Raw genomic sequence first — 259,849 nt, 5'->3', positions numbered from 1 at the left:
TCAAATGTGTGACCCTTAATCTATCGGATCCAGTTGAATTATGGAGTACCAGCATACAACCTCCCAACTCTTTGGTGAAATATATCACGGCCCATGTAGATTGCCCCCTGCCACTTGCAAATGGTGCATGTTTACCACTTCATGGAAAGCAAAACAGAATAAAATCAAGACTCCCTAATAAAATGAGAATCACAAGGTCATTTAAAGTTGTAAGTGGCCAGATACTCTGCACTAATAACATAGAATGAGTAGATTACATTTGGAGGTATAGGAATAAATCAACACCCTCCAGAGCAAAACAATTGTTGCACATAACAAAACCACCCCCTCCTCCATCCAGAAACTGGGAATTGTGGTGTCGTTTGTGGTCATACCAATTCCAATGTTCCTGAGCTTTTAATGTGTGGAATATGAACCAACTTGACTCTGTTTTCTAAAGATGAAAATAGGAGCTAACAGTGGGATAACCTTACTCTGAGTGACTTGGAACGTGAAGCATGTTTTGTTTTTTTACTCACCCAAGTAGGAGGCATCTATAAAACCAGAAAGATTTCAGATCTGCAGACAAGCACGTGTTAATTAAGGGAAAGATAGGGACAATTAGCTTCTGTATTGAATACGAAACTAAGCACAGATGAGCCCACTCTTTTATAGGGAATAAGTAATAAAGAATTACATTCCTCATAAATGTCATTGGAAAGGGAAATGGATAAGAATTTGAAAAGGAAGACTGTTAAAGGATATGGGGATGGTGTGGAGATGCCGGTGATGGACTGGGGTTGACAATTGTAAACAATTTTACAACACCAAGTTATAGTCCAGCAATTTTATTTTAAATTCACAAGCTTTCGGAGACTTCCTCCTTCCTCAGGTAAATGTTCAGGATCTCCTTGAAGCCTACGCATTTATACATATAGAACAATACATGGTGTTTACAGACTGCCCCTGCAACTGCCCGTTGCAGGGGCAGTCTGTAAGTGACACCTCTCTGTCTGAACACGGTGATTGCCTTGGCAACGGGCAGTTGCAGGGGCAGTCTGTAAACACCATGTATTGTTCTATATGTATAAATGCGTAGGCTTCAAGGAGATCCTGAACATTTACCTGAGGAAGGAGGAAGTCTCCGAAAGCTTGTGAATTTAAAATAAAATTGCTGGACTATAACTTGGTGTTGTAAAATTGTTTACGATATGGGGATGGGACAGAGAAATGGATGTGATTAGACTGTTTTGATTGAATAACCAGCAGCAGCACAGATGCAATGGATGGAAATGGCCTCCCTTTGTGCTGTAATTCATGTGATTCTATTTCTAGAACAGGCAGGTTGTTGAAATTCAGGTTGTAAAGAGGTGGGAATACAGGATGTGTGGGAGGCAGTGAAACATTACGAAAGGGACTATATCTTTTATTCAATCCTAACACACCTATATATCTTGCTAAACCACCTCCTCCTCCATCGAGAAACTGGGAACTGTGATGTAGGTTGTTGTCATACTAATTCCAATATTCCTGAGCTTTTAATGTGAGGAATATGGACCAACTTAATGCTGTGGCTCTGAGTTAGAAGGTTGTGGGTCCATAGTCTCACTCCAGGTACTTGAGCACAAAATCCAGGCTGACATTTCAGTGCAGCACTGAGGGAGTGCTGCACTGTCAGTAGATACTATCATTTGGATGAGGTGTTAAACTGAGGCCCCGTCTGCCCTTTCAGGTGGATGTAAAAGATCCCACGGCACTATTTTGAAGCAGAGCAGGGGAGTTCTCCCCGGTTTCCTGGCCAATATTTATCCCTCAACCAACATCACTAAAACAGATTATCTGGTCATTATCACATTGCTGTTTGTGGGAGCTTGCTGTGCGCAAAATTGGCTGCCGTGTTTCCTACATTACAACAGTGACTACACTTCAAAAGTACTTCATTGGCTTTGGGATGTCCTGAGGTCGTGAAAGGTGCTATATAAATGCAAGTCGTTCTCTCTTTACTAGAAAGCTTTGTGCCTGTATGTTTGAACGAATGAATCTATGTAAAGTTCCTCCTGGCTTTGTCATTGGCCTGTGCTAACCACATGGTATTATTCATCACCAGCTTAGCAGCAACAAAGCCTTTCTGGAGCCAACTCCTAAGCAATACTGTACCAGGGGAGATCTACTGGTAATAATTATTAGTTCCCAGAACTAAAGACTTGTGTGCTTTCAATGAATACAGAATTTTGCAATGCTGCAATCTCAGACAAGACTTAAATCTCCGGGTCTCCCTTCCCCAACCCCCTTTCCCCTGTATAGATATGGCACAGTGAGATTCAGAAGTTATTCATAAGAAATAAAAACATTCAATCCACATCTGTAGTCTAAATCCTCACTCAGCAATGGTTTACATAGAATTACATGGAATTTACAGCACAGAATCAGGCCATTTGGCCCATCTGGTCTGTGCCAGTGTTTGTTCTCCACACGAGCCTCCTCCCACCTTAGTTCATCTCACCCTATCAGCATAACCTTCTATTCCTTTCTCCCTCATGTGTTTATCTAGCTTTCCCTTAAATGCATCTATGCTATTCGCCTCAACTACTACTTGTGGGAGCGAGTTCCACATTCTCACCACTCTCTGGGTAAAGAAGTTTCTCCTGAATTCTCTATTGGATTTATTAGTGACTATCTTATATTTATGACCCCTTAGTTCTGGTCTCCCCCACAAGTGAAAACATCTTCTCTACCTCTACCCTATCAAACCTTTTCATAATCTTAAAGACCTCTCTCAGGTCACCCCTCAGCCTTCTCTTTTCTAGAGAAAAGAGGCCCAGCCTGTCCAGTCTTTCCTGATAGATGTTACCTCTCAGTTCTCGTATCATCCTTGTAAATCTTTATTTGCACCTTCTCCAGAGCCCCTATATCTTTTTCATAACATGGAGACCAGAACTGTGCGCAGTATTCTAAGTTTTTTTTAAAATTCGTTCACGGGATGTGGGCGTCGCTGGCGAGGCCAGCATTTATTGCCCATCCCTAATTGCCCTCGAGAAGGTGGTGGTGAGCCGCCTTCTTGAACCGCTGCAGTCCATGTTAGGCCAGGAGTTTTCACGTGACCCCTCAAGGTCACATATAAAGTTTAAATCCATATTCCCTTTAGTTTGCAGATATCTCAAGTTGCTGATACTAACAGCTGCTGGCACTCAGCACTGGGTTACATAGAATTACACAGAATGTACAGCACAGCTGGTATGTGTTTAGATTCCTCTTCATCTAACCCTATCTTTCTACAGATGATTTTTGACTGTCAAACAGCCTTGTTTCCACCCCCGCCCAATCTACTAACAAACAAAAGTCTTCAAAGAAAATAAAATTAAACACAATTTGTTTTAATGCCCCGATGATCTTTCTCCAGGGTTGTTTGCAGCAGTGTCCTGGAGATTAACCTGCAATTCCTGGAGACTCCAGGTCAATCCTGGAGTGTTGGCAACCCTGATTGGGGATCGGGTGGGGGTGGTGGGGGGCGAGAAGGGGCACATGTGACCCACAGACTCCTCCCTGGGTCGTGAGAACTGGACGCTCCTCATCTGAAGGTGGGACAAAAACGAGATTAACCCAACCAGAGGCAAACAATCATGATTGACATCTAAACCGACCAATCAAGATAGGAGCATTCCCGCCCCCTTTCTTCGGCTCTTCCTGTTCGGGCAGGCGGTAGAGCGGCTTCTGAGGCGCTGGAAACATGGCCGGGACTGTTGGCAAGGTAAAGGGGGAGATAGAAAGAGTGAGAGGGGTGGTAATGGCAACTTGTCTTCGAGAGGGAGAGGGAGAGGGAGAGGGTGAGGAGGGTCTCTGAGAGCGCACGGAGTTTGTTTTAAGCCGGTGCCTTGTACCCGGGCGGGGGTGAGAGTGACCCCTGAGGTGTAGCCACTCGGCGAATGTAACAGTTTAAAGTGCAACTTTGTATCGTTGCGGAGCCGTGAGGGGAATCCGCCCCAGAGTGAAGGGCAGCCAGTGAGGGTTTCAAGGAGTTGGGGGCCTGTTGGGGTTCGGTATTTTTCAGCCAGTGAGGGTTTCAAGGAGTTGGGGTTCGGTATTTTCAGTCATAGAATCATAGAAGTTTACAACATGGAAACAGGCCCTTCGGCCCAACATGTCCATGTCGCCCAGTTTATACCACTAAGCTAGTCCCAATTGCCTGCACTTGGCCCATATCCCTCTATACCCATCTTACCCATGTAACTGTCCAAATGCTTTTTAAAAGACAAAATTGTACCCGCCTCTACTACTGCCTCTGGCAGCTCGTTCCAGACACTCACCACCCTTTGAGTGAAAAAATTGCCCCTCTGGATCCTTTTGTATCTCTCCCCTCTCACCTTAAATCTGTGCCCCCTCGTTATAGACTCCCCTACCTTTGGGGAAAGATTTTGACTACCTTATCTATGCCCCTCATTATTTTATAGACTTCTATAAGATCACCCCTTAACCTCCTACTCTCCAGGGAAAAAAGTCTCAGTCTATCCAACCTCTCCCTATAAGTCAAACCATCAAGTCCCGGTAGCATCCTAGTAAATCTTTTCTGCACTCTTTCTAGTTTAATAATATCCTTTCTATAATAGGGTGACCAGAACTGTACACAGTATTCCAAGTGTGGCCGTACTAATGTCTTGTACAACTTCAACAAGACATCCCAACTCCTGTATTCAATGTTCTGACCAATGAAACCAAGCATGCTGAATGCCTTCTTCACCACCCTATCCACCTGTGACTCCACTTTCAAGGAGCTATGACCCTGTACTCCTAGATCTCTTTGTTCTATAACTCTTCCCCAACGCCCTACCATTAACGGAGTAGGTCCTGGCCCGATTCGATCTACCAAAATGCATCACCTGCCATTCATCGGCTCATCGGCCCACTGGCCCAATTTATCAAGATCCCGTTGCAATCCTAGATAACCTTCTTCACTGTCCACAATGCCACCAATCTTGGTGTCATCTGCAAACTTACTAACCATGCCTCCTAAATTCTCATCCAAATCATTAATATAAATAACAAATAACAGCGGACCCAGCACCGATCCCTGAGGCATACCGCTGGTCACAGGCCTCCAGTTTGAAAAACAACCCTCTACAACCACCCTCTGTCTTCTGTCGTCAATCCAATTTTGTATCCAATTGGCTACCTCACCTTGGATCCCATGAGATTTAACCTTATGTAACAACCTACCATGCGGTACCTTGTCAAAGGCTTTGCTAAAGTCCATGTAAACCACGTCTACTGCACAGCCCCCATCTACTTGGTTACCCCTTCAAAAAACTCAATCAAATTCGTGAGACATGATTTTCCTCTCACAAAACCATGCTGGCTGTTCCTAATCAGTCCCTGCCTCTCCAAATGCCTGTAGATCCTGTCTCTCAGAATACCCTCTAACAACTTACCCACTACAGATGTCAGGCTCACCGGTCTGTAGTTCCCAGGCTTTTCCCTGCCGCCCTTCTTAAACAAAGGCACAACATTTGCTACCCTCCAATCTTCAGGCACCTCACTTGTAGCAGTCGATGATTCAAATATCTCTGCTAGGGGACCCGCAATTTCCTCCCTAACCTCCCATAACGTCCTGGGATACATTTCATCAGGTCCCGGAGATTTATCTACCTTGATGCGCGTTAAGATTTCCAGCACCTCCCTCTCTGTAATATGTACACTCCTCAAGACATCACTATTTATTTCCCCAAGTTCCCTAACATCCATGCCTTTCTCAACCGTAAATACCGATGTGAAATATTCATTTAGGATCTCACCCATCTCTTGTGGTTCCGCACATAGATGACCTTGTTGATCCTTAAGAGGCCCTACTCTCTCCCTGGTTACTCTTTTGCCCTTTATGTATTTGTAGAAGCTCTTTGGATTCTCCTTTGCCTTATCTGCCAAAGCAATCTCATGTCCCCTTTTTGCCCTCCTGATTTCTCTCTTAACTCTACTCCGGCAATCTCTATACTCTTCAAGGGATCCACTTGATCCCAGCTGCCTATGCATGTCATATGCCTCCTTCTTTTTGACTAGGGCCTCAATCTCCCGAGTCATCCAAGGTTCCCTACTTCTACCAGCCTTGCCCTTCACTTTTTTAAGGAATGTGCTTACCCTGGTTAACACACTTTTGAAAGCCTCCCACTTACCAGACGTCCCTTTGCCTGCCAACAGACTCTCCCAATCAACTTCTGAAAGTTCCTGTCTAATACCATCAAAATTGGCCTTTCCCCAATTTAGAATTTTAACTTTTGGGCCAGACCTATCATTCTCCATAGCTATCTTAAAACTAATGGAATTATGATCACTGGTCCCAAAGTGATCCCTCACTAACACTTCTGTCACCTGCCCTTCCTTATTTCCCAAGAGGAGGTCAAGTTTTACACCCCCTCTCTAGTCAGGCCATCCACATACTGAATGAGAAATTCCTCCTGAACACACTCAACAAATTTCTCTCCATCCAAGCCCCTAATGCTATGGCTGTCCCAGTCAATGTTGGGAAAGTTAAAGTCCCCTACTATTACCACCCTATTTTTCTTGCAGCTGTCTGTAATCTCCTTACATATTTGCTCCTCAATTTCCCGTTGACTATTTGGGGGTCTGTAGTACAATCCTATCAAAGTGATCTCTCCCTTCTTATTTTTCAGTTCTATCCATATAGACTCAGTGGGCGAACCCTCGGATATATCCCCTCTCACTACTGCCGTGATGTTCTCCCTCATCAAGAACGCAACTCCTCCTCCTCTCTTACCTCCTGCTCTATCTTTCCTATAGCATCTGTACCCTGGAACATTGAGCTGCCAGTCCTGCCCCTCCCTTAGCCATGTTTCAGTAATAGCTATAACATTCCAGTCCCATGTACCCATCCATGCCCTGAGTTCATCTGCCTTGCCCATCAGACTTCTTGCATTGAAATAAATGCAGTTTAATCTAGACTTCCCTTGGTCTTTGCCCTGCTTTCTCAGACCATCTGTCCGGTCATGTTTTGTACACTCTCCTTTACTGCCTTTTGTTTCTGTCACCACTTTACTTCCCACTGACTTCCTGCATTGGTTCCCATCCCCCTGCCACATTAGTTTAAACCCTCCCCAACAGCACCAGCAAACACTCCCCCTAGTCAGTGAGGGTTTGAAGGAGTTGGGGTTCGGTATTTTCAGTCAGTGAGGGTTTGAAGGAGTTGGGGTTCGGTATTTTCAGTCAGTGAGGGTTTGAAGGAGTTGGGATTCGGTATTTTCAGTCAGTGAGGGTTTGAAGGAGTTGGGGTTCAGTATTTTCAGTCACCGAGGGTTTGAAGGAGTTGGGGTTCAGTATTTTCAGTCAGTGAGGGTTTGAAGGAGTTGGGGTTCAGTATTTTCAGTCACCGAGGGTTTGAAGGAGTTGGGGTTCAGTATTTTCAGTCACCGAGGGTTTGAAGGAATTGGGGTTCGGTATTTTCAGTCAGTGAGGGTTTGAAGGAGTTGGGGTTCGGTATTTTCAGTCACCGAGGGTTTGAAGGAGTTGGGGTTCGGTATTTTCAGTCACCGAGGGTTTGAAGGAGTTGGGGTTCGGTATTTTCAGTCAGTGACTGTTTGAAGGAGTTGGGGTTCAGTATTTTCAGTCACCGAGGGTTTGAAGGAATTGGGGTTCGGTATTTTCAGTCAGTGAGGGTTTGAAGGAGTTGGGGTTCGGTATTTTCAGTCAGTGAGGGTTTGAAGGAGTTGGGGTTCGGTATTTTCAGTCAGTGACTGTTTGAAGGAGTTGGGGTTCAGTATTTTCAGTCACCGAGGGTTTGAAGGAGTTGGGGTTCGGTATTTTCAGTCAGTGACTGTTTGAAGGAGTTGGGGTTCAGTATTTTCAGTCACCGAGGGTTTGAAGGAATTGGGGTTCGGTATTTTCAGTCAGTGAGGGTTTGAAGGAGTTGGGGTTCGGTATTTTCAGTCAGTGAGGGTTTGAAGGAGTTGGGGTTCGGTATTTTCAGTCAGTGACTGTTTGAAGGAGTTGGGGTTCAGTATTTTCAGTCACCGAGGGTTTGAAGGAATTGGGGTTCGGTATTTTCAGTCAGTGAGGGTTTGAAGGAGTTGGGGTTCGGTATTTTCAGTCACCGAGGGTTTGAAGGAGTTGGGGTTCAGTATTTTCAGTCACTTTAGGTTTGAAGGAGTTGGGGTTCGGTATTTTCAGTCACCGAGGGTTTGAAGGAGTTGGGGTTCGGTATTTTCAGTCAGTGAGGGCTTGAAGGAGTTGGGGTTCGGTATTTTCAGTCAGTGAGGGTTTGAAGGAGTTGGGGTTCGGTATTTTCAGTCACCGAGGGTTTGAAGGAGTTGGGGTTCAGTATTTTCAGTCACTTTAGGTTTGAAGGAGTTGGGGTTCGGTATTTTCAGTCAGTGAGTGTTTGAAGGAGTTGGGGTTCAGTATTTTCAGTCACCGAGGGTTTGAAGGAGTTGGGGTTCAGTATTTTCAGTCAGTGAGGGTTTGAAGGAGTTGGGGTTCGGTATTTTCAGTCAGTGAGGGTTTGAAGGAGTTGGGGTTCGGTATTTTCAGTCAGTGAGGGTTTGAAGGAGTTGGGGTTCGGTATTTTCAGTCACCGAGGGTTTGAAGGAGTTGGGGTTCGGTATTTTCAGTCAGTGAGTGTTTGAAGGAGTTGGGGTTCAGTATTTTCAGTCACCGAGGGTTTGAAGGAGTTGGGGTTCAGTATTTTCAGTCACCGAGGGTTTGAAGGAGTTGGGGTTCGGTATTTTCAGTCAGTGAGGGTTTGAAGGAGTTGGGGTTCGGTATTTTCAGTCACCGAGGGTTTGAAGGAGTTGGGGTTCGGTATTTTCAGTCACTTTAGGTTTGAAGGAGTTGGGGTTCAGTATTTTCAGTCAGTGAGTGTTTGAAGGAGTTGGGGTTCAGTATTTTCAGTCACCGAGGGTTTGAAGGAGTTGGGGTTCGGTATTTTCAGTCAGTGAGGGTTTGAAGGAGTTGGGGTTCGGTATTTTCAGTCACCGAGGGTTTGAAGGAGTTGGGGTTCGGTATTTTCAGTCAGTGAGTGTTTGAAGGAGTTGGGGTTCAGTATTTTCAGTCAGTGAGTGTTTGAAGGAGTTGGGGTTCAGTATTTTCAGTCACCGAGGGTTTGAAGGAGTTGGGGTTCAGTATTTTCAGTCACTTTAGGTTTGAAGGAGTTGGGGTTCGGTATTTTCAGTCACCGAGGGTTTGAAGGAGTTGGGGTTCAGTATTTTCAGTCACTTTAGGTTTGAAGGAGTTGGGGTTCAGTATTTTCAGTCACTTTAGGTTTGAAGGAGTTGGGGTTCGGTATTTTCAGTCAGTGAGTGTTTGAAGGAGTTGGGGTTCAGTATTTTCAGTCACCGAGGGTTTGAAGGAGTTGGGGTTCAGTATTTTCAGTCACTTTAGGTTTGAAGGAGTTGGGGTTCGGTATTTTCAGTCACTTTAGGTTTGAAGGAGTTGGGGTTCGGTATTTTCAGTCAGTGAGTGTTTGAAGGAGTTGGGGTTCAGTATTTTCAGTCACCGAGGGTTTGAAGGAGTTGGGGTTCAGTATTTTCAGTCACTTTAGGTTTGAAGGAGTTGGGGTTCGGTATTTTCAGTCACTTTAGGTTTGAAGGAGTTGGGGTTCAGTATTTTCAGTCACTTTAGGTTTGAAGGAGTTGGGGTTCAGTATTTTCAGTCACTTTAGGTTTGAAGGAGTTGGGGTTCGGTATTTTCAGTCAGTGAGTGTTTGAAGGAGTTGGGGTTCGGTATTTTCAGTCACCGAGGGTTTGAAGGAGTTGGGGTTCGGTATTTTCAGTCACCGAGGGTTTGAAGGAGTTGGGGTTCAGTATTTTCAGTCACCGAGGGTTTGAAGGAGTTGGGGTTCAGTATTTTCAGTCACTTTAGGTTTGAAGGAGTTGGGGTTCAGTATTTTCAGTCAGTGAGGGTTTGAAGGAGTTGGCGGGGGGGTTTGTTGGGGTCAGTATTGTCAGTCAGTCGATGGTAAAGTTGAGCTCAGGGTTTTATTATAATTGTTCCCACAGTCACATGGGGCGCTCTCATTTTGGACTTTACAATTTGGCACAAATCCATTTGGCTTATGTAAGATGCAGAGGGATCCCCACAGTCAGGCACAAGTGGAAGTCTTTGCATTTATATAGCACCTTTCATAACCTCAGGACGTCCCAAAGCGTTTTACAGCCCATGAAGTGCTTTTGCAGCATAGTCACTGATCTAACCCGGCAGCCAAATTGTGCACAGCAAGGTCCCACAAAAAGCATGGAGATAAATGATCAGATAATCTGTTTTTAGTTATGTTGGTTGAGGGATAAATATTGGCCCAGGCAGACGGGGCCCCGGTTTAACATCTCAACCAAAAGACGGCATTACTGACAGTGCAGCACTCCCTCAGTACTGGCACTGGAGTGTCGGCCTGGACTTTGTGCTCGGGTCTCTGGAGTGGGACTTGAACGCAATAACTTTCATGCTCGCCATTACTGTTTATGCAATCTTAGTGGGGGAGGGGGAAAGCATCTGCAGAACAAGTCGCAAAAATTTCATGTACGCACTGTTAATATCCTTTCTAACGTCAGAGTGACTGCATTGGGCTGCTAACTGTATGGAGCACATTGTTGACCGAGCTTTAACCGAGTCATTGCCCTCCTGAGCTTGACATCTTTTTATATGAATCTTATATTGTCTTTATTGGATGGTGACGGGCCAAATTGTTGGGAGAGAGCAGCCATGTGATGCCACAGTCAACATTTTGATTAACCTCTTGAGACGTTCAGCGGGACCAGCTTAGGACAGGCTCGTGTTCAGAGAACTAATCCATGTTAATTTCTCAATCGCATACTGCATCAAATTATATTCAGCGGGATGAAATTGAGTAGTGAGCCTCTGGAATGTGCTGCCGGCTGGTGTGGTGAGTGCTGACTCTCTCCCTTCTAGACAGAGCTGGACCGGTCCCTGACTGGGGCAGAGATCGCACCATATACAGGGTAAGTGTCTTTATAGATGACGTGTGGTCCATGTGATCTGGGCTGGATTTTGACTGCCTGAGGGGGTTCGATATCCCTCAATACCCTCACCCATCAAAAATCCATCTTGAAATTTTCAATTGACCTAGCCTTGGAGGGGGGGGGGGGGGGAGGCCGGAGGGTGGTGGGGGGGGGGGAAAGAGATTTCCACTACATTTTGTGTGAAGAGGTGCTTCCTGACTTCACCCCCTGAACGGCCCAGCCCTAATTTTAAGGTGATGCCTCCTCTTTGCAGCTTCCAGCAACTGCAACTATTAATTGAAAACTTCTGGTTTAACAGGTTATCAAATGCAAAGCTGCTGTTGCCTGGGAGGCAGGCAAACCCCTTTGTATCGAAGAAGTGGAGGTTGCTCCCCCGAAAGCTCATGAAGTTCGAATTAAGGTACGGAATAAAACGTGATCGTTGTCAGCTTTACTTGAAACACTTTTTTTAAAAGCAATTTTGGGTAACTTTTAAACTTTTTGTAAGTTCCACTTCCAACTTTTAAGAGAAACTAGAATAATATCCTCTGCTTTCATGCACTGACAGCATCGTGGTAACTATAACTTGGAGACATTCTGATCAGTGCAAGGCGGAGAATTTTTTTTTAATGCAGCGACTTATGATGATCTGGAACGCGCTGCCTGAAAGGGCGGTGGAAGCAGATTCAACAGTGACTTTCAAAAGGGAATTTGATAAATACTTGAAAAGGAAAAATTTGCAGGGCTATGGGGCAAGAGCAAGGAGAAGTGGGACTAATTGGTTAGCCCTTTCAAAGAGCCGACGCTGGCACGATGGGCCGAATGGCCTCCTTTCTGTGCTGTATGATTCTACGAATACAGGTTTGTCTCTCCTGGATAAATAACTGTTGGGTGAAAATAAATTCACATCTAATCTGTGGTAAAGTAAAAGGTGCAGTTTATTAAAACTGAGCTCTGGGAGAAGGGTCTCTGACTCCCCCGGTCTGTACGAGCACCTTCTCCCCGATCAACAAAATTCACAAGCTTATATACAGTACAAGACTGGAGCACACCGATACCAGTTACTACATTACTTATTCCTTAGCCAATCCAGCTCCGTGGCAGCATTCAAAAACAACCTAATTATAACTTTACATCGTTAGCTAAACCCCTTCTTTTAGTTCTGTCTTTCATCCAGTTATCTGGACAGTAGGGTCCATTTTTGCTATATCATGGCTTTTGGCCGATCTGAGTCAGTGTCTCGTGATAGGACATGGCTCAAAGGTTAATCAAATATACCCTGCGTACACCCACGTGACAGTTGCTACTTTGTAACCCGATTGTTCTGCAAATTTTAACCTCGTCTCCACATGCTTAATCACTTTGTCTCCACTGAAACTAGGTTGTCATGCTGTGTCGCTTGACTGCAACATTCAGCTGGTTCAAATTCCAACCCATCATAACCATGAAAACAAAATGCTATTTTGACGTTAAACCTTCATCCTTAACGCACTTCCCCCTGCGACCAAATGGATAGTTGTACCATGTAGTGTGGTGCTGAGCCACACTGATCATAAAGGCTCCAGGTTTGGTCCTCGAATGTTTTTTTTTGTTATTCGTTCATGGGATGTGGGCGTCGCTGGCAAGGCCGGCATTTATTGCCCATCCCGAATTGCCCTCGAGAAGGTGGTGGTGAGCCGCCTTCTTGAACCGCTGCAGTCCGTCTGGTGAAGGTTCTCCCACAGTGCTGTTAGGGAGTTCCAGGATTTTGACCCAGCGACGATGAAGGAACGGCCGATATATTTCCAAGTCGGGATGGTGTGTTACACGGAGGGAACGTGCAACTGGTGGTGTTCCCATGCGCCTGCTGCCCTTGCCCTTCTAGGTGGTAGAGGTCGTGGGTTTGGGAGGTGCTGTTGAAGAAGCCTTGGCGAGTTGCTGCAGTGCATCCTGCTGAGTTAGCCAGTGCTGGCTGGGACAGTGGCATTGTACTATAACTGGCCAGGGTTCGCATTTCCACTCGCTATGCGTCGATTCCTGCAGGATAGTGTGAACGTGGGGGTGAGGGCAGTCTAGTTGTGAAGCCCCCCACAGTCCAAAGGCCCAACAACGCTCACCATCCAGACTTGGACGTGAAGAATGGCCACTTAGGTGGGGTATCTGTCGAGCCTTGCCCCTGCCCATGAGCTATTGCCTTTGATTTAAGAGAGGTCAAGGGAGGAACATAAAATATTCATCCACAAACAACAACTTGCATTTATACAGCGCCTTTAACGTAGTAAAACGTCCCCAAGGCGCTTCACAGGAGCGATTATCAAACAAAATTTGACACCGAGCCACATAAGGAGATAATAGGACACGAGAGGTTGAGGGAAGGAATTCCAGAGCTTAGGGCAGGGGTAGCTGAAGGCACGGCTGCCAATGGGGATGCACAAGAGGCCAGAATTGGAGGAGCACAGAGATCGTGGGGGGTTTGTAGGGCTGGAGGAGGTTACAGAGATAGGGAGGGGCGAGAACCATGGAGGGACTCGAACGCAAACGAAGTAACACAAAAGCGAAATACTGCGGATGCTGGAAATCTGAGAAACAGAAAATGCTGGAAATGCTCATCAGGTCAGGCAGCGTCCGTGGAGAAAGAAACAGAGTTAATGTTTCAGGTTGGTGACCCTACGTCAGAACTTTGAGAGAAATGAAGTAACTACTTTGCCCCCAGTCACTGATGTAACAAGACGGTGGTAGAATTCTTGTGTATCAAGAACGAAGGAACTTGCATTTATATAGCATCTTCTCTCAGTCTCAGGACGAGGAGCTAATCAGAAGCACTCTGCTATGAGCAGAAAAGTTGCCTTGGAAAAATAGCAGCTCTAAATATATTTAGCCTTTTTAAAGCGACACTAATATTGACCTGTAAAATGTATAATTATGGTAAAAGGTTAAACCATAACCTTTCTTTCCTGCTCAGGCCCCTCTGTGTGTTGTGGCTGTGTCTTATGGTTCTGTTTCAAAATAAAAGTATCGTTTTACCCAAAGCTACTGGACCCTGTTAACTGCAGATTATTCCTCAATTCATTCAACTCCGTGCGAAAATTGAAAAGTGCCATTGTCTCCGAGAGTAATGTTCCTTTATATTCCCGGCGTGTTACCGGGTAATTTGTGATGATTGCTGCAAGTGGCACCTTCTTGCAATGTACATAAATGGCACAGCAGAAATACGCAAACCTTTTTATCTTGGCTTTCAAGCCATATTGTACTCCAGTTATTCACGGCCTCCCTCATTCTACGCCCAGCTCTGCATACGGCTGTGTGAATGTTTAACTGTCCTTGTTTAAGGTGTCATTTCTAATTCTTCATGTAATGCTTTTGTTCAAATAACTTTTTAGAAAAAAGTGCACTCATACACTTATTTGAACAAAAGCATTACATGAGTGCACTGTTTTATTTTTAAAAAGTGCACAGGCAGTGCAAGGCATAGCACAGAAGAGTAATTAAATGAAGTTTGTCATTTTTGTCATTAAAAATGCTGGAAACATTCAGCAGGTCAGGCAGCATCTGTGGAGAGAGAAACGGTTTAAAATTTCAGGTTGAAAGCCTTTCATCAGTTCTGACGAGAGGTCATTGACCTGAAACGTTAACTCTGATTCTCTCGCCACAGATGCTGCCTGACCTGCTGAGTGTTTCCAGCGTTTTCTGTTTCTCTCTCAGATTTCTAGCAGCTGTAGTACTTTGCTTTTATTTGTTTCCATTTGTTGGGGGAGTCCAAAAATAGGGGCCATAATTACAAGACAGTCACTAATAAATCCAATAAGGAATTCAGGAGAAACTTCTTTCCCCAGAGAGTGGTGAGAATGTGGAACTCGCTACCACAAGGAGTAGTTGAGGCGAATAGTATAGATGCCTCTAAGGGGAAGCTACATAAACACACGAGGGAGAAAGGAATAGAAGGTTTTGTTGATAGGGTGAGATGAAGAGGGGAGGGAGGAGGCTCATGTGGAGCATAAACACCAGCATGGACTTGTTGGGATGAATGGCCACTTTCTGTAAAAAAATGTTTAATTCTGATTCTTTTCTGGTTAGAATGACACTTTGGGTTCATGTCTGATTTTTAGGGGTGTGTGTGTGTTCTCGTTGGTTGTCTTGGAATCGCTTGTAAAAAGCAAGCATTTGGGAGCGTTGTGAAAGTTTAATGTGTTTTTGTTTTTAAAACAAGCTGTGGTGTTTGCCCATCAGATTGTTGCCACTGGAGTCTGCCACACTGATTCCTACACTCTCAGCGGCTCCGATTCAGAGGGACTATTCCCGGTTATCCTGGGACATGAAGGAGCTGGTATCGTGGAGAGCGTTGGAGAGGGAGTGACTCGTGTCAAAGCAGGTAAAGGAGAGATTGTAATGCAAGACTTGCGTGCATTTTTAAAACGATACCTGATAAAGAACTCAGGAGAAAGTTCTTTACCCAGAGAGTGGTGAGAATGTGGAACTCGATACCACATGGAGTAGTTGAGGTGAATAACATAGATGCCTTTTAAGGGGAAGCTGGATAAACGCAGGAGAGAGAAATGAATAATAGGGTATGTTGATAGGGTGAGATGAAGTAGGGTGGGAGGAGGATCCCGTGGAGCATAAACACCTGCATGGACCTGTTGGGCCGAATGGCCTGTTTCTGTGCTGTAAACTCTCCACACCTAGTGCATGGTTGGTTTGAACATTCCTGGGTCATGGTAGGGAATACAAAAATTGGAATAAACTTTCCACTCCTACCTCCTGATGCATATCCCTCACGTTCTGGTGTATCTGCAACTGAGTGCTTGAGGTTTGTGTCTAATTGTATGTTTTCTTGGTTACAAGGGGATCGAGTGATTCCTCTTTACATCCCGCAATGTGGGGAATGCAAGTTTTGCCTGAATCCCAAGACCAATCTCTGCCAGAAGATCAGGTACGGCTTTATTGTTCTTCACCATTTTACTCCTCAGAATGAAATGTCTTTGCGTTGCCTTGGTTTAATGAAGTGGTTTTCCAATTTTTCTGCCCAAGTGACATCTTTTGAATATTGACGCTTCTGAGGATCCCTATCCTCACTTACGAGAAACAAGTTACCCAATAGAATTACATTTTTTTTTTATTCGTTCATGGGATGTGGGCGTCGCTGGCGAGGCCGGCATTTATTGCCCATCCTTAATTGCCCTTGAGAAGGTGGTGGTGAGCTGCCTTCTTGAACCACTGCAGTCCGTGTGGTGAAGGTTCTCCCACAGTGCTGTTAGGAAGGGAGTTCCAGGATTTTGACCCAGCGACGATGAAGGAACGGCGATATATTTCCAAGTCGGAATGGTGTGTGACTTGGAGGGGAACATGCAGTGGTGTTGTTCCCATGTACCTGCTGCTCTTGTCCTTCTAGGTGGTAGAGGTTGTGGGTTTGGGTTCGATATGGGTACGGTAGCATAGTGGTTATGTTACTGGACTAGTAATCCGGAGTCATGAGTTCAAATCCCGCCACGGCAGCTGGGGAATTTAAATTCAATTAATTAAATAAAAGTCTGGAATTAAAATACTAGTATCAGTAATGGTGGCCAGGAAACTACCGGATTGTCGTAAAAACCCATCTGGCTCACTAATGTCCTTTAGGGAAGGAAACCTGCCGTCCTTACCCGGTCTGGCCTATATGTGACTCCAGACCCACAGCAATGTGGTTGATTCTTAATTGCCCTCGGAATTGGCCTAGCAAGCCACTCAGCTGTAAAATCTCGCTAAATAGAATTACATAGAATTTACAGCACAGAAACAGGCCATTCGGCCCGACTGCTGTATGCCGGTGTTTATGTTCCACACGATCCTCCTCCTATCTTACTTCATCTCACCCTATCAGCATATCCTTCTAATCCTTTCTCCCTCATGTACTTATCTAGTTCCCCCTTAAATGCGTCTCTGCTATTCGCCTCAACCACTCCCTGTGGTAGCGAGTTCCACATTCTAACCATTCGCTGGGTAAAGAAGTTTCTCCTGAATTCCCTATTGGATTTATTATGGACTATCTTATATTTATGGCTTCTAGTTTTGGTTTCCCCCCACAAGCGGAATCATCCTCTCTACGTCTACCCTATCGCACCCCTTCATAATCTTGAAGACCTCTATCATGTCACTCCTCAGCCTTTTTATTTTCTAGAGAAAAGAGCCCCAGCCTGTTCAGTCTTTGTTGATAGTTATAACCTCTCAGTCCTGGTATCATCCTTGTAAAATGGTGCATTCACTTGTAGAAAATACTTTTATTAGCGCACAGCAGCAGTAAAAACATTCTAGTAGGATAACAAATACAGAACAATGCCCAATTCTGGAGACATTCTTCCTGCCGCACGCAATGTACCTTGCTGCAGAGTCAAAAGTCTGTTGGCCTCCTGGGATCCCCTTAATGGGCCCCTGGGGTTTGTAGACAGAATCCCCCTCCCCCCAGGTTAATAACCGATGGGTTAGTTGTCTATGATGTAACCGTTCTTATTGTTTCTCACCAAACCAAGACTTGTTTACACAGACCTTTGGTCATCTGGATTGCAACTGTCAAATTCCTCGATTTTGGTTTAACAAATTCTAAAACTTAACGTCACTAAATTGTCGACTTGTGATTTTATTTTTTTGTAAAGGAAGTGACGTTGGCATATTTCCCAGTGAAATTTTGTCTAAGTTTAACTGCAATTAAATATTTTATAATGGCTTTATGTTTTGGCTTGCTGTCAAAACAGAAGCATGTTAAGCTCTCCGCAGGGACCATACATAAAGTTTGTAAAGTGAAGGAGGTGTGGAGGCCCACACCCCAACTCGCATCAAGTCCCGTTCACCCCCCCCCACCCCCCCCCCCCCCCACCGGCTGACCTACATTGTCTCCTGGTCCAGCAACGCCTCGAATTTAAAACTTTCATGCTTGTGTTCAATCCCTCCAAGTCCTCATCCCTCCCTATCTCTGTAACCTCCTCCAGCCCTACCCGCTGAGATCTCTGCATTCTTCCATTTCTGGCCTCTTGCGCATCCCCGATTCCCATCGTCCCACCATTGGCGGCCGTGCCTTCAGCTGCCTAGGCCCTAAACTCTGGAATTCCCTCCCTAAACCTCTCCGCCTCTGTCTTGCCTCCTTTAAGACGCTCCTTGAAAGAGGCAGGTTTAACCTGTCCTAATATCTCCTGATGTGGCTCGGTGTTAAATTTTGTCTGATAGCGCTTCCTGTGAAGCGCCTTGGGACATTTTACTACGTCAATGATGCTGTATAAATACAAGTCGTTGTCGTTGTTGTTGTTGTGTTGAATAGATTCTCTAAGTGAGGACTGTACATGTGTAACGTGCCTGATCCTGGGGAACTTCATAAAAGGAGTTTACTTTGTAGAAAAAAAAAAGCCAATTATGACGAATAAGCAAGAGGGCGGGTTTCTCCAAACGTGTGAGAAACATGCTTGCATAGATTGTGAAAATGGCGTGTTTTCTGAGAGTCCCGGGTGGTGTTACTATCAACCTGTATCTTACCAGGGTTACCCAGGGAAAGGGCCTGATGCCCGATAAGACTAGCAGATTTACCTGTAAAGGCCATCAGCTGTACCACTACATGGGGACCAGCACCTTCTCCGAGTACACGGTTGTAGCGGACATCTCTGTAGCGAAGGTCGATGAAGCAGCCCCTCTGGATAAAGTTTGCCTGCTGGGCTGTGGTATTTCCACTGGCTATGGTGCGGCTATCAATACCGCCAAGGTAAGGAATTGTTTACATTTCTCTCTCTTTAGTATTTTAATCTTGCCCTTCCATGTTTCTCCACTGAACAGGTGTTACGTAGAATTTACAGCGCGGATACAAGCCATTTGGCCCAACTTGTCCATGCCGGTGGTTATGCTCCACACGAGCCTCCTCCCTCCCGACTTCATCTAACCCGATCAGCATGTCCTTCTATTCCTTTCTCCCTCATGTGTTTATCCAGCTTCACCTTAAATGCATCTATGCTATTCGCCTCAACCACTCCTTGTAGTGAGTTCCACATTCTCACCACTCTCTGGGTAAAGAGGTTTCTCCTGAATTCCTTATTGGAGACAATCTTATATTAATGGCCCCTAGTTTTGGACCCACCCCTCCATAAATGGAAGTTTCTCCTGAATTCTTTATTGAATTTATTCTTGGTATTATTCTTGTGAAGTACTGGGGGAGTGCTGCACTGTATTTCGGATGAGACATCAAACCCAGGCCATGTCTGCCTTTTCCGGTGGATGTAAAAGATCCCATGGCAATACTTCGAAGAAGAGCAGGGGAGTTCTCCCTGGTGTCCTGGGGCCAATATTTATCCTTCAACCAACATCACTAAAACAGATTATCTCATTGCTGTTTGTGGGATCTTGCTGTGCGCAAATTGGCTGCTGCGATTCCTACATTACAACAGTGACTACACTTCAAAAGTACTTCATTGGCTGTGAAATGCTTTGGGACGTCTTGAGGTCGTAAAAGGCGTCGATAAATACAAGTCTTTTTTGTGAGGTTGTCAGTAAGCTTACCCATTACTGCTTTCCACGAGCTACACTAAAAGTACTTTCTATGTCACTAGAAGGTCTACAATCTTGTTTACAGGCTGATTGCGCACGAATGGATAGTCTAAAATCCAAATTTGTTTGTCTGTTCAGTCCAATCCCACTTCAAAGTTGCAGCATTGCGTGGCAGAGTTTAACTTAAATCACAGACTGGTGTACTGTAAATAGTTTTAATTCACATTCCCTCTCATAGTCTGTTGACAGTAAGGCCTGCTATAACGATCTAGGATTAGAATTTTTTTTGTTACATTGAGAAGCTCAGGTGATAAGTTACGTCAATCTGGCTCAGTAGTAGCAATCTCAACTCCCGAGTCAGAAGGTCGTGGATTCAAGTTCCAACACAGAGACTTGAGCAAAAGATCTAGGCCGGCACTCCCAGTACAGTACCGAGGGAGTGCTGCGTTGTCGGAGGTGCTGTCTTTTGGATGAGATGTTAAACCAAGGCCCCCTCGGGTGGACGTAAAAGATCCCACGGCATTTTTTCCCAAGAAGAGCAGGGGAGTTCTCCCCAGTGTTCTGGCCAATATTTATCCCTCAACCAAGGTCACTAAAAACATATCATCTGGTCATTTATCTCATTACTGTTTGTGGGAGCTTGCTGTGCACAAATAGGCTGCCGCGTTTCCTACATGACAACAGTGATTACACTTCACTATACTTGGCTGTAAAGCACTTTGGGACATCCTGAGATCGTGAAAGGTGCTATATAAATGCAAGTTTTTTCTTTTGTTTTCTCTTTTTATTTCTTCTTTTTCTTTTTCTTGCCTTTCTAAGCCCGTAAGCGTAGGACCAATGAAACTGAGAACGCATGTGTTGAGAGATTTATTGGAGCTCACAGTTTATATTCGCTCCACTGCATTCTTGTGTTTTCTTTCTTAAGGAAACTATCGGATGAAGTTAGCGTTCCCCTCCACTGCAATCAGCAGCCATTGTGGAAGGGGGCAGTAAGGATGGCGTGTCAGGAATTTAGGTTATGTAGCCAGTTTATACTGACTTGTATCAAATTGGGCACCAGTATCTATTATCCCGTTATACAGAGTTTGGTCCCTGTTGGTGCTGATTCGGGATAGTGGTAAATGGAAATCAAATTTTAGGACAAATCTACCCTCATTTTGCCACTGTAAATCTGCGTGTGTGTTAATGAAACAATCTAATATTACAGTCCCCACTGCTTAAAACACTCCTTCCAAGGCCAGTATATCCTTTCTAAGGTGCGGTGCCCAGAACTGTACACAGTACTCCAGATGTGGTCTAACCAGGGCTTTGTATAGCTGTAGCAAAACCTCCTCCCCTTGATCGTCTATCCCTCTAGATATAAAGGCTAACATCCCATTAGCCTATTTGATGATTTTTTTTGTACCCGACCACTATATTTTAGTGATCTGTGTACATGGACCCCTAAATCTCTTTCGACATCCACTGTTCCTGGCTTTTCACCATTTAAAAAATACTCTGATCTATCCTTTTTTGGTCCAAAATGGATGACCTCACCCACTTGCATTGAAGTCCATCAGCAACTGTTTTGCCCACTCACTTAATCTATCAATGTCTCTTTGTAATTTTATGTTTCCATCTACACTACTTACTATGCCACCTCCATTGTGTTATCTAAGTAATTTGTAAATATAGTGAATAGTTGAGGCCCCAGCACAGATACTTGTGGGACACCACTAGTCACTTCCTTCCAATTCGAGTACATACCCATTATCCCTACTCTCTGTCTTCTACCGTTTAACCAATCTCCTAACCAGGTTAATAATTTGCCTTCAATTCCATGAGCTTTAATTTTAGCTAACAGTCTCTTACGTGGAACCTAGCCGAATGCCTTCTGGAAGTCCATATAAACTGCATCCATAGACATTCCCCTGTCTACTACTTTTAGTTACTTCCTCAAAAAATTAATTGAGGTTCGTCAGATATGACCTACCCTTTACAAATCCATGTTGGCGCTCTCATCAGCTCAAATTTCTCAAAGTACTCAGTCACACTGTCCTTAATTATAGATTCCAATAACGTCCCCACAACAGATGTTAGACTAACAGGTCTATAATTTCCTCGTTTCTTTCTCTCTCACCTTTCTTAAATAATGGAGTAGTAGCAGCGGAGAAGCTGGGACTCCACTGAAGCTCGGCTGGGAGAGCAGGTAACAAACAAATTCCAAAGATATAAATTGTCGATTTTTATATTTTTTTAAAAACTGTTTGGATTAGCCGTACCTGAACAGCTTGGTTGGGTTATTGTCATGTGATTTACTTAGAGATACACCGTAACGAGCTGCGATCTACTTACTGAGAATAGCCGGCGCACTTAAGACGCTGGAAGCGGTGACTTTGTAATTGACAATAACAGTACCGGAAATTGGATTAGCGCCATTTTTCCAGATTTAAACGATTGTCCGATTTTAAACGTGGGGGGTGGGGCGGTTTGAGTGGTGGGGACTCTTAAGTGATTGGAGTTCGGGCAGTGAGTAAATGCGATGTAAACTCCCAATTAGCTGAATCCAGGTCAATCTGACACAAATGAAGAGTATACACCAAGTATCGCGCCTAATCGCAAACCTCTCAACTAACCGGGCCATGTTCTGAAGTTCAACACTTCAGTATCGTTTGTTTTGGGAGTTTTAATCCCGTTGATTACTGTTCGTGCGCTCTTATGAAATAGAATGGCATTGTGTGTGGGGGGTGGGGGTGCAGGGGGGGAGGGAATAATTCTGTCTCAGAAAGGTTCCTGGGGAGGTGGATAAATTCTTCAGTCCGTTTAACAAGCTGACTTTGTTTGTTTCGACTGTCCGCACTCCAGGTTGAGCCGGGCTCCACCTGTGCTGTGTTTGGACTGGGCGGTGTGGGTCTTGCGACCATTATGGGATGTAAAGTAGCCGGTGCCACCCGGATCATTGGGGTTGACCTCAACAAAGACAAGTTCACCACGGCGAAGGAATTTGGTGCGACTGAATGCATCAACCCCAAGGATTATGAAAAGCCCATTCAAGAAGTTTTGGTGGAATTAACCGACGGCGGCGTGGACTACTCCTTTGAGTGCATTGGTAATGTCACTATCATGGTGAGTGCCGACGGGAATTCCTGTCACTTTACGGTGAATGTTATACGCAGGCAGCATGTTTGTATACGTGCGACGATGTGAAGCTTTTTTTTGTATTCATTCATGGGATGTGGCAAGGCCGGCATTTATTGCCCTCTGAGAAGGTGGTGGTGAGCTGCCGCCTAGAACCGCTGCAGTCCGTGTGGTGAAGGTTCTCCCATTACACAGGAACATTAGGAAGCCATTCAGCCCCTTGAGCCTGTTCCGCCATTCAATTAGATCATTCATGGCTAATTTAATATCTTAACTCCATTTACCCACCGTGTTTCCATATCCCTTAATACCCTACCAAAAGTCTATCAATCTCAGTTTTGAAGTTTGCAATTAACCCCCAACCTCATCTGCTTTTTCAAAATTGTTTTTTCTTTATTCGTTCATGGGATGTGGGCGTTGCTGGCGAGGCCGGCATTTATTGCCCATCCCTAATTGCCCCTTGAGAAGGTGGTGGTGAGCCGCCTTCTTGAACCGCTGCAGTCCGTGTGGTGAAGGTTCTCCCACAGTGCTGTTAGGAAGGGAGTTCCAGGATTTTGACCCAGCGACGATGAAGGAACGGCGATATATTTCCAAGTCGGGATGGTGTGTGACTTGGAGGGGAACGTGCAGGTGGTGTTGTTCCCACGTGCCTGCTGTTCTTATCCTTCTAGGTGGTAGAGGTCGCGGGTTTGGGAGGTGCCCCCGAAGAAGCCTTGGCGAATTGCTGCAGTGCATCCTGTGGATGGTACACACTGCAGCCACTGCGCGCTGGTGGTGGATGGGGTGCCAATCAAGTTTCTCTTGGCTAAAGGTTGTGCATCCGGAATTTATGCAGGACTGGCCTAGAAGAAATGTGCGGCACATTTGCAGCTTTTAAAATCTATATTTCCATAAAATCCATTAATTAATTTTAACACAAAATCCAAGTATTATATAAAAATAAGGGTAGAATGTCTGACTGTAAAATGGGGACTGAATTATGTCACGTGCCCTGGTTCAATTATGCCCTGCTCTCTAACCCCACTATCGTTGGTCTTAACCCCTTTAACCCCTTCACTGCCTCTGATTTGTCGTGCTGCTTGTCCGACATCCAGTGTTGGATGAGCAGAAATTTTCTACAATAAAATATTGGGAAGACTGTAGCTATTGTCTTCGGTCCCCGCAACAAACTCCGTTCCCCGACTCCATCCCTCTCCCTGGCCGCTGTCTGAGGGTCAACCAGATCATTCGTTACCTTGGCGTTCTATTTGACTCTGAGCTGAGCTTCCGACCACATGTCTGCTCCGTCACCGAGACCGCCTACTTCCACCTCCGTAACATCGCCTGTCTCCGCCCCATCTCAGCTCATCTGCAGCTGGAACCCTCATCCATGCCTTTGATAGCTCCAGACTGGACTATTCCAATGTTCTCCTGGCCGGCCTCCCACCTTGCACCTTCCATAAGCTTGAGCTCACCCAAAACTCTGCTGCCCGTATCCTAACTCGCACCAAGTCCTGTTCTCCCATCACCCCTGTGCTCGCTGACCTACATTGGCTCCCGTGAGTTTTAAAAGCAATGCCTCGCTTTTAAAACTCTCATCCTTGTTTTCAAATCCCTCCATGGCCTCGCCCCCTCCCTATCTCTGTAACCCTACAACCCTCCAAGATCTCTGCGCTCCTCCAAATCTGGTCCCTTGCGCATCTCCGATTTCCATCGCTCTACCATTGGCGGCCGTGCCTTCAGCTGCCTGGGCCCTAAGCTCTGGAATTCCCTCCCTACCACTATCTCCTTATGTGGCTCGGTGTCAAATATTGTTTGATAATCGCTCCTGGGGACACATTTACTACGTTAAAGGTGTTATATAAATGCAAGTTGTGGTAGTAGTAGTAGGTTGGTTGTAAATATCTTGAGCGTTTTGACCTAAAACTTGTTTGTATTTCCCTTTCCTCTTTTTTTGTTCTTCTTCTCCCTCTCCTTTTTTCCTTCTCCCTCTCCCTCTTATTTCCCTCCCCCTTCACCCACCTAAAAAAAAAACTTTGTAGAGAGCTGCCCTGGAAGCTTGTCATAAAGGCTGGGGAACCAGCGTAATCATAGGGGTGGCACCCGCAGGGCACGAAATCGCAACTCGGCCATTCCAACTGGTGACTGGTCGCACGTGGAAAGGAACAGCGTTCGGAGGTAAAGTCTGTGCGTTGCGACTCGTGGCCGCCTTTTGCCTTTATTTAGTGTTTTTTTAAAAAACAATTAAAAATGGCTTCATGTTACTTCAAACTAAAATCGGTCCTAAAAATGCTAAACTACATTTAGAAAGCGTTCATTCCCAGTGTGTCAGAGATTATATGTGTGTGCGTGTGTGGGAAGGGAAGAACAAGGAGTGGGGTGTTAGACCATTCTAGACATAAAGCACTTTATTACCACTCATAATGATGGTCTCTTAAATCAGTGTTGTTTTTTAGATTGCCTACGTGGCCCCACAATCAGCTGTCACCCCCATTGACTCACCAACTGTAACTTCCGCTGTGCCCTAGTATTATGTAGAACTACACCGAATTTACAGCCCGGAACAGGCCATTCGGCCCAACAGGTCCATGATGGTGTTTCTGTTCCACACAAGCCTCCTCCCTCCCTACTTCATCTCACCCTATCAGCCTATCCTTCTATTCCTTTCTCCCTCATGTGTTTATCTAGCTTCCTCTTTAAGGCATCTACGCTATCCGCCTCAGCTACTCCTTGTGGTAGTGAGTTCCACATTCTCACCACTCTCTGAGTAAAGAAGTTTCTCCTGAATTCCCTATTGGATCTATTGGTGACTATCGTATTTATGGCCTCTAGTTCTGGTCTCCCCCGCAAGTGGAAACAACATCTCTACGTCTACCCTATCGAACCATTTCCTAATCTTAAAGACCTCTATTTCCACCCCCCCCCCCCCAGTCCTCTCCTTTATGGAGAAAAGAGCCCCAGCCTGTTCAATCTTTCCTGATAGTTATAATCTCTCACTTCTGGCATCGTCCTTGTAAATCTTTTTTGCACCTTCTCCAGTGCTTTTATATCCTTTTTATAATATGGAGACCCGAATTGTTCACTGTACTCCGAGTAATAACTGTTTTTCTACTCCAGGTTCAATTAGTGAACCAGACTGGACCTGGTTACCAATTCTTGCCGCGGAGGGTTAACTTAGTTCCGCGCATTCAATCCCAGCCATGTGTTGTTGGAGGCACTTTGACCGCAGAGAGAGACTGCTTAGCCTCCCTTGCCATAAGAGGATAGTATCTGTGCTTAAATTTATATTTAAAACCATATGTTTAATTTAAGATCTTACTCTGCAGTCATTTTGATCCGTACCTTTTATAAAATAATTTTTCCACCTCGTGTTCCGATTTGGTTAATTTTACTCTTTAAATGCCCACTTGGTTAATGAAAAGCCTGCTCACCAGCCTGTTAACTCTGTTTTATTGGTTTACGTTGGGTTATCATGACGGACAAAAACACAGTGTGAGTGGGGGAAGAGAAAAGGACATTTTTGAAGATGTACAACGATAATTCATAGAATCTTACAGCACAGGAGGAGGCCATTCGGCCCATCGCGCCTGTGCCGGCTCTTTGAAAGAGCTACCCGATTAGTCCCTCTTTCTCCGTGGCCCTGCAAAATTTTCCTTTTCAAGTGTTTATCCAATTGCCCTTTTTGAAAGTTACTGCTGAATCTGCTTCCACTGCCCTTTCAGGCAGCGCATTCCAGATAATTTGCCGTCGAGGTTGTATTGATCACGTTTGCCCTTTTATTGGTCAGGATGGAAGAGCGTGGAAAGTGTACCGAAGCTCGTGAAAGAATACATGGCGAAGAAAATGAAGGTGGACGAGTTCGTGACTCACACGCTCCCATTTGACCAGATCAATGAGAGTTTTGATCTGATGCACACTGGGAAGAGGTAGATTTTATTTCGTCTGTTTTTAACTGGTCGGTTGTTTTACAGAGATAATTTTGTCCCAACGTTTCCAGATTAACCAAAGCAGTAATGGGATTGGGCAGAATGCCTTAGTTTTTAATTACCATCTTACTTAAACCAGACAAGTGAGGCCTGACATCGAGTTTAAACCCCCCTCCCAATAGGATGGGAATTTATTTTGTGCCTGCCTCAGAGTTCTCTGCTTCTCCCAGGAACTTGACGTCCTTTCCCCAACCTCCCTGGTTGCAGGTCACCATTCTGGAACCACGAGTGCTTTCTGGGGGTTAAATGACACAATCAATCAAAGATTCAAACAAGGCGCATGTTATAGTGCAAAGGCAGAGTACTTGTATTTGGAATCTCCGATTTGCTGGGGGGAGGAGAGAAGATCTTGGTTTAAAGTCAGGGTAATTGTGATTTGTAGGACTGTGATGTTTCTACCTGCGGTGACTCTAACGGAAGGCCATGTTTGAACCATGAGATTTAACTCGATGGGGATACTGAGTAGAGTTAGCTACAACTGTTCAGACCGACTTTCAGATGCGTACATTTGATACCACTCATCGAAAGAAAGAAATACTTGCATTTATATTGTGCCTTTCATGACCTCAGCACATCCCAAAGCGCTTTACAGCGAATTAAGTACTTTTGAAGTGCAGTTACTGTTGCAATGTAGGAAATGCGGCAGCCAATTTGCGCACAGCAAGGTCCCACAAATAGCAATGTGATAATGACCAGATAATCTGTTTTAACAATATTGGTTAAGGGATAAATATTGGCCAAGACACCGGGGAGAACTCTTCTGCTCTTCTTTGAAATAGTGCCATGTGCTCTTTTACATACACCTGAGAGGGCAGGCAGGACCTCGGTTTAACGTCTCATCTGAAAGACGGCACCTCCGACAGTGCAGCACTCCCTCAGTACTGCACTGGGAGCGTCAGCCTAGATTTTATGCTCAAGTCTCAGGAGTGGGGCTTGAACCTATGACTCAGAGGTGAGAGTGCTACCAAAGAGCATCAAAGTTGAAACCTGCGTTGAAAACCAGAAGAGATTATGAGGGGAAGTAAGAGCAAATTTTTAAAAAAAATAAAGTTAGACATTTTAGTGGGGGTTGGAAAGGAAAGATAAACCTTTTTTAAGAAAATTAAGAGATCAGAGACAAAACAGAAGTTTCATGAAAGGCATGCTTTAAAAGAAAAGGTGATCCTGGTATTTCATTCAAAAAAAAAACACTCTTCAATTCTCAAAGCCGTTCACAGAACTCCATCCAAAGCCCTGAATTCCGTCAGTGAAGCACAAGGGAGGATGTGGTGGGTTGAGTCACTTTCAACGCTGTGCCAGTGGAATTTGAGACAATGCTGGGTGGGCTATTATTGATCCTTATTTGATTTAACCCAGGCTGGGATTTCCCCCCCCCCCCCCCCCCTTAGAAAAGAGAAGACTGAGGGGGTGACCCGATGGAGGTCTTTTTAAGATAATGAAAGGGTTTGTTTGATGGGGTAGACGTAGACAAGATGTTTCCACTTGTGGGGGAGTCCAAAACTATGGGCCATAAATATAAGATAATCACCAATAAATCCAATAGGGAATTCAGGATAAACTTCTTTACCCAGAGAGTGGTGAGAATGTGGAACTCGCTCCCACAAGGAGTAGTTGAGGCGAATAGAATAGATACATTTAAGGGGAAGCTGGATAAACACATGAGGGAGAAAGGAATAGAAGGATATGCTGATCGGGTGAGATGAAGTAGGGAGGGAAGGGGCTCGTGTGGAGCATAAACGCCGGCATAGACCAGTTGGGCCTGTTTCTGTGCTGTAGTTTCGATGGAACTCGCTGTAACCTGGAAAAGATGGCGGTTGACAGTTTTCCAGAACACATGGGTCTGATGTCCGATCGGTTAAAAGCTGGAGATCGCATTAGTGCGGGGGCTCTCTGTGAAATTCTGGTCAATGATGAGACAGAACGCCGCATTTGATTCTCAGCCTGAGTGATCCGCCCTTACAGGAAGTACTTGGTGACCATCTGAATTTGTCTTTGTATCTGGTGCACGGCTGGCTGGCCATCCGTCCATCACTAGAGCTTAAAATTAGAGCTAGGCCGTTCAGGAGCGACATCAGGAAGCACTTCTTCACACAACGGGGAGTGGAAATCTGGAACCCCCCCCTTTCCCCCCCCCCCCCCCCCCCCCCAAAAAAAACTGTTGAGGCTGAAAATTTCAAAACTGAGATTGATCCATTTTTGTTCGGTAAGGGTATCAAGGGTTACGGAACCAAGGCGGGTAGATGGAGTTAAGATACCGATCAGCCATGATCTAATTGAATGGTGGAACAGGCTCGAGGGGCTGAATGGCCTCCTCCTGTTCCTAAGCCACAGGAACACCTGCAGGGTGCCCACCCAATTCCTCATGTTAATTATGATTTTATTATTCCGACTGATCCATTTGAACAAGGTTGGAATGAATGGAGCCTCTGTATTTGACAAGCTGTTAATGGGCCTCTGCCCTTGCTAATATTTAAACACTTGCTGCTCCCCAAACAAACCTAAAAGTATTCGTCAGAGGGGCTCTTTTCCCTCAGAGAAGTCTGAGGGGTGACCTGATAGAGGTCTTTAAGATTATGAAAGGGTTTGATAGGGTAGACGTGGAGACGATGTTTCCACTTGTGGTGTTGTCCAAAACTAGGGGCCATAAATATAAGATAGGCACTAATAAATCCAATAGGGAATTCGGGAGAAACTTCTTTACCCAGAGAGTGGTGAGAATGTGGAACTCGCTACCACAAGGAGTAAAACATGCATTTAAGGGGAAGCTAGATAAGCACACGAGGGAGAAAGGAATAGAAGGTTATGCTGATAGGGTGAGATGAAATAAGGTGGGAAGGAGGCTCGTGTGGAGCATAAGGGCCGGCATAGTCCAGGTGGGCCGAATGGCCAGTTTCCGTGCTGTAGTCTCGATGTAATTCGTTATTTACACACCAAGTGATTCTTGCACAATGTGAAGCAGAAGTGCTTTCATTGTGATGTAATCTCCTATTTAATGATCAGGGCGGAAAAATTACTCATTTTTAAATGACTCATTTTAAAAAAAAAAAAAATTCTTGTGTTGAAGATTTAAATTTTTGCAGCCCCTCAGGCAGCTACCGTTTCAGATCTCGAATTCCTACGTTCCTAGAGCTGGCTGGACTGCATCAAGCACCATCTGGCCTCGCTCTCCTCTGCCAAAACTGCCCACTACTCCAGGATCATCTTGGAGAACAAAGATGATCCCTGGCTTCTTTTCTACACTACCGACTGCCTCCTTAAACCCCTCTCTCTTCCGCTCTTCCACTCTCTACTTCAACATGTGCGAAGAGTTCGTGGGCTGCTTTGTCTAAGATTGAGACCGACTGTTCAGTTGCCTTTGCTGCTTCCCCCCCCACTTCTCCTTGCTCATCAACCCCTGTCTCTCTCTGGTTTCCCTCCCATATCCCCTCGTGCCCTCTCCAAGCTCATCTTGTCCATGAGACCCACCTCCTGCTCCCTTGACCCCATTCCCACTAAACTGCTGACCATCCAACTTCCCGTCCAGATTACCATGCTAGCTGACATTGTAAATGGCGTCCTCTCCTCAGGCACTGTCTCCCTCCCTTTCAAAACCAACATTATCAGCCACCGTCTCGGGCTGAATTCGACTGCTCATAGACGGTGTTTTATTTGACTCCGAGCTGAGCTTCCAACCCCATGTCCTCTTCATCTCAAAGACTGCCTAATTCCACTTCTGTAATATCGTCCACCTCTGTAATATCGTCCACCCCTGCCCCAGCCCATCAGTCACTGAAACCCTCATCTATGCCTTTTTCACCTCCGGACTCGACTATTCCAATGCTCTCCTGGTCGGAACCCCATCTTCCACACTCCATAAACTTCAGTCCATTCAAAGACACTGTTGCCCGTATCCTATATTGTACCAAGTCCCACTCGCCCATCACCTCTGTCCTTGCTGAACTACAACGACTCCAGGTCCCCCAATGCTTCAGATAAACATTTGCGTCTTTAAATTCCTCCGTGGCCTCTTCCTCCCAATCTCTCTACCTCCTCCAGCCCTATGACCCCCGGAGATATCTGTTCCTCCGACTCTGGCCTCTTGTGCATCCCCTTTGCTCTACCACTGGCGGCTGTGCTTTTAGCTGCCTAGGTCCCAAGCTTGGGAATTCCCTCCCTAAATCCCTCTGCTGCTCCATGTTTAAGACCCTCTTTAAAACTCACCTCTTTGACCATGTTTTTAATCACACTTCCTAATATCACAGCGCCAATTTTCTTTTACTGATCTGTGAAATGCTTTGGGATATTTTTCCACATTAAAGGCACTACATAAATGCAAGTTAATGGATTTACCATGCAGAAGTGGAACTAAGTTCAATATTCCCAAGTCCCGTTCACCCATCACCCCTGTGCTCGCTGACCTACATTGGCTCCCAGTCCAGCAACGCATTGATTGTAAAATTTTCATCCTGGTTTTCAAATCCCTCCATGGCTTTGCCCCTTCCTATCTCTGTAATCTCCTACAACCCTCCGAGATCTCTGCGCTCCTCCAATTCTGGCCTCTTGCGCATCCCTAATTTTCTTCGCTCCACCATTGGCGGCCGTGCCTTCAGCTGCCTGGGCCCCTAAGCTCTGGAATTCCCTCCCTAAACCCCTCTCTACCTCTCTCCTTTACGTCACTCCTTTAAACCTACTTTAACCAAGCTTTTCGTTACCTGTCCTAATATCTCCTTGTCAAATTTTGTTTGATAATCGCACCAGTGAAGCGTCTTGGGACGTTTTACTACGTTAAAGGCGCTATATAAATGCAAGTTATTATTGTGTAGTGTGAGCTTATGTTAAATACAAGATTACTGCAAGTAGGATAATTATTCTTGTAGGATGCATCTTTTTCGTGGCAGTTTGCAGAAAGGTCTAGCTACCCGATCAAAGGGGGATTTACAATAACTGCTGTTAAACTGTTGAGCGAGCAGAACTACGCTGTGATTTAGTAAATTGTAGCAGAGAGATCGCCTTTTCATTATAATCTAAGTGAAAATGATAGTGTATTGCTTCCTTGTGGTATGGACTACTGAGGAATTTGGTTGCTGAAAACAGGTTGAAACGTTGATTTTTGGAGACAGACACCAGTTGACAGTGGAGGTCTGACTGCTCGTACCCCTGATCTCAAGTGCCTACTCTTGAAATGGAAGAGGAAATGGTGCAGTGTCGAACTGTTAAATCTCAAACTGCATCTTTTAAAATATGACTTTTAATGGGTACAAAATGAGAGTGGCTCACAGGCTTTACAGTTTGCAGGGCCAGTCTTAATGTACAAGTCCACTGCTCAATCCACCCAATATTTTAACTTTGCGTGATCACTGGCAGGGGGATAAAAGTAAAAGTAATTCAACTTTAAACCTGAGATTGTACTTTAGTTGTTTGTTTATCTTATCTATGATTATTAACTTCATTTTCTTTTTTTTTTGTTTGAAGTATCCGCAGTGTCCTCTTGTTTTGAGCTCGATGACTGGAGACCGGTGCCTTACCTGCCCAGTGGAGACTTATTTCAGTGCGGAAGGAAGCGTTTTGAAAATTGCTTCAAACACTTTAATTTTGTAAGCATTTCATACAGTTCAATGTACTTTAATGATATTTTGTCATCTGTTTCAGTACGCCTGTATTCTTAACCCAATCAGTAACTGTTTAGCTTCTGTTGTGCGCACTTCAAATTAAACTAATTTGTGAAAACTAAACAAAAAATCTCACTCTTTACTTTGTTCCATGACAGCATTGAATTGAACTCAAAACTGAGATTGATATTTTTTTGTTAGGCAAGGGCATTAAGGGTTATGGAACCAAGGCGGGTAGACGGAGTTAAGATACAGATCAGCCATGATCTAATTGAATAGCGGAACAGGCTTGAGGGGCTGAATGGTCTACTCCTGTTCCCTATATTCCTAGCTGAGTCGCTTGAGACTCAAAAACAGAAGTTCCTGCTCCTTATTTATGTTAAAGTGGATTGGAATACAATGCGGACCAGTAATCCCCCCAGAAGCTGCCAGTACAGCCCCCCAACGCAATTTGCCCACTATATGTGGTGAATGGTAAACCTATCGGACTCTCTAATAGCCCCGTAGCGTAAGAGCAAATATTATTGACAAGCATTTGCTTACCCTAGCTTTTCTGCAAAACAATTTATTCCAATGTTGATGAGGGGGCCTTTGTGTCAGCAGTCAGTACACCAAAGGATCCAGTCAACTTTGCTGAGATTAAAGCCCTGGAACCGTTTTAAGTGGCGGTTTAGACTGTGATGGGGGCAGACAGAAGGTGTCCCTGAATCTGGAGCAAACTGTAATAAGAGTTGTCACATTCCCAATAACCTCCCATTTCATGAGAACTCTTACGTGTTGGTTACTGATAAGTCTATTGGACAGGGAAACTGCTTCTCAATATACAGTCAATGTCACTTGTTTGGACTCGCAGTTGGGGAGGGGTTAGGACTTAATGACAGGTGATCGCACAGCCTGAAATAGCCAGCACTCAATGCAGTTTAAATGGCACCTTTGCAATCGACGCCTATGGTGATGGCAAATGGTCAGTGCCACTGGGCTGATATAGGCAGCTGTCCAGGATAAGGGAGGAGGATTACATCCTATAGGTTCTTCCGGATGAGAACCTATTGAAAGAATAAAGTGTGTTGTCACTCTGGTTAAATCCACACACATCCTTTCATGTTTATGTATTAGTGAAACCCAGGCAGCTAACATGTCCAAACAAGAAGCCAGTAAAAGAAAAAAAATTAATTTATTTCTATAGCACCTTTCACAACCTCAGGACATCCCAAAACACTTTACAGCCAATGAAGTACTTTTTGAAGTGTAGTCACTGTTGCAACCTGGGAACAATAACTTACTAAGCTGTATTAAAGTCACGGTGCAGTACTTTCAAATCCATTCTAGCTGGTAACATGAATAATTTAATAGAAAAGATTACTTGGACCCTGATTTCAAACACCAGTGGTGTTTTTCATATGCTATTAATGTATTCTGCTGCTGCTGTTTAATTTGCCCTTCTCTCTAAGGCAGCAAAGTCTGATTTATGTCACGGTCAAGTGGAGTGTGAGCTGCTTGTAAATCTCTGGTGCTAGGGCAGTCAGAGGTGAAAACTATGAAAGATGCAAACCAGATTAGAACAACAGTAAATATTCTGAATGATTACTACTTCCAAGTATTCACCAGGGAAGATATGAGCAAATTACCCTCTCCAAGGGCTCAAAAACAAACAAATCAGTGGGGATAGATGACATTTATCCCAGAGAACTAAGAGGGCTAGGGAAGAGCTGTGAGGGCACTGAGGAATTACCAGTAGATTGGTAACAGAACTGATATAAGCAACAAATGTAATTTATCAGGAATAAACTTGAGAATTCTCTGTATAATAAAGTCAATATGGATTCAGATGATTATTCTGCTGGACCAACCTCCTCAACTTTGAAGCAGTAACAGCCCAAGTGAACTATATACAGAGTTCCATACACATGTTTTGGTCTAGGAATGATTCTGCATTAATACCATCTTTCCTGACATTAAAAATACAAGAAACTCCAGTGATGTTTCTCATGATAAGTCAGAAAATATTATTTATAGGGAGTTTCATGCATTATTCTATGTAGAGCTGTTTGCTTATAAATAATTTAATAAGATGTTGCTATTAAATTCAACACACAAAACATCCCAACTACCTGGAAATGTGTATTCGACCCAGTAACCAACACTAGATGAAGTGAATGGTAAATTGTTTTTCTCATACCTACAGCAGTTTGGCCCACTCCAGTTCCTATATGTGTGAATTGTCATAGGTGCATTACTGTTCTGGCATTCAATTAGATCATGGCTGATCTGTATCTCAACTCCATTTACCCACCTTGGTTTCATACTCCTTAATACCCTTGCCTATTAAAGCATTTGTCAGTCGCCTACAGCTGGGATTGATAAATAAGCAAACCAAATGTATTTTTAGACATGCGTTCTCTCAGACAAGCTAAAAAAAAAATGATACGACAAAAATGTGTAACTCATTTATTGTTTGCACATCACATTATATAAAACTCAACATGGCTTATTTCAGTGGCAGTTCTTTTAGACTGTTCAATATAGTTTATTTATAATATATGGAGCCATCAATCATCTTCGGTTCAGAAAACACAGCCAAGACATCAGATCTCAGCACCAAGAGTTAAATGCAAAGAAATTACAAATTCTACTACTGGTGGTAGGGAAAAAAACAGATATAAAATGACTAGATGCACATGAAGTTGTCAACTTGATGTAAACTTTAGATTGTAATATATTCATAAGATTGCGGGGGGGGGCGGAAAGAGAGGAGGGAAGAACAAAAGGTCACTTTGCTCGGCCCACTGTTACTTTTATTACAAAACATTTTATTTCTAGTAATAGTGGTGAATGTAACCTGAGAATCATAGCTGATATCTTAAAAATATTAAAACCCATGTGTACCTTTTCGTACAGTGGATGTGCACGGCACGCACACATGCAGAGTTTGAAATTCCTTCAGTGAATCAAAGCATTACTGTGCTAGTTAAAAACGCAGCAACTAACTCATAGTGTTGACACACACGTGAACAAAATGCACGTTTCACTTGCGAATTCATCACTAACTAAACCGACACAAACCTTGTCAAATTTGGGACAATGATTGCCCATTGCCTTGTACCAACCCCCTGTAGCAAGACATCTTCCTGAAAGCTGTCAACCTTTATTATTACAACCATAGAGGTTATGTACTTGAACCCATTTTTTTTTTAAACTTTAGTTTACAGCTAAGTGGCGATTCCATACCCCAAAACAACTCCCGCAAGCGGTACAGCTGCGTCAGAAAAGGGTCAACTACTTCGTCCTTGGGACAACTGTAGGAAGCAATCTGCATTTCAAGGCAATCCTATCTTCAGCAGAACAAAAAAAAAAGCTGAAGTACAAAGACACAATCCTGAGCTAGTCCCAACTCATATTTGTCAAAGCTGTGGGGAACTGCCCAGTACAAGGTCGTCATCTGAAGTCCTATACCCAGGTCAAGATTGACTGATCTCTGGCACAGCCAAAGCTTCAAGGAGGACTTAGGAAAACAAAAGGATAATGGGCATTGGGTGATTGGCAATAGAAAGTCTTAACAAAACACAGTCCTAAAGTAAAGGGTGACTTATAAGAGCACATTAAACTTCCCTGTGTGACATTACTAAGGCCATCAAACCAACAAGAAACTTAAAACATAGGAAAGCTTTGGGTATCCAGTTACTCGCAGAAACTTCCTAAACTTGTTCAACCTTGCCTGCCCTGGATTGCAGTCCAGGTTAAGTGTCACAATTGATAGGAGCAGCAGAATAAAGACACTTATGTTTCCAACGACAGGTATGGTGTTTTATATTTCAGTTAAACGATGGCAAGTCAGGAAATGTCCAAATCCTGCTGTCAAGGGCTAACGAACCTGTAACGTTAAATATTTATCCTGATCTAAGCAAATGCATCAGATTTCCTTCCTTCCCCACCCCCTACCATTATATACAATTTACCTTTATTAATATTACAGGTCCACCTAGTGACACACATTATAGTACTGCACCATTTACAGCACAGGCTGAGCTGCAATTGCTGCTCACTCCCAAGTTTCACCCAGATGGACCTTCTTCACTCTTGCCCTTGTTATTTTTTTTTTTAAAAAGAGCTCTTCAGGACAATGTTCCAATAATTTGGAGGGTGGGGAGTGGGTGAGAATCTCCTGGTGCCCTCCTTCAGATCATACTCTAGCACCACTATAACTGGCAACTATAATTCTCACACTCAGATGTTTGTTTTTTTTATATATATATATATATATATATATATATATAAAATCTTTTTATGTATATATATATATATATATAAAAAGATTTTAACAAAAGTTATCTTGTTCCAATCCCCTAAAAAGAAGTCAAATGGGATAAGGTCAATTTAACAGGCTAACTCATTACAGCTGCAGCCGGGCAATTGCAAGAACAGGAGCCTCAGCAAACATAGGTGAGGCAAAGCAGAAGGAATTAAGGGGGGGGGGGGGAAAGAGACAAGGAAGTCTGCAGCAGTGGCCCATGGAACCTAACCCAGTAAGAGTTGCCACATTTGGGAGAGGAAGGCTAAGTAGAGAAATCGGAGAGAGGAATTTTTCAATGACTTCTCGCTATGCCTGACATACAATTGATCGGAATTGGACCCAAGTTACCAGTGTCATAACTGGGCATGTAGGTTTCCAAGAGGCTTCATTTTATGAGAGGAAAAAGGGCTAATTCTTTCACTGTAGAGACAGTCACGTTAAATCAGGAAACAGCGGGCTTTCATGTGGTAACCAGCCAAAGCCAAGAACGCAATTCATAAAGAACGAGTAACTGTCGATTAGCCTGATAACTGTTCAAGAAAAGTCAGTTTCTCCAATCTGTTTTGGTATTCAGCTCTATTCAAGTTAACACTGACAGACTGATATAAAGCACACAATATGGCAATTTTGCCATTCAATCTTACTGTGCCTTTTCTACCACCACACAAATAAAAAATCTTGCTTAAGTCACAGATTGAGGAAGCAATTATCCTTTCTAACTCACCTTCAATTCAAAGTACCACTTATACTGCAGGTATACCGATACTTAACCAAAGTAGTGCTAAGTTTTTCTAATGGTATTTACAGTTCTGGGCATTTACAAGGGAAAGTTCTGCACTTATAATAAAAGGGCAGTGCAAACAGCAATCTATGCAAGTAGTGTGGTCTAATTTGATTTTCAGTCTCAGCAATATGGTCAAGATTAAAAGGCAATGTTTAAAAAGAAACACAAAATCCCACTCTACCATATCCCAAGCCTTAACTTACCAATAACAATGCACCAACATTATGACCAGCATTTAAACTATCAGAAAAAAAGACATTTACTAATTTAATTTTTTAAAAAAACTTACAGCTTGTCTAATCAGGGTACAAAGTAAATATAATTGTCAACTTGGGCAAAAAAAATAAATTCTTATGACGGTGTTGAATATTTTCTATTAATGGTATGAATAAAATCACCCAAGCATTTGAAGTCATTTGATTAGAAAGAATCTCTAACCAGCTAAGTTTATATAATAAATGTGTTTCTCTTTTGAGTCATCATTGTCCTTTTCTATCATTTTCAGACACACACATGTCCACAACAAGAATTCTCGGAGGAAATTTACCAGCTAATTTAATAACAGCTAGTAACAATTTCACTTTTTTTTTTCTTTTTACAATAGCCCACAATCTAGTTAGAAGCCACAAATTTTATTCTATTAAGAAACATTTAAGATATAAGTAGTAAGAATTGCCATTACGACCAGAGGCACTCTGGGGGGAGGAGGAGGAGGAGGAACAGGACAAGACGACATATTGCAAACAGGTTGCTTTCGTGCATCCAAAAAACAAAAAAAAATTAAAATTAAAATAAATCAGTGCCTTTAGGCATTTATCGAACTCCAGGTGAAGACATCGAGGGGGCTGCCCCGTGCGAACAACAGCTTAGGGAGGTACCGCCAGGCTACAACTGCGATGCAAAATAAGGACGGCCATTGTCCTCCAGACGTCGTGTCAAGATGTCACAGCCGGTCTCGGTGACCAGAAGGGTGTGCTCAAACTGTGCAGAACGCTTGCCATCTTTAGTTACTGCAGTCCAGCTGTCTGGCCAGGTCTCATCGTGCCAAGCCCCTGAGATGCAAAAATAAAACGTTTAGAGATTTAAAATAAAAATTCAAATTACTTGTACGGATAGCTACAGTAAATCATAGAATCGCACAGCACAGGATGAGGCCATTCGGCCCATCGTGCCTGTGCCAGCTCTTTGAAAGAGCTATCCAATTAGTCCCTTTCCCTCCCTTGCTCGTTCCTCCATAGCCCTGCAAACTTTTCCTTTTCAAGTATTTTTATCCAATTCCCTTTTGAAAGTTATTATTGAATCTGCCTCCACCGCCCTTTCAGGCAGCGCATTCCAGATCATAACAACTCCTCATCTCCCCCCCTGGTTCTTTTGCCAATTACCTTAAATCTGTGTCCTCTGGTTACCAACCCTCCTGCCACTGGCAATAGTTTCTTCCTATCTACCCTATCAAAATCCTTCATAATTTTTTTTAACACCTCTATTAAATCTCCCCTTAACCTTCTCTGCTCTAATGAGAACAATCCCAGCTTCTCCAGTCTCTCCACATAACTGAAGTAACAAATATACTTAACACACAGAACCTTTAGTTATTCTGTGTGCAAACTGGTCATTTTTCATTGCCTTCTGAAACAGCCTAAAAAGGCAAAAACTTGGAGAAACTATTTCTTGTCAGTTAAATCTTGCTAGATCGATAAAAGTGTAAGAACCAAATCTTGCAAAAGATTCCAAGGCTTTTAAAAAAAAAATTTTGGTGGAATATGTTGCGGATTTTAACATTTTAAAAGAATGCAAAAAAAACCCCATTGCTGTTGCCATTTGAAGGTCGCGGGTTCAAGTCCCACTCCAGAGACTTGAGCACATAATTCAGGCTGACATTCCAGTGCAGTACTGAGGGAGTGCTGCACTGTCAGAGGTGCGGTCTTTCGCTTGAAGCGTTAAACTGAGGCCCCGTCTGCCCTCTCGGGTGAACATAAAAGATTCCACGGCACTATTTTGAAGAGGAGCAGGGAAGTTCTCCCCGGTGTCCTGGCCAATAGTTATCCCTCAACCAACATCACTAATTCGGATTATCTGGTCATTATCACATTGCTGTTTGTGGGAGCTTGCTGTGTGCAAATTGGCTGCCGCATTTCTTACAACAGTGACTACACTTCAAAAATAATTCATTGGCTGTAAAGCGTTTTGGGCGTCCTAAGATCATGAAAGGTGCTACTTAAATGCAAGTCTTTCTTTTTTTCTATCTCGATAATAACTCCTAAAACAAAGGGATCTATTTTCAAGCCAGTTTATAGGCTTTTTATGAACACGGACTAAATGTACCACGCATTTAACCCAACTTTGCTAGATTTCTATTAGTCTGCCAATTACGTACGAATTAAACGAAACTTTGTGAAACAAAATAATTTACATCTTACCGTCACAAATCATGGGTTCAATTGTAAACACATGACCAGGCTTCATTACTCCAACAGCTTTATTTTCTACAACAACAAAGTCACGGTTAAACTTTTATCTCATTTTTACAATTGCAGTCAATAGCAGATTCTGTAGTAATTAGTACAGATGTAGATATTACAGAGAAGGTACTACGTAAATTTACTAGAGAATTTTACAGCTCAGAAGCAGGCCATTTGGCCCAACTGGTCTGTGCCGGTGTTTAAGCTCCATACGTGTCTCTTCCCATCCATCTTTATCTAACCATTCCTTTCTCCCGCGTGTGTTTATCTAGCTTCCCCTTAAATGCATCTATGCCATTTGCCTCAACCACTCCACGTGGTAGTGAGTTCCACATTCTAACCACCCTGCGTAAGGAAGTATCTCCCGAGTTCCCTATTGGATTTACTAGGACTATCTTATATTTATGGCGCCTAGTTTTGGTCTCCCCCACAAGTGTAAACATCGTATCTACGTCTACCCTTCATAATTTTGAAGACCTCTATCAGGTTACCTCTCAGTCGTCTCCTTTCCAGGGAAAACAGCCCCAGCCTGTTCAGTCTTTCCTGGTCGTTATACGCTCTCAGTATATTGTGATTTAATAGGACACACTTCGGGTATTAAAGCTTCCAGCCGTCCTCGCTGATGGAGAAGCTATAATCATTTCATATTACTGTGATCTTGCGTGCATGTGGTAACAAGTGGTTTTAGATGCTTAAATATATCAGTATCATAAAGAACATAATAAACGTAACTAGAGACACCGACACACTATAGAATGTGGGTCAAGTATTTAGACCATATTCAGCCACAAGTATTTCATTTACTGTTATGAATCATTGGAACAGAGTTAAGCTAGAGCCTATAATTTCACTGAAGAGATCACTAATAGTAGGGTGAAAGTGCCCAGCTGGGTGCAAAGCTTTTAATGACCATATGTGTAATCTTTATTTTTGTAAAAAGTTTTTATGTAGTCATCGTGTGCTTGTAAGCAGTTGCTGCATTTCTGGTACTAGTTTCTTTTTTTAAAAAAATGATACATACTGAATTCACTGAGAGAAAGGAGTAGGAGAGAAAGCATGTTCAACATATTTCAATTACAATGCAGTGGCGAAATCTCAACATTTAGTGTGGAGGTACGCAACTAAAACTTTCTAGATGCGATGGGGGAAATGGGCCTGCAGCTGTTATTTAATATGGGTAAATGTAGTATTATGCATGTGGGAAGGGTCAACACCAAATACATGTGCACCGTGCAGGGTTGGGAACTTAAGGCTGTTGAGCAGGACAAAGACTTAGGTCTCACAATACACGAATCTCTGAAAGTTCACGACCAGTGCTGCAATGCTGTGGCAAAAGTAAATTGAGTGCTGGCATCGCAAATAAATACAACACAACAAATACTATATTGTCCTTGCACAAAATCTTAGTTAGGCCTCATCTAGAATACTGGTTTTCTATACGGTACTAAATACTTAACCCACATTCTATAGTGTGTCGGTGTCTCTAGTTATGTTTATTGTGTTCTTTATGATACTGATATATTTAAGCATCTAAAACCACTTGTTACCTCATGCATGTAAGATCACAATAATATGAAATGATTATAGCTTCTCCATCAGCGAGGATGGCTGGAAGCTTTAATACCCGAAGTGTGTCCTATTAAATCACAATACTAGTTTTGATCCCCTTACATGATGAGTGACGTAGAGGCCCTGGAAAAGGTAGAGAGAGGAGGACCACTAGACAGATACCAAATTTAAAGGCCTTAGTCACCACAATAGGTTTAGAGAGCGGAATCTTTTTACTAGCGACAAGAATAGATTTTGAGGAGATTGATGTCTTTAAAATAATGAAAGGTTTACATTCGGCCCACATGATTAGGCTATTTGAGTTAGATAGATTGGGGAGGGCCGGGGACATGCACATGAGTTATCTAAACATGTAACTAGGTTAGCTATCACAATGTATTTCTTTTCAGCCTGTAGTCAACCTTTGGAACAAGTTGCCGGCTTGCACAATGAGTGTAGATTCGTTGCAAATGTTCAAAAGGCAGTTGGACAAGTTCCTAACTGTGGCTGATATCACAGTGTACAAAAGGCAGGCACTGGAGGGTGTGTCTCCAGATAACTGTGTTGCCCTGGAACTTGTCTGATCGCCTCAAGGAGTCGGACAGGAATTTCCACCCACCCCCCCCGGCCCTGCTAAAATGGATAAGTTTATTTCCTTTGGCTTTTTGCCCCTCCCAGGAAATTGCATGGTTGGTCAGAGGTCGGGGGGCGGGGGGAAACGTGGACGGAGTCTTGGCCAATACGTCGCACCACGACAGGCTTGATGGACCAGCTGGACTTTTCCTGTCCATTGTTTTCGTATGTTCTCCTCTTACAATAATACGGTGCCTATAATTTGTTCAGACAATTATTCACTGGACATTATACAGTACCTAGGTTTTGCGTATTTGCTGTTGCAACTCAGCGTTCAAAAATTGTCTGAAAAAAATAGCTTATGATTTCGCAATGACATGTTACGTAATACAAAATCTGATACTTATCATACAGGTCACTTTTATAAAATATTTTAAAATTACCAGTTCCAATTATAAGCACAACTATTTGTTAATGAAATGCAACAGCAAAACAGGGGCATAGCGTACAAGATGTAATGATAAAGTTGCACAACACAATGGGTTAGGTCACAATTAGAGAATCGTGTGCACTTTTCAGTGCCCCGTTATGCAAAGGACATTAGAAGCACATAGAGTACGTACAACGGAGAATCACCAGGTTAATGCCAGGAATGAGAAACTATACTAAGGCGGTGAGACTTGAGATATTGAGACTATTTCCACTGGAGCAGAGAAAGCTAAGAGGAGATTTAATAGGGGTTTTTTAAATTATGAAGGGTTTTGATAGGGTGTATGGGGAAAGACTATTTCCTCCGGTGGGGGAATCAGTGACAAAGAGTTACCAATTTAAAATGGTCACTAAGAGAGCAAGGAGAGTGGTTGGGAGAAGTGTCATAAGAACATAAGAAATAGGAGCAGGAGTAGGCCATACGGTTCCCCAAGTGTCTTTACTCAGAGAGATGTTGGATCATGAATGCTTAGTCACGGGGAGTGATTGAGGCAGAAACCATTGCACCTTTTAAGGGAAAATTTGATAAGTATTTGAAGCAGAGCAAGATACTGAGCTATAGGGAGAGAGAGCAGAGCAACAAGATTAGCTCTGAATTGCTCTAGCTAAAAGTCAAATCTATAAACCTCCGTGCCATTTGAGATTTAGTCACTAGTGAAACATTATAGACACTGACCTACAAAAAGAGTTAACTGGTTTTGGTCACATTAGAACTCAGCCGAAAGAAATCGCCAACTTCACAAACTAAGAACAATTCTTAAAGCTAAAAGATGAAATACTGACACCAAACATTTGGTAAAAGTGATTATTATGGACTATATTGCACTTCCAAGTGACAATTCCATCAGTAACACATTTTGCTAATAAAGTTAATTTTAATGTAGATAAAAGTTTTGCTTTTTACCCCCCCCCCCCCCCACCCAAATAGTTTTCAGCTAAGTTTGAACTGCAATGAAAATTTGTCCTGGACTTTCAGAGCACAAAACTTGCCAAACTTATTGACAACCACTAAAATTGGTGATTTGTTCATTATTTTATAAAGAGACATTTGAAAAGGCCAAGTAGAAATTTGAGGGCAAAAAGTTGCAGTGTAGATTAAGACTCTCCTGCATGGTGGTCTCTTGTACCCCCGTCAGGGTAGAGAAAAAAATTGAGATCACACACACTGAGGAGAAATTTTTTCACCCAGAAGGTGGTGGGGGGGTCTGGAACTCACTGCCTGAAAGGGTGGTAGAGGCAGAAACCCTAAACTCATTTAAAAAGTACTTGGATGTGCACCTGAAGTGCCGTAACCTACAGGGCTACGGACCAAGTGCTGGAAAGTGGGATTAGCTGGATAGCTCCTTTTCGGCCGGCATGGACACGATGGACCGAATGGCCTCCTTCTGTGCCGTAACTCTCTACGATTCTATGATTCACACGGAGGAATAAAGTAACACCCAAGGTCCGCTCACTCACCTTGCCAGTATCGGGAGTGGGAGAGCTCTGGGAGCACATCACGTACTCGACCCTTTGGCATGGAAATAAGCGCCAGGAGAGGAGAGAAAAAAAAAACACACCTGTTCACGTGTCTGGGTCAATCACTGAAAGGCAGTTTCTCGTCAGGTCGACCGTGAACCAACAAAGTTGTGAATCAGGCTGGGGCACTGAATCACTGAACTGAACGTCTAAAGATGGTTAAACACAGTAACTAAAGCATTAAATTGCATTTCACTTGTATAGGATTAACAGATAGGGCTTACTAGCGTAATGTGGCACGTTGGGTGCAGTGTGGAACAGTCGGTGGATCCCATGTCCACAGTAGCTTCGAACAACTGAAAAGCCATTTGCGTGCGCATGTTTCTGTATAATATTGCCCAATTCCCTGTACCGAACACCTGGCTTTACTGCAAAGGAAATCAAAAGAAAGTTTATTCTGATAGGGTCATCTTAAAAAAATATATATATAGATATCAAACCAATTAATTAAAAACAGAATGAGCAATTGTAAAACAGAAACAGATCTTGAATAACTAGATCTGGTACATAAGCTACAGTATAAAACAATACACATCATCGCTCAGATAACTTGGATGTAGTGTTGCGTACTGAGAGAAACAGAAACGGTGTAATGGTGATTTGTTTGTTCCGCTGATGGATTGGAGTAAGATGCTTTTCCGGGTAGCAGCAGATTAGCAAACTGCCCGTATACCTGTGGGCTATGAGTTCAAATCCAGACCAGGCTGTTAGGGCAGAGAAAACCATGTAAAATTAATTTGGGCCATCTTTATTCAGTTCCGAGTCACAGCACAAAATGGCCCACAAGTCAACACCTACTGGCAATCTCGTTCAGACACGGAACAAGGGGCCTGATTTTGGACCAATGCTAACAAAGCACTTTTGAGAAACTTCGCTGAAGCACGGTACAAGGGTGTTTATTTTACACTAACCTGGGTGTGCTAGATGCAGACACTGGGCATCCAAAAAGTGACAGCATTCCATTTCCCAGCACCTTGACAAGGGTGCAAATTAATTTAAAGAGACCTCCAAGGATATACAGTGAATAACTGAGCCACAGAGGAAAAACAAAAGAGTAATTTTTTTTTAAATCGCAAGGAAATAAGTTTTTCCTCAGAATATTTTTTAAAGTTGTTGAGTCACAGAAAAGGGACACTGCAACTGTTGCTCTTAACTGGACACTGATCTGTAGGCATGTAGAGATGATTATGCCACACCTAACAGGTCAGATTGAACTTGTATACAATGGAATGACAATATCAGCAAGTCAAGAACAAATCAGGACTCACCTTTTATTCTTCAGGTTTTTAATATATTGCGAAAGTTGCTAACAAGTTAAATTTGTCATGGGGGGGGGGGGGGGGGGGGAATAGGAATCCAAGATCAGGAATTCACCTTCCAGAGTTACCAGCTGATCCCAAAATAGGCTTGTTCTTTACTGCACATGGATGGCAACTAACTCATTGTGTACCACTGAAAAGCACTCAGTAAAGGGAATATGAAAACCCCAGATAAAAAATAAAATCTCAAAAACTGAAACAAAAATTCAAAATGCAGAGCAGGCCGGTAAACGGATTAACGTTTTAGGGTACGACCCTTAGTCGCAAGTTCTGATTAAAGGTTACACTTGAAATATTAATCTGTCTCGCTGCGTATTTACAGCAATTTGCTGCTTTCATGACACAAGGACATGAGATGGGTGTCAGGCTTTTAAAAAACAAAAAAAATTATATTGTTTAAGGAAAAGTGGAAAACAAAACATTGGGGCTTACTATATACTGCGGACGCTGGAAATCTGGAATACAAACAGAAAATGCTGGCAGCACTCAGCAGGTCAGGCAGCAACTGCTGAGAGAGAAACAGAGGTAAACGTTTCAGATCGAGGACCTTTCATCAAAACGCTTCAGGGCATCTGAGTTCTGATGAAAGGTCATCGACCTGAAACGTTCAACTCTGTTTCTCTGTCTCCACAGATGCTGCCTGACCCGCTGAGTGTTTTCAAGCATTTTCTGTTTTTATAGGGGGGATACTATAATTGAAAAATGCACTTGGATACATTCCAGTTCTGTCTCTGTACCTATCAATGTTTACTGACTGAATAATTTAGCGCCATTTCCTCACCTGAATCAATAGCGTGCATTAGGCATTCAAACGTTGTCTGTACCAGTTTCTTTGCCCCTTCATCAACTTCGCCAACAAAAAATGTCTCATTTAAATCACCATGGAAACCATTGCGGTAAACTGTAATATCCACTGTAAAAGAAATAACTTTCAGTTGCAAGATTTTTATATTCTGAATTTGAAAATAAAAAGTGCAAGTTGTTATTTGGCAACTGCATCGGTGAATTACAATTTTATACAATGATGGTGAGCATCGACGTCATGAACAAAATATTGGATATTGCACAGCGATTAAAGCCTTTGGCAGATATCGATGCAGACACATTCAATCCCAGTTCCGATGGGATCCGGCCCATATTTTTCAGTTAGTCGTTTACCAGTGTGGGGCACACGGGTGAATCCTCCGCCAGTCTCCCACATCAAGGGGGACCTGTATGGGGGAGACCTTGGGCTACCCTATGAACTCTGCACGGTGCACCCTTTAAAGGCCGTAGAGGAATTCTCGTCACTAAGGGCTCGCATGAGTCAACAACAACTTGCATTTATATAGTGTCTTTTAATGTAGTAAAACGCCCCAAGGCGTTTCAGGTGAGCGTTATCAAACAAAATGTGACACCGAGCCACATGAGGAGATATTAGGATAGGTGACCAAAAGCTCGGTCAATGAGCGTCTTAAAAGGAGGAGAGAGAGGCGGAGAGGTTTAGGGGGGGAATTCCAGGGTTTAGGGCCTACACGGCTGAAGGCACGGCCGCCAATGGTGGAGCAAAGAAAATCGGGGATGCGCAAAAGGCCAGAATTGGAGGGGCGCAGAGATCTCGGAGGGTTGTAGGGCTGGAGGAGATGGGGGGGGGGGGTGGGGGGCGAGGGCCATGGAGGGATGTGAACACAAAGATGAGAATTTTAAAATCGAGGCGTTGCTGGACTGGGAGCCAATGTAGGTCAGCAAGCACAGATGGGTGAACGGGACTTGGTGCAAGTTAGAGTAAGGGCAGCAGAGTTTTGGATGAGCTCAAGTTTACAGACGGTGCAAAGTGGGAGGCCGGCCAGAAGGGCATTGGAATAGTCAAGTCTAGAGGCAACAAAGGCATGGATGAGGGTTTCAGCAGCAGATGAGCTGAGGCTGGGGCAGAGGTGGGCGAAGTTATGGAGGTGGAAGTAGATGGTCTTAGTGATGGAAAGGTTATGTGGTCGGTAGTTCAGTTCGGAGTCAAACAGGACGCCAAGGTTGTGAAAGGTCTGGTTCAGCCTTAGACAGTGGCCAGAAAGAGCGATGGCGTACGTACGTAAACTAAGCTGACACTTCAGCAGCAGGACTGAGGGAGTGCTGCATCATCAGAGGTGCCGCCCATCACGAGATGTTAAACCGAGGCCCCATTTGCCCGTTCCAGTATTTCAAGATCCCGTGACACTATTCTAAAGAGAGCAGGTTCTTTGCCTGGCGTTTTAGCTAATATTTCTCCCGCAATCACCAAAAACAGATGAACTGATCATTCATTCATTTCATCGTTGTTTGTAGGACCACGCCGACAGGGAAGTGGCTTGCACACAGCAGCAACTACACAATTTAATTCGCTGCATGTGAAGCACTTTGCAGTACTGCTGTGAGGTGTAAAGAGGCGCTACATAAATATAAGTTCTTTCTTTTTCTTCCCACAAAGACTCCACACATTCCTTCACTTGCTGTATAAAAACTCACCATTAACAATATCCCCTTCCTGCAAGGGTCGTGCGTCTGGAATTCCATGGCAGATCACCTCGTTTACGGAAGTACAACACGACTTTGGAAAATTGTAATAATTGAGTGGTGACGGATAACAGTTTCTTGCTAAGCAGGCCTAAACAAATGAGAGGGGCACCTTTGGTTAGCTTTTCACATTCAAAGTTTGAAAAATCTGAAATACAATTTTAAATGCCAGACTTCACCTGTTGAATGCAACAAATAAGGACAGTTACCTCGTGCCTCAATCTTTTTCCATGTCTCATACATTTACTCGAAGTGCACGAACTTAAGAAGTTGGAAAAGAGCAAACCAATGTCGTGGATAACATAGCTTGGATAAATTCAACCCCCCTCCCAGATTACGCAAACTTCAAACTCAACTGCAAAACATTTTCTGCTTCCTGCAGTCATCCCTTACGACTTCTGAATGAGATTGTCCAAACCGTGCCACATTAGAAGTTCCCTTCTGCAGGACTACCTCTGCCATCCTTGTACGCATTCCCTATCAGGTGATTAACTCACACAAGCAAGTTAAACACTTTAAGGCTCAGTCTCAGTTCAAAAGTTCAGTGGTCACCATCTTAGAATTTGCTGTGCAGCTATTAAATTGTAGCATCGATTTTAAGACGTTAAATTTAAGAATCTCACACTACACTACTTAACAAAGGTTAAAAGTTAACGTTACAGTCCCCACCAGTTATAGCGGGCGTGTTCCTGCAAACGTGATTTGCCCCGCTATATGCGATGGCCGGTGTTACGGGGTAGTGTTATTTCAGTAATCAACAAGAATCTTCCTTCCGTGTAGCTCCACTCTGACCTCCAGCTTTATTTAAATCGCAGTCAGTTTTCAAACTGTATGCCCCACACCACTTAGCGGGGGATTAGAATGGCCATAAACACACAAAAGGTAATCAAACATTAACGACGTGTTATTTACTTATGTTTGTTCTTCCATTCAATGCACCTTAACCGGGTGCGAACTAGTGAGTGAGCAAGCTGTTTCTGCCCAAAATAAACGGAGCATTTAAGGCGCTAGAACCTTTGAAATTGACTTTAATGCAAATGGATAATGGTTAATGTCGCTTTCTGGCCGATATAAGCAACTGCACGTTTTATACGTGGACGTTTTAAGTGGTGGGGAACTGTACTACAATATAAAGACAAATTATTAGCGGTATTACATTAGCAAACTTCATCAAATCACTTCCAGAATCCTGCTGCTACTCTGGATTAACCCTTTCCTCACACTTTCTTAGAAAATATTCTTTAGGTTCGGTGTGGGGGGAGGGGGGGGGCAGGAAAGAGTAGAATCCAAAGACACGTTTTCCAGCTGTAACGACATCGTTCTATCCTACAGGTCAGTACAAAACTTGCCGGCCTCAAGTTATTGTTCTATCCGTTAACGGTAAGCTCCGTGGAAAAGGTAAAGGGTTTGATTAATAGGTCAAGGATTGCTAGTTTGCTCAATTTTGGTTACCTCCTCTTGATAACATATGCTATAGATTTTTTTTTTGTAAAAAGCTCCATACCAGATGAACGGCGTGGTCAATCTCTTCAGTCGTGACCCCTACCCTCACCATCATTGCCGCAACATCTAGAACCTCCCTGGCAAACTGCAATACAAGTGAAATAGTTTAAAATTAGACGGTAACTTCCAGCAACTCTGAATGCAGCAAAGACATGGTATCGTTAAATGTACATGCACTGGTGCAACAGCTTTGGTCCAGTACAAACACACAAGGACAGTTCCACCATTTTCCATTTGCGAACAGCTAGAGCGATCAATGAAATAATACAAGAGGATAACGCTCCTGTGAAGTGCCTTGGGTCGTTTTACTACGTTAAAGGCACTATATGAATGCTAGTTGTTGTAGAAATGCCCCACTTGTCTTTTTTTCTTTCAAGCGTAGCCTTGCCCAGTGTCACATATTAGCAGTGACTATCACTCATTTTGGTGTTAAAAAAAAAAGTGATCTAGTCCAATGGCTCATTGCTCCAGATTTCCCCCACATCAGCCATTATATAATACACATTGTTATTGCTTTCAAAGCTTTACCCCTTGGAAAAGTGGAGAGTTCATGCTTTACCTTGTTATTGATGCCTACCTCTTCGACTAAGCTTTTGGTCACCCGTCCTAATATCTCCATATCTGGCTCTTTTGTCTGATAATGCTCCTGTGAAGCGCCTTGGGGAGTTTTACGACATTAAATGTGCTTTATAAATGCAAATTATTGTTGTTTTATACAAAACTTTTTTTTTTAAATGACTTATCATAATGGCTTCCCTAGGAGTTTGCATCTGCAGCAATTTTCTAGCGATAAACAGAACGGCAGGAGGAGGCCGGGGCTTACAAACAGCAAACTCCGGCATGCAATGTGAATGGCTGGTTTTTGTTATCAATCATCAAGCAAAATTCTCGCAGTTGCAGGCACAAATGCATGTTGGAATCTGCAGCCTGCAACACCCTGAGACACTGCAGTTGAGAGCAATGGCTCTGGAAACCTCCGTGAACTGAGGTTTCCTGCATAGGCCTCTTGATGGAAAACATTGTAACGGGCACTTGAAACAAGACAGAAAATGCTATTGCATAGGTAAGCGCAATCTTTGTGTGTGTTGTATCCCGGACCTTATTTCTGAAGTCACAAGTCGTCAGCTTAATACATGATCTTTCATGAGGGCCAAAGAACCCTCTGAGATCTCTGTGCTCCTCCAATTCTGGCCTCTTCTGCATCCCCGATTTTCATCGCTCCACCGTTGGCGGCCGTGCCTTCAGCCGCCTGGGCCCTAAGCTCTGGAATTCCCGCCCGAAACCCCTCCGCCTCTCTCTCCTCCTTTAAGACGCTCCCTTAAAACCTACCTCTTTGACCAAACTTTTGGTCACCTGTCCTAATATCTCCTTATGTGGCTCGGTGTCAAATTCTGTTTGATAATCGCTCCTGTGAAGCGCCTTGGGACGTTTTACTACTTTAAAAGGCGCTATGTAAGTACAAGTTGTTGTTCCACATAGCTGTTGCTGTTTACACATTTTTGATTCACAATTTTTTGAACTTCATGATCTATTTTTCCCCATTCCTGCTCGCTATGTGCTGATTGGCTCGTTTCCTGCCTATTCAGTTTTGCGAGTACAAAATTTGAGCCACTCAGTTGTAAATGTGACACAAAAATCCGTGTCAATATATACAGGTGTAGCAACAACAACTTGCATTTATATAGCACCTTTAACGTAGTAAAACATCCCAAGGCGATTATCAGACAAAATTTGACTCTGAGTCACATGAGATATTAGGACAGGTGACTAAAAGCTTGGTCAGAGGTAGGTTTTAAGGAGCGTCTTAAAGCAGGAGAGAGAGGTAAGAGAGGCGGAGGGGGTTAGGGACGAAATTCCAGAGCTTATTGCCCATGCAGCTGAAGACACGGCTGCCAGTGGTGGAGCGATTAAAATCGGGGATGCGCAAGAGGCCAGAATTGGAGGAGCGCAGAGATCTCAGAGGATTGCAGGCCTGGAGGAGGTTACAGAGATAGGGAGGGGCGAGGCCATGGAGGGATTTGAAAACAAGGATGAGAATTTTAAAATCGAGGCGTTGCTGGACCGGGAGCCAATGTAGGTCAGCGAGCACGGGGGGTGAACGGGACATGGTGCACGGGACATGGTGCGAGTTAGGATACGGGGCAGCAGAGTTTCGGATGTGCTCAAGTTTACGGAGTAGCCAAAGTAGGATGTCGGAAGTGATAAGAACAAAAGCATGATAGATGCAATATTGCTATACATGTTTAATGTATTTTAGAGGATCTAGTGGCATTGCTCATGAAAAGTCAGGACCAAGCAAAGCTCCTTCAGTGCATTAGTGATGGAGGTATGAAGATCTGCAGGCTCTGGAGCTCCATCTAGTGGTACAAGTCTGCAGGTGTGAGGGGCAGTCGGGGAAAATCTCCAGACTGCCCGAGAGAGTCAAGAAAGCTGAACAGGTAATCATGGCAGGAAAGACATTTTAACGGGCACTCGGACATACCAGGAAGCCCCAGAAGGGCGGAAAGCAGCTCCTGGGGGGGGGGGGGGGGGGGGGGGGACAGTCTGCACAATCCATTTCAGAGAAAAAAAAAATCACAAGAGAAAAGTTTCATGAATCATTTACTTAAAACTTAGAAAAGGGACAAAACTGAAAGCAAGGGAATACAAAAACGGTGAGCAGCTTTGATACCCAAGAGAAAGATGAAGAATGTCACACAGCTGTGAGTCTGTCTGAATCGTGCTGCTGTAGGTATAGTTGTGAGGGGAGGGGAAGGGAAGTATTGAGTTGGGACCACTGCTGTTTCTAATCTATGTCAATGACTTGGATTAAGAAACTCAATTCAAATTTGCAAATGGCATCAAACGAGGAATTGAAGGAGGCAGCTTGGAAATTGCAGAATGCATCGGACAAAATACCTACGCGGGCAGTTGAAATTGAATGCTTGTGGCTCGCTGCTTCAACCCACCCCCCTCTCCATTCCCACTCTGATCCGTCCATCCTCCTCCACTGCTCCAACCAAGCTAAACACTGGCCAGCAATTTCCCACTTCATGTTATCTCCCTGATTTTCACAGAAGGTGGAGGGGAGCAAAGATGGGCTGGCATTTTGGATGCAGACACTTATTCAAAGCACAGCCCTGGTAGGGAGCTGTACCATTGGTGTCCTGTCCTTTCCCTTTTCGGTTGGTGTGTTTCATGCATTTTTCTGTTTTGTTTTAGACTTCAACACTTGCAGTTTTATTTCCCCCATTTTCTTGCCTGCATCGTTCAGCTCTACTTCGCAGGGTTTCCTGTGTATCTTTCCTGTGCCCTGCTTAACGCCTTTTTATTGCCTCATTGAGATGACCACTGTATATTAGCCACCAATTTTAGATTCTTTCAAAAACCTTGTTCTCTGGCCATTTAGTTCCTCTCTGAAAATCAGCGTGCCTGACTTGACTTCTAGCTGCTGTTCTGTTTCCCCCTTCCCCAAACTCTTTTGCCCAGTCATCTAAGGGGCGGGGGGAGGTTGCTTGTCTTCCAGCGCTAACAAAGTGCCTACCCCATCATGTTAACCTGTTATTTTTCAGATGCTGACTGGACACATTGAGTATTTCCAGCACTTGCCGTTTTTCAAAGAAATAATTTGGCATTTATACAGCGCCATTCGTGTACTCAAAACACCCCAGAGTGCTTCATGGGCGATGGATTACTTTTCATTATGCTGTTATGTAGACAAATGCAGCAGCCAATTGCACAAACAGAAAATGAGATGAATCACCGGGTGACCCGTTTTCTTTTTGCTGGTATCATTTGAGGGAGAAATATAAGCCAGGACACCAGGAGAATTCCCTGCGCCTCTTCAAATCGTGCCATGGAGTTCTTTTACATCCACCCGAATGATCAGACCTTGGTTTTAACGTGGCACCTGAAAGACGGCACCTCCGACAATAACGCAGCACTCACTGCAGCAGTGATGCACCGAAGTGCCAGCCTAGATTACGTGTTCAAGTTCGGGAGGCGAGAGTGCAACCAATTGAGCCAAGCTGACATCAAAGTAATCCCCCAGTTAGCAACTCCTTGATTTTAAAATTCTCATGCTTGTTTTCAAATCCCTCAACGGCCTCACCCCCTCCCTATCTCTGTAACCTCCTCCAACCCTACAACCCTCCGAGATCTCTGCGCTCCTCCAATTCTGGCCTCTTGCGCATCCCCGATTTTCATCGCTCCACCACTGGCAGCCGTGTCTTCAGCTGCCTGGGCCCTAAGCTCTGGAATTCCCTCCATGAATCTCCCCGCCCCTCTCTCCTCCTTTAAGACGCTCCTTAAAACCTACCTCTTTGACCAAGCTTTTGGTCACCTGTCTAATAATATCTCCTATGTGGCTCGGTGTCAAATTTTATTTGATAACGCTCCTGTGAAGCACCTTGGACTGTTTTACTACGTTAAAGGTGCTATATAAATGCAAGTTGTTGTTTCTGTTTAAAAAGAGAGGCTGTAGAACAGCGCATCTCAATCCAAATCACACACACACTTGAATTGGCCACTTTGTAACAGATCAGCCATGATCTTATCAAATGGCGGAGCAGGCACGAGGGGCTGAATGGCCGACTCCTATTCCTATGTAACCCTTACTGGTTTGATCACAGAAACAGCAGCATTGCATTACTCATGCAAATAATTTAGAGTATTCCACAAAATGGTTGCTATATATTGATCTATAATCAGGATTTGGGGACTCCCATCATAGGATTGCAGGGCTAAAAGCAGCAGTGTGATATTCTGATTTTTATTCCTGTACAAATTCAGCAGCGGCTTAAAAGAGATTCAACTTGAAAACTCACTTTGCACACGACCCGCATTGCTTCTATGTCCTCTGGCGGCAGAATTTTGATCTGAGAAGTTCCCTTTAAGGACTGCTCAGATTCAGAAACACCTTGAAAGACAGAATAAAACACAGATTAACATAAAATTATGTTAGATTCCCCTCATAATGCACACGTTGCCCAAATGGCGCTCGAGATTAGGCTGGGGGAAGGGCCGCAAAGAAGAGAGCAAGTCAGGCAAACTAGCCCCAGATCACCATCAAGGCTACTGTCATAAAAAATGCAAACCAAGCACTGGGGTTCATTGCTAGAGGAATAGAATTGAAAAGCAGAGAAGTTATGTTAAACTTGTATAGAACCTTGGTTAGACCACACTTAAGAATACTGTGCACAGCTCTGGTCTCCATATTACAAAAAGGATATAGATGCACCGGATAAGGTGCAAAAAAGATTTACAAGGATGATACCAGAACTGAGGGGTTATACGATCAGGAAAGACTGAACAGGCTGAGGCTCTTTTCTCTAGAAAAGAGAAGGCTGAGGGGTGACCTAAGAGAGGTCTTTAAAATTATGAAGGGGTTTGATAGGGTAGATGTAGTGAAGAAGTCCAAAACTAGAGGTCATAAATATAAGATTGTCACTAATAAATCCAATAGGGAATTCAGGAGAAACCTCTTTACCCAGAGAGTGGTTAGAATGTGCAACTTGCTACCCACATGGAATAGTTTAGGCGAATAGAATAGATGCATTTTAGGGGAAGCTAGATAAGTATATGAGGGAGACAGGAATAGAAGGATATGCTGATAGGGTGAGATGAAGTAGGGAGGGAGGAATCATATGTGGAGCTACTGGACCATTTGGCCTGTTCCTGCGCTGTAAATTCTCTGTAATACTTTGACTAAGTTGCGACGAGGCACCCAGGACTGTTGGGTTCACATTACCATCAGAGTTCCCTTCCTGTCTGTGGGAAATCACTCAACTTCCACCGAGCACTGTTCTGTGTGAATTTGGGATCTCACAAGAATATCTACGCCCTATTCCGATGTGCAGTGCATCTGTTGATTGCTACTGACTCCTTTTACACAGAAACTTAGATTAATGACAAACCCAATCTTTGTAGCGACAAATCCTCCAACCTTAATTACATTACATAGCATGCCACACAATTCTGAATGATAGGTTGCAAGTTTTGAGCCAAACCAAAGCCTCAAGTTATATAAATACTCATTTGTGCAAATGTCATTTGAAGGTGAATGGCAGGATACCTAATGGATGATCAGCATAATCAGGCCACTGGATATAACTTGGCACAGGTCTCATAGAAGTCTACGGAGAAAAAAAATGAAACAAATGCAAAACATTAGTTGAAGTTCTTACAATTTCAGATTACACTTGTGGTAATTCTACATTATCAAAAATTCTCTTTTACTGTCCAGGTTAAAGAGCAACATTCTTATTGTATTATATATTATTCAACTTTTTGTGTGTTACAATTACTACAGTTAATAAATTCAACAGTGGTCCACTGCAAAAAAAGCTTTCCGACTCCACTTAGTTTATTGCTCTTCTAATCCTCTACCATTTCTTTAAACAGCAGAGCTATACGGGCAACTACACTACGGCGATATTTCTATATAGTGAGCTGCACCAGCTGAGAACTGACAAAACTTGCTCGCAACCGTGATCGAAAGTTGAAACTCAGCAACTCCTACTTCTACTTGCAACAGTATCTGAATAGGGTCTTAACCTGGGTTAAGAGTTAATTTATGAGGACAAGTTGCTTAGACTAAGTTTGTATTGTCTTGAGCATGGAAGATCAAGGAGTGATCTAATTGAGGTGTTTAAGATGATTTAAAGGAGTTGATAGGGTAGATAAACTATTTTCTCTGGTGGGGCAGTCCAGAACAAGGGAGTATAATCACAAAATTAGAGGTGGCAGTTCAGGGGTTATGTCAGAAGCACATCTTCACATAAAAGGGAGTGGAAATCTGGAACTCTCTCTCCCCCCCAAAAAGCTGTTGAGGCTGGGGGTCAATTAAAAATTTCAAAACTGAGATTGATAGATTTTTGTTAGGCAAAGGTTATGGAACTAAGGTGGGCAGATGGAATTAAGATACAGATCAGCCATGATATAATTGAATGGCGGACCATGCTCGAGGGGCTGAATGGCCTACTCCTGTTCCTAGTAGGCTGAAATGGAATTTCCTCTCCAAAGATGCAACTTTAACCACAACACATCCTGAAGTCTCACAAATTCCAAATAGTCAGCGCCTTGTGTGTTATCATCCACTTTTTACTATTCACAATCTATATTCATGACTTAGATGAAGGGACCGAGTGTAATGTATCCAAGTTTGCTAACAATACAAAGCTAGATGGGAAAGTAAGCTGTGGGGAGAATGTAGAGTCTGCAAAGGGATATAGGCAGGTTAAGTGAGTGGACAAGAAGGTGGCAGATGGAGGGAAATGTGAGGTTATTCACTTTGGTAGGAATAAATAGAAAAACAGATTATTTTTTAAATGGTGAGAAACTATTAAATGTTGGGGTTCAGAGGGATTTGGGTGTCCTTGTACACAAAACACAGAAGGTTAACATGCAGGTACAGCGAGCAATTAGGAAGGGAAATGTTATGTTGGCCTTTATTGCAAGGAGGTTGGAGTACAAAAGTAAGGAAGTCTTACTACAATTGTACAGGGCTTTGGTGAGTCCTTATCTGGAGTAGTGTGTGCAGTTCTGGTCTCCTTACCAAAGGTTCACTAAATTCATTCCTGGGATGAGAGGGTTGACCTATGAGGAAAGATTGAGTAAAATGGGCCTGTACTCCCTCTGGAGTTTAGAAGAATGAGAGGTGATCTCATTGAAACATATAAGATTCTAAGAGGGCTTGACAGGGTAATTGCTGAGAGGATGTTTCCCCTGGCTGGAGAGTCTAGAACCAGGGGGCATGGTCTCATGATAAGGGGTCGGACATTTAGGACTGAGATGAGGAGGAATTTCTTCACTCAAAGGGCTGTGAATCTTTGGAATTCTCTACCCCAGAGGGCTGTGGATGCTCAGTTGTTGAGTATATTCAAGACAGAGACTGATAGATTTTTGGACTCTAAGGGGAATCAAGGGATATGGGGATCCGGCCGGAAAGTGGAGTTGAGGTCGAAGATCAGCCATGATCTGAGCAAGCTTGAGGGGCTGTATGGCCTACTCTTGCTCCTATTTCTTGTGTTCTTACTTTAACTGGAGGAGCCAAGTACCCAGCAATCACTTCCTTGAGCTTGTTTTATAAGAATGGATATAAACGGTATTAAACATACCAACGGATAGTGTGGCCTTAGCTTGCCCGTATATCGATAGCCAGGCCAAGGGTCTGTATTTATTTCATCTTTCACAGATTTGGAGGATTCTTCTTTAGACTTTTCATTTTCTGTAGTGAAACATGAATTATTATTTAGTTAATTGACCCGCTACAGTCCAGCAATACAGTATCTCACCATCATTTTCTATGCTAGTTTTATTCATTGGTTGACCACAGAAGTGGTCTCATTTACAAGATCACAATTCTCAGGTAAAGACAGTTAAGTACCAGCAGTTACACTTTGCTCATGATTTCAAAGCACTGAATCACTGGCCCAAAGAGCCATGAACTCAAATTTGATCTCTACTATCCTGATGCTTAGCCTGGCAACATTGCTAAGGTGAGGAAAAAAGGGAGATATAGCTTGTGCTGCCCATCTGGTATCTGTGTCACACACCTGAGCTACGAGGAAACACTGCAGAAGCTGAGTTTGGTCACACGATAGGAGAGAAGACCGAGAAGGGATCTCAAAGTATTCAAGGTCCTTAAGCTGGTCACTAAGTTGAACCTTAAAAACCCATTTCCCAAAAATGACCGGGTGGCATCGGATGAAGCTCAAAGGTAAATGGACAGATCAGAAGTGAGTATTTCACACAGAGGGCAGTGACAGCTTGGAATGGACTGGCCAGGGAGACGATTGAGCTGATAATACCGGAGGTTTTTAAAGAGGCAGTTAGGAACATAGGAACAGGAGTAGGCCATTCAGCCACTCGTGCCTGCTCCGCCATTTGATAAGATCATGGCTGATCTGTGATCTAACTCCATATACCTGCCTTTGGCCCATAACCTTTAATTGCCAAAAAGCTATCTATCTCAGATTTAAATTTAGCAATTGAGCTAGTATCAATTGCCGTTTGCGGAAGAGAGTTCCAAACTTCTACCACCCTTTGTGTGTAGAAATGTTTTCTAATCTCACTCCTGAAAGGTCTGGCTCCAATTTTTAGACTGTGCCCCCTACTCCTAGAATCTCCAACCAGCGGAAATAGTTTCTCTCTATCCACCCTATCCGTTCCCCTTAATATCTTATAAACTTCAATCAGATCACCCCTTAACCTTTGAAACTCCAGAGAATACAACCCCAATTTGTATAATCTCTCCTCGTAACTTAACCCTTGAAGTCCGGGTATCATTCTAGTAAACCTACGCTGCACTCCCTCCAAAGCCAATATGTCCTTCCGAAGGTGCGGTGCCCAGAACTGCTCACAGTCCTCCAGGTGCGGTCTAACCAGGGTTTTGTATAGCTGCAGCATAACTTCTGCCCCCTTGTACTCTAGTCCTCTAGACATAAAGGCCAGCATTCCATTAGCCTTATTGATTATTTTCTGCACCTGTTCAGTTGGGACAGGCACTTGGTGAGAACATCAATTGAGGGATACAGGCAGTGATCTGCGCATTCTGCTTGTGAACTCTGGGGACTGCCAGCTGAACTAAAATGGTCCTGTACATTTTTATGTTCTCTATCACTTTTTACACAGGCAGATGTGTATATTTTGAAAAGGATGTTTTCAGCTTCAAGGTGAGGAAGGTTAGTGCTGGGGAATGGAAACATCTCCACGGTATCAGTGGGGTCGCACTCTCGCTTCTGGGTCAGAAGGTTGTGGGTTCAAGACCCACTCCAGAGACTTGAGCACAAAATCCAGTCGACACTCCAGTGCAGGAGTGCTGCACGGTCAGAGGTGTCGTCTTTCGGATGTGACGTTAAACTGAGGCCCCGTCTGCCCCTGCAGGTGGACGTAAAAGATCCCATGGCACTATTCCAAAGAAGAGCAGAGGAGTTACCTCGGGTGTCCTGGGGCCAACATTTATCCCTCAACCAACATCACTGAAACAGATAATCTGGTCATTAGCACATTGCTGTTTGTGGGAGTTTGCTGTGCGCAAATTGGCTGCTGTGTTTCCTACATTACAACAGTGACTACACTTCAAAAAGTACTTCAATGATTGTAAAGCGCTTTGGGACGTCAAGAGGTTGTGAAAGCGCTATATAAATGCAAGCCTTTATTTATTTCAGGCATTCCATGTCAGGTATAGCACAGCTAGGTACAGAATAAATAAAATTCCCTTTACTCTGCCCTAAAAACATGCCTCCGTCCCTACTTCGTTAGAGCATCCCCTAACTGCACCAATTTTTCCATTCGTCACATCAACCATCCATAGGCTTATCTGAGTGGGATATTCGGGTTGATTGGAGGCAGTTTTGCGTTGTAGGCCCACCAAGAAATAGACTGAGGCTAACCAAACTCTTTTCACAAAGGACCCATACAGCCAGCTCGGGTTACCAACTCTGGTTGGACATATCCATGGAGGTTTCATCACATGATCTTCTGCCTCCAACCGTCCCACCCCCCCCACCATTGGTCGCCCAACACGTCCATCCTCGCGGTGCCCCCGCCTTCCCACGACCAATTGGAAAGCGAATAGACTCTTCGTTACCCGATTAGATGATTCTGGACTGTCCGTCAAACAGCCTTTTTCCCCACTCCAATACAAAAGCGTTCAAAGAAGTTTCTCTTTTAAAAAAAAACAATTTTTTATTGCCCATATGATTTTTCTCCTGGGTTTTGCTCACAGCAGTGTCCCGGAGATTAGTTTTTAATTCCTGGAGACTCCAGGGCAATCCTGGAGGGTTGGCAACCCTGCAGCCATCAGATGAACAACTACATTTTAATAAAAGTCCTGTTGGTTGCTATCTTTCTGAAAGTGAAATGGTTGCAACCATGTTGCTGAGCACCGAGACTGTAATCAGCCAACGTCGCTGCAAAGTACAGAGGGATTACCACTGTATCTTCTAGGTGTCAGCCGTGGCTCAGTTGGTAGCACTCGCGCCTGAGTCAGAAGGTTGTGGGTTTCAAATCCCACTCAAGAGACTTCAGCACAAAATCCATGTTGACACGCCCAGTGCAGCGCTGAGGGAGTGCTGCGTTGTCGGAGGTGCCATCTTTCGGATGAGACGTTAACCCGAGGCCCCGTCTGCCCTCTCAGATGGACGTAAAAGATCCCACGGCACTATTTCAAAGAAGAGCAGGAGCCTTCTCCCCCGGTGTCCTAGCCAATATTTATCCCTCAACCAACATCACTAAACACAGATTATCTGGTCATTTATCTCATTGCTGTTTGTGGGACCTTGCTGTGCGCAAACTGGCTGCCATGTTTCCTACATTACAACAGTGACTATACTTTAAAAGTACTTCATTGGCTGTAAATCACGTTGGGACATCCCGAGGTCGATTGATTTGCTCTTTTCACTTGTCCTTAGTACTCCTCGTTGGAGGCCTATCGACCTGCCTTTCTCGCATTTTATTCGTATGTTCCGTACCTATTCAGTTGCGATTTGTTGCTGTTGAGAAAATTTGAGCCAAGCAGGTGCAAACATGACAGAAGTTTGCATATAAAAAGGTACAATGGGATAATGGCAACAGGCATAGGTACACAGGATAGGCAACGGACATGTTTTTAATTCATCAGCATGTACAGCAGTCAAAACTAGGTCCCAGAGCTGAAAGACTGCTCACTTATTAGTGTTTTCAAGAAAACCTGAAGATCAGTTTTATGCAGCTTTATCATTTGCCCACATGTCAATTGAATGCCTAGGGTACAGCCTCCACAGATAATAACCACCACTCCCATTCTCTCAGACAGCAGGTGCTGCTAGTGGTTCTGCTGCTGCCATTTACACCTCCCCTGGGCCCATCTTTTGCTTCTTTGCTTGTCCCATTACCACTCCCCATTTGCCTTGCACCATCATCCCCTTTGTCGTTTAATCACTCCTGCCCTCCACCCTATCGCAGACCTTCCCCTTTTTATCTCTACTTGCTTACAAACTGTCAAATCTCTAACTTCTTCCAGTTCCGATGAACAGTCATCGACCTGAAACGTTTAACTGTTTCTCTCTCTCCACAGATGCTGCCTGACCAGCATTTTCCGTTTTTATTCCACAAAGTACTTACTGGCTTTCTTATGGAGAAGCTTATGAGCTGACCAACTTCCTTTGAAGCATTCCTGAAAAAGGTAAATTGGACAAAAAAAACCTTTCATTTAACATATAAACAGAAGAGAAAAAGTGTAAATACACAAGCATATACGTCAATCTGAAATGCAATGTGAACAGTGCCGCATTGTCTTAACGTACCACATGGTATGGTCCAGACTAGTAACTTCCAGGTTCAATTCTCAGTCTGAGCTGGGAATCCATCTCAGAAAAAAAAAAATTACTTTACCAGCAAATCTTCACAAGTCCGAATCGATATTTCCAAATCAGCGAGGCTGCTGCAGCCATTCCGTGCCAAATACAAATTTGATTCTAAGCAACTCTGATCGACCTGTCTCATGGCATGTTAAAGAATTCCATTTTACTTCCAAAATTACGATTTTCAGAATTGTTGTGCATTTGCTCACGTCAGTTTAAAATACAGTTAAAATGATGGTCACCATTTGAAACTGCTAATAAGCATTTAATATGTATTGGTTGCTTTAGTCTAATAACTGGTCTGTATTTAGCATTCTGCAGATACGGAGAGAAGGCAGTTTTGCACAAAATTACGTTAAAACTACAGATTACTCACAGTGAGATAATTGTTAATTATTGAGGTTAGACAATACTGTATGGGCAGATTACCAAAAAGATACAGCTATCAGATCAGAGGGGACAATACCCTCATGCGGCAGCATACTGTGAAATCCCTGACTGCGAAAGCAATTTTATAAAGCACCCGAAACTATAACATGGCTTTAACTGAAATGGTGCTTTAATAAAAGAAGTTAACTCCACTTGACTTCTTTATTACGTGAACAATAAACCCTTTAACAGGATCATTAAGAATTTTGCAAATTAAGCACCTTTCCCTTCCTTGCACTGGGGCACTTAGTTCAAATGTCATCACTGGTATTTCTAATGATGTGGCTAACAGGTGTCTCCTATAAATCACTGGGACACTCATTGCCGAAATCATATCATGCCACAGGATTTTGCATCATCATACAGTTTATTCACTGACCCACCGATGAACCGATTATTCCACCAGCTTAACTGCAAACTACTTTGCCCACATGCTTGTGCAAGGACTATGGCGTCATTAATGTTTAGTTTTGTTAATATGGCACAAGGAATCTTGGTGTAATTTTAGAAATGAGCTTTAGTTCTTAGCAGCGAAGATTGATGTTAACAAATGCTTTAATAAACTGCACCATAGCTGATCACATTTCTTACAATATTAGCACTGGCAATCACTTGTCACGGAGATTTACGGAGGCACTGACAAGTGCTAAATTGCATTATGTGATGGTAAAATGGATTTTCAACTGTTCGAAAGGGCAAAAAATAACTTTTTTTTATTCGTTCATGGGATGTGGACGTCGCTGGCGAGGCTGGCATTTATTGCCCATCCCTAATTGCCCTTGAGCAGGTGGTGGTGAGCCGCCTTCTTGAACCGCTGCAGTCCGTGTGGTTTTCGAAGGAAATGGCTCAGGCAACGTAGAAGGGCAACAAAACCTGGACTCATCTTTCCAGTTTTGCCAATGTAACATGGTTTTCCATTCTGTAACAGGACTGGAAACAAAGCATTGCAGCACATCTGTACCTAACCTCTGGGAAATATAACGCAATGGACGGACAAGTATTTTAATTCTTTTCATTTCTCTCCCCACAATCAACTTTTAACAATAACACAAGGCTGCCAATAACTGATAAAATTCAGTCAATGAGAGCAGGGTGAATCTAATCAACAGTCAAGGTTAAGTAATTATTGGAAGCAAACACATTTACTGTGTTGCCCTAGGACAATTTACATAACTTTGCTATATAATCTGAATCACTATATACAAAACATACAGCTGTATGAAAAGAAACAGAACGAACGAACTTGCATTTATGTAGTGCTTTAAGCAACCTCATGACATCCCAAAGCGCTTTATAGCCATTGAAGTACTTTTGAAATGTAGTCATCGTTGTAATGTATGCTGTAATTACCGTACAAGAAAGTCTTCCTTCAAATTGATTGCTGTTTGTGGGACCTTGCTGTGTGCAAATTTTCTGCCGCGTTTCCTACATTACAACAGTGACTGCACTTCAAAAGTACTTCATTGGCTGTAAAGCGCATTGGGACATCCTGAGGTTGTGAAAGGCGCTACATAAATGCAAGTCTTTCTTTTTCTCTTCTTTCCTAAACCCCTTTGCCTTACTACGTTTCTCCCAGCTTCAAAAGCTCCCCTTAAAACACCTTTTGCCTAACATCCGTCCTACTCAAGTCTAGAATTACCCAGAGCCTATTTCACTAACCCAAGCATCTCTGGAAAGCAAAAAAAAAGTTGTTTTTAGTCACTCTGTGTTCATAATACAAACATTGTTGAAATAAAATGACAAAAGTACATTTTCAGCCTGACTGGACTGCACTAAACAAACACACACAAAATGCAGTTAGTGAAGATGAACAAGTCTAAAGCTTTAACTATATTTCAAAAAGAGAATGAAAGATTTTAACATTTTTACAATTTATCTCCACACTTGTTGCACGTAACAACGCAGTAAATACAATATTCTTTTACACATCATGACACCACTATAACTCAATATGATTTATCATAACCTTTCTGGAACGTATTTTATGAAATATACATTTTTAAAATATTAGAACTATTTAAAGCAGCACTATATTATATTTCACATAGCCAGCAACTTTTGCATAGCTTATATTCTCCTCTGGGCACTACAATCCTCCCCCGATTTTCTTCCATTGTTATCCTCTCCCTGCAAAAGATATTTTCTACGGCATGGAATCATGCCAGGTTACCGTTCTATGGGGGCCAGCAGCCCTCCAGAGCATTCCTGAGGTAGTTAATCTTCCTGTGCATACCCCAGTGAGTGCTCCCAGATGGTCCAATCATGAGGAGCACCATAACCTGAACCAGCCGTCACCCAGTTTCTACATATGTATAATTTCCAGCAGGAGTTTACTGAACTGAATGGCAACCAAGGAAAGGATGCCTGACAGGTGTTCACAACCGCAGCCCTGGGGCATTTAAAAAGGACTTGCATTTGTATAGCACCTATCACAGCCTCAGGATGTCCCAAAGCGCTTTACAGCCAATTTTAAGTACTTCTGAAGTGTAGTCACTATTGTAATGCAGCAAATGCGGCAGCCAATTTGCACTCAGCAAGGTTCCACAAACAGAAATGAGACTATGACAAGATAATCTGTTTTTAGGTGTTGTTTGAGGGATAAATATTGGTCAGGACAACAGGGAGAACTCCCCTGTTCTTCTTCAAAATAGTGCCATGGGATCGTTCACGTCCACCTAAGACGGCAGATGGATCCGCAAATTAACATCTCATCCGAAAGAAGTCACCTCCGACAGTGCAGCAGTGAAGCGGCAGACTAGACTTTGCTCTCAAGTCTCTGGAGTGGGACTTGAACCTACATCCTTATGAGTCATGGGTGAGAGTGCTACCACTGAGCTGCGGCTGACACCATTTAGTTCAGCTAATACAGTCCAGACCAGGTATCAAACCTGGAATCTTTCCTGGTCTATACAACTCAGTCCTGCATTATGCAGGTGCCCCACTGATACCTCCTGAGAAGTCAATTAAATGAACAGAAATGGTCTCCCAATCCATAATCAGAACCATCTAAAGTTCCAGTCTCTCTTCATCCTTTTCCACTTTTTATATTTAGTGTTATTGTTATTCTAATAGCAACCCTGCTTTACACCTCTCTCCAGGTATCACTGTATGGTCTTCAGCGGTCCACAGTTCTTTGCTACCCTTGTCTTCAAAGGTGGTGTCTACCAATATATCCATTCATTGTCATCTTATCCCAGAATTACAGGACTAGCTTAAGAATAGCCAAATTACCCTCTATCCACAAACCACTTCTTTTGGCAAGATTTCCAGTAGCACCAATGGTAACTCTATTTCACCTTTCTAGGTCAAAAAACTCAATTTTAAACTATATTTTTCTACAATTCCCCCAGAACGGACCACCTCCAAAAATGTTGCTAGTCAAGCATCATCTTTTTATAAATGGGTAATGGATTAATCAATGTAGCATGTGCACCAGTTATTCCCATTCCAAACGTCAGTGAATGACACTGATTACCCAAACCATTTGTAAGATTTGCTCAATATTGGTCTCTACCAACTCTTCAATTCACACAAATTAGTTATTATGCCAATGATAAAATTCCAATCTGTTAACGCCAGCCCCATTCCTCCATAGCTTTAAACATCAGAATTAAGATGTGACTGATAATTGCCCATTTATGCAAATATCCATCCAGACCTCAACTTTCATTTCCATTTTGGTTGCCAAAGCATTTCAATTATCAGTTGGCAACTAGAAATTTACACTCAAGTTGCCATTAGCTCATTGACAATAAAGTCTGACGAGGCAAATGAAATGGCATCTAGAAGTGAAATAGTACAGGAGATGGAAGGACAGGAGATAATAAGTCAAGCCATTGTAAATTTGGACTCCAGATGTTAGATTCGTGCAAAGACAACTATATTAAGGCTATTTTTATTTTCAAGAAGCAAAAATAAGTGACATAAAATCAAAGGCTAATGACTGAATGAAAGGGAATGGAAGGCAGGGTTCCAAGCAATATGGTAGTACATAAGGGAGTCAGGTAACATAGAAAGAAGATCAAGAGAATTAATGGGGAAATACAAAAGTATGATGGGTATGTTTAAAGCAAAGGTTATAAAGCAGATGTCCGAATATCTAGCAACGCTATCTGGTTGCACTGAAAATTTTGGATACCTGATCTAGGCAGAATAACTGATCAATAAGACATTACTATACTGTCACTACTATAATGTCACTTACAAGTAAAAACTGATAGTGAATAACTCAGGATGTTTTCAGATGGAATTTACATAGGGAATATGTACCTGGGGGTGCAGCTGCAAAAGTAATTAACACTCATTTGAAGTACATGGTAAAGTGGCAAACAGAGAGCATATGGTTATTGATAACCAAGAGATAGAAGGATCAGGAGAAATTCGGGTATAAACAGAGATGCAAAGAAATGTTTTTTTACTAATGCAAAGGACCATTAGAAATATTTTTTTTTGGAATTACAAGTACGTAAGCAGCAAGGGAAATATTGATATCAATGGCACCATGGAAATTGCCTCATCTACAAAATGTTTAAGAAATGGAGTTAAAAGGGTACAGAATGTTTTGTAAAGATAAACTGTTAAGCTAGGCAGTGGTATTATTGATAGCACGAATCAACAGAAGGGAAATGGCTGAAATGACGGAAAAAAGAATTGCCAACTATTATCAATTAACAGCTCATGGTGAACAAGTAGATAGGACATTGTTTAGGCGAGCAAGAGAGTAGTCTGCAGGAATCAATGAATTTCAATATTCTAGAGGTAGTGTAGATCAAGGACACTCAAAAGGGAAGGAAGAAAATACAAGCAATTTCCAACAGATAAGTGACTTCTTAGCACAGCACAAGTAGCAAGGTAGAAGGATAGATTTTATAGCAGATTATAGTATTTCACAATCCACCAAAAATTATTGATCACTGTGTGGGCACGTTCAATACTGTAATAAGGACTAAGGCGGAAATAAGCTGAAAGCTAGAGGTTAGAAAACTCAGATTATGAGAAAAATTCCAAAGATGATTTTTTTTTTCTCTGCCCCTCTGTTGAAGTAACTAACTAATGCCGAGTCCCACAGGCATCAGCTCCTAGTACCATGTCCCAAATGCTCAAAAACAAGAAAGCAACCATCATAAATCTACGGAGCCTATTCATTTGCTCTGCAAAGGCACCATTTCCCAAGGTGATCCTTCATTCTCTGTTTAAAGTAGAATTTGAATAATGTACAAAATCATTTTTACATTTGCAAACTCCGAAACATGAAAGTTTCTAGTACACTTCCCTGTAACCCATTACTGAAATTTTTTTTTTACAATAGTACCAAGCAACGTGCATGCTCTCTGTACCTTCAAGTCCAACACATTTCTCACCCACGTCACACCTCTACTTAGTTCACTGGGCAACTAAAAAATCAACATTTTAAAACAGGTTTATAAGACACACAACAAACGTTTGGACACAGATTGAAGGTGATTGGCAAAAAAAAGAGGCAACATGAGGAAACATTTTTTTTACGCAGCGAGTTATGATCTGGAATGTACTGCCTGAAAGTGTGGTGGAAGCAGATTTAATAATAACTTTCTAAAGGGAATTGGTTAAATACTTGAAGAGAAAAAATTTGCAGGGCTATGGGGAAAAAGCAGGGGAAAGGGATTAACTGGATAGCTCTTTGAAAGAGCCGGTACAGGCACGATGGGCCGAATGGCCTCCTCCTGTGCTGTATCATACTATGAAACGATGAAACAATGAAGCGTTTGACAATTCGTTTAAGGCAGCACTTTAGTCTTACTGCTTTTTTTATGTTGGTATAAACCAATTAACTACCTTGGAATTCGCAAACAGCTTTCATTCTGCCCATTGTGCTTTTTTGAGATATGTCCAGTCTGTGTTGAGTTGCCTGATCTAAGCCAGGGCAGTAACAGTGGCACTGCAACTGGCCTTAGTGACTCTGGTTAGGGCAATGAAAATCGACCTGAACTCTCGTTCTTGATCAGTGAATATCTGCTGATATTATGCAAGTGTGGACGTCGGGTGTAAACAGGGCCAGGCTGTGATGAACTGCAGTAAAATAAACTACTAAAACTCACCATCAAGGCTCACAAAGGAACAGGGGTAGAGAATTCCAAAGATTCACACCCCCTCTGAGTGAAGAAACTTCTCATCACAGTCCTAAATGGCCGACCCCTTACTCTGAGACCATGCCCCCTAGTTCTGGACTCTCCAGCCAGAGGAAACAGCCTCACAGCATCTACCCTGTCAAGCTCTCTCAGAATCTTATATGTTTCAATGAGGTCAGCTCTCATTCTGCTAAACTCCAGAGAGTATATGCCCATTCTACTCAATCTTTCCTCATAGGTCAACCCTCTCATCCCAGGAATCAATCTAGTGAACCTTTGTTGCACCGCCTCTAAGGCAAGTATATCCTTCCTTAGATAAGGAAGCCAAAACTGTACACAGTACTCCAGGTTTGATCTCACCAAAGCCCTGCACAATTTCAGCAAGGCTTCCTTACCCTTGTACTCCAATCCCCTTGCAATAAAGGCCAACATATCATTTGCCTTCCTTGCTTGCTGTACCTTACCTGCATGTTAACTTTGTGTTTCATGTACAAGGACACCCAGATCTCTCTGAACACTAACATTTAATAGTTTCTCACCATTTAAAAAATATTCTGTTTTTCTATTCTTCCTACCAAAGTGAATAACCTCATATTTATTTCCCCACATTATATTCCATCTGCTACCTTCCTGCTCACTCATTTAACCTGTCTATATCCCTTTGCAGACTCTTTGCATCCTCCTCACAGCTTACTTTCCCTCCTACCTTTGTATCGTCAGCAAACGTGGATATGTTACACTCGGTCCCTTCATCTAAATCATTAATATAGATTGTAAATAGCTGAGGCCCAAGCACCAATCTTTGCGGCACCCCACTAGTTACAGCCTGCCAACCTGAAAATGACCCGTTTATCCCTTCTCTCTGTTTTCTGTCCGTTAGCCAATCCTCTGTCCATGCTAATATATTACCCCCAACCTCATGTGCCCTTATCTTGTGCAACAATCTTTTGTGTGGCACCTTATCGAGTGCCTTTTGAAAATCCAAATATACTACATCCACTGGTTCTCCTTTATCTACCCTGCTAGTTACAACCTCAAAAAACTGTAATAGATTTGTCAAACACAATTTCCCTTTCATAAAACCGTGTTGACTGTCTAATCATATTATGATTTTCTAAGTGCCCTGTTACCATGTCCTTAATAATAGATTCCAGCATTTTCCCAACTACTGATGTCAGGCTAACTGGCCTGTAGTTCCTTGTTTTCTCTCTCCCTCCTTTCTTGAATAGCGGGGTTACATTTGCTACCTTCTAATCCACTGGGACCGTTTTAGAATCTAGGGAATTTTGGAACATCACAACCAATGCATCCACTATCTCTGCAGCCTCCTCTTTCAGAACCCGAGGATGTAGGCCATCAGGTCCAGGGGATTTGTCGGCTTTTAGTCCCATTAATTTCTCCAGTACTTTTTCTTTAATAATATTAATTACTTTAAGTTCCTCACTCTCATTAGACCCTTGGCTCCCCACTATTTCTGGTATGTTTTTTGTGCCGTCTACTGTGAAGACAGATACAAAGGCCATACAATCCCTCAAGCCTGTTCCATTGTTCAATTAGATCATTGCTGATCTGTATCTTAACTCCATTTACCCACCTTGGTTCCGTATCCCTGAATACCCTTGCCTAACAAAAATCTATCAACCTCAGTTTTTAAACGTTCAATTGACCTAGCCTCACATTTGGAACCATGCCACAGCAAGGAGGCAATGTCGGCAGGAAGAAGCAATCATGGTTCTCTGAGGGGAGTCTGGCCAGTGTACTGTAGAACTTGTATAATTTTGTACCTGACTGCAGGGATGTTCACAAAGATGCACACCTGGTGTCCTGGTCAATATTTAACATTAACCTCAACCAACATCACTAAAACAGATTATTTGGTCATTATCTCATTGCTGTTTGTGGGACCTTGCTGTGTGCAAATTGGCTGCCACGTTTCTTACAAGTGACTACACTTAAAAAGAACTTCATTGGCCGTGAAGCGCTTTGGGGGCGTCCTGAGGTCGTGAAAGGCGCAACATAAAAGGAAGTTCTTTTTATGAAGCCTCATGGATCACGTATAAACTTTCAATCCATGTTCCCATTAATTTGCAATTACTGGGGTTGCTGATACTAACGGATCTTGCTGTTAAGATTGAGGATTTATCCACCAAAGAAGTGGCAAGGCTAAAAAAGACCTTTTCCAAACCTATAAAATTCAAATGTGGCAAACCAACAAATAATGCAAGCACAAATAGGGCTGAGTTATTTCAACTTCAAGGTGTGAGCAGTGGCATTCTCGTCTGAATTAGAAAGTCATGGGTCCAAGCCCCAAACCAGAGACTTGAGCGCATAATCCAGACTGGCACTTCAGTACAGTGATGAGGGAGTGCTGCACTGTCGGAGGTGCCATCTTTCGGATTTGACAATAAAAACCGAGGTCACGTCTGCCCTCTCAGTTGGTCGGAACATAGGGGCAGTCTCTCGGTGTCCTGGCCAACATTTATCCTTCACCCAACACCTGAAATAGATGATCTGGTCATTTATTTCATTGCTGTTTTGGGAGCTTGCTGTGCGCAAATTGGCTGCCGCACGTTGCGGTGTGGGGGTGGGGGAGCGGCGGAGGGGAGTTGGGCTTGGCACGTGGTGGGGGGGAGCAGCGGAGGGGAGGTTGGGCTTGGCATGTGGTGGGGGACAGCTTAGGGGTGGGGTGGTAGCATGGGGGTAGACTGCGTGGGGTCAGGGGTGGCATGTGAGGGGAGGGTGGTGGGGGGTGGTAGCATGGGGAATGGGACGGTGGCAGTGTGAAGGGAGGGGGTGGGGGGCGGCAGCATGGGGGTTGGGTTGGTAGTGTGGGGGTAGCAGGGTGGGGAGCGGCATTGTGGGGGTGACTGTGTGGGGGGGGGTGGGGGTGACTGTGTGGGGGGGGGGTGGGGGCGACTGTGTGGGGGGGGGGTGGGGGCGACTGTGTGGGGGGGGTGGGGGCGACTGTGTGGGGGGGGGGTGGGGGCGGCAGTGTGGGGGGGGGGTGGGGGCGGCAGTGTGGGGAGAGTAGCAGGGTGGGGGGCAGCATTGTGGGGGTGGCTGTGTGGGGGTGGGGGCGGCAGTGTGGGGTTGACAGGGTGGGGGAGTAGCGGGGTGGGGGCGGCAGTGTGGGGGTGGGTAGCAGGGTGGGGGGCGGCAGTGTGGGGGTGGCTGTGTGGGGGTGTCAGGGTGGGGGGCGGCTGTGTGGGGGTGTCAGGGTGGGGGGCGGCAGTGTGGGGGTGTCAGGGTGGGGGGGCGGCAGTGTGGGGGTGGCTAGGTGGGGGGCGGCAGTGTGTGGGTGTCAGGGTGGGGGGCGGCAGTGTGGGGGTGTCAGGGTGGGGGGCGGCAGTGTGGGGGTGTCAGGGTGGGGGGCGGCAGTGTGGGGGTGGGGGTGGCTGTGTGGGGGTGGGGGTGTCAGGGTGGGGGGCGGCAGTGTGGGGGTGGGGGTGTCAGGGTGGGGGGCGGCAGTGTGGGGGTGTCAGGGTGGGGGGGGGTGGTAGTGTGAGTGTGTGTGTGTGTAAGGGGGAGGGGGGGCGGGATTTGACGCTTGGCGGCAGCTGCCCCCAGGAGCCGGGCGGCCCCAGTGGCTGCGCTCACTGACGGACTCATTCAAACCGGCGGCTCCCGCCTCCCGGCCTCGGCATTCGGCTCCTGGGCAGCGGGAGCCGGGCATCTCGTTACCTGCGAACAGAAGAAGGAGCCTTGGATGCCGAGCTTGATGCAGGTGGGACACTGGAGCCGCGCCTCCTTGTCACAACAGTCCGTCTCGCACACGCGCCTCACCACCTCCCCGTCCGTCGCCATGATAGTGAGCGAAGGGACGCCGGGAAGGTGGAGGAGCCGGAGAGCCGGCGCTGGGAGGACCACGCTCTGGAGATGCAACTGCGCCTGCGTCCACCCTGCAGCCAGTGCTGCAGCTTGAATGTGTGCGAGAGAGTGAGACAGTGATAGTGTGTGAGTGTGAGACTGTGTGTGAAAGAGTGAGTGAGTGTGAGATAGTGATTGTGTGTGCGAGAGAGTGAGACAGTGACAGTGTGTGAAAGAGAGTGAGTGAGTGTGAGACAGTGATAGTGAGTGTGTGAAAGAGTGAGTGTGAGACAGTGACAGTGATTGTGTGTGTGTGAGACAGTGTGCGAAAGAGTGAGTGAGTGTGAGACAGTGACAGTGATTGTGTGTGTGAGACAGTGACAGTGATTGTGTGTGTGAGACAGTGTGCGAAAGAGTGAGTGAGTGTGAGACAGTGATTGTGTGTGTGAGACAGTGTGTGAAAGAGAGTGAGTGAGTGTGAGATAGTGATTGTGTGTGTGTGAGAGAATGAGTGAGTGTGAGACAGTGATAGTGATTGTGTGTGTGAAAGAGAGTGAGTGAGTGTGAGACAGTGATTGTGATATTGTGTGTGTGAAAGAGAGTGAGTGAGTGTGCCTACGTGTGTGTGAGTGTGAGACAGTGATAGTGATTGTGTGTGTGAGACAGTGTGTGAAAGAGAGTGAGTGAGACTGTAAGTGTGTGTGAGAGTGAGTGTGTGTGAAAGAGAGTGAGTGAGTGTGAGACCGTGTAAGAGTGTGAGAAAGAGAGTGAGTGAGTGTGAGAGTGAGTGAATGTGTGTGTGAGAGAGTGTGTAAGAGTGAGTGATTGAGTGTGTGTGTAAGTGTGTGAGTGAAATGACAAGATCACCACTCTCAAAATGCAAACCTGATAACAAAAATCAGGAGAGCTTTATTTTACAAAATGCTGGAAATAGCAAGGCAGTCAGCAGCTGTAAAGGGTAAACAACAGGTTAATCTTTGGGCTATCCTAGCCATATGTATGTGTGTGTATGTTTGTGTGTATATACATTTATGTGTGAGTGAAGTGTCAAGATCACCACTCTCAAAATCCAAACCTGAAAAAAAATATCAGGAGAGCTTTATTTTACAAAATGCTAGAAATAGCAAGTCAATCAGCATCTGTAAAGGGTATGACGGTTTAATCTTTGAGGTATCCTGGCCATAGGGTTGCCAACCCTCCAGGTTTGACCTGGAGTCTCCAGGAATTGAAGATTAATCTCCAGGGCATTGCTGCGAGCAAAACCCTGAAGAAAAATCATTGGCTATTAAAAAAATGGTTGTGTTTTTAATCATTTTCCTTGAACACTTCTGTTTATTAGTTATAAGAAATCTTGGAGATGGAACAAAGGCTATTTGGCAGACATGAATCATCCAATTGGGTAATGAAGAGTCCTTTCGCTTTCCAATTGGCATGGTGGTGCGCCATGAGGATGGACGTGCTGGGCAACCAATGGTGGGAGTGGTGGGGAAGGGGGAGCGGTGGGAGGCAGGAGGTTATGTGTTAAAATCTCCAGGAATACATTCAACCCAGAGTTGGCAACCCTACCTGGCCAATATTTATCCTTCAACCACCAAAACAGATTATCTGGTCATTTATCTCATTGCTGATTGTGAAAATTGGTTGTCGTGTTTGCCTAAATAAGAACGCTTCAAAAGTTATTCATTGGCATTATATGGCTGATCGATGAATGATTTTTTGCCAGCTTAAAGCTTCCCACACATCTGGTCACAACCTGTAAGTACATTAAGCTGCTGAAAAGTCATCGACCTGAAACGTTAACTCTGTTTCTCCCTCCACAGATGCTGCCTGACCTGCTGTGTGTTTTCCAGCATTTTATGTTTTTATTTCAGATTTTGCTTCTGTTTAAGCTTACAAGTGTTACAGAGTCTCCCGTATAAGTGACAACAATGGAATCTATATTGAGGAGGACATTAATCCTTCCTCAGCATCTTATAGGTGGCCAGTAACAGGTAATTAAAGAGGTGAATTTAACACTACAAATTGGAAAACTATTTAGGCTATTCAGGGTGATGGATTTCTCTCTTATTTGGTTTATTGAGAGTTAATAGGTAACATTAGTGCGCACAGTCCATGTTGAAACAGAAAACCCATAATCTCTCAATGGAGGTGAAGGGAGAGGCAAAACAGAGGACAACAACAAGGTAATTGGTGTACAAAATGTATTATTCTAGCTATAATCCCTGCCCTCGCTCTCAGATCTGTCTATTTTTGGTGCATCTTTCAGTAGTTCTGTGGGTGTCTCTATTATTTATGTGCATCGCTCTCTGGTTTCAGCTACTTTTCTGCTAAATATTGCATATTTTTCCTCCACTCCACATCAGCTAATCAACCAGCCATGCCTCTCTAAATAACCAATAATATTCATACAGCCACAGAGATTTGAATGTGATCCAACTACGGTTTTGTTGATGAAAATGAGGAAAAGAGATGTTTACTAAAATTATTATACTTTGTCAACTAACTTTCCAATAAAGAATAAGACATAAAGAGACAGACACATACAGAAAGGAAGAGAGACGTAGAAAGTAAAAGATAATACGTATATTCCAATGGTCTCCTTACCGGCTTCCCATCTTGCACCCCCTGTAAACTTGAGCACTTCCAAAATTCTGATGCCCATATCCTAACGCGCACCAAATCCCATTCACCCATCACCCCCTGTGCTCGCTGACCTACATTGGCTCCCCGTCCGGCAACACCTTGATTTTAAAATTCTCATCTTATGTACAAATCCCTCCATGGCCTCGCCCCTCCCTATCTCTGTAGCCCTACAACCCTCAGAGAACTCTGCGCTCCTCCAATTCTGGCCACTTGCGATTTCCTTCGCTCCACCATTGGCAGCCGTGCCTTCAGCTGCTTAGGCCCTAAGCTCTGGAATTTCCCTCCCTAAACCTCTCTGCCTCTATCTCCTCCCTTAAGACGCTCCTTAAAACCTACCTCTTTGAACAAGCATTTGGTCACCTGCCCTAATGTCGCCTTATGTGGTGTTAAATTTTGTCTGATCACGCTTCTGTGAAATGCCTTGGGACGTTTTACTACTTCAAAGGCGCTATATAAATGCAAGTTGTTGTTGTTGCATAAATCTGTATCCTAAATTGACATTCACGTAATTCTCTGAATAATTTTTGAAAAACAAAGCTTTTCCCAGTTAGAGGATGTGTTTCTTTATTCAATGTGCTTTGAAAGTATTTTATTTTTCAGTGAGAATGAAGACTCCTCTGTGGGCTGTATTGTTGAGCCCAGGGTACACCTTTTTCACATGGCTATTGTCTCTCTACAGTATGAACATAATAGGACATGCTCTCTGTTCCGTTCAACTATCCACAACACAACCAATGCTACGTCAGCAACCACAGTCATCGCTGAACAGGACCTTACAGTAGCAGATTAAAATTAGTACAAAATGCAAAATACTGCAGATGCTGGAAACCTGAAATAAAAACAGAAAATGCTGGAAACACTCACTGGGTCAGACAGCATCTGTGGAGCGAGAAACCAGAGTTATGGTTTCAGGTCGATGACCATTCATCAGAACTGGAAGAAGTTAGAGATTTAATAGTTTATCAACAAAGGTGAACAAGGTAAAAGAGACAAACGAAAATCCTGTCAGAGAGATGAACAAAACTTCAAGTTCGGAAGAGAAGTGGCAGTGAATTAAACACTAAAATAAAATACTGTGGTGTCAAATTTTGTTTGATGACGCTTGTGAAGTGCCTGGGGACATTTTACCGTGTTACAGGCGCTGTATAAATGCAAGTTGTTGTTTCATAATCTTAAAGACCTTTATTAGGTCACTTGCTTGAAGTTCCTCTCGGTTGGGATATCATGCTGTAGATGGGTTTGCAATCAGTGCCACTGACAAATCTCATTTGAAGGAACATAGGGACAGGAGTAGGCCATCCAGCCCCTCGAACCTGTTGTGCCATTCAATTGGATCATGGCTGATCTAGGAACATAGGGAACAGGAGTAGGCCATTCAGCCCCTCGTGCCTGCTCCGCCATTGGATAAGATCATGGCTGATCTGTGATCTAGCTCCATATACCTGCCTTTGGCCCATATCCCTTAATACCTTTGGTTGCCAAAAAGCTATCTATCTCACATTTAAATTTAAGGAATCTTACAACACCAGGTTATAGTCCAACTGTTGGACTATAACCTGGCGTTTGTAAGATGCCTTACATTTGTCCACCCCAGTCCATCACCGGCATCTCCACATCATTTAAATTTAGCAATTGAGCTAGTATCAATTGCCGTTTGCGGAAGGGAGTTCCAAACTTCTACCACCCTTTGTGTGCAGAAATGTTTTCTAATCTCGCTCCTGAAAGGTCTGGCTCCTGTATCTTAACTCCATCTACCCGCCTTGGTTCAATAACCCTTAATACCCTTGCCCAATCTCGGCTTTTTTTTTTGAAACTTTCAATTGGCCGGCCAGCCTCGACTCTTCTCTTCCCAACTCTCCTCTCAGAGAAACAAAAAAATAACAAGCCACCCAAATCCCCACCCACACCTAACAGGAAGAATTCCCCCCAGTTACAACACACAGCCATCCACTCCATGACCTTGCTTGACCCCCCTCCCCCCCCCCCAGGGTGTGGAGGAGGGGGGCGGGGCGAGGAGGAGGGGGCGGGGCTCGGAGGGAGAGAGAGGGCGGGGCTCGGAGGGAGAGAGAGAGGGCGGGGCTCGGGGGGGGGGGGGGAGAGAGAGAGGGGGCGGGGCTCCGAGGGAAAGTGGGCGGGGCTCCGAGGGAAAGGGGGCGGGGGCTGGGAGGCTTCTCTCGCGCCCCCTTCGCCTGTCCCTCCCTCTTTTTCTTTTCCAAAAAAAAACAAAAACAAGGGGGCCCGCGCGTCACGCCGGCGCGCGAGGGGGGCGGGGCGCATGCGCGCAGGCCGGCCGGGCCCGGCCGGCGCCACGTGACCCGGGCTGCTTCAATCGGCGGTGCGCTCGAGGCGGACTCAGACACAAGATGGCGGCGGTGGAGTCGGTGAGTGACATTACCTCACACACATCACACAGAGGGAGACATTACACACACACACCGCACACTGAAGGAGGGAGGGGGGGGGGAAGAGAGAGAGAGGACAAAATAAAATAACCGTCACCGCCCGGGGAGACGAGAGCACTCGATACCCACTTCTATATAAGATCCACACACACACACACTCTCTCTCACACATACCGAGAGGGGGCGGGCGCTAGGCCCGGGGGGGTGCTGCTGCTGCTGCAGTAGTAGTAGTAGTAGTAGTTGTAGTAGTAGCAGCAGCATGGCGCTCCTCTGTGACTGGAAATAAGAGGCCTCAAGCGCTGACCGTGCCGAAAAGGTGCTATTAATTAAAATGCTAAACCTCTTTCTCTTCCCCCCCCCACCTCCCCGCGAGAGACCGAGAAGGAGGTTGTTTCTCTTTTCCCCCCCACCCGGTTCAATGCTGCTCTCTCTCCATCACCGGCTGCCACCTCGCTGGCCGTGTGGGTGATTCACCTCCCTCCTCGCATGGCCCATTACTTTTCCAGCGTTGGGACACCCTGCGCTGAGGGGTGAAATGTTCTTTAGTGGTCTTCCTTCGTTTTTGTTTTTAAAAAAAAAAGAAAGAAGGCAGCGTTAACAGACTATAGTTGTTCCCAATTCGACCCCTGTTGTTTGTCATTGTTTTCTTTTAAAAAATTTGTCAGTTTTGTTTATTGGTGTTGGTTAAAATCGTGCCCTGGGCATTTACCGAATCGCTTGTACTTAAAAATAAAGTCAATAAATTCATAGGGAGAACAATTTTTTTTTTTCTGAATGAAGTTGACATTGAGAATTTAAGGACTATGATGTAACTGAGATAAAAATCTCAATTTTAGTTCAGTGACTGTACTCCTAAAAGGGCTGTTCCACAATTTGCACCTGTGGTTCTTCCCTGTATGTTGATTTTTTTTTTACCCAATTACTGCGAGCTGAAATCGGAGATGGGCACTTTCTCACATCGGAAGTCAAAATTGGGGATAATATTCCTTTCAGCCCTCCTGTGCATCTCGTAACAGCCAGTTAGTGTAATATTGGCAGCTAATTGGGCAACTATCCAGAGTAACAGATGGTTCATAGGTTACAGCACGGAAGGAGGCCATTCGGCCAATCGAGTCCGCACTGGCTCTATGCAAGAGCAATCCAGCTAGACCTAGTTCCCCGCCCCATCCCCATAGCCCTGCAAAGTTTTGCCTTTCAAATACTTATCCAGTTCCCTTTTGACGGCCATGATTGAATCTGCTTCCACCATCCCCTTGGGCAGTGCATTCCAGATCATAACCACTTGCTGTGTGTAAAAAAAAAAGTTTTTCATCATCATCTTTGGTTCTTTTGCCAACCGTTCACCGCTATTCTTTGCTTCCTGTCACTTAGCCAATTCCGTACCCATGTTGCTACTACCCCCTTTATTCCATGGGCCACAATCTTGATGATAAGCCTACCATGCGCACTTTATCACACGCCTTTTGAAAGTCCATGTGCACCACGTCAACTGCATTGCCCTCATCTACCCTCTCTGTTACCTCATCAAAAAACACTATCAGGTTAATTAAACACGATTTTCCTTTAATAAATCAGTGCTGGCTTTCCCTAATCAATCCACACTCGTCCAAGTGACTGTTAATTCTGTCCCAGATTATCGTTTCTAAAAGTTTTCCCACCACTGAGGTTAAACTGATTGGCCAATGGTTGCTGGGTTTATCCTTAGGGTAATAAAGCTGTGTGTATTTGAATGTATGCAGCATAATGTTAATATAGCAACAAGGTTTTACTTCTGGCTGTGCATAAACTATTCAACAACTTTCTCTCCTTCAGCAAATTTGCCTTATAATTCATAGCGGGGCGGGCAACTGAATTATGTTGCGGTTGCTGCGTGGAGGAAAAATTGCTGAAAGGAGCAGAGCCTGAGGGTGCAGCGCCTGTACAAAATACTCCCTTATCCTTTAAAACGTATCTGCTACCATTTTTAATATGTTAATTTTACTAAGATATTTATAACTTGGGGTTCTGTCAGTTTGAATCTGGGATGGTGGGGAAAGTACAATAATTGGTATCAAGATCCCTTGCCGGGGAGAGGAAAGATTAACCGATATGTTGACTGTTGATATCCATCCAGTGACCCCTGGTGGAACTGAATGTGTGTTAACAAGGGCTGAGGACAGGAACAGCTTTAGTACAATTGAATGGTCTGCTGGTTCTTGCTTTCTGGGCTTACGCATGATGAATGGTCACTTGGCTGAGGTATTTTAGGTTGCTGATATCTATGGAACTGTATCTCAACATGAATCACCACCTTCCAGAAAGCAGATTGGGGGAAAATTTGGGAAATTATGTAATTGAACTTCCCTATATGGAGATGAACGACAAAGTGTACAGAACCATTTCAGTTCTAAATACAATTTCATTCAGCTGTGAGCCATGCAACACATATTGATATTTCTGTGACTTCATACACTGTATCCCTACTGTACCCCCCTTCTCCCCCACTCACAATCTAGGATCAAGTACTTTGTTTCTAAATGCCTAATTTGCTGTTTGTATTTTTGAGAAATAATTTGAAAGTGAATGATTGAAATTGAGCAGGTTCAATTGAGATAGTACTTTCAAGTTTTATTTTGCTTTTATTGACTTTAAAACCAGTACATGTGAGGCAAAAATATCATATTCCCGCACCAATACAGTGAGGGTGGCTGAACATTCTGTTATGCCCAACAGGTGGTGGGCGGGGTGTGAGTAAAAGAGAGGGGGGAGTAATCCAATTAGTGAGACTATAGTCGTATTACAGTAACATTCAAACATGAAATGGGTGGGAAAAGACAATCTGGTTCAGCAAGCCTGCCCCATCCTAAAATGGTGCAGTCTTGTTTGGTGCCAATCTGTGCCCTATAGTCATGCAAATTCCCAGAAACAGCCAAGGGCCAATTTAGGGGGGAAAAAACTCTGGGAAATTCCTTTCCAACCCCCTAAGGCAATTAAAAGTAATCCTGCGGTAACTTGACTCTCTCTATTTCCAGCCATTCTGCAACCTATCTTATAACTTGGTGTCCTCTTGTCTCAGGAACTTGTCCAGTTCCTCTTGAAGGACTGTAAGAAATCCATACTCACTGCACATTTGGTAATCTGCTCCAGAGAGCAATGACTCTCTGTGGACAGAAATACTTCCTAGTTTATCACCTAACTGTAAGTATTTTATAATTATGCCCTTTTAATTTTCCCATCCCTTTACATCTCAAATAACCTATCCAACTGGACAGAATCTAACCTTTTCATAATTTTAAAATCCTTAATTGTTTCTTCTAAGCCCACTTTTTTTTAAATAAAGGCCCGGACACCAGGAGCATGTCTTGATAGCTAAGAGCCATGAGACTGTTTATCAATGTCAGCTTGCCTCAGTATTCTCGCCAATGTCGGGTCATGGATTCTAACTCCACTCCAAGGACTTGAGTGCAAAATTTTGCCTGACACTTTAGTGCAACACCAAGCTGCTTCATTGTCTAAGGTGCCATCATTCAGATGAGACATACAACGGAGGCCCTGTCTGCTTGTTCATTGGATGTATTTTTAAAAAATCCTGTGGCACTATTTGAAGAAGAGCAGCGAGTTTTTCTGATATCCTGGCCAATATTCATCCCTCCACCAATACCACCAAAAAAGGCTAACTGGTCACTTATCTCATTTGCTGTTTGTTGGATCTCGTTGTGTCAATTTGCTGCTGCATGCAAAACAACTAATTCATCAGCTATGAAATGTCCTGAGGGCACAAAATATGAAAATATAACCTGATTTTTGTGCACTAATTTAAAGTTGCTCTACTTACCATGGACTACCTTTTTGAAGATACTATGTAATTTCTGATAAAATTCCCAATTACACACTAAGTGACAAAGAAAAAGCCCGTTTTATACTTTTGTTACACTTATGATGAGGTTGTTCAGTCCTATTGGAGCCTAGATCTCTTGCTTTACTGTTAATGATGCTCGTGGCTTTCACTGTTTGTGAACAATATGCTCATGAGCTAATTAACCATTAACTTTTGTATTATTTTACTGTGCATGGATCTGCTTGGAGCTCCATTCTATTTTCTTTAAATGCACGGTTACTCAACATTGTTTAAATGTAAATGCTGTTGCTTAGTGTACATAAACAGGAATCATATCAAGCACCTATTAGATAAGTAAAAAGTTGGTCCAAATTGGAAAGTTTTAAATAAATTGTATAGGCGTTTCATAAATGTGAATTTGACATTGTTCAACATTTCTGATTATTTCTAGCAGAAATGTGCATATCATAGTACGGCACAGCACAGAAGGAGGCCATTCGGCGCTTCGTGCCCGTGCCGGCTCTTTGAAAGAGCTATCCAATTAGTCCCACTCCCCTCCTCTTTCCCCATAGCCCTGTAAATTTTTTCCCTTCAAGTATTTATCCAATTCCCTTTTGAAAGTTACTATTGAATCTCTTTCCACCACCCTTTCAGGCAATGCATTTCAGATCATAAGTCACGGCTTAAAAAAAATGTTTCTTCATGTTGCCTGTAGTTCTTTTGCCAATCACTGTCAATCTGTGTCCTCTGGTTACTGACCCTTCTGCAGAAGCTTGCATATGTGCAATTTAAATTTTGATTTGGTGTAGTGGTGACCAACCCATAGCTTGCAAGCCACCAAGTTTGTTGGTGTGGGTTTCTCCCAGATTGCTCAAATAGCCCGTAGTTTTGCTTCGTCTTTCTGATTTGATGAAAACTCCTGTTTTGATAAATGCTGAATTGTGCCGGCGTTTGAAACATCTGTGTATTGAATTGTCTCATGGATTGAGCACCTTTCCCTCTGCCATTTTTCTTCCTGCCCCCGCCCTCAAAGTGTCTATCTGCTAACAGTATTCCAGTAGTGTGACCAGCTTACTCCCCACGCGGAAAAGTCGAGGAGCGTTGAAGTCTGTCCCCCATATTGGATCGGGGCAAGGGGGCAAGTTTGTTTATTTTCCGATGGCTGAACCATTAGTCTATATTAAGTCCTGCACAATTCGTTCCCTCCGCTCTGCACCAGGTTGTTCCCTGCAGGTCATTTCTATCAGGAGTTGCTGACTCTTAATCCCTTCTTTTCCCCCTAGCCCGGGGGCACAAAGCCAAATGTAAAGTTCCAGTGGCTGTTCAACTGAGATCAGGGAACTCATCATCCACCAGGGATTAAACCTGAGACCATCAGGCATGTATGGCTTAGCACCACACTTAGATGTACCTTTACTTGCCGTACCATCCAGACAACTTTGTGTGGGTTTTTTTAAATGTTAATCCTGGCATAGACATTAGTGAAAGTGTGTTACAACCACTGTTTCCAAATGCTATGCAAACGAATAGATGCTGCTTTTAAAAGAGAAAAAAAAAATCCATAATTGTATCTCCCTTTGGGACACAATTCTGTTAGGAGCTCTGCAGCACCTCGCACAAATGTGTGAACCTAGATGCTGAGAGTCAGTGGACTATTCGTCTGTGGATCCTGATCCTGTCCTCACTCGATGTCCACACAGGTGCACTTTCTAGCAAAAGTTACTAGGTAACAGTTTGAGGAGCAATAAGTATTAAGTTTGCTGTTGTGCCCTACCAGTGTTCAGTACATTATTTGCCATTTGCTGCAGTGTAACCCACACTCAACACTGATTATTACATGTGTGTGTTTTTTAAATTTCTGGCCATAATCTTTTTCTCTGCAGGAAACCACTACACAGCCCCAGTCTTCAGAAGAGGAAGGTAAAACTGAGGCAGCAAGTCAAGAAATAGTGAAACCTGAACACTACATAAAGCATCCGCTACAAAATAGGTAAAGCAACAATTCTCAGCATTGTGGTGGTTCGTGTCGTTGACTTATTTAAAAAGAGTCACTATAGCCACAAACCATTTGTTAGTATGTTTATGTAATTAAATATGCTTTTATTTAGTTGCTCTAATGTGGAAGAACGCTACTGCGTCATTGTCTTTCATTGTTTTCAAAGGGGCAACATCTTCGTGAAAAAGTGCTGGGAAACATTTTCTTCTCCCAAATACAATGTCATAAATTGCATCCTAGTCAGTTTGTGACCAATTATGAATGGCTCTTCCTTCCCAAACACACACTTTGCCAAATGTTTTTTTGATGATGGTCTCCTTTTGAATCTGGTGTACACACATTTTAAAATGTTTCCATTTTTAAAAGTAATGACTTCATGGGTGTTTATAAGACGGAATACATCCAGGGCACAGCCATACAGTAATTGCATTAATATGATTTATGTGGGCATTAATATGATTTATGTGGCCATCCATAAAACTGATGTGCCCTGTTTGACCCTGAACTGAGCTTCAAACCTATATTCCATCCAACACCAAGACTGCCAATTTCCAACATATTTTAAATGGGATAGTGGATCCGCTAAAATATTGGAGAGGGGAATTTCAGATGAACACACTCGTACGCCTAGTTCCCTCTGTTATTGCAGGACCTGAGACTACTGTTGTGATGCTCTCAATCGCAGTACCAGTGCTGATTGCGAAAGTTCAAAATTATGACCATTCTTAGAGTTTACACATTTTAAAATTAATATCTATTTCAGTTATATGCATTACTTTGCACGTCTTGGGTAGAAAGAGAACTAGCAGAAGAGCAGTTTAGCGCCCATTAGACACCTGTGAATAGTTTTGGAGTGGTTTTGATAATGACTGCGAAAAGTTCCATGCACCAGACTTTGTGACTGTTAGTGAGTATACCAATAGGGAGATGGTGGTGGAGATTGTAGCGTTAAGAAATTTTCTCCCACTCCTGCTCTGACCTCTGGCATCTCAACGTAGAACTGAGGGAGTGCTACATTGTTGGAGGTAATGGCTTTTGGATGAGACATTAAACCAAGGTTCCTGCTCAGTGGACCGAAAAGATCCCATGACACTATTCAAAGTAGATCAGGGAGTTCTTTTGGTGTCCTGATCAACGTTCCTCCCTCAACCAACACCAGCAACAGATTATTTGGCGGTTCGCTGTTTATGGGACAAAATTGGCTGCCATGTTTGCCTACATAATAACAATTACAGCATTTCAAAAGTAATCCATTGATTGTAAAGCACTTTGGGACGTCCTGACGAAGTGATACGGTGGTATACAAATGCATATTTATCCTTCTGTGAAACTTGCAGTGCTGCTATGTTACATACATCTTTTATTGTGATTTACATAATCTCAACCTGTTCCAGAACCCCCCGCAGAACTACTCGATGCAAATTGTTTTTTGAAACTTGTACTATTCAAAATATAATGAACTTTATCTGAAATAAAATGCATGTTGGAAGCAGTCAAAATGCATCTTATCCAAGACTGAGAAATTCTATCTGCTCCCAAGTCCAGAATGAATTGCTTTCCAAGATGAGAAGGATAGTTGCAACAACAGTGTATTTATGTTTATTTCTCTGGTGCTTTATTATGCACTTTTTTTCCTTTGAAAATTATTTGCTTGTAGTTTGTGGCCTTTTTTGTGGATTTTTTTTTTGTTCAAGTTAAGGGAGGTTAGTTCTAGGAAATAAAATATTTTTCACTTTGTGCATCAGGTTAGATGCTCTCACAGCAACGTGCCCTCAACCCTGACCTCGGAAGAGCATCATTTATTGTACTGTTGTTGGAATTTTTCCCATTTTCAACATGTATCTTGTTGCCTCTGAGCGAGCTTATCTATTGGTACTAGATTAGGGCTTTTTCCAGTGAGAACGTGTTTGAGGCTGCCCTAATTCCTTTTATGGAGGAACCTTTCAGCCGACAGATAGAAATCAACTTCAATCCCAATGCTTTAGAATGGATTTTATCCCAGATCCTAAAAGTAAGAGGTCAGTCAGTGTTTGTCCCACTGCACCCAGGCTCACACTGCACCCCAATTTTGTTTATAGGTTTTGAAAGTTTTCAGGAACGGTTCTTTATTGTGTATGCACTCTTAGATATTAATCTTCTATAATTTCTCTTATAGATGGGCACTTTGGTTCTTCAAAAATGATAAGAACAAAACTTGGCAAGCAAATCTGCGCCTGATATCCAAATTTGATACAGTGGAAGACTTTTGGGCGTAAGTAAAAACATGAAATTATTAACTGAAAAGTACTTTTTTATGAGGTGGGGAAGGGGACTCTCCCCTCTAGATTTCCCCATGTCTTGCAGCCTGCCTTGACTAAGAAGCCAGACAGGTGATCAGGTTTTGGATCTCCGCTAATGATCTGCAGCTGACCTCTGAGGTGCACAAGGGCAGCATGAAGTGACTGATTTCCCTCGCTCTCTTGCCAGCTGTCTTCCTCCACTGCACAGCATTTTTGAGATTGGAAAGGGGTTGAGGTTTTTTAATCAAGTCAGGTGTAAAGAGCTTGCATTTCCATTGCTGATCAGTAAAATTGTGCTTTTTATGAGCGTGGCTTTTGGTCTTACAGTTTTACCTTTTTATTTTGCTATTAGAAGTTGCTGATCTTTGGCAGTTATTTTCCTTTTTTATGCTGAATTGAATTTCACTTAATTTGGAAGGCAGAAATCTCAAGAAGACTTTCTAAAACGCTAATACTGATTTTGATGCGGCCATTTTAGAAGCATTTCTAGAATAAATGAAAATGGAGCTAAATAGGAAATTCATAATTTTGCATATGTCTGTTGAGATTGTCTTTTTTGTTTTAGGTTGTGTACATGAATGTTGAGTAAATCACACTGCTTATTCAATTCTAAATTGTTGAAAATGTGTTATGTAGTTGTCTGAAAACTCCAACAGGTCACTGATTGGATTTTCTTTTAAAAGACAGTATGTACTGAATTACATAATTCAGTATTCAAGTAGAATATTTACTTGAATATAATTTACTGATACTATGTATGAAGTCTATTACAAATGCAACTTTATATGCACATACGTAAATGTTTTTAACAGTACTGCAACCTCCTTACAATGCCACTAAATAGACCTGATGTGGAGATGCCGGTGATGGACTGGGGTTGACAATTGTAAACAATTTTACAACACCAAGTTATAGTCCAACAAATTTATTTTAAATTCCACAAGCTTTCGGAGGCTTCCTCCTTCCTCAGGTGAACGGTGTGGAAATTAAATTTTTGAATCCTTCGCATTTGAAAATCACAGAACAATGCCTGGTGATTACTGCCCGTTGCCAAGGCAATCACAGTGAGCAGACAGAAAGGTGTCACCTAAAAGGCCACCGAATATACAAACCCCCCAAAAAAAAGAGAGAGAGAAGGAAGACAGTCAATGACCCGTTATATTAAAAACAGATAACATTTGTTTGCTGGTGGGGTTACGTGTAGTGTGACATGAACCCAAGATCCCGGGTGAGGCCGTCCTCATGGGTGCGGAACTTGGCGCTCAATTTCTGCTCGACGATTTTGCATTGTCGTGTGTCTCGAAGGCCGCCTTGGAGTATGCTTACCCGAAGGTCGGTGGCTGAATGTCCATGACTGCTGAAGTGTTCCCCGACAGGGAGAGAACCCTCCTGTTTGGCGATTGTTGCGCGGTGTCCGTTCATCCGTTGTCGCAGCGTCTGCATGGTCTCGCCAATGTACCATGCTCTGGGGCATCCTTTCCTGCAACGTATGAGGTAGACAACGTTGGCCGAGTCACAGGAGTATGAACCGTGCACCTGGTGGGTGGTGTCCTCTCGTGTGATGGTGGTATCTGTGTCGATGATCTGGCATGTCTTGCAGAGGTTACCGTGGCAGGGTTGTGTGGTGTGGACGCTGTTCTCCTGAAAGCTGGGTAATTTGCTGCGAACGATGGTCTGTTTGAGGTTGGGTGGCTGTTTAAAGGCGAGTAGTGGAGGTGTGGGGATGGCCATAGCGAGGTGTTCGTCATCATTGATGACATGTTGAAGGCTGCGGAGAACATGGCGTAGTTTCTCCGCTCCGGGGAAGTACTGGACGACGAAGGGTACTCTGTTGGTTGCGTCCCATGTTAATCTTCTGAGGAGGTCTACCCGATTTTTCGCTGTGGCCCGTCGGAACTGTCGATCGATGAGTCGGGCATCATACCCCGTTCTTACTAGGGCGTCTTTCAGCGTTTGTAGGTGTCCATCGCGTTCCTCCTCGTCTGAGCAGACCCTGTGTATTCGCAGGGCCTGTCCATAGGGGATGGCCTCTTTGATGTGGTTAGGGTGGAAGCTGGAAAAGTGGAGCATCGTGAGGTTGTCCGTGGGCTTGCGGTAGAGTGAGGTGCTGAGGTGCCCGTCTTTGATGGAGATTCGTGTGTCCAAGAAAGAAACTGATTCTGAGGAGTAGTCCATGGTGAGCTTGATGGTGGGATGGAACTTGTTGATGTTATCGTGTAGTCTCTTTAGTGATTCCTCACCGTGGGTCCATAGAAAGAAAATGTCGTCGATGTATCTGGTGTATAGTGTTGGTTGGAGGTCCTGTGCAGTGAAGAAGTCCTGCTCGAACTTGTGCATGAAAATGTACACAACGCAACGCCATCAAAGCTCTCAAGACCAACTGCAACATCGTCATCAAACCAGCGGACAAAGGAGGAGCCATCGTCATACAGAACAGAACGGACTATTGCAAAGAAGCATACCGACAACTGGACAACCAGGAACACTACAGACGGTTACCCACAGACCCGACCAAAGAACACACCCATCAGCTCAACAAACTGATCAAGACCTTCGATCCAGACCTTCAAAACATCCTACGCACTCTCATCCCACGTACTCCCCGCGTGGGAGACTTCTACTGCCTCCCAAAGATACACAAAGCCAACACACCCGGACGTCCTATCGTATCAAGCAACGGAACCCTGTGTGAGAACCTCTCTGGACACATTGAGGGCATCCTGAAACCCATCGTGCAGGGAACCTCCAGCTTCTGTCGCGACACTACAGACTTTCTACAAAAACTCAGTACCCACGGACCTGTTGAATCAGGAACACTTCTCACCACGATGGACGTCTCGGCACTCTACACCAGTATCCCCCACGATGACTGCATCGCTGCGACAGCATCAATACTCAACACCAACAACAGCCAATCTCCAGACGCCATCCTACAACTCATCCGCTTCATCCTGGATCACAATGTCCTCACCATCAATAACCAGTTCTTTACCCAAACACACGGAACAGCCATGGGGACCAAATTCGCACCCCAATACGCCAACATTTTCATGCACAAGTTCGAGCAGGACTTCTTCACTGCACAGGACCTCCAACCAACACTATACACCAGATACATCGACGACATTTTCTTTCTATGGACCCACAGTGAGGAATCACTAAAGAGACTACACGATAACATCAACAAGTTCCATCCCACCATCAAGCTCACCATGGACTACTCCTCAGAATCAGTTTCTTTCTTGGACACACGAATCTCCATCAAAGACGGGCACCTCAGCACCTCACTCTACCGCAAGCCCACAGACAACCTCACAATGCTCCACTTTTCCAGCTTCCACCCTAACCACGTCAAAGAGGCCATCCCCTATGGACAGGCCCTGCGAATACACAGGGTCTGCTCAGACGAGGAGGAACGCGATGGACACCTACAGACGCTGAAAGACGCCCTAGTAAGAACGGGATATGATGCTCGACTCATCGATCGACAGTTCCGACGGGCCACAGCGAAAAATCGGGTAGACCTCCTCAGAAGACTAACATGGGACACAACCAACAGAGTACCCTTCGTCGTCCAGTACTTCCCCGGAGCGGAGAAACTACGCCATGTTCTCCGCAGCCTTCAACGTGTCATCAATGATGACGAACACCTCGCTATGGCCATCCCCACACCTCCACTACTCGCCTTTAAACAGCCACCCAACCTCAATCAGACCATCGTTCGCAGCAAATTACCCAGCTTTCAGGAGAACAGCGTCCACGACACCACACAACCCTGCCACGGTAACCTCTGCAAGACATGCCAGATCATCGACACAGATACCACCATCACACGAGAGGACACCACCCACCAGGTGCACGGTTCATACTCCTGTGACTCGGCCAACGTTGTCTACCTCATACGTTGCAGGAAAGGATGCCCCAGAGCATGGTACATTGGCGAGACCATGCAGACGCTGCGACAACGGATGAACGGACACCGCGCAACAATCGCCAAACAGGAGGGTTCTCTCCCTGTCGGGGAACACTTCAGCAGTCATGGACATTCAGCCACCGACCTTCGGGTAAGCATACTCCAAGGCGGCCTTCGAGACACACGACAACGCAAAATCGTCGAGCAGAAATTGATAGCCAAGTTCCGCACCCATGAAGACGGCCTCAACCGGGATCTTGGGTTCATGTTACACTACACGTAACCCCCCAGCGAACAAATGTTATCTGTTTTTAATATAACGGGTCATTGACTGTCCGGGTCCTGCTCCTACTTCGTGTGTTCTTTAGTTTTGTGGTTGGGATCAGATCAGCCATGATCTTATTGAATGGCGGAGCAGGCTCGAGGGGCCGATTGGCCTACTCCTGCTCCTATTTCTTATGTTCCTTCTCTCTCTCTCTCTCTCTCTCTCTCTCTCTCACTCTCTTTCTCTCTCTTTTTTGGGGGGTTTGTATATTCGGTGGTCTTTTAGGTGACACCTTTCTGTCTGCTCACTGTGATTGCCTTGGCAACGGGCAGTAATCACCAGGCATTGTTCTGTGATTTTCAAATGCGAAGGATTCGAAAATTTCATTTCCACACCGTTCACCTGAGGAAGGAGGAAGCCTCCGAAAGCTTGTGGAATTTAAAATAAATTTGTTGGACTATAACTTGGTGTTGTAAAATTGTTTACAACTAAATAGACCAGTCGTTTTATACTTTATTTTAAAAATTGGACTGTGGGTAGAATTGCAGCTTCACATTGAAGAGAAAATTATTTTTGGACACACAAGCTAATTGGAGAGTTGCAGTAATGCCATACTTCAATTGTTCAGTCGCCACAAACAACAGGTTGTAGCTCGTCATCCCACATGGAAAATCTTGTCTGTTTTCAGCTTCCTCAGTAACTGTTGTGTTATATAAATGGCTGCACCCTCTTCTTCATCAACAGCAGATCAACCAAACCAGAAAGTACTTTATTTGTTATTTATAATTGCTTTCAAATCTTTTCCTTCCTGTGGTTCAGTGAGGAACTGTAATCCATTTGTTCAAACTGCTCAGATTTGAAGTTCAGTATTAGTCTGTGCAGTTCTTGTGCCAGTTTTCATTGACACCATCTGGGGTCATGGGTTGCAGTATTGCTCCTGTTGACCTCTTCACACGTGTATAGGCTGGTCCTTGCAGAAGTCTGACTGAGATTTGCATTGAGTACGTGGATCTTTTCCAGTTTCTGACCCTAACGCTGCCTATCTATGTCTCACCATTGTAGGACTTCTTAGATAGTGAATCCAGGTCCCAGCTCAGTCGGGCTCCACGTGACCGGCTCATTGGTTGCAAGGTGACCCTGGACTGTTTTGGAGTATGGATGTGCACAAGAGTGAGGGAGTATGGACTGATAGTACGATCATGGTCCATTTTATCATCAAAAGGAGCAGGGTTTGTTCCCCAGCCCTTTTCATCAACACCTTGTAGATGTGGTATTCATGTCATTGAATTCCATAGATCAGTCAACCCCAGCAACTTGCAGAAAGTGCACTTTGTTTTGTTTGTTTACCCATTGCATACTAGTAGTTTATAAATATGTTGGAAAATGCAACCTTTTGTGCTTCAGTCTGTCTCCATTTGGATTTTAATTTATTTCCGAATAAGTCTACTCTTAATTCAAAGTTCCTTTAATTCAAATTGAATTATCTGCTAGTTTAGGTTTTTTGAGCAAATAAAGACCATTGTGTGGTTTTATTTAAGTTGTGTAATTCAAGCTACTATTCAATTTTTTTTGAGCAGAAATTAACTTTGAATTAACGAGAGTAGACTGTACCCTCTCTGGGTTCTGAGCTTCAGTTTCTTTCAGTTACATTAATAGCTCTCATCTTGGCTTTGAAGATTAGTCAACTATACGTGTTCTTCATAGACTCCCTATCTTTTTTGGCATGCGGATTTACCAGTTCTCAGGCTGTTATTTTTATTGCCTCAAGTTGCATCCAATATTCATTTGTCTTGAATTTCAAAATCACAGTGTCAAAATTTTATCTGCCGCTTTGCATTTTTCCCACTGAAAGGAAATATGACTTTGTGTGAACAAGACACAGCCTTTTATGTAGATGCAGTGAAAAACTTTTGTCAATCTGGATAGTATTTCTTTTGAAGATGAGGTTTTATGAAATCCTATTACTGAGGATTAACAAATTAAATAGTTTAGTAGATCACCTTGTATTATCCCTTGGTAGGGCAGGATTTATCAGAAAAGTTAGAAGTCACTTTTATTTTTGGATGTTTGTTATGCGAGGGACCCCATCAGCATGCTTGAGTCTCCAAACCAAGGTACTGAAAAATCTATGTAAGCAGAATTTTCCATTTACCTGGTGCTGGATAGCGTTCCCTAGTTTACCTAACGCCAAAGAATTTGTGATGTTTGGCAAGTGCAAAAGCTTTAAGGACCCCTAAATGTGCAGAGGTGTGCTGCTTGAATTTAACTAAAAACCGCACAGCTGATCAGTACAGAAAGAGCACCGATGAGCTTCCTGCTGCACCACAATGTCCCAGTGCTTAGCCCATTGTTTGAGATGACAAATGGAGCACACAAGTTCCCTCCGAGTCTGGCAGCAATACGTGATCTGCGAAAAGAACCCTTGCAATTCTTCTAAATATTTGGAGTAGACACTCTGGGATTGTTCTTACTGATGACATTGAATAGAATGGGTCACAGTGGGCAACTTTGCACTCTTTCAAGGGTGCATGGATCTTGGAACTGAAGTAAATTTCCCAGATAAAATCCAAGATTCAGCAATGTACTCACATAGTTTCCACCATGTTCATGAAGGCTGTGAACTGGTCTAGTACTTAATGGGCTTCCTTAAGGCCTTTTATCTGCACAACATACACTGGCAGCTTTTTCAACCTCCATTCAAATATGCTCCCTATCGTGGCCTGTTGAGTCAAATGTCATATCAGCTCTTTCTAGAGCGCTTTGGTTTGTTAAAAAGCACTGGACCTACCAGTTATTGGGACTAGCCCAATTCATGCATGATTAACAACAGACTTTTACCACTGGAGAAATGATTTGACATCGCTTTTGTGTAACGATTGGGGATGAATGCAGCCATTGGGGATGAATGCAGCCCACTGATCCCCCTTTATCTTCCTAACCCACCTTCTTTAATCTCATAGTATGCCTATATCATTCACCATTGTAGTAGCTGTCAATTGCTCTGAAGAGATTTTGAGTACCATTTTAAAAGCCTCAGGTTTCACTCAACAGTTTGCCTTCCATTCATGATTACCTTAACAGGGCCCTCCTTAGTGGATGGACAGCCAGAAAGCTCTGGGTTTATTTCAACTTCGGCGCAGATCTCGAGCCCGCCCCATTGGTAGTCATTCTTACTGTACAGTGGCCACTTTGGGGACAAGATGTATTTGCATCCTTGAGGCAATCCACAAGGCAGGAAGCTGAACCAGTATGCAGTTGTCCGGGCATTGAGAGAAAAACTGCAAATGTTGGAATTTTTAAATAGAAACAGAAAGTACATCGCAGGTCAGTCAACATATGTAGTCAGTAAAGATAGGATAACTTTTCGGATATAAGCCTTCTGCTACACAACATGCTTTGCAGAAAGGTTTTATACCCAAAATGTCAACCTGTCTTTTCTCTTTACAGATGCTGACTTGCTGTGTATTTTTTTTTTATTCGTTCACGGGATGTGGGCGTCGCTGGTGAGGCCAGCATTTATTGCCCATCCCTAATTGCCCTCGAGAAGGTGGTGGTGAGCCGCCTTCTTGAACCGCTGCAGTCCTGTTGAAAGCTCAGAATAAGTGCTTTGATGCCTCTGTGCTCTGAGGTGGCCTAAAATGTAGGTCCCCAGAGTACCACTGTTTTGGTGTACTATTCATATGGAAGTTGAACAAATGAGAGAGAATGCAAAATTACATGGTATATGGCTATGTAAATAGAGGATAAATCTCTTTCAAAGGTGCCTTTTTGGAACTGTTTTCTAATTTACTGCAGTTGTTTTATGTTTCTGGTGTTGCCTTAGGTCTTAGTCTTCTGTCAAATAAAGGCAAGACGAAAATGACGTCCTGTACATAGTAGAAGTAGTGAAAACTCACCTGAATGCACATGGTTTTGATTTCCTAATGTGTCTCGGTGACTTTTTCCTGTGGGATGACCACAATATCCTTTTTGTATGCTGAGATTCAACTTTTTAAAAAATGAGGAAGCTTATATATCTGTTAATTACTGCAACTTAGTTTAGGCGTGATCTTCCTTATTCTTTGAATGTAGTTAACGCCAACATGGGCAATTAGGGATGGGCAATAAATGCTGGCCTTGCCAGCCACGCCCACATCCCATGAACGAATAAAAAAAACATAGGAAGATCCCACTCTTTCTCTTGTTCTCTTCCCAACATCACAAACATGGAAATTCCATTCTCATGGGTTTAATTTCCTTGTATTTACTTGATGCCTTTACTGCATCTTTTAAGAAAGTAGCAGTGATAAGTAAACAACAGTGGTGCAAAATTCTCAAAGGAAATTGTTCCCGTGATTCTTCCCTGGTTTGGATGACAATCTGTTTGAGGGAGACTTCGCTTAAGGTGGGCAATCTAACATTCTGAGTAATGGAAGAGTAGAGTATGACTTGTTTTTGTCAGACTAAATCAAAAAACGTGCATGAACATATGGAAGCTTAGTCTTTGGGAGGGGAAAAAACTTGTACACAAGGAATTACACACACAAACCAATTCAGTCAGCGAAGTATCGGCACATGTAAGTATGTGACAAGTGCATAGAAATGACGAAAGTATCTATCCCCAATTTGGTGATCTTTACACTGGGCCATCACTGCAAAATTTTTGTTTCCTGTGTTCTGACTAATTCTTGTTTTCTTTTCTCCATCTCACAGCCTTTACAATCATATCCAACTCTGTAGTAATTTAATATCAGGCTGCGATTATTCTCTCTTCAAGGTAGGTAGCTGTTCATGCTCTAAAAGCTTGAAATTCACTATTTCCTGTTAAATTACGGCATTAACCTAAGAATGTGCTAATAAGTGAGAATGATTAAACATCAACTAGTTGATTTTACTATTGACTAATCACGTTGTCACCCATCATTCAGTTTCATAGCACATATTTGCAGCTTAATTGCAGCTCAAAAACCTCCATATTTAAAATTACTGTTGACCAGACTTCTTTTGTCGCACTGACAACTGAGGGCATCGACATAATCTCGACCAGTGCTGTCTGGGACCAAATAGTGTAGCCTCATGTAAAATATCTCCCCAGCTCCCATTGCCTTCCTAAAATGTTTATTAATTAAATGCTTTCCATTTGTTCCTATTACTGTTCATTTTGTGCTGAAGGGGAGAGAGAGATTGGTTGAATTTTAGTCAAAGCCAAATTTGATCAGGAGACTCCTCATTTGTGCTGGAATGCATTACACCCAACATTCTGCTATGGCAACTTCTGTTGGAGGTTACTTTGCTGGATAGTGATAATGGAAAGAGAAACTTCAAGAAATGAAAATCAACTCATTTAAATCTCTCTTAAATTATATTTTACATCCTTAATCACTTCTGATTATTTAATCTTTCTCTGAACTTTTGATTTAGCATGAACTGTAATGGATATCCATCTGTTATGGTCCAGACTTTCTTTCACTTAAGTTGTGTTCACAGCAAAGAGGCAGTTTCAATAAGTAGACTGAGTATCATAAAACTTGCGGTGAATGGGATAGTGAGCCACAGGACTAACAATTGCCCCTTAACCATGGTATATTGCACCAGAGACCATGTAGCATGTTCTCCAGTCTACTCCACAAGGTGTTGAAGACACTCTCAGATCATTCCATTCAGGATAAAACTGTCAGATTTATTTACAAATAAAATGATGCATAGAAGCAGTAAATCAGCAAAATGCTAGTAATACAAAACTTTAAAGGAAAGAGGGAATCAATCCATAATGGCCCTCTTCGGGTCGTGTTTCTTGCACAGTGTGTTACACGATAGGTCTTTTGGATGAAGTCTTTCAAAAGACTTCGAAATACTCAATGTTGTACGTGGGCAACATGGTGCTTAATATCATCCTACAGAGTTCAAGTATCAATTCTAGAAACTGAACTAAAGCTGTGTGTATGTGAGGGGGAGGGAAGTCTGCAGTATATTTCTACCAAAAGGCCTCAGAATAACGAGGTGTTTTCTAACGAGCAAGTTGGTTATTATCCAGGCCTTGTTGATGCTGTAAACAATGTATAATTTTAAATGTCTCTTGATGATTTAGCCATTTAGGATGTAATGCATTTGTAAGCTTGCATACTTTCTCCACAATTGGAACCATTCATATATCTGATTGGCATGGTTTGTGGAATCTAAATTAAAATGCCTATTGTCAATCAAAGGACCAATACTTTGATAAGCAACTAGAACCAAACTTTTGTATCCTGGCTAATCTACAGATCAAAAGAACCTGCCTGCTACTTGCAGATAGCTGGGCTCTGAGCGCCATTTTTGAAGTTTAATTGAGAATGACGGCTTCCATCTTTTAAAACACATTTACCCCAGTGTATCTATAGTCATCAAAATAATATAAAAGCCTCTCAAATATTAACGCCATCCAGCTCTGAAAGTTATTTTCTAGTATATTAAGATTATGCGTGCACCATTTGATTCAGAATTGTAGTAGAGAGTGTCCCAAAGGACAAAAATCAATCTGAAACTTGTAATCAACAGATATTAGCACGTTGAACCATTCTTTTGTTGCATTGGCCTAGGCCCAACCATCTTCAGCTGCTTCATCAATGACCTTCCCTCCCTCATAAGGTCAGAAGTGGGGATGTTCGCTGATGACTGCACAGCGTTCAGTTCCATTCGCAACCCCTCAGATAATGAAGCTGTCCGTGCCCACATGCATGCAGACCTGGACAACATCCAGGCTTGGGCTCATAAGTGGCAAGTAACATTCGCTCCAGACAGGTGCCAGGCAATGACCATCTCCAACAAGAGAGAGTCTAACCACCTCCCCTTGACATTCAACGGCATTACCATTGCCGAATCCCCCACAATCAACATCCTGGGGGTTACCATTGATCAGAAACTTAACTGGACCGCCACATAAATACTGTGGCTACAAGAGCAGGTCAGAGGCTGGGTATTCTGCGTCGAGTGCCTCACCTCCTGACTCCCCAAAGCCTTTCCACCATCTACAAGGCACAAGTCAGGAGTGTGATGGAATACTCTCCACTTGCCTGGATTAGTGCAGCTCCAACAACATTCAAGAAGCTCGACACCATCCAGGACAAAGCAGCCCACTTGATTGGCACCCCATCCACCACCCTAAACATTCACTCCCTTCACCACCGGCGCACCATGGCTGCAGTGTGTATCATCTACAAGATGCATTGCAGCAACTCGCCAAGGCTTTTTCGACAGCATCTCCCACTACCACCTAGAAGGACAAGGGCAGCAGGTGCATGGGAACACCACCACCTGCATGTTCCCCTCCAAGTCACACTCCATTCTGACTTGGAAATATATCGCCATTCCTTCATTGTCGCTGGGTCAAAATCCTGGAACTCCCTGCCTAACAGCACTGTGGGAATACCTTTGCCACGCGGACTGCAGCGGTTCAAAAAGCCAGCTCACCACCACCACCTCGAGCAATTAGGGATGGGCAATAAATGCTGGCCTTGCCAGCGATGCTCACTTCCGATGAATGAATAATACAAAAAAGCCCACAGCCGTATATTGATGCCAATGGCATATAAGATGGGGCTGTTCTCTATATAGAAACATAGAAAAATTTACGGCACAGAAGGAGGCCATTCGGCCTATCGTATCTGTGTCGGTAGAAAAAGAGCTACCCACCCTAATCCCACTTTCCAGCATTTGGTCCGTAACCTTGTAGGTTACAGCACTTCAAGTGCATATCCAAGTACTTTTTAAATGTGATGAGGGTTTCTGCCTCTACCGCCCTTTCAGGTAGTGAGTTTCAGACCCCCACCACCCTCCGGGTGAAAAACCTTTTCCTCAGCTCCCCCGTAATCCTTCTACCAATCATTTTACCAATCATTTTAAAGCTATGCCCCCTGGTTATTGACCTCTCTGCTAAGGGACGTAGGTCCTTCCTGTCCACTCTATCTAGGCCCTTCATTGTTTTATACACCTTAATTAAATCACCCCTCATCCTCCTCTGTTCCAAAGAAAATAACCCCAGCCTATCTAATCTTTCCTCATAGCTAAAATTCTCCAGTCCTGGCAACATCCTTGTAAATCTCCTCTGTACCCTCTCTTGTGCAATCACATCTTTCCTGTAATGTGGTGACCAGAACTGTACGCAGTACTCAAGCCGTGGCCTAACTAGTGTTTTATACAGTTCTAGCATAACCTCCCTGCTTTTATATTCTATACCTCAGCTAATAAAGGAAGTATTCCGTATGCCTTCGGCAAAAATGTAGCATTATTCTCACACCTGACATTTTTCATCGTTAAATTGTGAGCTCTCTGTTTTCTGCGTAGGATGGTATTGAACCTATGTGGGAAGATGAGAAAAACAAGCGAGGTGGGAGATGGCTGCTTACCCTTTCTAAGCAACAGAGAAAAACAGACCTGGATCGTATTTGGTTAGAAACTGTAAGTATTTTTCCCCATTTTTCTAAAATTCCTGTCCAGTTTGCTCTTTTTCCATGCACTCTCTTGTTCCCGTGCTCTCGTTCCATGTTCCCATGCCCTCCCCCCACCGTTCCCAGAAGCTTGCTGTGTGCAAATTGGCTGCTGCGTTTCCTACATTGCAACAGTGACTACACCTCAAAAGTTGTACGGTAGGAAACGCGGCAGCCAAATTGCGCACAGCAAGGTCCCACAAACAGCATTGTGATAATGACCAGATAATCTGTTTCAGTGAGGTCGGCTGAGGGATAATATTGAAATATTGGCCTGGACACCGGGGAGAACACTCCTGCTCTTCTTCAAAATAGTGCCATTGGATCTTTTACGTCCACCTGGGAGAGCAGGTGTTGGATTAATGTCTCATCCGAAAGATAATTATCTCATGGCTTTAGAGGCAGATCAAATTCATACATTTTGGTTTTCATTAATCTGTTTTGTTTTAAACGTGCAAAACTGGCATTATCACTAATTCTTTTTATCTTTTTGTCCTTTCTTTCTGTTCCCTCCCTCCCCCCAAAAAGCTGCTGTGCCTTATAGGAGAAGCATTTGATGAACATAGTGACGACGCTTGTGGAGCAGTAGTTAATGTTAGAAACAAAGGTGACAAAATAGCTATTTGGACTACTGATTGTGAAAATAGAGAATCTATCACATATATAGGGTAAGTGAACATCAAAGACACACAAACTGTTTTGCTGACCGTTGTCATTTTCTCCTCTTAACAATTTTCTCCTAAATGCCGTTCTGGAAGCAGGCTTTACGACTCAGCCTCCAAGCCAGGCAATGCGGGAGGCTGGTCTTAACAATGTGGAACAAATGATCCAAGTGAACGATAGTTAACTGCACAGCATAATCAGCATTGCTGCGAGCCTCTTTTTTTTGTTGCAAAGGATTAAGCAAGTTCCTGACATCTGAAAGGATGTTTTTATAAATAGAGATGTCTTACTGAAAAGAAAAGGGGGTGTATTTCAGAGAGGAGGTGGTCAATCCTTCTAAACTGCCTTTTGGTTTGGTCTCCAGTCTGAAGTTCGTTACTCTGCATATATATGTGCAAAGTGGGTAGAAAATACAGTAAAAGGGAGAATGAATTCACAAACCTTATTAGGGTCGTGCGTTCTGAATGGAGCTGATCTAATCTTTGAACGTTGCTGTCATATTGGGCGTCACCAATTAAAGGAGTTAGTAGTGCACTCGCTGTCGTGCATCTCAAAATGGACATAACCTGTGAGATGACTGGAGCTGAGCCTGGACACTGGAAAGCCACGTCGTGGTTCCCTTTACTGAGTCTGTACAGAAGGTCAGTGAGGATAGTCTGGTCATGTCACGAGTATGAATGCTAGATATATGAACACGTGACCGCCCCAATGCAAAGAGAGGCAAAAAAAAAGTGGTTGGAAATAAGGAGATGGCAAGGCAGGCTGGCAGGCAGTGCAGCTGGAGAACTAGAAGATTTACCTGCTATTTCCAAAGGGTCCCATAGATTTTGGAACAGTTGAAGTTAATACTATATTCTGTTAGCACACCAATAAATGTTTGTTTCTCATCTGTGGTATCACATGATTTTGTTTTTAATGTAGTCCATTTGAAAGTTTTTGCAAAACTTTACTTTGATTTCACAGAGCGGTCAACTTTGATCTTGGAATGCATTTAGTTTGTCATCTATTTGGGGAGGGTGAAATCACATGACAAACCTAGAATCACATTGTAACCACAGCCCCTAAATTTAGAAGACTGTTTATTCATTTACATGTAGACTTTTCAACTTTGCTATACCATAGGCAGGTAATTATATTTTAGTATTGTCTCAGCAATATGGGGGCTGCCATTTGCTTCGACTAGAATTGAGCTTTAGATGTTGCAGTTTGCAGCAAGTATTGTACAAAAGCTAATTTGTGACATTAAACTGGGGAGAGCTGTATGGAAAAAATCTATTTTTTTGTTGCTGAATTAATGAAACAGCTTAATGTTCTTCTTTTCATTAATCTGAGCAGTACTAGGATAGCTTAAAAATGCTGTGGTGAATGTAAACCTTCTATTTTATAGAGCACAGTGAGGTGGTGGGAGGAATTGATTTGCTATTTAATTTCATTTGGAAGCCATTTCGGTATCTGAAGACGAGTTCCAGTTTAGATAACGTTAATTATTTGTGCTTTTCTTTGTTCTGAATAGGAGAATTTACAAGGAAAGATTAGGGCTCCCTCCGAAAGTAGTGATTGGCTACCAGTCCCATACAGACACTGCCACAAAAAGTGGATCAACAACCAAGAACAGGTATGTTGTTTGAGAAGGCACCAGTTGTATGCTCATCACTAGAAGACTGGACGCGTAAAGCAATCTACACTTCAAATTAAACCAAAGCTTCTAGTAAGCAGAGTGGGACTGCATTCTAATATTACACATAAGTCTGCAAGTTTTCAGTCAGTTTTCTATCTTTGACTTTGTTCAGTATTCTGTGAAAATAACCCTTTCCCTTAAACAAAATGTTTTATGAATCCATTTGGTTCCTGAAATTTTCTGAAAGTGTTCAAAGAAAACTTGTAAAGTGAAATATTTTAAAAAGATGCAAGTTTTTTTTTAAAAAAGAATAGTTTTCCTTACACTAAATATGACACAATTTAGACATTTTTGGGTGGGGTGGGGGCTCGTATAAGCATTTAGTAATTTTGGAAGGGAAAGGGTTAAGAAGATCTTGTCCGAATGTTGTAGTACTTAGCAATTTAGTTCAGTTCTGATCTTTTTCTTTTGTACAGCAAACGGGAAGATTTGCTGTAAACCGTGCTTAATGTTGGCTGTTAGGTTTAATTTATTCATTGATTTCAAATTTTAAAAAAGCTCTAATAACAGCTTGGTTAATTTAGATCATGAGATGTAATGCGTGTTTTGGGACTGGGCATATAGTTTTTAATTGGTAGAATTCAAAATTTGTCATGTGCATTACTTAATAAATCCTGCTACATTAATACAGAATTCACAGTTTGATTTAAACTTTAACTTTGAACAAGCTTTTGCAGTTTAGTAGTGATTTTTACTTTTTGGGCAAGTGTGTGGGTTTCTCTTTAAAAAAAAGTGTATTTTGTTTTTTAAAAAATTGCAATGCAATAATTACATTCCTTGCTCGAGATGTTGAGATATATTGAAATCCTCTATATGTTTTGTATTGTTATGCTGTATTTTAAAACTTGTATCCTTAGAAGAATCTATTTTGCATTGGTTATAAAGGCTGAATTAGGAAAATGGTCCCAAATAAGCATACGTATTAAAAGTGTAAAAACAAGAACTGTGTAAATAAAACTTGTACAGTGAAATTTCTTGCATTCGGTGGCTGTGGTCTCATTTAATGTCCGATTTGTTACAACACTGACCTGGATGCCTACCGCCTAATCGAAGTATACTAGCCCTTTCCAGACCGAACAGTGCATAGCGTTCAAGTTGCTAATTAATTTAGATGTCAGTCGTGCAGTTTTGCCATCTCAACCAGCGATCCATTTAAAGTTATTCTGTGTAGGGGAAGCATTCCAACTTTGCCAATGTTTATTTCTTAACCAATGCGGAATGCCCATTGCTGGCTGTCATGACTGTAGGTTTTCATCACTAAATCACACGACTTTAGCCTAATATGCATTTGTGCCAGGTGATAGTGAGATGTATTTCACCACTTTTTGACGTCTATGCGTGTATTTAGACAAGCAAGTGTTGGAAGAGTAACTTTTCATTGGTATTAAATACTTCAAAATAATGTGCTGTAATATAATCGATATTCTGTTGCAGCTTTGCCTCTTGAACCACAAACATAAAATAGTTAAATATGTGTTAATTGTACTGTTATTTTCCGTGGACTTCAACCACAGCTAAAAGATTATTCATCCAAACACCTACTAAATCGTTTTCACTAACAGCTTCCAATTTCACCTAATTGCTATTTCCTGATTTGCTGCATCTTATTTTTAACCTTGATGGTATCCTGTACACACTGCCTTAACCTTTCACCTTGATTTCTCAATTTCAAAAAGATGTTAAGCTAGTATGTTTGCTGGGTAACTGCAGTTGTGCTCGGTATGTGTATACAAACCCATTGCAGATGTATGTGCTTGCTTTGTAGACTCCAAATTCTCTTATGACCCTGCTGAAGTAGAATTCATAGCATAGAAACAGGCCATTCGGCCTTACTGGTCTATGTGGCGTTTATGCTCCACACAAGCTTCCTCCCTCCCTACTTCATCTAACCCTATCTGCATATCCTTCTATTCCTTTCTACTTCATGTACTTACCTAGCTTCCCCTTAAATGATCTGTGCTATTCGTCTCAACTACTCCACATTCTAACCACTCTCTGGGTAAAGAAGTTTCTCCCCAATTCCCTAGTGGATTTATTACTCTTATATTTATGGCCCCTAGTTTTGGTCTCCCCCCACAATATCTACCCTATCAAATCCCTTCATAATTTAAAGACCCTCTATCATGTCATCCCTGAGATGTGTCTTTTCTAGGGCCCCAGCCTATTCAGTCTTTCCTGATCGTTATAATCTCTTGGTTCTGGTATCATCCTTGTACATCTTTTTTGCACCGTATCCAGTGCCTCTATATCTTTTTTTGTAATATGGAGACTAGAACTGTACACAGTACTCTTAAGTGTGGTCCAACTAAGGTTCTGTACACGTTTAACATAATTTCTCTGCTTTTCAATTCTATTCCTCTAGAAATTAACCCAGTGCTTGGTTTGATTGAACACGTGGAACTGTTAATAAGCGCATTCTCCACTTGGGAAGCATTGCAGGGGAAAAAAGCATTAGAATGTTGCCGTAGTTTACACCCAGATAAAACTACTTCAATAATGCATCAAAATACACGTCCATGAAATTGATTTAATATATTTGTGTTGCAAGTTCAATCCCACAAGGATTGTTTTTGTACAATAAATGTGTTCCCTCTAAGCAAATGTTGCACAATAGTCCTTCAGATCTTCCTATTTCAAACTCAAAACACTGCTTTTCAATATACCAGTAAGACTTCCCTTTTGAAATTGATATATCAACACACTTCCTATTTGAAATCGTACGGTTGCGGTGCCTTTTAGCTTATTGGTCGTCTTCATGACCTCAGACGTTAAATTGTGGAAATCTAACAGGAGGGAGGAAAAACTGCTCAAACTTGCTCATATGGAGAGGTAAACACCCGACATGGACTGGTTGGGCCAAATGGCCTGTTTCCATGTTGTATTTTCTACGTAATTCTGTACGTCTTCTGCCAGGTCAACCATGGAACACTATCGACTCTTGGTGTTTAGGTCTGTATACTGCCCTTTAGAAAGGGGAGAATGAAAATTAAATATTAAAGATGTATTTGATTATTCATTTTGTGAAGCATATGAGGAATGGGGTCCTATTCTGGGCTAGTATTCTTTGTTTTCATGGTGCCGTATAAAATTTGTTGATAGAAAGGAGCTTGTGTTGGTGCTTACTGTGGGATTTCTGAAATTCTAAAATAATCTGACCATCAGGAATGAATGGACACAAGAGAAACACCTTTACAATTGTTTTTATTCTTGTATTCGTAACTTTAAAATTCCTACGTGTCACAGAATCATGGAAAATTTACGGCGCAGAAGGAGGCCATTCGGCTCATCGTGTCCACGCCGGCCGAAAATGAGCCACCCAGCCTAATCCCACTTTCCAGCACTTGGTCCGTAGCCTTGTAGGTTATGGCGCCTCAAGTGCATATCCAAGTACTTTTTAAATGTGATGAGGGTTTCTTTTTTTTTATTCGTTCATGGGATGTGGGTGTCGCTGGCAAGGCCAGCATTTATTGCCTCTACCACCCTTTCAGGCAGTGAGTTCCAGACCCCCACCACTCTCTGGGTGAAAAAATTTTCCTCAGCTCCCCTGTAATCCTTCTACCAATCACTTTAAATCTATGCCCCCTGATTATTGACACCTCTGCCCAGGAAAATAGGTCCTTCCTATCCACTCTATCGAGGCCCCTCATAATTTTATACACCTCAATTAAATCACCCCTCAGCCTCCTCTGTTCCAAAGAAAACAACCCCAGTCTTTCCAATCTTACCTCATAGCTAAAATTCTCCAGTCCTGGCAACATCCTCGTAAATCTCCTCTGTACCCTATCTAGTGCAATTACAGCCTTCCTGTAATGTGGTGACCAGAACGGTACGCAGTACTCAAGCTGCGGCCTAACTAGTGTTTTATACAGTTCCAGCATAACCTTCCTGCTCGCACAGTCTATGCCTCGCCAATAAAGGAAAGTATCCCGTATGCCACCTTATCTACCTGTCCTGCTACCTTGAGGGATCTGTGGACATGCACTCCAAGGTCCTTCACTTCCTCTACACCTCTCAGAATCCTCCCATTTATTGTGTATTCCCTTGCCTTGTTTGCCCTCCCCAAATGCATCACCTCACACTTCTCCAGACTGAATTCCATTTGCCACTTTTCTGCCCCCCCCCGACCAGCCCATCGATATCTTCCTGCAGTCTACAGCTTTCCTCCTCACTATCAACCACACGGCCAATTTTTGTATCATCTGCAAACTTCTTAATCATGCCCCCTACATTTAAGTCCAAATCATTATTGTATACCACAAAAAGCAAGGGACCTTGAATAGTTCGGTAACTACAATTATGTGTTAGTAAATGCCAAGTTAGATGTATGCAGTGGTCAATGTAAATTAATTCTTTCTTTTGAGGATACACTTTTTTCAAATCACTTAAATCTTGTCCACATTTTTGGGGGATTCCCTAATCCAGCTCGTATTCTGCTTCTCCTTAATCTCATCCTACCTGATGTGACACTGAACTTGTTGCATCTGTTTGTACCATGTGCAACTTGAGACATGGGGTCCTGTTTCAAGCAGGCAGGGATGTACAATCTGTCGAGTACACCCACTCACATGATGATGCCCTTGGTGCGTGGTATCAGGAGTGCTGGTCCAAATGTATAATTAGTGCTGTAACAAATTTGAAGCGGTTACCTCAGCAATGCCGAAATATGGGATAGCGACCCTTCAATGGTCATGGGACGGGCAATAAAGTTTGCTTTCCATAAACAAAAGACTATTGTTTCTATCTTTCAAGGACTGAGATTTTTTTTGTTGTTAGATAAGGATGTCAAGGGATATGGAGGAAAGGCGGGAAAATGGAGTTGAGGTGCAGATCAGTCATGATCTAATTGAATGGCAGAGCAGGCTCGAGGGGCTGAATGGCCTCTTCCTGTTCCTGTGTGTATAAAATGCAAACGGTATAAACTTTTATGATAATGCAATTCATGAATTACTACCACTACCATCATAGGGAAATATTAATATGAGCAGGTGCTCTTAAAATAGGTAGCTGAATACGGCTGTACCATTGAAACTGTTAGGGAATGGATGTTTTTACTTATAAATTTATAAGTTATTCCACCTGATGATAGGGTTCAAAGACATTTATTGGCTTTCCTAGGAATTAAGCATCAATGATAACTTATTACCAACATATATAATGATAACCACTACTAATAATAATTACACATATACTCAGTCACACTTATGACACAATGTACCGGAGAATTCACTGCGTCACAGGTTTCGAGCTCAAGGGGATCGGCTGGCCAAGCCTTGTTGAGTTCTGAAGTGTCCTAACATCCCTCTTTATATAAAAAGCAAAATACTGCGGAGGCTGGAAATCTGAAATGCTGGAGAAGCTCAGCAAGCGAGGCAGCATCTGTGGAGAAAGAAACAGAGTTAACGTTTCAGGTCAAAGAACTTTCGTCAGAACTGGAAGATGTTAGAGTTAAAGTTTTTAAGCAAGTACAGAGCCAGGGAAAGGGGAGGGAGAGGGGAGGAAAGAACAAAAGGGGAGGTCTGTGATAGGGTAGAGGGCAAGAGTGATTAAATGACAAAAGGGATGATGGTGCAACGCAAGGAGGGTGCTACTGGGACAAGTTAAGAAACAAAAGATCAGTCTAGAGTAGCTGTAAATGGCAACGGCAGAACTGTTAGCAACACGTTCTGAAAAACGGCCGAAAAAATGGGAGCAATGGTTATGATCTGAAGATATTGAAATCAATGTTGAGTTCGGAAAGTTGTAAAGTGCCAAAACAAAAGATGAGGTGCTGTTGCTCGAGCTTCCGTTAAGCTTCATTGGAACAGTGTAACAGGCCAAGGTCAGAGAGATTAGAGAGGTCGGAGTGGGAATTAAAATGGCAAGTGACCGGCAGGTCAGGGTCCCGCTTGTGGACAGAGTGGAGGTGTTCAGCAAAGCAATCACCCAATCTGCGTTTGGTCTCCCCAATGTAGAGGAGACCGCATTGTGTGCAGCGGATACAGTATACTACCTTGAAAGAAGTACAAGTAAACCGCTGTTTCATCTGGAAGGAGTGTTTGGGGCCCTGGAGGGTGGGAAGGAAGGAGGTGAAAGGGCAGGTGTTGCATCTCCTGTGCTCACACACCTGGGGAGGAGAATGGGTGTTGGGGGTGATGGAAGAATGGACCAGGGTGTCGCGGAAGGACCGGTCCCTTCAGAAAACTGAAAGGGGAGGGGAGGGGAAGATGTGTTTGGTGGTGGGATCGCGCTGGAGGTGGCGTAAATGGCGGAGGATGATACGTTGAATGTGTAGGCTGGCAGGGTGGAAGGTGAGGACAAGGGGGACCCTATCATGGTTCTGGGAGGCAAGGGAAGGGGTGAAGGCAGAAGTGCAGGAAATAGGAGGCATAGCTGGGACCCATATGTGTTCCCATAGCAATAACTTTTATTTGGAGGAAGTGAGTGGAGTTAATGATTTGGACTTGAATGTGGGAGGCTTGATCAAGAAGTTTGCAGATGATACAAAAGTTGATAGGAGGAAAGCTGTAGACTGCACGAAGATATCAGTGGACTGGTCAGGTGGGCAGAAAAGTGGTAAATGGAATTCAATCCAGAGAAGTGTGAGGTAATGCATTTGGGGAGGGCAAACAAGGCAAGGGAATACACAATAAATGGGAGGATACTGAAAGGTGTAGAGAAAGTGCATGTTCACAGATCCCTGATGGTAGCAGGTCAGGTAGATAAGGTGGTTAAAAAGGCATACGGGATACTTTCCTCTATTAGCCGAGGCATGGAATGTAAGAGCAGGGAGGTTATGCTAGAACTGTATAAAACATTGGTTAGGCCACAGCTAGAGTATTGCGTACAGTTCTGGTCACATTACAGGAAAGATGTGATTGCACTGGAGAGGGTACAGAGGTACTCGATATTAAAGGCACCAAGGGATATGGAGATGGTGTAGGAAAATGGCATTGAGGTAGAAGATTGGCCATGATCTTGTTGAATGGCGGAGCAGGCTTGAGGGGCCAAATGGCCTACTCCTGCTCCTAATACTTATGTTCATAGAGGAGATTTTTTTTTATTCGTTCATGGGATTTGAGCATCGTGGCAAGGCCAGCATTTGTTGCCCATCCCGAATTGCCCTTGAGAAGGTGGTGGTGAGCCGCCGCCTTGAACTGCTGCAGTCCGTGTGGTGAAGGTTCTCCCACAGTGCTGTTAGGAAGGGAGTTCCAGGATTTTGACCCAGCGACGATGAAGGAACGGCGATATATTTCCAAGTCAGGATGGTGTGTGACTTGGAGGGGAACGTACAGGTGGTGTTGTTCCCATGTGTCTGCTACCCTTGTCCTTCTAGGTGGTAAAGGTCGCAGGATTGGGAGGTGCTGTTGAAGAAGCACCTCCCAATCCTGGAAGGACAAAGCAACCAATCAAGCGGGCTGCTTTGTCCTGGATGGTGTTGAGCTTCCTGAGTGTTGTTGGAGCTGCACTCATCCAGGCAAGTGGATAGTATTCCGTCACACTCCTGACTTGTGCCTTGTAGATGGTGGAAAGGCTTTGTGGAGTCAGGAGGTGAGTCACTCGCCGCAGAATACCCAGCCTCTGACCTGCTCTTGTAGCCACAGTATTTATATGGCTGGTCCAGTTGAGTTTCTGGTCAATGGTGACCCCTAGGATGTTGATGGTGGGGGATTCGATGATGGTAATGCCATTGAATGTCAAGGGGAGGTGGTTAGACTCTCTCTTGTTGGAGATGGTCATTGCCTGGCACTTGTCTGGCGCGAATGTTACTTGCCACTTATCTGCCCAAGCCTGGATGTTGTCCAGGTCTTGCTGCATGCGGGCTCGGACTGCTTCATTATATGAAGGGTTGCGAATGGAACTGAACTGGCTGGGGTTGTTTTCTTTGGAACAGAGGAGGCTGAGGTGAGATTTAATTGAGGTATAAAATTATGACGGGACTAGATAGAGTGGATTGGGAGGACCTCTTTTCCTTAGCAGTGGGGTCAGTGACCAGGGGGCATAGATTTAAAGTAATTGGTGGAAGGATTGGAGGGGAGCTGAGGAGAATTTTTTTCACCCAGAGGGTAGTGGGGGTCTGGAACTCACTGCCTGAAAGGGTGGTAGAGGCAGAAATCTTCAACTCATTTAAAAAGTACCTGGATGTGCACCTGAAATGCCATAATCTACAGGGCTACGGACCAAGAGCTGGAAAGTGGGATTAAGCTGGATAGCTCTTTTTCGGCCGGCACGGACACGATGGGCCGAATTGCCTCCTTCTGTGCTGTAACTTTCTATGATTCTATGAAAGGAGTTGTTGTTCAACGTAAGAACAAGTTCAGCGAGGCAGAGGAGGGTGGATACATGGAACATTCCTTGTTCCAGTCCGACTCAGCTCCCCTCCCTCACCTTTTTATCCGGTACATTGATGAATGATCAGTGCCATTTCCTGCTCTCGCCCCGAACTTTGCTTCCAATTTCTACCCTTCCCTCGCCTTTACATGGTCCATCTCCGATTCCCTTCCTCGACTTCTCTATCTCCATTTCTGGGGATGGGCTGTCAACCAACGTCTATTGTAAGCCCACCGACTCGCACAGCTTCCTCCCACCCAGCTTCCTGTAGGGACTCTATTCCCTTCTCCCAGTTTCTCTGTCTCCGTCGCATCTGTTCTGACGATGCCACCTTCCACACCAGTGCTTCCGATATGTCTTCCTTTTTCCTCAACCAAGGATTCCCCGTCCACTGTAGTTGACAGGACCCTCGACCGTGTCTGTCCTATTTCCTGCACTTCTGCCCTCACCCCTTCCCTTCCCTCCCAGAACCACGATAAAGTCCCCCTTGTCCTCACCTTCCACCCCGCCAGTGCACACAATGCGGTCTCCTCTACACTGGGGAGAGCAAACGCGGATTGGAAGCTCGCTTTGCTGAACACCTCCGCTCAGTCCGCAAGCGTGACCCTGACCTGCCGGTCGCTTGCCATTTTAATTCCCAGTCCCACTCCCACTCTGACCTCTCTGTACTCGGCCTCTTACACTGTTCCAATGAAGCTTAACGGAAGCTCGAGGAACAGCACCTCATCTTTCGTTTAGGCACTTTACAACCTTCCGGACTCAACAATGATTTCAATAACTTCAGATCATAACCACTGCTCCCATTTTTTTGGACAGAGGGTGTTGGTAATGGTTCTGCTGTTGCCATTTTCAGCTCCTCTAGACCCATCTTTTGTTTCTTGACCTGTCCCATTACCACCCTCCTTGCCTTGCACCATCATCCCTTTTGTCATTTAATCACTCCTGCCCTCCACCCTATCACAGACCTTCCCTTTTGTTCTTTCCTCCCCTCTACCCCCACCGCCCCCCCTTCCCCTGGCTCTGTACTTGCTTAAAAACTTTAAATCTTTAACGTCTTCCAGTTCTGACGAAAGGTCATCGACCTGAAACGTTAACTCTGTTTGTTCCTGCACAGATGCTGCCTCACTTGCTGAGCTTTTCCAGCGTTTTCTGTTTTTATTCCCCTCTTTATATATCTTTCTTTCACTCTGATTACATGAGAATCCGCATGTTTAAAAGTATTACCTCATCCAATTAACTGCCACGGCTCCAGTTTTGACAGAAATCACTCCCCACACTCTATCATGGCCTTGGAGGAGTTAATCCCTCGGAGTACAGCTGAGATATCTATGAGGCAGGGACAAAGAAAGCTTGTAGCCAAATGCTTATCAGTCTCTGGTAACTTTTAATTCCCACTGAACATTTCACTGGAAACAGAAACTGATATTTCCAGCGTCCTAACAAAAACTCACTTAAAAGCTAAAGTTAATATAAAATAATTTAACTGTTTCCTTACAAAACCCCCAATCAGGAGCTGCGCACACTTAAAACACCGAGATGTAATCTCCTGAAGCACTGAAATTGGAAGCTGGAAAGTTGATTTATGCAAAAATTCTCAACTATTCAAAGATCTTTAAATATCTGTGTACAGATCGAGAGTAATAAAAAAGATAAATAACTAGTTCATATATAGTCTTTAATTGGGATCTGTGAAGGTGTGCACATAGCACACGCAGTCCCTGACCCAGTGTCCATAGTCATACATGTCTGGTGTTCTTTTAACCATCCGCTGTTTTGCATATCACACACAAGTTGCTATTGTTGCCTCTTTATGAAAATAACAAAATTGGCTGTAAAAGTAGCTCGGACTATGATAATGAATTCAGCAGGGGAAGGATTGATCTCAAAGTTGAAATATCACATTGCTTCTGTAAGGGGGAAGGGACAAATAGTACAATCTCAAGGGTTTTCTCACAAAATGGGCCAAACCTTGCAGGAAAAGGTTCAGGGGTGATCTGATCGAAGTTTATAAGATATTAAGGGGAACGGATAGGGTGGATAGAGAGAAACTATTTCCGCTGGTTGGGGATTCTAGGAGTAGGGGGCACAGTCTAAAAATTAGAGCCAGACCTTTCAGGAGCGAGATTAGAAAACATTTCTACACACAAAGGGTGGTGGAAGTTTGGAACTCTCTTCCGCAAACGGCAATTGATACTAGCTCAATTGCTAAATTTAAATGTGAGATAGATAGCTTTTTGGCAACCAAAGGTATTAAGGGATATGGGCCAAAGGCAGGTATATGGAGTTAGATCACAGATCAGCCATGATCTTATCAAATGGCGGAGCAGGCACGAGGGGCTGAATGGCCTACTCCTGTTCCCTATGTTCCTATGTTCTTATGAAAAGTAACGACACATGCTGTTATTAATGTGAAAATCGGCCAGCAGGTTCAGGGGATTGAGAGACACGCCGTGAGTTGCGAATCACAAGAGCTTGCTGGTAGATTGACACCGCTCCACCGTTTACTTCGCACAAACGGCATCTCGCCCTCAACCTCCCCGTTATTTTTAAGAACTTGCTGGATTTGCAGATTAATTGCCCATTAAACTCGCTGCAGAAAGTTAGGGCTGGTAATTAGGAGCGTAAATACCCTTTTAATGACGTGATAATTGTTAATGCAATGCCAATCAATCTCTCTACCCTAGAAAGGGAACAATTTAAACTGTTCGGTCTCATTCCTGCGTGTAGTAAATTCTTCTTAGAGATTTTAAATTTTAATTTTCTTACTTTTCCTTTCCATCTCTTTTTTTCTCTCTCTTAATCCAATCTTTCTTTCCCTCTCTTTATTTCTCTTTCTGTGCCTGATTCGACTCTAATTCACCCTATTTCCTTCTCCGTCGTTCACTCTGTTTCTTTCTCAATCCTCCATCCCGTTAGTCAAGGAGACTGTTGGTCCCGTCGTTCACTAAGGTCCCAGCTGCCCCGTTATCAGCTCGCACTTCCAGCAAGTTACGGCGCAAAAAAATGTTTAAGCTGAAGGATGCAGGAAAATGTCTGGCGCACGCCGTGAGACGCCCCACTCCAGCAAGATCTGATCCGATGTCCCCTACCCAGTTGAGCAGTAGCGAGGATGTTGCAATCGGCCTTGGGTGTTCCTGTGCTTTGAAAGGGCAAATCACCCAAGGTTCTCATTCCCGGTTGTTATCCAGTGGCCCCCGTTGGCAGTAAATGTACAGTGTATGGATTCTGGGTGAGAGCAGCAGCGTAGGTGGCTGTAACGGTCCTAGTGGTCAAACAGCCCAATGAAACCAAGCCACTCGCATACACCATGAGTACTTGAGCAAGATGGGAAACCTGCACATAAAAATTGTACCTCAGCATGAATCAGCGCCTGTAGAAGAAAGGACAAGGAAGAAAAAAGAATTGGAAAAGAAAATGTATTGCATTAAATTTGTCATCTGCTTGCATTTCATCCATTAGCCATTAATGGTTGCGTGAAGCAGTGAGCATTTTTAGAGTCTTAACGGACCTACACGACTCCATTAAGGAGATGACTAAAACCCTGTGTCATCACACACCTTGCTGCATCTATTATGGCAAGAGAGACACTAATAGTTTTTGCAAATTGCTTCCCCAAAATACTGAGTATTATTAACTATGCTTATAGCTGGCTGTGTGCCCACCAAGAACCTTGCAGTCGATTGAAATAGGAAGGTTAACTATTCCATCAACGTGCAAATAGCATGTGTCCGCCAGCAGGAAAGTAAATGCACCTCAACACACTATTCCTGGGAGCTCTATAAGTGAGGCTTTGACTCTTTGAAAGTAAAGGAAGAACGGATAACTTGCTCCTCCGATTACGGGCAATATGGTGTAACTAAGGCTGATGACACCTCTGCCCAACCCTTTTTTTACTTTTGGCAGAAAAACAGCTGCAACCAACCAAATGGGAAAACCTGGCCCCTTCCTGAACCTATATTTTACATATTTCACAGCACATAAACAGGCCATTCGGCCCAACTGGCCTATGCTGGTGTTTATGTTCCACACGAGCCTCCTCCCGCCCTACTTCATCTCATCCTATCAGCAAATCCATCTATTCCTTCCTCTGAATATTCTGAATAATGCGGTACAGATCTGGAATATGATATAGTGTAGGATAAACAGCCGCAGGTTCAAACTAGTAAGAGGTAAATTTAGGAGTGATATCAGGAAATTCTACACACACACAGTGATTGACACATGGAATAGGCTTCCAGTAGTGGAGGTGAAAACCCTGGAATTTTTTTAAAGAAACAGTTGGATGCTGCAATGAAGGGATTTAGGGTCTTTTGGATGGTGGAACTAGATGGGCTGAATGGCCTTTCCATTTACTAACAATCTTGTGATGAAAAATGTGCTTTTGACACAATTGCAGAAGGTACCAGAATGTGATTTTCTCTGCTGGTGTTGAGCTGATTTCCTACAACTGCTCAGAGCCCAGCTAAATGAATGAACTCTTTGAGTAAAGAAGTTTCTCCTGAATTCCCTATTGGATTTATTGGTGATTATCTTATATTTATGACCCCTTGTTTTGGACTTCCCCACAAGTGGAAACATCTTCTCTACGTCTACCCTATCAAACCCTTTCATAATTTTAAAGGGCCTCTATCAGGTCACCCCTCGGTCTTCTCTTTTCTAGACAAAAGACCCCCGGCCTGTTCAATCTTTCCTGATAGTTATAACCTCTCAGTTCTGGTATCATCCTTGTAAATCTTTTTTGCACCCTCACCAGTGCCTCTATATCCTTTTTACAATATAACTTGATAATTCTTTTGAGCAACGTAGGAGTGTCAGCCCCATATCTCTTACAGGGAAGGCCATGTTGAATTGTCTTTAAAGAACAGCAGATGGCACTCTGTGGCTTAACATACTTTAGCCATACAGGATATTGTGTATCCTTATTTCAGAAACAATGGGTATATTTTGAACAGTTTGATGATTTAAGTAGACAAGTATAAAGCAGGGAAGGACACTGTTTTCTATTAAGTGACCCACCGTTCTATGTTAAATAGCCTAACCTTTCCTGTTAAGTCACCGAACCTTCTGTACACATGAAGCTATTTATCACAGCTTGCAGCCCTAACACACATACTGCAGAGGGAGCTAAACATCCCAGAAATTACTGGGATGGATAACGGCCCGGAATTTGCTGGACTTTTTCCCTCACCCTTCAGCTCGAAAATGTTTTTTGCTGCAGGTTGCTGGAAGTGCAAGTTTATAACAGGCAATGGGACCTTGATGAATGACGGGACCAACTCCTTAATCAATGAGATTTAAGGATTGAGAAAGAAACGGCAATGACAGGGAAAGAAATAGGGTGAGTTAGAGTCAAATCAGGTACAGAAAGAGAAATAAGGAGAGGGAAAGAAAGACTGGATTAAGAAAGAGAAAAAAAAGACAGAAAGGAAAAGTTAGAAAAAAAAATTTTAAAAAATCTCTTAACAATTTATTACAGTTATATAAGGTACTGGTGAGACCGCACCTGGAATACTGCATACAGTTTTGGTGTCCATACTTAAGAAAAGACATACTTGCTCTCGAGGCAGTACAAAGAAGGTTCACTCGGCTAATCCCGGGGATGAGGGGGTGGACATATGAGGAGAGGTTGAGTAGATTGGGACTCTGCTCATTGGAGTTCAGAAGAATGAGAGGCGATCTTATTGAAACATATAAGATTGTGAAGGGGCTTGATCGGGTGGATGGGGTAAGGATGTTCCCAAGGATGGGTGAAACTAGAACTAGGGGGCATAATCTTAGAATAAGGGGCTGCTCCTTCAAAACTGAGATGAGGAGAAACTTCTTCACTCAGAGGGTGGTAGGTCTGTGGAATTTGCTGCCCCAGGAAGCTGTGGAAGCTACATCATTAAATAAATTTAAAACGGAAATAGACAGTTTCCTAGAAGTAAAGGGAATTAGGGGTTACGGAGAGCGGGCAGGAAATTGGACATGAATTTAGATTTGAGGTTAGGATCAGATCAGCCATGATCTTATTGAATGGCGGAGCAGGCTCGAGGGGCCGATTGGCCTACTCCTGCTCCTATTTCTTATGTTCTTATTACCTGCAGGAATGAGACGCCACAGTTTCAACTGTTCCCTTTCTGGGCCGGAGAGGTTGAGCGGCATTGCTGGAACATAAATCTCCTCATTAAAAAGGTACTTACGCTGTTAAGTTCCAGCCTTAACTTCCTGCGGTGAGTTTAATTGGCATTTAATGCACAAGTGCAGCAACTTCACGAAACTCACGGGGAGGTTGAAGGCGAGCTGCCCTTTTCGCAAGGCTAACGGCGGAGTGGCGCAAATCGTCCAGCGACTTGCGGCGATTCGCAACTCACGGGGAATCTCTTCCCCCCCCACAAGTTGCTGGACGATTTACACACTAATAACGGCGAGCGCCATTAAACTCACCGTTATTTTGGCAGCCAACTGTGTGTCATTATTTCTCTCAAATCATGATTTGATCATTGCAACATATAAGAAATTTGTGACTATGCTGCTTTCTAAATAAAAGAACGACTCACTTGCAATAACGGAATTGAACGCAATTGTGAACTAGAACAGAATGAGATAGTTTCACTTTGATTCATTCCTCCTTCTTCTCCTTTTCCTTCATTCCTGAAGGTCATGACTCAATCTGGGGCACCAGGCAACTCAGTGCGGATCCATTTTCATTTGTAACGATACATTTTCTGAATGCACACCCATTAGGTTGCCAGCCCTTCAGGATTGCCCTGGATCCTCCAGGATTGCCCTGGATCCTCCAGGAGTTAAAAATTAATCACCAGGACGCTGCTGCGAGCAAAAACTCAGGAGAAAAATCATAAGGCATCAAAAAGAATTGTCTGTTTTTTTAAAAAAAAAATCTTTGAACACTTTTGTTTATTATTTATAAAAATATCGGATGTGGGAAAAAATAGCTGTTTGACTGACAGTCAAGAATCATCCAATCTGGTAATGAAGAGTCTGTTCACTTTCCGATTGGAAGGATGGGCATGTCAGGCAACCAATGGCAGGAGTACACAGGCAGGAAGTTATGAGATAACACCTCCAGGAATATGTCCAACAGATCACCCATGATCTTATTGAATGGCGGAGCAGGCTCGAGGGGCCGATTGGCCTACTCCTGCTCCTATTTCTTATGTTCTTATGTTCAACCAGAGTTGGCAACCCTATGGCAGCCTGGCCTGATGTCCATTTTGTGTAGATTATGTGTTTAAGTCTCTGGAGTGGGATTATGAACCCACAACCTTCTACCTTAGAGGCCAGATTGCTACCTGCTGAGCCAAGGCTGAGGGCTTGGTTCTATCTTTAGAGATGTGCAGACTTGGACTACTTTAGACGAATAATGTACTCTGACAGAATTAGAACATACTTTATAAACGAACAATAAATACACTGCGTTACTTTTGATTCAAAGCATTTTTTTAAAAAGATGTGTTCCTCAAATATCTCGTCCCTTTCCATCCCACAAACACACTTGCTTCATCGTGACCTGCTACAGCTGGTTCCAGGCAAAGGATTTTTCAGACATAGCTGCCAAGTTTAGCTCCATTTAATCAAACTTACAGGTCAAGACTGGGCCAGGTTACGGGTGTCGGTGAATTAAATCCCAAGTGTGCATTCCAATCAACATCACCACCAGTACTCTCCCCACCGTCCCCAACATTAACTAACCCCGGAACCCAGCGCCAAACAAGCTGCCTCGGTCCTGCTCCTAGTCCTGATGTGCCAATACATCTCTTCCCCCACCTCCCTCCCATGCAATCAGGATGTGCAGCAACTCCCAGAAACTATCTGTAGGAATATACCCCCTCATTGAATGAGTATCATTGTGTATATAATGATCTAGCAAAATATCTACGTGAATGTACCCTTACTCCTGCAACACCTTCATAGAATATATGCTATAATAGCTTCATAAAATATGAATGTACTTTCTTGGGGAACCCAATAAAAATAGTTGTCAAAAAATGTGACAGAACAAGAGAATAAAACGAAACAAATGTAAATGTAGTTAGGGCAATCCAGGGAAGGAAGGAAAGAACAGGGGATGGGGCCAGACAGTCATAAGGTGTCACATACTAGAGTCTCTCCCAATGGGGGCAGGATGTCTTTGGCGTGAAATGGGTGGGACCGAGATGGTGAGCTGGTTTCTGTGCTCTGTACTGCTTGGTTAAGGATGATAGGGATTCTTGCTTACTATGTGCTTTCCTTTAGGGACAAGGCCTGGCCTTTAAATACAGTCCCCACCTCTTACAGCAGGCACGTTCAAGCTGTACGCGGGTTGGTTGGCGTAATGGGGTAGCGTCAAACATTTTAGAATCATTTCAATTACAGTTACCAGAAAGAGGACAGTACAATTGGCGATGCTGGTAAGGACAATTCGACAACGACAACATCAACTTGCATTTATAAAGCGCCTTTAACGTAGTAAGACGTCCCAAGGCGCTTCACAGGAGCTGACGGTCATCGCCTTACGTCCGATATAAGCGACTGCCCCTTTTAAACGTGGACGTTTTAAGTGTTGGGGAACTGTAGCTGCATGTGGCAGGAATAGAGTCAGTCTGGAGGAATCAGGAGATCAGGATGGGGTCGTGGGAGAGGAGGAGTGCAAAACATGCCACACAATAGATATAAGATGGTCACTAATAAATCCAATAAGGAATTCAGGAAACAGTTCTTTACCCAGAGAATGGTTAGAATGTGGAACTTGCTACTACAAGGAATAGTTGAGGCGAATAGCATAGATACCTTTAAGGGGCAGCTAGATAGAAACATAGAAGGAGGCCATTCGGCCCATCGTGCTTCTGCCGACCCTTTGAAAGAGCTATCCAATTAGTCCCACTCCCCTGCTCTTTCCCCCCCAACAGCCCTACAAATGTTTAAACTTCAAGTATTTATATAAGTACACGAGGGAGAAAGGAATAGAAAGATATAAAGATAGGGTGAGACGAAGGAGGCTCGTGTGGAGCATAAATGCTAGCATAGACCAGTTGGGCTGAATGGCCTGTTTCTGTGCTGTAAAATTCTGTGTCATTCTATGTAACATTTCATTGTACCCTCTTTGTGATAAGGTAATACTATATATTTCACCCATTCACAGACAGTGGCCAGAAACTCGAGCCGAATGAGACTGTATTCACAGGGCCTCGCAAAGTGTAAGACCAGATTATCTGGTCATTATCATATTGCTGTTTGTGGGACCTTGCTGTGTATAAATTGGCTGCTGCGTTTCCTACATTACAACAGTGACTACACTTCAAAATGTGGAGATGCCGGTGATGGACTGGGGTGGACAAATGTAAGGACTCGCACAACACCAGGTTATAGTCCAACAGCTTTATTTGAAATCACAAGCTTTCGGAGGCTTCCTCCTTCGTCAAGTGAGTCACCTGACGAAGGAGCAAAGCTCCGAAAGCTTGTGATTTCAAATAAAACTGTTGGACTATAACCTGGTGTTGTGCGACTCCTTACATTTGTCCACTTCAAAAGTACTTCATCGGCTGTAAAGCGCTTTGGGACGTCCTGAGGTTGTGAAAGGTGCTATATAAATGCAAGTTCTTTCTTTCTTTTTAAGGCTGGAAGCAGTGCATTAGTTCTCCAATACACCACACCTCCGTGCAATCCTCCAGCCGATTTTAAATTGTTTTTTGTTGGTTTCTATTATAGCTTCTGTTTTTTTTTGTTTCCCTGACTGTAATCAGGTGAGTGAACGATCAGTTCCAAAAACCAACAGCAAACAGGTCGTGTTTGGGGGAATCCTACTCTTGGGATAGGAATCAAGATCCAGCAACAACAAGTGATAGATATTATTCTCCCAGTAAATACTATTACACTTGATGTCCTGGGGTTAATTGCAATTAGTAGTCACTGAATTTGCATGTTCAAACAACCTGGCTACCAACACACCAAGTTGAAAACTGTATCCTGCTCAAAGTCTTAACAAAGCATGTCTCATTTTAAGATGTATATTGTCAACAATGTCTAGAACTGTAAGGACCCAATTCTCTCGAGGTCCCGTGGTTTTAATTTTAATTTCTTACCCCGCTTCCCTTCCCCCACTTTATTCCCCAGGACTCCATGTTGTGCTCTGTTCCCTCTCACCCCCCACACTCCAACCCCTCGCCCCCAACCACTGTATACAATTCTCCCCATGCTGCCTTCTATTCCCTGGACCTCTCCCTCCGACCTACTCCACTGTCCCCTGCCCCCCAGACCGTCCACCTCTCCACTGCGGTCTAATGCCTGGCTTCTTTGCCACTCCCCTCCTCTTCTCTGCCACCACTCCCTTTGTGTTACGCCCCACAAACCCCCCCCTGTCTGCTTGCTGCCCTTTATTCCCTAGCCCCAACCCACTACGCTCTACTGCTGCCCCCACCCCCCACCAAACACTGTGTTCCATTCCCCATCCCTTGACTCTTTGCTAGCCACCCTCTTACTATTCTATGCTATCCTCTTTCCCCTGTGCTGTGTTGCCCCCTTACTCTGTGCTTCTTTCCACCTCCATGCCGTGGACTCCCCTCCAGCACTCACCCCTATTGTGCATCACTCCCTACCTCGTCTATCCTCCCTTTCACCATTGGAATTTTACCTAAGCGGAGGAAGCTGCTGCGGTTTTCCCGCTAGGCCAACACAGGACAGGGGAGGGATCAGAAGAAATAAAAAAGGAAGATGCATTTCTTTTCTTTGTGGGTCCAGGAGGAGAAGGAGTCCTCTTCTGGGTCCCACAAGGAAAGCTTAGGCCTCCCCTGCCCCAGACTCCCCCCCCCCGCCCCCCACCCCCCCAACTTCCCAAATATAAGACCCCACTGTGCTCGCTGACCTACATTAGCTCCCAGTCTGGCAACGCCTCTATTTAAAAATTCTCATCTTTGTTTTCAAATTCCTCCGTGGCCTCACCCCTCCCTACCTCTGTAATCTCCTCCAGCTCTACAACCCTCCGAGATCTCTGCGGCTCCTCCAATTCTGGCCTCTTGCGCATCCCTGATTTTAATCGCTCCACCATTGGCGGCCGTGCCTTCAGCTGCCTAGGCCCTAAGCTCTGGAATTCCCTCCCTAAACCTCTCCGCCTCTCTACCTCTCTCCCCTCCTATGAGACGCTCCATAAAACCTACCCCTTTGACCAAGCTTTTGGTCACCTGTCTGCATAGCTCCTGTGAAGTGCCTTGGGACATTTTACTACGTTCAAGGCACTTTATAAATGTTGTTGTTGTGACACCCCCAGAACCTAATCCCACCACCGACCTTGTGTCGATGCACGGCCGCCCGGCCACACAATTTCCCGTTGCTTCCCGGAACAGGCAGGAAGTCTGCCAACGGGGTTTAAACGAGACCCGGCCGTTAAAATCAGCCGGATCTCGTTCTACGGCGGGCAGGAAATTAACTCACCAGCGCGGTTTCTGCCGGAAAGCTGCTGGCAGTTAAAATCCAGGCCTGTGGTTTCTGTTTTACGGAACCTCTGTGCTTATCAAGCTTCGAGATGTCATTGCTGGAAAAGGGAATATTTTTACCATTTTGGGGCACCCGCTAGCAGGTGTGCCACAGTCACCTGCAGATTTAAGTTCTCTCCATTCTGTCCCAACAATGTGCTTTGCCTCCAGTCTCAAGAGAATCACCGCCACCGCACCTGTAGGGATTGTTCCAATTCCCTTGGTACTTCTCCTTGTATCTTCTTTAAAGTGAGAATTAAGGCCAAATTATCAACAGCTTTTATGTGATGAGCTCATGCCCTGAAGGAATTGGATTCAATTGGTTACAGACTAATTTTGTGTAGGACTTCAACACCTGGCAAAGAGGGAAAACTTTCATCCCATCACAAGACAGGCCGCATTCAAACCCACCCGTTGTGTCTGACCATCAAATGGGTTATCCGGTTGTTGTTCCCCAGACTAGTATTAGTTAAGCAAGAGGCACGCTGTTAATAGATGAGGCGGATAGCCGGTTAGCTTTTCCTAGATGACACATCCTCACCCTGCACAAGGCTGAAAGCTAAAGAAAAATCATTGCTATTCAACTATCCAAACATACGAAAAAGGGCAGGAAACGCATGAGCTGATCCATTCATAGAATCATAGAATCATAGAAGTTACAACATGGAAACAGGCCCTTCGGCCCAACATGTCCATGTCGCCCAGTTTATACCACTAAGCTAGTCCCAATTGCCTGCACTTGGCCCATATCCCTCTATACCCATCTTACCCATGTAACTGTCCAAATGCTTTTAAAAGACAAAATTGTACCCGCCTCTACTACTGCCTCTGGCAGCTCGTTCCAGACACTCACCACCCTTTGTGTGAAAAAATTGCCCCTCTGGACCCTTTTGTATCTCTCCCCTCTCACCTTAAATCTATGCCCCCTCGTTATAGACTCCCCTACCTTTGGGAAAAGATTTTGACTATCTACCTTATCTATGCCCCTCTTTATTTTATAGACTTCTATAAGATCACCCCTTAACCTCCTACTCTCCAGGGAAAAAAGTCCCAGTCTGTCTAACCTGCCCCATCCCAGCGTGGTGTAAACTTGTATCGTCCATCAACAATGGTAGGCCATATCGACCCACGCAGTGTCAGGCTGTCATTCAACTGTAGTAACAAAACTCCAATTTGCAGAATTCTTAACTCTAACCTTAGAAAAGCTCGGAGCGACATTACTAATTTAATTCCAATTTGTGCTGAAGTGAAATTGCCCGAGCACGTGTCACTTAGAATCTTTCATTGCCGCCACGGAGCAGACTTTAATCCTATCAGTCTGGGGCTAAACTGAAACTGAGGCCACAGAATTGAAAGGACAGTGTGCCAGCCCACTGCATCCCATAGCAACACAGGAACAGGAGTAGGCCATTCAGCCCCTCGAGCCTGTTCCACCATTCAAATTAGGTCATGGCTGATCTGTATTTTAACTCCATCGGTTCCGTAACCCTTAACACCCTTACCTATCAACGGTCTCAAATGCTTCACTGTTTTAGTCAACCACTCAGCTGCAGGATTTGGATCACAGACTTGAAACGGTTTGACTTAGTGAGACATTTACCTTAATTTGTATTCATTAAATTATACCAGCGGCAGTACTTTACCCAACTACGTGTTTCAATTAACTCAACATACACACACGACAGCACATAAAACCTACTCCTTACTGACCTCAGTAAGAATACTCGCAGTGTTTGGGTCAAAGCTTGCAGCTTTAGTTGGTAAAATGGAACACTGGAAACATCATGAGCAAGCTAATAGGTAACAGTTAATGGGGAACAAATGGACTTATGGCTCCATCCCAGTTTATAATGTACAAGCATCTAAAGTGCGCACAGTCACCAGGACTGAAATTTCTGTTGGCGATATGAGCAGCTGAACACTTAACGCATTCATATGAGATTCTTCAGTCCATTACTTTAATGGAGGTGTTAATTCATTCATTTCAAATGGGTTAAATGTTAGGCGTTTATCCGCTATTATAGAGTCATAGAGTCATAGAGTTATACAGCACGGATAGAGGCCCTTCGGCCCATCGTGTCCGCGCCGGCCATCAAGCCCAGTCTAATCTAATCCCATATTCCAGCATTTGGTCCGTAGCCTTGTATGCTATGGCATTTCAAGTGCTCATCCAAATGCTTCTTGAATGTTGTGAGGGTTCCTGCCTCCACAACCCTTTCAGGCAGTGAGTTCCAGACTCCAACCACCCTCTGGGTGAAAAAGTTCTTTCTCAAATCCCCTCTAAACCTCCCGCCTTTTACCTTGAATCTATGCCCCCTTGTTATAGAACCCTCAACGAAGGGAAAAAGCTCCTTAGTATCCATCCTATCTATGCCCCTCATTATCTTCAAAAGTAATTTCTAGCCTATCTAGTCTTCCTAATTTCAGCTCCTGGTGTCTGAACTCTGTACCTTTTGTGTATGGCTGCATCTGATCCTGGGACTTCTTCCTTAATGGCGGTTCCTCTCAGTCACCTATCTGGAGTCCGTGATCACTTGCGGAGGGTTATTGGGTTCTGCCCCTGCTCACAGAGAAACCCCATCGGCTCTTCCAGCCTCCTTAACACTGACTGAAAAATGGCTTCAATAGAGAGCCCCTGCCGCTGTGAGTAATATGTAGGTGACATATCAGGCAGAGTCCCTACCTGTATGTGTGCATGCGTTTTTTTTTAAACTAGGACATTAAAGGGTAAATAAATATGAGGCCCTAACCAGGTATCATCAAGCTAACAACTTGCAATGAGTTGGAACAGAGTGTGCATTGACATCACTGTGTCAGTCAATGAGTTCGAACGGGGCAGAGTCTATTTAAACAGCGCACTACAGCAAACAGTCTACAGAGTCTATTTAAAAAGTGTCTCTACGAACTAGAGGAAGTAGAACTCGTGACTGAAACTACAGCAACTTCTCCCCAAAAAAGCAGGGTGATTTCTCTAGCAAAGTGCAGTGATAGTTGCATAATACGAATTGTGTGTGTGAAATCAATCCCAGTCACTTACTGTGCGGTCTCCAGGCTTGATTGATGGGGGAATTAACCCAATCATTCTGGCCGGGAATATTGGTGTCACTATATGCAACCAAGTTGGAATGGTATTCTTACGTCATGAATCATGTCCCAGGATATGCACATGAGGGTTGATGACAGAAGTAGCTTTAGTGGGTAAGAAACACTGGCCCTGAATTTCCTTGTGAGCTCCCCAGGACACTGGCCGTAAATCGAGCCAGAATCAAACAGAACGTCCTGGAAACAGGCGGAGGCCAGATACTCCTGGTGCCCACCGACTCTGAGAGTTGCTGGTCAGCCTTGTAAGGAGTGAAACCTCCACCCAACCCTTTCAAGACCAATAACACCGAGGGGGGGGGGTATTGATCTGGGCGGGGGGAGTGCAGGGATTCCCAAAAGGTGCAATTGAGCTCTACAAAGGAGGTAGTGTCCGGGCCAAGGGAGCAGACTGGACCCCTGAAGATAAGGCAATTTTTGTTTGGAAAATTCTGCATCGACCCCCTTTTTGCACAGGGGACTGAAGGGGAAACATCATGAGATCTCCTCTGGGGGTGGGTGGAAACTGGGGACCTGCCTCCGGTGACAGCCAGGCGCTGGATTTCCTGACCCTTGATGCGCCCGTAGTGCGGCAGGCGCCCGTTGGCTCGGCGCAGGTGAGGCGTTCTCCCACTGACCCCCCCCGCAAACTCCAGCCGGGGGTCCGTGCCGGAGGGCGCGGGCAGGTGTGATCCCGGTAGTCATACCTGCGGATTTTTCCGGAGCCACAATCTTTTCACTACTTTTTTTTTCCAGAAAAGAGTGCTACTCTACTCGGCTGAGTTTGACCATTTCAATACACCCTGACCTGTACAGAACGGCTGATATCTTGGCTCAGTGGTGGCAGTTTCACCACTGAATTCTTACTACCTGACATTGGGGAGGCGGGGTGGTGGTAAGGATAATGATAGAGGTGAAATAATAAAGCAGAGAAGGAATAGTTAAATATTATTATGCTCGTCCTGGGGGCACAGGAAACAAGATTGTGAAACGTATGAGTTTTTTTTATTTTTTATTCGTTCACGGGATGTGGGCGTCGCTGGCAAGGCCGGCATTTATTGCCCATCCCTAATTGCCCTCGAGAAGGTGGTGGTGAGCCGCCTTCTTGAACCGCTGCAGTCCGTGTGGTGACGGTTCTCCCACAGTGTTGTTAGGAAGGGAGTTCCAGGATTTTGACCCAGCGACAATGAAGGAACGGCGATATATTTCCAAGTCGGGATGGTGTGTGACTTGGAGGGGAACGTGCAGGTGGTGTTGTTCCCATGCGCCTGCTGCCCTTGTCCTTCTAGGTGGTAGAGGTCGCGGGTTTGGGAGGTGCTGTCGAAGAAGCCTTGGCGAGTTGCTGCAGTGCATCCTGTGGATGGTGCACACTGCAGCCACAGTGCGCCGGTGGTGAAGGGAGTGAATGTTTAGGGTGGTGGATGTGGTGCCAATCAAGCGGGCTGCTTTATCTTGGATGGTGTCGAGCTTCTTGAGTGTTGTTGGAGCTGCACTCATCCAGGCAAGTGGAGAGTATTCCATCACACTCCTGACTTGTGCCTTGTAGATGGTGGAAAGGCTTTGGGGAGTCAGGAGGTGAGTCACTCGCTGCAGAATACCCAGCCTCTGACCTGCTCTCGTAGCCACAGTATTTATATGGCTGGTCCAGTTAAGTTTCTGGTCAATGGTGACCCCCAGGATGTTGATGGTGGGGGATTCAGCGATGGTAATGCCGTTGAATGTCAAGGGGAGGTGGTTAGACTCTCTCTTGTTGGAGATGGTCATTGCCTGGCACTTATCTGGCGCGAATGTTACTTGCCACTTATCAGCCCAAGCCTGGATGTTGTCCAGGTCTTGCTGCATGCAGGCTCGGACTGCTTCATTATCTGTGGGGTTGCGAATGGAACTGAACACTGTGCAGTCATCAGCGAACATCCCCATTTCTGACCTTATGATGGAGGGAAGGTCATTGATGAAGCAGCTGAAGATGGTTGGGCCTAGGACACTGCCCTGAGGAACTCCTGCAGCAATGCCCTGGGGCTGAGATGATTGGCCTCCAACAACCACTACCATCTTCCTTTGTGCTAGGTATGACTCCAGCCACTGGAGAGTTTTCCCCCTGATTCCCATTGACTTCAATTTTACTAGGGCTCCTTGGTGCCACACTCGGTCAAATGCTGCCTTGATGTCAAGGGCAGTCACTCTCACCTCGGGTTATTAAAAAAAAAGTTCATTTTCTTTGAACAGTTTCGTTTATTAGTTGATAGGACAGTGTTGTGCAACAGGAATATTAGAGACCTGGATAAATTGGGACAGTGTGAGTTTAACATAACTGGGAACAGAAACCTGCAGGAAAGGAGAGGCATAGCAAAGCAGTTGGAGGAGTGGCAATATGACATTAAAAGAAGAAATATCAGTGAAATACAAAATGAGTTTTAACAAAAAAAAGTAATATAAAGGAACATAATAAATCGACAGTAGAACATTCAAAATGTCCGCTGAGGTTGTATCTGAAATTAATTCCAGCCAAATTAAAACACATTAAAAGGCAACCAAGACCAATGTGGTTAATTAGGGATATAAAATGTAGTGTTAGGGAAGAGAACGCTGTATCTATTGAAAGAAATTATATAGCTCCCTAGGCGAGGGGTTGCCAATCCTCCAGGATTGTCCTGGAGTCTCCAGGAATCAAAGATTAATCTCCAGGTCACTGCTGTCGGCAAACACCCCGGGGTATTAAAAAAAAAGTTCATTTTCTTTAAACAGTTTCGTTTATTAGTTATTAAGATATGGGAGCTGGGAAGAAGTTTGATTGACAGTCAAGAATCATCCAATCGGTTAACAGAGAGCTTTCCCATTGGCCGTGGGAAGGCAGGGCGCCGCGAGGTTGGGCGGCCAACGGCGGGAGCGTGGGGGAGAGGCGTTTGGAGGTCATGTGATGAAACCTCCCGCGAGACGGCCAACCAGAGTTGGCAACCCTATCCTAGGCAGAGGCAGCTGAGATTGTGTGAATTGAGGCCAACAACAACAACAACAACAACAACAACAACAACCTGCATTTATATAGCATCTTTAAGGTAGTAAAACAACCCAAGGCGCTTCACAGGAGCGATTATCAGACAAAATTTGACACCGAGCCACATCAGGAGGTATTGAGACAGGTGACCAAAAGCCTGGTGCAAGATGTAGGTTTTAAGGAGCGTCTTAAAGGAGGAGAGAGAGGTGGAGAGGCTTAGGGAGGGAATTCCAGAGCTTAGGGCCCAGGCAGCTGAAGTCACGGCCGCCAATGGTGGAGCGATGGAAATCAGAGATGCGCAAGAGTCCAGAATTGGAGGAGTGCGAGATCTCGGAGGAGGGTTGTAGGGCTGGAGGAGGTTACAGAGATAGCGAGGGGGCGAGGCCATGGAGGGATTTGAAAAAGAGGATGAGAATTTTAAAATCAATAGTAAAAAGAAAGAATGAATGTAATTATTGGTCACCGTTATAGACTCTCCCAGACATGAAAAGAATAATATACGGAAACATGCTCTCGGAATCAGAGAATGTTATTCTTGGCGAAATTCTGTTGCCCAGATATTGACTGTGAAAACAGAAGAAGGAATGCATCAGGCTGATCCCTGAACTGGGTTCTCTTGAAACATAGAAACATAGAAAAGAGAAGCAGGAGTAGGCCATTCGGCCCTTCGAGCCTGCACCGCCATTTAGATAAACACAATTTAATAGGACAAAGTCAGCATGGCTTTACGAAGGGGAAGTCATGTCTGACAAATTTGTTTGAGTTCTTTGAGGATATAACGTACAGGGTGGATAAAGGGGAACCAGTGGACGTCGTGTATTTGGACTTCCAGAAGGCATTCGACAAGGTGCCACATAAAAGATTATTGCTCAAGATAAAGAATCACTGGATTGGGGGTAATATTCTGGCATGGGTGGAGGATTGGTTATCTAACAGGAAGCAGAGAGTTGGGATAAATGGTACATTCTCGGACTGGCAACCTGTAGCCAGTGGTGTTCCGCAGGGGTCGGTGCTGGGTCCCCAACTCTTTACAATCTATATTAACAATTTGGAGGAGGGGACCGAATGTAACATATCAAAGTTTGCAGATGATACAAAGATGGGAGGGAAAGTAGAGAGTGAGGAGGACATAAAAAACCTACAAGGGGATATAGACAGGCTGGGTGAGTGGGTGGAGATTTGGCAGATGCAATACAATATTGGAAAATGTGAGGTTATGCACTTTGGCAGGAAAAATCGGAGAGCTAGTTATTATCTTAATGGCGAGAAACTGGAAAGTACTGCAGTACAAAGGGATCTGGGGGTCCTAGTGCAAGAAAATCAAAAAGTTAGTTTGCAGGTGCAGCAGGTGATCAAGAAGGCCAACGGAATGTTGGCTTTTATGGCTAGGGGGATAGAATATAAAAACAGGGAGGTATTGCTGCAGTTATATAAGGTATTGGTGAGACCGCACCTGGAATACTGCATACAGTTTTGGTGTCCATACTTAAGAAAAGACATACTTGCTCTCGAGGCAGTACAAAGAAGGTTCACTCGGTTAATCCCGGGGATGAGGGGGTGGACATATGAGGAGAGGTTGAGTAGATTGGGACTCTACTCATTGGAGTTCAGAAGAATGAGAGGCGATCTTATTGAAACATATAAGATTGTGAAGGGGCTTGATCGGGTGGATGCGGTAAGGATGTTCCCAAGGATGGGTGAAACTAGAACTAGGGGGCATAATCTTAGAATAAGGGGCTGCTCTTTCAAAACTGAGATGAAGAGAAACTTCTTCACTCAGAGGGTAGTAGGTCTGTGGAATTTGCTGCCCCAGGAAGCTGTGGAAGCTACATCAGTAAATAAATTTAAAACGGAAATAGACAGTTTCCTAGAAGTAAAGGGAATTAGGGGTTACGGGGAGCGGGCAGGAAATTGGACATGAATTTAGATTTGAGGTTAGGATCAGATCAGCCATGATCTTATTGAATGGCGGAGCAGGCTCGAGGGGCCGATTGGCCTACTCCTGCTCCTATTTCTTATGTTCCTATGTTCTTATGTTCAATATCATCATGGCCGATCCTCTATCTCGATACCACATTCCCGCTCTCTCCCCATACCCCTTGATGCCTTTTGTGTCTAGAAATCTATCTAGCTCCTTCTTAAATATGTGACTTGGCCTCCACAGCCTTCCGTGGTAGACAAGGAGCAACTATCGCAAGGGGTGCTGGTCGGGAGATTGTGGGCCTGCACTGCCCGATGTTCCATCCAAGTATTGAAATCGTTCTCGAGGTGGTGCAGAATTGCTTCCTTACTCAGTCTGTCAAAAAACCAACGCAGTCCGAGGCTGCTCTGGATCTAATCTTTAGTAATGGTCCAGGTATAGTTCACCAGGCCGATATACATGTTCAGTGACTGCGATATAATTAGAATGGGAATGTTCATGCAGGGTATGAAAGAAAAGACAGCGATCCCCAAACTACCGAGACTGTAAAAGAGCAGACTTCAATGAAATACAAAATGAGTTTTAAAAAAAAAGTTAATTGGAACACGATAATAATTGGGAGAGTCACAGGAGATCAGTGGAAATGTTGCTGAGGCTACATTTGAAATTCATTCCAGCTAAAGGCTCAGTACAAGGTCCCTTGCTTTTTGTGAAATATATTAATGATTTGGACGTGAATGTGGGGGGCTTGATCAAGAAGTTTGCGGATGGTACAAAAATTGGCCGTGCGGTTGATAGTGAGGAGGAAAGCTGTAGACTGCAGGAAGATATCAATGGACTGGTCAGGTGGGCAGAAAAGTAGCAAATGGAATTCAATCCGGCGAAGTGTGAGGTAATGCATTTGGGGAGGGCAAACAAGGCAAGGGAATATACAATAAATGGGAGGATACTGAGAGGTGTAGAGGAAGTGAGGGGCCTTGGAGTGCACATCCACAGATCCCTGAAGGTAGCAGGACTGGTAGATAAGGTGGTTAAAAAGGCATATGGGATACTTTCCTTTATTAGCCGAGGCATAGAATATAAGAGCAGGGAGGTTATGCTAGAACTGTATAAAACACTGGTTAGGCCACAGCTTGAGTACTGTGTACAGTTCTGGTCACCACATTACAGGAAAGATATGATTGCACTAGAGAGGGTACAGAGGAGATTTACGAGGATGTTGCCAGGACTGGAGAATTTTAGCTATGAGAAAAGATTGGATAGGCTGGGGTTGTTTTCTTTGGAACAGAGGAAGCTGAGGGGAGGTATAATTGAGGTAAATAAAATTATGACGGGACTGGATAGAGTGGATAGGGAGGACCTATTTCCCCTAGCAGAGAGGTCAATAACCAGGGGGCATAGATTCAAAATAATTGGTAGAAGGATTACAGGGGAGTTGAGGAGACATTTTTTTCACCCAGAGGGTGGTGGGAGTCTGGAACTCACTGCCTGAAAGGGTGGGAGAGGCAGAAACCCTCAACTCATTTAAAAAGTACTTGAATGTGCACCTGAAGTGCCGTGGCCTACAGGGCGACGGACCAAGTGCTGGAAAGTGGGATTAGGCTCTTTTTCGGCCGGCACAGACATGATGGGCCGAATGGCCTCCTTCTGAGCCGTAACTTTCTATGATTCTATAAATCAAAACATATTAAAGAGTAATGGACACCAATGTGGCTAAGTAAGGATATAAAGAGTAGTATTAGAGATAAGCTAAAGACTTTTACACCACACAAGGAATCCAATAGCCAGCTAAATTGGGAAATTATAAAGACAAATAAACAAGCATGTAAAAAAAAGTTATAGAGGAAGTCAAGAGAATCATGAGAACATAAGGTATTTAAGTTTCTACACTGTAAATAAATAGTGAACTAGGTACACTTAAAACTAACAATAGGCAACCAGAATCCAGGGACAAAGAAATAGCAGAGTTACTTAATAAACTAAACGCTACAATTTTAAAAGGGGTGCAGGAAGAGAGAGACCTGGGGATTTAGGTACAGAAATCTTTGAAGGTGGCAGGACAAGTTGATAAAGCTGTTCAAAAAGGGTCCTTGGCTTTATAAATAGAGCAAAGAGTGCAAAAGCAAGGAAGTTATGCTAAACATTTATAAATCACTGGTTAGGTCTCAGCTGGAGTACTGTGTTCAATTTTGGGCACCGCACTTTAGGAAAGATGTCAAGGCCTTAGAGAGGGTGCAGAGGAGATTTTCTAGAATGATACCAGGGATGAGGGACTTCAGTTATGTGGAGAGACTGGAGAAGCTGGGATTGTTCTCCTTCGAGCAGAGAAGGTTAAGGGGAGATTTAATAGAGGTGTTCAAAACCATGAAGGGTTTTGATAGAGTAAATAAGAAGAAACTGTTTCCACTGGCAGGAGGGTCGGTAACCAGAGGACACAGATTTAAGGTAATTGGCCAAAGAACCAGAGGTGAGATGAGGAGACATTTTTTTACGCAGCGAGTTGTTACGATCTGGAATGCGCTGCCTGAAAGGGCGGTGGAAGCAGATTCAATAATAACTTTCAAAAGGGAATTGGATAAATACTTGAAGGGGAAGAAAATTGTAGGGCTATGGGGAAAGGGCAGGGAATTGGGACTAATTGGATAGCTCTTTCAAAGAGCAGGCACAGGCACGAGGGGCTGACGGGAAAATGAACCCAAAATCCGCTGAAATTGCGTTGATTGGGTTACAGTTCAAGTTTCCACTAAAATTAATTTCCATAATCACAAACATAAAACCTCCCATGGACCAGTGCAATCGGGCAGCGTAATAGAACGCAATTGTTTCTTTTCTTTCCATTAAAAAGTATTCCTTGGTGTATTTAAGAGCGGTGACCAGGTGCAGTTTTATTAATACAGCTGAAAATGGGTTTATCACCAAAAATCAGCATTTGTAATAAGGGTGTCCAGTCCTCCACCTGTGAGTAACCTGATTTAAAATCACTGAAAGTGACTTTAAGAAATTATATTGAACCGTTTAATAGTTTCATTGGTGTACACTAGTCAGTTACTTAATAAATTTAATATTTTTCGATATGTAAAAACTGTTGAAACGTGCCGACTGGCGCCCGCGCGTCTATGAAAATGAGCTCGATTTGAAGAGCCTTCCCGAACCAGCGCAGTCGGTGGAATCTCGCAGTGTCGACCTGGGGGCGCGGCCAGTTTTGTGGGCGGGGCCCGATCCCGGGACGAATTGAATCTTGAACCAGCGTAAAAGATCGCGGTAAACACAAACGTAAGTGAGTTTTTGGTGTAAATTACATTTAAAATTCCCCGATCTTTTGGTTCGGCCAATTGCGCTGGAATCTGGGCGCAAAACTAGTGGGAAACAAGTGGAAACCCTACCCCCATTAAACCATATGGACAGTGTGTGGTCGCAGTAACAGAACGCAAATAAGGTGCTGGCTTGCAATTAGCTGTATAAATCAAAGGGCTTGTATTGCTGCTGGATTAATCCACAGGTCAGGTCCAATCTGCAGTACAGTGTGGAGTTTTAACCTCTCAATCATTAGAAGGGTATTATTGGCCTTGAGAGGGTGGAGGGAACAAAAAAGGTGGTTCTAGGAATGAGGAATTTAAATTACGAGGAAAGGTTAAGGAAGTTGGGATTGTTTTCTTTGGAAAAGAGGAAACTATGATGCAATAGGAACAGGCTTGGACCATTCAGCCCCTCGAGAATATTCTGCCATTTAATTATTTTATGGCCGATCTACATCTTAAGTCCATCGACCCACCTTGGTTCCATAATCTCTTAAAAATCCATCAATCTCAGTTTTGAAATTTTCAATTGACCCCCAGCCTCAACAGCTTTTTTGGGGTGGGGGGAGAGTTCCAGATTCCCACTACCCTTTGTGTGAAGAAGTGCTTCCTGACATCACCCCTGAATGGCCCAGCTCTAATTTTAAGTTTATAGGAACATAGGAACAGGAGTAGGCCATTCAGCCCCTCGAGCCCGCTCCGCCATGCCCCCTTGTACTGGACTCCCCCCACCAGAGGAAATAATTTCTCTCCATCTACCCTCTCAAATCCTTTAATCGTCTTAAACACCTCAATTAGATCACCCCTAAAGCTTCTATACTCAAGGGAATACAAGCCTTGTCTACGCAACCTGTCCTCATAATTTAACCCTTTTAGCCCTGGCGTCATTCTGGTGAATCTGCGCTGCACCCCCTCCAAGTCCCATCTAATTGAAGATTTCAGGCTTCTGAAGGGGATTGTCTGGGGCACATAAATTAAAAATGAGAAAGTTGGGAGTTAGATGGGAAATCAGGCAAAGGCTTTTCACCCATTGAAGCAGACATAGGACATGTTTTTTTGAGAGACAAGAGATTAAGGAATACGGTGACAAGGTAGGTAGGTGGGGTTTGATCTATGAACAAGAGAGGAGCTTGTTTGGGCCCTAATAACCTTTTGTATTCCGACAAATGTTTATATTCTCATGCCTGTTTGGGCCACGGATCTGTCTTCTGCGGCATGTAGCCTATCTAGGTTAAACAATGCAAATTGTAACAACAGACTGATGTGGAACTTACGTTCAATTAACTTGAGAGTCGGGGGAAGTTTCAGTTATATTTTCTGAGTAGATTTAGTTGTGGTTTTGTTATGTCCCTCAAGAGAGTGGATATATTAAGGAGAGTACATGACAATGCAAATTATCCACGGTTGTTTGGAAGAGACAGGATTAATTGGGCAATGCTCCTTCCTCATTTCATATTTTCTCATGAGCTTACGTTTTTGTTGCTTGAGGGGGAAATCAGATTACTGAGGGGGCAGCTTATTAAACTTTAATTGAAGCCTGGGAAATAATGGAGATACAGGCTGATTGTTCTGTAGACATTTGCTCATTTCAGCTCATCTGGATTACGTCTGACACAGGTCCAATCAAATTAAAAGCAATCGTCTGATCCCAGATGAATCATAAGAAAACAGATTTACTTGTTTCACATGCCTTGCATTACAAAAATTGTTCATGTTTGACTCTCTGTTTGTTTTGTTTTACTCAAGAGGCACCTAACTGTCTCTTTATTAAGGGTTTTGCCATGGAAATGCTACAGGGTGAATACAGCTCTCATCTTTGACGAGTCAGTAGGAGGCAGATGCAATGTCTCAACGGTTATTAATGAGTTTAAGCAGGATCAAGACGAACATTTTGGGGCTTGAGGTTTTCTCCGTCCAAATGAAACATTTATTTTCAAATAAAATTGTTGCACAAGGTATCATCTCCGTTCCACAAATTCATACACGCCAGTACAAGAGCTGGGGAGTACTTGATCTTCGATTTTAAAATTCTCATCCGTGTTTTCAAAATCCATCCGCGGCCCTCGCCCCTCCCCATCTCTGTAACCTCCTCCAGCCCAACAGCCCTCTGAGATCTCTGCGCTCCTCCAATTCTCGCCTTTAGTGCATCCCCCGATTTTCATCGCTCCACCATTGGCGGCCGTGCTCTGGAATTCCCTCCCTAAATCTCTCTGTCTCTCTCTCTCTCCTCCGTTAAGACACTCCTTAAAACCTACCTCTTTGACAAAGCTTTTGGTCACCTGTCATAATATCTCCTTATGTGGCTCAGTGTCAAATTTTGTTTGATAATCGCTCCTGTGGAGCTCCTTGGGACGTTTTACTGTGTTAAAGTCGCTATATAAATGCAAGTTGTTGTTGTTAAAGATCAGGCTGGTTCCCACTCAGAAGGGGCTCCTCCTGGCTCCACAGCCCTCCAGGCTGTTGCTTCAGCAAGGCCAACGGCCTGAAATTCATACAGAATCATCCAGCACAGAAGGAGGCCATTCAGCCCATCGTGCCTGTGCTGGCTCTTTGAAAGAGCTATCCAATTAGTCCCACTCCCTGTGCTCTTTCTCCATAACCCTGCAAATTTTTCCCCTTCAAGTATTTATCGAATTCCCTTTTCAAAGTTACTACTGAATCTGCTTCCACCGCCCTTTCAGGCAGTGCATTCCAGATCATAACAACTCGTTGCGTTAAAAAAAAATTCTCCTCATCTCCCCTCTGGTTCTTTTGCCGATCACCTTAAATTTGGGTCCTCTGGTTTACCGACCTCTTCTGCCACTGGAAACAGTTTCTCCTTATCTACTCTATCAAAACCGTTCATGATTTTGAACGCCTCTATCATATCTCCCCTCAACCTTCTCTGCCGAAATGGGCGAGCTTCCCGTGGACTCGCGACAGACACCGGCAGCTCGTCTAAAATGATCGAAATGAGAGGCCCGAGACCCAATTTCGGGATGGCCTCGGGACACCCAGTTGGGGCACACGGCCACTGCCTGCACAGCACTGATTCCAGCCTGAAAATGGGGCCCAGGCGAATTTCTTGGCCTTTCATTTTTTTTTGTATACATTTGCCCAGATTATCAGTTCTTCACCAACCTGCTTGGACCCTGTAAATTGATTACGGATCGCCTCTTCCCAGCGCTCGTTCAACTTTTTCCGCCCATGTGAGAATTCGCACTTATTTTCGAGATCAGTCCGTAACTGGCCAACGGTGATGTATTTTTGTCTTGTTTGAAGACAGCAAAGTTGAAAGCAAGGCTGGCTATCACCGGGGAGGTACAGGTTCACCAAACATCAATCAATGCCTCAGGAGATCACATGGTTTTGTGTGATGTGGGGAGTGCCTATATGGTGATGGGCAAGGAATCACAATTGTGTGGGACAGGCTGGATGAACCAGAGTGTCTTTTCCAGTCTGTCATTGTTTGTAAGTTCGTAATTAAAGAGACTGCTTGTTGAGCTACTGAGGAAAGATATTTAGAAACCGGGTCATGCAAATCAGGGGAATTTTCCTGCTTGCTCTTTTATTAAAAACTTTTTTTTGCAGCGAATTTTTTCGCTCACTGGGGTGAGGGATGTTAGTGCTGGAGAAGAAAGCATTTTCCATTTCAGGAACTTAGTAAAAAGAAAGAGCTTGCATTTATATAGCACCTTTCATGATGTCCCAAAGCACTTCACAGCCAATGAAGTGTAACCACTGTTGTAATGTAGGGAAACACAGCAGCCAATTTGCGCACAGCAAGATCCCACAAACAGCAATGTGATAATGACCAGATAATCTGTTTTTAGTGATGTTGGTTGAGGGATAAATATTGGCCAGGACACTGGGGAGAACTCCCCTGCTCTTCTTTGAAATACTACCGTGGGATCTTTTATATCCACCTGAGAGGACAGACAGGGCCTTGGTTTAACGTCTCATCTGAAAGACGGTACCTCTGACAGTGCAGCACTCCCTCAGTACTGCGCTGGAAGGCTAGCCTAGACTTTATGCTTAAGTCTCTGGAGTGGGACTTGAACCCATAACCGTCTGACTCAGAGGCAAGCGTGCTCCCCATTAAGCTATGGCTGACACTATGCACTCCACTCCAACAACGCCCCTATCAATTGGATTGAGCACATTTCATGTAGAACCCTCACAGTTAGCAAACAGAGTTGGGGATCGATTTGAGTCCCAAGTCACATAAGTGAACGAGCAGCATCTCCCATTCTGAAAGGGCACCACCTTTAATCGCCTTCTCAGATTCCCTGAGCAAGAAAGAAACTTCAAGGCTGTTCCGTGAGTGTCTAATAAGTTGGAATTGCTTCGAAAACGCTGTTACTAAAGAGCAAATCGCCCAGCAGGTTCAGGGGATTGAGAGACCCGCCCTGAGTTGCAAATCTCCAGAACCTGCTGGTCGATTTACCCCACTCCTCCGTTTGCTTCACACAAACGGCATCTCGCCCTCAACCTCCCCATTATTTTAAAGAATTTGCTGCATTTGCGCATTAATTGCCCATTAAACTCGCCGCTGAAAATTAAGGCTTGTACCTAAGAGTGTAAATACCCTTTTAACGATGTGATAATTGTTAATGAAAGGGAGGGACCAATTTAAACTGTTGAGTCCCACTCCTGCACGTAGTAAATTTTAAATTTGTTAACTTTTTTCTTACTTTTCCTTTCTGTCTCTTTTCTCTCTCTCTCTTAATCCAATCTTTCTTTCCCTCTCTTTATTTCTCTTTCTGTACCTGATTCGACTCTAATTCACCCGATTTCCTTCTCCGCCGTTCCTCTGTTTCTTTCTCAATCTTTCAATCTCACCGGTTGAGGAGACAGACTGTTGATCCCGTCGTTCACTAAGGTCCTGGATGCCCCGTTACCCCCGCCCCGCCGTTATCAGCTCGCACTTCCAGCGAGTTACAGGGCAAAAAATGTTCGAGCCGAAGGTTGAGGGGAAAGAAATCTAACTTACGGGATATGTTGCTAGATGCCCCACTCCTGCAAGATCAGGCCCGTATTCCCTGTTGCTATGTGGAAGCTATACTTTGTTGAATGGTTTTAAGTCTTTTTTTTATTATTTGGTTGTGGGGATCCCCAGTAAAATCCGATTATAATTCAAGTCTATTAAATGGATTGCACATTTATAGCAGGAGTGATCAACCAGGATTGTCTGAGCTGTGTTCACGTCTTTTATGGCTGAAGATTGGCTCTTTATATCTACCCACTCATTCAATTGCTGTGTGGCAGATGTTGAATACATAAAGGATGTGATTAACATCAACCACAATGAAATGGGTAGCCTTTTTTCCATTATAGGCTGATTAACAAGAGAAAGAACGACATGATGAGGGAAGGAGAGAGGGAGGATAGGGATGAGACAGAGATTATGAGTTTTGTTCTTTTAATATTCTTTTAGTATTAGGTCAAGGTATTAGTAGTTTTTAAGTTTCTTCATAATGTCTTTTGGATGAGACATTAAACCTCGTCTGCTCTCTCAGACGGACGTAAAAGATCCCACGGCCGCTATTTCGAAGAAGAGCGGGGGAGTTCTCCCTAGTGTCCTGGCCCACATTTATCGCTCAACCAACACCACTAAAGAACAGATTACCTGGTCATTAGCACATCGCTCTTTGTGGGATCTTGCTGTGCGGAGCACCAATGTAGGCCAGCAAGCACAGGGATGATGGGTGAGCGGAACTTGGTGCGAGTTAGGAAATGGGCAGTAGAGTTTTGGATGAGCTCTAGTGTACGGAGGGTGGAAGGTGGGAGACCAGCCAGGAGAGCATTGGAATAGTCGAGTCTGGAGGTAACACTCACCATGTCGGCACACACGTGAAGAATGGTCACTTGGATAAAGAATTAGAGAATAGCCAATGTCTGCGGAACTGTGTCCTACAGGGAGTCAATGCCTTCGGGATGGGAAGAGTAAAATTGGCAAAATAAAAGGGGATAGAAACTATGCTAGAATATAGGTCTCTTGCCTAGGGGATTATAATGTTTTGAGAGATTATCTTCACATTCGTACAAGCCTGTATTAGACCAGATCAATGACTTGCATTTAGAGTTAATGTCCTGGCATGTCCTTAGACACACCATTCACATACCTGCAAATTTGCATTTACTGTGTACCAACCTAGAAGTTAAATATTAGACACGTCTGACAATTCTTTGCATCCTTAATCCTCCTCCACACACCTTCTTAGGGGCGACTCCCATCTCCCCCCTCTTTCTCTCAACAGGGAGTAAAATCACGAGCTGAAGGTATGCCTAGGTAGCATGGTGACACAGCCAAGATTTGCCTAATTCCCTGTAATCGAAGAGGATATTGCAGATCCCACATTTCCAGGCTGTGCCTGTGACACTGTAGGATGGATGTTGAACGTGATTCTAATGATCTTTATACTTAAACTGAAATACAGGCTATTTGGAAATCCCATGAAAGCTGCAGTGTGGGGTTAAAATAGAAACCATTACCCAAGGCCAGATCCCCAACACAGATTGCAGCCAGTAACTTGAAATAACACCAAGATCATCAAAGAGGCAACATTTAGTTCCTTCAATATAATTAAATTAGATTTCTTTGAGACTTAAGATAATCATAGCCAATTATCAATGATTGCCCATTATCTAATTTAATTACTGTAACTTTGGATATATAAATAGAGTGTCCAAGGCCGAAAGTTAGATTCTAATTTCAAAGTTAGATTCTGTATTGAATTTTCCATTCTGCTCTTGTGAATTTTTAATTATATCTTTGTGCATTCTTATGAAATTCATTTGTTGCTATTTTAAAAGGGCAGCAACCCATTTAAAAATAAACCGGTTAACGCCTTTGTTAAAATAACAGACAGGCACCCTCTCGGGTGGACGTAAAAGATCCCGTTGCACTATTGGAAGAAGTGCAGGGGAGTTCTCCCCGGTGTCCTGGGCCAATATTTATCCCTCAATCAACATCATGAAAACAGATTCTCTGGTCGCTATCACATTGCTGTTTGTGGGATCTTGCTGTGCGCAAATTAGCTGCAGCTTTTCCCTACATCACAACAGTGACTTCACTTCAAAATTCGTGAAATGCTGGCGGACATCATGAAGGAATTGGATGCCGAAGAGATTCTGTTGAATTGGAAACAAGTTATTGTGATACTAGTTCAAAAAAAAGGTGCTGAACAGACCAGAGAGCCTTACACCAATAACAGGTAAAATAATGGGATTGATTATCAGAAGCAAACCTGAAAAGGACCTGTACAAATAATAGCCTTGTAAACAGTAAGAAACTGTGGCTTCGAAAGGGAGAAATCCCGCCTGATCAACTCCCATAACTTTTTTAGGAAGTGAAACTTAAAGTGGACTGTGGAAAGCCTAATGAACCAAGTCCCGTTCACCCATCACCCCTTGTGCTCGCTGACCCTCCCATAGAATCATAGAAAACAGGAGCAAGAGTAGGCCATTCGGCCCCTCGGGCCTGCTCCGCCATTCAAAATGATCATGGCTGATCGTCTAACTCAGTACCCTGTTCCCGCTTTTTCCCCATATCCCCATATCCCGGTCCGGCAACGCCTCGATTTTAAAATTCTCATCCTCGTTTTCAAATCCCTTGCTCCTTCCTATCCCTAAAGTATATAGAGGCACTGGAGAAGGTGCAAAAAAAAGATTTACTAGGATGATACCAGAACTGAGAGGTTATACCTATCAGGAAAGATTAAGCAGGCTGGGGCTCTTTTCCGTAGAAAAGAGAAGACTGAGGGCTGTCCTGATAGAGGTCTTTAAGATTATGAAAGGATTTGAAAGGGTAGACGTGGAGAAGAAGTTTCCACATGTGGGGGGAGACCAGAACTAGGGGCCATAAATATAAGATAATCACTAATAAATCCAAGGAAATTCAGGAGAAACTTCTTTACCCAGAGAGTGGTTAGAATGTGGAACTCGCTACCACAAGGAGTGGTTGAGGCGAATAGCATAGATACATTTAAGGGGAAGCTAGATAAACACATGAGGGAGAAAGGAATAGAAGGATATGCTGATAGGGTGAGATGAAGTAGGAGGGAGGAGGCTCGTGTGAAGCATAAACACCAGCATGGACCAGTTGGGCCGAATGGCCTGTTTCTGTGCTGTACATTCTACGTAATTCTCTGTAACCTCCTCCAGCCCTACAACCCTCCGAGATCTCTGCGCTCCTCCAATTCTGGCCTCTTGCCCATCCCCGATTTCCATCGCCGTGACCATGCCTGGGCCCTAAGCTCTGGAATTCCCTCCCTAAACCTCCCTGCCTCTCTCTTCTCCTTTAAGACGCTCCTTAAAACCTACCTCTTTGAGCAAGCTTTTGGTCAGCTATCCTAATATTTCCTTATGTGGCAAATTTTGTCTGATAACGCTCCTGTAAAGCACCTTGGGATGTTTTACTGTGTTAAAGGCGCTATATAAATGCAAGTTGTTGTTGTTGGTGATGGCGGTGATAAACCTAGACTTCTAAAAAGCCTTTTACAAAGTCATGCGTAAAGGCTGCCACATAAGCTTAAAGCGGTCAAGTGTGCAAATACTAAACTGGGAGGGGGAGGTGGGGGCGGTCCTGTCTGATGAGGCAGCCAATGAGCAAGGTAAAATCTGTAAGTGGCCGGTACAGTGGAAGATCAGCAGACTCAATACAGATAGTAAATGATACAGAAAAGGTAAACTGTGGTGAAAGGCAAATTTAGGACTGATGTCGGGATGTTCTAGCATAAAGAGTAACCAGCATGTGAAACTGGGGGCCTTCAGCTAGGATGAGTTGCAGCAAAAACCTCGGAATGATTTCATCAGGCAAGACGAGCTGAATTGTCTGCCTCATCTATATTTATCACATCAAGAATATTACACAAGGCGGCGGCTAGTCACACGGCAGTACAGCGGGTGAAGTTTACGGTGCAGTTCTCCCAGTGCACAGCTTTGCAATACTTTGAGCACACTTCGGGAATTTGGATGCAAAGGGTCAGTCTGGCTGATTTGCAGCCCGTACAATTTTCTAGCCATTAGAATTGATGGGGTGGAGGGCGTTATCGGGAAGTTACACCCAAAATTACGTCCATTTTTGCCGGTGTCTATTTACACCCAAATTTCCTGCCAATCTTATTAGCATACCCTGGAATGTAAAATTGAGCATAAACAATCAGGACCTGAGGAAGGGTGGAACTCACACTATAAATTCCTTAAGTATGAAAATTAAAGTTTCAAGTCATCGAACTATTATTCATGCACATTAAGCACGGCATGTTTAAGAACCTGCAATCATTGAAGCTTTTCAATTTTTAATGTGAATTATACTGGTGACGTAAAATGCATTTAATGAATCAGAAAATACACTGCAGGATTCAGTGAGGATAAATAAAAATAAACGCTTAAAAAAAAAAATCGCAATAAAACACCAGAAAAATGATTTTGTTTTCTGCTGCATCTAAAATTCTGGGCTTAATTTTACATGTGTTATGAACCGGCATAACTGCAGGAAATTCATGTGTATGGGTCTTTCGTCTGGCGGTGGGGGGGGGGGCATTATAACAAGCCGATACGCATTTCGGGCGTAGGGCGTGGGCAATGGACGGTCGTACAAGATCGAGCGTAATTATGCAAGTGAAACACGCCCGAGTTTGCTCGATCTTTTTCACCCGGGTATTTGTTTTATGCCTCGATTTTCCGGGCGACTCCGGGCGCAAGCATGCAGGAAATTCCTGTACGATAGCAGCCCGCGCGATTTTCTGCCTAACTGTCTGTACTGACCACTGTGCCTGAAATCTTGATCTGCACTCCCGCTGTGGGACGCTCTGTGGCGGGATCATGGAATCGGAGGCTAAGTGGCAGCAGGTTAAGAAGAAGCCCTGTGGATCCACTGCACCAAAGATTTTGCCAGGAAACCTAGTCTTAGATGGGCAAACGATTGAATTTCTTTCGGAATGAACTGACTGAGAACAGCCTCAAGTATAACCCCCAGGGAAAAAAAATCACAATTCATCCAAGTCAGCCAGATTTCAATTGTTCCCTTATTAATTCTGTTTCCATTTCTTTCTCTCCCTCTTATTTCTATCACTTTGTTTCTCTCTCTATTTCTATCACTTTGTTTCTCTCATTATTTCTATTACTGTTTCTCTTTATTTATAGCTATGTTTCTCTGTCTCTATCTCTGTCTCTCACTTTGTTTCTCTGTCTCTTGTTATCTCTCACTTTATTTCTCACACTATTTCTCTCTCTATTTCTCACACTGTTTCTCTCTCTATTTCTAACACTGTTTCTCTCTCTATTTCTAACACTGTTTCTCTCTCTATTTCTAACACTGTTTCTCTCTCTATTTCTAACACTGTTTCTCTCTCTATTTCTAACACTGTTTCTCTCTCTATTTCTAACACTGTTTCTCTCTCTATTTCTAACACTGTTTCTCTCTCTATTTCTAACACTGTTTCTCTCTCTATTTCTAACACTGTTTCTCTCTCTATTTCTAACACTGTTTCTCTCTCTCTCTCACTTTGCTTCTCTCTCTATTTCTATCACTTTGCTTCTCTCTATCACTCTCTATTCATATCTGTTTCTCTCTATCTCTCACTTTGTTTCTCCCTTTCTCTCTCTATGCTTCTCTCTATTTCTATCACTGTTTCTCTCTATGTTTTTCTCTCTTTATTTCTATCACTCTTTCTATTTATATCTGTTTCTCTCTATCTCTCACTTTGTTTCTATCTCTTTGTTTTTCTCTCTCTCTTTCAGGCTTTGTTTGTTCCCTTTATTCTCATTCCCTCTCCCTCCCGGAAGTCCCGCCCTTGGTTATCCAGACACTCTCTCCCTGAGTGACTCCTTGTGTTGGGATTTTCCTCCCTCGCTCTCTGGGTCTTGCCCTGAAATGTATTAAGTCGTGAACCGCGCCTGTTTGTGTTGGGCTGGGTGTCCGGCCGGCGCTCCCCCCACACCTCGAGAGCCGGAGAGGAGGCTCCCCCGCCGTCTGCTCTCGGTCACATTGTATCGGCGGCTGCGACTCTTCATTTTTTTTGGTATCTCTCCCTCGGTCTGCGCTGCCCGAGTCCTGGGATCATCTCCCTGGCCGTCTTTAGCCTTTCGTGTTGAAAGCCATTCATCCTTCATGAACAGCCCAAGATGTCAGGGAAACATTACAAAGGGCCCGAAGTCAGCTGCTGCATCAAGTATTTCATATTCGGTTTTAATATTATATTCTGGGTGAGTAAAACACACACCATAAGGGGAGGCTTGCTCTGACAGTTGTGCCTTGGGATGTGTGAGTTGTGCATATGAGAGACAGAAAGAGAGAGAAGGGAGGAAAGAGGAGGCTAGAGAGAAGGATAAACCAGCCTGGGAAACGCTGTGGGAGGCACAGGACAGATAGTAAAAATCCAGCAATTGTTCAGTGTCAGAGAGATTATACAAGAGAGGCTTTGTGTGCTGTGTGGGAGAGAGGGAGAGGCCTGGGAGTTTGTGTGAATCATGTGCACTGGGCGGCACTGGATGTGTTGGCATTGTTACATTTTTTAAAAAAAGTTTTAAAGAAATTGTACCATAGCAAAAATGCATTTCAAGCAGTCCTGGCCAGTATTGTCAAAGTGAACTTAATTTCCTTATGTTTACTGGCTTGCATGGACGGGCCAAAAAGTGTCACAGTTTGTGCAGGCTACCTCTCCTGTCTCAGCACTTTTATAGTCAAAAAGCAGGGCTTTTTTTTTGTGTATGTACTCTTTAGTCAAAGTCCTTTATTTATTGAGCATGAATGAATTCAGTGATAACCTAAAGGATAACAGTCACTCAGTTACAACGTAGTTTACATGTCAGTAATTTTTCCGTTTTGCTGGTGTCATTCTGAATATTAACCTTGTCCAATTTGTTGATTGGTAATTTTTGGTTCAAATCTAACATATTTTGTGTGTGTACATGTGTGTTTAAATATAATCCCTTGTGATGCTGCTCATGGTAAGGCAAGGATGCCTTTTTTAATAAGGACAGGAACCGTATAGTGTGTAAAATATTATGTAGGTGTGCGCCCCCTTTAAGACTAGAAAGTGTAACTGTTCTTTGAAATGAATGGTGGGTTCATATAGAGGTTAGGTTGCAGTAAGAAGTTAGCTTTCTTTGATTGATGCATCAATTAAGAGCTTGCTGACATGGAACTGGTGTTTTCTTGGAGAGATGGATCTGAACAACACAGCATTTTAAGATTGTTTTGTATCTGTAGGAAAGAGAGTTGAGTTTAGGAGGGGGGAAAAGTATAAATTAACCCAAGTGATGCAATCACTGTTTTAAAAAGTGTGCTTTACTACATTTATACCCAGCTTGCTGCTGTTTGTTTTGTTTTTAATTTGTTTTAGCTTATTGCAGCTCTTGTGGAAATGAAAGAGAGGGTTAGAGGAGCCTGGAATGGGAGTTAATCACATGGGAAGAATGACCCAATCAGTTGAAGTAGAACAAGAAAATGTCTGTGATTAAGAGTGACACATGTGTCACGTAAAACTGTTACAGAAAAAGTGTGATGGTGTTTGCTAAGTGGAAGACTGTTAATCTATTAATGAACTATTCCAACGCTCTCCTGGCCGGTCTCCCACCTTCCACCCTCCATAAACTTGAGCTCATCCAAAACTCTCATCCTTGTTTTCAAATCCCTCCAAGACCTCGCCCCTCCCTATCTCTGTAACCTCCTCCATCCCTGCAACCCTCTGAGATCTCTCTGCGCTCCTCCAATTCTGGCCTCTTGCGCATCCCTGATTTTCTTTGCTCCACCATTGGCGGCCGTGCCTTCAGCTGCCCAGGCCCTAAGCTCTGGAATTCCCTCCCTAAACCTCTCCGCCTCTCTACCTCTCTCTCCTCCTTTTAAGGTGCTCCTTAAAACCTACCTCTTTGACCAAGCTTTTGGTCACCTGTCCTAATATCTCCTCATGTGGCTCGGTATCAAATTTCGTCTGATTACGCTTCTGTGAAGCACTTTGGAACGTTTTACTACGTTAAAGGCTCTATATAAATGCAAGTTGTTGTTGTTGAACAGATACTGCCAGCAACTTAAGAAGGACAATAAGCTAAACCTTCAAGTTCAATCCAACTTTCCCTGATACCTCGTGGATTCCTGTGTGCCTAGGAAAAGCCTGTTTAAAATTTAACCTGCACTGCGGCAACCCGCGACAGTCTGGTTCGAATCCAGTTTAGTGGATTGAACTCTGGAATAATGGTCTGGGTTTGGTCCTCCCCTAATACAAACGATCTGTGGGTTCTAAGTAGCGATGAAACTTGCAATATTTATTTATCACATAGCAAAGCAGTGCCAAAATTGTATTGTTTCCATACTATTTAGGTGTCATTTATTTATTTATTCCTTGAAATGGTATGTTTAAAGCGGCAATGTTTCGGTAAAAGATGAACCGGGAGCTCTCTGAATGTCACAATGAGTTCTATACACTACCCTGTCAGCTGGGACAGGCGTCTTGTACTTCATTGAACACAACAACTAATAATAAGAAAACCATTTAAAAAAAAACTATGGTCTATACATCGTGCACTGCATTTAAGAAATAATGAACACAGAATGCTAGGCAGCGAATTTTAAAATAATTTAAGTTTCATTAGTCCTAATGTTCATGCCTGTGATGTCATAAGGGCAACTGGCTAAATTATCGCAGTGTAACTTGCTGCCAGAAATATAATCTACTGGATTGCAACTTTCCCACTGCAATGCAGTGTGATAATCTAACAACACCCTACAAAACGCAATCTGTCAGGAAGTGTGTCATGTACTATCACTTTTTCAAGAGGACCTCTGCAGCGCCGGAGAACAGGGCTACCACCAAAGGTAATAAGGCTGCTCGGGGGAAAAAAATAATTCCATTTTATGAATGGTACCAGGGATGAGGGTCTTCAGTTATGTGGAGAGACTGGAGAAGTTGGGATTGTTCTCCTTAGAGCAGAGAAGGTTAAGGGGAGATTGAATAGAGGTGTTCAAAATTATCAGGGGTTTTGATAGAGTAAATAGGGAGAAACTGTTTCCAGTGGCAGAAGGGTCGGTAACCAGAGGACACAGATTTAAGGTAATTGGCAAAAGAACCAGGGGGTAGAGGAGAATTTTTTTTTTACGCCATGAGTTGTCATGATCTGGAATGCACTGCCTGAAAGGGCGGTGGAAGCAGATTCAATAGTAACTTTCAAAAGGGAATTGGATAAATACTTGAAAAGGAAATATTTGTAGGGCTATGGGGAAAGGGCAGGGGAGAGTGGATAACTCTTTCAAGGCTGCATGGCCTCCTTCTGTGCTGCGTGATTCTACGATTCTAATGCCAATGAAAAGATTCATTTCAAGGAGAAAGAGAGAAAAAAAATATATAAACTTTGTTCTTGTAAGGAAATTCTTGATTAGATTACTGCCATCTAATTCACTGAAGGGCAGACCACACCCATTTGGTATTTGCTTTGTGCTCTGGCCATTTTCTGTATTTCACACTTGAATGATTCTGATCTCGTGTATGTGTCAGGTTAAGATTTTTATTTGAATGAAAAGTTTCATTCATACTTAACGTTACATTTTTGATAAAACAGAACTTTTAATTTAATGTAATTACAGCAATAGTAATAACTAGTTGATCTCCTGTTCCATTGCTCACAGACAACTATCTCATCCTGTAAACTCTGTGATTCTCTCACTCTGAGACACTTTCTCATTCATTCAATCTTTTTTGTTAAGTCTTGTTACTTTGTCTCCTCTCTCATTTGTATTTCTTCTACTCCATATGTAGGTAAATCATTCTCACTCTCTGGCACTTTCCTATGTGTCTATCTGATTCTGATTGCGTTCCTCCAATTCTGGCCTCTTACGCATCCCCGATTTCCTTCGCCCCTCCATTGGCGGCCGTGCCTTCAGCTACCTAGGCCCTAAGCTCTGGAATTCCCTCCCTAAACCTCTCCTCCTCTCTCTCTCCTCCTTTAAGACACTCCTTAAAACCTACCTCTTTGACCAAGCATTTGGTCACCTGTCCTAACATCTCCTTATGTGGCTTGGTGTCAAGTTTTGTTTCTGTGAAGCACATTGGGACATTTTACTACGTTAAAGGTGCTTTATAAATGCAAGTTGTTGGTGCTATTGCTCTTTTTCTGTAAGACCGCTCTTCCTTCTGTCTTATCTCTCTGCTCTACGTCTGCCATGTTTGTATCTTTGTCACACATTCTTCGTTCTTTCTGTTTTTCTTCTATTTCAATTTGCAATTTTCCTCCTTTGACACTCGCTCTGGATTTTTCTGCAAACGTACCTCTTCTAGTTTTTGCGGTTGAAGTTTGTTCAGTCTGGCTTAGCAGCTGCAGGAGAGTAGCCTTGGGTTGGATTGGTGTAACGTGGTGGAGAGGTGAGTGGATTAGCGCTTTGGGGAATGGTCTGACTAGGTCAAGATTTGGCTTTGCAAGAGAAGTTTTTTTTCAACTAGCGAGAAATGCTGATTTAAAAAAAATGCAAACCCAAAAAATAAAAGCAACCTAACAATTAAGTAAATAGTGAAGTAGGGGATAAAAAAGTGGGAAGTGTGGGCGAAGAGTGAAACTGCCTTGTGTCTGTTCACCCTGGAATTGGTTGTTGGGCCATGATTGGCCCATGCTAATCGTGTGTGTTCAAATCAGTAATGCAGCAGGAATACTGGAATCTTTGCATGTTTTTTAATTACGATCATACAACTCTATATTCTTAAAGACACAAAGTTTTTAATACAGTAGAATAGAGAGACAATACCGTTTGTGCTCTAGGTTGCTAAGCCAGGTTTAAAAACAGAAACACTCAGCAGATCGGGCAGCTTCTGTGGAGGGAGACAAACCGAGGGTTAATGTTTCAGACCGATGGCCTTTCACCAGAACTGGAAGATGTTGCAGACGAACAGTTTTTAAGCAAGTACAGAGCCAGGGAAAGAGGGGGCTGGAAAAGAACAAAAGGCTTGTGATTGGGTAGAGGGCAGGAGATGCTGCCTGACCTGCTGAGTGTTTCCAGCATTTTCTGTTTTTATTTCCGATTTCCAGTATTTTTCCTTTTTTGTTCTCCAGGTTTTCTGTTTGTTGCAATTTTTTAAAATAAGATCACCAATTAATTTAAAATCACAGTAAAGTCCACTTAAAGGCAAGATACGGTTGAAATAGCAGTACATTAAATCTCTCTCTTGACGCAGCGTTTTAAATAAAAGCTGAGAAGCTTTAGACTTCCTCCACCATAACAGACATCAGCCCCATTACTGGATTCAATGCCACCTCCAAGGTATCTGCTCCTGACGAAAGTAAAATTACTCGAAGCTAAATATTTATAATGTACAATTATACGGACAGTAAGAAAGCATTGTGTGGAAAAGGCCGTCTGCCTTTTTAATGGCAAGAAAATCACATATTTTAAAAAGTTATTATGCAACTGAGTGCTGTTGACATTCATAAATTACGGGATCTTCTGTTTCTGTTTTGTGAAGTCCAGTATTGTTTTACCACCTGTTAATTTTGGGAAAAATAAACTGGTGCAGGGTCACCACTTTCTAATTTTATGATTGTCTTAATTGAATTGTTGGCTTGTAGCTCACTACCAGACATCTATTATAATGATGTCCCACTTAAGCTGCTTAAAAACTGGAGGCCCATTCATATTTTGCCAAGGTAATGCAAACTAGAGCAGGCTGGACATTATTGTGCAAGAATTGTTGAAATCACCAACCCAGTGTGTGGCTGCAGTCATGAAAAAAAAAAGCCAACAAGGTTGCATTACATTATCATAGGAACAGGAGTAGGCCATTCAGCCCCTCGAGTCTGTTCTGCCATTCAATGGCTGACCTGTACCCTAATTCCATTTACCCACCTTGACTCTATAATCCCTTAATATCCTTGGCTAGCAAAAATCTATCGATCCAGATTTAAAATTATTAATTGAGCATCTGCTGCTTTTTGAGGGAGAAAGTTCCACACTTCTATCACCCTTTGTGTGAAGAAGTGTTTCTGAACTTCTCTCCTGAATAGCCTGGCTCTGATTTTCAGGTTATGTCCCCTTGTCTTAGACTTCCCCACCAGTGGGAAAAAAATTCTGTTCATCTAGCCTAACAATTCCTTTCCAAATCCTAGAAATCTCAATCAAACCGCCCCGTAAGCTTCTATATTCCAGGAAATATAAGCCTAGTTTATGTAATCTCTCCTCGTAATTTAACTGATAAACAAAGAAATAGAACAGCAGTGGGAAACTTTTAGAACGGTGATCAATAGAGTCCAGGAGAAACATATCTCACTAAAAAAACACGAACAAACCAGCCAGTAATGACACACCATGGATGAATGAAGAAGTAAGGGCAAAATTGAAACTAAAGAAAAAGGCATACAGTAAGTACATAGACCATATAGGAGCGGATGACAAAAGGGAATACGAAAAGGTTAGGAAAGAAGTTTTAAAAAAAACAATAAAGAAAGCAAAGAGAAACTACGAAATTAAATTATCAAGGAATATAAAAAGAAATAGTAGAGTATTCTACAGACACTTGAGTAATAAAATTAAAATCAGGATGGGGATAGGCCACTAAGGGCCACACGCGATAAACTTACAGGTAATGACAGCGAAATGGCAGAAAATATTAAATAATTACTTTGCCTCATTATTTACCAGGGAGTCTAACATGGGCATGATATTAGAAGAAGAGATATAAAGACATTTATAATAGAAAGGGGGGAGATAATTGATAAACTAATCAAACATGGAGAGGATAAGACCCCTGGTCCGGATGGATTACAACCGCGCATATTAAAAGAAGTTAGGGAAGAGATAGCAGAGGCACTATTACAGACATATAAAAATTTATTAAAAAAGGGAATAGTGCCAGAGGACTGGCGGACAGCTAATGTGATTCCTGTATTAAAAAAGGGAGATAGAACAAGTCCAGGGAGGTATAGACCAATTATCTTAACATCGGCGGTAGGAAAGATAATGGAATCATTACTCAAAGATGTAATAGAAAAACATCTAGAAACCGAAAATATAATAAAGAACAGTCAGCACGGATTTCAAAAGGGAAAGTCATGCTTGACCAACCTGATTGAGTTCTTTGAAGAAGTAACAGAAAGGGTAGACAAGGGTAATGTAGTAGATGTAATATATTTGGATTTTCAAAAGGCCTTCGATAAGGTACCGCATAGTAGACTCATGACTAAGGTCAGAGCATGTGGAGTCAGGGGACAAGTAGCAGAATGGATAGCAAGCTGGCTACAAAACAGAAAACAGAGAGTAGGTTAAAGGTGGTTACTCAGACTGGCAAAAGGTGGGAAGTGGTGTTCCACAAGGATCGGTGCTGGGACCACTGTTGTTCACCATTTACATAAACGATTTGGACCCGGGCATTGGAAGTACAATTTCAAAATTTGCAGACGAAACCAAATTGGAGGGGCATAGTTAATACCGAGGAGGACTGCGACAAAATACAGGAAGACATTAATAAACTTGCAGAATGGGCGTGTAATTGGCAAATGAGTTTCAATATAGACAAGTGTGAGGTATTACATTTTGGTAGGAAGAATAAGGGAGCCACATACTCCTTGGATAATAAGAGTCTAATTGGGTAGAGGAGCAGAGGGATCTGGGGGTACAGATACACAAATCACTAAAAGTAGCGATGCAGGTTAATAAGGCCACAAAAAAAGCAAACTGAGCACTGGGGTTCATTTCTCAGAATTGAAAAGCAGAGAAGTTATGTTAAATTTGTGTAGAACCTTAGTTAGACCATACTTTGAGTACTATGAACAGTTCAGGTCTCCATATTATGAAAAGGATCTAAAGGCACTGGAGAAGGTGCAAAAAAGATTTACCAGGATGATACCAGAACTGAGAGGTTATATCTATCAGGAAAGATTGAGCAGGCTGGGGCTCTTTTCTCTAGAAAAGAGAAGACCGAGGGGTGACCTGATAGAGGTCTTTAAGATAATGAAAGGGTTTGATAGGGTAGACGTAGAGAAGATGTTTCCACTTGTGGGGGAGACCAGAACCAGGGCCATAAATATAAGATAGTCACCAATAAATCCAATAGGGAATTCAGGAGAAACTTCTTTACCCAGAGAGTGGTGAGAATGTGGAACTCTCTACCACATGGAGTAGTTGAGGCGGATAGCATAGATGCATTTAAGAGGAAGCTAGATAAATATGAGGGAGAAAGGAATTGATGGACATGCTGATAGGGTTAGATGAAGTAGGGAGGGAGGAGACTCATATGGAGCATAAACACTAGCATGGACCTGTTGGCCGAATGGCCTGTTTGTGCTGTAATTCCAAGTAAAACCCTTGGAGCCCTAATAACGTTTTGGCGAATCCTTTCTAAGGCGCGGTGCCCAGAACTGTACACAGCACTCCAGATGTGGCCTAACCAGGGCTTTGTATAGCTGTAGCAAAACCTCCTCCCCTTTTATATTCTCGCCCTCTAGATATAACGGCTAACATTCCATTAGCCTTTTTGATTGCTTTTGTACCTGACCACTATATTTTAGTGATCTGTGTACAGGATCCACTTATCAGAGAGACAAATTGCAAATCAGAAGAGATAATGTGGCTGTATAGGTGGCTGGTCAGATTAGTACAGATTGGGAATAACTATTTCCATTGGGTGTTTCAAACCTAAGGGCATAAGTTTGATATTGACCAAAAGGAATGGTTAAGAGATTTTATTTTAATGCAGAAAGTATTTAGAACATGGAATACCCTAATAGAAACAAATGTAAGGAATCTTACAACACCAGGTTATAGTCCAACAGTTTTATTTGAAAATCACAAGCTTTCGGAGGCTTGTGATTTTCAAATAAAACTGTTGGACTATAACCTGGTGTTGCAAGATTCCTTACATTTGTACACCCCAGTCCATCACCGGCATCTCCACATCATGGCTGATAGAAACTGAATCTAGAATAGCTTATCTGAAAGGGAAGTGAATAAATAGTTTTAAAAAAATAAAAAAATTTTAAAGGGCAGGGTAATAATTTTAAGTGGATAGCTCTTTAAGCGAGTTGGCACAGGCACAATTGGCCGACTGGCCTGCTCCAGTGCTATAACCCTTCTGTGATTCGGTGATGCAGCATCCAGTGTTTGATTACCTTAGCGTAGGACGGATGGGAGGGTACAGCACCAGGAGTCAAGGGAAGGAATGGTTGAGGACGTTCAGCTTGTTCTCATTGGAAAAGGAGGCTTCAGACTGCCACGCAGAAGTTTTCAAACTTATGAAGAAGTTGGAGCCAGGCAAAGAGTTCGCACTGACTCATCAAGTGCTGACTTGCAGAGAACATTGGGGAGCAGGATCGAGACGCGCTGTGCATGTGTTTTTGTACGCTTGCATTAATGAGGGTATTAGCAGGGAGAGCATGCGCTCGTTAAAATCAGCAGATTCAAAACCTATGGCACTCTTGGGTGCTATGGCGACTCGGGTGGCACCCTGGAGCATGGGAAATTGGACTCCTGTGATTTAACTGTAAACACGGGCAAGCAGGGTGCCAACTGCAAAAAAACTGCAGCAGCAGGCCTGCCTCGGGTGAGGCAAAGGCAGTCAATTCTGATCGAGGGCTCGTGCAATCCCAGTACTAACACTAGTGCAATTGCTTCTCAAGTTCTTAAGAGAGACTTGGGTGTCCTCGTGCAAGAAACTCAAAAGGTTAGTATGCAGGTACAGCAGGCAATTAAGAAAGCAAATGGCCTGTTGGCCTTTATTGCAAGGGGGTTGGAGTACAAGAGTAAGGAAGTCTTACTACAATTGTACGGGGCTTTAGTGAAACCTCACCCGGAGTACTGCGTACAGTTTTGATCTCCTTATCTAAGGACGGATATACTCGCCTTGGAGGCGGTGCAACGAAGGTTCACTAGATTAATTCCTGGGATGAGAGGTTGAGTAGAATGGGCCTATACTCTCTGGAGTTTAGAAACATGTAAGATTATGAGGGGGCTTGACAGGATAGATGCTGAGAGATTGTTTCCCCTGGCTAGAGAGTCTAGAACTAGGGGGCATAGTCTCAGGATAAGGGGTTGGCCATTCAAGACTGAGATGGGGAGGAATTTCTTCACTCAGAGGATTGTGAATTTTTGGAATTCTCCACCCCAGAGGGCTGTGGATGCTGAGTCATTGAATGTTAACAAGGCTGAGGTGGATAGATTTTTGGACTCTAGGGGAATCAAGGGATATGGAGATCGGGTGGGAAAGTGGAGTTGAGGTTGAAGATCAGCCATGATCTGATTGAATGGCTGAGCAGGCTCGATGGGCCATATGGCCTACTTCTGCTCCTATTTCTTATATTCTTAAGTTAACTGGACCAGCCACATAAATATTATGGCGATAAGAGCAGGTCAGAGGCTGGGTATTCTGCCACGAGTGATTCATCTCCTGACTCCCCAAAGCATTTCCACCATCTACAAGGCACAAGCCAGGAGTGTGATGGAATACTCTCCACTTGCCTGGATGAGTGCAGCTCCAAAAACATTCAAGAAGCTCGACACCATCCAAGACAAAGCAGCCCGCTTGATTGGCACCCCATCCACCACCCTAAACATTCACTCCCTCCACCACCGGCACACCGTGGCTGCAGTATGTACCATCTATAGGATGCACCGCAGCAACTCGCCAAAGCTTCTTTGACAGCACCTCCCAAACCCGCGACCTCTACCACCTAGAAGGACAAGAGCAGCAGGCGCATGGGAAGAACACCACCTGCACGTTCCCCTCCAAGTCACACACCATCCTGACTTGGAAATATATCGCCGTTCCTTCATCGTCGCTGGGTCAAAATCCTGGAACTCCCCACCTAACAGCACTGTGGGAGATCCTTCACCACACGGACTGCAGCGGTTCAAGAAGACGGCTCGCCACCACCTTCTCAAGGGCAATTAGGGATGGGCAATAAATGCCGGCCTCGCCAGCGACGCCCACATCCCATGAATGAATTTTTAAAAAGTTACTGCCTGTTTTACTGAGGAAGAATTTAAAAAGTAGGGTACATAACTTTAATATTAAGAGTAAACATGGGAATTTAGTCAGAACGATTTCACACGATGTGTAATTATTATAGAATCATACAGCACAGAAGGAGGCCAGTCAGCCCATCGTGCCGGCTCTTTGAAAGAGCTATTCAATTGGTCCCACTCCCCCAGCTCTTTCCCCATAGCCCTGGAAATTTTCCCTTTTCAAGTATTTATCCAATTCCCTTTTGAAAGTTATTATTGAATCTGCTTCCACCGCCCTTTCGGGCAGTGCATTCCAGATTATAACAACTCTTATATATAACAAGTAAGTTACCAGAGAAGGCTATTGATGCAAATAGTACAAATTGGTCCAACTTGATATGTTTTTAGAGAATGAAGGAATTGAGGAATATGTTGAAAGTGGCATCAGCCAAAAGGGTTGGGCTCGCTGGCTCAAATAGCCTTTTTCAGTTCCTCAAATATCCTATGTTTCTAAGTTGCCCTGTTGTCCTTGATTGCTTGGTACGGAGATGGAATCCATTAATACCACTGCTCATCGTTTCGGACAGTATTTACAAACTTACGAAACTGACGGGCAGGAAAGCCTGTCACACGCTCATGATGGCCAGAGCATCATGACCAGACAGTTCCTCCCTCCCTCCCGCCCTTCCTACAGCCATGTAACCTCCTGGGAGAGGCGAAAAAACCTGGTGCCAATAAGAGAAAGAATGCTCTGGAAAATTCCTCTCCGACCGACTCCCCCTTCCCCCCCCCCCCCCCCCCCCCCCAGGCGATCCACATCAGTCCAGGAGATCACATGGATCATGTGTTATCTATAAAGACACTTACATTCCATATGGTGTGATCTCTGCCTCAGTCAGGAACTGGTCCAGCTCCCTCTTGAAGGCAAACAAGGAGTCAGCACCCACCACACCAGCCGGCAACACATTCCAGAGGCTCACCACTCTCTGGGGAAAGAGGAACCGCCCATCATCCAGGCTATTCCTACTCTTCCATAGTTTAAACTTGAGATCCCTGGTCCTTCCCAATTTGTTAAACTGGAATAGTCTATCAATAGGGATGCTATCCAGCCTTTTAATTATTTTAGAGGTCACCTCTAAGTCTACTCTGCTCTAAAGTAAATAGACTTTGAAAGAGAAACCCTTTTTTTCTGACGGTGCTCACAGATTTGTTAAACAAAAAACTTGGTTCCAGATGTTAGAACAGCTGTGGGTGCTTGCATAAAACATTTTTTGTGAAACAGTGATCACTTTAAGTAGTATTTTACTGCAGTTGGGCTCTGCTCACTGACCAGTTAGCCACTGATACGCTGTCCTTGAATCTGAAGGATGGAAAGAGCATCAGCTCGAGGGACTGAATGGCCTACTCCTGTCCCTATGTTCCTAACCGGAGATGAGAATTGAGAGAGATCTAGACCATCCTTGAGCCAGAAAGAAAAAGAATTTGGGATCCTGTCCCTATGTTCCTAACCGGAGATGAGAATTGAGAGAGATCTAGACCGTCCTTGAGCCAGAAAAAGAATTTGGGATTTCTATAACGTGTTACATTGCCTCTTTCTAAAGCGGGGGAGGGGATCCCGCAAGGAGCTCAATAGGAAGTAAATGATTGCCAGGGAAACAAGGCATAATCAGCACAGGCAGATTGAGAATTCAGTTACTGATGGAGTTATTTTCACTTCACTGAGTACATGAAGGTGAATATTTCTCAATAGAGAAAGCCTAGCCGTCTTCGGCCCTTACATTCTGCGTTGCTATAGCAATGAGTCGAGAGACCAAGTAAATGCTTTTTTTTTTAAGGGGATTTATCTTTTTCTTTTTGTCCTATTTTACTTTCCTGTTTCTACCCTACTGCTAGTGGCCTACGCCTATGGCGCTCTGCACCAGCTGCTAGGGAAATCCAGGGATAGTTATCTCTGTGATTTTTCTTCCCCTTTTGACCAACACTCCCTCAACACCTCCCCACCTTGACGCAACAGTAATGGATGCAAACACAGCAAATTGAGAGTTGGGGGACGGGTGCAATGGAACACTGTTGCTGATCCAATGTATCATCGCTATGCCACCGTGCTAGATTCCATAAGGTCGCAAGACAGAAATGGATGAGTAAGGACGTTTGGCCCATCTTGGCTCATCGATCCAGAGAGAGACCCTTCACTAATGATTCCAACTAGTCACTGCGTGAAGAACAACTTCCTGTCATCAATCCTACATTTGCCCCTTGCTCCTTTGAACCCTTGTCCTGTTGCCATGGTTTAATTTGAAGTAGTGTTCCACCTCTACCTTTTCTATACCACTTACTGTCTTACAAAACCTCTGGTTAGGGTTAGGGTCAATGCTGAAAAGCCCAAGTTTATTCAGTCTTTCCTCACGTCAGTTCTCCGATGTTGACTATCAGTCTCTTGGTTCCGCTCTACGCTGTCGCTGGGATTTGAATGCCTCTCTTGTGTCAAAGTGATCCTGACACTGTTCATACTGCACTTATTTTGCTGATTTTTTTATTCCTTCCCTTCCTCATATGTTAGCACTTTACTACACGTGTCTTGTGTTAAATTTCATCTGTCATCGTTTCACCCATGAGTTCATATCTTTGTAGTTCTTGGGCTCAGATTCAATTGTCCCTCCTGGTTTGGTTTGGCCTGTTGGCATTAAGCTTCTGAATCCAAGTCATTAAATGTAAACTGAAGCAGTAGAGGCCTCGACACTAATCCTGGAGCATTCCACTCTGCATACTCCCCCCCCCCCCCCCCCACCGGCCTAACATCGACCCCCTAACAGCTGTCCACTGCTTCATACCCTTCAGCCAATTTTTTTAAAATCCATTACCGGGTTTTACCTTGTTAGTAGCAACCTTTCGCATGGACCTTTGCCAAATGCTTTTGCGAAGCTAAACGCCTGGGATGTCGTTTCCTCAAAATAGTGAAGGAGCTGGGCTCGGGCAAGATGATCCCCCCACCCGAACTAGTGTTGGCCACAGTTTACCTGGTTACTAAATAGAAAGGCTTGCATTTATATAGCGCCTTTCATGACCTCAGGATGTCCCAAAATCGCTTCACAGCCAATGAAATACTTTTTGAAGTGTAGTCACTGTTGTAATGTAGGAAACGCGGCAGTCAGTTTGCGCACAGCAAGATCCCACAAACATCAATGTGATAATGACCAGGTAATCTGTCTTTAGTGGTGTTGCTTGAGGGATAAATACTGTCCAGAATACGAGGGAGAACTCCTCTGCTCTTCCAAATAGCAAACAATTTTACAACACCAAGTTATAGTCCAGCAATTTTATTTTAAATTCACAAGCTTTCGGAGGCTTCCTCCTTCGTCAGGTGAACGATGTGAAAATGAAATCCTCGAAATGAAATCGCATTTATAATTCACAGAACAATGCTTGGTGAGTACAGACAGTTTTTTCAACTGCCCGTTGCCAAGGCAATCAGTGTGCAGACAGACAGGTGTTACCTGCCAGGTCTCAGAATATACAAATCACCAAAAAAAAACAACAAACAAAAAAAAAACAGAGATAGAGAGGTAGAAACATAGAAAAGACAGCAACTGACCCGTTATATTAAAAACAGATAACATTTGTTCGCTGGTGGGGTAAATAGCGCCACGGGATTTTTTAAGTCCACCTGAGGGGGCAGACGCGGCAGCTGGTTTAACGTCTCATGCAAAAGACGGCACCTCCGACAGTGCAGCACTCTCTCGGTACTGCACTGGAGTGTCAGCCTAGATTTTGTGCTCGAGTCCCTGGAGTGGGACTTGAACCCACAACCTTCTGACTCGAGGCTTCAGTGCTACCCACTGAGCCAGGCTGCACACCTCGTACAGACAATGCTCAAGTTTACCCGTCTTAATCAATGTTATGATTTTGCCTGATATTGGTTGTACTGATGGGTCTTTAGTTGGCTGATGCTGTTTCATCACCTGTTTTGAAAATGGGTACCAAGTATCCAGCTTCTTTCTAATCCACCAAGACCTCGCCACTGCTTGACTCTGTCTTGTCAAAACTTACGAACATACAAAATTAACGGGCAGGGAAAGACCAGCTGGTCCGTCAAGCCCCACACCATGATGGCCGGAACAACTAAACACTTCCTACCTGCACTGCCCCTCCCCCCCCCACCCCCACCAAAGTCTCATCCATTTTGTCTCTCAGTACCCCAGATAAATACAGTCCCTGGAGACTTTTGTTTTGAGACCTTTTAACATCTAAGACTTCCATTCCAATTATGTCAAAGTACTTTAATTCTACTTGATTTATCGCTACTTAGTGAGGGAATGCTGCTCACACCTTTCCTTTTGAGTACCCGGGAGGAAATAATCATTTAGTGTATTAACCATCTTATGCTCATCATCAGTTTCTGCTCCGCCGTTGCCTCTCTAACCACCCTAGTGATATGTCTTTGAATGTTCTTGCATTCATTCCGTCTTCGTCCCAGTGAATCACTCACCATTCTTGTAGATTTGTAGAATTTGCTTTTCCTATTTATTTTGCTTCCAATCAACCTTGTTAATCCATTTAGGATCATGTTTGCTTAGTCTGTGCTTGCTAACCTTATGTATTGAAAATGACTGTTGATAAATTAGGGCGGGCATCTTGTGAATATGAACTTCCTCCAGCCCTACGACCCTCCGAGATCTCTGCGCTCCTCCAATTCTGGCCTCTTGCTCATCCTCGATTTCCATCGCTCTACCATTGGCGGCCGTGCCTTCAGCTGCCTAGGCCCTAAGCTCTGGAATTCCCTCCCTAAACCTCTCCGCCTCTCTCTCTTCCTTTAAGACGTTCCTTAAAACCTACCTCTTTGACCAAGCTTTTGGTCACCTGTCCTAATATCTCATTATGTGGCTCGGTGTCAAATTTTGTTTGATAATCACTCCTGTGAAGCGCCTTGGGATGTTTTACTACGTTAAAGGCGCTGTATAAATACAAGTAGTTGTAGTGATCTACACCAGCCAGCCTGTCCCAGGCTTGATTATCTGATCTCAGCCAGCGTACTAATTAGGATTCTACAATTAACCAAGGCTCCCCTTGCCTAGGGAGGGAAAAAATCACCCGGGGGATCCTGCATCTGATTTCTCACTAGTGACCCCTGTTGGAAAGCGCAGATGTGTGAATGTTGGCACAGGACGGGATTATACTTGGTGTGATCATGAAGAATAGTTATTTGGACAAAGTATTGGAGGGTTGTTGGTGCCTCTGGAACCATACCCCAGAAAGAAAGAACTTGCATTTTATACAGTGTCCATTCACTCCCCCCCCCCCAGACATCTCACAACTATTGTAATACTTTTGAAATGCAGTCACTAGTCCATAGGCAACGTGGCAGCCAATTGCACACAGCAAGATCCCTCAAACAGCAAAATGTGATAAAGGGTCTACACTCACTCCTCTCACTCACTCGCCAATCTGGTTAAAGCAATGTTGCATTTCTTGTAAGTATAATTATTAATTTTTTTTTTAAACAACCTGCTGTGTTTTTTTGGGTTAAGTTTATTTTGAGTTTTTCTCATTGTGGCGTATACTATTCTGTGGCTGAGAGAGCAAACAATCTGCTTTCAGGCTTCTTTATCAATGATGCTTTGTACCAGGTATACGAGGTGGGTGAAGCAGCTGGTGTTAACTTGATATCTCCCCTCTGGATATCTTCAATTCTAGGGCCGAGTTTGGGAGCTTGCCATTTGAGCACTTGTGTCCTTTTGCTCTTGTACTCTGCTACCTGCTATTGTTTGCATTCGAAGGTGGTCTGATGCGAACAACAGGGAAGATATTTGGTGTACGCTACCTTGGACTGTCTGGGTGTCTTCATTTCGGAGACCTTATGAGCAGGCACATACCCAGCAGGACTCCTGTCCGTAAGAAAGATCTTTAGCATCCCATCATACAAGCGTTCATATGCTAAGTTATTGTTTATATCTGTCACACGCCTGAATTAGGTGACATAACTATTGAGAGTGATGAGCCGGTCTCTTGAATGTACAGGACTTGGCATAACAACTGTTTTCATTTAACTTTCCTGGTAAATGAGTTCCCTGGAAATGATTATGACCAATGATGCAAAAACACATGCAGAAACCCCCTGTTTACGATTAAATAGACACTTACGAGCAACTCATCATTAAGCAATACTTAACATGTTATCCAAGTTCCCCAGTATGCACAGTGGTGAATAAAACATTCAGTTTTGTAACAGACTTGTATTTGTTCTTGTGAAAGTTGTGCATCACAGAAAAGTCTAGAACGCAGAAAGATTGTAAGTTCTGTTTTGGATGAAGGATAGACACTCGACTTAAAAGTTGGGTTTTTGAAAATGAAGGGGACTTTGATTCGTTTATTAAAAAAGGAGAAAGAACTTGCATTTATTTAGCCCTTCACGACCTCAGGACAGCCCAAAGCATTCGATAAGGTGCCACACAAGAGGTTGTTACACAAGATTAGGGGGTCATGGGATTGGGGGTAACGTATTAGCATGGATTGAGGATTGGTTAGCAGACAGAAAACAGAGAGTAGGAATAAATGGGTCACTTTCAGGTTGGCAGGTTGTAACTAGTGGCCCAAGCAGTATATCAATGACTTAGATTTTTTTATTATTCGTTCATGGGATGTGGGCGTCGCTGGCGAGGCCAGCATTTATTGCCCATCCCTAATTGCCCTTGAGAAGGTGGCGGTGAGCCGCCTTCTTGAACCGCTGCAGTCTGTGTGGTGAAGGTTCTCCCACAGTGCTGTTAGGTAGGGAGTTCCAGGATCTTGACCCAGCGACGATGAAGGAACGGCCGATATATTTCCAAGTCTGGATGGTGTGTGACTTGGAGGGGAACGTGCAGGTGGTGTTGTTCCAATGTGCCTGCTGCTCTTGTCCTTCTAGGTGGTAGAGGTCGCGGGTTTGGGAGGTGCAGATGAAGGGACCGAGTGTAATGTATCCAAGTTTGCTGATGATACAAAGCTAGGTGGGAAAGTAAGCTGCGAGGAGGATGCAAAGATGCTGTAAAGGGATATAGACAGGTTAAGTGAGTGGGCGAGAAGGTGGCAGATGGAGTATAATGTGGAGAAATGTGAAATTATCCACTATGGTAGGAAGAATAGAGAAGCAGAATATTTTTTAAAAGGTGAAAGACTAAGAAGTATTGGTAGTCAGAGGGATTTGGGTGTCCTTGTACACGAATCGCAGAAAGTTAACGTGCAGGTACAACAAGCAATTAGGAAGGCAATTAGTATGTTAGCCTTTATTGCAAGGGGGTTGGAGTATAAGAGTAAGGAGGTCTTGCTGCAATTAAATAGGAATCTGATGAGACCACACCTGGAGTACTGTGTACAGTTTTGGTCTCCTTACCAAAGGAAGGATATACTTGCCTTAGAAGATTCACTAGATTGATTCCTGGGATGAGAGGGTTGTCCTATGAGGAGAGATTGAGTAGACTGGGCCTATGCTCTCTGGGTTTAGAAGAATGAGAGGTGATCTCATTGAAACGTATAAAATTCTTAGACGGCTTGACAGGGTAGATGCTGAGAGGCGCTTTCCCCTGGCTGGAGAATCTAGAACTAGGGGTCATAGCCTCAAGATAAGGGGTCGGCCATTTAGGACCGAGATGAGGAAAAATTTCCTCACTCAGAGGGTTGTGAATCTTTGGAATTCTCTACCCCAGAGGGCTGTGGATGCTCAGTCGTTGAGTATATTCAAGACTGAGATCGATGGATATTTGGACACTTAAGAGAATCAAGGGATATGGGGATAGGGCAGGAAAGTAGAGTTGAGGTCGAAGACCAGCCATGATCTTACTGAATGGCGGAGCACGCTTGAGGGGCCGTATAGCCTACTCGTGCTCCTATTTCTTATGCTTACAGCCAATGAAGTACCTTAGAAGTGCAGTCCCTGTTGTAACGTAGGAAACGCGGCAGCCAATTTGCGCACAGCAAGGTCCCACAAACAGCATTGCGGTAACGGCCAGATAATCTGTTTCTTAGCGATGGATAAATATCGGCCAGGACACCGGAGAGAACTCCCCGCTTCTCTTTGAAATAGTGGCCAGGGGATCTTTTACGTCCACCCGAGAGGGCAGATGAGGCCTCGGTTTAACGTCTCATCCAAAAGACGGCACCTCCGACAGTGCAGCACCCCCTCAGTACTGCATTGGGAATGTTAGCCTAGATTTTTGTGCTCAAGTCTCTGGAGTGGGACTCGAACCCACAAGCTTCTGACTCAGAAGTGAGAATGCTACTCGCTGAGCCATGATTGACATTCTAGCTTTAATTCTTAACTTTTTAGGAGTTGACAAAAGAACATAAAAATATAAAGAATAAACCACATTTGACAGTCTTGCATCAAATATCCGTGACCTGAATTTGAGGAGTTCATGAGCTTGTTTTTTGTCTCGAAGACTGTCTTGTGCATTAACGTTGGTGGGAAGTAGTATGGGCTTTGCAGTGTCACTAAACTGGTGTAGTTTAAATCGGGCGTCACGGCTTGAACTGGCTCCGCAGTGAAGTGGAGCAAAGATACCTCCTCCAGGAGTCTCATTCCACGCGGCTCCGGCCTTAGAGCGGGCCCTGATTCTGGATTCTCCTGAAAATCTCTACCTCTACCTCTCTGTCAAATCCAACTATCATCCCATCTCCCAGGTCCTCGAGCTTGTCGTCACCACCCAGCCCCATGCTCACATCTTCCACCACTGCCTGTTCAAATCCCTTCAGCCCGGTTTCCTTTGTGACTTTGTGGTGCAGTATCCCTTCTTGTTTTTGTTCTGTTTTTCTGTAATCTCTCTTCTCTGGTCCACTTCCATTCCATTGCACTCCTCCCTGTCCCAAATTGGGGGTTGGCGCTTCTCCTCCCATCCCCGCATGGTCGTCTCGGGAGGGCCCCCAAGGTGGGGACAGATAGGAGCGGCATGGAGGCAGAGTAGAGATGGTGGAGGAGAATCAACCACATCTTCAGAGACCCTCCCCTTCATCCTTCAACTGCTCGCCACCTGTTTCTCCTCTGTGAAGCAACCACGGGGCATTTACTTTGTCACCAAAGCTTTATAAATGCAAGTGTTTTCTATTTTGCAGTCGGAATATGGCCGTGAATCTGCTGTGTTATCCTCTGGCCAACTTGGGCATCTCTGTATGCGACTAGATATTGTCATAGAAACTGTGAAAAGGCAAACAGAAATCTACACTTGTTCAGATTTGGGGGAGGGGGAATAGGAGTTCGTAAAAATGTTTTCGTACAAATCCTTCCAGTGCTGCCAGACGCTGTAATGAAATATTGTTGGGAGCTCGGGATACTCTATATAGTTCAAGCAGATAATCTAACACCCGTTTATTGTTGTCTGAAAGGAAAGCCTTTGGGCGTGATGTAGTTTTGGTTTGACTCTACAGACTTTGTGGACCAGATCATTGCACCAAATAAAGTCTGCAGTAGATAAATCGCCCGCCTGTGGGGACTTGGGAGGAGTAGCAAATAGTGGTTTGAGAGACAATTAATAGGGCAGTCAGTCTGAGGACTGTTGATATTTTTTTGGTTTGTTGCTTATATTGAATTAGTATTCTTTAGCAGTACCCACCCCCTGCCGACCCCCAGTCCTCCCATGAAAAGATAATAAGCATCATGGGAACAGGAGTAGGCCATTCAGCCCCTCGAGTCTGTTCTGCCATTCAATTAGATCATGGCTGATCTCTACCTCAACTCCATTTACCCGCCTTGACATCCTGAGGGACCATGAGCAGATGCAACCATTCGCTTGGTCATCAGTGGGAGATTCCCGAGAACATAGCCAGGATTGCTCAGCAGAATAAAAAAAAATATATAATACCATGAATTAATCACCCTGGGTGTTGTTTTTCGTGCGGCTCCTAGCTCTTGTGCAGAGAATGACATCAGTAGAGGCCTGGGAGTAGATCAATTGCCTGCCCTCGGCTGTGGCTCAGTGGGTAGCACTCTTGCTTCTGAGTCAGAAGGTCGTGGGTTCAAGTCCCCACTCCAGAGACTTGAGCACAAACCCAGGCTGATACTTGCAGAGCAGTACTGAGGGAGTGCAGTCTTTCGGACGGGACGTTAAACCGAGGCCCCGTCTGCCCTCTCCAGGTTTACGTAAGAGATTCCGCAGCCACTATTTCGAAGAAGAGCAGGGGAGTTTTCCCTGGTGTCCTGGCCAATGTTTATCCCTCAACCAACATCGCTTTTAAAACAAAAACAGATTATCCGGTCATTATCTCATGTTTGTGGGACCTTGCTGTGCGCAAATTGGTTGCCGCGTTTCCTACATTACAACAGTGACCACACTTCAAAAGTACTTCAGTTGGCTGTAAAGCGCTTTGGGAAGTCCTGAAGTCATGAAAGGTGCTATATAAATCCAAGACTTTTTTTTCCAATAGCTCAAACATGGAAAATGGGCACTCTGTTACCAGAGTCTTGCAATGCTCAGGCCAAATTATGTGGGCCGGCAATAGTATATTTCCCCCAACATCAATTTAAAATCATAATCAGCGTTCATAATCAGAACAGTGCACATTTTCATTTTTCTGAAGAAGAGCTTCTCGAAACAACCCAGCTGCACACAGCAGTACTGCTGGATTAAGACTGGATGAGGAATTTGCGGTGGGAGAGGGACAGGAATGAGAGAGAGAGAGAGAGAGAGAGAGAGACCAAAAGAAAAAGAGAGAATGAGAGTAAATAAACAGGCGAGTAGAGGCAAGAGAACCTGATCGAGATCTTTAAGATTACGTAAGGGTTTGATAGGGTAGACGTAGAGAAGATGTTTCCACTTGTGGCAGAGACCAAAACTAGGGGCCATAAATATAAGTTAGTTACCAGTAAATCCAGGAGGGAGTTCAGGAGAAACTTCTTCACCCAGAGAGTGGTGAGAATGTGGAACTCGCTACCACAAGGAGCAGATGAGGCGAATAGCATAGATGCATTTAAGGAGAAGCTGGATAAACACATGAGGGAGAAAGGAATAGAAGGATATGCTGATCGGGTGAGATGAAGAGGGGAGGGAGGAGGTTAATGTGGAGCATAAACACCAGCATTGACCAGTTGGGCCGAATGGCCTGTTTCTGTGCTGTAAGTTCTATATAATTCTATGTAATTCTTGTTGAAAATGAAAAACCAACAGAGAAAGAGAGAGAGAGAAAACCTAAAGTATTTCAGATGGACAGCGCTGTAAGAAGCCGGATAATGAGCAAGGTGGTTACACATCCTGGTTTCTATTTTTGGGGGGGAAAAAAAGCAAAACGGCAAACCACCTGAATGAGGTAAATTAGTGCCGTTTTGTTCAGTAGGGAGATTGCAGAGGGAAGGGTGTGGGTGTTTTTGCAATACTAGACCCTGAGTTTGTGCAGGCTTGTGAATCCTTAAAAGCGAAAAAAAGGAGAAATCTTCAGAGAAAAATTACATCTTGACCAAATCACCGCGGGCGCTTCGCTGACACAAAGCTAACACATGCTGCATTGTGATAAATGTGCTGTACTTTACACATTTAATTAGGGGACAGGCTTGGCCACTACAGTGATACTCATTACCAATTTGTAAGACTCCGAGGATCAGATGGACACGTGGTAACAGAACCCGAGGGAAATCAGATTTATTATACCCAGATTACGTGCTTCATCTACGTGCCTGAAAGAGACGTGGCGGCTACAGTAGAACCAGACCGTATGCCAGCAAATCCTTTCAGTCGGTTTTCCTTCATCCTGATATCCCTTTCTACGGTGTCAGCCGTGGCTCAGTGGGCAGCGCTCTCGCCTCTGAGTCAGAAGGTCGTGGTTTCCAAGTCCCACTCCAGAGACTTGAGCACACAATCTAGACTGACGCTCCCCAGTGCAGTGCTGAGGGAGCGCTGCGCTCTCAGAGGGGCCGTCTCTCGGATGAGATATTAAATCCGAGGCCCCGTCTGCCCTCTCGGGTGGACGTAAAAGATCCCACGGCACTATTTCGAAGAAGGGCAGGGGAGTTCTCCCCGGTGTCCTGGCGAACATTTATCCCTCAACCAACATCACTGAAAACACCGATTATCTGGCCATTATCACATTGTTGTTTGTGGGAGCTTGCTGTGCGCAAATTGGCTGCCGCGTTTCCTACAGTGACTACACTTCAAAAGCACTTCATTGGCTGTAAAGTGTTTTGGGACGTCCTGAGGTCGTGAAAGGAGCTATACAAATGCAAGTTCTTTTTTTAAGGTGGCTGCCCATTTGAAAGAATCAAAACTAGACCCAACAGCCAACAATGTGAAGCCCACTGGTAGAAATAAAATGTCTACATTAATGGGGGCGATTTGAATAATGTAATACTAGGGGGGGATGGGAGGAGAATTATGCTTGGCCACCAAGTCTCGTTCAGTCTATCTAAATCAAGAAAACATGATCCTCATCAAGAGAACATACTTTGCGTAATATGTAGCACTGAACATTTTATGAGGGTGAGCTTAGACCCTGCCTAGAGTACACCAGGATCAAGAACCGTCCTCTGTGAACACCCTTGTTATAATATCTGGTTTAAAAAAAAAGGCTGTCCATCAACGTAACAGCAACTAAAATGCTTGCTGTACCTTTTATACACAGAAGTTCTAGACATGGCTTGTGAAAAGCTTGCTCATGTGGCTTTTGGTGTCTTCATACTTAGTGCTTGATTCCTGGCCTGTGTTGGTTTAGGATTAGTGCAATTGGACTTCCAGCACCATTGGACTAGGGAGGGGAATAATCAGCCAGGTGAGAACATGATTGGGTTTGGGGGCGATGCCCCCTGCTGAAAAATAGCTCAGCGGCATGTAAAAAATGGCTGTTTAGGTGAGGTAGTGGAATGCTGCTGGCATCTATGGAACGTACAACAACTTGAGTTTATAAAGCGCCTTTAATGTCGTATGACGTCCCAAGGTGGTTCACAGGAGCGTAATCAGACAAACATTGACACCGAGCCAAGGAAGGAGACAATAGGACAGGTGACCAAAAGCTTGGTCAAAGAGGTGGGTTTTCAGGAGGGTCTTAAAAGGAGAGAGAGAGACACACTGAGAGGTTTAAAGAGGGAATTCCGGAGCTTAGGGCCATGGATCGGAGTTTGTGATGGTTGGCGGAAGACAATGGCTTTGGTCTTCCCAGCGTTTAATCGGAGGAAATTTCCGCTCATCCAGTACCGGATGACTGACGAGCAGTGGGACGACAATGAGGCAAAGGAGTGGCGGTGAGGTAGGGCTGGATGTCATCAGCGTACACGTGGAACTTGACGTTGTGCAACCTTTTAAGTCAACACCTTTAGACGAAAACTGGCATAAGCTGTGCTTGACATTGACCTGGGGACTGGCTGCCCTCCCGTTTACTGTTCTGATGTGACATTTACTGTTGGTCAATTGCAATAACCATCCTGTGCTGTGCACTATGTCGAGCTTTTGATAACTGGATCAAGTATTCTTTCCCTTAGTTTGTTTCAAATTTCTGTGCATGCCAATGTCAATTTATTTCTTTGTTTCATGTGAAAATAGTATAAGAAGTTTAATCTTTCGTGTGGTATCATCTTTACGCTGTCCCTTTGTTAAGTAATATAATACTAGAGAACTGTGTCATTGCAATAATTGCAATGCCCTCTTTAATATGTCACAAACCTGATCAATTGGTGCTATTTCACTATGAAAGAAATTGCAGATTGTGGTCCAGTTCCAGTTATTGATCAAATTGTATTGTGCATCAGATAGAACGTCTAGGATATGCTGGACCTGAGCACGTTTGGAAGTGTTCACTGAACCACGTGCAAGAGTGTCGTTGCTGAAATACGGGTTGGAAGGGCTCGGGACCTCGGTGGTCCTCAAGTGATTGTGTGCGGTCAACTTCCCTATTGTTTTCCATTGAGTTCCAAAACAAAAATCCAAACCATTGACGGTAATGATTGAGGTGAGGGAAAGGGAAATGTGAGTTTCATCAACGTGTAAAGGGTGGGCGGGGAACACAATTCTACAAAGCATGAACTAATTCGGAAAAAAAAAATCCCAAATTACGCTGTGTTAACTCCATGCAGGTGTTAACATTTATAATTACATTCTGTTAAAATGTAGTTTTCTCCAATTTTCTTTCCTCCTCTTCTGATTCATGCTGGGGAAAGATTTCATGAGTCCCAGCAGCCTCTCCAATACCCTTATCTAAATGGCCGTTGTTTAGATGTGAATCTAGACAGTGAGTCAGTGAGGCAGCAGGTTATTTGACCATGGGAGAATTATAACCAAGCCCAGTTCTACTCTTATATGTGTAATTCCCAACATGACCTTTGGATACTGATCATGAATTGGAACCCTAGTTGATTTTTTTCTCCTCCCTATTTGAGGGACACCAAGGTTAACTTTAGTATCCACCCCTAGTGGAGATTAGGTAACATAAGAAATAATTTGACATTCATATAGTGCCTTTCACATCCTCAGGACATCCCAATTGCTTCACAAGCAATGAATTTCTTTTGAAGTGTAGTCATTGTTGTATGGTATGGCAGCCAATCTGCACAGAGTGAAGTCTCACAAACAGCAATGATATGAATGACCAGATGACTTGTTTTGGTGGAGTTGGTTCAGGCATTAATGTTGGCCAGAAAATTGGGAGAACTCCCCTGGATTTCTTCAATAGTGCCACAGGATCTTTTACATCCACCTGACCTGCTGGATAAGACCTTGCTTTAACATCTCATCTGAAAGACAGCACCTTCAGCAATGCCGCACTCCCTCAGTATTCCACTGTTGGCCAAGATTATGTGCTCAAGTGGGGCTTGAATCCGCAATCATCTGAAGTTCTGCCCCAAATAGGAGAATTCTAGCTTTTATGTATAGGCAAAACGAAAGGGGCACTAGCAGATTCAATAGTAACTTTCAAAAGGGAATTGGATAAATACTTGAAGGGAAAAAATTTGCAGGGCTATGGGGAAAGAGCATGGGAGTGGGACTAATTGGATACCTCTTTCAAAGAGCCGGCACAGACATAATGGGCCGAATGGCCTCGTTCTGTGCTGTATGATACCATAGGGTGAGATGAAGAGGAGTGGGAGGAGGCTCGTGTGGAGCATAAACGCCGGCATAGACCAGTTGGGCCGAATGGCCTGTTTCTGTGCTGTAGACTCGATGTAACCATGCTTTGGAGAAATTACTACTTTGGGCAGCTATTATCCACTACTGTATCCAAGTAATCACTGGGATTTCAGTAGAGTATAATGTCGGGTCTGTGAAATGTTTATGCAGTGCGCACTTGAACTATGAAAAAACACTCAATACAATTCTACATTCTGTCCTTCCAAACTTGGTATAATGAGAGAAATAAAAGACATACACAAGACTCAGAGAGTGTGAGACGAGCTAAAGGAGGATAGGCAGAAAGGGAAGCACAAAAAACTGGAAAGGCGGAGCGGACCCCAGTGGCCCAGGAGTCTGGCGGAAGAAAATATAGGAAGCGAGTCAGTAGCAAGGGCATAGACCATCCATCGGGAGTGTTTCGACCGGGGAGGGGCCCACCCTAAGTACCAACCCGCCCCCCCCCCCCCCCCCCTCCCACCATCCCTGGAAACACCGGCACACCTATCCCAAAGACCTGGTTAGATCACTTCTGGAGCACTGTTTACAGTTCTGGGCACCGCACCTTAGAAAGGATATATTGGCCTTGGAAGGAGGGCAGCGCAGATTCACCAGAATGTTACCAGGGCTCCAAGAGTTAGATTATGAGGAGAGATTACATAAACTGGGCTTGTATTCCCTGGAATATAGAAGGCTAAGGGGTGATTTGATTGAGTTTTTTAGGATTTTGATAGGGTAGATAGAGGGAAACTTTTTCTGCTGGTGGGGGAGTCTAGGACAAGGAGACATAACCTTAAAATCAGAGCCAGGCCATTTAGGAGAGAAGTTAGGAAACACTTCTTCACACAAAGGGTGGTAAAAGTGTGGAACCCGCTCCCACAAAAAGCAGTGGATGCTAGCTCAATTAATAATTTTAAATCTGAGATCGATAGATTTTTGCTAGCCAAGGGTATTAAGGGATATGGAGCCAAGGCGGTCGGATGGAGTTAGGATACAGATCAGCCATGATCTCATTGAATGGCGGAACAGGCTCAAGGGGCTGAATGGCCTCCTCCTGTTCCTATGTTCCTATCCCGCATTGCCAGAACATCTGTTGTGATTTGTGTCTGGTAGTTGTTGAGTGGAGCTTTTGCCTGAGGGAGGAGAGAGTGCATTCCCCCCTCCCTTCTCCTCTCCTCTCCGCCCACCCCTCCCTTTTTTAAAAACTTTTGATCAGTTTTGCTTTCGATTTTTTTTTTTTGCCTCTAATTCAAATTTATTGAGTTTCTCACAGCAACATCGGGAGTAGGTGTCAGCCATGGCTCAGTGGGTTTCACTCTCTCGCCTCTGAGTCATAAGGGTCGTGGGTTTTAGTCCCAACCACTATGGAGACTTGAGCACGTAATCCAGACTGACACTCCAGTGCAGTGCTGAGGGAGACTTCAGATAAGAGTATTGATTGAAGCATTGCTGGTTATTAACAGAAAATGTATGCAACTCAGCCCTTATTATTCAGCTCAGAAGTTGAGAGAGGTTCCTAATGTTCTCTCAGATCACCCCATCTGCAAGCGATTAACCTAAGATTACCAGTCTGTCATCATAACTCAGTCCCTTCATACCAGCTATCACTATGGTGAATCACAGCTGGATCTACTCTAAGCTCAGTGGGCTTCGAAAACTGAATGCTGTACTCCAAATGAAATCTGACCAGTGCGCTGTATGATTGCAGTGATACTTCCTTGCTCTTTATATTCTAAATCTCTTGTGATGAAGTCCAGCTTCTCATTAGTCTTATTGAATATTTTTTTTTTGCACCTGTGGGCTAGCTTGTAATGATTTATGTATCTGGGCCCCTAAATCACTTTGTTCATCTACCTCGCCCCAGGCTTCCCCAATTAGATTAAGCTCCTAATTGCCAAACATGAATTTAAAATATACCACTTCATACTTTCGTTACAGCAACAACTTGCATTTATATAGCGCTTTTAACATAGTAAAATGTCCCAAGGAGCATAATCAGACAAAATTTGACATCGAGCCACATCAGAAGATATTAGGATAGGGTGACCAAAAGCTTGGCCAAAGAGGTAGGTTTTAAGGTAGGTCTTAAAGGAGGAGAGAGAGAGGTAGAGAGGCGGAGAGGTTTAGGAAGAGAATTCCAGAGCTTAGGGCCTAGGCAGCTGAAGGCACGGCCGCCAATGGCGTACCGATGAAAATCGGGGTATGCGCAAGAGGCCAGAATCGGAGGAGCGCGGAGATCTCGGAGGTTGTAGGGCTGGAGGAGGTTACAGAGATAGGGAGGGGCTTTAAACATTGTTCTATCCACTCACTTAATCTTTCTATGACATTTTGCAATTTTCTGCTCTCTTCACAGTTCACTAAACCTCCCAGTTTAGTATCGTCAGCATACTTGAATATATTCTCAAATCCAGGTTATATGATATCTCGAAAAGCTTGGGCTCCAGCGCCGATCCCTGGGGAACACAGCCTGCCAATGTGAGAATATCCCTTTTATCCCAAGTTTGTGCCTCCTACCTCCCAACCAGTTTTGTATCCATGCCACAAAGCTGTTTGCAATTTCCAAGTGCCTCATTTTCAGCGAGCGACCTCTTGTGCAGAATCCTTAGTCACTAATATATCCAATAAAGAATTCATGAGAAACTTCTTTACCCAGAGAGTGGTGAGAATGTGGAACTTGCTACCACAAGGAGTAGTTGAGGCGAATAGCATAGATTCATTTAAGGGGAAGCTGGATAAACACACGAGGGAGAAGGGACTAGAGGGATATGCTGATAAGGTGAGATGAAGTAAGGAGGGAGGTGGCTCGTCTGGGGCATAAACACCAGCATAGACTGGTTGGGTCGAATGGTCTGTTTCTGTGCTGTAAATTCGATGCAATCTTTATCAAATGTCTTCTGAAAAACCATACATATGCCATCCATTGATTCTTGTGTCCACCTTCTCAGCAACTGTAGTCAAAGTACTCTATTATGTTAGTTAGACCTTTCACAAATCCATGCTGACTCAGCCTAAGGTGTCAGCCGTGGCTCACTGGTAGCACTCTTGCCTGTGAGTCGGAAGGTTGTGGTTTCAAATCCCACTCTAGGCTGACACTCCCAGTGCGGTACTGAGGGAGAGCTGCACTGTCGGAGGTGCCGTCTTTTGGATGAGACGTTAAACCGGGAGTACTTGAGGCAAACGTCATAGATGCATTTAAGGGGAAACTAGATAAGCACATGAGGGTAGATGGTTAGATGAAGTAGGGAGGGAGCATAAACGCTGGTATGGGCCACATGGCCTGTTTCTATGCTGTAGTTTTGATGTAAGGGGCGATCTAAATGAGGTGTTTAAGATGATTAAAAGTATTTGATAGGGTAGATAGAGAGAAACTATTTCCTCTGGTGGGGGGAGTCCAGAACAAGGGGCATAACCTTAAAATTAGAGCTAGGCCGTTCAGGGGTGATGTCAGAAGCACTTCTTCACACAAAGGGTAGTGGAAATCTGGAACTCTCTCCCCCAAAAAGCTGTTGGGGCTGGGGGTCAATTGAAAATGTTAAAACCGAGACTGATTGACTTTTGTTTGGCAAGGATATTAAAGGTTATGGAACCAAGGCGGGTAGATGGAGTTAAGATTCAGATCAGCCATGATCTAATTAAATGGCGGAACAGGCTCGAGGGGCTGAATGGTCTCCTGCAGGTCCTACGTTCCAATGTCTTTAATTAGACGGCCTCTAAATTCACCCGGAGGAGTGAAGGACTCACATCAGAACCTCCGCTGCTCTGTGCTCAACAGGCACTCTTTACCTTTTGATCGACATCCCGTACATTGCCAGTATCTGAAGTTTAGGTTTGAAAATCTTTATTAATATTCCAGCATTCGTATTTTTATTGAAAGAAATTGCTGGTTCGAACATATTTATGCAGTTTGAAGGAATGCAGGGATTTGTATATATCAGTCTCTGTCTCTCTATATTAGAATACATGAGCTGACCGGTTACAAAATAGTCAAAATCATCCCGGGTGCGGGCGAATGGGGGGTGGTGTGGTGGGGTGGGGGTTTTGGGGGGTGGTGTGGTGGGGTGCGGGGGGGGTTTTGGGTGTTGGGGTGGTGTGGTGGGGGTTTTGGGGGGTGGAGGGTGTGGTGGGCGGGTTGGGGTGGAGGGGGGGGTGCGAGGGGGATTTTGGGGTGCGAGGGGGGTTTTGGGGGGTGGGGGCATGGTGGTGCGGGGCGGCGGGGATTGTGCGAGGGGGGGGCATTGCATTCTATTGAATCCACCCCAGCACTGGCGACGGGCACAAGAGGAAAAAGAAATGGACATTATTCATTGGACGGGGTCTAAAAGCTTTCGGCGTACTTCAGAAAGCTTCTTTGTTTTGCATTTCAAAAGCAAAAATAAAAATGACTGTCTCGGTCCTGCCCGCATAATAGAACCACTGTGTTCATCAACAAGCTTTGTACCACTTCAATGCTAGTGCTGTCGCACATAGTGCGGAGAAGGCTGCATGTTAAATGTCAGCTATTCTGCATCGAGTCATGTCTGCACACAGACCCCTTCATGACAATACTGAAGCATTTCCAGTAATCCCACGTTCCCCTGCTGCACTTCCCCGTTTTGGTACCCTGCAGGAAGCTATATGATGGTGGAAGGGTATTTTTGTAACTGTATTGCAGTTGCACTTTTAAATTTGAAAACCTTTGAGGCTTCTTAACAGCTAATTTTGTCTAAGCACGCTGAGGACTGCAGTAAATCTTCAATGAGAAGCTCTGCGCTTATCAAACCCTCAAAAGGCACAGGCCCTGCATTGCAATTATTTTTTCCTTTTTCCTTTAGCAACAGGAAATGGTCACTTTTTTTGTGATTCCCACTCATTTGGTGCTGTGTAACAACAACAACTACAGCTTGCATTTATATAGCGCCTTTAACGTAGTAAAACGACCCAAGGCGCTTCAGAGGAGTGTTATCACATTGGGGAATTGCGGCCCTCAGTCAGTACTGCGGTAGATTGGGCACCAACCCATTGTGAACTGGGTTCATCAGCCTGCCCCATGGTAGAAGAACAACAACTTGCATTTATATAGCGCCTTTCACAACCCTAGGATATCCCGAACCGCTTTACAGCCAAAGAAGTACATTTTGAAGTGTAGTCAATGCAGGAAACGCGGCAGCCAATTTGCGCACAGCAAGGTCCCACAAACAGCAATGTGATGTCAACCAGATAATCTGTTTTAGTGATGTTGGTTGAGGGGTAAATATTCGCCACGACACCCGGGAGGACTCCCCTGCTCTTCTTTGGAATAGTGCCACACCTGAGAGGGCAGATGTGGGCCTCGGTTTAACGTCTCATCAGAAAGACAGCACCTCCAACAGTGCGGCACTCCCTCAGTATTGCACTGGGAGCGTCAGCCGAGATTTTATGCCCAAATTCCTTGAGTGGGGACTTGAACCCACAACCTTCTGACTGAGAGAGGTGATAGTGTTACCCGCTGAATGTCGAGATCTTATTTTACGATGTCATAGCCTGTCTGGTGGCCATGGCGGCCTGAGCAACCAGGAGAGCCTGCGGCAGTGTTTAAAATTAGTTTAGTTGTGACTCTAAATGTCCTGCAGCCACAAAACATGATTTCCCACACTGTCAGTTGCTGCAGAGTCCTGTATAACCGGTCGAGTTACCCAGTACCAGCGATATGTTGTGATTTGCATGTATGCTCTGAATCTAAACTGAAACACATTATTGTTCCAAATTATTTTTATCACAAATCTTTTAAAAAGCTCTTGTCTCCCATTGTGGGTGGGGGGGGAGGAGGGGGAGGAAGGAGTTAAGGGGGCAAAGAAGGAACAAAACGACTCTGACGATGATCATATCTTACAGCCTCTTGCTTGTCCAACAACCTGATGGTGTCTGGCTTTCCTGTGTCATTACCAACCCATCCATTAGCCTCACTCGCACGCCTATTGAGTCATGTGGTTTGGGTACAGACCAGCGTTGTGATGTGGTTCTTTTCAGGATGGCTGCAAACCATGTAGTGACCAACCGTGAAACACTCTGAATTTCCCAACATTTGGTTTAAATGGCTAAAGAAAGGGTGTGTCAGCGTTTAATTTGGGCAAGCTGGAGCTCATTCTAATTGATGACACCTTGTTTGCTGAAAACTACCTAACAAGGAAGTGTACGGTTTTCTGGATGATTTTATGTGTCTACCTATTGCACCAATTAGAACAACAAGTTGCATTAGTATCATAGTAGGTACAGCACAGAAGGAGGCCATTCGGCCCATCGTGCCTGTGCTGACTCTTTGGAAGAGCCATCCAATTAGTCCCACTCCCCTGCTTTTTCCCCATAGCTCTGTCATCTTTTTACCTTCAAGGATTTATCTAATTCCCATTTGAAAGTTACTATTGAATCTGCCTCCATAGCCCTTTCAGGCAGTGCATTCCAGATCATAACAACTCGCTGCGTAAAAAAAAAAATTCTCCTCATCTCCCTTTTGGTTCTTTTGCCAATTATCTTAAATCTGTGTCCTCTGGTTACCGACCCTCCTGCCAGTGGAAACAGTTTCTCCCTATCTACTCTATCAAAACCCCTCATAATTTTGAACACCTCTATTAAATCTCCCCTTAACCTTCTCTGCTCCAATCCCAGCTTCTCCAGTCTCTCCACATAACTGAAGTCCCTCATCCCTGGTACCATTCTGGTAAATTTCCTCTGCACCCTCTCCAAGGCCTTGACATCCTTCCTGAAGTGTGGTGCCCAGAATTGAAGATAATACTCTTGCTGAGGCCTAACCAGTGATTTATAAAAGGTTTATCATAACTTCCTTGCTTTTGTATTCTATGCCCCTATTTATGAAACCCAGGATCCCATATGATTTTTTTAAACAGCTTTCTCAACACTAAGGACTAAAAAGGAGGTTCTGCTGAGGGAGTTTGAGCAGCTAGGGACTAAATTAAAAAGCAGAACCACAAAGGTGATAATCTCCGGATTATTACCTGAGCCACGAGCAAATTGGCACAGGGTAAATCAGATCAGAGGGATGAATGCGTGGCTCAAAGATTGGTGTGGGAGAAGTGGGTTTCGATTCATGGGGCACTGGCAACAGTACTGGGGAAAGAGGGAGCTGTTCCGTTGGGACGGGCTTCACCTGAACCATGCTGGGGCCAGTGTTCTGGCAAACCAGATAACTAGGGCGGTAGAGAAGGCTTTAAACTAAATAGAGAGGGGGAGGGCTCAGGTAAGGCGAAGTTTAGATTGATAAAGAGAAAAGACAAGGAAGTGGTACAGGAAAGTGATGGGGGTAATGATAAACAGGAAAGGACAGAGCGTACAAACATAAGAGTGCATTAGCAAATGGGGCCGGGGTAGGAAAGAATGGTAAAAAGACAAAATTAAAGGTTCTTTATCTGAATGCGTGTAGCATTCGTGATAAGATAGATGAATTGACGGCACAAATAGAAACAAATGGGTATGACCTTGTGGCCATTACAGAGACGTGGTTGCAAGATGACCAAGATTGGGAGCTAAATATTCAGGGTTATTTAACATTTCGGAAGGATAGGAAAAAAGGTAAAGGTGGTGGGGTAGCTCTGTTAATAAAGGATGAAATTGGTATAATAGTGAGAAATGATCTTGGCTCAGAAGATCAAGATGTCGAATCAATTTGGGTGGAGGTAAGAAATAGCAAGGGAGAGAAATCACTGGTGGGAGTAGTATATAGGCCCCCTAACAGTAGCTACACTGTAGGGCAAAATATAAATCAGGAAATAAGGGGGGCTTGTAAAAAAGGTAATGCAATAATCATGGGCGATTTTAACTTTCACATAGATTGGGCAAATCAAATTGGCAAAAATAGCCCTGAGGAGGAGCTCATAGAGTGTATTTGGGACTGTTTCTTAGACCAATACGTCGGGGAACCAACCAGGGAACAGGCCATTTTGGATCTGGTAATGGGTAACAAAACCGGATTAATTAATGATTTCAAAGTAAAGGATCCCTTGGGAAGCAGTGATCATAACATGAAAGAATTTCGCATCCAATTTGAGAGTGAGGATCTTGGGTCTGAAACTACTGTATTAAACTTAAATAAGGGCAATTATAAAGGAATGAGGGTGGAATTGGCTAAAGTGAACTGGGTAAACAGATTAAATGGTATGATGGTGGATAAGCAGTGGCAAACATTTAAAAAGATATTTTATGACTCGCAACAAAAATATATCCCTGTGAGGAGGAAAGACTCAACAAAAAGGGTGAACCAACCATGGCTAACTAAGGAAGTCAAGGATGGTATCAGGTTAAAAGAAAAAGCATACAACATGGCAAAGATTACTGGTAAGCCTGAAGATTGGGAAAACTTTAAAAACCAGCAAAGGATGAATAAAAAGAATAATAAAGAGGGAGAAAATAAATGATGAGAGTAAACTAGCAAGAAATATAAAAACTGACAGTAAAAGCTTCTACAAGTATATAAAAAGGAAGAGGGTAGCTAAAGTAAACATTGGTCCCTTGGAGGATGAGACTGGGGAAATAACAATGGAAAACAAGGAAATGGCAGAGGAATTGAACAGATATTTTGTATCTGTCTTCACAGTAGAAGACACTAATAATATACCAATAATAGTAGAAAATCAAGGGGCAAAGGGGAGGGAGGAACTAAAAACAATCACTATCACTGGAGAAAAAGTACTTGGTAAACTAATGGGTCTAACGGCTGACAAATCTCCTGGACCTGATGGCTTGCATCCGAGGGTCTTAAAGGAAGTGGCTACAGAGATAGTGGATGCATTGGTTGTAATCTTCCAGAATTCACTAGATTCTGGAAAGGTCTCAGCGGATTGGAAAACCGCAAACGTAACACCCCTATTCAAGAAGGGAGTGAGACAGAAAGCAGGTGACTATAGACCAGTTAGCCTAACATCTGTCATTGGGAAAATGCTAGAATCCGTTATTAAGGAAGTAGTAGCAGGACGTATGAAGACTCATAATACAACATGGTTTTATGAAGGGGAAATTGTATCTGACAAATTTATTACAGTTCTTTGAGGAAGTAACGGGCAGGGTAGATAAAGGGGAACCAATGGATGCAGTATATTTGGATTTCCAAAAGGCATTTGATAAGGTGCCACATAAAAGATTACTGCTTAAGATAAGAGCTCATGGTGTTGGGGGTAATATACTGGCATGGATAGAGGATTGGCTAACTAACAGAAAACAAAGAGTCGGGATAAAAGGGATCATTGCTGGGGCCTCAACTATTTACAATATATATCAATAACTTGGATGAAGGAACAGAGTGTCTTGTGGCCAAATTTGCTGATGATACAAAGATAGGTGGAAAAGCAAGTTGCGATGAGGACACAAAGTGTCTGCAAAGGGATATTGACAGGTTAAGTGAATGGGCAAAAATTTGGCAGATGGAATATAATGTGGGAAAATGTGAAGTCATCCACTTTGGGAGGAAAAATAAAAAAGCAAAATATTATTTGAATGGAGAAATACTACAAAATGCTGCGGTACAGAGGGATCTGGGTGTACATGAAACACAAAAAGTCAACATACAGGTGCAAAAGGTAATCCGGAAGGCAAACGGAATATTGGCCTTTATTTCCACGGGGATGGAGTATAAAAGCAGGGAAGTCATGCTATCAACTGTACAGGGTGCTGGTGAGACCACACCTGCAGTACTGCGTACAGTTCTGGTGCCCTTATTTAAGGAAGGACATACTTGCATTGGAAGCAGTTCAGAGAAGGTTCACTAGGTTGATTCCGGGTATGGAAGGGTTGTCTTATGAGGAAAGATTGAACAGGTTGGGTCTATACTCATTGCAGTTTAGAAGAATGAGAGGAGACTTTATTGAAACATACAGGATTCTGAGGGGACTCAATAGGGTAGATGCTAAGAGGATGTTACCCCTCATGGGGGAATCTAAAACTAGGGGGCATAGTCTCAGAATAAGGGGTCGCCCGTTTAAGATGGAAATGAGGAGGAATTTCTTCTCCCAGAGGGTCGTGAATCTTTGGAATTCTTTACCCCAAAAAGCTGTGGAGGCTGAGTCATTGAATACATTCAAGGCTGAGTTAGACAAATTTTTGATCAGCAAGGGAGTCAAAGGATATGGGGAAAAGGCGGGAAAGTGGAGTTGAGGTAAAAATCAGATCAGCCATGATCTCATTGAATGGCGGAGCAGGCTCAAGGGGCCGAATGGCCTACTCCTGCTCCTATCTCTTATGGTCTTAACATGTCCTTCCACCTTCAAAGATTTGTGTATATGAACTGCCGGGTCTCTCTGTTCCTGCACCCCCTTTTAAAATTGTACCATTTAGTTTACATTGCCTCTTCTCATTGTTCCTTCCAAAATGCATCAGTTCACACTTCTTTGCATTAGATTTCATCTGCCATATGTCTGCCCATTTCACCGGTCTATTGGGGAGCAAAGCGTGCATTTAATGACCATGAGGAACATTTAGTACCCGCCAACCGCACAGGATATGGATTCGCCCCTGCTGTTCCCCACACACCTTCCCAATCTTGTCAAGAGTTGGGCGCTGAGCACTTGCAACGCTGAATTTGTACTGAAGGATAAAAACAAATAGTCGCCTCTAGAAGTTGACTTGCCTACTCTCTGGGCTGTAGAACAGATTGTGGTACAAGGTGACTGGGGAAAAATCCAACAGAGGGGAGTAAATGCATGTAATGACACCAATATTCCCAGCCAGAATGGAGATGATTGAGGAATTCCCCCGTCAATCACTGGAGATTGCACTGGGATTGATTTTACGCACATAATTTGTATTGTGTAACTATCCTCCACTCATTGCAATTTTACTGGAGAAATCTCCCTGCTTTTATCAGGAGAAGTTGTTGTAGTTTCTGTCGTGAGTTTTGTTTGCTGTCGTTCCTTTTTTAAATAGACTCTGTAAATAGCCTTTGTTTGCTGTAAAACGCGCTTGCTGTGGTAAGTCCTGCCCCGCCTCCAACTCATTGGCTGGCACAGTGGTGTCAATAGACACTCTGGGAGTAAATAGCTTTCATGAAGTGAGTGATAAAAGTACATGAATGAATGGATGGAGAGCAGCTGAATGTTCTGTTCACGGTGACCAGTGCGCCAAACAGCCCTGTGCTTCAGTTAGATAATCCTTCAGGGGACCGACACTGCCAAATGGTTGCCGAGCCACAGCTGTCATCAGGCACACTACCCACGTCAGTGCTGCAATTTACATGTCCGCACATCATAGGATGCACTCCGAATCTAAACTGATCACCTCAGTTTGTATTGTAAATCATTCTATTACAAACCCCAAACTCCTGTTTTATTCCCACCCACTGTGGTGCAATAGGAAGGGACAAAACTGACAGAAATCATTTTACGTCCCAATACCAACAATCTGCTCTCACCATATAAACTTCTTCATCATTACTTCTATGTGAGTATTATGGGATTCCCATTACTGAGCATAGTGAACCAACTGGTATATGGGTGTGACTCAGCATAATGCAGCTGGGATGACTGTCCTGCTGAATAGAATTACATAGAATTTACAGCACAGAAACAGGCCATTTGGCCCAACAGGTTCATGCCGTTATTTATGCTCCACTCGAGCCTGCTCCCTCCCTACTTCATCTCACCCTTCTATTCCTTTCTCCCTCGTGTGTTTATCTAGCTTCCTCTTAAATGCATCTATGCTATTCGCCTCAACTGCTCCTTGTGGTAGCGAATTCCACATTCTAATCACTCTCTGGGCAAAGAAGTTTCTCCTGAATTCCCTATTGGATTTATTAGTGACTATCTTGTATTTATGACCTCTAGTTCTGGTCTCACCCGCAAGTGGAAACATCTTATCTACGTCTACCCCATCAAACGCTTCCATAATTTTATAGACCTCTATCAGGTCACCCCTCAGTCTTCCCTTTTCTAGAGAAAAGAGCCCCAGCCTATTCAATCTTTCCTGATGGGTATAACCTCTCAGTTCTGGTATCACCCTAGTAAATCTTTTTTGCCAGTGATATCGCTATAATGACAAACTCTGAAATGCTGGATAGTTTTGGTCTCTTTGTTTATTTGGCTGCTTAACATAACCCATCCTCTTAAAAATGTAAATGAAGAAGCTCGGGCTCTTTCTGCCAGACCTGTCAACTCTCAATCAATTGGAGTCGGGACAATTCCGTTTGATGCAGCTCACTCTTCAAAAATAAGCACCGCTCCAGGAGTTTAAATGTGTTGGTGAATCATCTCACTCTTTGATCATAAAATCTCACTCCTAATATATCCGTGATGTTTACAGCTGCGTGTTACCATGAAAATTACTGACAAGCATTGAACCAGGAAACTGTACTATTTTCAGGATGATTTGAATGTAACTAGTGCACTGAAACCCAATTATAAAATTGTTTAATACGGACCTAAACGTCTTTTGCCCTTCAATATCCACAAAGTATATTTCTGCCAGGCACATCCCCCAAATGGCTGGCCTTGGTAGACCCTTCCACTACTGCATCTACAATGGCATGTAGCCAGTGGAGGAACAAATTGTTCTGCTCTGTCAGTTGGGAGCACCCGACATACAACACTCCCAACGAAACGGGCTCTGGAGATAGGAACATGGAAGCATTTTAGACAGAAATACCAATAGATAAGAGGGTGGGCGCAGTAGCATTGTGCATTACAACACATGTGCGGTGTGCTATGGAGTAGTAAGATGGAGGTGTGGCGCCCGTAACTTCACCCATCCCACACACACGTGTGCATATATGTGCGTCCATATATGTATGTATATATGTGTGTATGTATATATGTGTATGTATATGTGTGTGTGTGTGCGCACACACACACACACACACACACACACACACACACACACACACCAATCTCTGCCATGAGGAAGTATTGAGTAGAAACCATGCACTTCCCCACAAGTGGAGAATCGCCCCAAGTCGACTCTTGTGCACCTCCTAGCAGCCAACCCCGTCGAGGCTTCGGCAGAGGGGAGGGATGGTGGGGTGCTGCTGTGTTAGATGTCTGAACTTAACAAAAAAAAAAAATTCCTTCGACTTCTCAATGTTTAAGAAAAGAAAGCTCATTTAAGGTGACTGGCAAAAGAACCGGACGCAACATGAGGAAAAAAAAATGTTTGTGTTGCTGTGATCTGGAATGCACTGTCTGAAAGGGCGGTAGAAGCAGATTCACTAATAACTTTCAAAAGGGAATTGGATAAATACTTGAAAAGGGAAAAAAAAATTGCAGGGCTGTGGGGAAAGAGCAGGACTAATTGGACAGCTCTTTCCAAGAGCCAGCACAGGCACGATGGGCTGAATGGCCTCCTACGCTATATATCATTCTATGATTTAAGCCATTACCCCGTCACTACATCAGTGTATTGCATTGACCTCTGTCCTAGGTCACCACATGATTCAAGCTGAACCGATTCTTCCATTATTTCACAATTCCAACACATCACTTTTGACTTGACTCATCTTAGAATATACTCGTACCTCACAAAAGAAAGCCTAATACTTTTAAATGAGTCTACAGCTTGCACATTAACTGTACTAAAGTAGCACTCAGTTTATTCCAGATGTTTTTAATTCTGAAATCACTGTATCTTACTCGTACTACTTCCACTTCACATACATTACTTAGTAATATGATAATTATCTTTACACCACTCACCAGAGCACATGGAGAACCAATAAAATATTCATGACTTACTTAAAATGTTAACGGGCAGAAATACTTCTTCATGCATTTTTTTAATTACAAAGCAGCTAGGAGGATAAAATACACACACACCAAAATACTATATCAGCAATTTTAAAGCACAACATGGGAGATATCAGATACATTTTTACTTAGAATGTACAGACAGAAACAGGCCATTCGGCCCAACAGGTCCGTGCCGGTGTTTATGCTCCAAACGAGCCTCCTCCCTCCCTACTTCATTTAACTCTATCCACATATCCTTCTATTCCTTTCTCCTTCATGTGTTTATCTAGCTTCCCCTTAAATGCATCTATGCTATTTGCCTCAACTACTCCTTGTGGTGGCGAGTTTCACATTCTAACCATTTTTTGGGTAAAGAAGTTTCTCCTGAATCCCCTATTGGATTTATTAGTGACCGTCTTATCTTTATGGCCCCTAGTTCCGGTCTCCCCTGGATCTTATGCAGATTTTGAGTCAGTGGAGAAATTCTCACTATCTCCTACCTAGGACATAATTACTCCATATGCTCACTTAACTCATCCCTCAATGCCACAAAAATATAAAACCTGAAATGAGACCGAGGTATTGGATCCTTTAAGCTCATTCCTTGCAAAAGGTCTGAGATGGACTTCCCCTCCCCCTGCAATAATCACAGATAAAACTTTCACGGCAAGCTTCTGTGTAATCTCGTTCCTCTCTGCAAAAACTCTGGAATATCAATTTAACATTACAATTTATATCCAACCTCACGGGAAGCATTCCACTTATGGCCATTTCTGCAACAACACAGGAACCATCTTGTCCTATATATTCGTTGATCACCATAGTCTATAATTATCCTTAAATCCTTCAATCCTATTTTAAACTGATAAAATAGTTCAACTCTTTATTAACGGGGAGCTGGACAGAGTCTACTCCACGCACCTACTATTAAACAGAACAGGTGTCAGCCGTGGCTCAGTTGATAGCACATTTCCCTCTAAGTTAGAAGGTCATGGGTCCAAGCCCCGCTCCAGAGACTTAATCGCATAATATAGGCTGACACTCCAGTGCAGTACTGAGGGAGTGCCTTTCGGGTGAGACAGTAAACCGAGGCCCCATCTGCCTGCAAACAAGCACTTGACCTCCAAACTGTAACTACGAGAGCAGCAATTCACCATAAGCAGCAATTCACCATAAGCAGAATTACAAGACCAAATCCATCCATTGCACCATATATATAGGATTGCTGATATTTTGTGCTTTGCCATTTTTGTACTTTTCTCGCTTGTAGGAAACCAGACAAGTGACTGAAGTACATCACCCAGGAACTGTCCCGGGGAAGCATTGCAATGGAAAATCTGGTCGAACTGGCTACACGTAGATGACTCAGTGAATGGCCAGGCCATAAAAAGCAGCAAGTTCAGTGCCTATTTAGGAAGTACATGTCTGTGGTACTGTGTGTTCGCTGCAAACATTCGCTGGCAAAGGGCTAATGATACTGGAACATAAGAATCACTGCTGTACTGAGGGAGCCAAAAGGCAGCTCGGGGCAGCTTACCATTTACAGTACCATAGTGTGTGCGAAATTAATCAAATGGCCTTTGATGTGCAGGCCAGGGTGCAATAGAAACCTCTAGATCGATGAATACTCTTGTGTTTGCAGCCTTCAATAGTGAAATTAGCTGAGAGTTTCGAATGATAATCCTGTACAATGGAGGATTGTCCATCTAACAGAGGGTCTGTTGAACAGCTGTAAACAATGCTGCGGGCTAGGAGTGGAATTAAAGTTTCCCAAAGCAATTTTCTATCACAAACGGGATCGGAACACTCTGGCAGATACTGTACATTTCTTTGTCTGTGGGCCGTACTGGTGTGTCATTTACTGCCTGTCAAATACTGTAGTCTTTCAACTAATTAATTTGTATTGGAGACCAGTAACTGTAGGAAACGATTGCTGACATTATTGCCGTTAGATTTAATAAGTACCAGTCAATCTCCTGTGGCCTTGGGTATGAGGAGTCAAGACTAAGTATAGTCTTACAGTGAAGTGAAAGAGTGGGGGATAATTGGGCCAGGATGTGCAGATGTAATTGAGTCCCCATTTTAAGGTCGTGCGCGCTGTCCTTTGTATATAATAATTTTGTTTCATATTATTATTTATAATTAAATAGAAAAACCTATGGTAATTTAAGAAGGTAAGAAATATATTTGGTTGAAACGTAAGAGTTTCTCTGCAGTGCAGGCTGAAGAGCTGGGAGATGCAAAACTGAGGTGCTACAGCATCACCGCTGGTGGGAGGGTGTAATTACAACGTGACACGTTTACATGGTCAGTTTCCATTATAAATGTGGACATAGAAGGTATGTGGCCTAACAGATAACACTTGGTCCATGTGATCTCCCGGATTGATTTCGATCGCCTGAGGGGGTCGGAGAGGAATTTTCCAGAATATTTTTTCCTTTATCGGCCCTGGGTTTTTTCTCTTTTTTTCCCTCCCCCCCCCCCCCCCCCCTCCCAGGAGATTACGTGGCTGCCAGGAGAATGTTTAGTCGCGATGCTCCAGGGATCATGAGTGTGGGGCAGGCTTGTTGGACCAGCTGCCCATCGATTTCGTACGTTCGGATAGGAATTTAAAAGGAAAATAGTTGACACGAAAACGTGAGACAAAATAGACAACAGGAAGTAAGGTTTTTGTAGACTGGAAGTAGAAGGAAAGAACTTGCATTGATAAAGCATCTTTCCTGGCCTCAGGAAGTACATGCAAATGTAAGATTTTTAATATATGATGGATAGATATTCGCTGGTTGGCTGCACACAGCAGTGCAGTGGATCTAAAAGATTTCACCTCAGTGCCATCTCAAAGTAAGTGTTTTTGTCGATGTCTGCGTTCAATGTTTTGCATTTACTTTCATCTCCATTGTAGAGATGATGGTTTGATGGGCTGAGGTACAGATATTGACCAGATTTTGGAGAATAATGGGTGTTGGAGGGAGGGTAAAGGCAGAGGGTATCCAGGCCATATGCCAATTGAGAGGTTCACATGGTTCATGAAGTTCAGTCGTGACCCATGTTATTTATGGAAGAAGAGCAGGGGAGTTCTCCCCGTTGTCCTGGCCAATATTTAACCCTCAACCAACAGCACTAAGTAACAGATTATCTGGTCATTATCCCATTGTTGTTTGTAGGACCTTGCTGTGCGCAAATTGGCTGCCACATTTCCTACATTACAACAGTGACTACACTTCAAAAGTACTTTGGGACATCCTGAGGTCATGAAAGGCGCTATAGAAATGCAAGTTCTTTCTTTTACTGAATGTGAAGTAGGCCAAATTGGTAAAAAATATGGATAGTCAAACATAAAATAATACAAATGTTAGCACAGAGGGTCGGAGGATTTGGATCTGGATATGTTAAAATGGCACTGAAGGATTGTGTTGCAATTTGGACTCTTCACCACACTCTCTCTTTATAACCACAGCAAATTTTTTTTTATTTCTTCACGGGATGTGAGCATCGCTGGCAAGGCCAGCATTTATTGCCCGTCCCTAATTGCCCTTGAGAAGGTGGTGGTGAGCCGCCTTCTTGAACCACTGCAGTCCGTGTGGTGAAGGTTCTCCCACAGTGCTGTTAGGGAGGGAGTTCCAGGATTTTGACCCAGCGATGATGAAGGAACGGCAATATATTTCCAAGTCAGGATGGTGTGTGACTTGGAGGGGAACGTGCAGGTGGTGTTGTTCCCATGTGCCTGCTGCTCTTGTCCTTCTAGTTGGTAGAGGTCACGGGTTTGGGAGGTGCTGTCGAAGAAGCCTTGGCGAGTTGCTGCAGTGCATCCTGTGGATGGTACACACTGCAGCCACTGTGCGCCGGTGGTGAAGGGAGTGAATGTTTAGGATGGTGGATGGGGTGCCAGTCAAGTGGGCTGTTTTGTCCTGGATGGTGTCGAGCTTCTTGAGTGTTGTTGGAGCTGCACTCATCCAGGCGAGTGGAGAGTATTCCATCACGCTCCTGACTTGTGCCTTGTAGATGGTGGAAAGGCTTTGGGGAGTCAGGAGGTGAGTCACTCGCCGCAGAATACACAACCTCTGACCTGCTCTTGTAGCCACAGTATTTATATGGCTGGTCCAGTTAAGTTTCTGGTCAATGGTGACCCCAGGATGTTGATGGTGGGGGATTCGGCGATGGTAATGCCGTTGAATGTCAAGGGGAGGTGGTTAGACTCTCTCTTGTTGGAGATGGTCATTGCCTGGCACTTATCTGGCGCGAGTGTTACTTGCCACTTATCAGCCCAAGCCTGGATGTTGTCCAGGTCTTGCTGCATGCGGGCTCGGACTGCTTCATTATCTGTGGGGTTGCGAATGGAACTGAACACTGTGCAATCATCAGCGAAGATCCCCATTTCTGACCTTATGATGGAGGAAAGGTCATTGATGAAGCAGCTGCAGATGGTTGGGCCTAGGACATTGCCCTGAGGAACTCCTGCAGCAATGTCCTGGGGCTGAGATGATTGGCCTCCAACAACCACTACCATCTTCCTTTGTGCTAGGTATGACTCCAGCCACTGGAGCGTTTTCCCCCTGATTCCCATTGACTTCAATTTTACTAGGGCTCCTTGTTGCCACACTCGGTCAAATGCTGCCTTGATGTCAAGGGCAGTCACTGTCACCTCACCTGGAATTCAGCTCTTTTGTCCATGTTAGGACCAAGGCTGTAATGAGATCTGGAGCCGAGTGGTCCTGGCGGAACCCAAACTGAGCATCGGTGAGCAGGTTATTGGTGAGTAAGTGCCACTTAAAACACTGTTGGCGACACCTTCCATCACTTTGCTGATGATTGAGAGTGGACTGATGGGGCGGTAATTGGCCGGATTGGATTTGTCCTGCTTTTTGTGGACAGGACATACCTGGGCAATTTTCCACATTGTCGGGTAGATGCCAGTGTTGTAGCTGTACTGGAACAGTTTGGCTAGAGGCGCAGCTAGTTCTGAAGCTTCCATAAGCTGACCCACATCCCTATGTTCTGAACAACAACTTGCATTTATATAGCGCCTTTAACGTAGTAAAATGTCCCAAGGCGCTTCACAGGAGCGATTATCAAACAAAAATTGACACCGAGCCACATAAGCAGATATTAGGACAGGTGACCAAAAGCTTGGTCAAAGAGGTAGGTTTTAAAGAGTGTCTTAAAGGAAGTGGAGAGGTATAGGGAGGAAATTCCAGAGCTCAGGACCTAGGCAGTTGAAGGCACGGCCACCAGTGGTGGAGTGATTGAAATCAGGATGCGCAAGAGGCAAGAATTGGAGGAGCGCAGAGATCTCGGGGGAGGGGGGGGTTGTAGGGCTGGAGGAGGTTACAGAGGTAAGGAGGGGCCACGGAGGGGTTTGAAAACAAGGATGAGAATTTTAAAATCGAGGTGTTCCTGGACCGGGAGGCAATGTAGGAGCACAGAAATGATGGGTGAACAGGACTTTTTGCGAGTTAGGATATGAGCAGTAGAGTTTTGGATGAGCCGAAGTTTATGGAAGGTGGGAGGCCGGCCAGGAGAGCATTGGAATAGTCCAGCCTAGAGTTACCAAAGGCATGGATGAGGATTTCAGCAGCAGTTGAGCCAAGGCAGGGGTGGAGACGGGCGATGTTACGGAGGTGGAAGTCGGCGATCTTGATGATGGAGCGGATCTGTGGTCGGAAGCTCAGCTCAGGGTCACATAGGTTGCAAACGGTCTGGTTCAGCATCAGGGAGAGGGACGGAGTGGGTGGCTAGGGAAACTACAGCAAACAGAGTCTCCCGATAAAAGCAGGTTTATTTATCCAGCAAAATGCAGTGAGTGGAGGATAGTTACATAATACAAATTACGCGGGTAAAATCAATCCCAGTCACTTACGGCAGTGCGGTCTCCAGGCGTGATTGACGGAGGAATTGCCCAATCATCACCGTTCTGGCCGGGAATAGTGGTGTCACTAAATGCAGCCTATGTTTTAATGTTGTGCCAATGTTCGAGCTGGAATGAAGCAAGACTGCTTGTTCATGCCTTTTGCAGCTGTCACCATAGACGTGTACCAGTTCTGCTTCATTCCAGCTTCAAACGAGGGCATAGCCCTGGTTTGGAAAGGTGTTTTTTTTTTCCCACAGTTGAAGTAGACGTGGTTTGGAATCTTTGCACGTTGCCTTTACTGTAATTCTAGTCAGGGAGCAGAGAAAGAAAGCACCCTATGTGTGACTGCACAATTTCACACACCCATCGTTACATTTTACTGAGATTCCAACGACTATGTTGATACTGAGGTCCTTTTGTTCATGACCTCTTCAAAAGGGCAGGAGCTTGGAGGAGCTACTATGCCTTGCTTTTCAGCCTCTACACATGTACAGTCCCTGCCCACTTAGACCTTCCAGGCTTATCACGGGCAGCCACCTATATCGGGCAAATGGCGCTGACCGTTTGCCATCACCACAGGGGTCAAATACTGAGGCGCCGCTTATAACATATTAAGCGCAGCGACTGTTTCGGGCGGTTCGATGAGCACTTACCCCGTACTTACCCGTGTACAAGGCTTTCAGGCGAAGTGGAGTCTCCAAACTTTTTCCCGTATCTCGTCCAAATCTAGATGCGACCAAAGGAAATGCCGAAACGTGGAAATTGATGAAATACTTTGCGTTGCTTTGCTAGTTATTTGGTTTTTATGTACTGCGCATTCCTTTGCTCCCGAGTTGCAGTTTTTACAACTGCTGAGAGAGCACTGATTTGGAGCAGGGGTGGGAAGTGATATCTGTGCAGTGCTATTTTTAAACAGCACTTTCCTGTGCACACAGGAATTCCTGTGGGAACTTTAGCATTATGCTGCTCCTGTAATTACTCTCCTCTCCACATTCCTTGTCCTGGATTTTCTCACTTGCTATCAGTGAGTACAATAGCGTAATTCCTTTACTTCACAGATAACCATTTAGCCTTAGTTTTGAGACTTGGGTGGACAGATTGTGTACATGGTCTGTATTGTAACAAGGAACTGTAACGCTGAAACAGCCAACTCCAGCTTAGTTATAGTTTCCTAGAACAGCATCACCCGGGTTTAGGCTGAGCAATTACCTGTACCCTCCGTAAAATCTGCATTTCTCCAATTCTGGCCTCTTGTGAAGCACTGATTTCCTTCACCCCACCATTGGCGGCCGTGCCTTCAGCTGCCCAGGCCCTAAGCTCTGAAATTCGATCCCTAAACCTCTCCGCCTCGCTACCTCTCTCCTCTTTTAAGACCCTCCTTAAAACCTATCTATCTGACCAAGCTTTTGGTCACCTGTCCTAATATTTTTTTTAATTATTCGTTCATGGGACGTGGGCGTTGCTGGCGAAGCCGGCATTTATTGCCCATCCCTAATTGCCCTTGAGAAGGTGGTGGTGAGCCGCCTTCTTGAACCGCTGCAGTCCGTGAGGTGACTGTTCTCCCACAGTGCTGTTAGGAAGGGAGTTCCAGGATTTTGATCCAGCAACGATGAAGGAACGGCCGATATATTTCCAAGTCGGGATGGTGTGTGGGACTTGGAGGGGAACGTGCAGGTGGCGTTGTTCCCATGTGCCTGCTGCCCTTGTCCTTCTAGGTGGTAGAGGTCGCGGGTTTGGGAGGTGCTGTCGAAGAAGCCTTGGCGAGTTGCTGCAATGCGTCCTGTAGATGGTGCACACTGCAGCCACAGTGCACCGGTGGTGAAGGGAGTGAATGTTTAGGGTGGTGGATGGGGTGCCAATCAAGCGGGCTGCTTTGTCCTGGATGGTGTCGAGCTTCTTGAGTGTTGTTGGAGTTGCACTCATCCAGGCAAGTGGAGAATATTCCATCACACTCCTGACTTGTGCCTTGTAGATGGTGGAAAGGCTTTGGGGAGTCAGGAGGTGAGTCACTCACCGCAGAGTACCCAGCCTCTGACCTGCTCTTGTAGCCACAGTATTTATGTGGCTGGTCCAGTTAAGTTTCTGCTCAATGGTGACCCCCAGGATGTTGATGGTGGGAGATTCAGCAATGGTAATGCTGTTGAATGTCAAGGGGAGGTGGTTAGACTCTCTCTTGTTGGAGATGGCCATTGCCTGGCACTTGTCTGGCGCGAAGGTTACTTGCCACTTATGAGCCCAAGCCTGGATGTTGTCCAGGTCCTGCTGCATGCGGGCTCTGAGGGGTTGCGAATGGAACTGAACACTGCGCAATCATCAGCGAACATCCCCATTTCTGACCTTATGATGGAGGGAAGGTCGTTGATGAAGCAGCTGAAGATGGTTGGGCCTAGGACACTGCCCTGAGGAACTCCTGCAGCAATGTCCTGGGGCTGAGATGATTGGCCTCCAACAACCACAACCATCTTCCTTTGTGCTAGGTATGACTCCAGCCACTGGAGAGTTTTCCCCCTGATTCCCATTGACTTCAATTTTACTCGGGCTCCTTGGTGCCACACTTGGTCAAATGCTGCCTTGATGTCAAGGGCAGTCACTCTCACCTCACCTCTGAAATTCAGCTCTTTTGTCCATGTTTGGACCAAGGCTGTAATGAGGTCTGGAGCCGAGTGGTCCTGGCGGAACCCAAAGTGACATCGGTGAGCAGGTTATTGGTGAGTAGGTGCCACTTGATAACATTGTCGACGACACCTTCCATCACTTTGCTGATGATTGAGAGTAGACTGATGGGGCGGTAATTGGCCGGATTGGATTTGTCCTGATTTTTGTGGACAGGACATACCTGGGCAACTTTCCACATTGTCGGGTAGATGCCAGTGTTGTAGCTGTACTGGAACAGCTTGGCTAGAGGTGCGGCTAGTTCTGGAGCACAAGTCTTCAGCACTACAGCAGGGATGTTGTCGGGGCCCATAGCCGTTGTATCCAGTACAGTCAGCCATTTCTTGATATCACGTGGAGTGAATCGAATTGGCTGAAGACTGGCTTCTGTGATGGTGGGGATAGCGGGAGGAGGCCGAGATGGATCATCCACTCGGCACTTCTGGCTGAAGATGGTTGCAAACGCTTCAGCCTTGTCTTTTACACTCACGTGCTGGGCTCCGCCATCATTGAGGATGGGGATGTTCACAAAGCCTCCTCCTCCCGTTAGTTGTTTAATTGTCCACCACCATTCACGACTGGATGTGGCAGGACTGCAGAGCTTTGATCTGATCCATTGGTTGTGGAATCGCTTAGCTCTGCCTATAGCATGTTGCTTCCGCTGTTTAGCATGCACGTAGTCCTGTGTTGTAGCTTCATCAGGTTGGCACCTCATTTTTCGGTACGCCTGGTGCTGCTCCTGGCATGCTCTTCTACACTCCGCATTGAACCAGGGTTGATCCCCTGGCTTGTTGATAACGGTACAGTGAGGAATATGCCGGGCCATGAGGTTACAGATTGTGCTGGAATACAATTCTGCTGCTGCTGATGGCCCACAGCGCCTCATGGATGCCCAGTTTTGAGCAGCTCGATCTGTTCTGAATCTATCCCATTTAGCATGGTGATAGTTTCACACAACACGTTGGATGGTATCCTCAGTGCGAAGACGGGACTTTGTCTCCACGAGGACTGTGCGGTGGTCACTCCTACCAATACTGTCATGGACAGATGCATCTGTGACAAGTCGTCTTTTGTGGCTCGGTGTCAATTTTTTGTCTGATGACGTTCCTGTGAAGCGCCTCGGGATGTTTTACTACGTCAAAGGCGCTATCCAAATGCAAGTTGTTGCTGCTTGACACAGCAAAAGCTTTTGTAAATAAATACTGTACTTTTGTTTGGAAATACAGCCTAAAACATCTTTATTTTTTTTTTAAAAAGAGAAACCATGAGGGTAAACAGTTTTAACAATAATGTTTATTGTCCAGCTGTGGCAGTGGAGAGATTCTGTTCCTGTTTGCACGAAGGCTGTTTTTCTCAAGGACCTCCCACCATGCTCTTTCCTCTTGTGATCACATCTTGTTGGTCTGAGGTGCAAAACTGCAAAAAATGAGTAATATTTAGGAAATGCGTCAATCTCGTTTAGACTTTAGATTTCTGCATTGAATCCATTATTTTTAAGAAAAATCTACTTTGACTTCACAGCTGGATAAAATTGGTGATTTAAAAAAAATCACACCATGCTGCAAGACATCACTAAACTAGATACAAAGATCTCTCTCCTCTCCTTTCTGTGGTGATGACACCTCCATCTATCACAAGCTGTTTGACTATCTCTTTTCTAAATTCATGTCAACCATAAAATACCAATAACATTTAGGAACATAGGAACAGGAGGAGGCCATTCAGCCCCTCGAGCCTGTTCCGTCATTCAGCTAGATCATGACTGATCTGTATCTTAACTCCATCTACCTGCCTGTAACCCTTAATACCCTTGCCCAATAAAAGTCTATCAATCTCAGTTTTGAAATTTTCAATTGACCCCCCAGCCTCAACAGCTTTTTTGGGGGAGAGAGTTCCAGATTTCCACTCCCCTTTATGTGAAGAAGTGCTTCCTGAAATCACCCCTGAACGGCCGAGCTCTAATTTTATGATTATGCCACCATGTTCTGGACTCTCCCCACCAGAGGAAATAGTTTCTCTCTATCTACCCTACCAAATCCTTTAATCATTTTAATCATAAACACCTCAATTAAATCACCCCTTAATCTTCTACACTCAAGGGCGTACAAGCCTAATCTATGCAACCTGTCCCCGTAATTTAACCCTTTTAGCCCCGCTGTATTTCTTTTGCAGTCACAGTACTGTATAAGTGAGTGAAACATTGTACTTTGAAATTTTGCAATTGTTTTAATGTTTGCTTGTGTAATCAACATTAGATGAGGAGTATAAGAGTAGGAATTCTGGAAGGGACTGTACCATTCTACAAGTTTAAAGGGAAGTATTAGGTAAAAGCCCGAACTTCAAACAACTTGATTTTTTTTTACACGGTTTATATTTTTAGCCATAATTATAAAAAGCCGTATCCTGATGGACTAGGACAGTCCGCCCACCTGATATTCAAATTTAAAAGCAAAATACTGCAAATGATGCTGGAAATCTGAAATAGAAACAGAAAATGGTGAAAACTCTCGGCAGGTCAGTCAGGCAGCGCCTGTGGAGAGAGAAACAGAGAGAACGTTTCAGGTTGATGATCTTTAATTGACACGGTTTTCTTGGCCTCAATGAAACCATATGTGTGGCTGACATAGTTTTTCTAACCACACCCAGCTGATCCCCAATGCCTGATTGTGAGAGGGATTTTCTATATATATATAATATAAAAAAATAAAATAGCCGTCAAAACAGAATGCAGTGTACCTGTGTAGAATGCCAAATACCCAATCTCTGAGGTGGGAAAGTGTTGACCGGCACTGTGGACATAAGCAGTCATTGCTATTATAAAATGCTCCTTCATCTGTGCTGGTTGGAGATATCAGCACCTTCAATGTGTTTGGCTGATGGAGAGATTTGCTGAGGCATAGGTCAATTCATTGTGCAATGTAATGAATAAACTGTTCCTTTTATGTGCCTGACCCGGCTATGTTACAATCTACGAGGACGTGTTGCCGTAACCTCGCGCTGTCCAGAGTACGATGTACGATGCACACCTCTGTCAAGCTCCATCAGCTCCTTTCAGTAGCTCTCACCACTTAGTACAAAGCTGTTGGAAACCTAAGGATAATTACATCAATTCTTCACTAATTATTCGGCTTATAATGGAACGAGGAAGAAACTCCAGGGGAATGAACAGTGATGAGGGCACATAGGGGGCAATGGGGAAAGATTTAAACTAGTTATGGGAGTGGGAGAGGGAAGACCAGCAGGACAGAGGGTCAGGGTGGGGGCAGTTACCCAGATAAGAGTTCTGTACACGAATGCACATAAAAAATAAAACAACTGAGTGAGAAGCACAAATTCATCTTAAAGGGTATGATGTAGTAGTCATTACAGAGACCTGGCTACAACCTGAACATGATTTGGAAGCTGTTTATTCCAAGCTATAGGATCTTTAGAGAGGACAGATGCAGCCGAGACTATAATGATTAATAAGAAAATGGCAGACTTGTTAAATGAGTATTTTGTATCTGTTTTCACACTGGAGGAAGAGGACAAAAATATCAGCAGTACAAGGGAATCTAAAAATAAGTCAAGGGGAGGAACTTAGTGGATTTAATGAGTTTTTTTTTTAAAAATGGTAATGGAGAAATTAATGGGCTGTAAGACAAACAAATCTCCAGGACCTGATGGTTTCCACCCCAGGGTATTAAAAGAAATGTCAGGAAATTACAGATGCGTTAGTCATAATTTTCCAAAGCTCTCTAGATTCAGGAATTGTGCCGTTGAATTGGAAAATTGCAAATGTCACTCCATTTTTTAGGGAGGGAGGGAGAAACAAGGATATACAGACCTGGTCAATTTAACATCAACTGTGGGGAAGTCACTGGAATCCACCATAGGAACGAGGAATGTAGGAACAGGAGTAGGCCATTCGGCCCCTCGTGCCTGCTCCGCCATTTGATGGGATCATGGCTGATCTGTGATCTAACTCCATATACCTGCCTTTGGCCCATATCCCTTAATACCTTTGGTTGCCAAAAAGCTATCTATCTCGGATTTAAATTTAGCAATTGAGCTAGTATCAATTGCCATTAGCTAGTATCAATTGCTGTTTCATCAGAGTGAGTGAGCACTTGGACAGGTATCAGCTGATCAAACAGAGTCAGCGTGGATTTGTGACGGGTGGGTCAGGTTTGACTAATCTAGTTGAATTTTTTGAGGTGGCCACTAGCATGGTAGAGAGGAGAGTGTCTGTGGATGTTGTCTATATGGATTTCCAGAAGACATTTGATATGGTTCCACACAAGAGATTATGGAATCGGAGGTAATCCTGTGACATGGGTCGGTAATTGGTTGGGAGAGAGGAGATAGGGAGCAGAGATAAAGGGAATGTACTTTGATTCGTGGGATGTGACCAGGAGCGAGATTAGAAAACATTTCTACACACAAAGGGTGGTAGAAGTTTGGAACTCTCTTCCACAAACGGCAATTGATACTAGCTCAATTGCTAAATTTAAATCTGAGATAGATAGCTTTTTGGCAACCAAAGGTATTAAGGGATATGGGCCAAAGGCAGGTATATGGAGCTAGATCACAGATCAGCCATGATCTTATCAAATGGCAGAGCAGGCACGAGGGGCTGAATGGCCTACTCCTGTACCTATGTTCCTCAGGGACCTGTACTAGGGCCATAGCTTTTCACCATATATATTAATGGCTTGGATGAAGGAATGGAGAGTTGTATATCCAAGTTAGGAGGCACAGCAAGTTGTGTGGATGGGAGGAGGAAGTTACAAAGGGATGTTGCTGGCATATGCAATAGGCAAGGGGTGACCAAGCTTTTGTTTTCATGTGCTGTATAGGTGCATATCTTGGAGCCTGGAGGGGCCACTTAACATAACAAAAAATAAAACTTCCACATCGATACTTACAACATCCTGAGTTGTATAGTTTAGTTTTGCTGCTGGAAACTTGAGATGTTTCTTCTTAAACTAATTTAATTTCATTAGCTTGTTGTGTTCCACTCACCGCAATGAAACAAAACGCGATAAGGTTAAGTCCATGCTCCCATTAATTTGCTTGTATCTCAAGTTCGCACTAACAGCTCTTGGTCTGGTTTCGGAGGGAAAAGTACTAAAAATGGGCCTTTCCAATCCTTCAGGCCCCCAAAATTCATATGAACCAGCAAATGAGAGAGACGTTACATGGGCTTCAAGGGATTGGATTGTTCAGGTTCGGGACGAGGGCCATGGCCTAAGTTGGACATCCCTGCATTAGGCTGTGAGAAGTTTATGCTTTGCCCATTGGTACTGGAGTACAATTTCTCCAAATCTTCTCGAGCTTCAAGCAACCCAAACAGGCTTGCTGCGTTTATTTTTAAATGAAATTTCAATCCTGTAAACTCCAGCTCTACACTATGTTGGTAGGCCTCATAACATACTAAAAACAAAATTTCTACATCAATGCTTGCAACATTGTGAGCTATAATAGGTTATTTTTATTGCTGGGCATTTGTAATATAAAAAAACTAATTTAATTTCACTAGGCTGCTGTATTCCTCCAATTAAATATTGGGAAGACTGAAGCCATTGTCTTCGGTCCCCGCCACGAACTCTGTTCCCTAGCCACTGACTCCATCCCTCTCCCTGGCCGCTGTTTGAGGCTGAACCAAAACCGTTCGCAACCTTGGCGTCCTAATTGACCCTGAGCTAAGCTTCCGACCCCGAATCCTCTCCATCACCAAGACCGCCAACTTCCACCTCCGTAACATCACTCTTCTCTGCCCCTGCCTCAGCCCATCTGCTGCTAAAACTTTCATCCATGCCTTTGTAACCTCTAGACTTGACTATTCCGATGCGCTCCTGGCCGGCCTCGCACCTTGCAGCCTCTGTAAACTTGAACTCATCCAAAACTGCCTGTATCATAACTTGCACAAGTCCCGTTCACCCATCACCCCCTGTGCTCGCTGACCTACATTGGCTCCCAGTCCAGCAGCGCCTTAATTTTAGAATTCTCATCCTTGTTTTCAAATCCCTCCATGGCCTCGCCCCCTCCATGGCCTCGCCCCCTCCCTATCTCTGTAACTTCCTCCAGTCCTACAACCCTCCGAGACCTCTGTGTTCCTCCAATTCTGGCCTCTTGCGCATCCCTGATTTTCATCGCTCCACCATCGGTGGCCATACCTTCAGCTGCCTCGGCACTAAGCTCTGGAATTCCCTCCCTAAACCTCTCCACCTCTCTACCTCTCTCTCCTCCTTTAAGAAACTCCATAAAACCTACCTCTTTGACCATGTTTTTGGTCACCTGTCCTAATATCTCCTCATGTAGCTCGTTGTCAAATTTTGTCTGATAATCGCTCCTGTGAAGCGCCTTGGGTCATTTTACAACGTGAAAGGCGTTATAAATGCAAGTTGTTACCGCAATGAAACGAAACACGATGACAACAGAACGTGACGATGAACAAGATCTGGTGTAAAGAGGGCAAATGATCGAGCTGTGAGCAGCGTTGCAACCAGTGAATAACAACAAAAACAGAAACACGATTCTGGTGTACAAGAGAAGTTACAGCTATTTATATGTAAAAGTTGGCAGGCTCAACTTCCTTGGGAATCTGGACGAGATCCAACAACAAAAATAAGTTGCATTTATATAGTGCCTTTAACGTAGTAAAATGTCCCAAGGCGCTTCACAGGAGCGATTATCAAACAAAATTTGACACCGAGTCACATAAGGAGATATTAGGACAGGTGACCAAAAGTTTGGTCAAAGTGGTAGGTTTTAAGGAGCATCTTAAAGGAGGAGAGAGAGGCGGAGAGGTTCAGGGAGGGAATTCCAAAGCTTAGTGCCGAGGCAGCTGAAGGCACGGCCGCCAATGTTAAGCTTTGGGATTTATCAAATGAATGGCCCAATTTGCTCAGAAGATGGCTGGGATCTTGTTGATGAAATAAGGTTTGGAAATTGTGTTGAAGTTGTGACATACTGGACTGGGGACAATTACAAAATGCTACATCACAAGACCATGAGGAGGGAATATTTCCTTAACACAAGATATGGTGTTCCTGTGGAATGAATGTTGTGATTTCTTTGCGGTGATTATTACAATAGAGTCAGCCACGGCGATTTATTTTTCCTTCCTTGATCTAATGATTTGTTCCTCATCTGTTGTGTCAAGTGGTACCTTGATTTATCCGCCATGGAGTCTTACAGCACAGAAGGAGGCCGTTCGGCCCATCTTGCCTGTGCCGGCTCTTTGCAAGAGCTTTCCAATTGGTCCCACTCACCCCTGCTCTTTCTTTCTTTCTCCACAGCCCTGCAATTTTTTTCCTTTTCAAGTATTTATCCAATTCCCTTTTTGAAAGTTACTATTGAATCTGCTTCCACCGCCCTTTCAGGCAGAGCATTCCAGATCATAACAACTCTGTTTTTTAAAAAAAAAATTCTCCTCATCTCTCTTCTGGCTCTTTTGCCAATTCTCTTAAATCTGTGTCCTTTTGGTTAATGACTCACCTACCAGTGGAATCAGTTTCTCCTTATTTACTCTGTGAAAACCCCATATAATTTTCAACGCCTCCATTAAATCTCCCCTTAACCTTCTCTGTTCTAAGGAGAACAACCCCAGCTTCTCCAGTCTCCCCACGTGACTGAAGTCCCACATCCCTGGCACCATTCCAGTAAATCTCCTCTGCACCTTCTCCAAGGCCTTGTCTTAATAGAGGAAACTACTCTACTCCCTCATTTAGATAATGGACATTGAGATTTCCCCACATACTTAGTCTGGCAAATGGAACTTTTAGTTTCTGATTAGTCTGTTTAATCCAGTTTCCAGTATACGGAGATCAGGCCCACGTCTGTCCATTTTAAAAATGAGATATTATTGTAAGGAATGCTGTCAGCCTGGCTCCTGCTCGTCTCCTGGAGCCGAAGCTGTTCATCTGAGCTGCACAGGCAGTAAATTCTACCAGGGATTGGATCGAGAGTCTGTGTAAAACTCCATTTAAAAAAAAAAGGCTCAATTGCATCTTATCTGGACTGTGCTAAAACCAAGTCCCGATTCCCATGAAAACTCTTCCGGATAATCAAAGCCCCGCTGTAATTACAATTGTGGTGACCGTGCTTCAAAAATAAGAGACACGGGATAGTTAACAGACTGGAATCTCAACCCCCCCCCCCCCCCCCACTGACCCCCGCCCCCTAGTTTTGGAATGGAAACTGCAGAAAAATTGGCTCCAGTCTTCCTGCTAGTCTGTTTTTTTCCCTCACCGGTCCTTGGAGCACTGAATCTCCTTGGCAGGTTCACAGTACGATGTGCTTTCTGTTGTAACATCTGTCAAAGTGATCTGTCCGGTTGCCAACAGTGGAGAGAGTTTTTCAAAGAAAAATAAACAACTGAAGGAAATCGATGCACGATATCGTCATTGCTGCAATCTTAACCTTTTATTTATTTTTTTTGTGCTAATTGTGATTTGGAACCCCGTCTTTTTCCCTCCCTCAAGGAGCTGGTTCTTACATGGGTGGGGGGGGGGGGGGGGGGAGGGTGTTGCAACCGGCAGCCCTCTCCAATAACACGGTAAGCGTTGGCAGGCTACTCGACTGTGAAGGCATCGCAGCCCAGCCTGATCCTATCCATCCCCCAGGCGCGCTGAGGGTTTTTTTTGTTTTTTTTTGACTGCAGTCCCGACTGAGTGTTCAGTCCAGACTAGGGATGGAAGCTGAAATCTTCTGGCTTGTATGACCTGGTGCTGCACCCACCAGCCCATCAGGACCCCAAGGAATATGTTCCAGAGAAGGTTCACGGGTTTATGTTTGCAATCTTTAGCCCAGGTATCTGAAGGTCAAATGTTAAAACTTTAATTGGTATTTTTTTTTAAGAAAAGATTTGTTTTGAGCTTTCACCAAGGTAATCGAACATTTTCCCTCAAGACGACTTCTGCTCTGCCCCAATCTTAGAAGATCGTCCCCCAATGCACTGGTGTGACAGTTCTGCCACTGCCCGCCCCTCAAGCATCCCTTGGGCCTGTCGCCTGAGTGACGATGCCAAGTTAGTGCCAAAGTGGGATTAACAACAGAAAATGCTGGAAACACTCAGGCGGCATCTGTGGAGAGAGAGAGAGAGAGACAGAGTTAAACGTTTCAGGTCGATGATCTTTCATCAGAACTGGCGTAGGGAAGATGTTTCCACTTGTGGGGGAGACCAGAACTAGGAGCCATAAATATAAGATAGTCACTAATAAACCCAATAGGGAATTCAGGAGAAACTTCTTCACCCAGAGAGTGGTGAGAATGTGGAACTCGCTACCACAAGGAGTAGTTGAGGCGAATAGCATTATTGTATTTAAGGGGAAGCTGGATAAACACATGAGGGAGAAAGGAATAGAAAGATATGCTGATAGGGTGAGATGAAGAGGGGTGGGAGGAGGCTCATTTGGAGCATAAACACCGGCACGGACCAGTTGGGCCGAATGGCCTGTTTCTGTGCTGTAAATTCTATTTAATTCTTTGTAAAAGTTAGAGATTTAACAGTTTATAAGCAAGTTCAGAGCCAGGGGGAGAAAGGTGATGGGGGGGGGGGGGGAGGGTGGAAGGAAAGAACAAAAGGGATAAGGTGAAGGGCAGGAGTGCCAAAGTGGGGGGCAGTTTTTTGTGTTGTGGAAGATTTGGCACGTCCCCAAATTCAATTCGTACTGCAGCGGAGGTTTCATCCCGTTAGACTTGGGTTGGGTTTGAACTCCGGTGGGTCCTAGGAGGTGAAAGGTCGGCGTCTGACCCACCACCGTCTTTTTTTTTTCCAATTCTGGCAGCAGCTGCCGTGCGTGAATCGCACCCTCAAGAGAGTGGGAGGAGGAGGGAAAATGGAGAGGGATGGGGGCAGAAATAAAATGAACAAAATTGCCGGAATAAAGCTCGGAAGTGGAGTTTCCTGACTCATCAGCCCCTGCACCATTTCTTTAAAGTTCTGTTTTTGAGGTTTTTGCTGTGACCGAAAGACCCACCGCACAGATTTTTAAGAGAATTCGCGGAATTTTATTATGAACACTACACTAAACTATTCACGCGTCTTGTTATAGACTGCATTATATTTCTGCGTTGAGATTTCAGCTTCTTAGGCAGCAAACTGGCTGGAATGACATTATGCCCATAGCTGCTGCTGACGCTTTTTAAAGGGAAAAGACAATTGATTTTTCTTTTTTAAATGTTGAGGGTAATTTCTGCCTTCGGATACTGCAGGGTTCTGAGGGGAAATTGTGTAGATGTAACCTGGTTACGTAGAATTACATGGAAATTACAGCTCGGGAACAGACCATCTGGTCTGGTTTATGCTCCACACGAGCCTCCTCCCTCCCTATCAGCATATCCTTCTATTCCTTTCTCCCTCATGTGTTTATCCAGCTTCCCCTTAAAGGCATCTATGCTATTCACCTCAACCACTCCTTGTGGTAGTGAGTTCCACATTCTCACTACTCTCTGGTAAAGAAGTTTCTCCTGAATTCCTTATTGCATTTATTAGTGACTGTCTTATATTCATGGCCCTTAGTTTTGGTCTCCCCCCACAAGTGGAAACATTTTCTCTACGTCGACCCTATCGAGCCCCTTCATAATTTTAAAGACCTCTATCAGGTCACCCCTCAGCCTTCGGTTTTCTGGAGAAAAGAGCCCCAGCCTGTTCAGTCTTTCCTGATTGTTATAACCTCTCAGTTCTGATGTATCCTTTGTGTAATATGGGAACCAGAGCCTGCAACAGTACTCCAAGTGTGGTCTAACCAAGGTTCTATACAAGTTCAACGTAACTTCTCTGCTTTTTAATTCGATTCCTCTAGAAATGAACCCCAGTGCTATGTTTGTATTTTTTTCTGGTTATTTAACTTGGAATGTGAAAGCAAGATACGGGGTTGCTAGCCTCCGCCTGGCACCTAAATCAAGTGGCAATTCTTCTAGTGCGAACCAAGACTGTGCCAACAAGCTATTCTACCATGGGGGAATTTCAGCTGAATCCAATCATTGTGCCCACACATGCACACTTTCCGGCTTTGGTCACTAGAAAATGATTGGGCACGGGAACTTTCCTTCAGACTGATTCCTGGGATGGCAGGACTGTCGTATGAGGAGAGATTGGGTCGACTCGGCCTGTATTCACTCGAGTTTAGAAGAATGAGAGGGGAAACATATAAAATTCTGACAGGGCCAGACGGACTGGATGCAGGGAGGATGTTTCCCCTGGCTGGGGGAGTCCAGAACGAGGGGGTCACAGTCTCAGGATACGGGGCAGGACATTTAGAACTGAGATGAGGAGAAGTTTCTCCACTCAGAGGGTGGTGAACCTGTGGAATTCTCTACCACAGAAGGCTGTGGAAGCCAAGTCACTGAATATATTTAAGAAGGAGATAGATTTCTAGACACAAAAGGCATCAAGGGGCATGGGGAGAGAGCGGGAATATGGTTTTGAGATAGAGGATCAGCCATGATCATATTGAATGGCGGAGGAGGCTCGAAGGGCCGAATGGCCTACTCCTGCTCCTATTTTCTATGTATCTATCTTTCCTCTCCTTCTCTTAATGACACTGAGGCAGCTTGTAGGTTCCCCTTTGCCATCTGATTGAGACCAGCAAACTCCGCACAGAGCAACAATCAAACCTTTTTGGTCTATGTGGCTCGTCACTCCATTGGTATTGCCTCGATTTAAAAAAAAAAATTCTCATCCCTGTTTTCAAATCCCTCCACGGCCTCGCCCCTCCCCATCTCTGTAGCCCGACAACCCTGCGAGATCTCTGCGCTCCTCCAATTCTGGCCTCTTGCACATCCCTGATTTTCATCGCTCCACCATTGGCGGCCACGCCTTCCTAAACACCTCCTCCTCTCTCTCCTCCTTTAAGACTCTCCTTAAAACCTACCTCTTTGACCAAGCTTTTGGCCACCTGTCCAGATATCTCCTTATGTGGCTCGGTGTCAAATTTTGCCCTGTTTACGCTCCTGTGAAGCACCTTGGGACGTTTCACTTTGTTGAAGGTGCTATATAAATGCAAGCTGTTGTCGTCGTTGCTTCCCGGCAGAGTGGTGGATTATCGAGTGCAGTGTGGATTTGGCATCTCCACAAACACGCCAAGCATCAAATAATGTAAGATTAGATGGATCTTCTGGAGTCTTACCTGATTTACTTTTGAGGGAGACAGAGAAATTTTGTGGGACTTTTTTCTTTCTCTCAGATTAAATGGGTTGGTAGAGCCCACGATGAAGCTCTGTTGCCGTGGTTTCTGGGACCTTGGTGATCGATTATTTTTTTCTTGATGTCTAGCAATCCTTCCTGATTCCTGAATCAGTTTGGGCCTACTTGAATTGTCCCTGTATTTTCCAGTTCAGACAGACTTGCCAACTCTGGGTGGACGTATTCCTGAAGGTTTCATCGCGTGACCTCCCACCTCCAAACCCCCTGCCCGCCCCCCCCTTCCAATATTTTTATAACTAATAAAGAGAACGTGTTCAAAGAAAATGGGAGGAAAAAAACACAGTTGTTTAACTGTAATGATTTTTCTCCCGGGTTTTTGCTCGCAGCAGATTAATCAGACTCCAGGACGATCCTGGAGGGTTGGCAGTCCATTGGCTCAGACCATTTTGAAATTCACCCATTGGCATTATTTGACGCTGGTAAGTGCAGTGGTGGGTTTTGTGACGCCTCCCGACTCTGTGCATAAAACCGTATCGCTAAGAAAGCTGAAACTGAAATTAAAATCTTTCAAAGCACAGCTCCCTGAAGTTTGACCAGGAAGCAGCGTTGATCTTGGAGATACCCGTGGCCTAAATTGTACATTGCTTCCCTCCCAAACAAAAGAAAACCGAAGAGACCGTAAACTTAGGGTAACTAGGGGCGAAAGGGTTTAAAAAAAACATGAAGTATTACAAAAATTTCTAATATCAACAACAACTTGCATTTATATAGCAACTTTAACTTAGTAAAAAGTCCCAAGGTGCTTCACAGGAGCGATTATAGGACAAAATTTGACACCGGGCCACATAAGGAGATATTAGGACAGGTGACCAGAAGCTCTGTCACAAAGGTAGGTTTTATGGATGTCTTAAAGGAAGAAAGAGAGAGAGAGAGAGAGGTGGAGAGTTTTAGGGAGGGAATTGCAGAGCTTAGGGCCTAGGCAGCTGAAGGCACGGCCGCCAGTGGTGGAGAGATAGAAATCGGGGCTGCCCGAGAGGCCGGAATCGGAGGAGCGCAGAGATCTCGGAGGGTTGTAGGGCTGGAGTTAGGTTACAGAGGTAGGGAGGGGCGAGGCCATGTCCACTGTTTTGTGGGGGGAGGGGAAGCACATTTCTTCCAGTCATGCCTTGCTTCAGGCTTGTTAACCTCATAACCACCTGGGTCAGTTCTGCTTTTACAGTCAGTAGCTCCTTTCAGATTGAGCACACTTTACTATTGTTGGAACATGGCCCGGGGAGCCAGGTGTTTGAAGAGGTCCTTGCTATGTGAATATCTTCTAACAGCGTTGAATACAAACCTGAACCGCTCAGGAACCCGAACTTGCTGCCCTATAACCATGACAGTGTTACAATTGAGAGCCTTATAATAAGAGCAGGGCTTGCCAGTGAAGTTTGGGTGTTGCATTACTGAAAATATTGATGGAGAAAACCTAGCTGGAATTAGCACTCCCCAACTTGCCTTCTCACGTGTTGGATTTGTTTATCCAGTCAACATCACCCTTTAGCGAAGCTCAAAGTCGGATGCAGAAGAAAAACCAAGACACAGTATTTAGGAAAATAAAATTGCTGTTTAGTGTAAATAAGACAATTGGAGACCAATTTAAAAATGTCCCATGATAAACGTTTAGAGAGCAGCTTCAATCAAAATGAGTGTAGGGAATATTGCCCTTCGACAAACTGCATTTCAGAGGGGCTGTTCTATATTGTGGGTCTTCACTAGATATTCTCACTGGTTTAGCGTCACCCGTCCCTCATGTAAGCGGACCCTGCATCCCTTACAGACAGATCGTGCCGACTCGTCTAGCAGATCATGTGTTTCTTAGCTGGAGAGGAAGGCAAAGGCTTGACCACTGATTTTATCCCTTCCCCCCCCCCCCAACAAGCTTTCCGTGTCTGATGATTGGCTAGTCGAGCTGTCAATCAAACCGGCTGCTGCCCAATCAGGAATGGGCTGCTACCGCTCAACCCTCTGCTGATGTCGGGTGACTGCAGCCCATTACAACATACCTTGTGTGAACGTTTACTGGGAGGGTTGGAGTGTGTTAATGACGTCTCTGTTGTTTCAAACTGTTAAGGATAGCAGTTTTGGTGATTGTCCCATCCCATTTGAGAAAGTTTTAATAAAGATTATCAAGTTCCCCTGTATTCCGTTGGCTTCAAAATGGTGCCGGTGCTTTGGGAATTAACCTGTAGAATCGTTGAATCTATCAAAACTGTACTTCATTGGCTGTAAAGCGCTTTGGAATGTCTTGTGATTGTGAAAGGTGATTTATAAATGAAAGTCTGACTCTTCTTTCTTTCTCCTTTTTCTCTCCCACCTTTCTCTCCTTTCTTTCATTCTTTTTCTCTCTTTCTCTTTCCTCCCATCCTTCCTTCCTTTGCTGTATTTGTGATCTTCGTGGACGAATAAATTAAGATCACCACCCCCAAACGGCCTTTCTCATCCGTAATTATCTTGTGATGGCCGATCAGGAGCGGGAGCCCCAAGCCTTTTCTCTTTAAATTTTGCTTTCCTAACAAAGGGGACCGTGAGGCGAATCATCACGCCCTGGTTCCCATCTGAGTTGACAGCAGATACATCACTGCGCACTTTGACGAGAGTCGGTTTTCACTCTTGTCACAGCCTTAATCAAGAGATCCATTTGCAGAAGGCGGTTGTCTGGAATCACAGAAAATTTACGGCACGGAAGGAGGTTATTGGGACCTTCGTGCCCGGGCTGGCCAAAAATGAGCCACCCAGCCTAATCCCATTTTTGGTCCGCAGCCTTGTAGTTCACGGCACTTCAGGTGCACATCCAGGTACTTTTTAAATGAGTTGAGGGTTTCTGCCTCTAGTTTTATAAAAGCTGGAATCGGTGTGGAGATGGACTTTTTATGAAAAATATCCAGCTGTTGCCATTTTAGAACTTTAAGGAGTGAAGTAATTTAGTTTTAAGTGCAGTACATTATAATCAAATTTTTAGTTTTAAAATGTTGCTTCTTCATTGTGTCACCTATCCCAGCTGGCCCTGGATCAGATGGGGGTGTCGATCCATCAGGGTCTCACTCGCAGCCTTTGAGAAGGGGGGGGGGGGGGGTCAGAATGCCAGAGAGCAGGAGGACACAGCTGCAGACTGCCCATCCAGTCCGCAGTGTAAATAGCAGCCGCGGCGGCGGGGGGGGGGCAGTCGGAATGCAGCTTGGCTTTTAACACTTCTGTTTTTAATTAAACTGATAATTTTAATGGACAGGTGCTGGCAGGAGTCACGATAAATATCAGTTATTCGGCCGACAATTAAGGAACGCAGCTCCTTAAAGGACTTCCGATGTGGCCGTGCCAATGTTTTGTAAAGTTAACATCAGGACAGCAAAGGGAGGATATAGTTTGTAAATCAACTGTTCTGTCTCCAATATGTAACGGTTGTGATGTGACTTTTCGAATTTGCGTGTGTTTGGTGACTTGATTTTTGCAGTGATTAACATGCCAATCCTTGGTAGAGTGCAGGTGGCTGGGATAGTACTGTGTGTCTATATGCTCGTGCGAGATAGTACACTCTGTGTGAGTGTGCATACACAAGTTATTACAGTGTGTCTATGTGTACGTACACAGAATTAATGCGTGTACACACGCAATATTAGAGAGTGTGTGTACACAAGTGCACAATATTACCGTGTACATGTGCACAATATTACTGCTTGGTCAAAGAGGGAGGTTTTAAGGAGGGTCTTAAAGGAGGAGAGAGAGGTGGGGAGGTTTAGGGAGGGAATTCCAGAGCTTAGGGCCCAGGCGGCTGAAGGCACGGCCGCCAATGGTGGAGCGAAGGAAAATCAGGAGATGCACAAGCGGCCAGAACTGGAGGAGCGCAGAGATCTCGGAGGGTTGTGGGGCTGGAGGAGCTTACAAGAGGTAGGGAGGGGGCGAGGCCATGGAGGGATTTGAACGCGAGGATGAAAACTTTAAAGTCGAGACGTTCCTGGACCGGGAGCCGATGTAGGTCCGCGAACACAGGAGGCGACGGGTGAACGGGACTTGGTGCGAGTTAGGATACGGGGGCAGCAGCGTTTTGGATGAGCTCAAGTTTATGAGGCTACTCGAACCCCTGGAGCAAACTACTGCTTTTTTTGCTTACTCGCAAGCCTTCGTAAGTCAGTACATGAGTCTGCTGCAAAGACCTGTGTTCCCAGCACATTGAACTCCACACAAAGTGTGTGTGAAATGTATTGGCACTAATGAACGAGCTTCGTCGCACAGCTGCAAACTTTCCTGAATAGGGCAGAGGGGAGGGGGGTGGTGAGTTGCTCCTGGGATACACCACATCTGGAACAAATACTGTGGTTGCTTCTAAATTAAATAATTTATTACCCTTAACATTCAACGCCTCAAAAAGGTGTTCCTTTGGCAAGCAATAAGCTCAGGACTTCAATGTACTTGTGCAATGGGATATGTGGTATGAATAAAACTAGATCTTATCACTGCGTAAAGTATTTTTAAAATGGCACACTTGGGATACATATTTCCAGTAAGTTGCAATACTAGCGTTCCTCCAGTTTGAAGATATAATAGTAGATTTTGTTGAGAGCTGAAAATTGTAAATCGAGTTGTGGGTCAGCTTTGAAAAGCTATGGTCATTTTTTTTTGTCCTGCAAAATATAGCTGACAATTTGTTTACAGCAAGGAAAAGGGATTTCTGAATCCGTTCAAATCAAGAACTTACAGAATCATATAGCACGGAAGCAGGCTATTTGGCCCATAATGCACATGCCAGCTCTTTGAAAGAGCTATCCAATTAGTCCCTGCTCTTTCCCCATAGCCTGACACATTTTTTTTCAAGTATTTATCCAATTCCCTTTTGAAAGTTACTATTAAATCTACCTCCACCGCCCTTTCAGGCAGTGCATTCCAGATCATAACAACTCGCTGCGTAAAATAAATTCTCCTCATCTCCCCTCTGGTTCTTTTGCCAATTACCTTAAATCTGTGCCCTCTGGTTACTGACCCTCCTGCCAGTGGAAACAGTTTCTCCTTATTTACTCTATCAAAACCCCCTCATAATTTTGAACATCTCTATTAAATCCTCCCTTAACCCTCTCATGCTCTAAGGAGAACAAACCCAGCTTCTCCAGTCTCTCCACATAACTGAAGTCCCTCATCCCTGGTACCATTCTATTAAATCTCCTCTGCACCCTCTCCAAGGGCCTTGACATCCTTCCTAAAGTGTGGTGCCCAGAATTGTACGCAATACTCCAGCTGAGGCCTAGCCAGTGATTTATAAACGTTTAGCATATCTTGATGTGCACAATTTTAATGTAAGGTGGCATAGCAAGAGACTGCATCAAAAAAAAAGTTGCTAGGAGCACAGAAGGATTTATTTTTTGCAAAGGGCCAACAGGTCAGTCAGAAACTTCTTAACATGCGCTTCTGTAACGTTACATTAAACCACAGCACCTGAGATCTAGGACTATATATCACTCCTGGCTTCATAGGAACAGGAGAAGGCCATTCAGCCCCTCGAGCCTGTACCACCATTCAATTAGATCATGTCTGATCTGTATCTTAATTCCATCTATCCGCCTTGGTTCTGTAACCTTTAATACCCTTGCCTAACAAAAATCTATCGGTCTTAGTTTTGAAATTTTCAATTGACCCCCAGCCTCAACAGTTTTTTTGTGGGGAGAGAGTTCCAGATTTCCACTCCCCTTTGTGTGAAGAAGTGCTTCCTGACATCACCACTGAACGAGCTAGCTCTAATTTTTTTTTATTATTCGTTCATGGGATGTGGGCATCGCTGGCAAGGCCAGCATTTATTTTTTTAAGGTTATGCCCCCTTGTTCTGGACTCCACCAGTTAGTTTCCCTCTATCTACCCTATCAAATGCTTTAAACATCTTAAACGCCTCAATTTAAGTCACCCCTTAATCTTCTATACTATATGCTTCAGTGTCTCACCAGGCCTAAAGATTATTAGTAAATCTCTGTCTTCTGAAGAACCAACTATTTTCCTCATTGTTTTGTTTCTGTTTTTGCAGTTGTTGGGAGTGGCCTTTCTAGGAGTTGGTCTGTGGGCGTGGAGTGAAAAGGTAAGTCAGCTCGAATACAGGAAACGAGACGGGGGGACGGGGGGATGGGGGGGGGGGCAAGTCTGAGGACCTCCTCGTGGATCTGCTCCTGGGCCTGGCCAAGGCGGCCAGCCATAGGTCCAGGTTGGACGCGGCCCGCGGGAGCGGTTGCTCTTCCTGCCTCTCCTCCGCGGGCCTGTCTGCGCCCGGGTGGCCCTGGGGAAGGACACGCGGTGCCCGTCGATACGCTTGATGCTTTCCGTGACCGGTGGGCTCCGCAGGGACTGGAGTGTGTAGTGGGCACTAGGTGTAATATTATTTAATTTTATAAGTTTCCTTTGTTTTACGGTTTAGTTTTCTATTAGTTGTGCCCCTCTTTTTTTTTTAAAAAAGGGGGCAACGCAGTGTCTCCTTATAGTTTTAATTAAGAAAAGGCAAACTGGGGTTTACACAAAATATCATCCTGAATACCCTCCAGCTTACGTTGGTTTTTACGTTCTTTTATGTCATTAGAGGCCAGAATCGCTGTTTTGGGGGGACGGGGAGGGGGCCTGTATTCTTCAGTGAAGCGCACTGCAGATCTCGGCCAGTACCGAATCACAGAGTGACTGCTTTAAATCAATATCGAGAGGCAAAAAGAATTCAGTGGAGCTAGTTTCTAGCTTTAAGCTGGACTGCTCTCCGACAGTTTCCCAGAGACTGAAAGATCTGACCTTCTCAAGTGTAAAAGCAAGAAATTAAATTGAAGGTTTCCCCTACCAGGTCGGAGAGGCCATTTAAAAAAAAAAGTATGAAAGTAGACCTGAAAGAGTCATTACACTGAAGATCTGATCTCCAGCCTCCCAGTGATGTTCCAGTATTAATGTAATTCAAATCTACGCAATTAAACAAAGATGTTTTATTTGGTATTTATTTATAGAAGGTACGCTTTAACAGTCTGTACCTAATTTCTCCATCCTTGACAAGGATGTCAAGGCCTTGGAGAGGGTGCAGAGGAGATTTACTAGAATGGTACCAGGGATGAGGGACTTCAGTTACGTGGAGAGCCCAGAGAAGCTGAGATTGTTCTCTTTAGAGCAGAGAAGGTTAAGGGGAGATTTAATAGAGGTGTTCAAAATTATTGAAGGGTTTTGATAGAGTAGATAAGGAGAAACTGTTTCCACCGGCAGTAGGGTCGATAATCAGAGGACACAGATTTAAGGTAATTGGCAAAAGAACCAGAGGGGAGATGAGAATTTTTTTTTACGCAGCGAGTTGTTACGATCTGGAATGCGCTGCCTGAAAGGGCGGTGGAAGCAGACTCAATAATAACTTTCAAAAGAGAATTGGATAAATACTTGAAGAGGAAAAATTTGCAGGGCTATGGGGAAAGAGCAGGGGAGTGGGACTATTCGGATAGCTCTTTCAAAGAGCTGGCTCAGGCACGATGGGCCGAATGGCCTCCTTCTGTGCTGTACGATTCTATGATTCTGCATCAGTGTCTTTTCCTTGGAGCAGGGGACCTTTGTGACTTCGGTCCTTGGAATGCAGTAGCGTTGTTTAATGAATAATGAATGCATTCAGAAATGTTCCTTTTTTTTTTGCACACAATGGATTCCTGAAAAAAAAAACACAAGGGTACAGAATGTGTTTGTTGCAGTGACATGCGGAGCGCTGGGAGTGGGCGGCAGGAGGTGGGGCTGGAGGGGGTGGTCAGATGAAATGAATAACGAGCCACTAATAATGCAGAGGATTGTTTTGACTGCGCACAAGTGTCTGTCCATCCCTGGTATTGAAGTCACTGAATCCCTCCACGCTAATGATCCAAACCAAGGCCAGGCTAGTTAATCAGGTCCATGATTCGCATTGTTCAAAATTTACCAATTCTAGCTTTTTCTCGCAATGCAGAATTATTGATTTTGCACCAGCCTTGACCACAATTTAAAGAGAAATACGATTATAAAAGGAGGATTTGTGCCATGGGAACCCGGATCTAATAGTCTTTATGTATCATAACAACTATAAGTGCGAATCACCCAGAGTGCTTGCTGTCCACAATAACTCAAGTACAACACTAGTTAGTTTGACTAATTTATTAGAGTTCTTTTGAGGAAGTAACAAGCAACGTGGATAAAGGGGATCCTGTGGATGTGATGTACTTGGATTTCCAGAAGGCTTTTGACAAGTTGCTACATCAAAGGCTACTACACAAAATAAGAGCACAATATGGGGGGTAACATATTAGCATGGATAAAGGATTGGTTAGCTAACAGGAAACAGAGAGTAGGCATAAATGGGTCATTTTCAGGTTGGCAAGATGTAACGAGTGGAGTGCCACAGGGATCAGTGCTGGGGCCTCAACTATTTACAATCTATATCAATGACTTGGATGAAGGGACCGAATGTATGGTTGCTAAATTTGCTGATGACACAAAGGTAGGTAGGAAAGTAAGTTGTGAAGAGGACATAAGGAGTCTGCAAAGGGATATAGATAGGTTAAGTGAGTGGGCAAAAATTTGGCAGATGGAGTATAATGTGGGAAAATGTGAACTTGTCCACATTGGCAGGAGGAATAGAAAAGCAGTATATTATTTAAATATTTTAGAGAGATTGCAGAACTCTGAGGTACAGAGGGATCTGGGTGTCCTAGTACATGAATCACAAAAAGTTAGTACGCAGGTACAGCAAGAGATTAGGAAGGCAAATGAAATGTTGTCATTTATTGCAAGGGGAATGGAATATAAAAGTAGAGATGTTTTGCTACAGTTGTACAAGACATTGGTGAGACCACATCTAGAATACTGTGTGCAGTTTTGGTCTCCTTATTTAAGAAAGGACATAATCGGTTCAGAGAAGGTTCACCCGACTGATTCCTGGGATGAGGGGGTTATCTTATGAGGAAAGGTTGGACAAGTTGGGCCTGTATACACTGGAATTTAGAAGAATGAGAGGTGATCTTATTGAAACATGTAAGATCCTGAGGGGACGTGAAAGGGTAGATGTTGAGAGAATGTTTCCCCTTGTGGGAGAGACTAGAACTAGGGGCCACAGTTTAAAAATAAGAGGGTCTCCCATTTAAGACGGAAATGAGGAGAAATTTTTTCTCTCGGAGGGTCATGAGTCTGTGGAACTCCCTTCCCCAGAGAGCGATGGAAGCAGGGTCATTGAATATTTTTAAGGCTGAGTTAGATAGATTCCTGATTAACAAGGGAATCAAAGGTTATGGTAGGTAGATGGGAAAGTAGGGTTGGGGTCACAATCAGATCAGCCATGATCTTATCAAATGGCAGATCAGACTCGAGGGGCCGAATGGCCTACTCCTGCTCTTCATTCGTTTGTTTGTATTAATTATGACCGTGTCTTGAAGAACAACAACAAGACCTTGCATTATATAGTGTCTTTAACGCAGTAAAACGTCCCAAGGCGCTTCGCAGGAGCGATTATCAAACAAAATTTGACACCGAGCCACATAAGGAGATATTAGGACAGGTGACCAAAAGCTTGGTCGAAGAGGTAGGTTTCAAGGAGGAGAGAGAGGTAGAGAAGTTTAGGGAGCTGTGAGCAAATTGGCTGCTGCGTTTCCTACATTACAACAGTGACTGCACTTCAAAAGTATCAGTCACTCTTAAATTATTACCTCCAATGAGGCCCCCTTCTCCATTCTCAGGGTTTTGTGCAGCTTGTCAAAGGAATGCAGTCAGATGGCAATCCGTGGGTTTATTTGTGGCTGTACGCAGTATGCACTTTTGGAGAGGTTACCAGATTTCGATGAATGCCTGTTTGTGAAGTTTGGTTGAAAGCTGAAGTGTTTTTACAACATGGATTTGACCATCCTCTTCCCTCTTGGAATAGCAGACCAGGTCCAGGGGTGGTGGTAAACACTCTCGCAGCTTTAGAATACCAACATCACTGAAACAGATTATCTGGTCATTATCTCACATTGCCGTTTGTGGGACCTTGCTGTGCGCCAATTGGCTGCTGTGTTTCCCTACATTACAACGGTGACTGCAAAAGTACTTAATTGGCTTTAAAGCGTTTTGGAACGTCCTGAGATTGTGAAAAGCGCAATATAAATGCAAGTTATTTCTTTAGCAGGTAAGAAACCTGGCAGAATCGGAGTTTCGTCTCCTTGTCTTTCTCTTTTCCCCTCCTCCTCCAGCTGCAGTTTTCCTTTTACTACTTTTTAATCATTCTGGCAAGGCAATCCAATTGGATCAACTGTTAATTACTAAATTCCTAATCTTGGCTGTACCTTCACGAGGCTGTACTTTAAATAGAATTACATAGAAATCGTAATACTGAAACGGGCTTTTTGGACCAACCAGTCTGTGTTGGAGCTTATCCTGCACACAAGCTGTAGTCCTAATCCCATGTGTCTGCCCCGTTCTTGTATCCCTTTATTTCCCCCTTTCCTTCAAGCACCCACCTATCCTATTCTTAAATATTCACATGGTCTCTGCTTCAATCACTAACTCTGGTAATGCATTCCACAGCCTCACAGCAAGTTTTCCCTGCTGTCTGTCCTAAACGTCTTGCATTTAATCTTGTATCCATGTCCCCTCGTTCTCGACTTCCCCCTTCCCCACCTCAATCACTGGTAAAAGTCTGTATCTATCAACTCTGCCCCGTCCCTTCGTCATTTTAAACAACTCTGTCAAATTAAGATGATTCAAGGAATTAATGATGTGGAGATGCCGGTGATGGACTGGGGTGGACAAATGTAAAGAATCTTACAACACCAGGTTATAGTCCAACAATTTTATTTGAAAATCACAAGCTTTCGGAGATTACCTCCTTCGTCAGGTGAGTGAGTGGGATTCCTTGAACGTTTTGCATTTATATTCAGAGAACAATACCTGGTGATTACAGATAATCTTTCCAACTGCCCGTTGTCAAGGCAATCAAAGTGTTCAGACAGAGAGGTGTTACCTACAGGACCACCGAATACACAAACGGCCAGAACACAAGACAGACAGAGAGAGAGAGAGAGAGAGAGAGGGAGAAACATCCGAAAGGAAGAGAAAGGAATTAATAGGATGGATAGAGAGAAACTATTTCCTCTGGTGTGGGGAGACCAGAACAAGGAGTGGGGGGGGGGGGGGAAGGGGAGACCTTAAAATTAGAGCTAGGCCATTCAGGAGTGATGTCAGGAAACACTTCTTCACACAAAGGGTGGTGGAAATCTGGAACTCTCTCCCCCAAAAAGCTGTTGAGGCTGGGGGTCAATTGAAAATGTCAAAACTGAGATTGATAGATCTTTGTTAGGCAAGGGTATTAAGGGTTATGGAACCAAGGTGGGTAGATGGAGTTAAGGTACAGATCAGCCATGATCTAATTGAATGGCGGAACAGGCTTGAGGGGCTGAATGGCCTCCTCCTGTTCCTATGGTCCTAAATTGCCCTGTAGTCTCCTCTGTTCTAACAAAAATAACCCCAATTTTTCAAGTCTTCGCATTTGTATTTCCTCCTGCCAGGCAGCATCCTAGTGAATCTGTTCTCCATCCTCACAACATCTTTCCTATAGCGTAGAGCCCAAAACTACACACAGTACTGCAACTGTGGTCTCACTAAGGTTTTGTATAGATTCAACAACAACAACAACTTGCACCTTTAACGTAGTAAAACGTCCCAAGGCGTTACCAGACAAAATTTGACACCGAGCCACATAAGGAGATATTAGGACAGGTGACCAAAAGCTTGGTCAAAGAGGTAGGTTTTAAGGAGCGTCTTAAAGGAGGAGAGAGAGGCGGAGAGGTTTAGGGAGGGAATTCCAGATCTTGAGGCCCAGGCAGCTGAAGGCACGGCCGCCAATGGTGGAGTGAAAAAAATCGGGGGATGCCTTGACTTTGGTGGGGTTGTGTCAAGAGGAAGCCACAGTGAGGAAGGAAAAATTGGAGAAAGTTGCTGTAGAATTTTCTGGAATGCACCGCCTGAAAGGGCGGTGGAAGCAGATTCAATAATAACTTTCAAAAGGGAATTAAATAAATACTTCCATAGGGTAAAAATTTGCAGTGGTATGGGGAAAGAGCAAGGGAGTGAGACTAATTGGATACCTCTTTCAAAGAGCCGGCACAGGCACGATGGACCGAATGGCCTCCTTCAGTGCTGATTCTGTATGATTCTAACCATAGAAATTAACAGCACAGATGGAAGTCCCGAAGCCCATGGTGTATGTGCCAGCTTTTGTTAGAGCAATCCAGAACTAATCCCATTACTCCAATCACCCTCTCCCCAGCCTAGTTTCAAATATTTATTCACTTTTTCCTTGACGCGCAATCGTCTCTGCATCTTCTCGCACTGTTTATGGATGGTAGGTAGATTTGCGGGCAGGTCATTTGCTTGGCCTTAGGATGATCGTGTTTAGCCCAAAATATCCGGAGACAGGTTTAAAAAAAAATACAACGGTAAAGAAAAAAATACTTGTCGTGCACGCCCAGGATCTGCTGGGTCCTCAATTCACTCCTCAATTACAACATGTTTCTCCATAACAGATCTCTTTCTTGCTCCAAAAACAGGAAAAGCTGGAAAGAAAGAAAGAATTTGTGTTTATACAGTGCCTTTCGTGACCTCAGGATGTCCCAAAGCGCTTTACAGCCATTGTAGTACTAAGAACATAAGAAATAGGAGCAGGAGTAGGCCATACGGCCCCTCGAGCCTGCTCCGTCATTCAATCAGATCGTGGCTGATCTTCGACCTCAACTCCACTTACCTGCCCGGTCCCCATATCCCTTAATTCCCCTAGAGTCCAAAAATCTATCCATCTCAGCCTTGAATATACCCAACGACTGAGCATCCACAGCCCTCTGGGGTAGAGAATTCCAAAAATTCACAACCCTCTGGGTGAAGAAATTCCTCCTCATCTCAGTCTTAAATGGTCGACCCCTTATCCTGAGACTATGCCCCCTAGTTCTAGACTTTCCAACAAGGGAAAACAACCTCTCAGCATCTACCCTGTCAAGTCCCCTCAGAATCTTATGTTTCAATGAGGTCACCTCTCTTCTTCTAAACTCCAGAGAGTATAGGCCCATTCTACTTAATCTCTCCTCATAGGACAACCTTCTCATCCCAGGAGTCAATCTTGATACTTTTTGAAGTGTAGTCACTGTTGTAATGTAGGAAACGCGGTAGCCAATTTGCGCACAGCAAGCTCCCACAAACAGCAATGTGGTAATGACCAGATAATCTGTTTTAGTGATGTCGGTTGAGGGATAGATATGGGACCAGGACACCGGGGAGAACTTCCCCTGCTCTTCTTCGAAATAGTGCCGTGGGATCTTTTAGGTCCACCTGAGAGGGGCCTCAGTTTAACGTCTCATCCGAAAGACGGCACCTCCGACAGTGCAGCACTCCCTCAGTACTGCACTGGGAGCGTCAGCCTGGATTTTGTGCTCAAGTCGATGGAGTAGGACTCGAACCCCACGACCTTCTGACTCAGAAGCGAAACACACAGGTGGTCAGTCAGCATCTGTGGAGAGAGCAGACAGTTGATGTTCTGCTGAAGATTATGGATTCGATATTCTGTTATCGCCCACCGATGACTGGCCTCCTTTTGTGTTTCCAGCTTTTTTCTGTTTTTGCTTCAGATTTCCAGCATTTGAAGCATTTTGCTTTTTTTTTGGTTTTCTCTCCCTGTTGCTCCATTGTGTGCTTTCTCATTCCAAAGTGCTCTCACTCCACTATACTCTTTCCCTCTCACTTTTCGTCATGTCTTGCACCAACCACTCAGGCAAAGTTCAGCAGGTATGAAAGTTTACTTGGTATCGCATCCTGCTTCCTTCAGAAGCTTAGTGGACAGGGATGAGAAAAGCAGGTTTGTGACAAAATGAAAATCCCTGGACCCAATTTTGGCTCCGCTTGAGATCCGGCTGATCGTTACTTAGAAGCCTGACTGTCGGCAAGTATTAATCACCATTGATTTATCACAACCCTAATACTTGGTCATAATTGCGGTGTGTTCTCTGCCATCCGCACTTCTAGGAAAACCCAGTTCCATTTTTAAAGCCTCGTCCGTTTTATCGCTTCATGGAGCAGTCAGTTGTGAAAGAAGCCTGTAGCTGCAGGTCGATAGTGCTGCTCGCACTGTCGCTCATTAACTTGTGAACTGATTGTTTTGGCACCATTTAACTGCAGTGGGCAATGAGCTCCAGGTTACTTGGTCGGTGAAACTGCGATGTGCAACTGGCAGGTTCCTTGCTCACCAGCAGAGAAGCCGGAGAAAAGATTAAACTGGGCGAGCCAGCGCAGCCATCTGATTTTGTAAATCTTTCATGCATGCTTTAGCCACAGTTATTGACCTTGTGGTTAGTCAAAGAATTGTGGTCTCTGCAATGATTGAAATACTTGATTTTTAAAAGTCTTGTCGCCTGCTGAGTAAAAGTTCTGAACGCTACATAGAATTACGTGGAATTTTACAGCACAGAAACAGGCCATTCGGCCCAACTGGTCCATGCCGGTGTTTATGCTCCACACGAACCTCCTCCCATCCTACTTCATCTCACCCTATCTGCATATCCTTCAATTCCTTTCTCCCTCATGTACCTACCTAGCTTACCCTTAAATGTATCTTTGCTACTCCTTGTGGTAGCGAGTTCCACATTCTAACTCTCTGGGTAAAGAGGTTTCTCCTGAATTCATTATTGGATTTATTAGTGACTATCTTATATTCATGGCCTCTAGTTTTGATCTTCCCCACAAGAGGAAACATCTTTTCTACGTCTACCCTATCAAACCCCTTTCATAATTTTAAAGACCTCTATCAGGTCACCCCTCAGCCTTCTCTTTTCCAGACAAAACAGCCCCAGCCTGTTCAATCCTTCCTGATAGTTATAACCTCTCAGTACTGGTATCATTCTTGTAAATCTTTTTTGAACCTTCTCCAGTTCCTTTGTATCTTTTTTGTAATATGGAGAGCGGAACTGTGCACAGCACTCCAAGTGTGGTCTAACCAAGGTTTAACATAACTTCTCTGCTATTCAATTCTATTCATCTAGAAAATAAACCCCAGTGCTTTGTTTGCATTTGTTATGGCTTTGTTAACCTGCGTTGCTACTTTTAATGATTCGTGAATCTGTACCCGTGGATCCGTTTGTTCCTCTACCCCATTTGGGCGACAGCACACTTCAGGAAATCGGTGTACATACAAGTGGCCAATAGACCATGGCAGAATTGCTTAATTGTTTTAATGCACTTTATATTATATAAAATATTTTGAGGGCAAAATTTGCAAATGGTATATCCTTAAATAGAAATTTAATGAGAGAGATTGAGCTCATCATAGTATGGTACAGCACAGGAGGAGGCCATTCAGCCCATCGTGCTTGTGCCAGCTCTTTGAAAGAACCATCCAATTAGTCCTATTCCCTTGCTCTTTCCCCATAGCCCTGTAAATGTTTTCCCTTCAAGTATTTGAAAGTTACTATTGAATTTGCTTCCACTGCCCTTTCAGGAAGCGTATACCATTATAATTTTTGAATTGTGTTTATAATATTCTATGAGCTGTGTATCTTTGTTTTTTTTTTAGGGAGTGTTGTCCAATATTTCATCAATCACAGACCTGGGTGGCTTTGATCCAGTTTGGCTGTTCCTTGTGGTTGGAGGTGTAATGTTCATTCTGGGATTTGCAGGATGTATTGGAGCTCTGCGAGAGAACACATTCCTGCTGAAGTTTGTAAGTACTCCAAATATTCTCCATGCAAAAAGTGCCTGGAACGCTGACAGCCCTGCGTTTGACTTCTCAGACTAGGGATTCTGAGAAAGAAATTCTGTAACTAAAGTAACATCAAGGGCTCCAAAAGAGGTTTCGAATTGAGATAGTGAGTGTTTGTGTGGGGTACCCCTTCTGGTTGGCATGAACGACCTGGATCTGCCGTTCCAGTGAAAGGGAGTTAAATTCTATGGGTTCAGCAGAGGTCACCAAACCTTGCAAAGGGACAGTAACTGGGTTTGTGACTAGGTTCAATATGGAAAAATGCAAGGTACTACCTACAATACTGGAAGTAAAATTAGGAGGCACACATAGTCCATGTGTGGGACAGAACTTACTACGTACACACTTAGAGTATTGTGCACAGCTCTGGTCTCCATATTATAAAAAGGTTATAGAAGCATTGGAGAGGGTGCAAAATAGATTCACAAGGATGATACCGGAACTGAGAGGATATCCTTATCAGGAAAGGCTGAACAGGCTTGGGACTCTTTTCTCTAGAAAAGAGAAGGCTGAGGGGTGACCTGATAGAGGTCTTTAAGATAATGATAGGGTAGACGCAGAGAAACTGTTTCCACTTTTGGGGGAGTCATAAATATAAAATAGTCACTAATAAATCCAATAGGGAATTCAGGAGAAGCTTCTTTACCCAGAGAGTGGTGAGAATGTGGAACTCGCTACCACAAGGAGTAGTTGAGGCGAATAGCATGGATGCATTTAAGGGGAAGCTAGATAAACACATGAGGGGGAAAGGAAAAGAAGGATATGCTGATAGGGTGAGATGAAGTAGGGAGGGAGGAGGCTCGTGTGGAGCATAAACACCAGCATAGACCAGTTGGGCCGAATGGCCTGTTTCTGTGCTGTATTTTTGATGTAACTAGATGTGGGGGTGGGGGGGAGACAAGGACAATGGGGAGTCAATTGACTCATTTATGTTCAAACAAGTGAGTTGGCAATAAATAAAGTGAACAGAATGTTGGGGGCTATCGACTAATTTGGTTGCAGTGAGAATATGGAATCCTGTTCTCACAGTGCTGGTGTTGTCTGACTTTTGAATTTTTTTTTTCTCACTTTATGTTCTTCAAAAAAAATTTCAAAATTTAAAATGAACCAAAACGTGTTCTGTACGTAGACCAGTGAATGTCTCCAGATGAATTATATAATTCTAATTTCATCCTGTGAGACAAACTAACTTGTGGAAGTTATCTCTGTAACCATCTCCAGCCCTACAAACCTCCGATATCTCTGCGCTCCTCCAATTCCGGCCTCTTGCGCGTCCCCCGATTTCTTTCGCCCCACCATTGGCGGCCGTGCCTTCAGCTGCCTAGGCCCCAAGCTCTGGAATTCCCTCCCTAAACCTCTCCACCGCTCTCTCCTCCTTTAAGATGCTCCTTAAATCCTACCTCTTTGACCAAGTTTTTGGTCACTTGTCCTAATATCTCATGATGTGGCCCGGTGTCAGAGATTGTCTGCAACGCTTCTGTGTAGCACCTTGGGACGTTTTACTATGTTAAAGGTGCTATATAAATGCAAGTTGTGGTTGAAATACAAAATGTATTTTAAGTGCGAAAACCTTTAGTCAGCTTTTATTTCTAAACTCGGATGATCCAGAAGCTGTAAACACTTCTTCTACGACTAAGGACAAATACGATCTCAGTAGCATCTCTGAACTACATTTCTGTATTTTTAAAAAAATAAATAAAGGTTATTTGGAAACTTCTTTTGAATTGAATGATTAAATATCCCATGACTCCATGCATTTTATTCCGCAGTCTTTTTTTTGTAGATGTTACAACGGCAAAATAATGTGTGCATGTTTCAAAAGAGAGGAAGTACTGAAAAGCATAACCCACTTACGATAATCCTGCTGCATTGTTCCAGACGTATCCGGCTTTGAATTTAGACATTCTTAACAGGAGATTTGCGATCAGGAGCCTTTGCTTTTGCCGAAATTAGACCTGCTTGAGAAGAAAAGGCTTGCATTTATATCGTTCCCTCCTCGTCGTTATCTCGGGACATCTTGAAGAGCTTCATAGCAAATGAACTACTTTTTGAATGCACGTTAGTGTTTTTAAGGCCCAGTGTGAAAACTTTACATTGGATTTACAGCTCCATTCGGCCTATGCCGGTGTTCGTGCTCCACCCGAGCCTCCTCCCACCTTACTTCATCTCACCCTATCGACGTATCCTTCTATTCCTTTCTCCCTCATGCAGTTATGTAGCTTCCCCCTTAAAGGCATCTATGCCATTTGCCTCCTGTATTCCTGGTGGCAGCGAGTTCCATAACTCCATCTACCCGCCTTGGTTCCGTAACCCTTGATACCTTTGCCCAGAAAAAAAATCTATTAATCTCAGTTTTGACATTTTCAATTGATCCTCAGCCTCAGACAGCCTTTTTAGGAGGAGGGGGGAGTGGAGGAGAGGGGGAGAGGGGTAAGAGTGTTCCAGATTTCCACTCCCCTTTGTGTGAAGAAGTGCTTCCTGACATCACCCCTGAACGGCCTAGCTCTAATTTTAAGGTTATGCCCCCTTGTTCTGGACTCCCCCTCCGCCACCAGAGGAAACAATTTTTTTCCATCTACCCCATCAACTCCTTTAATCATCTTAAACACCTCAATTACACCACCCTTTAATCTTCTAAACTCAAGGGAATACAAGCCTAGTCTATGCAACCTGTCCCCACAATTTAACCCTTTTAGCCCCTGCTATCAGACTTGGGGCGAGGACAGTATTGGGCTTTGACTATGATGCTCACCATGTTGCACAGTCTGATAATGGTAACTACCAGACTGGGTGAGTTATTGGAGGCCGGCCAGCAGCTATGGGATTGTACCCCAGTGACTAAAAGTAATTAATTAAACGTGAAGGCTCTTTGGGACCTCCAAAGGATATGATAAGGCATTATATAAATGCAAGTTATTTTCTTTTAGCATGTACGTGTGATATTTTCCATCTTTTGAAAGAATCAGGGCACATAATGGACATCTTGTATGATCTCCAGTGTTCACAATTAGGGAGTAATCATTAACCCTGGGGGGCACTATCCCAGACATGGTAACGTGTAAGGGAGCAGGTTTTCAATCTTTAAAAAGCTTGATTTGCTTATGGAAACCACCTTTTCACTGTGAACACAAGGCAGAAGTGAAGAGAGAAAACCTGAACTTCAACAATGGCTTCCACCTTCCATCATACTTAAAAGTAGGCAAATGGAAGGCAGATGGTATGTTGGTCTTTATTGCAAGGCATTTGGAGTATAAGAGTAAGGAAGTCTTGCTGCAATTATACAGGGCTCTGGTGAGACCACACCTGGAGTACTGTGTACAGTTTTGGTCTCCTTACCTAAGGAAGGATATACTTGCCTTATAGGGGGTGCAATGAAGGTACATTAGATTGATTGCTGGGATGAGAGGGTTGTCCTATGAGGAGAGGTTGAGTCGAATGGGCCTATACTCTGGAGTTTAGAAGACTGAGAAGTGATCTCATTGAAACATATAAAATTCTTAGAGGGCTTGACAGGGTAGATGCTGAGAGGCTGTTTCCCCTGGCTGGAGAGTCTCGAACTAGGGGGCATAATCGCAGGATAAGGGGTCGACCACTTAAGACTGAGATGAGAAGGAATTTCTTCATCATTTAGCGCCTTTCACAACCCCAGGACGACTCGAAGTGCTTTTTGAAGTTGTAATGTAGGAAACGTGGCAGCCAATTTGCGCACAGTAAGCTCCCACACACAGCAATGAGATAATGACCTGACCTTCTGCTTTAGTGATATTGGTTGAGGGATAAATGTGCTGCACCTGGTGTCTGTTTATATTTCCTGATGCCAGCATTGTAATATAACTGGGCATCACTCCTCACATCAATCAATACCTCCCACCATCACACCAGTCAAGGCCATCGTCTCAACACACAATGCTCCCTTGAATACAGCCACAGCAATACACAAACCCATAAACCATTCACATAAATGCACAGCACAAGCGTGTGATAAACATAAAGCAGAAGAGAAAAGCAGAACCGCTGGCTCAAGAAACTACTAAATAATCAATCAGGCTCACAACAGTGTTCGCCACTCATGATACTCCGTGTGCAATAAAATTAAAAGCAAGCTGTGCTGACCTAATCCAATGGTGGCAGCGGGAGCCCTGCAAAATGGGGTCCAGGGGAAAAAACGTACAGGGAAAAAGAAAGTTGTCCCCCTGGTAGTTGAGTTTGGTAAAGGAGCATCGTAGCGTAATAGACCAGAAGGTTCGATAATCAATCCATGCCCTGAGTTACCAGATCTCAGCTGGGGCCATCAGCGCAGAGATGCTTCAACTAACCTCCATGCCTTTGGGGCGAGAGGGTTTGTGAATCTTTGGAATTCTCTACCTCAGAGGGCTGTGGATGCTCAGTCGTTGAGAATATTCAAGACTGAGATTGATAGATTTTTGGACACTAAGGGAATCAAGGGATATGGGAATAGGGTGGGAAAGTGGAGTTCAGATGGGAGTTCAGCCATGATCTTATTGAATGGCGGAGCAGGCTCGAGGGGCCGTATGGCCTACTCCTGCTCCTATTTCTTAGTTCTTAAAGTGAGAGCCTAGGGCTATCAGGTTTCTGCCTGCTGCCCCATCGCTCCTGAGGACTGTCACTAGAGCCGAGGTGCAGCCATTCTTCACTCGAGCCCGAGCAGCGAGTGTTGGGCCCGTGAGTTGGAGCGGGTCATTGTAACGATGAGGCTGTGTGGAACTCCGCCAGGGGTCACTAGGCAGTGATCAGGAAAAGGAGCACCAGCCGTATTTGACAAGGAAAATGCAGCCAGTGTGTTCTCTCCTTTTCTCACGGAGACATTGATTCCTCCCTCGGGTACAGTTCCATGGGTGACCGATGCCCTGGTGACCAGTCTTCACATTTGATTCTGGACGGTGCATGTAATGCAAGCTCGATCTTGTCCTTGCCCTTCGTCCAGGAGTCGCTGCATTACAATTGAGAGTGGCAACCCCGGCTGCTTTTAGCCTTCCTGAGAGAGGGAACAGCTTTTCTAATTTGTGTCTGTACTGAAGCCAACTGTGGATCAAGTTTTGGTTTTTTTTTGCTGTTGATTGAGCATCAATGAATTTGTAACTCGATCAGTTCATTTCTGTTGCAAAAGAATATTCTGATCGATAGCCCACCTATGACAGATGACACTGTTTATGAGCTGTTTTGCTTTGAATCCTAACTTCAGTTAGTAAAATAAATATTTTGAAAGAAAAAGCCATTTCATTTTCCAACCTGCCGACCTGGTTTAAATGGTATTAATTCACCAACCGGCAGGAAAACGGAGGTCAAACTAAATCCGGGGTCTTAGTTTTTAAGCTAATCAAAGTACTTGTAGTGGCTCCAGTTAAGGTGGTGACAATAACTTACAGTTAATGTAGTAAAACGTCCCAAGGCGCCTCTCAGGAGCGATTATCAGACAAAATTTGACACCGAGCCAAGGAAGGAGACATTAGGACAGGTGACCAAAAGCTTGGTCAAAGAGTTAGGTTTTAAGGAGGGGAGAGAGGCTTAGTGAGGGATTTCCAGAGCTTAGGGCCTAGACGGCTGAAGGCACGGCCGCCAATGGTGGGGTGCAGGGAGTGGGGGATGTACAAGAGGCCAGAGTTGGAGGAGCGCAGAGTTCTTGGAGGGAACATTTGGATGTTGAAGATTTCCACTGTACTCTGAGTGAGTGGAAAAACTGATCGTGTTCAATGGTTTTTTCTTTAATTTTTGGTGTTTTGTCTGTTGCCAGTACGCTCAGTGCTCACATTGTTCCGTGTTCCTAAACACAAGGAATTCCAACGCCCTCTGCACCTTGTAACCTTGGCAACACAAGGCATCCTGTTATGTTCAGCAGAACTTGTGAACATTATATTAACAAAGGATGCGATGAAGGCCATTACGATTTCTAGTGTGTTCCAGTGTGACGCCATGGGGGTGATTTTAAACCCCAAGAGCGGGTGGGAGTTGGAAATAGTTGTTTTTTAGGGTCGCGACCGCAACCCGGCTTTATTTCCGGGTTTAACATCTGCGCGTAAAAGTACAGGCTTCCCACTGGGAATGCAAAGTCCGAAAATTTTGCGTTTGCGACCCAAAAAAACAACTATTTTCAACTCCCACCTGCCTCCAACACATTTGTTCATGGGGTTTCAAAATCACCCCTTATGTCTACAGTCCTGCTGCCAGTTCAGGGCTGACTATTCTGCTGTTGTCTTGAGGTCTTGCAGGTGTTTTTCTAAGCAAATGTTTTCACTTTAACTTTTTTTTTGTCTTTTTCTTGAAAAACTTTGAGCAAAACAAAGGGAAAACTTATAAAACTAAGTTATATTACTCCTGGTGCCCACCACACACGCCAATCCCTTGTGGTGCCCATCGGTTGCAGAAGGCCTCGAGTGTACCAGCTGACGTCGCGTGCTTCTTCTCCAGGGCAACCCGGGTACGGACAAGACAGCGGAAGAGAGGCAGGCAGCCGGAATGAGCCCATTCCCTTTTCTCGGGCCGCCTCCATCCTGGACCTGTGGATGGCCAACTTGGCCAGGCCCAGGAGCAGACCGACAAGAAGGTCCTCTGACTATCTTTGTTGCCGTTGTTGATGGTGGTGATTATTTTTTTCACTGCTGCCTCCAGCCAGTGCTCCCGTTTAAAGAGCTGCTCAGAAATTCGCCCCGTCGTCAATGCCTTAGACACATTGGAAGAATCTGATGTTGACGAGCCTTTTAAACGCCAATCGTTTTTCTCCATTTAATCTTTACTCGACTAGAGAAAGGCTTCTGCAAGTTACGGAGTCTAGCATTTTGACAAACAGCTGAAGCTGACTTGGCTGAATTGTTTACATAGAATTTACAGCACAGAAACAGGCCATTCGGCCCAACTGGTCTGTGCTGGTGTTTATGCTCCACACAAGCCTCCTCCCACCCTACTTCATCTCACCCCATCAGCATAACCTTCTATTCCTTTCTCCCTCATGTGTTTATCCAGCTTCCCCTTTAATGCATCTATGCTATTCGCCTCAACTACTCCTTATGGTAGTGAGTTCCACATTCTCACCACTCTCTGGGTAAAGACGTTTCTCCTGAATTCCCTATTGGATTTATTAGTGACTATCTTATATTTTTGGCCCCTAATTTTGGTCTCTCCCACAAGTGGAAACACTTTCTCTACATCTACCCTATCAAACCCTTTCATAATCTTAAAGACCTCTATCAGATCACACCTCTGCCTTCTCTAGAGAAAAGAGCCCCAGCCTATTTAATCCTTCCTGATGGGTATAACCTCTCAGTTCTACTATCATCTTGGTAAATCCTTTTTTGCACCTTCTCCAGTGCCTCTACATCCTTTCTATAATATGGAGACCAGAACTGTGCACAGTATTATAAGTGTAGTCTATACAAGTTTGACATAACTTCTTTGCTTTTCAATTCTGTTCCTCTAGAAATGAACCCCAGTGCTGTGTTCGCATTTTTCTATGAACTTAGTATCTTGATAGCTTGTGCAGTTCTGCTCAACACCTATCCCTCGGTGACCATAATGAACTGTGTTTCCATTCCCCCGCGAATGGAAGCACAGTTCATTGTGGTCACTGAGGGATAGATATTGAGCAGTAATGGGACAAAGCAAACGTGGTGGTGAAATTCTGGAGAGAGAGAGGTTTCTCTTTTTGGTCAGCGGGGTGTGTGACATGCATGGTATCCCATCGCCATGTTCAAAAGTGTTCAAATCAAACAACTGAGAAATCCACAGGTACAGCTTCTGTTTCCTGATATGGAGCGCACACTCTCTACCTCCCAAGGAGTACACCGCAATTACCCAAGTCCTGAGGTGCAGGTTGGTGAGAGCTAAGACTGGAGCACCCCCAAATGTGCGTAATGGTACTGCTGACATTAAACAACAAATTGCATTAATATAGCGCCTTTAAATAGTAAAACGTCCGATCTTTGCTTCACAGGAGCGATTATCAGACAAAATTTGACACCGAGCCACATAAGGAGATATTAGGACAGGTGAAAGAGGTAGGTTTTAAGGAGCATCTTAAAGGAGGAGAATTTGGAAATTCATGAAAACCTTTTTTTTCATCGAAGCTTTACAGAAATGACATTCTGCAAAAAAACATAACCGGCTCTATGAAGAGCATTATGAATGTGTGCAAGGAATATCTCTGGCTTTGGTTGACTTTTTGGAGAAACAATCACTTTGTTGCAATTCTTGGAAGACTAAATGCATAAGTGTTAAAAGTAATTGGACAGGAGCTCTTAAAACATCCTTGTTTTTTTTTTTGCACACAGTTCTCTGTATTCCTCGGAGTGATTTTCTTCCTGGAGCTCACTGCTGGGGTCCTGGCATTCGTCTTCAAGGACTGGATCAGGGATCAGCTCAACTTTTTCATTAACAAGAACATCAAAGCATACAGAGATGACATTGACCTCCAGAACCTCATTGACTTCACACAGGAATATGTGAGTACTTTCTGCCAGGGTCTGAGGGAGGGTGAAGATAGAGGAGAGAAACCCAAAACAGAACCCAGGAAAGGCGGAAGCAGCCGTGAGAAGCTGCCTTACCTGTGGGTCAATCTGGTGCCGACTGCAATTAAAGAAAACCTGGTGTCTGAGGGGAGGAGTGTAATTAGTCTGCCGTATTTAGACTTTTTCATTACACGTGTAACTTTTAGGCATTGCATATGAACTTTGATTTATTAAAATTTTTCCAATGAAATTCTGCAGGTTTCCACATTGTTTTTGGACACAAATTTGGACTTATGGCTGAGACTCTTTTCTCTCTCTGTGCACCTCTCTTTCTCCTCTCACTTGCTCCCTATTTATTTCTCTCTCCTTTTACTCGCTCTTTCTCCACTACCTCCTTTCCTGTTCTTCTCTCTCTCTCTCTCTCTCTCTTTCTCTCCCTTCTACTTTTCTCCTTTCTCTTTCTTTCTCCTCTCTTTCACGCCCCCTCTCTCTCTCTCTTCCTTTTCTTTCCCCCGTCTCGCTCTTTTCAGCCTCTCTTTTTCTCAGAGTCCCAAGTGCCGTTTAGTAAGTATATGCTAATGATTTACAAAACAGTCCCTTACATGATAAACTGGTTGAAAAGGGCAGTATTTGAAGAGCATGTAGACAGGGAAGGTTAAATCCCAATAGTGCATAGGTTTGGGGCTATAATTTCCAACATGGTGAATTTGAGATCATGACTGAAGGAACAGCTGAGCAAAAACTCACTTTCCCACCTGACGGGTGGTCACTCACAGGTCAGTCAGTGAAACTAGTCTTCTGGTGTCCTGCCAAAGAGTAGGACAGATAAAGGACTAGGCACCGATTGTACATTGTCAGTCGGGGATGATGTGCGGCATGACGGAAGGGGTAGGACACCAACTTCAGAAAAAGAAATTGGTGTGTCACACATGTTCCACAGATTGTATGGTGTGTGTGTGTGTGTCAAGTGATGGTGCAGGACACTACCAGGGTTAAAGAGCCGAGGACCATAGTGCAGGACACTACCAGGGTTAAAGAGCCAAGGACCATTGTGCTGGACACTACCAGGGTTAAAGGGTCAAGGACCATAGTGCAGGTCACTACCAGGGTTAAAGGGTCGAGGACCATAGTGCAGGTCACTACCAGGGTTAAAGGGCCAAGGACCATAGTGCAGGACACTACCAGGGTTAAAGGGCCGAGGACCATAGTGCAGGACACTACCAGGGTTAAAGGGTCAAGGACCACAGTGCAGGACACTACCAGGGTTAAAGGGCCAAGGACCATAGTGGTGGACACTACCAGGGTTAAAGGGCCGAGGACCATAATGCAGGACACTACCAGGGTTAAAGGGCCGAGGACCATTGTGCTGGACACTGCCAGTGTTAAAGGGCCAAGGACCATAGTGGTGGACACTACCAGGGTTAAAGGGCCGAGGACCATAATGCAGGACACTACCAGGGTTAAAGGGCCGAGGACCATTGTGCTGGACACTGCCAGTGTTAAAGGGCCAAGGACCATAGTGGTGGACACTACCAAGGTTAAAGGGTCAAGGACCACAGTGCAGGACACTACCAGGGTTAAAGGGTCAAGGACCACAGTGCAGGACACTACCAGGGTTAAAGGGCCAAGGACCATAATGCAGGACACTACCAGGGTTAAAGGGTCGAGGACCATAGTGCAGGTCACTACCAGGGTTAAAGGGCCGAGGACCATAGTGCAGGACACTACCAGGGTTAAAGGGTCAAGGACCATAGTGCAGGTCACTACCAGGGTTAAAGGGCCAAGGACCATAGTGCAGGTCACTACCAGGGTTAAAGGGCCAAGGACCATAGTGCAGGACACTACCAGGGTTAAAGGGCCAAGGACCATAGTGCAGGACACTACCAGGGTTAAAGGGTCAAGGACCATAGTGCAGGACACTACCAGGGTTAAAGGGTCAAGGACCATAGTGCAGGACACTACCAGGGTTAAAGGGCCGAGGACCATAGTGCAGGACACTACCAGGGTTAAAGGGTCAAGGACCACAGTGCAGGACACTACCAGGGTTAAAGGGCCAAGGACCATAGTGCAGGACACTACCAGGGTTAAAGGGTCAAGGACCACAGTGCAGGACACTACCAGGGTTAAAGGGCCAAGGACCATAGTGGTGGACACTACCAGGGTTAAAGGGCCGAGGACCATAGTGCAGGACACTACCAGGGTTAAAGGGTCGAGGACCACAGTGCAGGACACTACCAGGGTTAAAGGGCCAAGGACCATAGTGGTGGACACTACCAGGGTTAAAGGGTCAAGGACCATAGTGCAGGACACTACCAGGGTTAAAGGGCCGAGGACCATAGTGCAGGTCACTACCAAAGCTGCAAAGTGCAGAAGAGAAGACTTGATAAATCGAGAAGTTGGGTTTTAAAAGTGTGTGGATGGTGGGTGGGAGGGATGAAGGGCTGAGGGGGGAAAGCTGCACTGGTGGAATGGTCTTTAACTGAAAACAGCCCATAAGATAAGGCCAAGCACTGATTATTGTCTTAATGCTTTTTAGTTTTTGCATCATCACTGAAATTGCACTACAACTTCAGTTGAAATATGTCCAAAAAAATGCTGAGACTGCAGGTTATTGTAATGGAATTGTATTTGGTTTTGAACCATGCAAGACAATGAGGTTTGGACCTGCACTAACCGTCTCTCCTTTTTCTAAATACAGTGGGAATGCTGTGGTGCCCATAATGCTGATGATTGGAACTTGAATATTTACTTCAATTGTACAGATGTCAATACGAGTCGGGAGCGGTGCGGAGTGCCCTTTTCATGCTGTACCAAGGACCCCACGGTAAGTCGGCAGTGTAACCTGCCAAGGCGTTCATTACAATTACCGGTAAGGTCCATAAAATAGAAACATAACAACAACTTGCCTTTACATAGCACCTTTAACATAGTAAAACATCCCAAGGCGCTTCACAGGAGTGATTATCAGACAAAATTTGACACTCTAGCCAGGGGAAACAACCTTTCAGCATCCAACATGGTAAGCCCTCTCAGAATCTTATGTTTCAATGAGATCACTTCTCATTCTCCTAAACTCCAGAGAGTACAGGCCCATTCTACTCAATAGCTTGGTCAAAGTGACCAAAAGCTTGGTCAAAGAGGTAGGTTTTAAGGAGCGTCTTAACGGAGGAGAGAGAGAGAGAGACAGAGAGGTTTAGGGAGGGAATTCCAGAGCTTAGGGCCTAGGCAGCTGAAGGCACGGCCGCCGATGGTGGGTCGAAGAAAATCGGTGATGCGTAAGAGGCCAGAATTGGAGGAGAGCAGGGATCCCGGAGGAGTGTAGGGCTGGCAGAGGTTACAGAGATAGGGAGGGGTGAGGCCATGGAGGGATTTGAACACGAGAATGAGACGCACAAAGTTGCCAACAACCTCGAGAATAGACGGTCAGTGTATCGGGTGCGTCATCAGAATTGTAAGGTAAGCAGACAGTTTAGCAAGGAAGAGGGGAAGCAAATAATCCAGTCACAAAGGAGTTAACAGGCCGACTAGAGAATCAGAGAATTGTTATAAAAGATCTCACCGAGGCAATGAAAAGATATTAAAGAACAAAACTGAATGTGCAAAAAAAAAAGCTGAGATGGTGAAAAGAGCTGCACAAGGGAAGGGTAAGAAAATGGGGAGAATTCTAAGGGAAGAAACTCTGCAGATCCAGAAGGGCTGAAATTAAAACAGGAAATGCTGGAAACGCGCAGTATGTTCTCCGTAACGATTTTTTAAAAAAAAACACTCCCAGTACCCTGGGCTCAGAATGCCCTCCCCCCAACCTGAATTGTCCTTTAAAGTAGGCTTGTTTTCTGGATTTGGGTCCAGAGATCCAGAATAAGTTCGACTGGCTGTTGTTTCCACTTCACTTAAATATGGAGCCTCGCAGAATATTAGATTACTTTATAACCAATTAACCGCTTTATAATGCACAGTGAGAAAAGGAGGTAAAAGAGGGTCCGCCTGACTTGTGACCTAGGAATTTTGGGGACGTCTGCAGCGGTACAGTGGTGTTAAATTTAAGCCAAATAAAAAGTGGTGAGAAAGACTTGCATTTATAGAATGCCTTTCACGACCTCTGGATATCCCAAAGCGTTGAATGAAGTACATTTGAAGTTCAGACACTCTTGTAATCTAGGAAACGCGGCAGCCGATTTGCGCACAGCAAGGTCCCACAAACAGCTATGCGGTAATGACCAGATCATCTGTTGGCTGAGAGATAAATATTGGTCCAGGACACCGAAGAGAACTCCCCTGTTCTTCAAAATAGTGCCATGGGAATCGTTTACGTCCACATGAGAGGGCAGACAAGGCCTCGGTTTAACGTCTCAGCCGAAAGATGGCACTGCCGACAGTGCAGCACTCCCTCAGTACTGCACTGGGAGTGTGAGCTGAGAATTTTGTGCTCAAGTCTCTGGAGTGGGACTTGAACCCATGACCTTCTGACACAGAGACGAGAGTGCTACCCACTGAGCCACAGCTGACACTTAAAGGTGTATTGCTGCGAGCAGTAACGCATTCTGTTCAGTCCTCTGGGCTAGGGGAGAGAAAATCAGCCCTCCTCTTACCCCCCCCCCCCCTTGCTGATTGACCCTCCTGGGGAGTGTCACTGAGTAGACATCGTGTGAGGGCAGCATTGGGCTTGATTGTTATATTGCCACAGTTGGACAGCTGACCAACACTTGCTGTCCAGGCTTACACATGAAACACGGTAATTTGGGCAAGGTACCAAGGGGACCAGTGTGCACATCAGCAGGAGTTATCACCTCCAAAAGAAAACAAGGGGAAAATGGGTCAAGGATGGGGGTGGGAGGAGGAGGAGGGAACCAAGCAGAAATCTTTAAAATCAGCTGTAACGTTTGTCTTTTCCGGTTATCTATCAATGCCTGAGGCACCTTATTGCTTCACTTTAAAAGCAATTTGAAAATGGCAGCTCCGTCTGGGAGGCCAGCCATTAGCAGGTGGAAATTTTATACATGACTGAACTTATTTTTTAAAAATGTATTGATTTTTTTTTTCCAATGTTAAGTTGGGTGTATTTTAAGAGTAATGCATGACCTTGGGAGATATATAGATGATTTGGACTTGGGGGCACAGACTCAAAATTTTCTAAAAACACAAAAAAGGACGCGGCAGTGAGGAGGACTGTACAAGACTTCAGGAAGGCAGACGCAGATTAGTGAAATGGGCAGACAGGTGGCAGGTGCAATTTAATGTGCGTTAAGTCTGAGGTAAAACGCCTTGGGAGGTAAGACAAGGAATTTGAGTTTACACTAAATGGAAAGACTAATAGCTATTGATGAACAGAGATCCTAAGGGCTTATAATTCCATGAAAGTAAAGGTTCAGCTACATAAAGCCATTAAAAAATGCCAACATTTGGATTTGATAAACAGTTAAAAAAAAAGTAATGAGAAATATATGCAAAATATTGGTTAGACCACAGAGAGATTAGAGTGTGCAGTTTTGGGTGCCCCATTATAGAATGAAGATTAAAGTGTACAACGTGGATTCGCCAAGGATTGGTAATGATAGTTCTAAGGAGAGACTTGAGATACTGGGATTATTTCCACCGGAGCAGAGAAGGCTAAGAGGAGATTTAATTGAGGTTTTTTTAAATTTATAAAGGGGTTTTGATAGGATGAATAGGGAAAGACTTATTTCCTCTTGTTGGAGTCAGTGAAGTGGGATTGTCCGTTTTAAAATTGTCACTAGAAGAAAGGTCAGGAGGAATTTCTTTATGCAGAGAGTTGTTCGAGAGTGGAATGCTTTGAAAAAAGGGAGAGGCTGAGACAGAGGCCATTGCATCTTTGAAGGGAAAATGGGATAAATATTTGAAGCAGAGGGAGATACAGGGCTGTGGGGAGAGAGTGGGACAGAGGGATTAGTTTTGGATTGCTTTAGCAAAGAGCTGGCGCAGACACGATGTGCCGAATGGCCTCTTTCTTTGCTGTAAAGTCCTATGGTTCGATATTCCTGCAGTTCTCCTTAAAAGCATGAAGTCAACACAAATTTAACTATTTATGATGGTTTCCAGTAAGTGAACCACAAATTCATACCTATCTGATGGGCAAATAGTGAAAATGTAATTGACTGTCATACCCCTGCACTTAAACTGGTACAGAGAGAAGTCGTCTACACACACATAAATGTCTAACCATAAGGGCTGTGATGTTGGTAGAAAGCCTCGGGGAGGGTGAAAAGATTTACCAGAATGGTAACGGGGATGAGGGACTTCAGCTGAGAGACTGGAGAAGCTGGGATTGTTCTCCTTAGAGCAGAGAAGGTTAAGGGGAGATTTAATAGAGGTGTTCAAAATTATAAGGGGTTTTGATAGAGAAGATAGGGAGAAACTGTTTCCACTGGCAGGAGGGTCAGTAACCAGCTGCCGGATTTAAAGTAATTGGCAAAAAAAGCCAGGGGGAAGATGAGGAGAAGCTTTTTTACTCGGCAAGTTGTTATGATCTGGAATGCGCTGCCTGAAAGGGCGGTGGAAGCAGATTCAGTAGTAACTTTCAAAAGGGAATTGGATAAATACTTGAAAAGGAAAAATTTGCAGGGCTATGGGGAAAGAGCAGGGGAGCAGGACTAATTGATGAGCTCTAAAAGCTGGCACAGACACGATGGGCCGAATGACGACCTCCTATGCTGTAAGATTCCATGATCCTATAAGCCGTTATTTAATTCTTGCGGTAAAGCTTACTTTTGCTAACATTTAATGTTTCAATACAATCTTTTTTTCTGCAGGAGGATGTCATTAACACGCAGTGTGGCTATGATGTAAGACTGAAAGAGGTGAGTAAAATATATCCAAGTGCTAAAGAGATCTTGATGCTAAGCATTAAATGAACTCTTTAAATTCAATTTTGGCTTTCTACATCAAGCAGTTAGAGCGCAGACATTTTGCAGTGTGGGAGTATTAACCTTCAGGGTATATTTGGATTTCCGTTCCTCGCTCTTGAGTTTCCCATTTCAGCTGTGTTGAAGCAGGGCGGTACCAAGTGTATGGTAACTCCCCGCAGAGTGGAGGGAGAGTTGGCTGCAGGGCGTTCTTGTGCACCTTCTCGTAGTTGGCTAGAGTTGCTTTTGGTAGTGACCAGAAAGCAGACATTTCCAGCCTTGACTCCGGTTGCATTGCCTGGAAAGGCAAAGGATAAAATAGGAGCAGGCTAGGCCATTCAGCCCCTCCAGCCTGTTCCGTCATTCAGTTAGATCATGGCTGATCTGTATCTTAACTCCATCTACCCGCCTTGGTTCCATATCCCTTGCCAAACGAAAATCTTATCGTTCTCAGTTTTGAAATTTTCAATGGAGATATTCATCCTCGCTGGAAAATCCCAGATGGATCTGCTGCTTGTCCATTTTGTAATTGCTAATTGTGTCCACAGTGTGTTTAGAGACTTTCTCTGTTGACTAGGAAGGATTTCTGTTCCGGTAAGACCGTGTGCACGATCGTAGGACGAGATGCAAATTTATGCGTTAACGATCTGTGTTGAAATGGTGTATTCATTTCATTTGACTATTTCAGGTTGGAGATAATTTAATGGTGTTGCAGTAAAATATGAATAAAATACCTTCATCAACCTCACCCCGTCCCCTACCTATTTGACAGTCAAATAGTAAAAATGTAATTGTGCTGATGTGATGCACTTAAACACTGCAATACATTTGTTTCATTAGAGGACAATTAGAAACACTGGAATCATTTCCTAGGCTTATCTATTTTGCAGTTCCAGACAGTCCAAAATCGACCACTGTACACATAGAAGGGCTCACAATTTGCGCCTCGAGTGAGAAAAGATTGAGAAACCCTATAGTGATACAAGTTTGGGGAGGACAGTAACATTGCTCTCCTCTTCCCCTACCCCAGACATTTTTTGCTGCCAATACCCTCGTTCGTGCCGTCTGCACCTCTAGACTCGACTGTTCCAATTCTTTCCTGGTCGGCCTCCCACCCTCCACCTTCGGGTCAGCTCATCCAAAAACCCTGCTGCCCGTATTCTAGCCCGCACCAAGTCCTGCTCGCCCATCCCCTTGCTGACCTACGTTGTCCCCTGATTTCCCCCCCCCACCCCGCCACCCCCGGATGCCTGGGTCAGACCATTTCTCCATTAAACACCACCTCCAGCTCCTAGTCTATTTTGCCTTTCTTCCAGTCCTTGGCCCACACCATTTCCGCCAGATCAGATTTCCACTAGATGAGGAGTAGGACATTCTGGGACGTTACTAACGTAGAAACTCTCTTCGGTTTGGCAAGCCTGACAAACTCGCAGTCACCCCACCACACAGAATCCACTGACTGCATGGGGAAATAGGGCTGAAGTCGCTGCCTCCTACAGCCTCTAACTCCTCCGTTGCAGAACCACTCTGCAACTAGCAAATGATCAGACAAATACTTGGTTCGCAACACGTACTCTTACGATGCAGAATTATCACACGTACAATTATCTCAAATCCTTACTGCCTGTTGTAACACATGCCTGGTCACTTCCAACATGAAGCAAGCACGGAGTCCAGTTCTATTTTTAAATTTAAAAAAAAATTCTCCAAATTTTTATTCGTAAAAATAATAATTATTATGTTATAATGCGAGTTGTTATGATCTGGAATGCACTGCCTGAAAGGGCGGTGGAAGCAGATTCAATAGTAACTTTCAAAAGGAAATTGGATAAATACTTGAAGGGGAAAAACTTGCAGGGCTGTGGGGAAAGGGCAGGGGAGTGGGACTAATTGGATAGCTCTTTCAAAGAGCCGGCACAGGCACGATGGGCCGAATGGCCTCCTGTGCTGTATCATTCTATAACCAGTCCTAAATACTGTTGTGATTTAAAATAAAATATTGCGACCTATTTCCAACATAAGAAAGCATGGTTGAGCTGTTTGTGGGAGCTTGCTGTGCGCAAATTGGCTGCCTCATTTCCCTACATTATAACAGTGACTGCACTTCAAAAGTAATTCATTGGCTGTAAAGCGCTTTGGGAACGTCCTGAGGATGTGAAAGGCGCTGTATAAATGCAAATTCTTTCTTCTTTCTTTTCTTGTCCGTCTTCACTTTCTCTCTTTTTCTCTCTCTCTCTCTCTCTCTCTGCCTACCCTGGAATCCGCCATCTTGCAGATTAAGGTCCGGAGAGGCAGGGAGAGGAAGCATGTGGGTCAGCCAGGAAATTGTAAACACATCCTGGATCCTGTTCATGGGCTGCCACCTGGACACCCCTTTGTGTGTAAAAAGAACCAACTCACTTCCCTTTTTTTAACTTCAACATCAAACTTTAAAAAAAAATAAGACTGTGCCCTCTAGCATTTGAACCCTTCACCAGATAGTAAACAATTTGTCAATCCCCTTCCATTAGATCATCTGTTTTCATTCACACAATATGGTTCCACAGAAATGTAGCTAAAACCCATTAACTTCTAGAAAGAAAGGCAGACTTGCATTTCTATAGCGCCTTTCATGACCTCAGGATGTCACAAAGCGCTTTACAGCCAGTGGTGTACTTTTGAAGTGTAGTCACTGTTGTAATGTAGGAAACCCGGCAGCCAATTTGCGCACAGCAAGCTCCCACAAACAGCAACGAGATAATTTAATGATGTTGATTGAGAGATAAATATTGGCCAGGACACCGGGGAGAACTCCCCTGCTTTTCATTAAAATAGTGCCGTGGGATGTTTTGCATCCACCTGAGAGGGCAGACAGGGCCTCAGTTTAACGCGTCATCTGACAGACAGCGCCTCCCTCCCTCAGTACTGCACTGGGGGTATCAGCCTAGATTTTTGTGCTCCAGTCTCTGGAGTGGGACTTGAACCCACAACCTTCTGACTCAGAGGCGAGAGAGTGCGACCCCACTGAGCCACAGCTGACGCTAAACTGTAAAAGTAATCTCTGCACCCCCCTGCTGTGGCCAGCTATCAGATTTGAGTACTCCCCTGGATTAATGATCAAAAAATAAATGTTTCAAACCAAACATAACAGTGACAAGAAGCTCACAGGGCGAGTTTTCCTAAATACAGGCTCCGCAGAATTTCCACTGGAATTTTATAAGCTGCTGATTCTAATGCGGCATTCACTTTAATTGCAGGTCCTTGAGCAACAGAATTATATTTACACTAAAGGATGTGTAGGGCAGTTTGAGAAATGGCTCCAGGAAAACTTGACTGTGGTTGCAGGAATATTTATTGGAATCGCATTGCTGCAGGTGAGGATTATTTTCACGCTGCGGTGCCTTGTAGCTCTCATCCTTGTTTTTTAAATCCCTGCATGGCCTCGCCCCCCTCCCTATCTCTGTAACCTCCTCCAGCCCTACAACCCTCAAAGATCCCTGCGCTCCTCCAATTCTGGCCTCTTGCGCATCCCCCGATTTTCATCGCTCCACCATTGGCGGCCGTGCCTTCAGCTGCCTGGGCCCTAAGCTCTGGAATTCCCTTCCTAAACCTCTCCACCTCTCTTTCCTCCTTTTAAGACGCTCCTTTTAAAACCTACCTCTTTGACCAAGTTTTTAATATCTCCTTATGTGGCTTGGGGGGCAAATTTTTGTCTGATAATCGCTCTTGTGAAGCGCCTTGGGGACAGTTAAGCTACATTAAAGGCGCTGCATAAATGCAAGTTGTTCAGTTTTTTTTTTAACGTGTGGCTCGTCTAGAAAAAGAGGATGGCCTGCTTGCGTTACGTGATTCTCGCTGGCACCTTTTTAGGGTTAATTTTACTGGAACATTATAAAAGGTAAACAGCGATCCCCTGGAGACTGGGTGGTGCCGTGGGAGAGCGTGTTTCCTTTCCAGCTCCGGGACCTGGGCCTGATCCAGCTTGGGCAGAATACATCAAAGCGTTTTCTCGCCAATACAAAATAAAATTCACTTGGACGGTCTCCCAGTTGCTAGGCGACACGACTGCACAGTACCTACCGATTGGGCCTTCTCGCTGAAAGGCCTTGAGAGTGGGTGGTGTGCAAAGTGACATTCTTTGGTTGCACTGTAAACTGCGTCTGCTCGTGATACGAGAGTGCTTTGTTACTGTCTCTCTAAGGCCTGTGTCTTCCCCTGTTTGCTAAACCTGGCTAAAAAGGAGACGAGGGGTACCGAGTGATTATTTGTCACGTCTGCCTTTTTGCAGCCAGTGGCGAACAGGTGGGGGGGGACACATCTGTTCGGAAAGGGGGAGGATTTCCCACTCCCCTCACACCGCCATCCTTCCGCTGCGTGAGCACTAAAATAAAGCAGACGGAAAATCCCATTTAAGTGCAGAGAACCCATTCGCCTACAGCCCATCCCAGCTGTTTTTTGGCGGTGGGGGGGGGGGAGGCGGGGGAAGTGAAGTGGGGAGCACCTCCTTACCTGATGGGAAGATCTTTGTTTGAGTTTTAATTTCCTGTCATCTTGGGTCTGTGTTCACACACCAGTCGGCACCTGGAGGGCCAGTCCAGATGTGTCAGAGCCGGGGCACAGCTGTATTTTGAAAAGATTCCTCCTGAGCTTCCCATGTCCTTTTTCAAAAAAGAAATAATTATCTTGTACGGACAGATTATTCTCAAAAGGAGTTGAATATTTGATCTTAACTTTTGTTTCCCCAAAGTCTAGGTTTACATAAAGAGATAGGAACCAGAAAAAAAATGTAATTCAGCCTGTCTGGTTTACTCTGTCATTTAGGTGCACTTTATGGACTGGAGACTCTACATCCTCCTCCTGCTGGTGCCCTGAGTCCTTGACCCCCTCCTCTGTTAAATGCAGCATGTGTTAATTTGATATCCGAACGGTTTGACTGAATCAGCGTGTATCTTTGTGTTAAACCGCAATCTGTTCCAACGGTGTGAAGCTCGTTTTATATTTAACTTCAGCAAATTCTGCACTTGGCTCACTGGGGTAGGGTTCTCGCCTCCGAGTCAGAAGGTCGCGGGTTCAAGTCCTACTCCAGAGACTGGCTGATTCTCCAGTGCCAGCATTGAGGGAGTGCTGCACTGTCGGAGGTGCCGTCTTTCGGACGAGACGTTAAACCGAGGCCCCGTCTGCCCTCTCAGGTGGACGGAAAAGATCGCATGGCACTATTTTGAAGAAGAGCAGGAGAGTTCTCCCCGGTGTCCTGGTCAATGTTCATCCCTCAACCAACATCACTTTTAAAAAAAAAAATTATCTGATTATTTATCGCATTGCTGTTTGTGGGATCTTGCTGTGTGCAAATTGGCTGCCCCGTTTCCTTACATTACAACAGTGACTACACTTCAAAAAGCACTTAATTGACTACCAAACACTTTGGGACATCCTGAGGTTATGAAAGGCACTACATAAATGCAAGTTCTTTCCTAAATGTCTCTGTACTATCAGCCTGTCAAACCTCTTCCTCATTTTTAGAGTTAATAATCTCTTTCCTTTTCTTTATACATCAATGTTTGAAAACCACAGTGTAATACTGCTTGTTTTTTTTTTACCATCTTCATTCCTCAGTATTAAATGTCATGCATCCTGTTCATCTGCACATTTGCTAAATTCCTGTGGACCTATGAACTCTATCCCTTTCCTCCGCGCATCCTGTTTAGATTTACCGCAACTTCAGTTGTCTGAAGCTTAGACATTCTGCAAACATTACTGTCCCCGTGATAATACGTGTGCTGGTCAGCAGGGGGTCCGAGGACTGACCCAGGCTACGGTTACAAACGCCGTCACTGAGAGAACTTCCCTTGTTTTCCTATTTCACATGGGATTCATTATCCAAAACTTCCCTTGACCCCAATACTCTCTCTAACCATAAGACCCATGTAAAGCTAAATTGACCATTCCACTGTAATTTGTAGGATTCCATTAAATCTTGCTTGCTAAACTGGTATATTGGCTTGGAATTCCTGCCGTTTAATCTCGCTAATTGTATTTGAATTGCTTCCGTTACAATAAACGGCTGTGTTTTTCTTTTCCCCCCACTGCAGAAGTGGAGTTAGCTGATCCTGTAGTTCTGAACTTTTTTTTTTTTGGGAGAGATTGGCGTAACACAAGTGTTTACCTAGTCTTCCCTCGCTCATCGAGCTTCAAAAAACATCTCTGCGACAACATCCCCACACGTTTACTCAGCAAATGGTCTCGGGAGAGTGAGCTAAATTAAAGCTGCTCCCCTTGCTTTTATCTTGCGGTGTGCAGCCGGCCTTCCAGTAAACCCGCTGCCTTGCGGGCCGGGGGTGGGGGGAGGGGCGCGGGGGCGGGGCGGGGCGCGTGAGTTGGGGGGGGGGGGCGGGGGCTGGTGAGGGTGCAGTCTGATTGGACGTATTCCTGGAGGTTTCATCACATGACCTCCCACATCCAACCACCCCGCCCGGTCGAACAGCTCCAATATTTTTATCCCTAATAAACAAAATTTACAGTCTGTCAAATAAAACCCATCAGGGAAGAACTGAACAGGGTAGAGCTCTTTTCTCTAGAAAAGAGAAGGCTGAGAGGTGAGCTGATGGAAGTTTTTAAAATTATGAAAGGGTTCGGTAGGTTAATGTAGAGATGTTTCCACTTGTGGGGGAGTCTGAAACTGGGGGCCATAAATATAAGATAATCACCAATAAATCCAATAGGGAATTCAGGGGAAACTTCTTTACCCAGAGAGTGGTGAGAATGTGGAACTCGTTCCCACAAGGAGTAGTTGAGGTGAATAGCATAGATACATTTAAGGGGAAGCTCGATCAACACATGAGGGAGAAAGGAACAGAAGGATATGCTGATAGGGTGAGATGAAGTAGGGAGGGAGGAGGCTCGTGTGGAGCATAAACACCGGCATAGATCAGTTAAGAACATAAGAAATAGGAGCAGGAGTAGGCCAATCGGCCCCTCGAGCCTGCTCCGCCATTTAATAAGATCATGGCTGATCTGATCCTAACCTCAAATCTAAATTCATGTCCAATTTCCTGCCCGCTCCCCATAACCCCTAATTCCCTTTACTTCTAGGAAGTTGGGCCGAATGGCCTGTTTCTGTGCTGTAAATTCGATGTAATTGGTGTGGGAGATGTGAGCGATATAAAAACCTTTACATTTCACCAAGCGCTTAGATGCATTTCATTGGATGCTCGTCCCTTTGGAATATTCAACAGCTTTTTTTTTTAAAATGACCATTGTGTTTCTAAACCAAGTCCCACCTTTGTTCTTTAAAATTCAGTGTTTCTTTTTTTCTTCCCCCCCCCCCCCTCTTGCTCTCTCTTTCAGATTTTTGGCATCTGTCTGGCTCAGAATTTGATCAGTGACATCGAAGCGGTGAGGGCAAGCTGGTGACATCGCTGCCCACCATAGGTGAACGTGGATGGCATCAAACACAGGACACGAGAAAACCCAGCAGCCCTCTGAATGTCACTTGCGTGCTGAATGTTCCGGGGATAAGGGGGCAGGGAGAGATAGAAATGCATGTGATGCTTTGAGAAATGGTTGTTCCCACTCCCCCCCCCCTCCCCCTCCCAACCCTCCCACCCACCCCCCTCCCAAAAAAAAAGTGTGACTTGTGATTGGAATATATGCGGTCGCTCCTGCAGTCACCTAAATGCCCAGAGGAGACTTGAAACAAAGCAGCGTTAGTGACAGTCCGGCTAAGCTGAAGAGTGTCCTTTCTACTTGCAGGTGTACTGTGAAGGGTAGTTGCGTTGAACATGATTTCAAAGATAGTGAGGATGATTAGACGCTAGCGCACCAGAGATAACCGTCCTGCATTTGAAAGCACAGAGGAAACACCCCTCTCCCCTTAGCCTGCACAGTGAAAGATTCAGACTCTATTTTTCCTAAAAAAAAAGATATGATTTTGATCATAAAATTTGCAGCACAGCAGGAGGCCATTGGGCCCGTCGTACCTGGGCCGGGGTGCTAGCTCTTCAACGGGAGCTGTCTACTGTAATCCCCATTTCCCTTCCCCGTGCAAGAAACCTTGTTTTATTTCTTCCCTCCCTTCCAGGTGAAAGCTTGCCAGCATCTTGAAACACAAGGCCAGGGGGGTTTCCCTGGTAACAGAATGAAAATGAAGGACCTTCACGTAATTATTTAGACCGTCGAATTTCACCTGCCTGTGCGACGGCACAGTAATTTGGTGTTTCTGTGAAGTTCTTTGCCAAAAATATATAAGCCTTTTTTTGTAAGTGGGGGGAAAAAAAGGGACAGTGTTCCTTACCTAGTGCTGTTCAGTGGTATTTTCCCTTTTTAAAACTTCCTTTCTGTTCAAAAGAAGGTGATTTCCCTTCATGTAAATAAACGAGTAGTATGTTATATTTAGGAGAGGTGTCCATGTCTTTAGTTAATAGGTTTTCGTAGAAGCACAATATAAGTTACTGTAGGAACAAAGCAATTCATAGACATGTTTACGGTTACTTTGTTAAAACAAAATCCTAAGTTAATATAAAAAGTTTTGAAGTACCAAAAGCATTCATACACAGCATTTAATAGAAATGCAATAAATTGATCACTTAACCTGCTGGCCATTTGTTCAGTTTCCTCGGTACTTGCTCAGTCTGAGCAAGTAATAACTGAGATATAATAGTGGCCCCTTTTATCTTGCAGTGTAGCCCAAGGTGAAAGCAAATGCTAAAACTGGGTGAGTTGTAAAGAATGGGTTTTCCTAGTGATAAATATTCAGTATTACTTAATTCTAAGTCCCTAAGTCCCCCTTGTACCTTTTCTAAAATTCTGCTTGAATCCAGCTTCTGTGCCAGTGATCGGGTTTGATGGTTAATGAGCATGTTTAATCAGCTGTCTGCAGTTTGTGATGCGTCGCATGAAACTTGCTGAGATGTCTTTTTCATGAAATATGAGAACTGGGTCTCCCTCCTACTCCATGCAGAGTATTACATTATCCACCCAGATTACACTGGACCAATCGAATCTGTGAAAGTTACTGCAGTACGATCCACGGATGAAGATACTGCTTAGTTGAGATGTCACTGCACTGGTTTGTGGGTAGCGATAATCCGTTTTTAAACAAAATAAAACCCTTTTGTATACTGAAGGCCATGTACTTTCCAAATACTAGCTTTTCACAACCAGTGCCAAGATCATCCTTTTCTATAATTTATTTCCTGTGACGAATCCTCAAAATATATTTGCAGCAGTAAACGGGAGTGTACGTTCCTTAATTTAAACCTGTCGGAAATGAATAAAAATGTCACTTTTTGACTTTAGTGATGAAACTTTGAGAAGAGAAATCTGCCCATGGCACAATAAAGAGAATAACTTTTTTTCCACATGTTGGGGTCCTGATTTCCTACACTTATGAAAACACGTGGATAACACTCCAGCACTGCTTTCAAAGGTCATCAGAGTCTTACCTTCTACATCTGGACAACTCCTGGCTTAAATCAATCAAGGGCAAGGGGAGGGGAGGGGGTCCCCAAACCTCCAGGATTGTCCTGGAGTCTCCAGGAATTAAAGATTAATCTCCAGGACACCACTGCGAGCAAAGGCGGGAGAAAAATAATAGCGTTTAAAAACATTTTTTGTGTTTCTACATTTTCTTTGAACACTTCCGTTAGTTGTTAAAGTATTGGAAATAGGGGGGAAAATGGCTGTTTGACCAACGGTCAAGATTCACCCAATCTGGTAACGAAAAGTCTGTTCTTTTTCCAATTGGCCGTGGGGACGTGGGGTGGATGGACGGCCGATGGCGGGAGCCTGAGGGAGGGGTGGTCGGAGGTCATGTGATGAAACCTCCTGGGATATGTCCCAAGCAGAGTTGGCAACTCTAGTCAAGGGACAACTTATATGGGACAAAGTAGCTCGGTTTGGTGCCTCCTTTACCGTGTATTCGGACATCCAGGAATGGTTCAGTGCACGTTAATGTGCAGCAACAGTTAAATGAACACGAGTAATTGCCTGCTCATTTAAACCTGAATCTACTGTGTGTTTACTCGTGCTTCACCTCCCTTGAACTCTTCCTCATATTAATGACATGTTGTTGTGGAGTAGGCCAAAGGTTTAATCCCCACCCACTCTACACTGCACACAGTGTCAGCCGAGGCTCAGTGGGGTCGCACTCTCGCCCCTGAGTCAGAAGGTCGTGGGTTCAAGTCCTACTCCAGAGATTTGAGCACGTAATCTAGGCTGACACTCCCAGTGCAGTACTGAGGGAGCGCTGCGCTGTTGGAGAGACATTAAACCGAGGTGGACGGAAAAGATCTTGATGAAAAGCAGGGGGAGTTCTCCCCGGTCAAATATTTAGCCCTGATCCAACACCTTAAAAACAGATTATCTGGCCATTATCACATTGCTGTTTGTGGGATCTTGCTGTGCGCAAATTGGCTGCCGCGTTTGCTGCATTACAGTAGTGACTACACTTCAAAAGTACATAATTGGCTGTAAAGTGCTTTGGGATGTCCTGAAGTCATGAAAGACGCTATATAAACGCGAGTTTTTTTTTAAACTGATCTCAGCTACGGCCGCAGTGGGCCTGAGCACCCTGAGTCAGGGAGGAGAAAAATCAATGAGGGTTTGTTTCATCCTCTCAGCGCCATCCAGCGGCTCCTGGAACAGTGTGCACGACGGGCGAGGAGAGGCTTGGGCTTGGATATGATGCGCCTGCCACAGTCGAATAGCCCACTGCCGCAGCAGGGGAGATTCTCCTGGGGTCTGTGCCCGAGCCGGTCCCCTTTACAGACGGTATTCACTGCGCTCGGGTAAGGGTGCCTAAAGTTGAATTAAACTGAAACTCTTAAGTAGTACATGGAATGAAAATGTATTGTAACTTGAGTATAGTTTACTGTGCAACTTAATATTAAGGATTTTAAGTTTGTTTAGGTGCACCACCTAGTGGACACTTTACGACATTGTCTTTAAGTACCCCCCCCCCCCCCCGGCCCCCGCTGTACGTAACTTGCCTCAACACTGAGAACGGGACTCCACTGCGGAATGAAAATCCCATGAAAGCTACTTCGTCGGTCAAATTATACAGTTTTTTAAAAAAAATCGTGAAAATGATTTAATCTGTTTTCCAGGTTTCCCCCCCCGCTCTCTCTCGAGTTCACTCTCAAAGGCTGAGGGGTGACCTGATAGAGGCCTTTAAGATTATGAAAGGGTTCGATAGGGGAGAGAAGATGCTTCCGCTTGTGGGGGGGGGGGGGTGGGAGACCAAAACTAGGGGTCGTCAATATAAGATAGTCACCAATAAATCCAATAAGTGGGGGGGGTGATTTTAAACCCCAAGAACAGGTGGGTTGGGGGCGGGTGGAAGTTGAAAATAGTTTTTTTTTTGGGCAGCGACTGCAAAATTTTCGGACTTTGCATTCCCAGCGGGAATCCCCCCCTCGCTCCCGCCCCCCTCTCCCCCCCCCCGCTCCCGCCCCCCTCCTCCCCCCCCCCCCCCCTCCTCTCCCCCCCTCGCTCCCGCCCTCCTCTACCCCACCCCCCTCGCTCCCGCCCTCCTCTTCCGCCCCCTCGCTCCCGCCCCCCTCTCCCCCCTCCTCCTCTCCCCCCCTCCCGCCCTCCTCTCCCCCCCCCCCCCTCCCGCCCTCCTCTCCCCCCCCTCGCTCCCGCCCTCCTCTTCCCCCCCCCCTCGCTCCCGCCCTCCTCTCCCCCCACCTCGCTGCCGCCCTCCTCTCCCCCCACCTCGCTCCCGCCCTCCTCTCCCCCCCCCCCCCTCCCCCTCGCTCCCGCCCTCCTCTCCCCCCCCCCGCTCCCGCCCCCTCTCCCCCCCCCCCCCCCCCCGCTCCCGCCCTCCTCCCCCCCCCCTCGCTCCCGCCCTCCTCTCCCCCCCCCCCCCCTCGCTCCCGCCCTCCTCTCCCCCCCCCCCTCGCTCCCGCCCTCCTCTTCCCCCCCTCGCTCCCGCCCTCCTCTCCCCCCCCCTCGCTCCCGCCCTCCTCTCCACCCCCTCGCTCCCGCCCTCCTCTCCCCCCCCCCTCGCTCCCGCCCTCCTCTTCCCCCCCTCGCTCCCGCCCTCCTCTCCCGCCCCCTCGCTCCCGCCCTCCTCTCCACCCCCTCGCTCCCGCCCTCCTCTCCCCCCCCCCCCCCTCGCTCCCGCCCTCCTCTTCCCCCCCCCTCGCTCCCGCCCTCCTCTCCCCCCCCCTCGCTCCCGCCCTCCTCTCCACCCCCTCGCTCCCGCCCTCCTCTCCCCCCTCCCCCTCGCTCCCGCCCTCCTCTCCCCCCCCCCCTCGCTCCCCGCCCTCCTCTCCCCCCCCCCCCCGCTCCCGCCCTCCTCTCCCCCCCCCCCTCGCTCCCGCCCTCCTCTCCCCCCCCCCCTCGCTCCCGCCCTCCTCTCCACCCCCTCGCTCCCGCCCTCCTCTCCCCCCCTCCCCCTCGCTCCCGCCCTCCTCTCCCCCCCCCCCCTCGCTCCCGCCCTCCTCTTCCCCCCCCCCCTCGCTCCCGCCCTCCTCTTCCCCCCCCCTCGCTCCCGCCCTCCTCTTCCCCTCCCTCGCTCCCGCTCTCCCCCCCCCCCCCGCCTCGCTCCCGCCCTCCTCTCCCCCCCCCCCCCTCGCTCCTGCCCTCCTCTCCCCCCCTCGCTCCTGCCCTCCTCTCCCCCCCTCGCTCCTGCCCTCCTCTCCCCCCCTCGCTCCTGCCCTCCTCTCCCCCCCCTCGCTCCTGCCCTCCTCTCCCCCCCTCGCTCCCGCCCTCCTCTCCCCCCCTCGCTCCTGCCCTCCTCTCCCCCCCTCGCTCCTGCCCTCCTCTCCCCCCCTCGCTCCTGCCCTCCTCTCCCCCCCTCGCTCCTGCCCTCCTCTCCCCCCCTCGCTCCCGCCCTCCTCTCCCCCATCTCGCTCCCGCCCTCCTCTTCCCCCCCCCCCCCTCGCTCCCGCCCTCCTCTCCCCCCCCCTCCCCCCCCCACGCTCCCGCCCTCCTCTTCCCCCCCCCCTCGCTCCCGCCCTCCTCTTCCCCCCCCCCCACCTCGCTCCCGCCCTCCTCTCCCCCCCCACCTCGCTCCCGCCCTCTTCCCCCCCCCCCCCCCCACCTCGCTCCCGCCCTCCTCTTCCTTCCCCCTCGCTCCCCCCCCCTGCTCCCCCCTCCCCCTCCCGCATGGCACAGTGTGGATGATTGCATTGTGGTTGCCCTACTTTCTCTTCTTGGACTTTATCACTGGTTTCTAGAATCCTGATCCCACCCACATTTTATTTTCATGGACATGGATTTAAAATAATTGTCAAAAAAGCCAGGCCAGAGTTGGGGATGAGGAGAATTTTTTTTACACAGCGAGTTGTTATGATCTGGAATGCGCTGCCTGAAAGGGCGGTGGAAGTAGATTCTAAGATAACTTTCAAAAAGGGAATTGGAAAGGAAATAATTTGCAGGACTATGAGGGAAAGAGCAGGGGGGAGTGCGGCTAATTGGATCGATCTTTCAAAGAGCCAGCACAGGCACGAATGGCCTCCTTCTTGGCTGCAGGATTAGGAACATAGGAACAGGAGTAGGCCATTCAGCCCCTCGTTCCTGCTCCGCCATTTGATGAGACCATGGCTGATCTGTGATCTAACTCCATATACCTGCCTTTGGCCCATATCCCTTAATACCTTTGGTTGGCAAAAAGCTATCTACCTCAGATTTAAATTTAGCAATTGAGCTAACATCAATTGCTGTTTGCGGAAGGGAGTTCCAATCTTCTACCACCCTTTGTGTGTAGAAATGTTTTCTAATCTCACTCCTGAATGGTTTGGCTCTAATTTTTAGACTGTGCCCCCTAGTCCTAGAATCCCCAACCAGCAGAAATAGTTTCTCTCTATCCACCCTATCTGTTCCTCTTAATCATAGAATCATAGAAGTTTACAACATGGAAACCGGCCCTTCGGCCCAACATGTCCATGTCTCCCAGTTTATACCACTAAGCTAGTCCCAATTGCCTGCACTTGGCCCATATCCCTCTATACCCATCTTACCCATGTTACTGTCCAAATGCTTTTTAAAAGACAAAATTGTACCCGCCTCTACTACTGCCTCTGGCAGCTCGTTCCAGACACTCACCACCCTTTGAGTGGAAAAAATTGCCCCTCTGGACCCTTTTGTATCTCTCCCCTCTCACCTTAAATCTATGCCCCCTCGTTATAGACTCCCCTACCTTTGGGAAAAGATTTTGATGAAGGTGCGGTCTAATCAGGGTTTTGTATACCTGCAGCATAACTTCTGCCCCCTTGTACTCTAGTCCTCTAGATATAAAGGCCAGCATTCCATTAGCCTTATTGATTATTTTCTGCACCTGTTCATGACACTTCAATGATCTATGTACCTGAACCCCTAGGTCCCTTTGGACATCCACTGTTTTTAACTTCTTACGATTTAGAAAGTACCCTGTTCTATCCTTCTTTGGTCCAAAGTGGATGACCTCACATTTGTCTACATTGAATTTCATTTGCCACAGTTTTGCCCATTCACCTAATCTATCAATATCCCTTTGTAATTTTATGTTTTCATCTACACTGCTTACAATGCCACCAATCTTTTGTCATCGGCAAACTTAGATATGAGACTTTCTATGCCTTTATCTAAGTCGTTAATAAATATTGTAAATAAGTGAGGCCCCAAGACAGATCCCTGCGGGACTCCACTAATCACATCCTGCCAATGTGAGCACCTACCCATTATCCCTACTCTCTGTCGCCTTTCGCTCAGCCAACTTCCTAACCAAGTCCGTATTTTTCCCTTGATTCCATGGGCTTCGATCTTAGCTAACAATCATTTTTTTATTTATTCGTTCATGGGATGTGGACGTCACTGGCGAGGCCGGCATTTATTGCCCATTCCTAATTGCCCTTGAGAAGGTGGTGGTGAGCCGCCTTCTTGAACCGCTGCAGTCCGTGTGGTGAAGGTTCTCCCACAGTGCTGATAGGAAGGGAGTTCCAGGATTTTGACCCAGCGACGATGAAGGAACGGTGATATATTTCCAAGTCAGGATGGTGTGTGACTTGGAGGGGAACGTGCAGCGAGTGTTGTTCCCATGTGCCTGCTGCTCTTGTCCTTCTAGTTGGTAGAGGTCGCGGGTTTGGGAGGTGCTGTCGAAGAAGCCTTGGCGAGTTGCTGCAGTGCATCCTGTGGATGGTACACACTGCAGCCACTGTGCGCCGGTGGTGAAGGGAGTGAATGTTTAGGGTGGTGGATGGGGTGCCAATCAAGCGGGCTGTTTTGTCTGGATGGTGTCGAGCTTCTTGAGTGTTGTTGGAGCTGCACTCATCCAGGCAAGTGGAGAGTATTCCATCACACTCCTGACTTGTGCCTTGTAGATAGTGGAAAGGCTTTGGGGATTCAGGAGGTGAGTCACTCGCCACAGAATACCCAGCCTCTGACCTGCTCTTGTAGCCACAGTATTTATATGGCTGGTCCAGTTAAGTTTCTGGTCAATGGTGACCCCCAGGATGTTGATGGTGGGGGATTCGGCGATGGTAATGCCGTTGAATGTCAAGGGGAGGTGGTTAGACTCTTGTTGGAGATGGTCATTGCCTGGCACTTGTCTGGCGTGAATGTTACTTGCCACTTATGAGCCCAAGCCTGGATGTTGTCCAGGTCTTGCTGCATGCGGGCTCGGACTGCTTCGTTATTTGAGGGGTTGCGAATGGAACTGAACACTGTGCAATCATCAGCGAACATCTCCATTTCTGATCTCCACATCATATCCCATTTAGCACAGTGGTAGTGCCACACAACACGTTGGATGGTATCCTCAGTGCGAAGACGGGACTTCATCTCCATGAGGACTGTGCGGTGGTCACTCCTACCAATACTGTCATGGACAGATGTATTTGCGACAGGTAGATTACGCGGGACTTTATCAAATGCCTTCTGGAAGTCCATATAAATAACATCCATTGACATTTCCCTGTCCACTACTTTAGTCACCTCGTCAAAAAATTCAATCAGGTTTGTCAGGCACGACCTACCTTTCACAAATCCATGCTGGCTCTCTCTGATTAACTGAAAATTTTCGAGGTGTTCAGTCACCCTATCCTTAATTATAGACTGCAGCATTTTCCCCACAATAGATGTTAGGCTAATTGGTCTATAATTCCCTGGTTTCCCTCTCTCTCCTTTCTTAAAAAGCGGAGTGACATGTGCAATTTTCCAATCTAGAGGGACGGTTCCTGAATCTAGAGAACTTTGAAAGATTATAGTTAGGGCATCTGCAATGTGCTCACCTACTTCCTTTAAAACCTTGGGATGGAAACCATCTGGTCCTGGGGATTTGTCATTCTTTAGTAATATTATTTTCTTCATTACTGTTGTTTTACTCATGTTAATTTTATTGAGTCCCTGTCCCCGATTCAATATTAGTTTTCTTGGGATTTCCGGCATGCTATCCTCTTTTTCTACTGTAAATACTGACGCAAAGTAATTATTCAACATGTCCGCCATTTCCCAATATCCCCACTCTCAGTTTTTAAGGGGCCAACACTGCTCCTGACCACCCTCTTTTTTTCCCCTAATATAACTATAAAAGTTCTTTGTATTGGTTTTGATATCCTTTGCAAGTTTCTTTTCATACTCTCTTTTTGTAGCTCTTACTATCTGTTTTGTGACCCTTTGTTGATCTTTGTGTGTTTCCCATTTGCCAGGATCTGTGCCATTTTTTGCCTTTTTGTATGCCCTTTCCTTATGTCTTATACTGTCCCTTACCTCTTTAGTTGTCCATAGCTTTTTTTTGGGCAAGTAGAGTTCTTGCCCCTCAGGGGTATAAACCGGTTCTGTATCACGTTAAATGTTTCTTTAAATATTTCCCACTGATCATCAGTCGTTTTACCCATTAACAGATTTGCCCAGTTTACTGTGGACAGTCTCTGTCTCATCCCATTGAAGTCGGCCTTATCCAAGTCTAGAATCTTAGCAGCTGATTCACTTTTTTCCCTTTCAAATACTAACTTGAACTCGATCATGTTATGATCACTATTGGATAGATATTCACGCAGTTAAGCTGTTAACTAAATCTGGTTCATTACTCATTACTAAATCTAGTACGGCTTGCCCCCTTGTTAACTCTAGGACATACTGCTGTAGAAAACTATCCTGGACACACTCAAGAAATTCACTACCTTTCTGATAGTTGCTAGTCTGCTTTTCCCAATCTATGTGAAGGTTAAAGTCCCCCATTAAGACCACTATGCTTTTGTTATACGCTTGTCTAATCTCTGCATTTATACAACCTAGCACTGCAGAGCTGCTGCCAGGGGTCCTATACACAACTCCCACTATAGTCTTAGATCCTTTCCTAGTTCTCAATTCAACCCATAAGGTCTCTGTTGGCTGTTTACCTCTCGTTATATCCTCCTTTATCATTGAAATGATTTCATCTCTAATCATTAAGGCTACTCCTCCCCCTCTTCCATTTTCCCTGTCTCTCCTTATAACCTGGTATATTTAGTTCCCAATCCTGACCATCCTGCAGCCATGTCTCAGTAATAGCTATCATGTCATACCCTCCAATTTGAATTTGTGCCTGGAGTTCATTTCATTTATTCCTTCTACTCCGTGCGTTTGTATATAGAACTCTTAGTTGGGCTACACACCCTCGCCTGACCTTCAGCTTTGATGCTGGGATAATCGCCTTACGCCTTCTAGTTTTCATTTTATCTGTAGTGTCTAAAGTACACTCTCTGCTGCTCTACGCTTTTCCCTTTCACTTGTTCTTGAACAACTATTTGTATTGTAAATTTCCCCTGGGTCCTCCCCTCTCTTGCTGCTTTCAACTTTACTCTCTTCTGACTCCCCGCTCATGTTCCCATCCCCCTGCCACTCTAGTTTAAACCCTCCCCAACAGCAGTAGCAAACCCCACCGCGAGGATATTAGTCCCGGATCTGTTGAGGTGCAACCCGTCCGGCTTGTACAGGTCCCACCTTCCCCAGAATCGGTCCCAATTCCTCAGGAATCTAAATCCCTCCCTCCTGCACCAACCCTCCAGCCACGCATTCACCTGGTCTATTCTCCTGTTCCTATACTCACTAGCACGTGGCACTGGGAGTAATCCTGAGATTACCACCCTTGAGGTCCTGCTTTTTAACTTATTTCCTAACTCCTTATATTCTGCTTGCAGGACCTCATCCCTCTTTTTACCTGTGTCGTTGGTGCCGATATGTACCAAGACCTCTGGCTGTTCACCCTCCTGCTTCAGAATGTCCTGCAGCTGCTCAGTGACATCCATGACCTGGCACCAGGGAGGCAACATACCATCCTGGAATCACGCTTGCGGCCGCTGAAACGCCTGTCTGCTCCCCTAACTATAGAATCCCCTATCACAATTGCTCTCTTGACCTTTCTCTTCCCCGCCCTCTCCTCCCCCCCCCCCCCCCCCCTGTACAGCTGAGCCACCCGTGGTGCTCTGGTCTTGGCTCTGGCTGCGCTCCCCAGAGGAACACTCTTCCCCCACCAGTACCCAGAACTGGATACTGGTTGGAGAGTGAGATGCCCTCAGGGGACTCCTGCACTACCTGCCTGGTCCTCCTTCTCTGTCTGGCGGTCACCCAGTCCCTCTCTGCCTGCACTCTCTTAACCTGCGGGGTGACCACCTCCTGAAACGTGCTGTCCACGAAACTCTCAGCCTAGCGGATGCACTGCAGTGACGCCAGGCTGCTGCTCAAGGTCCTAAAATTCTACGATATCTATGAATTCTAAGATTTTATGATTCAATAAGTTAGAGGACAAGGCTGTGAGAGGAGGTGACCCGTGCGTGCGTGTGCGTGTGCACGTGTGTGCGTGTGTGCGGTGGGGGTTAAGTTTCATACTGCATTATCCTCAATCTAATCTTCTGAGGAGCTTTATTGGTTCTGGCTCCTCGATGAAACCCAGGAAAGATATCTGTAGTTTTATTTGGAATTTTAACACCACATTAATAAAATGGTAAAATCTTATGCTGGTCGGGTTAGTAGGGTGGGAGGAGGCTTGTGTGGAGTATAAACAGACCTGTTGGGCTGAATGGCCTGTTTCTGTGCTGTACATTCTATGTAATCTATGAATGCAGCATTAATACTCTAGTGTAGCAGCAGATAACTACAGCCTACTGTACTCTAGAATGCCACAGTGCTGGTCTACACCAAATCTAAACCAAATTTTCCACTGGCTATCACAGCACTGACGGTACATAACAAAGATTCCTCCCAAGTGTGAAGAAGATGTGAATGTGCTGAGTACATGTGAACTTTCACACAAGGAAAAGAACACCAGTTACCCACTGTCAGAGGAGCAACTTTCTGCTTGTTCAATTTGTGAATCTCGCTGGGGTTCAAATCCCGCTCTGGGACTGTCCCTAAAGACACTGCGATGTTCATTGAAGGTTTCACTGAAGTGAATGACTATTTCCAGACTCACTGCAGCGAACTATCCCGTTCCTTCACACCCTTTCACTATATCCCTCTTTATACACATGGGGCATAATTTTAGCCCGGAGCTGGGGAGGTGGGGGGTTGTTGAATTGCAGACGGGAAACCCAGAAGTACGGGTTTCCCGGACGTCCTTACGATTTTGACGTAAGGACATCTTTTACTTTTTTTGACTGTTTCCCATCTGAATGATTGGCTGGCTGGTCTCAGTCAGACGGGAGACGAGCCAGGAAGAGGTAAGTCTTAGATTGGATGGAAGGGGGCATGGGGGTTACCAGGGAGGATCAGTCATCGGTGGTGGGGAGAGTTCAGTCATCAGGAGTGGGGGGGGGGGGGGGGGGCGGGGTCAGTCACCGAGGTGGGGGTCAGTCACTGAGGTGGGGGTCGGGATTGGGGGTCATTGCATGGGTCGTGATGGTTGAGGGGGGTCGCGATCGTTGAGGGGGGTCGCGATCGTGGTGGGGGAGAGAGTCGCTGGAGGTAGGCTTGTTGGGCCCTGGGGGAAGCACTCCTGCTCCTCCCGGCCCACAAGCTGTGCTACAAAGGCACTTACCTGCAGTTTTGGGCCTTCTCGCCTCCTCTCGCGTGGCGTGAAGGAGAAGGCCTGGGAATCCGGCCCTCAGAGGCTAAAATCACAAAACCTGAAATAATGGAGGCCCGCAGCCTCCTTGAAAGGCTTTAGTGACAAACCCGCCTCCTGAGGTTGAAATTGTTGTAATTTTGAATGCCCCCCCTGCCCCCAACCCACCTGTATTTCGGGGTTAAAATCATGCCCATGTGTTTGGCTTTCTGCTGAACTGAGCTCCCAGGGGATTTCATTTAACTTTAGTAGTTCTTGTCTGTTGCTCAATGTCTTTTCTGTCCTTGCCTCTGATTGCAAAGATTCTAGAATAATGGGCTGCTGTGAACAAACTGTAGGATTTTGTACCAACCTTTGCAACACACACAATTCCTTAGCATGTATCGCTTGAATATTTATATAATTGTCACATTGCGCTGAAGTCAACATCTAATTATCTCCTACAAAATGTCCTGCTTAAATATTCATGAGCAAATAAATGTCTAGTTACTTCAGAATCTTATAAACGTGAATTTATTTTTCTGTAGAACTTCTCTACTGTGCTAATGTGGAATGTTAGTAATCTAGAACAACAGGCAGATAGGGGACTATCTGAGATGATAACATTGGTTCGGCCACAACTGGAGTATTGTGTCCAGTTCTGGGCACCGCACTTTCGGAAAGATGTGAAGGCCTTCGAGAGGGTGCAGAAGAGATTTACTGGAACGATTCCGGGGATGAGGGATTTCGGTGACGTGGGTAGACTGGGAGAAGCTCGGGTTGTTCTCCTCGGAACAGAGAAGGTTGCGAGAAGATTTGACAGAGGTGTTCAAAATCATGAAGGGTCTGGACAGAGTAGATAGAGAGAAACTGTTCCCATTGGCGGAAGGGTCGAGAACCAGAGGACATAGATTAAAGGTGATTGGCAAAAGAACCAAAGGTGACATGAAAAACTTTTTTTTACACAGCGAGTGGTTAGGATCTGGAATGCACTGCCTGAGGGGGTGGTGGAGGCGGATTCAATCATGGCCTTCAAAAGGGAACTGGATAAGTACTTGAAAGGAAAAAATTTGCAGGGCTACGGGGATAGGGCGGGGGAGTGGGACTAGCTGGATTGCTCTTGCATGGAGCCGGCGCGGATTTGATGGGCCAAATGGCCTCCTTCTGTGTTGTAACCTTTCTATGTTTCTTGAGTTTAGCCCAGTGTATGAGCAGCATGAACAAGCCTAAGATGAAGGCACATCTCTCATTGATCCATCAGTATGTACAATATATGTGCAAGAGCCTTGTTCTCCCTACCTGCCCCTCCACTTCCTCATCCCTTCCCCGGTTTCAATTGACGAGCAATGTTTGACAGTGGTCTGGGCTGATGAAGAGGCCCTCAGAAATAGAGAAAGGAACATCTGACCATCAGTGGCCTATATCAGACGTATATGCATATCTTCTTCAGAAAATACAGTGTGTAAAATACCATATTATATATAATATATCCTACCCCTTCGATGACGTCTCCTCCCCCTCTCTTCACCCTGTCCTGCTCCTCCCTTCCCCCTTTCCTGTTTCTATCAGCCAGTGTAGCATAGACAGCAACCCAAGACAGGCCCACTTCTCCGCTGAAAGGACAGTGTGTGTGCGTACAAACGGTGGATATACTGAGGGAAGATTACAATAACAAGTTTCAGAAGCACATGTCGAATGTGAATGGAAAAAGTGATTGACTTGGGGTTATTTAAAACTTAGTGAAAATGATTAGTTCTAAATCAATCATTGTTAACCCTTTAAAGACTTCATTAATGACACCTCTCCCCTTGAGGATGTAAAATTACACGGTGTCAATTTGCCTGATTTTAAGTGCAGTAGAGGTCAGCAATTTGTTTTCAAAATTACTTGTTCTACTCTGGTAACCCCCTATGTACTCGAGTCAAATTTACGATAAAGTACGTCTGCATACGTCAATAGACTGAACAGATACAAGTGTTCGACTGTGAAGACCTTTATCTCCAAGAGAGGAGGACGTGAATAACTAGTTAAATAAAAGGGACCTTTATGGCTGAAAACTAGATCATCAATGCACCTCCTTGTTCATATTAATAGCAAATGTAACCCTATTGCCCTTCCCCCTGCTTTGATAATCTTAACAAAAAGGCTAGCATCAAGCAAATAACTTATACATTGTATTGTGTACACAAGGGGAATATTGTTGCAAACATACTAGGAAAAATATTAAATGGTGTAAATCATGTCTGTGCTAGAAGAATAATTCCTGTTGTGTTTGTGATAATCTCTTTCAGCGATGGTTTTTTTTCATATACTGCTCCTTAGATGTTCTGCATCAAACCAATAGATGGTTCGTTACTCTGCACGCATGGTTAGAAAATTTACAACACAGCCAAGGTAAATAGTTTAAATTGAAAACAAGAATTAAAGGTGTAAACAGCAGTTTTCGTATTGATATTGTATAAATTCAAGTAGATATTGCTTATGCGAAACTGTGCAGTGTTTCTTTGCAATAGTTTTGCCTGTTGAAACGGTCACCTTGTTCATGAACGATTGCGCAGATTCGGGAGGATGATGTTTATTTCCCTTTGGCAAGTTATGCTGGCATGCTGCTGAAAGGTTTCCAGCAGAGATGGGGTTAATGCCGGGGGGGTTTTATTTTGGTAACTATTTCCCATTTCTCGAAGCATCACAGGACATTTGCTATCCAGCAAACCAGAACGACAAGGAGACATTACAAAATGGGAAGTGTAGCAACTAATTGATTCATTGGCCAATAATCAACTCCTAAGTGTCATTGAGAAAATATTATGTTAATGATCAGCAGAATAAAACACTTGCATCATTCCAGTGACATTTGTGTACTTTTAATTTAAAAAAAAATTGATACCATGTAAAGTTGTAAGATTTTTGGCCATACTGTGACTATATGAGAGTTATAACTGAAATTCTATAAAATAGAGGTGTGTAAAAAAAAATCATTTTTAAACTAATTAGCTAAAGATGTAACCTTTATAAATACAAATTATGAATCACTGCTGGTTTGGTTATTGGGCAAATTTATCAGTTGGAAAATACTGTTATTATTAACCTTTAAAAGTATTTCACTTTTTGCAGCATTACCTCACAAAAGTAGTTAGTTTTTGTACAGTTGTTGATGCCAAGCCACATTTTTTTTATTTGGAGATTTGTAATTGTTCTCAGAGTTGCCTGTCTTAAATATTCAGCTTGACATAGATTCTAGTTTGAATAGCTGGAGATTTCTCCTCAAATGTGAACTGTGTGCAATTTGCATTACATTTTTGGAAAGTTTGCATTTGATTTTAAGGACTGGCCAGTGCAGTTTTCATGCCTAGGCACTAAAATTTTGGCATAACTTTTAACTCCGTAATAAAGTCTTACTTAAAATACTGCTTCAAGAGAAGTGGTTGTATGACAGCATTTCACAATAGACAATGGTTAAAACTTTAGTGGTAAAAACATATTTGCACTCGTTACAATTGAATAAATTTTAAAATTGACTTGATAGCCCATTCTAATGAAGTTCCAACATAGTATGTTTTTTTTTACATATGTAAAAGTGGAAATGCCCAAACATACTAATTACTATAGTGAAAATACTTGGCTTTACAGTATTTGCCTGGAACAATTTTAATGCACTTGATTTACATGTAAACTATTACAAATGTTTGATTGAAGCTGTTTGCATATTGCTGTGTACCATATTGGTTCTACAGACACATTTACTATGCCAATCGGAACAACTGTACCTTTTGTGTACTATTTTGTTCTCAAAGCATTACTTTTTTCGGGGGGCGGGGGGGTGGGTAGGAACTGTGAACTGAATAAAAAGTGATTTAAAACTGGTGAAGGTTTTCTTTGATAGAATCAAAGATTCTTCGACAGAATCCCCATTCCATAGAATTCTGAAATAAAACTATTTAATGTACCTGCTCTTCCTAATTTTCTTTTTCTTTTACAACAAATTTTACAGCACAGAAAAAGGCCATTCCAACAGATCTATGCCGGTGTTTATGCTCCACACGAGCCTCTTCCCAGCTTGCTTCATCTCACTCTATCAACATATCCTTCTATTCCTTTCTCCTTCGCACTTATCTAAATGCTTCTAAGCTATTCACAACCATTCCAGGTGGTAGCGAGTTCCACATTCTAACCACTGAGTAAAGAAGTGTCTCCTGAATTGCTTATTGGATTCATTATTGACTATCTCATATTTATGGCCCCTAGTTTTGGACTCCCCCACAAGTAGAAACATCTTCTCCACGTTCACCCTATTAAACCCCTTCATAATTTTAAAGACTCCATTAAGGCAACTGTAGGACTTCTCTTTTCTAGAGAAAAGAGCTTCAGCCTGTTCAGTTTTTTCCTGATAGCTGTACCCTCTCAGTTCTGGTATCATCCTTTACTGTGTCTCATCATTTAATGTTCTGTACTAACATCTCTGGAAAAAGTTATTAAACTTCATAACTTATTTTTGTTGCAATTGTATCCTTAGAAGAAATCATTTGGAAAATGTTGGCCAAGCATTTTATTAGGTATCAATAGGTACAGTGAGAATTAACCCTGGCTGACAAAAGCATGAAAGAGAGACTTGCATTTATATAGCACCTTTCACGACATCAGGACATCCCAAAGCACTTTACAGCCAATGAAGTGTAGTCACTGTTGTAATGTAGGAAACACGGCAGCCAATTTGCACACAGCAAGCTCCTAAAAGCAGCAGTGAGATAATGTTGGTTGAGGGATAAATATTGGTCAGGACACAAGGGAGAACTCCCCTGCTCTTCTTCAAATGGTGCCATGGGATCTTTTATATCAACCTGAGAGGGCAGGCTGGACTTCAGTTTAACATTTCATCCAAAAGACAGCACCTCCAACAGTGCAGCATTCCCTCAGTATTGCACTCAGCATGTCAGCCTGGATTTTGTGCTCAAGAATCTGGCGTGGGATTCGAACCCACAACCTTCTGCCTCAGAGGCTAGAAAGTGCTACCCACTGAGCCACAGCTAACACAGCTGAAGCAAATGAAGCAAATCCAAATGTTTGAAATGCAAATGGCATCAATAAAACATTTTTGTTTTGCCTTGCATATCCTTGTAGGCCAGTCCTACTGTACAGTTTGAGTTGTGTGGACCACTGGGTTCTGCTTGCTCTGAGGAGAGAACAGATGGGATATTATAGCCGTGATTTCACAGAAGCAGCAAAATCGGCTGCACTTGCCCATGCCGAGGAAGGAGGACCCGCCTTTGCTGAATCTCACGAGACAAGCCCTGCCCCTTAATTTTTGATGAGAAGGCCTTTCGTGTCATTGGCTGAGAGGTTCAAAAGTGGACAAGACAGCAGTTCATAAAGGACTGTTGCTTGCCTCGAAAGGGGAATGGATTGCTTTGGGCAATTAACTTGAAGGAGTGCCATTGCTGTGAAGAGGTGTTGCACAGAAATTACTGAACGGAAACAGGCCATTCGCTCCAACAGGGCCTATGCTGGTGTTTGTGCTCCATAGGAGCCTCCTCCCACGCCTCTTCATCTAACCCTATCAGCACAATCTTCTATTCCTTTCTCCCTCATGTACTTATCTAGCTTCCCTTAAATGCACCAATGCGTAAGTGTTTGTAGTTTGTACTTAGAAAATGAGGACAGTGGTAGGAATCCCATTTTCGAAAGCACTTTGGAAGACATGGTGTAGTGGGGGGGGGGGGGGGGGTGTGCAGTAAAAGAGGGTGATCATGTTTGGGGCTGAAGGCTACCCAAACTGTTAAATCACAGGACCAAGCTGTGTGGATGGAGGTTGCAGAGTGAGCTAATACAGTCTCCTCTGCATGAGAGAAAATGCAGACCAAGTTCAGTGCCATCAGTAGAAGTGCTGAGGTAAGTCTACCTATGTTTATATACATGCTTGCAATTGAGATATGGAAGGCATGGACAAAAAAAAAAATCAAAATGTAGAGCTGCTGCACCCTGAGCGACCTAGAATGCAAAGCATGGAGAGAAGCTTTGCTCCTTTACTCAGAAAACATTTTACTGCACAAGAACTGTAAGGCACAATTCTAATGGAGCATAGAAAAACCTTCTACAGATTTAAGATAATTGGCAAAAGAGCCAGGGGGAATATGAGGAGAATTGTTTTTACGCAGCGAGTTGTTGTGATCTGGAATGCGCTGCCTGAAAGGGCGGTGGAAGCAGATTCAATGGTAACTTTCAAAAAGGAATTGGATAAATACTTGAAAAGGAAACATTTGCAGGGCTATGGGGAATGAGCAGGGGAGTGGGACTAATTGGTAGCTCTTTCAGCGAGCCGGACAGGTATGATGGGCCAAATGACCTCCTTCTAAGCTGTATGATTCTATGGTAACACTTCAACTCAACTGCTTGCACAATCAGCATGCAAGCTACGTTCCAATGTCTTTGCAGGAGCGAGGTGGACTGGGGTCAGGTGGTTGGGGTGCTCAGAAAATTTCTAACGCCTCCATAAATGTGTGTGCCCCAGCCAAGCTGGCATGCAACGCCAGAGAAAGGTCCAGCACAGACGGAGGACCAGCCATGTTACAGTAACTAATACAATTTGCAGACATTGTCCTGGCCCTTTGTGGATCTGTAGAGTATAGGTGAGGGCAGGTTTGGAGGTGTGATGCCATCACCCAGCAAATATCATTCTACACTGACTGACTTCCTTAATCATAACAGTGTCAG

The 259,849-nt window shown here is 44.3% G+C and overlaps 4 protein-coding genes across 4 annotated transcripts; 3 read left to right on the top strand and 1 right to left on the bottom strand.

Moving 5' to 3' along the window:
* The first annotated feature begins 3,627 nt into the window (after window positions 1–3,627).
* Window positions 3,628–32,206, top strand: LOC137330524 (alcohol dehydrogenase class-3). The gene is made up of 9 exons (XM_067994504.1): window positions 3,628–3,727; window positions 11,251–11,352; window positions 15,138–15,279; window positions 15,753–15,840; window positions 18,411–18,630; window positions 22,251–22,511; window positions 24,545–24,680; window positions 26,290–26,428; window positions 31,940–32,206. The coding sequence occupies exons 1-9, from the start codon at window positions 3,707–3,709 to the stop codon at window positions 31,962–31,964; spliced, it is 1,134 nt and encodes a 377-aa protein (XP_067850605.1). The 5' UTR covers window positions 3,628–3,706; the 3' UTR covers window positions 31,965–32,206.
* A 2,304-nt stretch (window positions 32,207–34,510) lies between these two features.
* metap1 (methionyl aminopeptidase 1) lies at window positions 34,511–71,750 on the bottom strand. The gene is made up of 11 exons (XM_067994503.1): window positions 71,627–71,750; window positions 61,171–61,222; window positions 57,183–57,292; window positions 55,139–55,199; window positions 53,892–53,983; window positions 49,088–49,171; window positions 47,536–47,674; window positions 45,839–45,970; window positions 43,963–44,106; window positions 39,569–39,634; window positions 34,511–38,203 (listed from the first exon to the last, which is right to left on the bottom strand). The coding sequence occupies exons 1-11, from the start codon at window positions 71,747–71,749 to the stop codon at window positions 38,037–38,039; spliced, it is 1,170 nt and encodes a 389-aa protein (XP_067850604.1). The 5' UTR covers window position 71,750; the 3' UTR covers window positions 34,511–38,036.
* Window positions 71,751–76,672: 4,922 nt separating this feature from the next.
* eif4eb (eukaryotic translation initiation factor 4eb) lies at window positions 76,673–100,823 on the top strand. Its single transcript, XM_067994502.1, has 7 exons — window positions 76,673–76,776; window positions 82,498–82,604; window positions 84,766–84,861; window positions 93,760–93,823; window positions 97,369–97,482; window positions 98,040–98,179; window positions 99,688–100,823. Exons 1-7 carry the CDS (start codon window positions 76,759–76,761, stop codon window positions 99,800–99,802), a joined length of 654 nt encoding a protein of 217 aa, XP_067850603.1. The 5' UTR covers window positions 76,673–76,758; the 3' UTR covers window positions 99,803–100,823.
* A 40,844-nt stretch (window positions 100,824–141,667) lies between these two features.
* Window positions 141,668–242,555, top strand: LOC137330476 (tetraspanin-5). The gene is made up of 8 exons (XM_067994501.1): window positions 141,668–142,086; window positions 208,188–208,238; window positions 217,716–217,862; window positions 226,184–226,354; window positions 229,059–229,184; window positions 233,128–233,175; window positions 236,457–236,573; window positions 240,544–242,555. Exons 1-8 carry the CDS (start codon window positions 142,006–142,008, stop codon window positions 240,607–240,609), a joined length of 807 nt encoding a protein of 268 aa, XP_067850602.1. The 5' UTR covers window positions 141,668–142,005; the 3' UTR covers window positions 240,610–242,555.
* Window positions 242,556–259,849: the final 17,294 nt, after the last annotated feature.

The sequence above is a fragment of the Heptranchias perlo genome, chromosome 1, assembly GCF_035084215.1.
Source record: "Heptranchias perlo isolate sHepPer1 chromosome 1, sHepPer1.hap1, whole genome shotgun sequence".
Classification (NCBI taxonomy): Eukaryota; Metazoa; Chordata; class Chondrichthyes; order Hexanchiformes; family Hexanchidae; genus Heptranchias; species Heptranchias perlo.
This window is presented reverse-complemented; position numbering and strand designations above follow the sequence as displayed.

Excerpts from the sequence above, each read along its gene's own strand:
- LOC137330524 (XM_067994504.1), top strand. The coding sequence starts at position 3,707 with ATGGCCGGGACTGTTGGCAAG. Across the intron at positions 15,841-18,410 it reads AATCTCTGCCAGAAGATCAG|GGTTACCCAGGGAAAGGGCC; the intron begins GTACGGCTTTAT and ends GTATCTTACCAG. Across the intron at positions 24,681-26,289 it reads GAAAGGAACAGCGTTCGGAG|GATGGAAGAGCGTGGAAAGT; the intron begins GTAAAGTCTGTG and ends TTTATTGGTCAG.
- metap1 (XM_067994503.1), bottom strand. The coding sequence starts at position 71,749 with ATGGCGACGGACGGGGAGGTGGTGAGGCGCGTGTGCGAGACGGACTGT. Across the intron at positions 61,223-71,626 it reads GCTCCTTCTTCTGTTCGCAG|GAATGCTTCAAAGGAAGTTG; the intron begins GTAACGAGATGC and ends TACCTTTTTCAG. Across the intron at positions 47,675-49,087 it reads TTGACCACGCCGTTCATCTG|GCCTGCTTAGCAAGAAACTG; the intron begins GTATGGAGCTTT and ends TCATTTGTTTAG.
- eif4eb (XM_067994502.1), top strand. Across the intron at positions 82,605-84,765 it reads AAGCATCCGCTACAAAATAG|ATGGGCACTTTGGTTCTTCA; the intron begins GTAAAGCAACAA and ends TTTCTCTTATAG. Across the intron at positions 84,862-93,759 it reads ACAGTGGAAGACTTTTGGGC|CCTTTACAATCATATCCAAC; the intron begins GTAAGTAAAAAC and ends TCCATCTCACAG.
- LOC137330476 (XM_067994501.1), top strand. The coding sequence starts at position 142,006 with ATGTCAGGGAAACATTACAAAGGGCCCGAAGTCAGCTGCTGCATCAAG. Across the intron at positions 217,863-226,183 it reads ACACATTCCTGCTGAAGTTT|TTCTCTGTATTCCTCGGAGT; the intron begins GTAAGTACTCCA and ends TTTTGCACACAG. Across the intron at positions 229,185-233,127 it reads GCTGTACCAAGGACCCCACG|GAGGATGTCATTAACACGCA; the intron begins GTAAGTCGGCAG and ends TTTTTTCTGCAG.